The sequence below is a fragment of the Lacerta agilis genome, chromosome 16 (assembly GCF_009819535.1).
Source record: "Lacerta agilis isolate rLacAgi1 chromosome 16, rLacAgi1.pri, whole genome shotgun sequence".
NCBI classification, from domain to species: Eukaryota; Metazoa; Chordata; class Lepidosauria; order Squamata; family Lacertidae; genus Lacerta; species Lacerta agilis.
Window position 1 is genome coordinate 32,092,629 of NC_046327.1, and position 243,691 is coordinate 32,336,319.

The 243,691-nt window shown below is 44.3% G+C and overlaps 8 protein-coding genes and 1 pseudogene across 28 annotated transcripts; 5 read left to right on the top strand and 4 right to left on the bottom strand.

Moving 5' to 3' along the window:
- The first annotated feature begins 2,391 nt into the window (after positions 1 to 2,391).
- Positions 2,392 to 11,862, top strand: FARSA (phenylalanyl-tRNA synthetase subunit alpha). Its single transcript, XM_033173255.1, has 13 exons — positions 2,392 to 2,612; positions 5,317 to 5,454; positions 5,550 to 5,648; positions 5,812 to 5,930; positions 6,467 to 6,559; positions 6,955 to 7,083; positions 7,586 to 7,701; positions 8,040 to 8,124; positions 8,684 to 8,783; positions 9,062 to 9,230; positions 9,380 to 9,457; positions 10,776 to 10,890; positions 11,515 to 11,862. Exons 1-13 carry the CDS (start codon positions 2,430 to 2,432, stop codon positions 11,618 to 11,620), a joined length of 1,530 nt encoding a protein of 509 aa, XP_033029146.1. The 5' UTR covers positions 2,392 to 2,429; the 3' UTR covers positions 11,621 to 11,862.
- Positions 11,863 to 18,179: 6,317 nt separating this feature from the next.
- On the bottom strand, positions 18,180 to 18,642 carry LOC117061227 (annotated as a pseudogene).
- A 9,187-nt stretch (positions 18,643 to 27,829) lies between these two features.
- Positions 27,830 to 30,409, top strand: SYCE2 (synaptonemal complex central element protein 2). The gene is made up of 3 exons (XM_033172939.1): positions 27,830 to 27,980; positions 29,001 to 29,205; positions 30,104 to 30,409. The coding sequence occupies exons 1-3, from the start codon at positions 27,865 to 27,867 to the stop codon at positions 30,296 to 30,298; spliced, it is 516 nt and encodes a 171-aa protein (XP_033028830.1). The 5' UTR covers positions 27,830 to 27,864; the 3' UTR covers positions 30,299 to 30,409.
- A 3,128-nt stretch (positions 30,410 to 33,537) lies between these two features.
- GCDH (glutaryl-CoA dehydrogenase) lies at positions 33,538 to 41,318 on the bottom strand. The gene is made up of 12 exons (XM_033172938.1): positions 41,209 to 41,318; positions 40,708 to 40,822; positions 40,404 to 40,439; positions 39,460 to 39,603; positions 38,898 to 38,960; positions 38,232 to 38,402; positions 37,695 to 37,824; positions 37,143 to 37,359; positions 36,242 to 36,345; positions 35,917 to 36,042; positions 35,327 to 35,487; positions 33,538 to 34,381 (listed from the first exon to the last, which is right to left on the bottom strand). Exons 2-12 carry the CDS (start codon positions 40,808 to 40,810, stop codon positions 34,308 to 34,310), a joined length of 1,329 nt encoding a protein of 442 aa, XP_033028829.1. The 5' UTR covers positions 40,811 to 40,822; positions 41,209 to 41,318; the 3' UTR covers positions 33,538 to 34,307.
- A 9,927-nt stretch (positions 41,319 to 51,245) lies between these two features.
- KLF1 (Kruppel like factor 1) lies at positions 51,246 to 56,239 on the top strand. 2 transcript variants are annotated; one of them, XM_033173690.1, is made up of 4 exons: positions 51,438 to 51,521; positions 52,794 to 52,909; positions 54,114 to 54,987; positions 55,854 to 56,239. In XM_033173690.1, the coding sequence occupies exons 3-4, from the start codon at positions 54,150 to 54,152 to the stop codon at positions 56,027 to 56,029; spliced, it is 1,014 nt and encodes a 337-aa protein (XP_033029581.1). In that variant the 5' UTR covers positions 51,438 to 51,521; positions 52,794 to 52,909; positions 54,114 to 54,149; the 3' UTR covers positions 56,030 to 56,239. The 2 variants fall into 2 exon arrangements, with proteins under 2 accessions (XP_033029580.1, XP_033029581.1); XM_033173689.1 differs by lacking the exon at positions 52,794 to 52,909 and having other exon boundaries at positions 51,246 to 51,521.
- A 4,701-nt stretch (positions 56,240 to 60,940) lies between these two features.
- On the top strand, positions 60,941 to 77,990 carry LOC117061278 (intersectin-1-like). The gene is made up of 12 exons (XM_033174004.1): positions 60,941 to 61,069; positions 61,314 to 61,390; positions 62,997 to 63,131; positions 64,389 to 64,506; positions 69,781 to 69,831; positions 70,421 to 70,498; positions 72,034 to 72,090; positions 74,122 to 74,181; positions 74,899 to 74,963; positions 76,582 to 76,663; positions 77,149 to 77,207; positions 77,699 to 77,990. Exons 2-12 carry the CDS (start codon positions 61,347 to 61,349, stop codon positions 77,910 to 77,912), a joined length of 963 nt encoding a protein of 320 aa, XP_033029895.1. The 5' UTR covers positions 60,941 to 61,069; positions 61,314 to 61,346; the 3' UTR covers positions 77,913 to 77,990.
- Positions 77,991 to 82,927: 4,937 nt separating this feature from the next.
- On the top strand, positions 82,928 to 88,896 carry DNASE2 (deoxyribonuclease 2, lysosomal). Its single transcript, XM_033172931.1, has 7 exons — positions 82,928 to 83,063; positions 85,042 to 85,159; positions 85,462 to 85,639; positions 86,485 to 86,596; positions 86,824 to 86,985; positions 87,799 to 87,996; positions 88,100 to 88,896. The coding sequence occupies exons 2-7, from the start codon at positions 85,062 to 85,064 to the stop codon at positions 88,477 to 88,479; spliced, it is 1,128 nt and encodes a 375-aa protein (XP_033028822.1). The 5' UTR covers positions 82,928 to 83,063; positions 85,042 to 85,061; the 3' UTR covers positions 88,480 to 88,896.
- Positions 88,897 to 89,159: 263 nt separating this feature from the next.
- On the bottom strand, positions 89,160 to 153,923 carry SMARCA4 (SWI/SNF related, matrix associated, actin dependent regulator of chromatin, subfamily a, member 4). 16 transcript variants are annotated; one of them, XM_033172919.1, is made up of 36 exons: positions 153,786 to 153,923; positions 146,838 to 146,926; positions 144,820 to 145,069; positions 142,562 to 142,694; positions 141,655 to 142,047; positions 141,391 to 141,489; positions 138,865 to 139,123; positions 138,367 to 138,493; positions 135,808 to 135,981; positions 134,294 to 134,467; positions 134,009 to 134,176; positions 131,080 to 131,130; positions 127,121 to 127,251; positions 125,764 to 125,821; positions 125,348 to 125,466; positions 122,275 to 122,425; positions 121,947 to 122,110; positions 120,979 to 121,045; positions 119,902 to 120,012; positions 118,334 to 118,576; positions 116,723 to 116,836; positions 113,354 to 113,461; positions 112,186 to 112,272; positions 110,913 to 110,959; positions 110,082 to 110,248; positions 108,185 to 108,348; positions 106,506 to 106,733; positions 106,188 to 106,286; positions 105,861 to 105,938; positions 104,138 to 104,356; positions 97,270 to 97,523; positions 96,501 to 96,609; positions 91,307 to 91,408; positions 90,694 to 90,826; positions 90,034 to 90,173; positions 89,160 to 89,655 (listed from the first exon to the last, which is right to left on the bottom strand). In XM_033172919.1, the coding sequence occupies exons 3-36, from the start codon at positions 145,039 to 145,041 to the stop codon at positions 89,623 to 89,625; spliced, it is 4,926 nt and encodes a 1,641-aa protein (XP_033028810.1). In that variant the 5' UTR covers positions 145,042 to 145,069; positions 146,838 to 146,926; positions 153,786 to 153,923; the 3' UTR covers positions 89,160 to 89,622. The 16 variants fall into 16 exon arrangements, with proteins under 16 accessions (XP_033028810.1, XP_033028809.1, XP_033028808.1 ...); XM_033172918.1 differs by having other exon boundaries at positions 104,129 to 104,356; XM_033172917.1 differs by having other exon boundaries at positions 141,391 to 141,558.
- A 6,120-nt stretch (positions 153,924 to 160,043) lies between these two features.
- VAV1 (vav guanine nucleotide exchange factor 1) lies at positions 160,044 to 233,817 on the bottom strand. Of its 5 annotated transcripts, none has more exons than XM_033173446.1 (27): positions 233,540 to 233,817; positions 214,456 to 214,572; positions 207,503 to 207,561; positions 206,630 to 206,695; positions 206,102 to 206,210; positions 204,312 to 204,407; positions 203,386 to 203,454; positions 196,904 to 197,007; positions 196,118 to 196,217; positions 193,747 to 193,842; positions 193,158 to 193,226; positions 191,450 to 191,536; positions 184,055 to 184,140; positions 182,566 to 182,698; positions 182,151 to 182,260; positions 181,639 to 181,740; positions 180,931 to 181,034; positions 180,252 to 180,274; positions 178,679 to 178,724; positions 177,941 to 178,077; positions 174,804 to 174,869; positions 172,224 to 172,255; positions 167,532 to 167,648; positions 165,492 to 165,579; positions 163,978 to 164,092; positions 161,838 to 161,989; positions 160,044 to 160,310 (listed from the first exon to the last, which is right to left on the bottom strand). In XM_033173446.1, exons 1-27 carry the CDS (start codon positions 233,741 to 233,743, stop codon positions 160,257 to 160,259), a joined length of 2,541 nt encoding a protein of 846 aa, XP_033029337.1. In that variant the 5' UTR covers positions 233,744 to 233,817; the 3' UTR covers positions 160,044 to 160,256. The 5 variants fall into 5 exon arrangements, with proteins under 5 accessions (XP_033029337.1, XP_033029338.1, XP_033029339.1 ...); XM_033173447.1 differs by having other exon boundaries at positions 204,312 to 204,404; positions 233,540 to 233,743; XM_033173448.1 differs by having other exon boundaries at positions 180,937 to 181,034; positions 233,540 to 233,743.
- Positions 233,818 to 243,691: the final 9,874 nt, after the last annotated feature.

A 243,691-nucleotide genomic window follows, 5' to 3' on the forward strand; every position in this document is an offset into this window, starting at 1 on the left:
ACTACAAAGTATTTATTTCTTCACAGTATAGGTTTGTAATATGGCTGGTCTTGTATGGCCACACCATCCTATATACCCACTGCAAATCAATAAAATCTGACCTTATTTTAAGCTAGGTGAAGAAACTAGCATTTGAAATTTTAAGTACAGTGGTACCTTGGGTTAAGAACTTAATTCGTTCTGGAGGTCCGTTCTTAACCTGAAACTGTTCTTAACCTGAGGTACCACTTTAGCTAATGGGGCCTCCCATTGCCACTGCCGCACAATATCTGTTCTCATGCTGAAGCAAAGTTCTTAACCCGATGTACTATTTCTGGGTTAGCAGAGTCTGTAACCTGAAGCGCCTGTAACCTGAGGTACCACTGTACTGTATATGCACATACTGTACAGCAGTGTTTTTCAACCACTGTTCCGTGGCACACTAGTGTGCCGCGAGATGTTGCCTGGTGTGCTGTGGGGAAAATTGAAAAATTCAAGAGAATTACTTTATATATAGTCAATATAGGCACAGAGTTAATTTTTTTAACATTTTGTAATGGTGGTGTGCCTCGTGATTTTTTTCATGAAACAAGTGTGCCTTTGCCCAAAAAAGGTTGAAAAACACTGCTGTACAGAAATAATGAGCTGCTCACACCCCTTTCTCAGAGTATCAGTAGGTGGCGCTATAACCAAACATGTTGAAACCTACTACTGTACTCCCCACCTACTTTGCCATACAGGAAAATGGTAGCCACTGAGCTATTTCAAGGGGGATAAAAACAAAAGATCTCGACAAATCACTCACTCCTGGTTGTGGCTGGATTCCTGAACATAAAACTTTAAATACAGAGGAGGGTTAGAGCTTCTCTTTTTTGCTTGCACTGATATACTGGCTAACCATAAGAGTTATTTTGCCCACTGTTGACCGTTAGGTAGTGGTTGTTGTATTGTTGTCATCTGTCTCGGGAGGCACCTTTGGCCTGTTGGATGCCTGCAGTGCCTGCTGTTGTTGTAGACATGTTTTGTTGCAATTGTAGAGATGTTAAACAGCTGGGGAGAGAGGAAGAAAAAACTTTTTGTGGAAGAAAAAGCTTTTTTTGTTGTTGGCATTCATATGTCCTGAGAGATGAAAAGCTGTTTTCTAACAGGCTGCAAATGCCAATAAGAGTGTTTCATTGCTTTGGTATTACAGATAGTGTTCCATTTCACCCAAAATGGTGCCTTTTCCTTTCAGAAGTTTGGCAGATGCAGCTATCTTTGCCCCATCTGGGAGGAAAGTGTCTATTGAATTTCTGCACAGCCTTCAAAACAGGAAAGGATAAACCCTTAGCCAGTCACTGCCACAACATACATTTAAAGCATAAATTTAGGGTTCCCCCCAAAGAACTTGGGAACTGTAGATAGAAACTGGTTTGTCATCTTCTCCGTTTGACCAAGCTACACCAGCTTGTGTCGCTCCTCTAAACCTGCGAACAGAACAGCCGCGTGCCATGGTTGGACTCCAACTCAAATCAGCCCTGGCCACCATAGACAATGGTTAAATACTATGGGTTGCAGCACAGCAACTTCTGGAGGGACAGAGCTTCATGCTTTGTGGGGTGTGAGGGAATAAAATATGTCTGTAATGCAGCAAAAAGGGAAACTTTAACCAACACTTCCTTGCCTTTGAAACATGGCTCACAAAAGAAATCCAACTGGTGTGGCCCTCCTTACCACTGTGACTTTCCGGCTGTTCCAGCTTTCCCTGTTTTGAGTTATTTAGGAACTCTGCTTTTAAAAGATGCAAACATTTCGGGGTGGGGCGAGAGACTGCACTTTGGAACTCCCTGCCTGTTGAGATCTAGCAGGCGCTTTTACTGTACTACTCTTTTCAGCGCCTGCCAAAAATCATTCCTGTTTAGGCAAGCCTATTCGGATGCTAGGAAAGCTGAGGTAATCTTAATCTGCTTTAGTGCTGTATCTTAACTTTTTATGTTTTAAAGCAAGGTTGTGGACCCCCCCCCCCATTTTATTGTTTTATCCTTTCGTAAACCGCTTTTGATTTTGTTTGTTTTTTGCAATCAGGCGGTGGATAAAATTTTATGAAACAAACAAACCAACTGCTGTTGTGAGAAGGCGGGAGGGCAGTTGAATTTCAAAGCACTGAAAACTGTTACCACTGTGTGTGTGTGTATATATATGTATGTATGTATGTATGTGTGTGTGTGTGTATATATATATATATATACTGCATATATAAACTGCTGTGAGATTACACTTGTTCTTCTACCTGCGGATGAGGAGCTGGAATCTGCTGCCTTCGCACCTCGGACAATTTGATTTTATCGACCGGCTTATTCTCTCCCCACCCCCCAGTACAGTATGGTACTGTACATCAAAAACTCTATGCTCAGATCGTCACTTCCGCTTCCGGCCAACGCAGGAACTCCTGGTCGGTCGTTGCCGGGAAGATGGCTCCCACCGTGGAGTCGGCGGCGGGTCCTGGGTCAGCGGCCGAGCTTCTGCTGCAGAGACTAGAGCTAGTAGGAGGCCAAGGCGAAGCGAGGCTCTGCAGCTTGGAGGCGGCTGCGGCGCTGGGCTTGGACCACCAGGTGCTGGTCGGGGCCGTGAAGAGCCTGCAGTCGTTGGGGGAGGTAAGTAGGCGCGGCGGTCTCTGGCCACGCCCCTGTCAGCCGTCGCGGGAGTGGCGTCATCCTTACTTGCGCCGATAAGGGCTGCCCTCGGAAGCTCGGAACAAGCGCGCGCATGTTGCCCTGTGTTCTTTTGGTAGTAGAGCGGCGCTCTGTGGCTCCTTTAAGAAAATGACAGGGGGAGGAGCGTAGGATCCCCACAGAGTTATAAAAAGTGTAGATGGGCACACTCCTTTAATATCTTCTTTGAATGGAGAGTGTGTGGACTTTGCTTTGTTTTAACATTTCCCTGAGGTGTGAAAGCTAGAGTTGCAGTGTTGTATCCCCAAATTTCAGGTTAGGCTTGACTCAGTTGCCTTTCTCCACCTTGGGTCTCCCCCCCCCATTTGTCGTTGAACTACAACTCCCAGCATCCCCAGCTAGCAGGACAAATATCTAGGGTTGATGGGAGATGTAATCCAACGTCAGGACGGGCACCCAAGGTTGGGAAAGGCTGGTCTTGAAAGCAAGCCACTTGTGTTCTGCAGTTGCTCTTGCTTCACAGGCTGGGCCAAAACAGAAACGAGAGCATAAATAAATAAATAAATAAATAAATAAAACCCAACAGCCTGATGTTGCTCTAGGGGGCTTAGTTTGGTCAGAATCGAATATACACTTCCAGAGTTAATGCTAAATACATTACTTCTGGTAAGTGAGCCACTATAGCTGATGGAGGGCCGTGAAAATTTGTGTCCTGGGCTTTTTAGACTCGTCTACTTATGTATTGTCTGAAACCAAAGGGGTGCATTGGTTTGCAGATGTGAACCCCCCCCCCCCCAAGCTCTCCTACCCCACTATGAAACAGTCTGGAGTAGTTGATAAAATTTAAGATTTGGACTTGGGAAAACCAAATTAAAATCCATCCATAGCTATAAAGATTAGAGCAGGGGTGGTTAATCTGTGGCACTTATATGTTGCCAGACTTGCAACTCTCATGAGCTCTAGCCAACATATCCAGTGGTCAGGAATGGTGAGATTTGCTGTCCAGTAACATTTGGACGGCCACCAATTGGCCATTCCAAGGCTAGAGAGCAATTCTGGACAAATAGATGCTAGCCTAACCAACTTGACAGGATTGTGAGGGTTAAAACGCTCCCTTTTTGTTAAATGTCTTTCTGAAGTGCTCCTTCACAAAGTTCCCACTTGTTCTCTAAGATAGTCATGTCTTACAGCAGTAGAAACAACAACAGACAGTCACGGTATCTGTACCTCAGAAAAAATACAAAACCGTGTATATCACTGGAAGAATTGCATAAATATGAAACTAAACTGACAATATCATAATGCAAAGGGCATTTATAAATACTTCATCAAAGGCAAACCTATATAAATCATCAAAGTGCTAGTACAAAGTGCAATTACAAAGTGCAAAAATACAAAGTGCCATATAATGTTCAATATAATGATGAAGATGGTATAGCAAATGTCTATCAGACGCGTAGGTCCATCCTCACAATGTTGGGGAAGGTTATTCAGAATCCCTCCAACATGTGGGTGTGTTCTCCCGATGGGTGGCTAGCTTCAAACTTCCCGTTTCACCAACGGTTTCTTCAAGGTCTAGACTTTTCATCAAATCAGAACAAATAAAGAAAACATAACTCAGCTATTCACAGTGCCACAGATTAACCACAGTAGGTGTGTTGTGCAAACTCTCCCCATGCTCCTCCCAGGGCTGGAAAGGGGCTAGTTTGACCTCCAGTTTGCTAGTACAGTAAAACCGAATTACTATGTCTTGAAATAATGGTTATTATTATTTATATTTATTGTACTTTATATTGTCGCTTTATAAATTAAAAGTAACTCCAGGTGACTTACAAACAATAACACATAAATTTAAATCAACATAAGACTAAAACTGAGTGAAAGCTAAAAATACATTCATATTTATAACGAGGCAGTACTTACACATCCCACTTAATGAAGGAGGCCACAGAAAATTAAAGACCAAAGTAAAAGTTTTTGCCTGATGCCTAAAGATACTGTAGATAGTGATGGTGCCAGGTGTGTCTTCTGGGGAGAGCATTCCAAAAGCAAGTTTAGTCTTGTTCTGACTGGAGAGCAGTTTCCTAAGAAAAGGAAATCCTAGTAAGGACTTTTTTTTGAAGGCTTGGCAGAGAGAAATCTCAGTGGTTTATCTCAGCATTGATATGGTGGGGGGCACTGAAAGCACCCTAAAATCTCAATCTCTCAGCTGTGGCCTATTTTCACTGAGGTAATAAGACTGTGTCTGTGCTGTTCCATTTCAGGCTGCAAGTGTATTACATGATGGAGTATGATAACATATGATGAAGTAGACATTGCTAGAATCTTTCTGGCTGATATGCTTGTTTTTCATGTGCAAGGATTATTGATTGATTGCATGGAAAATCAGTTGCCATGTGAACCCCTATCTGCAGTCTGAAGTGATTTAGCACAGGCATATGTTAGCCCTTTCAGCAGAAACTAGGACTGGATCAGGGTGGGGTTCTACACAAACTAATATTCCAGATGGACAGTAAAAACCAATGAGCTGTAAGATAATAGGGGTCTTTTCAGATAGGACCACAGGTATTCAGTTGCCTTTCAAATACCACCTTATAACTTTCCCTTTTTTCTGCTTCACCCTCCAGCAACCACCTCCTTTCAGATACTTTCTACCTTTGCTGATGTTCTCAATTGTCCTCTCTAGGTGATTGAGGCTGAGCAGTGCACATCCAGGAAGTGGGAACTGACACCTGAGGGCAAAGAAATTGTCCAGGAAGGGAGCCATGAAGTTCGAGTGTTTAACAGCATCCCCTCTGAAGGTCTGGTCCAGAGTGAGCTGATGGTAAAAGTCTACTGACGTTGTCTTCCCTGTGGGCTGATTTGATTATGTGGCTTTTGGATACCTGACAGGGCCACTTTTGGTTCTTTTCACTGTAGAAGCTGCCAAGTGGAAAGGTGGGATTCAGCAAAGCAATGTCCAATAAGTGGATCCGGCTAGACAAGACCTCAGAAGGTGGACCCCGGGTCTTCCGGGCGGTGGGTAATCCTTACTCCTCATCAGTCTGGGTTTGGGTTTCTGCAGGGTTTGTGTCAGAAAAGGGGTTGGGCAGTGCAAATGAGTGCTGGTTTCAATCCAAGGATGTTGGGGTGGGGAAGACGGCATCAGGGCTCTGAAGTTTCCTCTTTTTTTCCCTTCTAGGTGGAGACTGTGCAGGACTCTGTCAGAGAGAAGCTGCTGCAGGTGGAGCAGGGTGAGGGTGACAAACTAGAAGAGAAGGACAAGAATGAACTGAAGAAGCGGAAACTCCTGGCAGAAGTGTGAGTTGAGCCTCTGTCATCCCACTCTTCATGGGATGATCTATGTTTTCAGGACTAATTTCACCCTTTTGCAGTAGAAATGTTCTACAGTCTCAATGAGCAGATTGGTTCATTGTGCATTTTCGGGGTATCCGAGTGTGTGCCTGAACATTGGAAAAAATAAACAATGAAACAGATTGGGACCTCTTGAGCTATCACACAGAGATGGACCTCTTGGTATGTAAGGTCTTGACAACATCATCTGTATGCATTTTCCAAAGCAAGTTTTTTTTCCAGTTTCTGGATTATGATGCCAAGTGCTGAAGAGATCCTGTTTGGAAAGTGCTTTGCCGTTACCTCATTTATTGTTGCTTGCATTGCCAGGAGGGAACTGATGCTGTGTGTGTGTGTGTATGTCTGCTTGTGTCTGTGTCTGATTGGATCTATATCTGTGTTGGGATTTGAACCCACCTCTCTAGCATTCTATCCACTAGACTGCAGGACCTCTTGTTTACTGTGCTTGTTGTATTTCAAACCATGTTTATATTTGCTTTCAGGACCATTAAGACATACTGGATTAGTAAAGGAAATGCTTTCAGTACCACAGTTACCAAGCAGGAAACAGACCTCACTCCAGAGATGATTGCCAGGTAAGGAACTGTTCTAGTCCTTGTTTAAAGTCGGACTAACACGGGATCTGAGCTCTTTGTCTGATTTGGGTCTGTCTGTGCCTCTTAAGTTGCCATTTCAGTTTGCTCTTGGGTTCTGGGTGTGAACCTTGGCTCTGAAATTGCTGGATTCAAACCATAGAATCAAGATTCACCAAATACCCACTCGGTTGTTGTGGGATTGCTGTCGTAGACATTAACAGTTTTGTAACAAATCTCAGCAGAACTCGTGACCGCTCTGCTTCCCATTACTTGTAGGTAACTGCCTTCTCTGCATTCCTAGTTATGCATGGGAGGTGATCTGAAAAGACCCGCAGCCCGTTGCAAAGTTAACTCCCCCCCCCCCGTTTTCCCTACTTTTATTCCTAAACTTGCAGTGGCTCCTGGAAAGATTTGAAGTTCAAGGCATATAACTTTGAGGCACTGGGCATTATGCCTGAAAGCGGACATCTCCACCCACTTCTCAAGGTCCGCAGCCAGTTCCGGCAGATCTTCCTTGAAATGGGGTGTGTACTTCAATGTCTGCAAAATATTGGGGTATGTGGGTGTGACAAAATGGTGATTGCGGGTGGTGAGATGTGTTCTACCATGCCATGTGCATGGTACATGCCCATGAGGCCTGCACAGCTGGCTGTAGATTCAATACACGCCTGTCTTGGGGATTCTGCCCATCCTTGAAGTCATGGCGCAGTCCGCTGAGGAGACTAGGCTAACATTTGTCATTTACCTGCCCATGCAGACATCTCCATGTGACGAAGTCTGTGCTGGGAAAGCACTGAGATGGGAGCAAACCTTCCCCCACTGCTCTTCTAGGCATGAGTACATGTTGATGTCCCTGTCCCGTGCCCATTGTCATTAGCCAGTCTTCCGTGATGTGCCATGTTAATGGAGGGTGGGGGATAGACCTATTGCCATTAATGGGTCTAAATTAGTCATTTTAATTAATTAATTTCAGTGGATCAACCCTTGAAAAAACTTTGCTTAATGGCTGTGTGTTTCCCTTCTCAGTTTTACAGAAATGCCCACCAATAACTTCATTGAGAGCTCCTTCTGGAACTTTGATGCCCTCTTCCAGCCACAGCAGCATCCAGCTCGGGACCAGCATGACACCTTCTTCCTAAAGGGTCAGTCACACTGCTTGGGCCACACACGACCTTTGTATCCACTTTCATAGCTGGCAAAGAGGCTGTGGATCAGGATCTTGGGACAACGTCCTTTTGGGAGCCAGTTGAGCCCCAAGTACCCAGCATATGTTCTTCTCTTTGTGTTGTGTGTTTCATATCTTATGGGCTTTAGTGGAATGGCTACCTATCTTGCTATGGATAGTGGGCAGGCCTCTCCTCTCTTTATCTGGAGAGTAGTAAGGGGATGACTCCAGCCTCTTTCTTTCTCTACTGGACCATCTGTGCTTTGCATGGAGCCCCACATGCCCAGTCACTTGCATGTGCCTTCTTCCTTCTAGATCCTGCTGAAGCCATTGACTTCCCCATGGATTACCTTAAGAGAGTAAAGAGGGTTCATTCACAAGGAGGTTACGGCTCTCAGGGGTGAGACTCAGCAGCATATTTTTTTTTTTTTTTGCAGTTGTTCTAGTGCTGGGCCTGGAAGCGCAAATAGCAGAGAGTGTTATGAAAAGCATCTCCGCATCAGTCAGCTCACATTGGTGTGCAATGTGTTGTACAGGAGAACAAATGGTTCGTTGCAGCAGCATATAACATAGTTTTCTCCCATTCCCAAGTCTGGAGGGTGATGGGGGCACTTCTCTCCGTGACACTTGTGCTACAAGGTTAGGTGGAGAGAGGAATTGATTGGCAGGTGCTGTCATCTGGGCCACGGTGCTCTTGGAAATAGCCATGGGGTCCATGTTCATTTGTAAACAGCAGAGGAGTTGGGATTTTGATCAGTAAGGAAGGGAAATCCCAAATCTGTATCATGTTGTTGGGAAATGGGAGACCCTTCAAAAAAGAAACCTGAGTCTAGTAGACAAACTGTTTATTTCTCTTCATTTTCCAAGCAATAGCACCCATCACTGGGCTGGTTTCAGCTCCTGTACCTCAGATATTAACTGCTGGAGTCACACCCCACATCTCCATCTTCCCCTCCCAGGTACAGATATGAGTGGAAGCTGGAGGAGGCTCGGAAGAACCTCCTTCGGACGCACACCACAGCCGTCAGTGCTCGCATGCTCTATCAGCTGGCGCAGCAGGTAACTGTCCAGTAAAAGCTCTTTCCTGCTTGGATGTATCCCAGCTATGAAGGCTGACAAAACAACAGGTCATTGAAGAGTTTCCGTATAAAGTAATGCCAGGCTTCATTTACCTAGGAACTGTCAGGTTGGAGCGGGGAGTACAAATTCAATTAAGAATAGTAATCTAAAGCTGGTAGGATAAAATGCTCTGAGGCTGGGATGGTCTGCCTGCTGAGACTGAAGTACTTGAACCAATCCAAAGTGTGGGACTGTGACAACGGCTTCTTCTCCTGCAGGAGAAATTCACCCCCGCCAAATACTTTTCCATCGACCGTGTATTCAGGAACGAGACGCTCGACGCCACCCACCTGGCTGAGTTTCACCAGATCGAAGGAGTGGTAGCTGATTATGGCTTGACACTGGGCGACCTGATGGGTGTCCTGAAAGAGTTTTTCACCAAACTGGGTAAGAACTGTTGAATAAAAGGGAGGACACAGAGTGAGCTCCAGTTGGGAAGCACTCCAGCAGGAGACAGGCTCCTTGGTGGTTGCCTTCTCAGTTTTCAGGGACCAGCCTCCCAGCTCCATTCATCTCTCTCTCTTTCTCTGTGGCAGGAATCACCCAGCTGCGCTTCAAACCCGCTTACAATCCTTACACGGAGCCCAGCATGGAGGTGTTCAGCTACCACCAGGGTGAGTGCAAGAAGATAGCCGTGTACCATTCTGTGGAACTGTGATGCTGTGCCACAGGAGTCCTCCATGTCCCTGGCAGTATCTCTTTGCTCCTGCCCTTGGGCATCAAAGCAAGTTCCCTAGTAGCTGAGCTGAGTAGCAGCCGGCGTTATTGGCAGCAGTGGTCAGGTACACCAAGGAAAGGCTGTAAATCATGGGTGGCTTTTGAGGGAACAGGGCAAGCAGCCCTAGCACTCTGAACTCTACTTGCATTCTTACCTGTGAGAAATTTCAGTTTTCCACCTTTGCCAAGAAGGCAGCTGCACACTCAGTGCCTTAAGAAGGAATTCCAACTGCCCCTGAATTAGCCTTTCATAATCCCCTTATGACTCATGCAGTTGCAAAAATTCTTCACCCTGATAATGCGCTATAAATTAGGACACTTTTCCACTGTGTCAACAGTAGTCTGAGAGTATGCCACCTATTCATAGGCGTTTCTATTTCTGGAGGTTCCATGTGTCCTGATATTTAAAGGACATGCCTCGAACACCATGGCAACCTCCCCAGCCCTTCATTTGAAATGCAAGGCTGATGAATTTGATTTTACTTGAAATCAGTACCTTCTTGCCTTTCAGATTTAATCCTCATAATGCCCCTTTTCTCTATAAAACATGAGAAAAATGAAGTCAACAAAATGATAAAGGCAACAGAGAAGCAAATGCTCCTTAACCCTATTCTGGGAGTGGGGGAGGGCAGGTGAGGCAGGGGAAGAGAACCATTGCAAGGGAGATTGGGTGTGCAAAGCATCCACTAAAAATGTTCCAGTGTTTTTAAAGGTTCTTAAGCTTCCAAGCAGCAGGAGCCACAGATCTGAGGCACAGCCATAAAGAATGCCTCTGTGTCCTCATTTTTGCTAGTATGGTGGCCCAAACCATTTAGGATTTCAGACATCAACATCATCCTGGATTAGCTCACAAGGCCACAACAGCACAGAGTCAGTGTTCGCCCCTTAGAGCTGCTGTCACAGCCTCACAAGTTGCAGTGGGCTCTAATAAGTCAGCTGAAATGATAAGATGTAACACACTTTCCCTTGATTTGACCTGGGAAAGTGTTGTGCATGAGCTGCCTTTCTGGCAGCCTGACACAAAAAATAACCTGCTTTGTGTTAGCACTTTTCTCTATGGGTAGGAGTTGTCCATATCTCTGACTTGCCCTCTGTCCCAGGGTGGTGTTCAGATTGGACTCCAGCAACCCCAGAGCTTGGGCTCTGCTTAGGCATGTGACTTTTCTGCCTACCCTGACCCACTTCACTAGCCTAACAATGCAACTTTTCTTCCAGGATTAAAGAAGTGGGTGGAGGTGGGCAATTCAGGGGTCTTCCGCCCAGAGATGCTGTTGCCTATGGGTCTGCCTGATGGGGTGACCGTCATCGCCTGGGGCCTTTCTTTGGAACGGTAAGTGTTTTGGCTGGAATGTGTGCCCAGGTTAGGCAACCTTTTGCTATTGTGTCCTGCCCAGAAGGGCCCCAAGCCCTGGGGGCTGCCTGTCTCTCTGTCAGGGACCAAGGACTAATGCATGTTGCACCCTTTTAAGAGTCTTAAGTCAGCAGAGGCTGGAACTAATCTCAATAAAGCTTCAGTCTACAAATTGGCACCTTCTGTCTCCCAAGACTATAAATCTCTGTCGTGCGGTTGCATGACCCAAAGCCATGTGCCTTCCTCGCCTCTGCAGGATTAAACCTCACTCACCTCCTTCCCTCAGACAGGCTGTTTTCCCAGATCAAGCTTGTGAGCATCAGCAGTGCTGTAGCCTGCGTGTTGGGCCACAGAAGTTGAGTCAAAGGTGTATCCCATATTTAGAATGCCAAAGGGTATGGGGGAAAGGTCCATTTGTTGGGATAGTTTGGACAAACCTATCCTGCTCTAGTTGTACTTTGCTGTGACTTTTTGCTATGGTCTAGTATATTGATACTATTTTTCAAATTTTATTTTAATGTCTGTTTCGTGTTGTTGCCTTTTGAAAAAATGCTAGGGACATGAAAGTGGTATGAATGGAGATTCCTCCCTCTTCTCTTTCAGGCCCACCATGATCAAGTATGGCATCAATAATATCCGGGAACTGGTTGGTCACAAAGTCAATCTGCAGATGGTTTATGACAGCCCGCTCTGCCGCTTGGATGCTTAATCCACAGAAACTTTGCTCTCTTTAGAGACATCCCTATTTATTAGCACTGCTCCTTTGTTGGAAAACTGGGCCTTTCAGGCTTCTATCCTCCACGCTTTGGGTTCCTTTGAGGGAAAGTGCCTGTCAAGCCATTCCGCTGTTTCGTACGGACGCTTTAGCCCCTACACCTTTTGGAGGGATCATGGGTGAATGGGTTCTCCCAATTTGGGGAATAAACTTGTAGCCCATGTTACATTCAGTAAGTGTCTCAACCACGAGTCTGTGATTAGTGTAAATAGGAATTGCTGCAGTTCTACTGGTCTGTAGAGCATAGCTTGTCAGCTTTACCATCATGGCCTGTGGGAAAGTAACATAGTTGGAAGGAGAACTTCTGTACCTTTCACCACCCTGCTTATACCAAAAAAATGGGGGGGGGGGTCTTTCTCCTGTATGGTGGGAACTGGCTTGTAGGTGGGATATGATTGCCACTTCTCCCCACTGCACAAAAATTCAGCATTTAAAAAAATTGCTGTGCCTTGAATTCTTTCCTCTATTTGCCTCCATGTCATCCTTTCCTCTTCCCTTCCATTATAATCATGTTATTGTCTCTTCTTCATATCCAATCCTTCTGTGTCTCATGCCCTCTTCAAAAGAACCCACAAGCAGAACTGCTGTTGATCTTAAAATGTTAAGCATTAGAACATGAGTTTTACATTGACCCTTTTCCTACCAAAAGCTGCATTTTGGGAAGCCTGGTAGGAGGCAAATGTTTGGAAAGGACTCAGTATATACACGTTTTGATATCCTGATTTCCAGCTATCTCTACAAGCAGGTGTCAGATAAAGCACACACAGTTTGGGGGGACGGGACTGTAAGGCAGAATCTGGGCTACAACTACTAAGGGGAAGATCTGCAAAGAAGGAAAGTCCATGTTCTACAGCGTGGGGAGTTCTGCTAAAACTTTTTTCATATTCAAGCTCTCAGAAAGGAGCTGAGACCATGACCAGGCCAAGTGCCAAATGAGGAAGGATAGTCACTACCTCTGTCATATTAACTTCTTGTAATTAATGGCAGCATTCAGCAATTGGAGACAAGAGCCCACAAGGTGTACAGGTTTAATTACTTTATTGTACAAAAAAGCCCCTTTTTGAAATGCCGGAGCTGTGTGAGTAGCCCTTGCCCTCCCCAGACTCTGGATGATGCACCTCATGGAGTAAAATATCACAAAGCTGAAGCAGTGTTCAACAACAAAGTGGTTCCAGATCCTTGTTTCCTAGGTTGTGCCTGCAGGTACCATTTTAGAGCCCAGCCCTTCCTCTTGCAGTCTAGACAAAAGCCTCTTAGGCCCAGAGCAGTAGTCTGGTTCATGAAGCTGGTTAGGTGAGTTTCCAATGATTCTCCAGTTCAGTCTTCTTAGGAAGAAAAAGGAGGAGAGGCCACTGGCTATAAAACTAAAACATAATAATCATCATGGAAGTTGAATTCATGGCTCCAGAGAAGCAGAGTCCCAGAAGTTGAGGAGCAAGACAGCTGTTGCCATGAGAAGGCGGGACGACATCTTCAGAACAGGCCAGTGCTTCTTTACATGGTTGTCTGCCTCCTTCCTTGGGCTCTTTTTGCTGGTCTGCCATGCCCATTTTCTCCCATTCAATTCAGGAAGCCAAGAACTCCGCTCTCCTTTTCCGCAAGGCTGTGCTGCTACTATGTCGCCTCTAATGTTATATGAACCTCCTCCTGATGGTGTGTTGAGCAGCTGCAAGTGCGGGCCTTGGCCAAGAGGGAGGGCTGGAAACCTGTAAGAGGTGGGGACTCTGGCTCCTCCTCCTCAGGCTCCTCAGGCTGTGGCCCCAGCAAGCAATCTAGAGGGAGAAATTAAAGAGGGCACATGAAACTGCCATCTACAGTCGCTTTATCAGGGAGGGAGATGTGTTTCAGCCCTGTATTGTCAGCCAAGTTACATTTCCCTGTTTTGCTATCCAAGATCCATTTTTAAAAGGAGGTGCCAGGGAGTGAGCCTAACTCTTTGTGCCTGTATAATCATCCTCTCCCACTAAGCTATATATCCTATCCGCTAAAGGCAAATATCTCCAAAGCTGCTATCCTGTGTTTTCCCTTCCTGTAGGAAAAGCACCTTAGCATTGCAGGGGAGGAATCTTGAGCACCAATAAGAAAATGGCCCGACTAGTGTTCTGCATTGCAACCTTACCTGCTGATTTATTGTAAATGAAATGCAGCTGCTAACAAAATAGATGCCTACTATGGATAGCTACAGCCCTGTTTTCATCTGACTCCGTATCAGATGGGGTTCTGCATTCTCCATGGAGTAGCAGGGTGTGGGGAGAGCATCTCCCCCCGCCCCACTCTGTTAATCAACTTGAGCACATGGCCTCTAGCAGTAAGTGTGATGGACTGCCACACAATATAATGGATGTGCTTTGATACAATACAAATATAAGGGCAAGCAGTTTGGAGTTGGTTATGGCAAGTGAATGGAGACAGGCCAACTCAGCTCACATAGATGGTACCCTGTAGTGTTGGCTTTAAATAAGTGTTCAGTTATAAAACAAGATAATGCAAAATAATACTTAAAGTCTGTGCCATGTCTGGAGATAGTGGTGTTACTATGGACAAGTGGGTTTTTTTCTTTCTTTTAAGGTATAGGTCAGATTTATGCTGTGGTGGTATATAGCCATATTACGCTATGCTTTGTAGCACATATCTAGTGATGGAAGCACTTTCCAATCCCAAATATTTTCTGCAAGTAAAGGACCCCTGGACAGTTAAGTCCAAAGGCAACTATGGGGTTGCGGTGCTCATCTCGCCAGCGTTTGTCCACAGACAGCTTTCCGGGTCATGTGGCCAGCATGACTAAACCGCTTCTGGCACAACGGAACACCATGACTGAAGCCAGAGTGCACAGAAACGTCGTTTATCTTCCCACCACAGCAGTACTTACTTATCTACTTGCACTGGCGTGCTTTCAAACTGCTAGGTTGGCAGGAGCTGGGACAGAGCAACAGGAGCTCACACCATTGCGGAGATTTGAAATGCCAACCTTCCAATCAGCAATCCCAAGAGGTACAGTGGTTTAGACCACAGCGCCACCCGTGTCCCTACTTTCTGCAAGTAGAAGTGAAGGGCTGTAAAGGAGATGGTCACAGTATCCATATATTCCTAGTGTTAAACTTCTGTCATTGCAGCTCCCCCCTCTCTTTCCCCTATCCCCACTAAAGAGCCCTATAGAGATGGGAATTGTGTTATGAAGCTGGTCCCACCAAAAAACATTTTAATGGAATGACTGTAACTACTCCCTGACCTTCAGACCTCAGGACTACAACCAGGTTGTGTAGCATTTCACAGGACTGTTGGAAATTTCTATGTGCAAAATATTCTCACATCTTGGAACCAAGCACATGAATCACATTGAAATAGGTAATGAGTTTTTTTAACAGTCATAAAAGGCTGGGTTTATTGTACATCACTGCTGCTGTCACCTGCCACACTCACCTGCCAGATCATGTGCCAGGTCTTTGATCAGGTGACCGACAATGGCATAGGCCACACTCACCACCACCATCACAGCCATGATCATGTAGAGCACAGCTTTGGGCAATGGAACAAGGTCATAGACAGCTGGCTGGTATTCACTGTAAAGAGGGCTCTCATTGGAGGAAGAGGGTTGAGAAAGTAGTGCCAAGGTCTCAGTGCGATTTGAGGTGCTCATGTTCATTGGCCACGTTTGAGAGGGGAGAGCCATGTTCTGATATTGTGGAGGCTTGTTGCCTGGTGGATAAGTGTCTGCAGGGACAGGGAGAGTCTGAAACACAAGGGGAAGATACTTTGGTTAGTTAGGGGCCCACCATGAGCCCTGTCCTGATGCCATTTGCAAATGACTTACACTTGCTCTTACAGCCAAATTTTCAGTAGTGTTGGAGAAGAGAGGGTTGCCTTACCATGCAGGGTTTTTTGTTGGGGGGATGGAGGATGGGTTGGCAGCAGCAGCAAGGAAACCATTGATCTGCACCCCCTGTGGTATTCCCAAAGGGTAACCCCTCCTAAATCAGTTTGTTTGGCTCACTGTTTGTTTGACACCAGCCAACAGGTTTCTTAGCATCCTACTGCAGGAACACTGGACTTTAAGTTACAGGTGGGTAGCCGTGTTGGTCTGCCATAGTCGAAACGAAATAGGAAATTCTTTCCAGTAGCACCTTAGAGACCAACTGAGTTTGTTCTTGGTATGAGCTTTCGTGTGCATGCACACTTCTTCAGATATTTCGTGCATGCACATGAAAGCTCATACCAAGAACAAACTCAGTTGGTCTCTAAGGTGCTACTGGAAAGAATTTCCTATTTTGTTTCGACTGGACTTTAAAAGAGAGTAATGTTTCCTAGCAGCTGCTGCTTTAAGAGTTTTTGCTATTTTGGGCTCATTAACAGCTTTGGAAGTGACAATTTAGACTGGGAAAATGGCACTGGGGTTGGGGAGAGATAAAAACCAATGAGGGTTCTCCAATGTTTGTGCACATGGAATCTTTTCAAAAACAGTGTGAAGTAGTACTGTCTGGACACAGGTTTACCACCTCAGTGCGGACTAAGCTCTAGGTTTGGTAAGAGGTTTGCATAGAAGTTCAGTATGCCAGATCTTGTCAAATCTTGACAGAACTTGTAATTTCAATCCTATCTTCAACCATTTATTTAGAATGCTGCTTTCCCCCTTCCTTTTCCACCTTTTATTTTAAATATTCTATACCACTTCTCATTTGAAAATCACAAAGCTGTGCATAGCAGCAAGTAAATAATACAGTAAAACCAACACCTATACATAAAGAAACAAGTTATCCAGGCAGTTTCTTGAGTCTTCTGCTCCGAATAACTAATCCTATTTCCCTCCCTAGCCACTAGAACAGAAACAGGTCATTTCCCCCCTCAAAATTCCAAAGCAGCTCCCAGTCTTTTTTATGCTGAGCACTCAAATATTATCATATGAATAAATATTCAACAGAAATTGAAAATTTACTAGGAGTCCTACAAATGGGTTACATCAGCATTTACCAGCTTTCAGCATTAGAATTCCCTATTTTAACTTTACAAATACTGGGAATTTTTAAAAGCAATTTCAGGTTGTGATGCTACAAGTGCTGCACCACCAAGAAAAACTACCTGACAAACTTCCCCATAACCTGCAGAGAGCAATTAAGATTTGATCCTCTAGTGGTAACAGGTTGGCCATTGCCAGGTTACATCACCCTGCTGTCATCAGTATGTTGCTGGCCTACAACTGCCATGCTTCAGCACTGGCCATGGTTTCTGGGACTGATGGGAGATAGAGCCCAACAACATCCGAAAGGCCACTAGTTCACAACTCCTAGCACAGATGGAGTCTTAGTACTGTTAAGAAGGATGCTGCAGGCAGATCCCAGTTCTACTCTAAGAAAGGGGTTCAGAGGTCATTCTATCTCCCAGAAATTTCTCCCTCTCTTTTATGGCTATCCCACAAGCTTCTCCCAGCGTTTGAATCACAGGATAGGAGTGCTCCTCAAGCAGGGTGGCAGAAAAACTAAACAAATGGGCAATTGCTTCTTACCACACATGCTCAAAATACAAAAGGGAAGGCAAACCTGTTGCAAATAATTCCTTCTTTATTCCAAATACAGTCAGGAGAGTTCCTCTTGTGCCTTTCTAAATGACACTCCCGCCAGAGTCACACCCATTTAAGTAAGGTGAAAAAAATGCTACTAAGCATGTATAGTGCATTGCAGGACTTCAAAGCATAATCTTTACAAACAGATCCATGTAAATTAGCATAATATTTGCTAACAGATCCATTAGGTAGGCTACTATTTTCATATCGCTGCAAAGAAGAGATTTTAATGAGGTTTTGCATACTGTACTTTTCGCTGCTGTTAACACCCTTAGTACGAATGCAAAAGCTCTGACCTTAAATAGGTTGTCTGCATTTTGTATAGTATGAATGGGCTGGAGTTTCAGCCCATGTGTTTTCAACCTCCCGTTTCATAATAAATCTATCCCGGTGTGCTCCTTTACTGACCTCCTACTATGTATATTCACCAACTAGCAAAATGCCCTATGTGGGAGGATGATTAGGTGATGGGCAATAGCAGCTTTGTCAATGATTGGTACTGGCATCCACTTCTACAATTATAAAGTTGGTAGCTGGAGGGAGCAAAATTAATTGTAAAGATGTGGCAATATGAAGTTAGAATGGGTTACTAGTTCTTTCCACAAAACCTTCCTGAATAATAAGCAAAGGATCTTGTGGCACCTTGAAGAGTTACATTTCATTATGGCATAAATCATTCCTAGACTAGGCAGTTGTCAGTTGCACACACACACACACACACACACACACACACACACGGTGATAGTAAAGAGGTGCAGAGTTGTTAACTAGTAAGGTCAGAAGGAAAATAAAAGCAAAAAGTACAGATAGTGACAATTCAGTTTGGTTTATAATGTCTCAGTATTAGGAGTCCTAAGACAAAGCCGTGAGTGCAACAGCAAACTGGAAGTCTGCTCTATCTCTGTGCCATAACTTGTTCTGGCTTTGTTTGTTTGTTTAACAGCCAAAACACCTTTAATAGGAAAATGCTGGCCAGAGGATCAGAATTCTGCACAGTTAGGGCTCATGCCTTCACAGCATATTTCCAAGGCGGGTACAGGCGTTTATTTTCCGCTGCTGCTTTGGTCTTCAGACCTTCTTCATGCTTGTTTAGCCTGTGCTGCATAGCATGTGTCTTCTTAGGCCGCAAGTCTAGAGGCTTGTATTTCTTGCCTTTGTAGAACTTCCTGAGGTTTTCCTTAAAATGACTGTCAGCACTGGCAATGGATTTGCAAACCACCCGGATCTTTTGAATGTTTGGAGGCTGCTCCACCGGTCACCTTGGTGACCCACAGCTGAGAGAGTTCCACCTTGAGGTCATCTAGCTGCTTCAGCAGCTCTTCCTTCTTCCTTCATAGATCACGGGCTTTGATTTTGGCCATGGCGTCCACTACGATCCCAGGCTACCAACACGAAAAGAAAGACTTGTTCTGGGTTGTTGATGTTTGCTGATGCTGCATGTTGGTCAGCATAGCAGGATTGCTGTAAAAATACACCTTCAGACTTCATTGTAGCCATGCAATACAGTTCAATAATCTTAGTAGTTAAGACTCCTGTAGAAGCACTTCTTGCCAATTCAAATAAAGCAGCAATATTTGACTGGGAAGAACAAAAGTCAACCAGTAGCGAATTGATGTCCGAGCTATGATGGCCTTTTAAATCTTTTCTTTTAACATTAGGAATGCTTCAGAATGCAGTTCTAAAATGGATATAGTTTTAGCCTTCTCTCTGTGATATATTACCTTTTTAATGCTTCTTTTTAGAATTGTATATTGAGTTTTATTGTTTTATTATATGACAGAATCTTGGCTGTTGGGCAACTAATGAACATGGTAATTTTAAAAAAAGCTTTTATAAATTTTATAACTGTGTAGCCAAGCCATAGGCCAGGAACTATCCCAGAAATTTGGCAGAAGTGTGGAAGCTCACCACAAGGAAGCAGGTCCCATGTCTATGTTATTAGAAGTATGCATCACTAGGAATACGGATGTGCAAGACAGCATAGCAAATTAACACATCAGTATCAATAAGTGACCTTCCTATTGCCTTCCAAAGGTTAAAAAAACAAACAAACCAACAACATCATTTAGGACTATTCACCCAACTAGGGCCACTGCTAGCAGCTAGGATCCAGGAAAGTGCAGCTTTTCAAAGCCTCGTAATATCTCCATAAATCCATTTTGGCTACGCAGCTATTAAGGATACCAGAGCCGTAGTTCATCGCACTAGCATAGCAAATGGGAACTAGACAGCTGTACTGTATTATAAAAGTCAGAAAGGTTCTCACTTGACGGAAACATTGTCCAACAACTCGCTGAAATGAAGGATTGTGTGAAAGAGCACCCTGTCCCTTAGAAAGGAAGATTGTCTCTATTTTGAATACTGGAAAAGCAAGGCAGGAAAAAAGAGTGGTTTGCCCCTAATCCAGAAGCAGTAGTAAGAATTTCATTCGGGTTTTTTCAGCCTGAAGTAGTAGTGGCATATTAAAACTAATAAATACAATGCATCATAAGCCTTATTTGTTAAATGCATTTTGCCACAGGAGTCTTATTTTTTCCTACAAAAGACTAACATGGCTACCCAACCAGATTAATCAATAGGAAGTGATGCTGCCTCCTCCAATTGGGTATAACAGTTTCTAAGTGGGAAAAGAAAGGTAGAAAGACACCATTGAGAAAAGAATTCAAAATTTAAAGGCAATAAAGTCATTTGTGGGAAAAGTTGCCTCTTCGCCTTCCTAGCTAATTCCAATGAGGGTTACAGAGCAAAGGCTTTGTGGAATCCTGTTACTTGTTCCTAAGCCTTCCAAGAAGTTATTAAGATTTACAAGGCTTAAAATAACTGCTGTTTTGTTTGGTTGTTTCCCCCCTAGTCTGCCTCTGCAGTTATGTCTTGAAAGAAAAAAGAAAATGCACACACAAAAAACCACTATCATTAAATTGTTAGTGCCAGTTATGAGTGACTCTGGGGGAGCAATAGTTTATAGCTAGTCACAGAGAGACAGAAGGCAAAGTACATCAGAAGGGACGATTTGGCATCAGGTCCTGTTATATGACTCTCTGCCCTCCCTACAAAGCCAGCATAAAACCCAGGGGTCTTGTATCAATGCACTGCTGTTCAAGCAAGTGAGAAAGCAAACAGACACATTTTAACATATTCCATAGAAAGGGCAAAAACAACCTGTACCTTTAACACTTTCCACTGGTGCAGCAAAGAGAATTCTGGTGGGTGCTGCTTATCATGTGAGGAATGACAGAAACTAACATCATTTCCCTGCACAGTTATTAAAAGTTTCCTTCTAGTTTCCACATACCCCTCCCCATCTTTTACCTGGGTGGCGATGCTGGATTTTATGTTCTCGTCCCCTGCTTTGATGGCGCATCTGCTTCTTTGCAAGTTTGGCAGGCAGCAGCTGAGAAGAAGGCAATTTCTCAGCTCCTCTGGTTTCAGGACTCCGCTCAAGAAGCACAACAAATAGATTAGCAGCTGCGGTCACTGCCCAGTCCGCTGCTTTGAAAAGTGCAGAGAGCACTTGCCAGGGAAGCCCAGGGGGAAGAGTCCACCCACTCAAGTGATGTCACAGAATGGTTTCCTGTCTGATTGGATCTCATTTTGGGCTTTTGAATGCACAGCTGATGATAACAGCACAGTAGTATAAACAAAATAAAAAATAAATTTTTATTTTGTTTTGTTTTGTTTTGACTATGGCACACCAACACGGCTACCTACCTGTAACTAGCACATTAGTATATTTATTTCATTCAATGACCAGTAGAGAAGAGCCTAGGATACAAGATAAGAATAGTCAGCTGTGAACACACATCTCCTAAATGTAGTGACTTAAAGGAGTTACAACTATCAGCATGAAGTGAATTTGTTTTGAAGAGAGCACATTATTGCAGGGACATCATTTATGTACATTACAACAATTATTCAACCATAATTTTAACATTTCCGAGGTCATATCCCTTCCCCTTCTTTCTGCAGTTCTTTGAATTTATTTTCGTCCTTTCCTGCATACTCTAAATCATCTTAACTTATTCTTTTATTCATCTACAGTATTCTCATATATATCTCATATATATTTTTGAAACTGCAGGTTTTTACAATAATCCTGCCAATGTCTTGATCTGATTACAGTTTATTTGTAAATATGCAATAAACCATTTCCCTTCCTTTCTAAAAAGTTTGTTATCTTGATTTCTTATTCTTCTGGTAAGTTTTGCCATTTCTTCATACTCCATCAGTTTCTGTTACCATTCTTCTCTCTTCGGGACCTCTTCTTCCTTCCATTTTTGTGCAAATAACATTCTTGCAGCTTTAGTCGCATACATAAATAAATTTCTATACTGTTTAGGTAGTTCTGATCCCATAATTCCCAAGAGAAAAGCTTCTGGGTTGTTGTTTTTTTACGAATGTTATCTTAAACATCTTTTTCAATTCATTATATATCATTTCCCAGTAAGCTTTAACCTTATTGCAAGACCACCATATATGGAAAAAGCAGCAGGTTTTTTTTTTAATATTGTTATGTAATTGTGGAGGCCAGACCATTAATTTCTGGGGTCAGGATTTAATTAAGCCCTGAGTGTTAAGTTGGATGCCAGATCCTGTGTGTTAATCTAGGTGCAATACTCATGTGTGTATTTGAGCTGTGTGCTAGATGCTGTTAATTGTGTGAAAGAACTCATTTAACTAGGCAAACTTTTCTAAATTGTGTATTAGGCACTTTTCAATCCTAGGAAATCAGCATGTGTTAAAATATAAATAAATAAGACTAATCCCTTTTGGAATGTTGATGCTCTGAACTCCTCCATGGCAGGCTCAGGTTGTATATATGTGTAAATAAAACATATAACATAAAGGCACCATGGTCTCCAAAAGGAAAGACTCTGGTAAAGGCATCTGGAGCTCCTTGAAATCTCAAACCGCTCAGAGATTTGGGGTGGTGTATAACAATATTGTATTATGGTTATTCTATTTTATATTCAATTTATTAACTGCCTTTCGCCATCAGGTCCCATGGCTCAATATTAAAAACCAATTAAAACACCTGAGAGGGTCTGTAGGGAAGAAGGTGTGTTCACACAGATGCAGTTTCCTTCAAATGCTACGTTGCTCACTAGGTAAGATGTAAAAGTGATACTAAAAGAAAAGAAATTCCATATTAGGACAATAGTGTCATTAGGCCAACCAAAATATTACAATATAGTGTGCAAGCTTTTGAGTTCTCTAGAACTGGTCTTCAGGATAGATGGAAATCAGATTTAATGCAGGAGGTGGGGAGATAAGAGGGTTGTTGGCTGATGATGAAGCCATGGAGTTTGTATCTGGCAACAGTTTCAAGATGGAATGTGGGAGGATGCAGTAGACATTCACATTAGGCTATTTGACTGCTATGCAGGTATCAAGTTGCACGAAGGGCCTGCTGGGAACAAATGACAGATATCCCATCTCTGGAAAAAACAAAAACTGGTCATCTGGAGTGGAGAAAGAAAAGCTTTATCTGCTGGAATAAGCATGATCGCCTGCTAATTGCTGTACTGTATATGTCAATGTCTTACTAAATATTGTTGTTGTTGTTATTATTATTATTATTATTATTATTATTATTATTAATGGTTAAAATATAATACAAATGTTCAATAAACATTTTAAAGTCACAGAACAGAAGCCGATAAAAAGTTGGTTACCCCACTCCTGTTGTTGTGATCCACCTTAGATCATGGCCCAGGAGTGGGTCCTGACCCACCAGTTGAAAACCACTCTCCTGGAACCCTAAAACTGCCTTTCTGAGCTTTTAACTCTGTAAAGGTTTAATTTTAAAATTATATTTTTAAAAATTCATTTTTATTTTTAAAATAAAAGCTGAAAGTAGCTTTTTTGTTGCTGTTAATTAAGTAGTCCATAACATATTGGAATGAATATAACATATTGCCTGGGATATTAGCACATTTCTGGACTCGTGGAAATGTACTTGGATGAAACACTCAGCAATATTTATCTCGACAGGGTTCTTAAACTCAAAATACTTCATCCTCCCCACCTGGTAGCACTGCCTCCTCTATCTGGCATTTCTTTTCTGATCGTTTTCAAAATATCACTCCAAGTATCACTAACAAGAAAGGGGTGGCTTTTGCTTTAGTGATCTGTAGTGTAATAATTTTAGTTTAGTAATCCTATTAGCCAAGGCAAGGGGGAGGTGTGCCCCCTTTTCTTAAGGTGCAAGGTTCTATTTTGGTGCTGTCTGCACATGGATTATGATAGTAAAAATACACCAGCTGGCAAATCTCATATGTGGTGTCACCCAAATCCAGGACAATTCACAATTCCTCCCCGATTGTGGAATCTCAGTCTAGTTTTGTTAACTTTTAAAAGACAAAAGTCTTCTTTCCATCCTCTGGATTCTCAGAGTCGTGGCTCTCAACTTTCTTATCCTGTTCTTACTCTACAAATCGATCTTTGCAGAATAGCAAATTAATGAAAGAACTGTCAGATTATATATACATATATATAATGTATATTATATGTATATATTGCCCTGGCTGGCAACTAATGTTTAACTAATTTTATTTTGAACTGGGCAAGAAGTGGACATTGCCAGGAGAAACTGCAATATCCACAAACCAGTGGATATCCACAAACCAGCCTTCCAGGACACTCTTTAATAAATTTATCTTAAGGTGTCCATTCTGAACTCAAGGAAGAATACAACATGAAACAGCTGAATTACAATACATGAAAAAAGTTCAATGCCGCTGCTTTTGGGTTTATAGAAACAACAATTTTTTATAATAATGTATGTGTTAATTAGCTGACCAATGCCAGTTTATCTATGCTATGCATTATTCTTACAAATGTAATGGTTCCTGGCCCCACTGTAGGTATCATTAAATCATCTCAGTTGTTCTCAAATTATCACCAATCTGCTTCTATAAAAGATTAGAAGTGTGTCTTTTTAATATACATTTAAGTTCTAATTTTCACTGACTGTAATTTTTGCCTCTCAGTGCCATTCAACTCAGTTACACTTTTCTTCTTTAGAGGTCTGTCAACTTGGCTGGATACACAGCATACAGGACATTTAAAGCTCTTCGTCCAAAACAATTATTGGAAACCGTAGTTTACCCCTACAGACCTACAATTCCCACTAGCACCCTTCACAAACTTCAGTTATCAGAACTTGGGGAGTGTGCTTTAAATGTACTAAAACTTAACTTAATGCACCTGACAGAAGTAGGATTGACTCTATGAAAGGTTAAGCCATAATACTTTTATGAATTGTAGCCAGTGATTTTTAAGGTAATGAATGAATGAATGAGGTACCAGTATTCATATCTTGTTCATGATATTGGGTGCTGATGCAAAAGGGCTGTCATGGGTAGCAAAAAAGAAGAAAAAGCTGACAGTATACCATACCAGAAAGTACTGTCACCAAAAAAGCACTGATTGCAGCTTTCAGTTTGAAGTCTTCAGAATTTCTCAGGTAAGATTTGCTTCATATTTGTAATCACAAAGTGGGGTGGGGTGGGTAGGGGATACTTGGGATTTATTTATATGGGCAGCTGAGGTGGGCCGGCGTTTCTCAGAGATATGCAGCTTCCCTGAATACCAAGTTTTAATTTAAAAATAAAAGAATAGAAGAGAGAAAACCCCTCTCCTCTTTACTTAAAGAGAAATAAAAAAAAAATGCACCAGCAGCATCCTACCTAATTGATCAGTCAGTAGAAAACCAATTTCCATCTTCCAGTATTATGGCCAATGAGAGCAAAGTGATTGACAAGCACTTTACATTTTTTTTCTCTTTTAGGACTAAAGTCTCTACAGGACTAAAGCTTTCTCCAGAGACAGCTCCACCATTAGATAGTGAGGTAGTCACCTTGCGTAGCTGATTTTGAGTGTCATGGGGGGGGGCAGTGAACTGTTAAGTTAGTTAAAATGTAAATTAATTTTTGTATGTTTTTACTGCCTGGGAAGGTTTTTGTGTGATTTCTTGCCTCAGGTGTCAAAAGTAACCTGGCCTGCTCGAGTGCTATGCACTTGGAGTTGGGTTGTGTGCATGCACGAACACCATGTATTGCTTTCATCCCAAACAAGAATAAAATATAGACACAAGATAAAACAGTATAAACCATAAAAACAGACCAGTAAAATACGGAGGTCAGAAGGAGGGTGTTGATGATCTGCCATCTTGCCTCCCCAAGCAACAAAATGGCTTGTACCTGCCTTGGTACAACTACTTCACCTGCACATTTATTTGAACGGGGCATTCCTTTGTCGGCTGATGGTCTCTCCCAGCTATTGTGTTATGGCAATGCAAAAATGGGACCTTTTCCACGGCAGCTACCCATTTGTGGAAGGCCCTCCTGCATTGCATATCTTTAGGCGCTGGGCAGAAACGTTCCCCTTCAACCAGGCCTTGGGCTAATTGAGCCATCTGTGGCCGTTTAAATATCTCTCTGTGTGTGGTGTTACTGTTTTGTTTTGCTATTATGTGATGTGTTTTTATACTGCAAACTGCCCTGTGAAGGGGGACGGGGTATATAAATTTAATAAATAAATAATAAAATTTTGACATTATAGCATGTAGATTGTTATAAGAATTCTAAGTTCTCAAATACAGAACGAATGTTCATAAATGCACAAGGCAAACACACATACATGCGTATATAAACCACGTGTCTGAAATAGTACAGGAGAGCAATCCTGAAGCCATTTTGACTCTCCTAAATTGACCTCAAATATTTCTCTGCAAGGAGGAAGGAAATGGAAAAAGCTTTCAGTTGTCTTTGGACTGTAGGGGCTTATACCTCCCTTTTCAAATACAGTCTGGCAAGTATCTGTTAAGCTAAGCAAACTATCAATATGTGTCAGAGATTCAGGAACTACAGTATTTACTATGTCAAAGGAATGGCCGGGCCACCCAGAAAATGCAACCAAGTAAAGCATATGAATGAACAAATAGCACCAATGCGCATATAGATATTCCCTGTCAGGAAAAGGGGGGGTATAAATAAATATGTAGTAGCATAAATAAATAGAAAAACAGATAGTCTTTCATTAGAACAGAACATGTTCTGATGGCTGGTGATTTGGAAATGCAGATATTTGTTCCCAGGCCCCTCCTACCCGTCAGATGCTAGGGAAAGGCTTGCTGCTGCCCTGAGGGAATTTTGGGCGGGAAGCAGCTTTCCCTCAGGGCAGAGTTTGGTTCACTTGTCTTAGAACAAAAGCAGTGAAGGAAAAAGGTACTGGTAAACTGTGGCACCTCTTTCTCACAAAAGCACACTTTCAAGCCCCCTACCCCCAATCTTCTTTTGGGCTCTTCTTCCATGCACGATCCTTCTTGAGAGTATGGTGTGTGTGATCCTTTTTCATTTCTGTGAGATTATTTACATAGCAATGTCTCTTAAACATGTCCTTAGTGTCCCATGGACCTCGTAGTTAGTCACACATCAAGACGTTTGGTTACAATATCGGGCGGAGAGAAATGTACCCCATCAACTCCCCTCCCTACCGTACACAGATTACACCATTTTGTAATCCCCACCCCACCCCGTGCTTTCTTTTCTGTGGTAAAAAAACCCCTGAGGTGCCAGTACACAAACATTGTTAAAAGTGTTGTGGGTGCCAGCACAAAATGGCTGCCACTGGGCAGCAAGAAGGTGCCAGGGTACTGTACAAAAACTTGTTACTTTTGTGACTTTCAGTCATGAAAAAGCCCTGCCCCTCCTTATCTCTAATTGTAACATTAGCAAAACTTTAAAAAGTGGGGAGGTGTTTAAGAAAGACAACTATTTCCCCTCTTTTAAATGGAGAACTGAATGATATAACGTATAAAAGCCTCTCTTATGATAACCTCAATTTTTCATACAACATGACAAAAATGAAGGGCTTGGCCAAAGTCACACAACTTCATGACTGAAGAGGTATCTGAGCTGAGGTTTTTCTTTGGTCCCAAGTCTCATCAGCCTATCAGCTAAAAACCACTGTTTTCCATCTTGCATTAATATTACTCACTTGAAAAGAGGCAAACCATTATACATAGTGATTCAGATTCATTCTCAGATATACATATAGAGCACTAGATTGCACTTAATTCCTTTCCTACTGGAATTTCCTGAATACAATGACTATAAATGAAGCAGGATAAATCAAATTGTAGATAGAATCCTCTCCAGCCAACTCCAAACTAACAGATTAGAAATTGTTCAAGAAGTCATCATTTCTTTGGTTCTCAGCAAACTAGGGGTGTTCAGATTAAGTTCAGATTAATTTTTTCTATTGCAGGTTTATTATTTAACCTTCTGAAGTTGCTGTCATTATGTAGGTGGGCATGTGAGAGAAATTGGCATCTATGTCCTCACCTTATTAATTAACTGTTCTTCCATATTAGCCACAATCCAGAGTTCTGAATGAACACTTACATGTACTGTGCTGACTACAAAATATGCCTAAATCTGCTCAGCATGCTTGTCCTGAATTGCTGAGAGTATTCACATTTAGTTATAGTATTTATTATCATTTTCCTTATAGAGAAATGGTACATATGTTTTGTAATACAAGTATTTTGTAATTATCCTTTGGTATTTTTTAAATCTCTGTGTTATGGATAAACTTAATCTCCTCATCATTACAGGCTGCTATGTCTAATAAAAAAATTCAGCTCCAAGAGTCAGAGCAGGAGCGAGATAAACTTGATAGTTCATTTGACATCTTCACTAATCTAGAAAGAAATGACTTAAGTGATAATCCATCCAGGTAAGAATCACATTTAAAAACACACACCAAATACACCAAAATACCAAAAGACTGTTAAATCTTTAAATAACTGTGCATATTGACAAAAGCATGTCCTAATCTAATGATTTAACAAATGTGAAAGAGTTGATATGGGTAACAAAGGTGGAGCCATTCATAAAGCAAACTTTAGGGAGATTGGTTTTCAGTGTAAATTCTTACTGAAAGTGGTTCACTCCTAGTATGGAAACAGTTAGCAGTATCAGCTACAGCTGCACCTGGTCCAGAGTACCACATAACCAAAATGTGGATGCTTGACTAAGGTTGTACACAAATATTCTGCACATTACAGCCACAACCACTGGCATTCTTTGGGGATATAATTTTCATCAATATAAACTGTATTATGGGCCAGGATCTTCTGCCTATTCCATTACTGTGAAAACTAAAATGAAGACTGAAAGCTCAAGGAACTTGTAGGCTTCCTATTAATGGCAGCCAGATTGGTTATCACTAGACATTGGGAATACCTTGACCTCTTGCTGGGTACCTGGTACAACAAAGCCTGATTCCTGGTTAGTCTCAGAAGAATTAAGCAAGATATGCCTCTTTAGGGAACAAATTAAGAAAGAGGCATTTTGTAACATCTGGCAAATTTGTATTGAATTTACAGTGAATATTTGCCCCCAATAATGCACCTTGGTTTGGAATCAGAAACCAGTTTGGTGATATTTCCTCTTGTGTCTGGACTGAGTGGTCTTGACCTTTTTCTTCCTATTACTTTTTTGAGCAAACTTTCTTGATAATCCTGTGAAGTAGGAGAATATGTTGTAAAATATGACTAAATTATGACTCATTTCTTTTGGCTTATTTTGTGTGTATGCATAACCAATTTCTTTATAATTTGAACTTTTTTTAAAAAAATCAAATAATTTGAGTAGCCCCCCCCCCTTGAGTAAAAGATTGGTGCCTTTACTGTTTTTAATTCGAAGGCAAAAATGAAGACAATTCAAACATTTGACATTTTTTCATGATATATAGGAAAGAAACTTCCAACACACCTCTTCCTAATTCAAATAAAACTGGAGGAGAGTCAGACAGCAAATCCTCAAGTTATTTTATAGCCCTTGATACGTCAATTGAAAATCTGCAAGAAAGAGCCCAGCAAATAATTGATAAGATGAATGAGAAGCGTAAGGAAGACCAAGTGCTCATGAACAATTTCCGAGAAAGTCTTTTGATGAAGGTAAACATATGTAGGGGTAATGGAGTGCAGGGAATCTGAGTATCAGGAAAGAATTATTGAGCCCCATCTTGCCAGTTAGCAAATGTTTTGTACTGTTTCCCCCCAAACATTACAAATCTACCTGGTGCATTTAACTAAGATTTACAAATTATTAACACAAGTGTCCTGGAAAAATGTTAAGTACCAGCCTTGAGTTTATTCCCCCATACCACATCCCCTCCACTCCACCGACTGGACAAGCTCCCTCAGTTCTTTCCTCTTCCCACTTCCTATATTGAAACGTGCTTTCTCCACATCCATATTGCCTAATCTGCTCATCATCATCCATGAACTCTGCGCTGTTCTCTGCTTGGCAGAAGTGGCTCCCTGGGTGGGGTGGAGCTGCTACACTAGTTTTCCAGTAGGTGGGTCGCTGTTGTTTAGTGGGTGAGGCAGTGGGGAGACCAAAATGGTGCAATCAGTGTTTAGCATGCCACCCTCTGCTTGCCAGGCTCTCCTTCCTATGTTTACTGACATGTCCATGTTGCATCAGTAGCACCTGAAAAAGCCCCACAGTGACACCATAAATAGCGTTTTGTGACCACTTCAAAGGGACTCTTAAAATTACTGCATGGTTGTCTATTTGATTGTGTTCTAACTTGTCACTGCCCAATCCTGCCAGTTCATTTTGCTATACTTCCTAGCCTCTACATGTAAATGCAATTGCTGTACAGCTGATGTGTGAACATAGCCACTTTTAAGGAATTATCACTTAATCCTTAGTTACTCATAGTTGGACACATTTGTGTTAGAAATGAAAAGCAGGTAGTCTTTTGATTCAGGGAAACTCTATTACTAAGGAGTCCTTAGAAATCTAAAGTCTGCTTTAACTCCTGCTTCTTCTTTCTTTACCAAAAAGGTTTCAAGCTTGGCAGAGAAGTTGGAGGAAAGCATGTTCCCTGTCTATGATCATCATAACAAGCTCATTCAAGATAAAATCCAAGAGCTTTACCAGATCATGGAGAGGATCAAACAGATTGAAACAGAGCTCAGGAAGGTCTGTCACACTGTGGAGATGTTATATAAAGACCTGTGTGAGCAGTCTGAATTGTGATTGCATGGAGAGAGAACAAGTTGGAGAATATTGTTACATGTCCTTTTGCACCATTGGTGAATGTAATGAATATATACTTATTTGGTACCCCAAGCCCCTGTAACATGAGTTCTGACAGTTTGTTCTGAATTTGTTAATTGTTTTAAAAATACAGTACTAAAAAAATATTAATGAAGGTGAGGAAAGGAAGAATGTATTTAAACAGAAAGGAAAAATTGAATCCCAGTTATCAGGACCAAACTAGACATGTTCGTATTATGTAGTAGATTCTTGTTAAATAGCTAAAGTGGAAGGGTGGGTTAGCAGGATTGGGACCACTGAATGGCAGGAGGGTGCCTTTACTCCTTTGCCCCTGCCACAGACCTGACTGGAATGGGCCTACCTGTTACATCACAATTGGTATCATGGGAGGTGGGATTCCTATCACAACACAGTAGGAACAGAGTTAACGGCTCCTCTCCTCCATTTAATAAAAAATCAACTACAAAACCAAACTATGTAACAGATATCACATTTGGCCCTCAGCAAGCAAATTTCAGGCACTTTGTTCATCATATTTTGCTTGTGTGTATGAGTCAAATTATTCCAGGATGAAAACTCAATAAAATTGAAAATATATTAGCATGAAAAACTGTACTTTATTTTTGTTTTACCGAAGAGTTTGAACTACTGCCATAATGTCTTAAGGAACTATATAACAAAATGATTCAAGATACTGACTAAAGCAGAAAGAAGGGAAACATGGTCCCCGATTTCTGTCTCCTGCTTCCATTTTGTCATCATTGAGCTATTCCAACAGGGCAATTTTTTAAGGGTGCTGAACTATTCGGTTGCCTGGCTATGATGGCTTATTAATTATGCTACTACTGCTAGTCATTTCTGCAAGTTTTGTACCAGAGCATGCATTGCGATTAAGCCAGGGATTTTTGTTACCACCAAGATAATGATATACTCCCTGCAAAGACAATTTAGGGTACTGAAGATATCCAACACTATCTCATTTGATATGCAGGGCCGGCCCAAAACATTTTGCTGAAAACAGGATGACTGGACTGGAAGTTGGTATTAAATTCAACGCCAATGATGGGACAGTATCCTCCACTACATGCAAAGATAGCAAGCTAGCTTAAGGAGTGAATGGCAGCCTGCATGGCATGCACACTTCTGTCCCATGATCTTGCCACTGCTCCCTGCATGTTCCTGAATTCAAGTTACACTAGAGGCTATGGTGGCCTCAGTGGTTAGAAGTTACTTTTTTTTCAATTCCAGCTACCGCAACAGCTCCAACCCCTTTTTGACAGAAATGACTTGGCTACCGTACTGCATGCTCTGGTAACTTACAGATCGGGTTACTGCAATGTGTTTTTCATGGGGCTGAAAGATGACTCAGAAACTTCATTTGCTTCAAAGTGCATTGGCCAGATTACTGGCTGGGATTCTATTTAGATTTCATGTAACCCATTTTAAAACAGGTGCATTACTTGCTGTCATATACTATACTATATATATAATTGAATATAAATTAGTCAATGCCTGGCAAATATTCAGAGATGATCTGTAAGATATTTGACATCATAATTAACCAAGGAAAGCTTTGTTTCAGCTCTAGAACGCCTGGGATAGAATTGGTATTAAGAATCATTATTGAAATTGAACTTGCTGATTTAAGTATGCATGCTAATTGATTTAATTTATCATGGACCTATCCAAAATGTTATTGCTTCTATGAGTGGCAGTGACAGCTTAAAATCTTATGTTCATGTTTTACACTGCCCTGGAAGCATGATGAGTTGAGAGTAAATAGTGCTCAATTCACTCTGGTTAACCAGTTGGTATACAGATGATTTTTAGACAACTTTGAGTGCATGAAGTTCCATTCAGCAGAGTTGTTCTTAAGGTAAACTCAGCCAACTTCCATTCAGCGACTCTTTCACAATCAGCTGCTGCCACCGCTTGCAACCCAGTTTTAAAATTATTTATTATGTTTGTAATATGCTGTTTTTCTATTAAAAATATCCAAAAAGAATCAACTGAAGGCAATAAAAGCACACTGAGAAGTTTAAAAAGCAGCAGCAGCATTCAGTTTACTTTTACCTGGAATTGCTATGCTTGTGTTCACACTCTTCAGAGAATCCAGAAGACATTGCCAGCCTGTTGCATCGTTTTCTTTGTATTACTCCTGTTGTCATCTTGTTTTAGGTACAAAGCAATTGCCAGCCTGTCCACAGGATTGACAATACATTATTGAGGCTTTCTAGGCCTCTCTACCTTTAATTAGAAGCTTCCTACTTGTTCGTTTTGCTTCTTTTTAGGTGCTGCAGCAGCAATACCAATGAATCAGCCCCATAACTGCTCCCTAGTCTGTCAGTTCTTCTTTCCTTCAAGGGGGCCATTAAATATTCTACCCCATAGGAAACTAATGAGCAATTCTGGGGTCAGTTCATCAGTATGCTATTGTGTAAAGCAGGAAACAATCAGAAAAGATCCCATGATGAGAAGGATCTAAACTTTATAAAAGGATCTTGGCCCTGGAGACATGCCAAGATTATACATTGTGTTGTCATCAAGTGTAGTGAGGAATCATCATTTTAATTTTATTTCTAGAGTTTCTGAAAACATGATGTAGTGTGGAAGAACCTAAGGTCAGCCTGTAAGCCCTACCCACTGTAATGTGGCTAAAGACCACAGATGCTAAAAACAGCTTAAAACTTCCAGCACATCCCCTTAAAACTTCCTAAATTCCACCCCACAACAACAGGGATTATGTAACACATAAAGAATGCAAAGTGGCAGGCGGACAGGGGCCTCTGGCAAGCCTCCACCCCACTTTGGAGTGATGTTGTGGCTGGGACCACAAACTTGACCCAAGTTGAGTCACTTAAATGTTTCCTGTACTGTGCAGGAGCTACTCACAGAAAGACATCCCCACACAGCTGATGGAACATTTAAGGGACACCTTCAGGGGAGGAGAGGGGAGTGGTGACAAGGGAAAGAAGATGAATGAGGTCAGCGCAGCGGAAACATGCCAGTGCGATTCCCCCACGCCAACCTCACTGCCACCTCAACCCTTCCCCTCTCCATCCTGTTAGGCAGTACCCACTTAGCTGGAGGGAGGCCAGGTGATTGGGGCAGCCCCACCACTGTCTGCTACTGTCCAAACTGGTTTGAAATTAGCTTTAGATTGGTCACCTGGCTGATAAAAAGTGTGCATCAGGTCTTCAATTTCACATACATATATCTACTGAGGGAAATCCATCAAATTCAATTTATTCTTTAAGAAAAAGCTCTCATGAGAATCACAAGTTCAAAAAAGCCCTAGCTGAGCTCAACATAAAAAAAAAATCTACTCAAATGTCAGTCCTTATTTAACAAACGGGTACTGAGGCACTGAAAGGCAGCAGCTTGCTCAAGGTCACATGACACGACGACTGCAAAATGGACAGTAAGTTGTAATTCCCACTCTTAGTGCTTAGTAACCTCAAGGGCTGCTTTAAAAAGAATGGTAAATTCTTTAAATGGTAGATAATCTGCAGTTATGGTCACCTAAAAAGCAGCCAAGGCTACTGTCCTGGTTGGGTCCTGTGGCAGCAGAGAACTTTTCATAGAATGACTGTTAAGGGCAAAATGCCACCAGTTACGTGCCAAAACACTTGCCACCTAGACAATTTGGCAATGTTTGAACTGTGCTATTCCTCTATATTGCAGCTTTCTCTGCTTGCCATCACCCTCCCTACTACCCACTGAAAGCATAATCAAGTCTTAATGATGTGCTCCTTAGCCACCTTAATGCTCTTTATCTCTATGCCTCCTGTTGGAGAAGTAAGTAAGTATTCTTAAGTGCCTGGTTTTGGTACGGCTTCAAATTCATGACAAATAATTGAGCCGAGCTGCAGAAACATATTTGTTGAGAGTCCAGTCAGCAGCAATAGCTTTTTAAACCGTTGTGGCATCACCAAACCCCACTCCATTGGCGCCATGAGCAGCAAAGAGGAACCCTGCAGAAATGCATTCAGTTGCTGACGGTAAAGGCCTGAAGTCCAGTGATAGCTCTCCCGAGGATGAGCGCATGGATGTCATGGGTCCCTGGGGGGAAAACAAAAGTAAGCGGTCTGAAAAAATGGGCTTCCAAGTTTGATTCCTGGCATCCCCAGGTAGGGCAGAAAAGACCTGTTTCAAATCCCAGAGAGACACCATTAGTCAGTGTAGACCCGTAGTTCCCACAGGGGGTCAATTTGATTTTTAAGGGGGGCAATTCGAGAATGAGTTAGGCCATGTTAATGGCCTTTTAGGCTTCCTCCAAGAGAATAGGAGTTCACTTTTTGAATAATAAGAATTATATGTCACCGGGGGGTGCATCAGGATTTTAGAGATGCTTAGGTGGGGCATGGCCAAAAAAAGGTTGGGAACAACTGGTGTAGACAATACAGATCTAAACAGAACAATGGACTGCACTCTTTTGCAGAATGATGCCTAGATTTAAGGCCCATTCTCATAGGTGGATGCTGTTACAGTGTGGGGGTTTTTTGGTATGGTGTTAGGATAAGGTCAGACTGTGAGCAAAGTGTCCACAATGTGGCTCCTTCCCATGCTGGCAATGCCTCTCTCCACAATGAGGTAATATTAGCATAGGAAAGATCTCCATCACAGACTCTTTGCATGTGGTCTGGGCCCCTGATGTTTCTCTAGTGGCATAGACAGGGGCCTCTCTGCAGTGGCTCTCATGCCGCTTGAGCAATGTTAGAATAGTTCCAACACTCCATGGATTTCCTTGATCCACTTTGTAGGGGAAAGGATTTGCATGATGGTGTATGGCTTGGCAAGCTTCATATGTGCTGAACAAACGGTGCATTATAGTGCCTTAAGGGATACATCCAAGAAAGGAAAAGGAAAAAGGAAAAGAAGATGGCTGTCTTTATGCTACAACCTTGCTAACAGTTCTTTTCCAATCCTCCGTATTTATTTTCTGATCCCAACAGAAGTTCCTAAAAACTGTGGTCTTGCAGGAAGAAAGCCAGGAAACCAATTTACCTTCGTACGTGTTGACAGCCTCCAGGTTCATGACGTGCCTGATAACATGGTACTCGTCAGCAATTCCATTGCCCCCCAGCATGTCACGGGCTTGCCGGGCAATCTCCAGAGCTTTCCCGCAGGAATTCCGCTTCAGCATGGAGATCATCTCAGGGGTTGCTCTGGGAACACAGAAGAGGTAACAGAACAGAGCAGGCAATTGGAAGACAGTTGGGAGCTTCTGTTTTAAAACATAGGCAGAGTACCCAAACAAGGACAATGCTTAACATGTTGTTAGGGACAATGTTTGTGATTTCATTTTTATTTAAAAGGGAGAAACAGGAGATATGGGAGGGGTTCAGGGGAGCAATTAATTCTACCACCTCAGGACTTCACCACTTAATCCCTAACTTGCTCACCCTAGAAATATATGCATGTATTTTGAAATGCAATGAGTGCTCCTTATCCACAAACCAATCCCATACTTCTTCCAGCCAGTAAAACCCCTTAGGAGGAGAAAAGACAACCAAGTTCCCCATCCACTGCCCCTCCCCCCGAACTCTCACTGCAGCAGGAACCAATTTTCTGCTTCCATTCATGAACACACTTACTTGTTTTCGTCTTTCAGGCGTCCCAGTTGTAGGCAAGCTTGTAAGCCAATAGTGATCTCTGTGAGCATGTCGGCCAGCTTCTTCTGGACAAGCTGGTTTCTTGCAAGGGGGACTTTAAACTGGGACCTACAAGACACCATTGGTTGGTGAGTTGAAGTTGCTTTCCATTATTATACAGCTAGAGTCGTTACAGAGTTGTAAAGAATGGCTTTGGGAATGCATGCCAAACACGAGGAACTCAAGAAACAAGTCATATGGAAGTATTATACACCCATATGCTATCTTCAGAAATCTGGCACCCCCTCCCCACCTCTTGAAACAGTACCTGTCCAAGGTGTACTGCCTGGCAGTTTGCATACAGAACTCAGCAGCTCCCAGCGCTCCCCAAGCGATGCCATAGCGAGCATTGTTCAAGCAGCCAAAGGGACCCTGTGGGAAGAGATTCAGGTAAGATACTGACCAATATTCCCTTAGTTCTCCTGCTCAGACTCCCTATGGATTAGCTTCTGGAACTCTAAATCTGAATGGAGCAACACTGAGGGCAGTCCATAATGTTTGCCACCTTTTTAGATTTTTCATTTCCCCGGCTTTAGTCCAGTAAAATGAGTGTTAGTTTGTGGGGTGGGGGTGGGGGTTGAAATGTGAAGGATATTCTCCACCGATAGCCATGGAAATGTATGCAAGAGATCTCCCAAATCAGTCCTCTTCCTATATGGAACTTCCCTCTTTCGAGCTGATTTTTTTGGGAAATGCTTCCCCATATTTATTGCAAAACATTAGATCAACTTGTCCTTTAATTTACAGTTTTTCATTTGAAGTGCCTTGATTGAGCCTAACATTTTGCTAAATTTGGAATGGGTTTTAATCCTGCCTGTTAAGAATAGGTTTGTGTTTTAGTTTTTTCTTTGCTTTTTCTTATATGCTGGTTTCAATGTATGTGTTTGTAAACTGCTTTGAGTTGGAAGAGCAACCACCCATGAATTTGTCTAATTACAGTCATCTAAGTTAGAGGCCATCACCACATCTTATGATAGCAAATTCCACAGATGACACTGTGTGAAGATGGGATGGCCCTTTTGCCGTGCGTTCAAAAATGCAGCGGGTGATACTGATCCTGGTTTGCCACTGGGGTGGGGTTTGTGAAGGCAGATTCAATGCTAGGGCCCTGCCCAGTATATCTTCCGCAAGGCAGGATCAAAGTAACCATGAACGGGAAAGGATCTTACACCAAGTCCAGAAACATGGGGCAGCAGGTTTTCTTCGGGCACCTCCACATCCTCCATAACAATCATCCCCGTGATAGAGGCTCGCAGCGAAAACTTGCCCTCGATCTTTGGAGTGGAGAGACCCTTCATTCCACGTTCCAAGAGGAAACCCCGCACTTTGCTGTCCTCACACACAGCCCACACCACACAAAGATCGGCCATTGGAGAATTGGTGATCCTGAGAGGACAGCAAGCAGGTGTCAGATGTTTGGGTACACCACCAGAGCAGGTCTTACAGAATGCCAAAGATCCTGGTCAACTAAATCTCAACCTAGGAGGCCAAAGGGGCCACTCAACAGGGAAAGCTAAGGCATGGAGACTATTCTCCAGGATGGGTAGCGGAGATGAGTTGGTTATCCAGCCTTCCCCAGAAAGCAATGTCTGTCTGAAGCCAGCTGTATAAGGCAATATCTCCTCATACTGATCTTTAAATCTAGCCTGTTGCTGTTGCCTGCAGTCTGCTCTGGGTAACTCCCCTGCCCGCTTGAGCACCATGAGAGCTGCAGAGCTCACCATGTCTTGGTGCCGTTGAGTGTGTAGGTCTTTCTGGAGGGGTTGTATTTGGCCCGGGTCTCCATGCCACCAGGATCACTTCCATGGTTGGGCTCCGTAAGCCCAAAACAGCCCAGCAACTCTCCCTTGGCTGTGGGGAGAAAGACATGATGAGCTACAGCTGCTCCCCAGAGGACCCCCTTTCTTTCCCTCTCTGCAGTCGAGTCTCATGCTTCCTCCCCCCCCCCCCACATCACTTTTATGAAGACTGCAAGTGGACTGAAATCCCCAGACCTTTCTGAAAGAATGAATGCAATAGTAGGGAAATCTGTCAGTTCCTGGATCTCAGCATTTACAGCATAAACCATACAATTTCTAATCAGAAGGAAGGCCTATTGAACTGAATGGGGCTTACATCCAGGTAAGTGGGGTTAGGACTGAAGCCTGAGTTACCAGTTCAGTAAAAGACAAGGAAGGCAAAAGAGAAACAGGCCACAGTCTAGCAATGCAACTAAATTCTGATCTCTCACATCCAGCATCTGAACCCTACTCACTCACCCAGCCGTGGCAAGTATTTTTGCCTCTGATCTTCTGTCCCATATGCATATATAGGGTGCATCACCAAAGATGATTGTACACTCATGACCGAACGGTAGCTGCTGTCCACTCTCTCAATCTCCCTTGCCAGGAGTCCATATGCCACATAGGTGGTTCCTGCGCAGCCATAGCCTAAGAGAAGCAAATGCACAGATTTAGCAAGTGAGCCATGAGTTCAAAGCGCATCTTGCAACACCATCCTGACAAAACTCCTGACAAAGATTGTGGGGGCAGTGGTAGGGGGAGACAAAAGGAGAACAATGTTATTGCAGTTTAGGGACTGCAATGACTCAGAGTTGCTTATTTTTGCCCTTTAAAATATTCCAATATTAGCCGTGCAGCCATATATTTATAAAGCAGCATGCAAACAACATAAAGCAAATACATTTTCAACCAGCCTTAGAACAGCAAAAATGTTTCACTAGCTCACTAAAAATAATGAGCCCCAACACTTCAAAAGTAATTAAATGATCAGCAGCTCCAGTGTTCCATAAATCCCAATTTGTGGGGTTTTTTTGTTTTGTTTTTTAGAAAGGAGGATAACATCATCATCACATCAACAGGAGCACAACCAGATCACACCAGCCATTTCTTCAGACACTCTATAAAAGAGCCAAATGGCATTACCTCTGATAGTAGGGCCCAGGACACCCAGTTCCCCCATTTCTGACACAATTTCCCGGTGAAAGACTGCAAATAGAGAAGGAAAGGCATTAAGGGAGAATGGAAATATAGATAGCAAAACTGTAGGCAGAGTCTGCTATGAGTACTACATCTTCATGCCTCTTTTCTGGCCCACAGAACCCTGGCAAGGTGCTCTACAAAAACAAACAACAACAACACAAATTCAACAAAATGATTAGAAACAAACAAACAAACAAAAAACAACCTGAGAAACATTTTACTCCTGGGGCCTTCAAGGGTGATAAGCCAGTCTCATTTTTGGTGTTGATCCAAAACACACAGCAAGGATCATAGATCCTTTCAGAGCCCTATCAAATCAGCCCATTAAATTAGTAACTCTGTGGTTAGCTATTAAATGCACTGGCACATTCATGTGGGAGATGAAACAAGCCATTTCCCACCTTTAGGGAAGGGGCAGTACCCTGCACCAACTCATGTAGCACAAAGTACCAGGCTACAAGTGCTCAATAAACACTTTAAAAAACAAACAAACAAAAAACCATACCTTCGTTTCGGTTGGCCATGAGGATCCTGGGCATCAACTTTTCCTGGCAATAGGTGCGAAATGAGTCCCGAATCATTATTTCTTCCGGAGTCAAGAGCCTCTCCAACTGCAAGGCATCTCGCCAATCAAACTGGGCTCTTGGGCCTGGAGAAGAAAGACAGAAAGCACTGCTGGAGGGGGGCATCAGTAGGGAAAGTCCTTCCTCTAACACTTATAACTGCTGAGCACACAGCTGCCTATTCGGGCAGAGATCACAACAAATAAACACTTCATTGCAGCACAGCCTACATCTGGAACAGCAATGTGGTGCCATCCCAGATGTTGTTGGACAACATCTCCCACCTCCCTTGAACACTGGCTATGCTGGCCGGGGAATGGTGGAGTTGGAGTCAAACAGGGACATCTGGCTATCCCTGGTATACACACTGACCTGGGAGTAAGTCCCATTGAATTCAGTGCAGCTTACTTCTAAGTAGACAGGCATAGTATTGTTCTGTTAAAGTTGCTGACAGCTGTAATCATGGTCTTATTCAGGTAATGGCTTGCATCTTCCATAAATGCTGAGCATTACAAGGACAGGATATCTGGGCTCTACCACTGACCAAAATACAGTGACAAAGCAGGCTTTTAACAGTTGCTTATGAGAACCACGAGTTCATCTTTCTAAAGAGACCCAACCAGTCCAACATGGAATGATACACAGTTGTGTGAAGGGGAGAGCAGGGTAACCAAAACTCAGGAAGTTCAGTTAGCGAGATGCTGTTATTTTATACAGTAGCACTGGAAGACGGGTGCACACGGCCTACCAAACATTAATTCTTAAGTGGAGTAGGACAGAGGGAAGGAAGGAACATTGCAGGAGATGAGGCGGTGCCTGGAAGTCCAAATATGGAGCTTTAAATCAAAGGTCACCCCATTCCACAAGCCAACTGAAACATGCATACCTTTCTCTTCTCTGCCAGAGGGCTTTGCTTCTTTTTCTGCAATATAAGCGACAATATAATGCAATTTCCCAGCACAGTGAACCCCTCCATCCCCAGCCCCCAGATGCAATAATGTAGGTTTGTAAGACAACTTGTCACTCTCAGCCCTGAAAGCAGCTGAGAGAGCCCACCATCTTCGGGACTTGGCCCTCCCCAACCTCCTCCTTGCACAACCTGCCCTGTATACCTTTGGGCCAAAATTAAGATATAAAAAGGGGTCTGGGTGGCAGCTGCATTTTTTTTTTAGCACAAGTTGCCCACTTACCCTTTTGCACAGCTGGGCTGGTGCCCTGTGCACGGACATCGCACGGGCCTGTCACACAACGGCTGCATTGCAAAAGCCTCCTGGCAGGTAACCTCAGTGCCATCAGGACGAGTGCCTGAAGGGGGTCGGTGAAATAAGATTGTAAGGCCACAAGTTCTGGAGGACTCCCTGCCAACTGCAGCATTAACTCTCGCCATGCTGAAAGATTAAAAGCAGGCAATGGTGCTAAGCTGGCCATTCCATTCCCAACAACATGCCCAAAAGTAAGAGGCTGATGAAACCCCTGATGCAATGAGCAAACGGCAGAGATCTTCTGTTCTCAGTTTGGGGAGAGGAAGGAGGCCTTGATCTCTCTCGCGCAACCAACCCAAACAAACGCACGGAGCTCAGCAAAGAAGGGCCCAGCCAGGCCACAGTTAGCATGGAGGCCCCCAGCAGAGGAATCCCGCCCTCCCGCTCTGCCATTGTAAATGCACAGTCAACAAGGTCGCCGCTTTTCACCTCGGCTTAGCGCTGCGCTCTTGTTCTGCGAACTCGCAAAGCGGCGGCGGCTGCAGGCAAGCAAGCAGCAAGGTCTCCTCGCGTCCCCTCCAGGTTCAATGCAAACACCTTCTTAGGCCAAAATGCTGCTGCTGCCCTGTCTTCCGGGCGGCGGGAGAGGGAGGGCTTCTCCGCCATTGGCCCGGCAGAGGAGGCGTTTGCTCGCGACACCGCCTTGCTTTGCCGCCTGGGAACGAGGAGGAGGAGGCGGGCGCGCTGCCAGCTTCGCTTTCATCCTCTGCCAAAATCGTCTCTGTCTCTCTCTCTCTTTCTCTTCACCTGCTGCCACGCAGGAGACTCCGTTCACCTGATGAAGCAGACTCTCAGTAACAAATTTGCTCGTCTTTAAGATGGCTCCCCATTTGTGGGATGCTCTCCCCACTGAGGCTCTCCTGGAGACGTCATGCCATAGGGCCCCACTCTCTTGGGGCCCCCAAAAAATTAAAAGGAAAAAAACCTTGAAAGTACATTTCCAAAATAAGTATAAGATAAACTTCATAATTGTATTTCAATTCAACAATTACTTTGATAAAATACATATTTTGTTATGTGCAAATGGGTTTAGATACCTTAGATCCATAAATTTTTTGTTGTTGTTCATTCGTTAAGTTGTGTCCGACTCTTTGTGACCACATGAACCAGAGCACGCCAGGCACGCCTATCTCACTGCCTCCCGCAGTTTGGCCAATAAATTACCATATAGCATATATTCAACACAAAAAACAGCGACAATTTGTTGTTGACAAAGGACAGCTGGACATATAAAGGGCCCCATTACCTTCAGTACCTTAGGGCCTCATCAAACCTCAATCCGGCCCTGATCTTTAGGCACCAGGCAAAAATGCTACTCTTCAACCAGGCAAATTTTGGCTGATTAACAACAGAAACAAGAATTTATTATTTATTCCCCAGCCACTCTGAGCGGCTTCCAACAAAATATTAAAAATACAATTCTTAGATTCTTAGATTAACATTCTAAGGCAGAGGTTTTCAACCTTTTTGAGTCCATGGCTGCCTTGACCAATTCCATTCTTTCTGCGGCACCCCTGTGGGGCTCAGGAGCCCAGTTATGCCACCCTTTGCCTGCAGAGCTGGCAGCCTGTCACCCTTTTTCAAACACCCTTCCTTGTGGAGGGTTCCCTCAGCCTTCTCTCCCCCATCCTTGGGCAGCCGTAGCTGCCGCCCCTGATATCTGAGCTGACTCCCCACCCCAAAGAGAGGTCCCTCCACACACTGCCCCACCAGGGGCCTAGGAAGCACCCCCTGGCCAGCCCCAGAGGCACCATTTGCCTGGGGAGCTTGTAGCCAGGGCTCCTGCAACAAACAGCTGTGTCGGAATACGCTGCGTGGATCCGTCAAAAGATCCGCGGTTGTTCATTTGTTTTAATGGGTTTTTGAGAACTACTTTTAGTATCTTTACGCGTGAAAGCAAAAGTGAAAGTAAGAATGAATAGTTGGCTTACCAATAAGATTAATCCGCCTTTTATTTGTAGTTCCGGCAATATTTGAAGTTATCAATGAACGTTAAATCTGCTTCCCGCCTTTTTGGAGGGCAGCAACAGTGGTTTTATTGGTTGGAGTGTCAATCGTGATGTCACATCTGTTCCCAAATAAAAGGCTGAGGCTCCCCGCTTAGGCACGTTCATTTACGTTCTTCTTTAGTTCTTTCAGTTCAGGTCAAGTTTAATTTAAGGGATTTTGGGAGCGGGCTGGTTGGGTTGGATGGGTTTTGCTTTTAGTTAGGTTTAGTTCGCGGAAGATATTCGGTTTAGTTTTAGTTAGACTTTTAGGTTTAGCCTAGGGCTAGAATTGCGGAAGATATTCGGTTTAGATTTAGATTAATTTAGTATCGCGGAAGAATTGGCGCGCAGGGACTTAGAGCTCAGGGAAACTTAGCTTAGGGCCAGAAGACGAGCCTATGCGGGTTTTGCCAAAGCCACAAAAGAAAGAGTCGGTGTCTGTCGTCATTTGGGGAAAAGGGGGTAAAGGTTTTAAGAATTTTAATTTCAACGCAATGTCCTTGGTTTGGTTTTCATGGTTCAGATTCAGGGCGTCCATTGGTTTTCGAGGCATCCATTAGTTTTTGAGGCATTATTCTAGTTAGAAGGCATTCAAGAACTCACACACCTTCGGAGTCATTTTCCGTCTTACTCAGCTTCCTTCAGATTGTGAGACTTGGCCGGCGCCCGTGCTCATAAGCACGTGGAACGCTGGCCGCTTTTCCCCGCTACTGGTACCTCGTGCATGGGCAGCCTAAGTTTGTGCACGAGGAGCTCCAGCACCCGAACCCCGACACAGCTGTGCAAGCCTTTGGGAGGCAGAGATGGCAGAGGACATCAGAGGAGAGAAGGAAAGAGGGACATAGGTCAGTGTTGCCCGTGGCATCCCTGAGCACCTTCCAAGGCACCCCAAGGTGCCACGGCACACTGGTTGAAACCCCCTGTTCTAAGGCCTTTCAAATGCATTTGTAGGGGGTTACTGGTTTGTTTTTGTTTTATTATGTATTTTGTGCTTTTATTTTGTATTTTTATGCTGTGAGCTGTCCTCAGATCTTCAGAGGGAGGACGGTATTTCAATTTAAAACAAGCAAGTAAATAAATAAATTATCCATAAATAAATTACCATTGAATCTGTGATGGGCATAGCTGTCAAGTCTCCCTTTTTTGGCGGGAAACTCCCTTATTCCAAGCCGTTTCCCGCTGCTATCCCTTATTGTTGATATCCCTTAAATTTCCCTTATTTCCAGGAAGGAGAGTTGGAGTCCGGAGACTCCTTGGGGCCCTGCATTTCTCAGCCCTGCCTGCCTACCTCACAAGACTGTTGTGGGGATTAAATGAGGACTAGGACCAGGGAGCTCCTTGGAGAAAAAGGTGGAATATAAATACCTAACAACAAACAGACAGATATATAAAGAAGAATCTAAAATAGACGAATGTTTCTCGGCAACATGTGCTCAGATTAAGCATTGCTGCCCCTCACTGGAGGCAGGGCAGAGCCAACCTGGCCAGAAGCCATCAGTGGTCCTCTTCTCCTGCATGAATTTGCCTAATCCTTTTCTAAAGCCATCCAAGTTGGTGGCCATCGCTGCTCCCTGTGGCAGGGATTTCCAGAGGTTAACTGTGTGTTGCGTGAATAAGTGCTTTCTTTTCTCTGCCCTGATTTCTCTTTCCTGGTGTAAATTAATTTGTAGCCTGGGGGGATTACTGTGGCGTGGACTGTCCCTGAGAACCGTAGACTGTCCCTGGGATGGGTGAGGGTGCTAATCCCTTATTTTCAGTTCTGAAACTTGACAGCTATGGTGATGGGATTGGTCTGAATTTTTTTTACATTCACCTTTCTTTCGTTTGAAGTTTGGATATTGCTTTTCTAGGACAGTCAGCGTTCAGGAGGAGCGGTATTGCTATATTATTTCATTCGGTTTCACATCCTCACTTAAGGCAACAATTGCCACATTTTGCACTGTGGATAACTTTTTAAAAGCATGGGCCGGGGAGCGCATGTGCACTGGGCACACTCTTTGTGATGGAAAACGTCATCCCAGCAGAAGCTGACAATGTGAACCCTGGTCCTATTCTGTAGTGTTTGCCAGCGTGGCTAATGGTGTGCCCTGATTTCACAATTGCCAGCAATGTTAAGGACCTAGCGCTGACCTCTTCTGCGGTTAGGGCAGGAAGGGATGGGGACAGGGAGGAGGAGATGGTACTATTCAGCCACCAAGTTATATACTGAAGGTCACTGGTGGTCCTTGCAAAAGTTGAGGTAAAGCCATTTGCTTCAGGTGGCAGGCTCTAGCCCTCACCGTTGCATGGCTGCCAGCCCTGCTGTGGCTTCTCCCATGCCACCTATTGCCTTCCCCGCTGCCACTGCCTACAATGGCAAAATGCTTCATGCTGAAGGATGGGCATTTATACCTGGGTCTCCGTGGTCCTAGTCCATGGGTAGGGAAACTAAGGCCCGGGGGCCAGATCCGGCCTAATCGTCTTCTAAATCCGGCCCGCGGACAGTCCGGGAATCAGCGTGTTTTTACATGAGTAGAATGTGTCCTTTTATTTAAAACTAGCTGTACCCGGCCATGCATTGCAGTGGCTCATTTGGTTCAATGGAAAAGGAAGATAGAAAAAAGAAAGCGCACGTTTGTAATTCTGTGGAGATATCGCCTCCCTCCCCACAGCTTTTCCCATTGAACTTCTGCCTGCCTCATCTCTGTCTTTCCCATTTTTGTCTGCCTCCCCACAGCTTCTCCCGTTGAACTCCCGCCTGCTTTTCGCCTGTCTCCCTACAGCTTCTCCTGTTGGACTCACGCCTGGCTCCTCTCCATCCCCCCCCCCCCCATAGTGGAAGGAGACCCCGTTTTTGCCTGCCTCCCCACAGCTTCTACCGTTGAATTTGTGGGACATAGGAATTCGTTCACCCCCCCAAAAAATATAGTCCGGCCCCCCACAGGGTCTGAGGGACAGTGGACCGGCCCCCTGCTGAAAAAGTTTGCTGATCCCTGACTAGTCCAATACTCTAACCACTGCATCACACTGGCTCTCAAAAGCTGGCCTATTGTTCTCTTGCCCTTAGGATGAAGTTGCATCTAGCTGGGCGAGTCTTTGGCCCATTGACTTCTTCTAGGAGTTTTACTAGCTGGTTGTTTCTATGGTAGCACAGAAGGTGTGGGAGATAACATGTAGGTTGGTTTGTTTTTAAGCACCAGTTATTACATGAAACAGACAGGCCAATAGCAAAAATGCAGACATACTCTTTCTCACAAAGTCTATTTCCAAGCATTTATTGGAAGTTCTTTGCTGCATCCGTCTAACTATACCACTTGTAAGTTCTTTGTAAACACTTATTTGATTTCAATCATGCTTGCAAAGCAGCCCTTCGGACCCACCTGAGATATGTATTTCTAAGGCCTGTCCTATTCTGCTCACTAATTTGTTTTAAACTGGTTTTAATTAAGTTGTTGTAACCCACCCTGGGACCTCATGGTGAAGCACAGGTAAGAAATATTAAACAGTAATAGTAATAATAGTAGTACCTAATGTACAGGTAGAGAATGGACAGTGTCCATGACTAAACTTACATTATGAGAGAGCCCCAGAATAATATCTGCTGAGCACAATGACTCTAGAAAGCAAACTGAGTCCAGAAGATGCACTCCTGGGTAATATATTGCAGCAGACTAGCATTCCCCTGGAAAGACTTCTGCAGGTTGCTTTAAGAGAAAACCAAGATCTTGGGTTACCAGCTTGCTCTAGGCTTATATCTGGATGCCTCAGAAGGGCCTGGTAGCAAGCTGTTGTGATATTAAAGCTAGTGTGGAGAGAGAGGAGGGATAAATTGCTCCTGTGTGGAGATAAGCCTTGCAGGCAGAGTTATGCTGCCAAACTTCAACATGGTGAGGTCTGAAGATTAAAAAAGATCTGAAGCCCGGGCTGAACAGGCTTGGAAGCAAAATGGGGTTGCTCTGCTCCAATTTCTTCTGACACTTCAAAGCAGGGATCAGAGATATTCCACAAAGGCGCTTGTTTGGAAAATATCTGAGCCCACGAGCTCCTGAAGAAGAGAAACTCTAGAGCAGGATAGGGCAATCTCTACCAGTAGCTCACAGATATTAATATAATGAGATGGGGTTGTATATTGCCAGAAACTGAGTATATAAGCAGTGAAGCTCTCTGCTGTTAATTATTGCACAACACAAAGAATTTTTTTTAGCACACAGTTGCTGCATTTGCATGATGGTCAAATCTGGAGGTGTTGATTTTCTGCCTATCAACATATTAAAAGCACACACCAGTTTAAAGGAGGAGACATTCTTTCATAGCATTGGCATTCTCCATTACTGTATACCTCAGGCTAGCCCTTATCACTCCTCAGTTGCCAGGCTGAGTGGATTACCGTATCTACATGTGTACAGAGTTGCTGATAAACATCTGTACCCAGCAAGCACATCTATTTTGGCCAGGCTTTTGCTCAAGTTTAGAGGGCACCACGAAACAAGTTATACACGGGTGAAGTATCAATTGGCCAACACAGCAAATCGAAGAGTGTTTGACTTGTTATATAGTAAAGGCTGAGTGGGGTGATGAAAACGAAAGATTGACTGTATAGGCAGCCTGCAAATGGGACTGGCAACCTTGGGGTTAGGAATGGAGGGCTCTAAATGCAAATACTGTATGAAGAGGGGCAGGTGATGGGCATGAGGTAGACCCAGAGAGAGCTGAAAAGGGGTTAGAGAGGGAGGGATAGAAACAGTAGGACTGCAAGTAGAATAGTTAAATAGCTAGAGAAGGAGACTTAGAGAATGAGAAAAGCAGGGCAGAGAAAAGCCAGAGCTTACCTCTTATTCCAGCGCAAGGCAGGAAAAACAAAAAGAGACTTATTTGGGGGAAGAGGCTGGTAAATCATCCCAGGTTCCAAGCTACTCAGGTTTACTGGATGGCTTTCAACTGAGCACTTGGGCAGGTTTGGAGAGGGGGACCCAAAGTTGCCTTTCCCACAAGTCCCTAACTAAAATGTAAAAAAAGAAAGAAAGAAAGAAAGAAAGAAAGAAAGAAAGAAAGAAAGAAAGAAAGAAAGAAAGAAAGAAAGAAAGAGAAAGAAGGAAAAGCCTGTATCATTGATGGGGCAATGCTATTGGGCGACAGAGAGAAGGTGGAATTGCTCAGCACCTGCTTTCTCCCAAAAGGAAGACAGTGCCCAACCTGATGGTGATAGAATAAACCAGGCACGTCCAATAGGTAGATCATGATCTACTGGTAGATCACTGGACGTCTGCAGTAGATCACTGGTACATCATTGGCTCCCCCCAAAGAAGCTGAACAACTGTGGCTCTCCTAAAAAAAAGCTCAACATTTTACCTCCTCCCTGAAAAAACTCAACAACTTTGACCCGAACCCCCTAAAAATGGGTCTTCCTCCTTCCTAAAAAAAAGCTCAACTTCGACCTGAACCCCGCAAAAGGGAGTAGATCACTGCCAGTCTCTTGGGAGTTGGCCACCCCTGGAATAAACGATGCAAGGAAAGGAAGGAGCTGTGGCCCAAGGCAGTGAACACTTGTGACTACCAGTCAGGGTTGGTGCAAGTGATTTTTACGCCAGAAACAGAACAATCAAATAAATTAAGATGGGGCACGACCCTCAGCAAATCTTGCACAGTTGCTCATTTCAAGGATGTCTGCACAGAGTGGTCAGTCACTGCTGTTGCTTCTACCTGAGGCAGCTGCTTCCGGTTTCTTTGTTCTTAAAGGTAAAGGGACCGCTGACCGTTAGGTCCAGTCACGATCGACTCTGGGGTTGCGGCGCTCATCTCGCTTTACTGGCCGAGGGAGCCGACGTACAGCTTCCAGGTCATGTGGCCAGCATGACTAAGCTGCTTCTGGCGAATCAGAGCAGCGCACGGAAACACTGTTTACCTTCCCGCTGGAGCGGTACCTATTTATCTACTTGCATTTTTTTAAAATTAAAGATTTTATTGGTTTACAAAATGTCTCTCACATTTTTCCATGTAACATTTCTACAGATCAATTTTGGTTGTTGAGACATTAGGCAGAGAGGGGGAAGGAGGTGGGTGGGATGGGGAGGCGATGTTTCTATTTTCCTTAGTGTATGTAGGATTTGGTTACTTGCATTTTGACGTGCTTTTGAACTGCTAGGTGGGCAAGAACTGGGACCAAGCAATGGGAGCTCACCCCATTGTGGGGATTCGAACCACTGACCTTCCGATCGGCAAGCCCTAGGCTCAGTGGTTTAGACCACAGTGCCACCCATGTCTTTGTTCTTGTTGTTCAGTCGTTCAGTCGTGTCCGACTCTTCATGACCCCATGGACCAGAGCATGCCAGGCACGCCTATCTTTCACTGCCTCCCGCAGTTTGGCCAAACTCATGCTAGTCGCTCTTTATTCTTAGTCCTGCCCTATTCCTCTAAAACAAAGGACTCAATTCCTACTGTTACCTGCTAATGAAAATCCTTTATTCTAGAAGCTACACTACAAGCAGGAAAAAAACCCCTCTTCTTATGCTTAATATTAATATATTTTTCATCTTGAAACATTGCACAGGTACAGTTGGGTTTTCTGCTCAAAATGGTGCCATGCCACTCCTAGCCCTTCAGTTGTTGCTAGGCTACAATTTTATTCATCCTTTACCAATAGCTGGAGTTGATGTGAGTCCGACAATATATGGAGGACCACAAGTTTCCCACCTCTGACTTATGCAAACAATGCAGAAATATGTGACAGTCCACACACAAAACATCTGTGCAGTTTCATTTGTGGAATAAGCTTTTAATAAACCAGAGTCTAGGAAGTATAAACCTCAGTTACAGGCCTATATGCATGATGGTAAGGGGCTCTGCGGAGTGTTTAAAGTAATAAATAAAGATGGGGAATCTTTGGCCCTCCAGGCATTGCTGAATAACGACTTCCATTAGCCTCTGGACCAATAGCCTGGGAGTTTGGGATCTGCAGTTCAGCTGGAGGGTCAAAGGTTCCTCACACCTGTAGTAAAATGAAATACAAAAAGTATAGAAATTAACAATTCAATTAGATCTAAGGCCTATTCAAAATAAGCAAGGAGATCCAGGAAACAATACAACAGTGGCAAAGGAAACCATTGTTTCTATTCAGAACCAAATGAATGGAGTTGAACATTTTGATAACTAGCAGGTCAGCAGTTTAACCCTGCAGCCACACCTTTAAATTCCTTTGGCCAAGTATGCTCACCTTATTTGGGAGCACAAACTGAGAATTCCATATTATTTCCCTCTTGATGAGCCTTAGCAAGTTCCTAGTCTAAGAATAAATTTATTTTTTTCTCTCAAAAAGAATGCTTTAGTACCGTGTTTCTCCTAAAATAAGACATAGCCATAAAATAAGCCATAGCAGGATTTCTATGCATTTGCAAAATATAAGCCGCTCCCTGAAAATAAGCCATAGTGACGCGGCACCTCCCATTAAAACAGCCTGGAGAGGCGTGGCTATGCAGCGTACCGATGTGACGTGGTTAAAATAAGACATCCCCTGAAAATAAGCCATACTGTGTTTTATTGAGGGGGGGAAATATATAAGATGGTGTCTTATTTTAGGAGAAACACGGTATTTAGAACAGGGAATCCTGGATTATTACTTTTTAAAACAAAATAGAAAATACTTTCCAGTAGCACCTTAGAGACCAACTGAGTTTGTTCTTGGTATGAGCTTTCGTGTGCATGCACACTTGTAAGAAGTGTGCATGCACACGAAAGCTCATACCAAGAACAAACTCAGTTGGTCTCTAAGGTGCTACTGGAAAGAATTTTCTACTTTTTAAAAGTTACATGCCTTTATTAAATCTGGTTACATGCCTCAGGATGTTTCCCTCATTCTTTTCACCTGTGCATTATAAGGTTGCTCACTTTTCTGAGTAAACCCCATGAAAGTTAATGGGACTTACTTCTGAGTAAACAGGCATAAGGTTGTAAAGCAAGTTTACTCGGAAGTCTCTGTGTTTGGAACTGCAGCTTTCAGTGGGGTGGGGTGGGGAGAATAAAAACTGCTAGACTTTAAAGTGCCACAACTTTCTTAATTGTTTCAGATGCCTCGGGGTTAATATTTACACATCCCAATGTGTAAAACATAAATTTGTGATTAGTTTGCAGTGGGATCTACCATCTAACTGAGCTGGATCATTTGGATTTAAAACCACCTGGCCACACTGAGTTACATGGGACAGACACAAACTTAAATCCCAGTTTTTCTAGTAGGCTGCAACCCTATACACACTTACTTCGAAGTAAGCCCAATTAAAATGATTACATGTATTTCTGTGTAAACATGAGCATGACTTTCACCAAACAGATATTTAAAGAAAATCACCAATAACCGCGTAGCAAAATAGCCATTAACCCAATACCATTAACCCAACTCTGCCTTGTTCCTTAGGCAGCCCCACCCACCTTGCTTCTGATTGGTGCAGATAGACCCATTTAATCTTCTCCACTCCCTCCAAACTGGCAAATGAGAGAAAGAATTAAGAAGAGGAAAGGGTTATTAGTAAGACCTAGAATACAAAGTTTTTATTTTGGGGAAAAAAAGAGGAGAAGCTGTAGGGTTTAGGTGAATGAGAAGAAAGGTGCGCTCCTGGACCAAGGGCGAGTCAGGAGTTGCCAGAAGATTTAGTCCTCACCTCCGAAATTTTGCGTTCTTGTCTTCTAGTTGGTTATTATTTGCAGGTCATGGCATTTGTGGAGACTGTAATATCCTCAGCTGGGTTCAACCACTTGCAGGACGTGCAATCTGAAATTATCCAGGTGAGGAGCAGGGGTTTAAGGTGTCCTGTCGGCTGTGTCCTTTGCCGAGGGTTGGGAATTAAAACCGGGGGTGGAGGGGGTGAGGGGTGTTAACCGGTCTCTGGCTTGGCCCTAGGATGCTTCTTAGCATTGTAAAATATCTGCCCTGAATTGATGTGTTGCATTTTGCTTCCCCCCCCCCCCAAAAAACCACTTCTGAATTCTGCCTAACTTCACGGTCCTCTTTAGACTAATAACCTCAGGCTGTTTTTAGCGAGATCCACTTCAAATGTCAAGGTTCTAGATGGAGAAACTTGTCTTCTGCTTTTTCTACTCTATTGTTGACTTGTGTCCTGCAGCATAATATGAATTGTTAACACGATGGTGTTTCTGTACACAAGCGGGTGGGTTGTGAGTGGGAATGATGATGACCTTTCATTTGTTGGTTTGTCCCGTCCCCCGTCTGGTCCTGTATGTGGGGAGTGGGGAGACCTTCGTTTCTTGCAACTCAGCCACTTAAATTTTGTGAAATAAAAATGCAGATGTGTTGTTTTTTAAACCACTTCTGAATTCTGCCTAACGTGTTAAAAGATGGCAAAAGGAAGAGGTTGTTGTTTTTTTTTTAAAGTGTGTGTAAAACTTGGTTTTCATGCTTTTAGCAAGGCACTCTTTCTGAAACAGCCATGTATGTTTCCTTGTAATATGCATATGCCTGTACATATGCTAGGCTTCTAGGACAGCTTTAAAAGTTGCACATGCATACCTGCTAAATAAAAGCCATTATGTTGTTTATAAACACAGTCATAGAATCCTAGATCTAGAAGGCACTTTGGAAACAATAAGCTCCAATTGGTTGCTCAGTCAAAGGAAAATTACAGCATCTCTGTCTGGTTTCTATCCTGCTTCTCCTCCAGTGAAGGAGAACCCAGCCATCTCTTGAGGCAGCCTGTTCCGCTTTTCTTACTGTTGGGAAGTTTCTGCCTACCTCCAATTTTCACCTATTGGTTCTAGACACAGGTCTGCTCTGTCTTCTTTCTTACAGCCCTTCAGATATTTTAAGAAATAGGTGATAGCAGTCTTCATCTTCTCCGGACAAAACATGCCTGCTACCCTTACATGTCTCCCCAACTTTCCTTCCTGCCCCAGTTCCTATTCTGAGTTTAGAATGTGAGCTCCTCCAGGCAGGGATCTTCATTTTATAATATTTTTTGTGCAATTAGGGTAGAATTGAATTTCCATGTGTTTCTAAGAACATGCTCACTCTGCCAATGTATTTCCCCTTTCACTGTGTAGAATCAGCAGTATAAATGCCTTCTCGTGTGAAGAAAGCAGTGTCCCTCAGGAGACTGGTGATATATGTGGGGCTTCCCTTATTTTAAGATTTTAATTTTGTCATTCATGTGAAATGGGTAAGATAGCATACCTTCTTTTCTGCAAAGTCTTCTTTTCTGCATACCTTCTTTTCTGCAAACGTTTTCTCTTTTGCCCCTCCCTTATAAACACCCTAAATTTTCTTCAGAAATGTGTACCTAATCAATGCTCTGAAATTATGACTTGGGAAAAACTTGTAATCTATAGTGGTTGCTTGTTTTTATAAATCACTGTACACCTGTTTCTTGACTTTAACTATGGTGGGGCCTGGATTTTGAGAGAAACTTGTGAAGGCTGCCACTGTGCCAGGTAAACTGACAAACTACTAGGGATGGGGTACCCTTGGTTCAGATCTCTGACTGAGCCAGGTGTGGCGAAGCAAGCTACAGTTTTGTTTTGCTCTCCACCCCTTCTGCAGTCCAAAAATAAGACTACTAACCTACCTTACACAAGTATGGATGGTGATTCATTTTGGATCCTCCACAGAGGATCACATGATTGCAAGAGGTCTTCCGTCCCAGAGGTGTTCATGGGCAGATGGAGGAGGGAGGCTTGTGTTTAGAGGAGAGAGCTCTTATAACAGGCATAGCCAAACTCCAGCCCTCCAGATGTTTTGGAACTACAGTTCCCATGATCCCTAGCTAACAGGACCAGTGGTCAGGGATGATGGTAATTGTAGTCTCAAAACATCTGGAGGGTCGGAGTTTGCCTATGCCTGTCTTATAACCAAGATTCCTGTGTGCTAGGTCTTTGGCACTTGGCATTGCAAGGACACCTCTCAGTTCTGCTTCCTGATCCTGATCTAAATTTATTGTACATCCAGCCATACAACAGCGGTACAGTGCTGTGGGATGTGATCCTGGTAGGTGGGTTTGAGAGCACTAGAAGACAGGAGCTGCAAGAAACATTTGCTCCACGGTTTTTACCCGGGGCTCAAAATATTCTGGTGAACATTTTTGTTGCCTATCTTTGAGCTCCCTGTAGAGATAGCTAGGGTCCTGCGTATCCCTGATGCAGAATTGTAGCTTGTGCGGGAGGCCTGATAAGAAGCCCATTATCTTTTGCCCTAATGGCAGGCACCAGGCCATGCCGTCCTGGAATCTGGAGCGCATTATAAGCTCTTGTAAGTTGCTTCCGAGTTTAAAGCAAAGAAACTGAAGGGAACGGTTGCAAGCTTTATTCAGCAGGAGCCAGTTGTGGCACCAGGGCCTAACCTTTTTGTACTGTTTGCTTACATTTCAGTGGTGGAAACAGGAGGATTCTATAAGCCATTCATCTATGGGGCTCTCGGATGTGCCCCAGCCTGAGGGAGTTCAGCAGATCAAGCAAGAATATGAAGCCTACTGGGATGTTGACTTCCTCATGAGAAACTTCTCTGCCTCGGAGCCAGCCACTGCTAGTGCTACTTGGGTTGGCCAAGAGGAACAACCTGCAGCATCCACTGCCTGCCTGCCAGTAACCACTGAGGAGGGAACGAGAGGCAGGCTACCCAGAACCAACAGAGGGGTGCCGGATGCTCCTTGGGCACCAGGTTTTGACACCAAACTCCAACCAGGAGATAGCTCTGTGAACTATGTTCCTCCTGCCCTGCACGGATATGCCCAGAATGTGACGGATCCAAATAAGAGCCTAGCATTGTCCAGTGATCATCTGCAGCAGTTCCTTGCCCAGGCAGATTTTGGGGCTTTTGCTCCCACAGTACAGCACCACGAAGAGCCAAAACAGAGAGTTCATGGCCAGTACTACCAACTCACCTATGTACACCCAGGTCCCTCTTTGCAGAGCAAACATGGATCTCACAGTCAGCTCCCACCGGCGCAATCCCAGCTGCCACACTGCAGTCTGCTGAGCAGCTGTCTCCCTACCTACCCTGGCCACTACCAAACCCAAACCACATTGCAGCTTTACCAGACGGATCCAGCTGTGTCTACTACAGCATCCCTTTACAGCATCCCGGCGCCTCCCTTGCCTGCCAAGGAAGCCGCAGACAAACCTAAGAAAGGACACAAGTCTTCATCCCGTAAGCAGCCTGCCAGCCACATCTGCAGTTATCCCAACTGTGGGAAAACTTACACCAAGAGCTCCCACCTCAAGGCCCATCTTCGCACTCACACAGGTAAAAGAAAAGAGCCGCTCGAAGGGAAACTACGTTCTCCCCTGGGTTGGGAGTGGATTCCTTAGTGATGCTGTCCTCAGTAGTATCACCCTGCAAGTTGAACACTCCTTAATCATACTCCAGCTTTCCACTAGAAATTCCCATCATGGGTACTCTGCTTTCCATTCTAGTTTCCCCCCTCCCAGCATCTAACTATGGGGTGTTTCACTATAGTGACCCAGACCCATGCCAAGTCTGGAGGGGGAAACTGCTGTTGATTGAGTTGTTCTTCAGTAGTGGGTGTGAGTTGCCTTTTTTGGATGAAATCATACCCCACCTCTCCCAAAATGAGCAGGTTTGTAGTCTGGGAGTGATCCTGGATCCATCTTTGTCACGAAAGGCCCTGATGACCTCAGTGGCTAGGAGAACCTTTTTATTAGCGTTGGCTAGTAAGATAGCTATGGCTGTTTCTGGACTGGGATGGCTTGAACACTGCCACCTATGTGCTGATAAAACCTCCAGGCTGGATTACTGCAATGTATTCAATAAGTGGGGCCTTCCTTGAGAAGCCACAGATTCCCTCCCATTAAATATTAGATGGGCTCTGGCTCTGTTCTCTTTTGGGCACCTGGTGAAGCCCAGCCTCTCCCAGCAAGCATTTTACGTAGATATTTCCCCTTGTCTGCATCTGTATTGGAACACATGGGGGGGTATATAGATTTTTTTACTTGTTTTATCATTTGTATGTTTGTTGCTCTTGGGAGGAAGGGTGGGGTAGAAATGTAGTAAGAAGTAAATATAGAAATAAGTAAGTAAATGTGAGTATAATCCTCTTTTGGCTCAGAAGCAGCACAAGGTTGCAGTGATTTTTTGCTGGTCTTTTGCAGGTGAGAAGCCATACCCATGCCTGTATGAAGGGTGTCCTTGGAAATTTGCCCGCTCCGATGAGCTGACTCGCCATTTTCGCAAGCACACTGGGCAGCGCCCATTCAAGTGTCAGGTCTGCCAGCGCACTTTCTCCCGTTCGGATCACCTCTCCCTCCATGTGAAGAAACACGTGTAACTGATGCCACAAACCCTGGGCTGCAGTGGACATTCTGGGCCAACGGGAGGTCTTGAAGAAGAGGGTGGTAGGGGTGGGTCGTTGGGTAACTGCAGGTGTAAGCCTTTCTCTCCTTGTAGCCCCTTGCCCTTCGCAAGTGCTGTGTTCTGCATTTGTGGTAGGGAACTAATTAGGCATGGCAGGAGTCCTAATCTGGCCAGCCAGCCACTTCCCCCCAAACTATGTCCATCTCAATGGAGTGGCAATTAAAGACATGGCTGGGATTGGCTGCACTAGGGAGTTCTGGTGCAGCTTCTCTCTCTATGCTGATCAGACTGTGACGGAGTAACATTCTGGCTCCAACTGGATCAAGTTTCTCACTGTTCTATATATACTAATTTCTATGAAATCTACATATCTCAGAGGTGAGGGATCTGTGGGCCTTCAGACGTTGTTTGGCTAAAGTTCCCATCATACCATTGCTTGTTCCGGTTTATCCTTTGGTCCCAAGGGTAATGGCTCATGGGGAATAGAATCTTCTCCCTGTATTTTGCTTTTCTGACCCAGTCGTCATCCATGCAGACCACTGTCTTCAGTCCCCCCCCAAAAAAATGTTCCTGTAGCTACGGCTTGCTTACATATGTTGAGTTGGCACCCAAGGGATGTGGGCACCCCGAGGCAACTGCGTCCTGCAGGTTCTCTAACTGTATAAAGGGAAAGTGGAGTAATGGTACCCTCCAGGGGGTAAAAGCCCACAGCCTTCTTTATTAAAATTAATTGACTGGAAAAAGTGCTGTCTCATATATTTCATTTGTGCTGAAAACTGAAAGTGTTCATTCTACAGTTTGCTGGATCAGATACTGGGCAATAGAGCTCAGGGTTTTACCCTCTAGAAGACAAACAATTTCTGGTGTCCTCTCACCTTTTTAGCAGCCAAAATGGTAAGGCCAGGAATAACTTGGCCAGAAGGATCCCACATTGGTAACTTTCACCACTGCATAGATTAAAATAGGCAGTGCTTCTTTGGGGTGAGGGGGAAACGCAGAATCTTATGTTTGGCCTCATTGAGGGGCAGTCTTTCAATATGAGTAGGAAAATGAGAATACCCCTAAACATTTTTTTTAATAAAAAAGCACTGAAAATAGGATGGGCTTGTAGGCATATAACAATTTGTTCTTATGCTATACCTTCTCCCTGTTCACTACCAATTTGTTTGGTAAACACCTATCATGGACTGATTAAAAAAGTAACAAGGTACTTTGTTTTAAACTTATGGTCACATTAGAGGGCAATTTAACTGATTATATGGACCTTCCTGGTTGTGCACAGCCCCAGATTTCACATGTCAGTAGATTAAGGTTTGTGTAAAAATTGGATCTATCCCACCTCACCCCAGCCTGAACTCTAGACCAGGAGTCAGCAACCTTTTTCAGCCGTGGGCCAGTCCACTGTCCCTCAGACCATATGGTGGGCTGGACTATATATATATTTTTTGGGGGGGATGAATGAATTCCTATGCCCCGCAAATAACCCAGAGATGCATTTTAAATAAAAGCACATATTCTACTCATGTAAAAACACCAGGCAGGCCCCACAAATAACCCAAAGATGCATTTTAAACAAAAGGACACATTCTAATTCATGTAAAAACACGCTGATTCCTGGACCGTTCACGGGCCAGATTTAGAAGGCAATTGGGCCATATCTGGCCCCCGGGCCTTAGGTTGCCTACCCCTGCTCTAGACACTTAACTGTGCAATCGTAATCATGTCTACTCAGAAGTGAGTCCCGCTGAATTCGGTGGGGCCAACTTCTAAACAAATGGTGTTAGGATTGCAGCTTTAGGTAGAAGGTAAAGAAAGCTCTAGAAGGGCAACATGATGCTGGCAATATATTTTAAAAGTCCTCAAACTACAAAATGGGAGCAGGAATCCAAAAACAAAATCAGTTGAAATTGTGGTTGTGATAGCTGCTGCTGCTGAGTAATAAATCTATTGTCACGAGACACAGCCAGAAGGCTGCATTGTGGCCTTTGCTAAGAGGTATATTGTATATGGCAATATACAGGTGAAACTTGTAAAATTAGAATATCGTGGAAAAGTCCATTTATGTAAGCAATTGTTTTCATTAGCTACTGGAGTTTAATATATGAGATAGACTCATGACATGCAAAGTGAGATATGTCAAGCCTTTGCTTGTTATAATTGTGATGATTATGGCGTCCAGCTGATGAAAACCCCAAAGTTGAAATTGTGAATTTGGGGTTCTCATCAGCTGTACGCCATAATCATCACAATTATAACAAATAAAGGCTTGACATATCTCACTTTGCATGTCATGAGTCTATCTCATATATTAGTTTCACCTTTTAAGTTGAATTACTGAAAGAAATGAACCTTTCCACGATACTCTAATTTTTCTAGTTTCACTCTGGAACAGAATAATTTTTGAGTGGCAAAAGTCCCTCTTTAAGAAACCACAGACCTTTATTTACATTGCTAAAATGTGATTTCAGATATAGTGTGTGTATTTTAAGTGTGCTGCATTTTATTCAGTGGAAAAAAACAATTGGCCGGATCTAGTGCTATAGTGGCCAGGAGAAAAAGAGCACTGGGCTTCTCCTGAATCTTTAACCCTTACTTAGAAAAGAAAATTTCAGGATGTGTATTGCAAGCTATACCTGTTGAAATTCTCTCTTCTACACATTAAAGGTGCAGGAGCCCAGGGCTGTAGCCAGGGGGTAGTGAGGTGGGCCCCCGCCAGGGGTGCAGGTGAAGGGGGGGCTGCAAAATTGGCAAAAAATATGTAAATATCTCTATAAATAAAAATATTGGTTATTGCCTTATAAGAAACAGTTTTAAATAGAGGGTGAATTGAATGGGTGGAGGGGGGTTGGATAAGAGGTGGAAAGAAGAGCTAATTTGTCCATGGCTAAGGGGGCACAATCTGGATGGTTCTGCCGGGGCGCAAGTTCACCTAGCTATGGCTCTGCAGGAGCCCTGTGTCCCGTCCCGTCCCGTCCCCCTTGAGCATCCAATCTAGTGCTAGCCTGCACATGGTTTCTCTGTAGGGGAGCTGGTGCCTTGCAATTAGCAGACCCCTGTTTTAAGTGTGTTAGATATGGGTTGAGTGCCCACATTGGTGTTTAGGACAGTGAATGTGTGTTTTCAAACTAAATCCATGTTCCTGAAAATGCTGCAACAGTGGATACTTCCACATGGAAGTTTATCATGGCCTCTGTTGCTTATGCATACAAGTTTTGCACTGGGCCCACATTACAACCAAAATGCCACCCTCTTTAGTTCAGTTTTACTGGTTTTTTGTTTAAAAAATCTGATAAATAAATGCTAAAAACCATGTATGTAGACCTCCTCTGGTGATATTTGTAGGAAATCAGCAATGGGGCAGCAGCCCAGAAGGGGAGTGTGACATTGAGTTGGGGCACACTTGCAGCTTTTTCTTCAAAAGAAAAGTACCAGCGTTAAGCATGCTTTAAAAACAATGTGGTTAATGTAACCCGTACTTAGCCCTAAGTAGTCACATCTACATACAGGTGTATCTCATTATCTCTGAAGCAAGGCTGCAAACTTTGCATAATCCAAATCGCCAGTGCTATAAATTCTTCCTCAGATAACACCAGTATCATAGCCACCTGGTTGCCAGGGTTACAGATTGTTTGCCTAATAATGCCCCCTGCAATACATTCCAGTGCTAGATAGTTTAGAAACAGTTCTCCTCCCTTCTCAGGTTTAGCCCAAATTGCCTCATTACCATTAAGGTGGGGTTTCCTTAGCATTGCCATCAAATCTAAACCCCTCATCAAAAGCCATCACTGGCTTTTGTTCACATTTGATAATGAGCTGTGGCCTACCTTCTTCACAAAGCCCAACTATTCTCCGCGGTTGCTTAAAGGCCGAGTAGGAAGCAGGTGTTTTGGACTATAAATCCCTGACCACTGGCCATGCTCCTTGGGGCTGAAGGCACACCCTCCAACATTTTGCATGAAAATAAGGACATTCTATGCTTTAGAACTGTTGTTGTTTAGTCGTGTCCAATTCTCTGTGACCCCATGGACCAGAGCACGCCAGGCACTCCTGTCCTCCACTGCCTCCCACAGTTTCGTCAGACTCATGTTGGTAGCTTCTAGAACACTGTCCAACCATCTCGTCCTCTGTCGTCCCGTTCTCCTTGTGCCCTCCATCTTTCCCAACATCAGGGTCGTTTCCAGGGAGTCTTCTCATGTGGCCAAAGTACTGGAGCCTCAACTTCAGGATCTGTCCTTCCAGTGAGCACTCGGGGCTGATTCCCTTCAGAATGGATAGGTTTGATCTTCTTGCAGTCCATGGGACTCTCAAGAGTCTCCTTTGGCAATCAGCCTTCTTTATGGTCCAGCTCTAGAATGTCCCAGTTTTCATGAGTCGTAGCCCAAAACATCAGGTGGACAGCAGGTTAGAGAAGGTTTGTTTCTCCCTAACAAATCAGGATTTGGGTTCAAGGCTGGCTAGCAATCCTGGCTTGTTAAGAAGAAACAAACCACAAGCCCGAGTTTTAATGCAACACTAATTGTCTCACACAATTTATGAAAGCAAACCGTTTATATCATAATTAATCCCCCAAACCATAATTTCCATGTAATTTTAACACACTTTAATTGTACAAAACCCAAAAAGATCTCAGTTAGGAAAACGATGGTAGCAGATCAAATGGGGAAGTTGGCTCAGATGCAAAAGGTTGAATCTCTCAAAAGAGGAAGAAATTCCACAACTCTGTAAACCACCAATAATGCCTTTTAAGAATGCCTGTGTACAGGTCTTACGAATTTGGGGCCCACAGATGGGATGGCCAAGAAACTTTTAGCTAAACTTAATCATAGTAGGACACCAAGTAGCAGATGTATTCAAGGCCAGAGTGTCCGAGTTCAGGTGGTTGCTAAGCAACCTGTGGCTATGTGATGGCAACCGGAGCTCGGTGATGAATCTCAGAAGATCTGTTCAGCTGGACTGCATGTTGGTAATAAATTGATGTCCCAATTTAGCTCAGACTGGCTCCTATTTGCCAGAAGTAAGTGCCTTGTCATTTCATCTATAACTAACTTGCAGGAACGGATATGGTATTTTTGTGGTCCTCCACTTTTTTGTTTTTGTTTTTTTGTATTTCCATCCTTGGGTGTGCTGTGGTAGAAATTTTCCCTCTTCCTTTTCAACTTCTTCCCCCCTCCCCATCCAAAACAGCACAATCAGCTAACTCCCCCCCCCCCGGTCTTTCCAAAGTCCATGCTGGCACATGTGTTCATTTTTTCCTCTAGAAAAGGAAGTGACCAACTGAGGAATTGAGCATAATGGATGTGGCACCAAGACGAGACAACAAACTGAAGCAAAGAGGGTACGTTTCCTATAGCTTTCAGTTTTCAGTGGCTTGAGAAGCTGACAGTGAGCAATGTGTGGCCCAATATTACAAATGTGTGCTAGAAAGCAGCTACTCTCAGCTAAGCAAATGTAGAGCATTGAGGGTAAATGAGATGTGATCCACACCTTTAGCCCTTGTGCGGACTGAACCAGACTGGGGACTGCAGTGTACGGAAGGGTCTTTTTTACACTTTGTCCCACCACAGCCCACCATCGTCCTGATGTGAATTAGGCTGCAGTAATTTCCCTTCCATTATATACAGCAAACATGGCGGCGGAAGCGAAGGGGAGGGATAAGTACAAACAAGGGCAAATAGTCTAAACCAGGGGTTGGCAAGGTTTACTGGCCATGGGCCGAATCACTTCCACGGAACTCGTCTGTAGGCTGGACAAGCGCAGCGTGATGCCCAAAATCGCGTCTGCGCATGTCTGCGGCGCTGAAAATCGCTTCTGTGCATGCTCAGATGCCAAAATCGTGCCTGCGCAGAAACAATTTCCGGCATCTGGACATGTGCAGACGCGGTTTCTGGTCTCTGCGCATGTGCAGATGCCATTTCTGGCACCACTCGGCGAGTCCCCGTGCCGCGCTGACGAGTGGGCGGTTCGTGGGCCGGTAAAACGGTCTTCATGGACCGTATCTGGCCCATGGGCCGCAGGTTGCCGACCCCTGGTCTAAACCTTACCCCTGCTATTTATTTGTTTTTAAACCACCCAACCACAAAAGGGATAAAGACATGAATGACATCTCATATACTTTGATCCTGAAAGTACAGAAGTAGTGGTTCAAAATGATTGTTCAGAGAACAGGTGCAGAGAGAGTTCTTATTAATGAAGGGTCAACTTCTCCATTAATAGTTTGGGAGGGTAGGACCGACTGAATGCATTTAACAGAGCTAAATCACAATGTAAAACACTCAGTTGGGTAGAGCAGGGGGAAGGACAGCTAGAAACAGAGTCATAGAATTGTAGAGTTGGAAGGGACCCCATGGGTCATCTAGTCCAACCCCCTGCTATGGAGGAATCACAGCTAAAGAATCGCTGGCAACCTCTGTTAAAACAACCATCAGTGAAGCAGAGTCCACAACTTTCTGAGTTGGGGAAGAACATTTTTTCACCTTATCTTAGGGTAGGAAAAGGAAGCAACAAATTAAGCTTTTAACAGGGTAGATTTACAGCCTGATCCTATGCAAGCAGTTTCGGATGTGGGGAACAATTTTTGCTTGGGGGGCAAAAATGGCCTGAGGGGAAAGGGATAAAATTTCTGGCCTTCCCCCACAACATCATGCCAGCCATCCCTTTGCTTCTGTAGCCTCAGCAACAGCACAGTATGAAAGAGAACAGAGTAACAAGAATAATGGAGGTACAGAGTGTAATATACCCTACTCTGCTTTCATATTTTCTGTTGGCTAATTGCACCAGGTTCTTCTATACAAAAATTGATGGACAGCCATTAGATGTCTGTCTTTAGGCACGAGTTGAAGCTGAGGAGACATCACTTTTGCCATCTTTGGGGATTCTACAATGGTTCTTCCACCCCCACCCCCCACTCAGTCCTCACTTAGACTCTCCCCATCTAAACCCAGAAACTTTGAGGAAGAGAACGCTTGGCTGCAGGAGTGGATCCACGAAGAACTTGCTCATGGTGAAGTCTGGCAGAACCAATATGAGGCACTCTTGGGACATCAGGCCCAGCTCTGCTCTTTGCTGCAGGCCAAGAGGTGAGAGGATCTCAGAGTGGGCACCCAAAACTAGCGATGGGGCACAGGGCAAAAAACTGTCCGTGGCTGCTCTAGATTTGCCTACGAAGGGTGTGTTTTATTTCCAGTTAAGTTTTTTAGGCTGTTTGGTGCCTGAACATTAGCCAACCTTTGCAGGAAGAGATCCAAACTGTTGTCTTATGGAATCTCTCCTTCCGATTTATTAAATTTAGATCTAATTGCAGCTAAAAAGGTCATCAAACAAAGATTGGAGGCGGTTGATTTGCAACAAAATCTTACTACAGGTGGAGGTACATGTTCTCGGATAAATCTGGGCATTACATCTATGCCCCAGATACCTCGATATCTGTCTACCTTATCGGTTGCGTCGCACAGATTTGCATTTGTTAGAGCCAGATTTAATGTGTTCCCCTCAAATGTTCTGAGCAATAGATTTTCTAACGGTAAAACCTCTGTTTTATGCGCATGTGATAACAAATCAATAGAATCCCTTTACCATATCTTGTTAAATTGCCCTTTATACATTGTTCCCCGATCAAGGATTCTGAGTTCAATCATTCTGGAAATTGTTGCTAAACCACCTGAATTGCATCTAGCTTATCTACTCCAGGACATAGACTCTTATAGAACATTACAGGTTGCCAGATTCCTGATTTCAGTTCTTTCATATAAAAGACTTCATGACTATTAAAAATCTAGTAAACTCTATGCTCCATCTTTATCTTTAAGGCCATAATACGGTAGAGATTGTAAGTAATGCGAAGGAGATTATGCGTTGAAATATTTTAGTTGATATTTTAGAATGTAAAATGCTGTTTTTATTTATTGATTTGTTTTACCTTGTGGGCTTATAGCCGAATAAAGTATTATCTATCTTCGCAGGAAGAAGCAGCAACTATTCCTCTAGTTGGTATCAATACAGTGGTGTAGCAACTATTCGCACCCCTTCAAAAATTTAGTACCAGGGGTCACGGCTCCCAGGCACCCTGCACGCTACACCTCTGTATCAATGGGTTTTTCAGCCATTTCCCCATTGTTGCACTGAGTTGAAAAAGAGATGCATTGTTACAAAGGATGCTGGAATATATCTCTTGGATTATGCTTGGGGTAATAGAACGTGTAATAGGCAGTCAACAAGTGAAAGAGACAGGAGTCCCTGGCAAGGAGTCCAGGGCCTTCCTGAGTAAGGGAAGAACTTCTTGCCATGTCCTGGTGCACTCGATTCTGAGAGATACAGCTGACTCTCCCCCTCTGCAGTTTTGAACCCCTGGAGAAGAAGACGCGGGCACTGCAAGAGGAGCTGGAGGAAGTCCAGGATGCCCTGAGGGAGTTCCAGAATCGAAGCCGTCAACGCCAACTGCGCATCCACAAGCAAGTAAGACCCTTGCAGGGAATCCTTTTGGGACTCCTTTATTCTCTCCAGGGGCGGAGCAAGGGGGGCGTTGGGGGCGGTTCGCCCCGGGTGCTACCCCAGAGGGGGGTGACACTCGGCGCCACCCCTGCGATTCCCAAGCTGCCGCCAGTGACTTTTGTCACTGTCACTCTCTCAGACCTGAGCAGCACCCCCGGACGTTTAACGGTCTATTGGTAACTGCCCCAACGACATATGGAATATCCGCTGCCACCAGCCAGTATTCACTCTGGCAATGAATAACTCACTTCAGATTCGGATTGTGGTAAAAATAAAACATAAGTTTCTTTATTGTTTGTACAAAGCGTAATGGTTTCAAATGACTTGGTAAAACATTTAATATAACTGTATGGTTATTCAGATAAGTATGTTCGTGTGGTGGCTGCAGTAGCTCATGAGGTTGTCGTTTGCGCGGCAGCCCGCCCCCAGGGGGTGCCCCCGCATTTGCCACTCTGGGCGTCCAAGTGGCTCTGTTCGCCAGTGATTCTCTCCCCTTCCCCAACTCTTTGGTAGGCCTTCGTACGGTCATTGCTTCATGGCAAGAAAGAGGTGTGGGGACTGGCTTTGTGGCATGAAGCTCTAGGCACTCCCTGCAAATTTTTGCTGAGGGGGGAGGGAAGGTGCCACTGGAATGGTCCCACGGATGAATTGGACAGATGTTGCATCCCCTTAGCTCAGTGGTTTACAACCAGTGTGCCATGGCACCCAGGGGTGCATTGAATGATGGTCAGGGGTGCCTTGGGTAACACCCTCTTTCCTTCCCTCTGGTGCCCTCTCACACCTCTGCCTCCCAAAGGCTTCTACAGCTGTTTGGTGCAGCAGGCCTGGCTACAAGCTCCTCAGGCAAATGGTGCCTCTGGGGCTGGCTAGGGGGTCCCTGGGTGCCAGGAGCTGAGGTGGCCTCGGAGTAAGCAAGCAAGTGGGCGAGGGAGCCCAGCCAGCCACTCCACCAGCCCTTGCTGTTGGGAATGGGCAGACAAGTCCCAGGCCCCTGTGGGGCAGTGTGAGGAGGCACCTCTCTTTGGGGTGTGTGTAGGGGGGCAGCAGCAGCAGCAGCAACCCGGAGGACTCTCGAGTAGAGAGGAGAGGAGGCTGAGGGGTGTTTGATAAAGGGTGAGAGGCTGCCAGCTCTGCAGGCAAGGGGTGGCATAACTGGGCTCCTGAGCCCCACAAGGGTACCACAGAAAAAAATGTACTGTAGTTGGTCAAGGGAGCTGTGGACTCAAAAAGGTTGAAAACCTGTTCCATAGCTCTTTAGAATGTCCGTCTTTTAGGACAGAAATCCCATTTTCTGCCCTAAGGCAAACATTGACAGTCCATCAGTTCTGTAGTGTCTACCACTGGAATTCAGCACCACCCACCCTGCTTTGAACAGAGTGACTACTTGAACCTCACTTATCTTTGATAAGGACACAGATTTCCATTCAGTTTCCATATGCTGGTTTAGTATAAATGCCTAATTCAGGAGTGATTGGGTGTGTCTTATTCAGGAGCTAACTGCTGGCGGGCAACTCCAAGTCCCCTCTCTCCTTCTCATTTAAAAGATTTTGGATTGCATAGCACTGTGGGAAAGGGGCAGCGCTGACTTCTATGAACAAGGGAGGGCCATCAACCTTATAGATAAGCAAGCCAGGATTTGACAATATTATCTCAACCGTGTCTGTGGCATTCTTATTTTATTCATCTTAAATCAGCCCAGTTTGATGCTCATCCTTCTGGAATGGCCCTTTGTTCCATGTAATGAGTTTAACGATCACCCCCCCCCCAATTTAATCAGGACAGCTTCTTGATGAAGGGGGGAAGATAAAACAATCTTGTTCTGCTCTGTTGTGCTGTGTCACTGTTATTTATAAGCCTCCTTTCAGGGGAAAAAAAAAAAGGCCCCAGTGGGGGGGGGGGGTCCTCAGACTTTTCCCTTCACGAACCACTTGAAAATTGCTGAAGGTCCTGGCAGATCACTTCATTAGTTTTCTGCCTGCCGTAACAGTGATAATGCACTGTGCTAGATGCTGTGCGATTTTAATTATATTTTTACAGCATGCCACCTGAACGAAACTGGTTTGCAGACCGCAGTAGGAGAATCCATGTTTTAGAATCAACTGTTAAAGGTTTTGAAGCCCAGTGTTTTAAACAGTACTTAAAAATGATGGCACTTTATTTTGAATTATTAATGCAGCAAACATTATTATACGCTGTTGTTTTCTATGTTTCGCTTCTTAGCTCATAGCTTCTGCTTCTTCCTGGGTCCAGAGATGTTGTTTTCTATTTTGCACATTTCCCCCCTTCTTATCTGAATTCTTACATACATTTTAAGAAAAAAACAAAACTAGCATTTGGAATTCTGCTTATGGCTAAGAGGAACCTTCCATCTGTTTGTGGGGGGGGGGGGGTGTCCCCAACTCCTCCTCCCTCCTAAGCCAATTTGGAGGGGGCATGCGTGGGGGGGAGGGGGAGGGGGGTGTTGTTGGGCAAGTGGGACTCACTGCACTGATGGGGTTTGTACAAATGAATCTCACCCAATAGATTTCTGTGATGATACTAACAGAGTTCAGTGTTAATAAGCACCTAATTTATTTATTAAAAATTGCTTTCTTTCTGCTGAGCTGGTACAACATGATGGAGATACTGGAAGTTCTTATGCCCAGTCCACCTAGCTCAGGATTGTTTGCACTGACTGACAATGGCTCTTCAGGCCTGAGGGGGGAGTAGAGATGTGAAGGCCTGGGGGAAAAAAACCTGGAAAAAATTGGAGGCGGGGGATATGTGTATCCCCCCCCCCCCGTTTTTTTCCTGAAGCCGTTTTTGTTTTTTTCCGAAAAATTGAAAAAATAAAAAATAGATTATGGAATGTTTTCTTTTAACATGATTAATAAAATATTTTAAGATAAGGGGTTCAAATATTTTATAAATAATTTATTAAAAAAAATGTATGGTATATCAGATTATTCTAATTTCTGTGAGGACAAGCAAGTCCTAGGTTACAAACTGAACTCTCCAATGCAAGAACAAGATACATTTCTTCCTTTAGGAGGTGCTGTTGTCTCCAGAAAAGAAAACGGTTTCAGTTTTGTTTTTGCATGTGTATGGTGTGCATTGGTTCTGTTCCTCTTCACTAGGCCTCAAAGCACTGGAAGAAAATATAGAGCAACAAAAAGGGCCTGAAAGTGTATACTTAATTACAGTTCAGAAAATGATTCTGATTAAATTTCATGCCCATTCATTGAAACTTAGTCCCACTTCCTTCTTCAGTTCTTTTTATGAATTATTTTTTAAAATACTATGGAGAGGAAATATGGGTAATTGTTACTTCTGGATTTTTAAAAATTGTTTTGTGGAGTTTTTTTTTTGTTCCACATAAACTAGTAAACGGTTCAGGAGATTGTTGCTCCATTTGTTACAAATACAAATAAATATTATTTTAAAAGTAAATTCTGTTTGTAATAATTGTTTGGATACACTATATTTTTAATATGCTAGTTGTGATAATTTTATGCCCATTAAAATTGTCCATAGTTATATTTGATGTTTCTAAAGTAACAGAATGACTTTGAATCTGGTAAAGAAAAAAGAAGTGCTAATGTAGCATTTCCCCCCCATTTTTTTCCTGAAAATTTCCAGGTTTTTTCTCTGAACTTCACAATTTCCAGAAATTTTACATCTCATGGTGGGAGTCTTTCCTATCTCTGCCTGAAGAGGACTGAATTTGGGACTCTGCATGCTAAGCTAGTCCTCTGCTAAAATGAGGAAATTCAACTACCATATATACTTGAGTACAAGCTGAGTTTTTCAGCATATTTTTTGTGCTGAAAAAGCCGCCCTGGGGGGGGGGGGAGGGAGGAGCAGCCTGCGGGGCTGGCAGATTGTGCTTTTTTTTTTTTTACAAAGAAGGAAGGGGGTGTTGAAAGGAAGCAGCTCAGCAGCTGATTGCAAGAGATTGGAAGGAGATAAGAGACGCTAGCAATAAAGGAGGCTGCCTGGGAGGGGGGAGGTAAAAGCACGTGGGTGGATACTCAGGATTTTTGCATTGGGTCACCCGAAATTCACCATCAGATCACATAGCATGTCCATGGCTACAGCCTGCACCAAAAAAATCACGCACCCACTGTTTTGTGGGGCTGCAATGGTGCAAAAACGTTGTAAATTAATTTGTATAATCTAATTTCAAGCTGCTCCTTCCTTCTCCTCCGCCTTTGCCACTGTTGGCATTTCCCACCCTCAGCTTATACAGGAGTCAATAAGTTTTCCCAGTTTTTTGTGGTAAAATTAGGTGCCTCGGCTTATATTCGGGTCGGCTTATACTCAAGTATATATGGTATTAACAAAATATTGTACATGAAACAGAAGTACTATATAAATTCTGATCCCGCTCGGGTGTAAAATAGAAGACATTCGCTCCAACTAATGAGTATGTACAGCAAAAACAAAACAACAAGGCACATACAGCTTCAAATAGATAACATCATGTGATAATACACATTTACTTTGATATCACATCTGTACCATAAATTTAAAGTACCACTTTAACAGCCATGACCCCCCCCCCAACAAAAGAATCCTGGGAACCATAGGAATAGCTAGGATTTTTGTGAGGGGAGCAGGACTTTTGTTGGGGGGCAGGACTTTGGGGGGGCAGAACCAACGTGATTGGTCAGTTAAGTATTTCTATTGTTTTGCTTGATGGTGGCAGCTGCCCCCCCCTTGGCTAAGCCTAGGCTGGAAACTATAGTTTGTGAAGGATGCTGAGAGTTGTTAGAAGACCCCTATTTCCCTCACAAAACTATAATTCCCAGCATTCCCTGGGAAGAGGGATTGGCACTCTGGGAAGGGAAATAGGGATCTCCTAACAACTCTCACTACCCTTAACAAACTACAGTTCCCAGGATTCTTGGGGCAAGCCACAACTGTTTAAAGTAGTATCACAGTACTTTAAAATGCATGGTGCTGATGTGTGTGTGTTTGTGTGTGTGTGGCAGGAGGGGAGAAGAATTGACATAGAATTATAGAACTCTAGTGTTGGAAGTTCATTTAGTCTAACCCCCTTCAGTGCAGGAATCTTTTGTCCAAAGTGGGGCTCGATTCGAACCCATGACCCTGAGATTAAGAGTCCTTCCCATCCCCTAATCTGAAAGGGGAAGAGGAAAATCTGTGCAGGTTTGTGTGTTTGAATAGAACTCAGCCTGATCTGTCTCTGGGAAGTAAGACTTAGTTAGATCTTTCCATCTCTTCTCTAAATTACAGGAGAAGGAAAATCAGAGAATGGCTGAGACTGTTAAAGAACTGGAAAAAAAGGTGAGTGCTGCTTGATGTGGCAAACTTAGCTGGGACCAACCAGCATAGGTTCCATCCATCTTCCTGAAGGCCTTGGTTGCTCATGCAGCAGGATCAAGTCATTAAACTTTTCCTAGATGTTGCCACTTCACACTGCAAGTGGTGACCTAGCCAGCGAAGAACTAAAAGCTAATTGCAAGTAGAAAACTAGCACGTCAAAGACATGGGTTTAACCTTAATCCAGGCCTGCTCTTTTTCTGTGTGCAGTCAGTCTTTTTCACAAGCCAACATTTGAAAGTGCTCACAAGATGCAGTGCAAGCACACCATTTGAATGGCAATGCCCATCAGCTTTCAGGGCCCCCAGCCCCCTCAAATATTTTATTGGTGGGGTGGGGGCAAAGGGACCAACTCTACTTAACACTGTGCAAGTTTTAAAGTTTTAACTGCAAATTGTCTCAAAATGATTGCTGTCCTAGGATTCAGTTCCTTAAACGCGCTTCTCAGAACTGCTTCCCTCCATGTGCCCAATTATGAAATCTTTTGTTCTTACTATAATTGACTTGCATATTGTAAATAAATCAACTTTGACTTGAATATCGTTACACAAAGGTCTTCAAGCAACAGTTGGAGGAGAAGTCCAACAAGGATATCCTAAAGGAGCTGAGAACAGAAGGCAATGAGCTGAAGGTGAAGGCCACATTCTTTGTATGTCTTTGTATAAGGACCAGCTGATGACACTATATCAATACTTAAGGCAGGTGGGGAACCTGCAGACATCCAGATGTTGTTGGACTAAAATCCTCATTGGCCACATCCAGCGGCCAGTAGTAAAGCTGATGGGAGGCATAGACCAGTAACATCTGGAGGGATACAGGTTCCTCACCCCTGGCCCTGAACTACAACAAAAACAAACAAGGCAAACCCAGGAACAACGGTAGAACCTAGAAGCTAAGTAATCCTTCTGATAGGATAGATTTCTTGGAATAAGCAAAACAAAAAGGTAAAAGGTAAAGGCAGTGCTGTCAAGTACCCCGTTTTCCCCGGGAATCTCCCTTATTTCAAGCAGTTTCCCGCTGCTATCCCTTATTTTTTATATCCCTTTAATTTCCCGTTTTTTCAAAGGAAGCAGCTCCTCTCCCTCCCCCTGCTGGCCAGGGACTGGAAAGACCTCGCCTCCTTGCAGCCTCAAAGCAAGCGGGAGCCATTTCCCGCGCTTACAGGCGTCGTAGCCCACGGGCAGCGTTTCCAAAATACAGTAAGCCTACTGCGTGCGTTCACACCAGTGCCGCCCACTTTTGCTTCTGGCTCTGCCCACCACTGCCATGTGACTGTCCCCGGGATAGGTGAGGCTGCTGATCCCTTATTTTCAAATCCGAAACTTGACAACTATGGGTAAAGGACCCCTGGACGGTTAAGTCCAGTCAAAGGCGACTATGGGGTGCGGTGCTCATCTTGCTTTCAGGCCGAGGGAGCTGGAATTTGTCCACAGACAGCTTTTTTGGGTCATGTGGTCAACATGAACAAACCGCTTCTGGCACAACGGAACACCGTGATGGAAGCCAGAGCGCACCAAAACACTGTTTACCTTCCCGCTGCAGCTGTACTTATTTATCTGCTTGCACTGGCGTGTTTTGAACTGCTATAGCTAGGAGGAGCATTCTGGAATGTGTTGATAGTAACATACTTTGGGATATTAGTTTTGAGAATAGAGGCATTAGAAGTTAGCAAAGGTATTCCTGCTTTTGTTGGTGACATGCTTGAGGGTGTGCTTTCTGCTTTTGGAGTACTGTACAGGACTTTGCTCCCAACTTGCTCCGAGGGTGAGAAATTGAAAGGAGGTTTCCAGGGTTGCATCCCAACTCGACTGGGACAGTCAGGATCCAAAGGCAGATGGGTAGCCAGTCCTGTGCCCTCCGGATGTTCAGAGAATAGAGTTGGAAAGTTGGAAAGGATTCCAAGGGTCATCTAGTCCAACCCTCTGCAATGCAGGAATCCTGCCCACAGTCATCCATGTTTGGGCTTTAACCACCAACCTTCTGGTTAAAAGTTAGATGCACTGACTCATTGTACCACACTCCTTCCATAAACCCTGACCTTTGCACCTGGCTACCTCTGATCTAAAGGAATAGAGAACAGCTCAGATGGCAAGTGGCTGGGCATTTGTGTCTGAATGACAGGGTTGCTAATGCAAGAATGTTCTTTTTTTTAACCTTACTCCACAGAGGCACTTGTCTGAATGGGAGGCCAAGTGGCAGGCAAAGAACGACAGGATCAGGCAGGTAAACTCAGATGTATTTGTGCTTTCAATATACACATGGCTCAAGGAAGGTCTTAATGTTGAAGCAAGCCTCAACTCCACAACCTACTACTCATGCAGAGCTCAGACTCAGGATCTCTTAGCTGCTACCATGGCTTGGACAACGGCTCTTACGATTTATTTGTAGGAATGTGTTGCAAAGGAAGAGCAACTTGAAGGCAGCATCTAAGACTGGAAACACACTGTTTTTTCACAGTACTGAAGGTGACATTGATGCCTAGCATGTGCACACACTCTTGTTCATCTAGCTCACAGGTTTTGCAAACTTTTGCAGTGCTTTAAAGAATATTTGACTAGTAGAGGACAAATTAAACAAGTGTTCTAACCACAGGAAACTGCCAAAACATACCAGTTTCAACACTCCAAACACACAGAGTATGCTCTTTTCCTTTCTTTTTAAGGTTGTGGTTGCCCACTTCACCGGAAAAATGTGGTGCAACATTTCTGATAGGCTGTGGCACCAATTTTGAGGCTTTCCTCCATGCCTCACTTCTTCTGGCTATTAGGCTGTGAACCCAGACTCCTCCAACCACAGCCTTGGTTCAAAGGCAAGAGACTTGAAGGAAGCAGAACAGGCAGGCAATTGGAAGAATAGCCGAACACAGTATCCAGTATTTTATTTCCGGTTTAGCTGCTGCTTTGACTGGGGACTGGGGATACTTCTCTCTCTCTCTCCAGCTTCCCCTTTCCTCCAGGCTGAGCAAATAATGAATTAGTAAGATGAAGAAAGCAAGGGTGGGCTATTCATTCTGAACTCACTACCGGCCAGAATTTTGTGTGAAGTCCAGAGGGCTACAGGGTGCTTGAGCGGGAAGAGAGAAGGTCTTTTCACATAACCAGGCAGAGGGCCTTCTTGGTAGTGGCGCCCACCCTGTGGAACGCCCTCCCATCAGGTGTCAAGGAAATAAACCACTATCTGACTTTTAGAAGACATCTGCAGGCAGCCCTGTTTAGGGAAGTTTTTAATGTTTTGATGTTTTATTGTGCTTTTATTTTTCTGTTGGGAGCTGCCCAGAGTGGCTGGGGAAACCCAGCCAGATGGGCAGAGTATAAAGTATTATTATTATTATTATTATTATTATTAGCCAGGATTTTTAGCTTAGCTCTGAATCCACTCCTTTGTAATTAGTTAGTTAGTTAGTTAGGAAAGAAATAAAGAAAGTCAGTCAGTCAGTCAGTCAGTCAGTCAGTCAGTCAGTCAGTCCTTGGCCAATTGTCAGAAAGCAGGCAGTGTTTCAACTCCACAACATACAGTACATGTTGTAAGTTTTAGTCCTTTTATGGAGTACACCATTATGGGCGAATTCAGACCCCATTTGTCTTTGGGTGCCTCTCTAATATACTGGACTGACTATTCCACATCACCTCCGGGGCTTCTAACACCATCAAGGAGCGACCAGACAAATTTCTGCAAGTGTGTACATTTCTAAGATAAGCAGAAGTTTTCATAAGGCAAACAGTTGAAAAGTGCTGTGCTCGGATGCTCACATGTTTTGCCTTACCCCACAACAGATGTGCTGATCCACTTAATCGTGAGAGCAGCCTAACTATTTCCCACCTCTGAAATCTGAAATCAACATGGGCATGGGCTTACCAAATCCTACCGTAGCTAATTTTGAATAGTAATAATAATTAATAATAATAATTAGCCCGCCCATCTGGCTGGTTTCCCCAGCCACTCTGGGCAGCTGCCAATAGAATATTAAACAGAATAAAACTTCAAACATTAAAAGCTTCCCTAAACAGGGCTGCCTTCAGATGTCTTCTAAAAGTCAGGTAGTTGTTTACTTCCTTCACATCTGGTGGGAGGGCGTAATTTTGAACATACATACACCAATGAATAATGTCACATTTTTCCAGACCCCATGTCATCACTGGTAATATTGGTTTAGTCTTTAAGGCTAGGAGGAATGTTAGGGGTTGAGGAAACTTTGTTGTTGTGGGTGGGTGGAACCTGAACAAAACAGTTATGGTTTTTTTATGGGGGTTTCAGAGACAGCACCAGATTGAGAAACTCAGCACCACCATTCAAGGATTGTCTCTGAAGAGCCAGGTATGTCCCAACCATCCCATAGAATCATAGATTCATAGAATCGTAGAGTTCTAGGCTCATCTAGTCCATTCCCCTGCAATGCAGGAATCTCAACTAAAACATCTCTGACAGATGGCCACCCAACCTCTGCTTAAAAACCTCCAAGGAAGGAGAGTCCACCACCTCCTGAGGGAGTCTGTTCCAATGCCAAGCAGCTCTTGCTGTTGGAAAGTTCTTCCTGAAGTTTAATTGGAATCTTCTCCCTTGTCACTTGAATCCCTTGGTTTGGTTCCTACCCTCCTGAGCATGAGAAAATAAGCTTGCTTCATCTTCCATGGGGCAGCACTTTAGATATTTGAAGATGGCTATCACATCTCCTCTCAGTCTCCTCTTTACCAGGCTAAACATACCCAGTTCCCTCAGCTGTTTCTCATAAAGCTTGGACATGCCCTGGCAAGTTCAAAGTACAGTAGTTCCAAATTAGTTCCCATATTCTTGGGAAATGCTGAACTTTTTTTTACAGGCCAAATCATTGGACTAGAAAATATCATTAATCCTTGTCTCCAAATCCATAACATATACCGGTAGTACTTGAGTTCTCCTGTCCCCTCCAGTTCATGGCTGATAATTGAGCCTGCAGCGTGATTGAACTGGTATTCAGAGAACGGAGATTTCTTATGTATAAAAAACAGGTGTTGCTTTTTTTTGTTTCTGTCTCTCTTAATTCCAACAACAAAGGAGCTACACAGAAACATCACCCTCTTGGAGGACAGTGTGATGGAAGCTCAGCAGGAAGTGGTACTGTAAGTTTAAAGCAATACAATGGTTTCTTATGGTGAACTAGAGAGGCAGACTGACTAGATGAGTGAACTGTTTAGCCAGCATGTTCTATGTTTATGGTAACATTTTATTCTCTTGCTAATTATGCTGTTTGAAATGTTTATTTTAAATTTGACTTCCTTTAGTAATGTTTTCATTTTTTTTACATATTTTTATTGGATTTGACATTTTTAAACCATATTACAACATATAAAAATCACAAAAATCAGAAAGTAACCCCTTCCCCCCCACCCCCACCCCAGGTCCCTCAACTTCCTCTTCTGGTTTTTGACATAATAACTTCCTCTGTTTGCTATATTAATCACATGTAGGCTCTTTGTATTAGTTGTTGTTGTTATCCCTTGTCAATTTTAACACCATCTTTATCTGTACTTGTTTTTTTGTTAATTGTAAGTGTTTATGCAAACCCTGCTAGTGTAGTAATGTTTTCTTTTGAAATGATATATATATATATATATATATATATATATATATATATATACACACATACTCAGTATTGTTAACTTTGCCACAGTAAATGTGCATTCCGTAGTTGACCTCCTTTAGAATGTTTCATTTTGAAAACTTTAGGATGATAATTTAGTTTCCTGTTAACTGTGTAGCTTTGAATGTATACTTTATATCTGTCTTTCTTCTGTAATGTTTTAATCTGGATTGTTTTATTTGATGTTTAACGGGGGTTGTAAACAGCTTTGATTTCCATCGCTTAAAAATAAAAAGCAGTAAAGAAATGAAATGAAAATAATGTTGTTGTTGCTGTTGTTGTTGATGATGATGATGTTATGATGACAGAGGCCTGTTCAAATCCTACCTGAGTGGCCTTGGACAGGGCCCTTCAAAGATTCCTGAACTCAGCTCACCATCTGGGAATAATAGTTGCAGGCACCAGAGGTTACTGAATGTGATGCAGTGTTCTCTCCCACTTTAAGAATACAGTGGTACTTCGGTTTACGGACTTAATCTGTTCTGGAAGTCTGTTCTTAAACCAAAGCGTTCTTAAACCAAGGCGTGCTTTGCCATAGCAGCGGGGGACTCAATTTACAAATGGAACACACTCAACAGGAAGCGAAACATGTTCTTATTCCAAGGCAAAGTTCACAAACCAAAACACCTACTTCAGAGTTTGCAGCATTCTTAATCCAAGTTGTTCATAAACTTAAGCTGTTCTTAAACCAAGGTACCACTATATAAGCTGCCTGGGTTAGTATTAAAGTTTGCTACAGCTAGCAGTGGTTTACGTTTTATCTTTCCACACCACACATTGTGTGTGTGTGTGTGTGTGTGTGTGTGTGAGAGAGAGAGAGAGAGAGAGAGAGATTTCTATGTTTTTCACAAGTGATAAAAGCTTGGGTAAATGCTGAATTAGGGACCTACAAATCAACATAACATTCTCCCTAGGGTTCAAGCAGAATCAAAGGGGAGAAAGAAGGGAGTACAATCAAAGTAACTATGTTTTGGGCCCACAATATATCATGCGCTCGCCTCAGTGTCCTTTCTTGTCCTGCCTTCTGTTTTGCTTCTTTCACAAACTTCTTTCACGAGCTTTTCCTTTTGGAGATGTAATACTATGTTCTGTTTCAGATTCCAGAAAGAGCTACTTTCAGAACAAGTGGGGACCTCGCCTGGGGGCGTTCTTTTAGAGGAACGAGCATGTGACCAGATGGTATGAGGGGCACAAATTATATGCGCAAAAGTGCAGGGGGCATGTGAGTCAGGGGACGGGACGTTTGTGGTTTACAGTACGTGAAATGTTTACGGGCTCAAGTCAGTGCCATTCCTGGGGTTCAGACAGAATGTAAGGGGGGAATAATAGCATATAAAACCTGCCTCAGTACCCCAGAAACTCTCCTCAAAATTCAAGCAGCACAACTGATGTAGCAGAGGATCAAATCCTTCAGTGTTCATCCTTGCCACATTTCTTCCTATCTGACTCCTTGTTGCCAAAAGGAAGGTGTAAAAATATACATCAGTGGTGGGAAGCCTGTGGTCATCCAGATGTTGATGTATTTGGAAATAAAACTCATTCGTGGTTCACTGCAGGGGTGCCAGATTCCATGCTCTGGGGGCATTCTTGGTCTACAGCAGAATATAGGGCTTTTCACAGTACACATGCTCAGCCGATCACTTGAATCTTTTCTTTTCTCCCAGAAAAGGCTTCCATGTTTGGAACTAAACAGAATCAGTTTCAAAGAGCAGCTTCCTTCCTGGTAAGTGATCCAACGGATTATCACAGAATATCATACAAACAAGGAAGGACACAGCGGGGTGAGAATTTTGGGGTGAGGAGAAGAAGGGAAGGCACAGACATTGCGCGCTGATGTGGTCGGTTGGTGGTTTTCAGGCTGCGTCCAAGGGAATATTAGCATTCTTGCAAGGATCAGGGGTTCCTCAGAGAGAAGATACTGAAAAGCAAGATCCCCTGGAAGACACATTGTCCATACAACACTGTCTCCCGCAAATGAGTGTTGGGTGGGCTCAATGGTATATTCTCGGTTCATGTGGTGGTAGACCTGACCTGCATGCGCTGTGAACAGCTTGTGTACCTTACTTAGAACACTGCTCAGAATCCCTTGCAACATGTAGGAGTTTCTTAGCGGACAAGAGCTCCCCGAAGACAGAACCACCAAGAACCAAGCCATCTTGTGCAGCTGACTTTCGAGTTTGGTGTCTTCTTTTGTTTTTGTGTTTCCTCTTGCAGGTCATTCTCTTTCAGCTGTCCCCTGCGCCCAACTCTCCGGGACGCATGTGGCTTGCTGTGGGCATTAGCCAAGGCCTTGTTCCTGATCTTGCTATTGGCTGTGGGCTTCCACTTCCTCCAAGGCTGGTTCTCCAGGCAGCCATGTCTGCAGATCTATTCAGCTCCTTTGCTTTATATCCAACCCAAGAGGTTACTGCCCCCTTTAACTTCGTGAAGGCACCTAGGCTTCTGTGGTTGAATGTCCTTTAATAAAGTTTAATAAGAAGAAATCTGAAATCCACCGTCAAACATCTGTCTCTGTGTGGTTGAGTTTTGTTTTAACAAATAGGTGGTGTGGGGGGGAGGATTGAATTTATGAGTTAAAATTACAACAAAGGTGATTCCGACTAAACGTTAGGAAAAGACTTCCAACAGTTGAGATCTGTTTGATAGTGGGATGGACTTCCTCAGAAGCTGCTTGACTCTCCTTCATTGGAGGTTTTTAAGTTGGATGGCCATCTGTCACAGATGCTTTTGTTGAGTTTCCTGCATTACAACGGGTTGGACTAGATGACCCTGGGGGTCCCTCCCAACTCTACAATTTCATGATTCTAAATCAGGAATGTGCTGTGGGGAGAAGAAGGCATTGACTCACCCCCCCCCCCAGCCCCAGCCCTCACCAGAATCCCCACCAACATCCTCCATCTGCTATTTATAACAGAAAGAAATTAATCTGGAATGCGGCAGCTAGACTGGTGACCATTTAACACCGATCCTGAAAGACCTGCATTGGCTCCCAGTATGTTTCCGAGCACAATTCAAAGTGTTGGTGCTGACCTTTAAAGCCCTAAATGGCCTCGGCCCAGTATACCTGAGCAGGGGCGTCGCTAGGGGGGGGCGCTGGGGGCGGTACGCCCCCGGGCGACAGGGGCCACAAGCGGCGGGTGGGGGCGACAAGCGGCGGGTGGGGGCGACAAGCGGCGCCCCTCCCGCCACTCCCCAGGCAACGCCGGTCACCCCGGGAGCAGCAGCGCTGCACGGATGGGGTGCTCCCTCGGCCGTGCGCTGTTGCTCCTGGGGCGACCGGAGCGAGCGGCGGCGCATGGGGGTGACAAGCGGCAGCCCCTCCCGCCATTCCCAAGCGCTGCCGCTCCCTCCGTCACCCCAGGAGCAACAGCGCACGGCCGAGGGAGCACCCCGTCCGTGCAGCGCTGCTGCTCCCGGGGTGACCGGCAGCGTGGGGAGTGGCAGGAGGGGCCGGCGCTTGTCAGCCCCACGCGCTGCCGCTGGCTCCGCCCCCCCGGGAGCAGCAGCGCACGGTGTGTGCGGTGCTGCTGCTCCTGGGGCAACGGAGCGAACGGCGGCACGTGGGGGTGGCAGGAGGCAGCCCCTCCCACCATTCCCACGCGCTGCCGCTCCCTCCGTCACCCTGGGAGCGGCAGCGCACGGCCCGACGACGGAGTGCGCCTGCGCGCGCAGGCGCACTCTGTCATCGGATCGCCGCTTCCACAGCCTCCTTTTGAGCCGGAGAGGCCTTTTAGAAGTCAAAACGCCCAAATGGATCTCTCCAGAAGAGGCTAAAGCATTAAAGAAGAAAAATATGAAGGGGAACTGGTTAAAGTATAACGATTTATTAAAGGAAGAAAATGGCCAAATAAAATTAAGAGAATATGAGGAGGTAAAAGAACATCTGACAAGTTGGCTTGACTATCATCAAATATATGGAACATTCAGAGAAGATAGAAAAGTCGGCTTTGCCGAAAAGCCATCTAAATTTGAGACAGAAATAATAAATAATAATTCAAAAACATTATCAAAAATATATCAAATTCTCCTCGAATGGAAGGTAAAAGAGGAGGAAGTCAAAGAGGTTATGGTGAGATGGGCCCAAGACATTGGCCATCCCATAATGTTAGAACAGTGGGAAAAACTCTGGAAAACAACAATGAAGTTCACGGCATGTTATAGCATTAAAGAAAATATTCTCAAAATGCAATACAGATGGTACCTGACTCCCTCACGGCTCTCAAAGATGTACAAAAATCTTGCAAATATTTGCTGGCGATGTGGGGAGGCCAATGGTAACATGTACCACATGTGGTGGACTTGTAAAAAGATTAAAGAATTTTGGAATACAATATATGAAGAACTTAAGAAACTATTAGGAATATCTTTTTCTAAAAAACCAGAGGCATTTCTCCTAAGTATTATTGGGAATGACATACCAGAGAGATTAAAAGATATTTTTTTATACGGAACAGCTGCTGCACGGATGCTGATCGCAGCAAATTGGAAAGGGGAAAACGCCCCAAAAATTAAGGATTGGCAAAATAAATTTCAAGAATATGTAGAGATGGCTCAGCTAACCAGCAGCCTGAGAGGAAATAATAGACAGGAGTTTGTTAAAAAAATGGGAGAGATATAAAAAATACCTGCAAGGAATTGAAAATGGTATAAAGTCTGTGGCGGCCTTTGAATAACCCTGGAGGAAAAAAATGAAAATGAAAATGAGTTTGAGAAAAAGAAGCTGTATTCGGTAATGTAGAAGGTTTTGGATATAAATAAAGAAAAAAAAATTGTTAAGTATCTTCACAAGTAGAAAAGGAGTACACAACAGGAAAGACAGGAAGTCTATTTATGTATTTATTTATGTATTTATGTACTTGAATTTGTTAGCGATGCAAGTATTAATTTGGACTTGGGTTATGCGTAGATTTATGTAAATAATTAAGGTTTATATTGTTGTTTGTTTATCTTTTGATTTTGTATTATTATCTCTATGTTGAGTTTGACGAGTGTATGTTTATGTGTTGTAAATAAACTTAATAAATGCAAAAAAAAAAAAAAAAGCGAGCTCTTCGGCTTAAAAGAGGGCTGCAGAAGCGGCGCCGGCACCCCCGGAAACGCCCTGGGGGCGGAGCGTCATGACGTCACAATGTGATGTCACGACGCCCCGCCCCCGGGGCGTTTCCTTTGCCGCCCCGGGTACCGCGGAGCCTTACTCCGCCACTGCCTGAAGGAATGTCTCCACCCCCGTCGTTCAGCCCGTACACTGAGGTCCAGCTCCAACCAAGGGCCTTCTGGCGGTTCTCTCCTTGCAAGAAGTGATGTTACAGTGAACCAGGCAGAGGGCCTTCTGGGTAGTGGCACCCGTCTTCGTCAGATGTCAAGGAAATAAACAACTATCTGACTTTTAGAAGACATCTGAAGGCAGCCCTGTTCAGGGAAGATTTTAATGTTTAATGCTTTATTGTGTTTTTAATATTCTGTTGGGAGCCACCCAGAGTGGCTGGGGAAACCTGGCAAGATGGGTGGGGAAAAATAAATTATTATTATTATTATTATTATTATTATTATTATTATTATTATTATTATCATTGTTGTGAATAGCAGGCCTCCAGGGCTTCCTGTTCTGTTCAGGACTGGCAGGAGCAAAAGTCTGAAGGCCCTTCCCCATGCCAGAGTTCTGATCTGGCTAGGATAAATCACATCACATACTAGCTATTTGTTAAACGATGCTGTCAGAGTTGACAGTAGCAATTACCTGGCAGGGAGGTGAGCAGGAGGAGGTCCTGCCATGCTGCTCTGAACTTGGACCACAGCATACAAATTATCCCTCCTTCTCCAGCCACAAGGGATTTGCAGTGTCTAAATTTGAGGTCCCCTTTGAGCTTGTGGCCCTGGAACAAATGGCCCTCCTGCCCACCCCACTATTAGCCCCCCCTTTTATGTTATGCCTTCCTAGATTTGACCCCAAATTATACCCTTGAATCTAAAGGATTAATTTCCTTCCTGTTCACAGCAGCTAGACTAGTTATTGGCCAACGATGGAAGGAGAACTCTAATATATCACCAGAGGTTTGGGTTAATAACATCTGGAGCATTGCTCTATCAGAACGCCTCACATACCATCAGCGACTAATCAAAAGCATCTCCAAAAGATACAATTGACACATTTTGGTCTCCTTTTTCTCTTTTTGTTGAAGAAGAACAGGGTATTTTAATGCCAGCATCAACGCAGAGGTGTCTGTGGATGGGGTATATTAATGGAAAATGTAAACCAGATTGCTAGTGGGTTCCTACTGAGGGTATTTGGCAAGCCAACATCACAGGGATGAGAGATTGAAGATTGGAGTGATCACTCTCTGATATTACGGCAGTGGATAAAGCTGTATTCCAACTTTTGAATAAATGTGTTCTAATAATGATAATAGCGTGTAAGAGATGAAGAACATCACCGTGGAACAACTTCTCACACTGGTTATCATTAGTGAGGAGGACTGGCCGCCTTTTTTTTTTTTTTTTGGCCAAGTGTCGGATTTGATGAGTTTCCTTGACAGGCAGTTGAGCTCTTTCCTAGACAAGTTGCTTCTCCAAGGCCTGAATGTTCCAAAAAGAACATTATAATCCTTTGTGGAATTATAGGGACAGAACTAACTCAACAGTATAGAAGCTTATTCATGTATGCGACTACAGCAGCAAGAATGTTACTTGCCCCAAAATGGAAAGAAGCAGAAGTCTCAGCAAAGGAAGAATGGATACAAAAACCTATGGAATATGCAGAAATGGCGAAATTTAGGGGAAGAAAAAGAAATCAAGACAACTTTTTTTTATAAAATAATGGAAATGGTTTATTGAATACTTACAGATAAATTGTAAACACATAAGAACATTGGCAGGATTATTGTAATAACCTGCAGTTTCATATGAGTATATATTTAAAGTAGATGAATGAATGAGAAAATTAAGTTAATTTGCATATGCAGAAGATATTGAAAATAAATGTAAGGAACCGCAGAAAGAGGGGGAACGAAGTCAAGTTTCGAAATGTTAAAATGGCTGTAATAAATGTATAAACCTGAAAATCATAATTTTTTATATATATGCACACATATGACTAAAGATATGAAAGTGAAATGTATAAATCTGGAAAGAATAATAATAATAATAATAATAATAATAATAATAATAATAATAATAATAATAATGTTCCCCGCACAGAACTTTTGCGCCCGGAAAAAGGACTCCCTGCGCGCGCCTACCAGGCTCCACCTGCTCCCTGCCTTTCCTCTAGGGGCGCCCGAGAGCCCGCCTTCCTTCTGCCGGGAATCACCCGGCTGCCGATAAAAGCGCTGATTGCGCGCAAGACGCTAGCGGAGCCGGCGCGCCAGAACCTGCGCCTGCCCCGCCCAGGGAAAGGCGCCGCGGGGGCGCCGCGGGAGGCGGGGTGGGAGGGGCCAAGCGTGGACACGTGACCCAGCCCCTCCCTCCCCACACCCCGGGTCGCCGGCTGTGTTTTGGGGAAGCGAGCGAAAGTTGCCGAGTTCTGTGTCTCTTCGGTTCCCGCACTTGGCTGAGGGCGGCGGCGGCGCCTCCGGAGAGCTTGGTAAGCCGCTCTTGGGTCACCGCGGCCCTGTTTGCAGTTTGAGGGACCCCCCCCACCCCCCACTTTCCCTCCAGAGGGCCGCCGAGCCCCTCTTGGTCCCGCTGCGGGCGGGGCGGGGGGCGGCGAGAGAAGGACGCGCCGCCGGGAATGGCTTCTTTCCCTTTCAGCGCCAGGTGTGAGCCTTGCCAGAAAAGGGACAGAAGGGGGCCAAGCGTCTCTCTCGGTGGGCAATGTGTGTGTGGAGGCAAGTGAGAGGGGGAAGAGCTCCTTCTGGGGGGCGCTTGCCTCCCTCCCCCCCGCCTCTCTGGCGCCGCCCACGAGACTGGCAACAGGTAATCACAGAGGGAGCTCCTGGGCATGTGCAGAGTACCCCGTGGAGTCAGGCAGGGAGAGCATGCCTCCAGTGAGGGAAGAAGTTGGGAGGGACCCCCAGAGTCATCTAGTCCAACCCTGTCCCTTTTTCCTCTTTCCTCTTATTATTGAAGAACACACAGGCACGCACGCACACACACATAATTTTTATTTATTTTCCATTTAATATATACATTCACACCATCATTATCCACTATACCGCCCTGGCTCTTAGAGCCTATTGATTTCCTTCCCTCCCATGGCTTTCAAAATCAACCTTTATGTCGTTGCAATTTATACATTTTCCAATTCTTTTCGTCTCGCTTTTCCTCCCCACCCGATGGAGCCATGGCCGCCAACCGCACAAACAGTTGTTCCTGCCTGCGTGGCTCTACAGCTGCCGCCGGAGACAGCAGCAGCGTTTGTGAGCGGCATGCCCCTCTATTGGCTGGAGGTGGTGACGTAGTAACAGGAGGAGGAGGGGCTTGAGACGTTTTTAGTGTGTTATGCTGTGTTCCGTCCACTGGAGGGCGCTGTGCTTTTTGGCACAAAATCAAATTTTTACCTGGGTTAGGTGTATTATTTTTGCAATCTAACTATGTAAGATCCTTCCCATATGCCCATGGAACGTTGTGTCCAAATTTGAACGGAATTGGTCAAGCGGTTGCGGAGAAAGGTGGTACAGCACAAACACCCACCTTTTACGATTTTATATATATAGATAAGCAGGTATTTATGTTATGCAAAATGAACCATGGAAAGAGAAGAAGGGAAGTCATTGATATTTTAAGGTTGTTTAAATGAATATTCTAAATTGTAAAACATAAAATTTAACAAAAATGAGAGAGAGAGAGGTTGCCTGTCCCTGGTCTGATAGATTTCCCAACCATCAGCAGCTCTTTCCATCCCAGGTCTTTCCTTCTCTGAGCTTAAAACCGCTGGATGCTCTGCACGTGCCCAGGGGCTGTTTCGTCGTGGTCAGTTGGCAGGCTGTCTTGACTCTTAGGGAGCATCTCTACTTAGGATTGGTTTGCTTTCTCCACCAAAGAGTAAAGTCCGCCTTTGTGTGTAGTGGGAGATGCTGAATCCTGAAATCTTCTTGGGTGTAAATGTCAAGAGGCTCATCATGGGTTTCAGATCTGTTGTTGCGCTTTCTAGCTCCTTGTCTTAAGAGGGGCGTTGCTCTTGTAGCTCTCAGTTCCACATGTAGCTGGTGGCATTCCTCACGTGAGCAAACCCTTCAGGATCTTGCAATTTGATGCTGGAACCCCTGTTAGCAGCTACTGATCAACAGACGGTACTTGAGCTCATTCTTACCTACTGTTGATGGGAGTCCTCATGGAAATAAACAGGAAAGAAAAAGGGCAAGAGACGGCCCTATTGGAAAGGCAGCTTGGTCAGTAAGGGGCTAACTAAGGAGTCTTGTTTTCTTTGTTCTGTCCCTTGGAGAGCAATTGAATTAAAAAAATATCTGCCTGCATGTCAGTAAAAGTGCTGAAGACGCTTTGTTGTAATGGAAGCTGAAAATTCAGAAGGGGGTCTGCAATCACCAAGGATACAAGGTACTGTATCCTTTTCAAGGCTACTTCTTGACCATCACTCATTGGTGTTGCTGTATTCCTTGCAGGGACTTCAGACAAAGGCCTCATGCTACTCATCCTGCTGCTGCTGTCTGTGCCCGTCCTCCACAATGCCGTCTCAGGGAGCATTTCCTGCTATGACGACTCTGGGCAGCCTGTGGATTGGTGTGTGTCCGTTGGACCTAATTGCTTTTATTACTCTTGTTTTCTTTTATGAGGTTTACATACTATGCTTCTGCAAAGTTACTACCCTTCCGCAAAGTTTTCAGAGTGCTTTAACCAATAAAATAAATAAATAAAGGATTTTACACTCCTTACAAATGTGGGTGGGATATTTGAAAAGGGGATTATAAACTAGGAATGTCTAGTTAGTAACCATGTTGCCCACCTGTTCCCTAAGTGGAAAGGGCAGACTTCTGTCCCCTGTGTGGCAAGGTGTGTGATTTCTAATGGGCTTTGGGTTTCAGGTTTATTGCCTACAAGCTGCCCAAACCCCATCATAGCCCCCCAGCAGAGGGCATGCGGTACATGTATCTAGACGGCCAGACCCAGGGCTGGGTACAAGGCAAAAGCCTGATGAACAGTACCGGAGGAGCCGTGGGACGGACTGTACAGCAGCTGTACAAAGAGGCAGCCCGGAGACAGGTGAGTCTGAGAAAAGGAGGCGTGAGGCTGCTTTTGCAGTATCCCAAATGGGTAGGAGTGAGAGGAAGGGTGACCTTGGTTGCGAAGGCTCAATTCCAGCCCAAAGCAAAAGCCTTCACTCCAGGCAGACTGGTAGACTGTCTCAGTTGGCTAGATTAGAGCCTGGGCTTTAAAAATGGCTTTCTTAATTTAAAAAGGAAGCTGACTTATACCTAGTGAGGCTGTTAGTCCATCTACCGGTAGCTCAGTGCTGTCTGCAAAGACTAGCTGTTGGTCTCTGTAGTTTCAGGCAGGAGCCTTTCCTTATACTACCAGGGATTGAAACTGGAACCTTTTGCATGCCAAACAAGATGCTCTGCTGCTGAGCGATGGCCCTCCTCAAGCTGGGATTTATTTTGTGGCCCCTGCAAGAAGTGCTGCATGATCTCCAAGGTCCACCCAAGGATCCTTTACAGCAGGGTGGCCCAAGGGCCACATGCAGCCCTCAAGGCCTTTTTTTTTTGCAGCCCTTGCCAACTTTGGAAGCCCCCTCTCATGTTGTCACGTAATGGAAGTGCTCGGCTTTGGGAAGAAGGCGTGAGGGCTCAACACAGAACCCTATATTCCTCCTGCCTCCTTCCCAAAGTCTCATTAGTGCTTTTCCAGATTTGGGAAAGCTTTTAAACACCCCTTTTATATTTGCCAGTAGTGCAACTACCTGGACTCTGTGTGCAGTTCAGCTGGCTCTTGAGTGCCTGGCCCAGAGGAGGGGCTAAAATATTGGCTGCTTCAGTAAACTCAGTGAAGGGGAAAGCTTGGAAAATAGACCAGTTCTCTAACCACCCTATCTTTCATCTCTCACCCAGGAGAAAACAGCCTATGTCCTATACAACGATGAGCCTCCAAAGCAGCTTGTCTCCAGCCTCAATTATGAGCCTCCAGATGAGCTTTTCTCCAGCCTCAATGGCCATACAAAAGGTAGACCTCCCCCTTTCTCCAAATGCATGCAAAGGAGCGCAGCAAATCTGTCTTAAGTTGAAGATAGTTCAGAATTTCAGCTATTGGTTGTGCCTTATCGTCGACTTGTGTGGTGGCTGACTTGGCCAGACCAGCCACCTGGGCACTTGGCACAACACTCTTGGAACTTCAGCACACCTGGGTTAAGTTTCAACCCCCACTTTTTTGTTGTTTTGTTTCCCCTCTAGGAGTCATCCTACTGGACAAAACACAGGGATTCTGGCTGCTTCACAGCACTCCTCATTTCCCGCCCAGTGCAGATGAGCAGTATGACTGGCCTCGCAGTGCCCTATCCTATGGGCAGACCTTCCTGTGCATCACACTTCCCTATGGCCAATTCAAAGAGATTGGTAGGTGTAGGATCTTGATACAGACAGAACATCAATACTGGAAGTCAGAACTCGGGGATTCTTTCCAGGCTCCTGGTAGGGAAGGGCTAGGGCTTCCCTATGGTAGGATTCCCCTACAAATTGTTTCATTGGCATGTGTTTTGTATGAACCAGACCTGTATACAGCACCATAGGGGTACATGGTACTTTACAGAGTAGCCTAAGGCAGAAATTGGCCCATGTGTACTATTTGAGACTATCCCCAGCTTCATGAAAATATGCCACAGGACAGGGGAAGTTAGGAGAAAAAGGATCCAGTTCAGCTCTGGCTACTTTGCACATGTACATGAACACTCCTTCCTTAGGGGCCAGGGACCCTCTTCTGTCATCTATGATCTAGTGGAACCAGAGCAAGGAACAGAATTGCTACAGTTGGGCTTGGAAGGCTATCTGTTCTCAGCTAACTTTGCTGGATAGATACCCAGCTGCATCAGTAGGGAACTGGGTCAACAAGACGTTTCTCCTGCCCCTGACAAGGCTGTGATGCAAGATGCAAGTGTATATGCCATGCCAGTCATTTTAAAGGAAAGATGGGGCAAGCTATCCCTCATCCCTCTCCCTGTCCTATGTACCTTTGGTATGTAAGGTTTACATACACAGGGGTTTGCCCTTAAGCATGAAACATAGCCCAGGTAGATCTATTGGTCAACGGAGCCTGTAGCTGGCATATCTGATGCCACCCATGTAAATCTTGTGTATTAGGTTTGTCAGCTGGAGGACAGCTCCTTTACAAGCCAGTGGCTCTGATGTGCCAGATGTCTCTCTCTGCTGCAGGGAATCAGCTGCTCTACACTGAGCCTCTTGTCTATGATCATCACGTGGAAGGAACCTTTGCCCAGGACCTTCCTGCCTTGTTGAATGCTTCAGAGGGGCAACACATTGAGGAGGAGCCTTGGAACTCCAGTGTGACCCTCAGATCGGTGGGGGGCAAAGAATTTATCAGCTTTGCAAAGTTTCGCTCCTTTGACGATGGTAGGTGATGGGAGATGTTGAGCAACACGTTTAAAAGACGGGGTTGGTAATATGTCCTCAGTCATGTCAAGGCTCTTCTCATAAGAACTTTTCCTCTACCCAGATCTCTACTCAGGCTGGTTGGCCCAAGCTCTCGCCAGTAACCTCTATGTCCAGTTCTGGCTCAGGTCCAGAGGGATCCTGCCTTCCAATTGTTCTGGGCACTTCCGAGTCTACAATATGGAGGAAATAGCCTTCCAGCATGCAGCCATTTCGTTTGCTTCATTGGCGGACCATTCCAAGTGGTGTGTGAGCAAAGAGAGTGATCCTGGCTGGGCCTGTGTTGGGGACATGAACCGCAATCGCGCGGAGGAATACCGTGGGGGTGGCATCATCTGCTGTCGCGATGCAGCCGTCTGGAAGGCCTTTCGCTCTTTGGTACAAAAGTACACCGATTGTGATGGGGCCAGGCACCAGCCAGTTACACGGACTGTAATCACCTGAGAGCCATACTAGGCGAACATGGCTCACCAAACTGGGTAAGAGTGCCATGGGTGACTCCCAAGGGCTAAGCACCACCCCCTCAAATTGTTCCCATGATCCTGTTTGCTCCTCCCAGTTTTGGGTCCTGGTATATTCTGGTGCTGTGAACCATCCTTGCTCCTGTGAAATGGTCTCTGCCACTTCTTGGCTCCCCCAGTTTCCTGCCTTCCACCCGTTTCTGAAAATGACTCCTTGCCAAACTTGGGAACATGATAGGCTTTGCTTTGGACTTCCCTCTCCTTCAGTGACCTCAATATAACAGCACCTGCCACAGTTCCGGGGGCTGCACGGAGAAAATAACTGGCCCATAGAAGTTAAATTGCTGCAGCAATGTACTTTTTGTATGTCTGTGCTTTGTATAAATATTTGATTCCAACAGCTGGGTGTGTGTTCAAGAAATATGGCTTTTTAAGGGGATAGGAAAAATGACATAAAACTGGTATCACAAGAGAGGCAAGGAAATTGGTGTGCTTTTAAGAAAAGGCTTGTAAAGTGAAACAATGCTGGTTAATGGTCTCAAGCAGACACCCCTGATGCTGTGAGATCAGTCAAGATAAGGAGCTATTTTAAAACGGCAGCAGTTGGAAAAATTTATTTAGCTGACAGAGCAAGATGAAAGCATCACACACACAAAGGGGGTGTACTTTTTGCTTAATTTATTACTGTTTTGAAATCCAGTGACACACAGTTGCCACTGCCACCCTCTCCTCACCTGGTGGGCAGCTGGCCGCTCAACCTGTTTTCATAAAATACAGTACTAGGAAGTGGACTGCTACACACATGCACCCACAGGTTAAAACTACAGTGATTCAATACTGCAACTGAAAATAGTACTGCCATAAAAAGAAAAAAAATATATATCAAGTGTTCCCCAATTCATAATTCTTTTTAAAACAGTTAATGCTGTTACAAATGCTACTGATGTGAGGACAAGGCAAGACACAAACAAGTCCTACATCTTCACTGCAGTATAAATATGGAAGAGTTTTATACAGTTTGCCCACATCCGACACTACGTTTCTTGCTACCCATTGCAGCTAAAGGAATACAGCATCTCTGCTTTGGAAAGACGGATGCTTTGAGGTCTGCACCATGGAATGTCTCTTAATCCTCTTCGGTGCCACTTCCTGAGCGATCCTGAAGGTGAAAGCAAAATAATACATGTCACTATTTTTTTGGACAATTATATTTTTTTATGCAGGGTGCCCTCCCCCTTTATCCTCACAGCAGCCAGAGATAGATTAGACTGCGATACTGGCCTGAAGTCACCCAGGAAATTTCATGGAGGAGTAGTGGCTCCTGGTTCTGACTCAGCATTTTGTCCACTACTCCAAACCCAAGAGGATGGATCATGAGCAGTGGGACCCACTTCGGTGCTTGCCTAAACTGTAAAAGGACTTGTCTGCCTTCCTTTCTTTGCCCCTTTCCCTTCACTGGAATTGCACAAATTTGTCCTTGAAGACTCCTTTGAGAACCACTGGCAGCAGTGTGAGGGGAATGACATCCTGCAGTTACCTCTTCTTGCTCTTCCTCGCTATCATCATCACTAACTACAGGTTTGGCCCGTGACCCACGGCTGGTGCGCCTGCGTCCTTTCATCCGGTCTTGTGCTTTCTCCTTTCTGCCCAGTTTAATCTTCACTTTGACAGAACGAGCTGAGGGGAAAGAGAAAAAATGTAAGATTGGCAAGGCCACAACAGGATAGGATCAGCCTTCATGCTCTCTTCATGCTCCCCATCTCTGTGTGTTTCCATTTCTTCATGAGCAAAGAACACAGGAATGGAAATGCAATACCATTCATGACAAGGCTTCATCATTATATAGCCTAATTCCCTTTATGCCACCTGTACTTCGCCTTTTTAATCAAGAAGCAATACTTTCACCTGGTTCTGAGCAATGACCATAAGGCTCTGAGCATCTGCACACATACAGCTCCCCCCCCGGAAAATCAAGAAGTCTCCAAGGATAGAGAAAACAGTGGCAGCACAAGGGTTTCCCCTATATGATGCTCTGAGTGTACATAGAACATGAGACCATGGCTCAATCCAATACCAGTTTTGCTGACTTTCTGGTTCCTCCTTTCAGGTATTTTCTTTTAGTCAGCATAACAAACCTCCAACAGTCCTCTTACTAAAATGCATACACATAAAGAAACCTTAGCAAGCAAGTACGCACATTCAGATTCAGATCCTTCCTCTTCTCCTTCTTCCTCTTCTTCGCTCTCTTCGCCTTCACTGTCTTCCTCTTTTTCAATTTTCTGCCTCACACTGGTGAAGACAGACTGCAACACAATCGAGTCTTCATAAATCTGCAAGGAACATGCAAATCACATTTTAGGGTAAAATCCTAGCTCCACAAAACTAGTTCACATGTTTACTGCCATGCTACACTGTCACAATGCTTTTGCTCAAAGAGAAATCTTTTCAGGGCTCATGCTGAAAGTGCTTCTGAGTGTTCAAGGCACTTCTTATTATACACACCACTGAAGTCTCAGAAAACCTCACGACGCAGCAAATAACAATTCTGTGCAGCCTCAGAACTTACACTGCCAACATACCATGGTTCCATAAAAAAATCACAACCCCTGTGATAACTGGGATGACACAACAACAGCTACTTGTTCTAAGGATAAGCAGCTGGCAATCGGGTTTTGACAATTCCAGTTCCAGAACAAGAAGTCTGGTTCAATGTGCACCTTGAGGGACTCAAGGGAGAGAGATGCAGTGAACCTTCCTTTGCATGGACAGGGACATACATGCCATTCATATGACAGCGGCAACTGCCTTACCAGAGAGCCTTCAAGGTTGAAAGTCTGTGCATTCTGACACAGGAGCATGACATCCTTCTCCAGATCATTCAGGCTGCGGTACTTGTGGTTCCGGATGCGCTCCTGAAAAGGAAAGGGAACAAAAGGGACAGGTCATGTCTGCGCAGTAGTCATCAGTATTTAAATAGGTTCTACTTTTGTCTCCTTGGATCCTGTGCTTTCTATCTGTCCACTTGAACATACAGCTCCACCTCTTAGCAGTTAAACAAGGGAAAAGATTTAACGCAATGGGAGTAAAAACAACAACTGCCCACTGCATTAAACCATGTACAAGCATCTATATAATACACTGTATTAAGATAAAAAGGGGGTGGTAACGCAGAAAGAAACTAAACACATCCTACTCAGCCTTGCCCAAGCTAGGGCTCAATTGTTCTTCCTAGGATTCGGCTGCAAATAAAACATTTTAAATACTATGTTGTAAAGTGCAATATACAAATGTGACACTAGATGACGACAGTGAGCTATGCAAAATTCAATGTATTTTTCAAAACGTTCTTTTAAAAAAGCATTTTCACAGTGTTTTTTATATTCCACTTTAGAAAGAGCCAGTCTATAAAAGTTACTAGCCCACAAACATTCCTACTAGTTCTGGAAGTTTGGCCTTGGAGATCAAAATGAAGCAGGGCAAAGGCTAATAGAGTTCTGTCAAGAGAACAAGCTGGTCATCACAAACACTCTTTTCCAACAACACAAGAGACGACTCTACACATGGACATCACCAGATGGGCAACATCGAAATCAGATTGATTATATTCTCTGCAGCCAAAGATGGAGAAGCTCTATACACTCAGCAAAAACAAGACCTGGAGCTGACTGTGGCTCAGATCATCAGCTTCTTATAGCAAAATTCCAGCTTAAACTGAAGAAAGTAGGAAAAACCACTGGGCCAGTAAGATTCAATCTAAATCAAATTCCTTATGAATACACAGTTGAAGTGAAGAACAGGTTCAAGGATTTAGATTTGGTGGATAGAGTACCTGAAGAACTGTGGATGGAGGCTCGTAACATTATACAGGAGACAGCAACGAAAACTATCCCAATGAAAAAGAAATGCAAGAAAGCAAAGTGGCTGACCAATGAGGCCTTACAAATAGCGGGGGAGAGAAGACAAGCAAAATGCGAAGGAGATCGTGAAAGATACAGGAAATTGAATGCAGATTTCCAAAGAATAGCAAGGAGAGACAAGAGGGCCTTTCTAAACGAGCAATGCAAAGAAATAGAGGAAAATAACAGAATGGGAAAAACCAGAGATTTATTCAAGAAAATTGGAGATATGAAAGGAACATTTCGTACAAAGATTACCACAATTAAGGACAAAAGTGGAAAGGACCTAACAGAAGCAGAAGACATCAAGAAGAGGTGGCAAGAATACACAGAGGAATTATACCAGAAAGATATGGAGGTCTCATACACCCCAGGAAATGTGGTTGCTGACCTTGAGCCAGACATCCTGGAGAGTGAAGTCAAATGGGCCTTAGAAAGCCTTGCTAACAACAAGGCCAGTGGAAGTGATGATATTCCAGCTGAACTATTTAAAATTTTAAAAGAGGATGCTGTTAAGGTGCTGCACTCAATATGCCAGCAAGTTTGGAAAACTCAGCAGTGGCCAGAGGATTGGAGAAGATCAGTCTACATCCCAATCCCAAAGAAGGGCAGTGCCAAAGAATGCTCCAACTACCGCACAATTGCACTCATTTCACACGCTAGCAAGGTTATGCTTAAAATTCTACAAGGCAGGCTTAAGCAGTATGTGGACCGAGAACTCCCAGAAGTGCAAGCTGGATTTCGAAGGGGCAGAGGAACCAGAGACCAAATTGCAAACATGCGCTGGATTATGGAGAAAGCCAGAGAGTTCCAGAAAAACATCTACTTCTGCTTCATTGATTATGCAAAAGCATTTGACTGTGTCGACCACAGCAAACTATGGCAAGTTCTTAAAGAAATGGGAGTGCCGGATCACCTCATTTGCCTCCTGAGAAATCTCTATGTGGGACAAGAAGCTACAGTTAGAACTGGATATGGAACAACTGATTGGTTCAAAATTGGGAAAGGAGTACGACAAGGCTGTATATTGTCTCCCTGCTTATTTAACTTATATGCAGAATACATCATGCGAAAGGCTGGACTGGATGAATCCCCAACTGGAATTAAGATTGCCGGAAAAAATATCAACAACCTCAGATATGCTGATGATACTACCTTGATGGCAGAAAGTGAGGAAGAATTGAAGAACCTTTTAATGAGGGTGAAAGAAGAGAGCGCAAAATATGGTCTGAAGCTCAACATCAAAAAAACTAAGATCATGGCCACTGGTCCCATCACCTCCTGGCAAATAGAAGGGGAAGAAATGGAGGCAGTGAGAGATTTCACTTTCTTGGGTTCCATGATCACTGCAGATGGTGACAGCAGTCACGAAATCAGAAGACGCCTGCTTCTTGGGAGAAAAGCAATGACAAACCTAGACAGCATCTTAAAAAGCAAAGACATCACCTTGCCGACAAAAGTCCGTATAGTTAAAGCTATGGTTTTCCCAGTAGTAATGTACGGAAGTGAGAGCTGGACCATAAAGAAGGCTGATCGCCGTAGAATTGATGCTTTTGAATTATGGTGCTGGAGGAGACTCTTGAGAGTCCCGTGGACTGCAAGAAGATCAAACCTATCCATTCTCAAAGAAATCAGCCCTGAGTACTCACTAGAAGGACAGATCCTGAAGTTGAGGCTCCAGTACTTTGGCCACCTCATGAGAAGAGAAGAATCCCTAGAAAAGACCCTGATGTTGGGAAAGATGGAGGGCACAAGGAGAAGGGGATGACAGAGGATGAGATGGTTGGACAGTGTTCTTGAAGCTACTAACATGAGTTTGGCCAAACTGCGAGAGGCAGTGAAGGATAGGTGTGCCTGGCGTGCTCTGGTCCATGGGGTCACGAAGAGTCGGACACGACTGAACGACTGAACAACAACAGTTCTGGATGTGTTAGAATGTGAACTGAGCAATACCCAAGTACTGATTTTGTTGGAAGTCTACGAAATTAAGTCACAGGAGTCAGCACTCCTACTTGGAGAAAATGAAAGCTTAACCATGCAATTACAGTTAATAGCTTTTAATGGATTTAGTGACTAAAGTAGAACATTTAGAAAGACTGGAATACCTGAATTCACAAAGTTTTAAGAGGGTAGGGTGGCACTGCTGGATAACAAATGTCACATCCTGACATTCAACAGAACAAGGAATGTGTGGAGGTATTCAGGGAAATCACTAAGCACTCCACTCATCATTGAGTGAGAGACTATACAAAGCATGCCTTCCATCCTTTATGCCAGGGGTCGGCAACCTAAGGTCCATGGGCCACAAGTGGCTCATGGGGGGTCGTTTAACTGGCCCACGAGCCACCTGCTGTGTGAGTCCCTGCGCGCTACGCTAAACTGGTGTGGCGCAGGGACTCACTTCCGCAGCTCCAGAAATCGCGTCTGTGCAGACGCACACAATCTGGCCTATGGGGGGGATCTCCGCTGGAGTGAACCAGCCCAGGCAAGGTAAACCTTGCCACCCCCTGCTTTACACTGAAGCCAATTTGAAACACATAAATATCATCTATTCCAGAAAGCTAAGTGGGAAGCCCCTTGAGATGGTCCTGTACAGAAAACAAGTCCCAGCAAAACCAGCCACTTACGTGTTAGCAACTACCAAATAATATGCTTCTGAGCCAAAATAGGTGCATTTACTGGCAAACCAGCATTGGCCTCATCTATAAATACCACAGGATACATAAAACTAGAACTGGATTTAGTGATATATTTATATCCCCCTCTTCAAAATCATGCTTATTATTTATTTTCAAAACTTTCCATACTGGCAGCATTAAGAAAATATTGTGGTGGTGTACAGCATAAAATCAATAATAAAATTAATTCATAAAAAATATATGTTGCTAAATAGGAGATCAATTTAATACACCAGCATAGCTGGATCACACTTCAGGTAACAGCACATTATTGAGGTTGCTTTCAAGGATATTAAAATGCAATGAAAAACTAATGTGTTAAAATAAGGTCTACAGCAGGGGTAGGCAACCTAAGGCCCGTGGGCCGGATGTGGCCCAATCGCCTTCTCAATCCGGCCAACGGACAGTCTGGGAATCGGCGTGTTTTTACATGAGTAGAACGTGTGCTTTTATTTAAAATGCATCTCTGGGTTATTTGTGGGGCATAGGAATTCGTTCATGTCCCCCCCCCAAAAAAAAATATAGTCCAGCCCACCACATGGTTTGAGGGATGGTGGACCGGCCCATGGCTGGAAAAGGTTGCGGATCCAACCTACAGCATCCAACCTAACAGATCAACACAAGATGTAGAGCAAAAATGTATCAATGCACTGCTGCTAAAATTGCAAGAGCCATGTGCACTGTTCTTACAAGCCTACCAAAAAGTGTTCCTACAAATAATGCAGAAAAATACTGGGTCTCCCCACTGTGGATGTTGCTACACATCTGTCACAACTGTGTTGCATTGGCCAATTCTTGTTCATTTGCCTTTGTTGTGGTGAATGGCATTAAGTACAGCACTTCAACACTTTGTAAACTGGACTTTCAAAACCAAGGGAGAAAAAGTGAGCTATTCCTATGATCAATTAGAGATGGCATTCCTTTTCCATAGTTGGCAACTACAGCATGGAAACGCAGCTTTAACAGGCCATGACAAATCCCTAGAATAGCCCTGAAGTGATAGGATCAGGTGCTGTTTGCCATCATTATCATCATCATCATTTATTTATACCCCGCCCATCTCGGTGGGTCTCCCCAGCCATCCTGGGCTGCTCCCAACAGAATATTCAAAACACGTTAAAACATCAAACATTCAAAACTTCCCTAAACACGGCTGCCTTCAGATGTCTTCTATGAGTCAGATAGTTTATTTCCTTGACATCTGATGGGAGGGCATTCCACAAGGTGGGCTTGTTTCCTGGAGTCCACTATCATCTTGTGTGAGCAACAAATTGTACTACTGACATAAAATGATGGGTCTCATGCCCTCATCAGGATGGCCAGCAGGAACATTTTCCAACTACCTTACATTGTTGGTAGTATTAGAATTTTGGAAATACGAGAACATAAAGGTGAATGTTGTGCTGCTACAATAAGGCAAGAATAATTACCTTTATTTTCTTGAAGTCCACTGGTTTGCGGATGAGTTCATAGTACTCTGGAAGCTCCTTGCGAGAAGGAAGTTGGATGAAGACTTCACTAAGCTGGCGTCCACTGCTGCTACAAGACAAGAAAAAGGAAGATGATTAAAAAGAGGTCTGCTTCCCTCGGAATAGGCCTGCTCACAGTCTTCACGGGTCTTCAACAGCCATGAAGTACCAACAGCAAAATACAAAGATGACTTTTCTTACAAATAGTGAAGTGTTCTGTAAAGCAACCCATCAGTGGCTTGCACAATGTGTCACATCCTCACAAGTTAATCACTTAGGAATGTGAACACCAGTAATCCGTGGATAAGTACCAACTCTGTCTAGCCTTTCCAAATATGGAAAAATCAGTGTCTGTGGTTCAGGCTTGAGGTCCTGAATGAAAGTTGTCAGGATGGATCACAAGAGACCAGAAGGAAATGAGCATCCTGTTGCATGATCAATATGAGCCAAGGTTGGAGGCTTAATATTTCCCTCTCCACTTAAGCAAAAATAATCTGAAGTAAGGATAGCTCATTGCCTGGCCCCCTGGATCACCAGCAGCCTTCAAATCGCTCAGTAATTGATCTAAAATGCAGATTATGTAAATCACATGTGCCTAATTCACAGTGTCATTTTAACTCATGATATCTTTCCTTTAGGAAAGTGAACTTTTACCCAGAGTGCAGAAATACTGAAGAATGTCCTATGCCTTCTTAGAAACAAACAAACAAACATCCCACTCTTCTGTTACCTGTCCTTATATTTAATCACAGCGTCAACTATCTTCTTCATTTTCTTGGTGAGGTTGGGTGGATTTGGCGAAAGCTTCTCGGCCGGGGGCCTCCCACGCTTCTTCTGCTTCTTGCTGTCATCGTCTTTATCCCGGCTGCGAGTGCTGGTGGTTGGCGTGGATGAGCTGACGTCCACGTCCCTCTTGCGCTTGCGGGAAGATTTCTTCTGGCGCACCTCCTCTTCTATCTCCTCCAGCGTTCCCTCCTCTATGGCCTGCGGACAGGAGCAGCTCAGTCAGCCAGGTAAAATGAACAGCACGCATGAAGACACCACACCGTGAAATGACCAAACACAGACATTCACACAAACATCCAAGCAATCTAGCACAGTGAGGAATGGGATGTCTGCATGGGCCGCTTCCCAAAAGACACTTATTTCCCGGGTTAACCAGTAAAGGATAATGGAAGGCTGCAACTCTGTAGCGGTGGGAAAGGAAAGATGGTTCTCTTACCTATGAGCTTTTCTTCTCATGTTAAACAGGGCCGGCAGGCTGGGACTCTGCAGAGGAATCTGTCGTGACAATGCAGAGGAGAGTGTGGGGATGCCCCTTCCTGCCAGCTCAGTTGCAAATTCTTCCGAAGCTGCAAAGAGACCCGCGGCTACTAACCACCAGTTAACAATACACATTAATGCTTCAGATTGCACAGGAGAGGAATAGAGGCCGGCAAACTGCAGGCCATGTATAACAGAAGTAGGAAAACTCAGAAGTAAAAATGGCCCATCTTTCCTTTTTCTTTAGTCATACATGGCTAGAGGCTCTCATCCAAAGCAAATTAACCCCAAGGTTGCAATTCAGGCACTGTCCATAACACCTGCAAACTGGAATAGGACTTTTAAGAGGAGAATGGCCTGCCAACAAGGTTCTGGTTGCCATTCGTATAAATGGCATCGACACCCTGGCTTCAACCCATTTTGGTTCCAAGCCTCTCCACACACTCAATACCCACCTTTTCAATTATGGTGAATAGTAAGTTGTGGAATACGTGCTGTAGGTGCTATTGTCAGTTGCCGAGGAACTGAGACCTGGAGTCTGCATGTGTCATATTGACTCTGGTCAATTTGGTGAACAGAGAGAGAACAAGTGTGATAGAGGCAGGCGGCTTTTGAATGACTGTAAAGAAAAATACTGGAGCCTAAGAAATTGCCCTGACTCTTCTTCTATAGAAACTCGGGCCTTTGGGGGGCACCACCCACTGCATCTGCCACTTTCAAATTTCCCGCCTCAACTTCACTTCCCCCCCAAAATATGGAGATTACTCGCCTTGTTGGAATGGTCTTCTTTAGTCACACACTAGGTACTATACCTCAGCACTGGCCAACACATGAAACACCACGGCAAGCTCAGGTGCACGGGAGAAGAGTGTCCACACCTCTCTCAGAACTGGTGTCAAAACAAAAGGGCCCCCCATAAATGCTGCTTTCTATTCACCCCCTTCCAAAGTCTGAAGGTCTTACTGTATCACTCAGAGCAAGACACCTCTCCAGAGGAAGGAGGGTGGGGTGAAATCACTCAAGGAATGAATACACGTAGTTTCTGTTATGTTTTTGTTGGGGCCTCTGCTTTGTGATCAATTAGTACCTACCAGGAAGGGATGTCCAGAACATTAGCTGTGAGACACTGCTGTGCCTCTTCAAGAGAGAACACCAAAACACATAGTATGGGCTGAAGACCTTGCTAGATTCCTGCAAAGATTCTGATCGGGCTCTAGCGGAAGGTACCATTCACTTTTAAAAGGCACAAGTATGAAACATTAAACGTGGAGTCCAATGGAAACGTATCCGGGAGCTAAAGGCATTCCTTTTTCTTGATCCAGAACTGAAATGGGAGTCCCTTGTCCCATGTAAAACAAAAACCCCAGCTTGCCTCACGCTTGAAGGCGTGTATAAGCAATTTCCCTCTCACTGGTATGGCTAATGTGTTTGCCACTCACTGCCCTAAGCTATAGCAGGTTTTAAAATCTATCCTAGGAAATAAAGCATTGTTAATCCCTTTCCACATCCTCTGGTCAATGATCCACTGTCCAGCTGTGGGGTGCGTTCATTCTGCAAGAAGGTATTCTTGCTTCTGCTTGCTCTTTTGGATAGGGTGGGATGTTCAAAAAAGGTGATTACAAGAAATGTTCCACCTAATACACTAAGCACGTTGTCTCCAGATACTGGCACAATTCTTTTAAGTGCCAGGGAACTGCCAAGATGAGATCAGTCTCCTGTTTCCCTCATTATGAGCGGTAAAAAGACGCGATCTTCAACTTCAATATGAAAGCAACCCATGTTGCTGCAAAGCATTACAGCTGAAGGCTGGGCTGCCTATTAGGACCAGTGTCGTTCCTGGTGGTTAAGCCTCAGCTACTTGCTAGTGGGCATAGCTCAAGCCAGGCTTGAAAAGAGGGGCTACCGAGAGATCCCAAACATGCTGCCTTTCCTATCGGAAGGCAGGAAGATGCGCTAGTGGATAAGGAAGCAGGAGAAAAGCATGCCCACGAGACAGCCAAGCTATGAATAATATCTGCTTTGTAAAAAAAGGCAGCTGAGTAAGTGCCACATGGTTCTGTCTGACAGAGACTTATCTGGCGAATGGATTTGCCCTCACATTTCTTCTCAGGACCAGAAAACAAATGTGTGGACCATTCATATGAAGCACCATCACATACAATGGATTAATAAACCTGGCAAGGATTGCCTGCCAGTTTGTTTGCACTGCTTCAGCCAGCCAATGCTTGCTATGTGACATCTTCTAGAGACTAACTGGTTTACTCGGTGAAAGCTCAGACATCCCTGGCATTCATAATGCAAAACATGGTAGTTTGTTTGCTGTTTAGAACTAATATGGCTACGCTTCTGCGATGTTTAAAATATAAAAATGAATTAAATGAACCTGTCAGGAAAAATACTAAGGTGATCTGCAATAAAGGAGCAGAATATATAACCTTGCTTGGCAGGTCACTCAGATATTTATTTAGTGACTGACTTATTGGCAACATATGATCTTCATTATGTTTTGATAAAGCATCTAAGTACTTAGGCCAGAAGCAAAAATAAAATAAAATGATATTTTCCTCCCTGCTACCTTCAAACATGGTGTAACACAGAAAAAGTGGTCTTACCTTTTTTTGTTTCTACTTGGTTTGATAGGTAGCAGTCCAGAGACGGCACGCTCTCTGACCAGCCAATAAGGAGCAGGTGCTGAAGTAAAAAGTCTCTGGGAAGGACTTAGAGAGCACCCACCTCTTCCTCTGTACAACCATCCACTCCTAGCCTAAGACCTCACACACTACAACTCAAACAACAAGTACACTATACAACCAACAGACTACCACTGAAACATGCAGGTTATGGATTACTGCTCAATAAACAATCCGACAGAAAATTTTCAGCTAAGACAACATTTTCTGTTTTATTTGTTGCTGGGCAGCGGTCTGCTCACTGGAGGTAGGCGAGAGCATCAGAACCCTGAGGTTCATGCACTGTTTTTCTAATTATTACATTTATAAACTAGGTTTGGATACCCTTTGGTAGAAAGATAGGCTAGAAATGTCTCTCTTCATACTGATAGATCTTATCAAAATGCGCACAGCACTCAGAAATAAATGATCTTGTTCCACCAGGTTGCTCTGGGTCTGCACAAGCAGAACACAAACCAGTTCTAGGCAAGATTTTTCCTTCAATGCCCACTAAATATTGATCTGATCATATAGACAAGTTTAAAGTGATTTCTTTTTCTTGAAAAGCAGAAATATCCACAGCAAAGTGATCCACATTTGGTCGTAAAAAGCGGCTTGACCCTGTAAGAATTGCTGAAGCAAAGGTTTTGCAGACTGAAGAACTCAAGTTTGACTATTAGACGTATACTTGATTCACAGAAAAATGCAGGACGCATTTCAACTTTTAGTTTTGACAGCAGATATTTTACAACAAGTGTGGCCAACTCCCAAGTGACTGCGATCTACTCACAGTTAAAAACTGGCCATGATCTACCCCCTTTTTTGGGGTTCAGGTCAAAGTTGTTGAGGTTTTTTTTAGGAATGAAAGACCTGTTTTTGGGTTTCAAGTAAAAGAGTTGTTGAGCTCTTTTTCAGGGAGGAGGAAAGCCCCATTTTGGGGGGGGGGTGCAGGGAGAAAATGTTGAGCTTTTTTTAGGCGAGCCAAAGTTGTTGAGCTTCTATGGGGGGAGCCAGTGATCCACCACAGACATCCAGTGATCTACCGGTAGATCACGATCTACCTGTTGTACGTGCCTGTTTTACAGCACACAGCCCTTCAAACTCTATGTTTGCTGTGTATATTGTAAAAGGGCCACACACAGCTTTTTCACCTGCGAAGGTTTAAATGCTGGAGCTCCCAATATGAAATACAGGCAACTCCCATTTTGCACGCATTCAAGACATGCGCGACCACTGACACACGTGCCATTTTCGTCCTCGGAAGGGGGTGGGGATGAAACAGGGTGAGCTTATGTTTGCCCACCAAGGCATATGATGACTCAGAACAGAGTAAGGTCTAACAAAATAAAGCCCAAACCCAAAGCATCAAGGTGCTGATCATGTTCTCAGCAAGGTTTCAAAAGCACTTCAAACCCAGTAAGGGCCCATGCTGGTCTCAAGCTAGAAAGCACCTGAACAATCTCTGGATTGAAGTAGAAGTGTTGCCTGCATGAATCCTCATGCATGATGCCCGCGTTTCCTCTGAAACTGTTGGAACACCAACAGCCACCATGCCAGTGACTCTTCCGCAAAATAAACGTCTCTGAAATCTGGGTTGCTGTGATGTGGTCTGTGAAAAAAGCCTGCAGTGAGGCACAGTCTTTTAAGCAGTTCTCCTCTAATGGCACTGCCATTACCATCAGAGAAGCTGGAGAGCTGGAATGGCATTTTCTCGATTTGAGTTTCGGCCTCCTGCCCTTGGAAATTAATATGTCGCATCTAGAGACACTGATGAACATCAGCTACTCCCCAGTGTCTCCGAGAGATGCCTTTCTCAGCTTGTGGTCCACTGGTGATCTTGAAATGGACTGAATCTGACGCATGCAAGGCATGCATGCCACCTCAACATTTCAGTCCCTCTCCCAAAGAATTTGTTCCAGGGAAGACAGGCGGGTGCCCATGAGAACGTGCAACTAACTTGCATAATGGGCAGCCTCACTTTCACACTACTGGCAGTTACCAGAAGGAGTTATTTAGTGCTGTGTTACGTGCACTGGTCTATGTAGCTCAAAAGCATCTGCTGACCAACACCAAACTTCCCAATGGCAAGGCACTGGTACAGGTTTTTATAGCATTGACCCTCTCCAAAGGAATAGATGAAACAGCACAAAGATGTAGACACATGTCAAGGTCTGCAGAGACCAGCTAGTGGACGCAACAGCATCTTGAACCACCTTCTTAGACAAAACTGTTTCCCCTTAACAGTTCCAGGATGGTCTTTGCACTTTTGCAGAAACAGGAAAAGAAGGAATAAGTTCTCTCAAAAAAAATGTCAGCACGTGCAACAATAGCTTGTATGAGGTACAAGAATATTTGCAAGAGAAGTTGCAGCTTTTTAATTTTCTGACAACTCCTCCGTCAGGGCCATAAGGCAGGCTTGAATGCCACTAACAGGATAAGTGGTGGCACAGACCACCTTAATGACTCCAGTCATGTGCTCTATAGATCTTCTTAAGGCCAGGCTCACTTTATGTGCACTTGGTCCATAGGCCTGGGTGTTCCCCTCAGGTAGCAAGCAGAGGTCTATGGTAAGAAATGTCAAAGTTTCAAGTATTTTAAGCAACAAGAACAACTGAGACAGATCCTTGTCTAGTGTTTAGTCTGGACAGGACACCTTGTTTTGGTTCACTCTACAAAGCTGTAAGAAATGCCTTGAAACTGGGGTTCACCATGTTAGTCACATGTCCCTGCCTTGGACAAACAAGACAGCATAACCTGTGGGCGGAGGACTCACTATTCAGCTGGAGAACCTGGCTTCGCCATCTGCCCTTAAGGGAGCAGGTTGGAAGGAGGAACTCACAACTGAATTTCATAGGAAGATTCTCTGGCTCCGGACTTCCACACTGAATTTCTCGCCCTTTGGGAAAGCTGAGCAAAGCAGAACTCTTCCTCCTTTGCTGATTAATTCTTGGGCTTGAATCCTTCAACTCCTAAGAGCCTAACTCAGCACCTGGGGTGTTCCACAAAGAAAAACCAGCTTAGCTTGATTGGCAGCACAGCAAAGTTAACCAAACCTGCACTTTCTTTCTCTTGCACAAACTCCGAGGAGGAACGGTGCTTTGGGATGGCTACTGCAGCTCAGGACCAGCTTCCTATTCCCTCACCGTGCTGCCCCAAAGTCTGTCTCTTGCAGGCCAAAGAAGAGCCCCCAGTCTCTGGATCACTGCCTAGCAACAAGTAGGATGAAATATTTGCTGGGCCAGGCAGGCAAGAAGAGCACTCAGCTGCATAGCAAGCAGGCTTTCTGCATCTGAAATGTTTGACATCTGTCAAGGAGATCAGTTGAATTTAAATTTGGCAACATGGTTTCCACACAGCTGAGTTCCTAATACCCAACAGAAGTTTTGCATGGTGAAGTTGATGTGTATTTCAAGAAAGCTCCTAGATTTTATAAATCCCAACTTTTAGGTTATCCATTTAATAACATCATAATATTTCTCATAATTGTGTAGAAAAAGTATTGTTGCCAAACTCGGTGCTTGCTAGCACAATCTTAGCTGACCATCAAAACTTCTGAGACTGGGTATTTTCCTCGACTTTCCGACACACACACAGACAGACAACACAGACACAAGTAGAAATAAAAATTTAGAAAATCATTGGAGAACGATGCTGTACCATGTATACCTTGAGCCACTGCTTCTCAGTCAGCGAGTCACTATAGTCCACTTCCTTACGGTGACGAGAACCTCGCCCAAACATCTTCTCTTCCTCTTCCTCGCAGGTTAGCCTCTCTACTTCAGCATCATCTTTAATGATCCAAGAGGGCAATTCATCCTCTTCCATTAGACGTGGCTTTCTCTTTGGATTGCGGGCTTCTTCTCGCCTGCGATCCAAGTCCATGCGCTGTAAGGAAAATAGCCTGAGGTGAAGGCTCCAAAGAGTATGTTGGCTATGCTAGTTATATATTCTAAGGCCATACTGGTTATATATTCTACTTGGACCCAGGGTAGCTGCTCTCAGAGGGTCATCAAGCAGAAGGTCATCAACGGGAAACTAAGCCTGTGTTAGCAACATACTGGGTTGACTAGGGGTTATACAGAAAACAAAAGGATAAAAATTACACTAATTCATGCCACAATCATAGTTGTCTCTGCTGAGAGATAGTGGGGAAGCACCAGCAGGCACCATGTCCCTAGAGTAGGGTGAGATTTGCCATCAAAAGGAGACAGAGCCTAACAACATTAGTTTATTAAATATTTATATATTGCCTCTCATTAAAATAAAACCCAGGAATACCCTGTCCATGAGACAATGTCCAAATGTTGTAGGACTCCCAAGCTTTTTGGGCTGATGGGAGCTGGAGTACGACCAGACCTGGAGGGCCACAGGTTAGCCACCCTTTGCCTAGTGGATGAAGGTTGGGCTGCAATATGCTTGACATAAATCTCATAAATTTTATAATTGGGCTTATTTTCAATTTAACAGGCTTTGGAGGTCAGCATGGATGTGTGATAGCCTGCTGAAAGGTGAGGAAGCTATTTCAAGTATGCTCCAAAAGGGGTTTATACCTGAAATGTGTATGTTTCTATGGAAAAGCATGAATCGAGTTCCACCTGTTAGAACTCTTGTCCCTAGACACCATTATCAGAGCAAAAGCAAACACAATCATTTTCTTTGAAAGAAGCCAGCTTCAGTTGCCACTTTCTGTTGAAAATCCAGAACCTCACCTGTCACCTTCTCCCCTCTTCTAGCAACCTGTAGCTAGTGTAAACATAGGTGTTCACAGGCTGAAGGGTAGGAGAATTCTCCTCCCCACCCCCTTCTGCCTGTATCTCAGGGCCCTAAAGTGAGGGGCTCGTGATTATTGGAGGAAACAGAAGGACAGCAGCATCCCAAGGGCATAGGATCCAACTCAACAGCTGAAGAATGTCACCTGCCCTGAGCCTTAGAACTGGGTAACAGCTTATTCACAAAGAATAAGATGGCACTCCCTGCTATCTATTCATTCTCTCCACTACTGCTGCCATAATGTGAGACTCAGACTAATAGCCACCCCAGTCAACCAGAACACAAGTTCTTCCTCAAGTTTATGTTTTTTTCCGTAAAACAACCCACGGTGCTTGTACTGCTTTCACTGCCACTGGGATTTTTTAAAGCCAGTATAATCAGTTAATTGAATGAACTCAAAGGATTTGCAAGGGCAGAATTTGCAGAAACCTTGTGTTTTCTCCCCCCCCCCCAAAAAAAACCCCTTCTCTTTATTGGAAGGACTCTGAATTCTAGACCCAGACTCATGCTTTTACTTAACACTACTTAACACCCCTCCAGTATACCTTAATACTAGACTAAATTCAGGAAGATAAGGCTGACCTGTTTGAAATGCAAGAAGCAAGGCAGTCACTCTCACCATAAAAAGGTCAAACTCCTCCTCATGCCGGGCAATCATCTGGTTAACTGTCTCATCATCAGGAACTTCATCTTCCTCCTGAAAGATTTCAAGAGAGCCCCGTTTAACTCGTATGGAGATGCACCACCTGGCAACTCACTGCTCAGAGCTGTACATTGAATGTGTTTTTACTATTTCACATTTGATTTGGCTACTCATGTAAAAACGAGCTGGGTAGTCTCAGTGGACAGGGAAGTTCGCCACCCGAGTTGGCAACTTTGCTGACAGTCTTAAAACACAGTGAGGCGAAGGACTGGACAGGCGCGGCGACTGAATGACCCCTCTCACCTTTAAAGGTGGTTCCTCCAAGTCGGAGTTGAGGCACAGGGATGAGGCAGTGTGGGGAAAGCTTGCGCTGCCACTGCCGCTGCCCGTGCTGTATCTGGTCTGTGGATAGATAGAGGACTTCAGTCTCCAGGGCTGTCAAGCCAGCCCCTTTCATTGACACTCAAATTCACTTTCTAGCATGACAAGTGTTCATGCCATTTCCTTCCAGCCCACAGTCCCTTGCGTCAGCGTCATACAAAGCACAAAGCTAGGCAATGCATTCACCACTCATACGCTGGAGGAGGAGAAAGCAAAAAAACCACCCCACTGCGCCCTTACCTCATCCTGCTCCTCATGCTCCAAGATAGCCTGGAGAAAAGCTCTCCTTTCATGGCTGGAAGATTTCTGGTCAAACATGCCAGCCTGAATAACCTTTTGATCTACATTCAGCTTGTACTTGGCTGCAGCAAGGATCTTCTCTTCCACGCTGTTGACGGTGCAAAGGCGCAGCACACGGACTTCATTCTGCTGCCCGATGCGATGCGCTCGGTCCTGGGCCTGCAGGTCCTAAGAAAGGGAGAGAAGAAAGCTCTCACTGTTCAGAGAGTAGTTAAAATTCAGCTATCACTTTCATGCGTTTTTATGCACAGCACTTTAGAGAGATTCAACCCACAATACTCCAATGGATTAAGTTGCACCTATGTGAGATCAGTGTTGTTCAGAAACTACTTCTTAATTTACCACCATACATTTGCATAGTAGTAGTGAAGCTGCTGTGACTTACCTTAGGTCAGCCTGTGAACCAGTAGTGTGTCCTGACCCTTCCACTGAAGACCAGTGTTCTACTCTGTGGCCCATTCACGAGGTTATCAGAATAGCTGAGTGAGTGTGTGTGTCTTGGAAACTCTGGCGAAGGGTAATACAGAAACCTTTTACATAAATCTTGGTTTACAAAGCCGTAACTTAGGACCCGAGTATTTGAAGGAGTAGAAGAGTTTGGAAGAAGAGTTTGGATTTGATATCCCGCTTTATCACTACCCGAAGGAGTCTCAAAGCGGCTAACATTCTCCTTTCCCTTCCTCCCCCACAACAAACACTCTGTGAGGTGAATGGGGCTGAGAGACTTCAAAGAAGTGTGACTAGCCCAAGGTCACCCAGCAGCTGCATGTGGAGGAGCGGAGACGCGAACCCGGTTCCCCAGATTACGAGACTACCGCTCTTAACCACTACACCACACTGGCTCTCCTTCCCCATAGCTTCTGACCCAAAACTAATGATCGGTGGGAGAGGTCCTGTTTGTGGTCCCATCAGCAGGGGTGGCAAGGTGATTTAGGACAGTGTGTTTTCAGCATCGGTGCCCTGTTTAAGTCTGTTTCTGCTGAAATCAGGTAGTCTGCTAGATTCGCTAGATTCTGGCAGAATGTTAAAACTTTTGTCTAGCACTTTGGGGCATAATTGTGAGGTCTCTGTGCTGAAGGTATTAGCATGCCATTTTAAATATATTTTAATTGATATTTTAAATGCTGTATGGTTTTATGTAGTGTTTTGTATTACATTAAGTTAGCTGCCCTGGGCTTCCTTTAGGAAGAAGCATGGGATACAAGAAACATTGTTAATCAAGGAGCTTCCCAAAGACATCCATGGCATAGTTTGTTCAGTGTAGGCCAGATTGCTTTAGGAGGTGATAGGAAGATTTTAACCCCAAGATTCCCATCATGTTTGGCACAAAGCACCCCCACCCCATATTCAAGGGAGCCTCAGTTTTTACTATAGAGAAGCACTAACATTCTGGATTCTGTTGAACTTCAGTAATCAAATAGATATGCATTTACTGTAGACCAAAGTACAGCAAGACACAGAAAAGCTCTTCTTCTTTTGTATCAGTTCAACAGATAAGACAGGCATACCACAAATTTATCATTACCAACCTCACCCCACCCCACCCCACTCCACTCCCATACTAGTATTCATTTTCAAAAAACTTCATTCTGAAGCTCACAAATGCATTTTATTATTACCTGGTGGGGATTCCAATCACTGTCAAAAATGATCACAGTGTCAGCAGACTGTAGGTTTAGCCCCAGGCCCCCAGCTCGGGTACTCAGCAAAAAAATAAAATATTCAGAGCCCGGCTCATTGAACGTTTTCAGCAGCATGCCACGGTCTTCCGCTTTAGTTGTTCCTTTAAAAGTAGAGAGACAAGAGTGGTTTTCCCCCCACTGCTACAAATTTTTGGTTTGAGTAGAAAGCCTGTCATCTTTAAGAACCCCAGAAATCTGGGTAAGCCTAGCACTGGTCCACAGAGGGAAAGTATTTTTTTATACTGGGAACCAACCAAGTTGAGATATACACCCACATTCCAAAATGTCTGGAGAGCTTGCATATCAATTTAACTATTTAAGTTCCTAATGGTATTACAAAAGACAACTTACAATCAGAGAACAATCAGGTGGTTTGGATTAGCAGATACTGTCTTGGGGTGGGGTGGAGAGGGGGAAAGGGAAAAGAGAGGACAGGGAAGTTGGTACTGGTGCTTTCTCCCAATCCTGCCTCTTCCTACTTCTGTACTCCAAACTGGGGATAAGAGGGGAATAAGATAGAAATGAACACTCAGCTGCACACCAGTACCTGCAGTAAAAAGGCACCATCCTGCTTTTGTCCACTATCATTCACCAAGGAAACCATTGGGGCAGGCTATGTTAAGGCCAATTTACAAAAGAGTTGTGGCTGCTGTTTCTACATGGTTGGGACCCCCAGACTCAACTAGCAATATTTACTGACCTACAATCACACACTGCAAGTGGATCATGTAGCAAGTTCCTAGGTCAGCATTGCTGGTGACATGGGGGGTAGGGTACGTGATCTGCCAGGCCTCTGTAGTCGTTGAAGTAGCAACCATGTAGGGCCTACGCTGATGACATAAACAGGCTTCTGTTTTGCCCAGTGTAGGCCATCAACTCTGGCCTTCTCTGTTACTAGCACAATACAAGCAGACCCCAATTTTTGACCAGTGTTGGGGGTCACATGTGCAGCACATGATGCTACTGGACTGTCCCCTGTCAGATTGTAAATATATCAAACTTTATGGCATTCACTTGGGAACACACCATAAAGGCCTCATTCCCATGCAATGTGAAGCATCATGTGTAGAGGGGGAATGAGTTCAAGACCTGCCCTTGATCTTACCTCACAAACCATCCTTAAAATGGAAAAAAATGTGTGAACAGGGTCACTGCCACTAATTAAGGAACCAGTTGACAGGGGGAGGAAAGGAAACATGAAAACTGAAGTAATAAAAGGCTGGCATAACCAAAGAGGAATAAATAGAGGAAATGTGCTCAAATCCTCTTGTGATAGAGGAACATATCTGCCCAAATGTTTAAACGAATGGCATTTCGGGATCATTACTAAAAAAAAAAAAAGGAGCCATCATTTCAAGAGAACCACCTGCAAGGGGGTGTCATTGGGAAAGAGTATGACATGAAGGATGGAGGGGAGGGAGAACCATGGCAGGTCACTGTAACTTAACATGACAGTGTCTGGTTGCCATTCTGAAATTTGAAAGAGAAATCAACTTGTGAATGTTTGTAGCAGAGAGGAAGAATTGGAAATGGTGCAGCCAGAACACTGTAAGCTTAGCATGAAGTGGGCCCAGTGGGGGAGGGAAGTGCTCAAATTCCTACATGATGGCTCCACACGCTACACCATGGGCCATACAGGATCACACCCCAAAACTGCACGTGCCAAGAAAACTTTCCTATGCACTGAAGTTAGTGCGTTTCACTTTCTTACAATGCTCCACACACACAGCCTGACTAAAGACATACAGAGAGACTACATGAAGAAGGGGACTTCATTAATTGTGTGCCAAATCAGGTCTTCATATAACATTACAGGCCCTAATGCAAAACTCACCATCTAGCCTGAGGTATTTGAAGCCACGGTAAGCAAAATAATCTTCCATTATGGTCATGAGGGAGGTCATCTGACAAAAAAGCAGCACCTTGTGGTTGGTAGCTCGTAACTTGGGAAGAATCCGATCTAGGAGCTCAAACTTCCCTGAAGCACGGTACAGGTCAAGCCTGGTTTAGAACATGAGGAAAAACAAATAAACTGTTTTCTTCTGGTATAGCGGCTTTTAACATTCTGCCTTCAGGGACCTGCTTTCACATCAATTTATCTGCCAAGCAATGCTTGTGTGTTTGCGGTGGAAGTCTTGTATGTTCAGTGGATACTGGGAATTCTTCAGGAAGCACAGCAATTTTACACAAAGCCTGGCCCTGACTGGATCTTCTTTTTAACTGTGTGAACTGACAGTGTGGGTCAATCAATCATAACATAACATAACATAACATAACATAACATAACATAACATAACATAACATAACAAACATAACACAACACAACACTTGGCAAGTGTTAGCGCCCAATGATGAGAAGAGGCCTGGTCTTTCTCCTGGAGAAATAAAGAACTCACCAAAACCCCTCAATGAACAATAGAGGGTTTTGGGGTTCTGAGGGCACTTTCAGCCTAACCAAAATCCTTTTACTGAGGAGAAAGCAGGGAGCGATCCCACAATTACTCAGAAGCAGCCTGTCGAATGTCTCTGGAAGCTCACAAGCAGGGCACAAAAGTCTCCTCCTCCTCTTCAGCATTTGGTTTCAGAGATTACTCAAGAAAATGTGTCAGGTTCATACTTGATAAAAACATGCACTTCCTAAAGTTCTTTGTGGTGGCCAACTTACCCTTGCACAATGCCTCCAGTGAAGCCTAAGTGCTCAGAAAAGGATTCCTACAACAAAACATAAGAAAGGCAGTCTAAGCATGAACAGAACAGGCCAAACTATTTTTCAGAAATGGTTTTCTCTAAGAGATAAAGGTCCACATGCTTTAGTAACATGCAAAGAGATAATGGTAAACAATAATTAACTTTTCAGCTATCATAATCAATATTATGACAATTGTAAAATCTAAGCACCCTACAAATAAATTGATACTTCAATTGGGTTTGAAATCTTTTTCAAACATCACTGGATTTCACAACTGTAAGCTTTCCATATAGATTCCAAGATTCCATCATTAAGCCATCATTAAGCCCAGGCTTTGCCAACCGGGTGCCCTCCATATCCTTTGAACTAGAACTATGATGGCTTTGCTGACTGCTGTCAATGGGAGTTAACAGTCACAAGCACATGAAGGGCACCAGGTTGGTAAAGGCTGATGCACTATATACAACCACATTAAGAGACTACTGGACCAGGCCAATGGTCCATCCATTCCAGCATCCTGTTCTCACAGTGGCCAACCAAATGCCTGTGGGAAACCCGCAAACAGGATCCAAGCACAAAAACACTCTGTCCCCCCTGTGGTTTCCAGCAGCTGGTATTCAGAAGCATTATTGCCACCAACTGTGGAGGCAATATAGCCATCATGGCCAGCTTTTGATAGCTCTCTCCTCCATGAAAAGGGACTTAAGAAGAGCCTAAACAGTTAACTTTTGGATCCTCAAATTGTGGGGTAAATCAGGGTGGTGGGTGCATGAGTGTGGACAAGGAGAAGGAGCTGCATCCTTACTGAAACTGTATTTAATATTCTCACAGGAAGTCACAGCAGCAAGAAGCATGCAACTGCATGTCAGATTCCCCATGTAGCTGCACAGCAAAGGCCCAGCATTGAGGAGGTTCCAGAAGGTAGAATAAGTTGGGGAGCGGGACAGAACTGAATAGAAATGGTGAGTGAATCTAACATTTACGAGACATCCCATGCCCAAACTACTTTGTAGGACAGGAAGGAGAACCTGTGGTCTTCTAGATGTTGTTTGACTACAACTAACATCCCAAACCATTGGCCATTTTGGCTGGGGCTGATGGGAGTTGTATTTCAGCACCATGGGAGGCTGCAGTTCCTCATTCCTGCTAAAGAACAAGTACTCCAGCAAAACGTTTGGCCCATCATCTTCATTGCTAGTTGCCCTCATTGAGCAGGCTGAAAATGTCAACACCAAAAACACTTCTTTACCTCTATGTGCTGAAACATGTAGGGATGGTTGCAAATCTTCCTCAGCTGCATAATAGTGTTCATGAGCGTTTTTGTACCACCTTTGCCCTGGAAAAATAAGACAGCACTACTCAAACATTTCTCCCTAAGTGGACTACAATTATTGATACCAATGTGTGCAAAATCCTATTTTTTTGGGGGTGGGTGTTAAACTATTTATGGCATATTTCATCACTGTGCTTCCTAATAAATCTATCATTTTCTATCTAGGGATTAAACCATGGAACAGATGTTGGACAGTACAGGAACCATGGCAGAGACCTTCTTTTGCCTTATTTCACAAAGTGTGTGTTTTGTTTTGGCGTTTTTGCTTGAGCAGTGTGCAACCAGAAAGGCTGACTGCATAATTTCATGAAGGTGCCCCTCTTCACAAAAGTTATTCAAGCAACTATGTTGCAACATCACATTTTAAAAAATGAGCACCACTGCAGGAAAGCTTCTGACCCTGATACTGCTACAAATTTTAGAACTAGTAAGAAATTTTAAAATTACGTTTCAAAACAGTGTTATGGTCAGATACAATTATTGTTCGTCCAATGGCTTGTGTAAAGAGAGCCAATGTTTCTTCATCATGAATCTGAAGGCCCTCAAGAGCCCAAACCCAAATTCTTTAGTAAAATGGCTGCTTTCCCCTCTGAAAAAACACTGTCTATCATAACAGCATGGGACACAGGTGGTGCTGAGGTCTAAACCACAGAGCCTAGGGCTTGCCGATCAGAAGGTCGGTGGTTCGAATCCCCGCGACGGGGTGAGCTCCCGTTGCTTGGTCCCAGCTCCTGCCCACCTAGCAGTTCAAAAGCAGGTCAAAGTGCAAATAGATAAACAGGTAACGCTCTGGCGGGAAGGTAAACGGCGTTTCCGTGCGCTGCTCTGGTTCACCAGAAGCGGCTTAGTCATGCTGGCCACATGACCCGGAAGCTGTCTGCGGACAAACGCCGGCTCCCTCGGCCTAGAGAGATGAGCGCCGCAACCCCAGAGTCGTCCACGACTGGACCTAACGTTCAGGGGTCCTTTACCTTTATCATAACAACAATCCTTGCATGAAAAGAATAAAAACACTCATTGACTAGACTTGGCAATAAGATGCCCGTCCTTACTGTACATTAGAGAAAAAGGCTGAAGTCCAAACCTTTTTGTCCTTCTCTGATCCATCTGTAAGCAGCACTCCCTTGGCTTGCATGTGTCTATAAAGTACCCTTTGTAATGCAGACATATCACACTTAATCACATATTCCACCTGTTGTGAACAGAGAGAGGAGATATTAATTCATGAAACTGCATTCACAAAGCATGGATCCAAATAACCTGCACTTCCTGAGTTTGGGAGATTTTATTGCTTTCAGAGTCTTCAGACTTGTAGAAATCTTTGAGTAGCAGTATTTGGGAGGCGGTTGGGGAGAAGGTTCTAAGTTCAATCAATCCCTGGTACCTTTAGGTAGGGCTGGAAAAGTTACTCTGTCTGAAACCTTGGAGAGCCTGCCTGCGCCAGTCAGTGTATACAGTACTGAGATAGATGGACCAATGGTCTCTGACTTGGTATAAGGCTTTCCAAAGAGTCCCCACAAATGGTTCCTCATCATCCTGGAAAAAAGTAACAGGAGGGGTGCCAAAGGGTTCTGTCCTTGGATGAGGAATAGAGGGGATGCTAATCAAATCTGCAGATGACAACTAACTGGAAGGGTTATCTCATATTTTAGAAAACAGAATCAGGATGCAAGATGACCTTCACAGATGGGAAAACTGGGCCCAACCCAACAAAATGCTTTTTAACAGGGACAAATGAAAGGTTCTGCACTTAAGACAGGAATAACCAGATGCACAAATTTAGGATGGGGGACACTTGAGGCAGGGGGTGGGGTGGAAAGGTTTGGAGCAGGTCCAGCTTGTTTCCTGAGCTCCTCATTGCTACTAGTGGGGGTGGGAGGGGAACAAAGCAGAGAAAGGTTTTTCCCTTCATTCCTGCCCCATTTTAAAATGCACTTTCTTCTCTCTAATTGGTCAGCAGCATTAGACTGGGAAACGAAGGAAAACAAGAAGCTTTCTTCTCTCCTGCCATGTAAAAAGAGAAGGAAGCTTGCATTTCAAAAGGCATTTTCCCTTCTCTCCTTCCCTCCACGGCTTCACACAGCAGCAGCAGTGAGGGACAGGGATGAAAGGGGTTGGGGTTTGGCGACATGTAAAGGAGGAAGGGGAGTGGTGGTTTCGGCAAGCTGTGAGGGGAAGTTGTTTTGGGGGCTGAGCTGCAAGAGGAAGGATTTGGGGAGGCACGCTGTAAAGCGAAGTGGGACTTCATCAGGCAGGAGAGTTTGGGGGTATAAAGAGAGGAGGGGGATTTTTGAGGGGTTAAAGAGTAAAGGAAGGATTTAGGGGAGTGAGGTAAAAAGGGAGGTTGAACAGGCAAAAAGGGAGAGTGGGGTTTGGTTGGGTGCAAAGGGAGAGAGTTGGCGAGCAATGTAAGTAGGGGTACAACCCCTAGTATATAAAAAAGAGATTTTTAAAAATATATTAATATTAATGCATTTCTTGAGCACCCTTTCACAGAAAAAAGCTAGTAAGAGAGCTGCTGAGCAAATCCTAGGACATAGCAGACAACCAAACAGAGGTGAGGCAGATTTGAGTACCACCATTTCCCCTTCAGAATAGTGTTTATCCACCAGTTTGCAGACTCAGTTTTCAGGTAGTGGAACTGTGGTGGCTGAACAGTTGGTTTTGTAATCTCTGTGGTTATACCGAGTATGTCCAAAGATTCCAAACAAACGAAATTTAAGTTCTCCATGGCCATGTCTGTTTTATAAGGAGGGCTTGTGTTGCAGAAAGGTGAGAAAGATCCGAGCCCTATACAATAGCAACATGGAAATATGAAGACCTTTGAGCTGGAAACACCATGGTGGTGGTGAATCTCTTTTAGTTGTTTAGCAAGAATTACAGAAGTTATGAAAGGGCCCCAAACTTCATGACTGATGATTCCTCTGATTGCACTGGAAGCTGATATTCATGTAGCCAGCAGATCTGTCAGAAGAGAGCTCTCCTGGAGAGCAAAATTTGGCATTGAATGCAGATGTGAGGGATCTCATCTGCATGAAAGGATCTCATTTACCCTACGCACAATATAGGGATCTGTGATGACACTGACAATGGTGATAAGTTACAGTAATGCTGAGATGAAGGCAGTTAGGTCAGCTTCTGCCAAACAACATTTGTTTGGGATTCCTCTATGGATAAATTTGCCTTAAGTCATCAACTTTAGGATGGTGGTTGTTTTTTTTGTGAAACTCATTACAACAGATCTTTCTGATATCTAATAGTCAAGTAGACCTCATGGGATCTCTCCTGGGTCAGATGCCCAGGAAACAGCTGTTAGCAAAAGTATAAGGAAAGAATGAATCAAAAAGACTCAGGACATGCCCTGGTTGTGATCTCATTCTGAAAGGGAAGAGGTAGTAGTCAGTGCAGCTCACTGGAGTAGGATCCAACCATGCCCTGGGAGAGATCAAATAGCATAATTGAATCAGAAAGCTCTTATTCTATCAGCCTCTGAGTTCTACACCCCTGATCTAGGATGCAGATCACAGAATAGGCCAACCAAGTAAATTCTATGGCCTTTAAAATGTGTTTGTGGGAAGGGGGTTATTGGTTTTGATTTATTATGCAGTTTGTTTTCATTTTGTATTTTTATGTTGTGAACTGTCTTATGATCTTTGGATGGTGGTATACAAATTTAATAAACAGGAATAATAATGAACTGGGGTCGGTGTGTGCACTGAGAGTGAAGGACGAAATACTGCCAGAACTATTAGTTCCACACTCATTTTTTGCTGCCTTTCTTTTCATGCCCTACAGAATGAAGACAGCTGCACCAAAAGCAGGGCTTCCTTTCCTCCCACAAACTATGCAGTGCTCAGATTTTTCTCTGCAACCACAAGAGCTAGAAATGGAATACAAGACAGAAATATTCCCACGAAGTTAAATATTACAATTGATTCCAGGCTCTGTGTTGGGGATGGAGCATCACAACCCTAAATTCTAGACAATAGTCAGCAAAAAAAGCCACAAGTCGTCAAAAGCACACAGAGGAGCATCTTACGCCTGAAGTAATGAAAGATGTCTTTAGTAGCAGTACCTCAACCTTCTTTGAGATTACATGAGTGGCCCATTGATACATATCAAGCTTTATTCTGAGGCAAGCCATTTGTTTGTCTAGTCTTGTACTGTACATTCTGCTGGTGGCTCTCCAAGTTTCCAGCTCTAGGTCTTTCCCATCTCAGCTACATCAGAACCATTTTAGTATGGTACTGAACTGCCACTCTACAACTGAACCATCACACCTCCCATGTCCCAAGCCTCTCTACAGACTTTCCTTGATTAAACAGAGTCTCCAGCAGCCCCTTCAAAACAAGTGAACTAGGAATGATGTTACGCAGAAAAATTTGCATATGGACAACATGATATGAAAGATTCCTGCTAAAAGCTGGAATATTGCCTGCTTTTTAAGTGTTACCTTTTCAGGCAGCTGTGCTTCTACCTCCTTCTTTAACCTTCTTAGCAGGAAGGGACGCAACACTTTGTGCAAACGACGGATAATTAGAATAGTTTCTTCTTCATTTAAATCCACCTGTTTTTAGTTGCACACAGATTCAAGGAAACAAGTGTTATTTAAATATTTTTTCCCCAACATCACTAGAAAAGAAGTATGATCACTTTCAGACAAAAAGCCCATACTATCATTATTAACTATGTTAACAATAAACAATAAAACCATGAACCAAAAAAATTCACTTCACTGATTCATCTCTAATCCCCCAAAATGATCACAATCGCCGTAGTAATTACACAATCTCACATATCAATAGATAGATAAATGCAGCAGGGTTGAAGAAGATATTTGACAGCAAATCCAGACTACCAAAGAGCTGTAAAATGGCCAAGGAGGGCACAATGCTTAACCCCTCCTGCACCTGATGCTTCCCCTACAACCCCCTTTCCCAGCAGGGGTTCCAGACAGCCTTTTTGCTGCAACAGATATGAGTGCTGTCTCTTAAGGGAAAAGCAGCAGGGAACGGAAGGGTGAAGCTTTAGTACATTCCTCCTGCCATCCATTTCTCCGTTTCAAATCCTACAGCCCTTTTGCTGATTGACAGCAACCTGGCGTCCAAGAGGCAAGTCTACTTAATTTGGCCCCAGTCACCATGGTTACGGATGCTCTAATTTACCAATCTGTAACCTTGACTTAAAATGCTGTGAGCGTCAAGATTACAACGTGGCAAATTAGAGGAAACAAGAAGAGGAGGGCGGGAGCGAGGGAGAAATGCAACAATTTCTCTTAAAGAGCTTGGAATGAGGAAACTCTTCACCCAGAAGTCAAACCAAATGTAATCACAGGGAAAATGTGGATCTTCTGTCCCTATTCATCTTCTGCCCCAAACTATTTGAAGTGCCCCAAACTATTTGAAGTGGCATAGTATTTTAAAACTCTACCTCAGAGTGAGCACTGTCTTTTAAATGCAAAATATTAAAAGCAAACACCAGAAAGGTGTTTTTCTTTAGCAATGCCTTCTACTATGGGTTAATTGCAGTCCCATCAGTACTTACTATATTGAACAATACAAAGTGGAAGAGAGACCTTGAAAGGAAATTCACCACTGCATCTGATCAGAACAGCATGCTGCGTGCATGTATACTAAGACGGTCAACAGCAAAGTCAATTCTAAAAGTAAATGTGACCTAACTCTTGAGCTCACTAAAAGAATGTACAAAACATTAGAAATGCTGTGCCAACTGACCTAATCATTGCAATAAAACTATTTGGAGTCACACAGAATCACAAGACTCTAATAAAGCAAACTGGTTAAAAACAGTATTTTTCAGCCCTTTAAAAAAATTGTAAGACATCTGTATCACATTCTGACACCCTAAAGAAATCCAACCCCCCTCCCCCTAAGAAAAATTAAATAAAAACTGGTAATATTTATGGGTGACTGGACAGTGCAAGGAGGGGAAAGTGAAGGTGGAAGACTGCAAAATTTCATGGGACTAACAGGGAATGACTCCAGAGCATGGAGTGAAAAACCCTGGGTGAAAAATGCTGGCAGATGCTTCTTCCTGCGATTACCTTTTCTCCAGTCATGGCAAAAGGAGCATTAAACCACTGTTCAAATGTGCTACAGCTCTTGAAGATAGTTGGAAGGAGAAAGTTGAGCAGAGCCCATAGTTCAGGCAGCTTATTCTGTAGTGGAGTCCCTGTGAGAAGCAGACGACGTGGAGCTACATAGTGTGTATTCAGGACTTGGGTTAGCTTGCAATGGTGGTTCTTCATTCGGTGACCTTCATCAACAATCATGTACTTCCAACGAATCTGGTGATGCAGGACAGTAACCAAATCTACTTTACTTAAGTGTTTACTTCTCAGGTATGATTATTAGGCTTTCAATACAGCACAGTTCACCCCACAGCAAGGTGATAGTTTGGATGTAGCTAGGTATCTGTTGAACTAGTTCAGTTTTAATTTGCACCTAAGAAAAATGCAGGGGAATATTCACTATGCCACTAATCTGTAGAAGCAATATAACAGGTAGAATCAATATAATAGAAATATTGAAGACGGGGAAATTCTCACCATCCTCAAATGCTCCAGAGAAATGTGACTTCTGAAGCATCCCACATAGGCTAAACTAGTGCTATGGCTCTTGTGAGCAATTACTCAAATGTAATCATGATGAGAAAGTTGTGTATTGGCACTTATTAATACCCCATCTTGGCAATATCTCCTAGGACGCTGCTGTTGCTATACGGCAAAGGGTCCGATGATGGCAGTTGAAGTTAATGAGCCATACGAGGCAGCTGTCATGTGGGCTGATAAAAGCCGTTATTTGTTTTCGTCCTTTCAATATTGCTTTTTATTGAAAATTTAACAAGGACATAACACAACAGAGCACATGCAGTGTTATTCATGCAACCAAGACAAACCACAACCAATGAGCAAATAATACTGTACAGGTGTTACTGCAGCAAAAGTATCTCACCCAATTGAGAACAGAGAAGCAAGAGATTGCATATCATATTCAACCACAGTACTATATGCAACAAGTGCCATTTGCATTAGCTGAATTACTCTTCTTTTTAAAAAAACCAACATACTGACATGTACACTACACTCTTTCTTTCTCTCTTTCATTATGGGTGAGACGGGTGTCTGCTCTGAATCAGAGGAGAGGGGCCTGCCACTTTGAATTGCTTCAGAAGACATAACTGACACGATCCATCTTGAAGATCTAGTGACTGGGAGAGGACACCACAGTTTAATTTAGCGATGGGGAAACCTGTGGCTTGGCAGATGTTAACTCCAGTTCCCATGAGCCCCAGCCAGCATTGACGGTGATCAAGGAAGGAACATCTGGAGAGCCATAGGTTCCCTGTCCCTGGTTTAAAAGGACAAAATAGGCAAGGTTTCTCCATTTTTCAGTAATCAAGAAAATGTTATGCATGGTGGTGGTGGGGGTGTTGTAAATGCTTCATTTATCTATTATTCTAATACTAATAATGTCTATTACTTAACGTTAGTTTTGCAAGAAAAGCTGTCTAATATTGTCTATACTTTTAGGATACCACAATGATTTATTTCTAGAACTAATGGAAAATCAACACACCAGCAAATCCTGCTTTCAAATAGGAAAGCCTCACCTTTGCAAGAATGTGCTTATCTTTGATGATATATTCATATGTAGTGAGCAAAACATTAAACTTCCCACTTCGAAGCTGAGGTACAAATGCCCGTCTTGCAGCTGGAGAGCCCTAACAAAAAAGAATTAAGAAAAACTAAGCAAGAATTTGGAGAAATAATTGACATTTGTGTTGCACTTGTGGCTGCGAAACCCCTGACTCTGTCTGTCTGAGCTAGAACATGAGCATTCCTTCTTTTGTATTTATTAAGTTTTCCATTTTAACAATCCAATAAAAACCACATTAAAACATTCCAAATTATAATACAATAAAAAAGCCAAATATTCATGCCAAATTATATATCTTTGGGTGACTTCCCATGCTCTGAAGTTCGGGGAGTGATGATCTAATATGAACATGAGCATTCCAACTAAGTTGTCTGCAGTCAAGATTTAGCAAAGGGAGGCAAACAAAAGACAGGGGCTTTGTGGGGCTGGCTAAGGGAAACTTAGATACAAGGAATATAGAGCCGATAGGCTGGGAGGGATTATAAGAAAAACACAAATAAGCAGGAACAGGAAAGGTAAATTAAAAAGGAGCACTGAAGAAAAAGGCAGAAGGTACAGGGAGATGACAGAGAAAGAAGGGTTAATGGGAAGGCCTGATGAAGATATAAAACTTAAGGAAACAGAAATTTCCTTTTCACACACAGGTCTGAGGGATTGTGGGGGGAAGCTGTGTATTATTTGCAGGAAAGAAGTTGAAAAGCAAGAGGCTTTGGGGGAGGGCTGGCAACTTTGGTTTACAAAGAAATATGCTGCACTTTGGAAAATAAGAAGAAAAAATAAGCTTTTTCTCTCTTTAACTTTAGAAAAAGCTTTTCTGTAGCAGTCCTGCTACACTGATGGGCAAGAGTAGTTTAAGAAACAGGAAGGTGACCCCGCCCCCAATATTATGCCACACTTGTTGCTGAATGAACAGGAAAATGCAACAATTTGCTTTCAGTCAGAGGATGCTTGGTTCTTTCCTTGGAATCTTAACTGACTCATCATTCCATCTTGACAAATTTGAAATGAAAATCTGAACCACAATACTTGCCTTGTATGAGACTTTAACCACAGAAGGAGCCCACTTATCAAATTCATATGCCCAGTTTGAGAGAGTTCTAGAACAGAAAAACAGCAAAGACTCCATTTTATAAAGTCACGAACCACACATAATACAAAAATTGGCAGTTTAAAGAATAAGAACTGTGTACAACCCCTTCAAAACAGCACATCACAAAAGCGCATTACAAATGTGCATTCACAACTGCCAGTTTATCAGGTGATTTAGTCAGCTGGAGATAAGAGTCAGTGTCACTGATCCTGAAACAGATTTTGACATGCAAAATTGTTTTTCAAGCAGCCATTTGTTTCATTAGCAAAGCTCATGTAATGCTTTTGCCATCTCTCTTGCAAATACTGCATCAAATAACGATATGAACTATGGACATAGTACTTCTTAAGAATAGAACACTAAAAGCCTCGGAGGAATAATACAAAGGAGACTAGTTCCATGTGGCACTTCAAATACAGTATTTACACATTTCATAGCACTTTTTGACTTCTGACCACCTGATTCAAATCAATCAACTATAGTTACATGGGATCAAATAACTGAATGGGATTAATCTGGCCTAGTAACATGCCTCAAAAAGTGGCCATGCTGTGGTTAGTGCAAACCAGTTTTTTGCCAAGTCGGAGTTAAATCATACTTCCAGCATTATACCAGCCACACTCCCAGATTTCTTGCTATGCTTAACAGGTCTAATATTTAACACTCCCCATTCTGAAAGTTACTTATACTATCGCCACACACACTCTGCTAGTCTTGCCCTGTTTCTATCATGTTTGCTGAATTTGGAGACCATATTTTGTTCATATTTCTGCACGAAGCAGACCAGCCCAGATGGCTGCATTAGAACTATAAAGGTGATATACTACAATAAGATATTTTGCATGAACACAGAAGCATTTGAATGTGACAATCCTTAAGTGGCAGATGGATCCAGTAGGAATACTTACGACAGAGGTACTATAATGAGGAACGGTCCATTGATACGTTTGTGCTCCATGAGGTATGTAATTAAAGCAATGGTCTGGATTGTCTTACCCAGACCCATTTCATCTGCCAGGATTCCATTTAGATTATTATTGTACAAGGATACTAGCCACTCTAAACCTTTAATCTATGGGAAAAGAAAAAGAAATGCTCACACGTTTCTGGACACATGGAGAGAAAATACTGTCAATACTTGCTTCCTCTTTTGCAATTTTAAGCACATCTACAGCCAGCACAACTACCTAAGCTAACACTGCTCTGAAGTAAAGGGCCTTGCTTTCAGTTTCTCACCTGATACTGTTTGAGGACACCATTCACCATGAGAGTGGACTGTTTGTCTACCCTTTCAGTGACTGCATGAGCCACAGCGTAGTAGGACTGTAACCCCCTTGCCAGGGCTTGAGACACTCCATACTCGTCATCAACATCTTGCTTTGCATTCCTAAGGGAAAAGATTAAACAGGTTGGGAAAATGGGTTAAGAGTGAGAGAAAAAAATGAGAGAGAGAGAGAGAGAGAGAGAGAGAAACTTGGATCATATACCTAACTGGCAAAATCCTTACTAACTTAGAACATTTAAAAGAAAACTTAACCTTTTATAGCACAGGAAACAAAGACTATGGTTTGTTTGAGCGGAGTTATTGGTTGGTTGGTTGGTTTGTGGTGCATTTTTTGTGTAGGTTCAACCTAAATGTGGGAGATAAGTGTTTTAGGTTGGAAACTGGCATGAGGTTAAGGTGAAAAAACACCTCCTCTGAACTGCAGCATCATCCCAGTGAGCCTCCCCACCCTCTGGGCTGTGAGAGGAGTTGGGGCTGGGGTTTTTTTCTCTTTGGGGGAAGGCCCTGCCTTAAGTTCCTAGTATTGTGGGAGGGTTGTGGCCTCTGGAAAGATGGAGGGGTTGCAATACAGTCAAACCTCGGTTTTTGGACGTCTGGGCTGCCGAATGTTTCGGCTGCCGAACGCCAAAGACCCGGAAGTGAATGTTTCCGTTTTCAAACATGCCTCAGAAGTCAAACAGCGTCTGAGGCGTGTTTCTCAATTTCCCCCACTGAACTTGCTGACAGCCCTTTGGTCCTCGGTTTTTGACCGTTTTGGAAGTCTAACCGACTTCCGGAACAGATTACATTCGGAAACCAATGTTCCACTGTACAAGGAACAGTGAGGGCAGATCTAACTCTACACAGCACCATGGATCCCCTCTTCTAGGATCATTAAAGTGATCTATAACCTGTTTCTCTCTCAGGTGAATGACTGGGGGATCTGATAATATAATAATAATAATATTTATTATTTGTACCCCGCCCATCTGGCTGGATTTCCCCAGCCACTCTGGGCGGCTTCCAACAAAAATCAGATACAAAAATATTACACATTAAAAACTTCCCTGAAAAGGGCTGCCTTCAGGTTTTTTCTGAATGTCAGGTAGTTGTTTATCTCCTTGACCTGTAATGGGAAGGCATTCCACAGGGCAGGCGCCACTACCGAGAAGGCCCTCTGCCTGGTTCCCTGTAGCTTTGCTTCTCGCAGTGAGGGAACCGCCAGAAGGCCCTCGGCACTGGATCTCAGTGTCCGGGCTGAATGATGGGGGTGGAGACGCTCCTTCAGGTATACAGGACCGAGGCCGTTTAGGGCTTTAAAGGTCAGCACCAACACTTTGAATTGTGCTCGGAAACGTACTGGGGGCCAATGTAGATCTTTCAGGACCGGTGTTATGTGGTCCCGGCGGCCACTCCCAGTCACCAGTCTAGCTGCCACATTCTGGATTAATTGCAGTTTCCGGGTCACCTTCAAAGGTAGCCCCACATAGAGCGCATTGCAGTAGTCCAAGCGGGAGATAACCAGAGCATGCACCACTCTGGTGAGACAGTCCGCGGGCAGGTAGGGTCTCAGCCTGCGTACCAGGTGGAGCTGGTAGACAGCTGCCCTGGATACAGAATTAACCTGTGCTTCCATGGACAGCCGTGAGTCCAAAATGACTCCCAGGCTGCGCACCTGGTCCTTCAGGGGCACAGTTACCCCATTCAGGACCAGGGAATCCTCCACACCTTCCCTCCTCCTGTCCCCCAAAAACAGTACTTCTGTCTTGTCAGGATTCAACCTCAATCTGTTAGCCGCCATCCATCCTCCAACCGCCTCCAGGCACTCACACAGGACCTTCACGGCCTTCACTGGTTCTGATTTGAAAGAGAGGTAGAGCTGGGTATCATCCGCATACTGATGAACACCCAGCCCAAACCCCCTGATGATCTCTCCCAGCGGCTTCATATAGATATTAAAAAGCATGGGGGAGAGGACGGAACCCTGAGGCACCCCACAAGTGAGAGCCCAGGGGTCTGAACACTCATCCCCCACCACCACTTTCTGAACACGGCCCAGGAGGAAGGAGCGGAACCACTGATGCTGCTGCTGTGCTATATTTTTTAGCCAATTAGTTATATAAGTTTTTATCCATAGTTTATTGTTACTGAAATGTATTGCCTGCTTTTACTATAAATCAGCTTGAGATGAAAAATTTGTATGGTGAATAAATTAAATAAACATTCCCTTAATTTTTCACAAGTCATGACTATATTTAAAAATAATTGTATTATATGTCAAAAGGTAAAGGTAAAGGACCTCTGATAGTTAAGTCCAGTTGCGAACGACTCTGGGGTTGCGTGCTCATCTCGCTTTATTGGCCGAGGGAGCCGGCATTTGTCCGCAGTCAGCTTCTGGGTCATGTGGCCAGCATGACTAAGCCGCTTCTGCAAACCAGAGCAGCGCACGGAAACACTGTTTACCATCCCGCCGGAGCGGTACCTATTTATCTACTTGCGCTTTGACGTGCTTTCAAACTGCTAGGTTGGCAGGAGCAGGGACCAAGCAATGGGAGCTCACCCTGTCGCAGGGATTCGAATCGCCAACCTTCTGATCGGCAAGCCCTAGGCTCAGTGGTTTGGACCACAGCACCACCCATTACAGTGCACTAATTTTCACTTTCTGTTGGTCACCTTGGAGGCCTCCTGTCAGCCAGAAAGGCAGGCTGAAAATAATGTACACAACCAGAACCAGCTACTAACCCTGGATCTACGGTGTCCCTGATAACTATGTGTATATGGGGGTGGAGAGTAATAGCTCCTTCCCCAACTCCTATCCTCTTGGGAAGGGGGGAGCGAGAGAGAGAGAGAGATAGGGAGCAAGAGTCTTCTACTCATTGACTGTAGATGGAGAACTCTTCCTCTTGCCCCTTTGAAAGTGGGCTGCAGGAAAGGTAGGGCAAGAACAAGAGATATCAGAAGAAGGGCAACCTCTGCTCAAGCCTGTTTAACTACAGCCTTGTATCTTTCTGCTCCTGGGCATTAAAGGGATGCTGTGAGCCTTACTCAATAATGTGCCTTGCATCCACTTCAGATACATCATCGCTATCCGGATCTGGAATTTTCTTCTTCTCCTCCACAGGTAAAGCAGACTGAGAAGGTGGTGGTTGTTCCTCTTCCTCCTCCTGTCAGAAACAGAAACTGCATCAATTTTGATACGTATACCGACATAAAATCAAAATGCTTTCAATGCTGTCTTAATTAGGAGGACAGTCTGCTGAAAGACTTGTACACACTGACCAACCACAGGCAAAATCTCAAGAACTACAGCCTGTGTATATTTTAATATTTAACATGAAATTTATGTAGATACAACTTGTGGGCATTGACCATGCCTCCACAGCAGTCTTCTGGCTTATCTGCTACACCTGCACAGAACGCAATCAAGAAAATTGTGTGAAAGCTGAGCCATTCCTTCATACCTCTTCTTCCTCTTCTGATCCGCTTTCTTCACTGTCAGATCTTGGTGCTACTTCATATCTATTTAAACAGATATTAAAATGGCTAATATGGATAACATGGAAAAAATAGATAGGAAAATGTGATACTCTTAATTTTCTACTTAATCAGTCATGGAGAGCAATCTGACTAGGGTTGCTCCTTTTTTCTGAAGTCATGGGGGGAGTTTGCAGGAAGCAAGAAACTCAAGTATAGAAAATAGGGGTGTGTATTCTGTCAGTAGCACTGGGGGTGGGGGAATCTTGAACAGAGAAAATGAGACATTTCTAAAAAGCTATTCCCACTCCAGTCCCTTGTACACACAGCAAGAAGTAATCCCTAATATGCCCAAGGCTGGAAGGGAAAAATGTTTCTCTGATAAACAAGCAAAATCTAAGTTCACCACAAATCAAATTTTCTGTTTCCCCACACAGTGAGGGAAGCTATTGACTTGGGATTTCCACATTAGGGCAATATTGCTGAGTGGGAAAATCGAACAAAGAGAACACTTGCTCTGTAACATGCCATCCAACCAAAGGAAGGTTTCATGAATGTGAGCACCAAGTACATAGGAAGAGCCCTGTGGAATCAGACCAAGGAGCTACCTAAGCCCAGCATCCTTCCCCCCCACCCAACTGTGAACAGCTGGAGGCATCTGAGATGCCTTGCTAGAAACTGGTAGTCAGATTTACTGTCTCTTTATAGGGAAGCTTGATTTAAGCTAGTGGTTTTCAACCTTTTTGAGTCCACAGTGCCCTTGACCAACCACATTCTTTCTACGGCTCCCTCGTGGTAGCCATGTACGCTGGGGTTCCATCATAGGATGTGTGCATGTAGGGATTCCCCTGTTCCGCCCCCCACCCCACCCCATTCCCCCACATTCTGCCCTGCCCTGCCCCACCCCACCCTTTTCAGGTGCAGTTTTTTGTGTGCATGTAAGTGGGAGCAGCAGGAGCAGCAGCAGCACGATTCAGGCTGGACTGAGGTGGGGGAAGAGACAAAGATTGATCGATCTGCAGCTATGCAAGAATGATGTCAAGAGGGAGGGAGAGAGAAGGAGGGCCCTCCCATGCCATCCCTGAAAAATCGTTGTCACCCAAGGGTGCTGAGGCACACAAGTTTAAATCCTCTGATTTAAGCAACTGAGGCTTAAATATACCAATTATCCCCTTTTGAAAAAAAAACTTAGAGGCAAATTAAAAGCTAGCTTTTCTTAACAATCAAAGTTCAGAAGTAGTGGATGACCCCATGGATACGACTTTTGAACAAACAAACAGGATGCAGTTACACGGTGCTAATTTCATGGCAAAATACAAAGGATTAAATCTGTTGGCAACTTACCCAGGATTCATTTCTAACCAAGTATCCAGTTGTCCTGCTTTCGGTGCATCTGTGCCAGTAAGAATTTTCCCACTTTCTACATGGATCACTTTCACAGGTAGGTCACTCATTTGGCTGGTTTCATCCAAAGGCTGAAAAAACACAAATGTGTGTTAAACTTAATTGTTTTATATTTCCACAGTACAAAAAATGAGGGTCCCCAATGATGGTACTGTTTATGCCAGGGGTCAGCAACCTAAGGCTCATGGGTCAGAAGCGGCCCATGAGCCGCCTTCGAACTGAGCTGCCCACTCGCGCTAAACCGGCGCAGTGCGGCACCGGGACTTGCTTCTGTAGTGCCAGAAATTGTGTCTGTACACACGCAGATGCTGGAAATCGCACACATGCAATCCGGCACACGGAGGGATCTCCACGGGACCGATCTGGCCCAGGCAAGATAAACCTTGCTGACCCCTGGTTTATGCATCCTTTTTAAGAAGAAGTTGGGTGGTTACCTGTCATGTAGGATCTGGTTGAGATTCCTGCATTGCAGGCGATGGACCTTCAAGGTACATTCCACACTATAATTCTATGAAAAAAATGGCTTACTGAGAGCTTTTGTGACGTAGTGGACACTTTGTTGGACAAGGACAGGGCAACTTGCACATTCCTGCAGCTTTTGTAGTGCTTCACATATGTTTGTTTGATCAGAATAGACAAAAGGGTCAGAAGAAATTAGTGAGTACATGCAATGCTGTCTCTATGCCCTGCTAGCTTTTCCCACTTGGCCTGGGAGAGCAGGGCACTGACCAATTCCAGCTACGAAAGCTGAGGCTGCTGAACAAACTCTTGGGTTGGGTTACTGTTTAGGGGCTGTTTTGCTGTTGCTGTTATAGATATTAATTTTTTGTATCTCTATTTTTAGATCGTATTATTATTTACTAGTACATTAACCCTGTTAAATTAACGGGCGCTAGAACATATGTGGTCAAACTGTTGCCCTAGCAACGTCGGGGACATGCGCAGAGCTGACTGAGCGGCTCTCGCTTATCTCGTTGTTTTTTTCTAACAACGCGAGAGCCGCATGACGTAGCCAGCTCTGCGTATGGCGCCCCTGTTGCTCTAGCAACATCGGGAACACGCGCAGAGCGTCTCTGCGCTCCAAGTCCCAACGGCTGTCCGTGGGGCACATGCGCAGTAGCGCAATCCCACGGACGCAGGGACTGGACGCAGAGACACTTGCACTTTATTATTGATTTATGTGGAAATTGTTCAATTTGGTTGTGTATGTTTTAACGTGTTTTATTTATTGTTTATGACAACTTTTGTTATGTTTGTTATTATGCAAACCTCACATTATAAGGCTCTTTAAGCACTGCTTTAACTATGGAAAGGTGGCATACAAATAAAATTATGATTATGATACTATCTAAATGGCTGAAAATCTATGGTCTGTTTGCAGTGAAGCTGCGATAGGGAAGCTGCTGGCACATAAGGACCAGGAGACTTGGACTGAAATGACTACAGCCAGCTTATTTACAGTCTGGGCTTTGATGGTCCTCTCATGAGCTGGATGTTTATCATACTGAGCCTTAAGCAGTTTTATAACATTGTTACTTGTTTATACATGCAATTTATTCTTTGGCTTCTTTTAAGTTGATTCTTCAGCTCTTCTTTTTCCACAGCTTCTCGTTGAAGCCTAGCTACCATTGCTTTCATCTCCAGCCCTTTCATGATCTTTTCCAAAACCTTCATGTTCACTGCAGAGCTCATTTTTCAAACTTAGCTTTATTTCAACATGGTGGTGAGTTTCCTGTTTTAACTGTTTCTCCATCACTTTCAACACATTGACAATACTCTTGAGGTCATTTTGCATGAGGCAGCACTTGTGTGTTTCCTGTTTAATTTTCAACAACAAGTTTTCAAGCTTCTTCATTAGTTCATCTTTCTGCTTAAGCAGCTCATTTATTTTCTGCTGCGATTTTTCTAGGCTGGGCTCCACCACAGAATACTGCTTTTCAAAAAGCAGTTTTGTAGTTTCTTCTTTGAACCTCTCAGAGAGCTGGTGCTCAAATTGCCTTTAACCGCAGTGAAACAGCAATATTAAGCTTCACTGGCAGATTTCTGACGAACAATCTTTGTTGAAAGGCACAAAAATATGCGAGTTTTTTTTTAATCTGGGCAGCAGGAACCCTAACTTCTTCAGGCTAATGATTCTGCTGAACCTAAGAAGCAGATATTGAAATATGATCATATAAAGCTTGTGGAAAGCCCCTATAAGCAGGAACATCTACTCAGCCAATCATATTTCTTCTCTCTTTCCTCTATGAGGTCATGCTTACAGAACAATGCTGGTTGGTAAATGAGGTCATCACAATAGCTGTTTGAATATACTCATTTCTAGCTGACATTTGGAGCTGGAAGAAGGTATTACATGGTTTCCTTGAGCTTTTCATTTCCTTGTTCCTAAATACTATATATATAAATACTGTGTGTGTGTGTATATATATATAATGGCTTATCAGTTTAATTTAGATAGGATGCTGAGGCTGAATAGTCTTGATTTGTTCATTTTCCTTGTTCTTTTATTCCTAAATATTTTACAGATATATTAGATTTAGATTTAGTTACTTTCAGAGTTAGAACTAATTGCATTTTGCTATTTGTTGTGTGAAGATATATATAATTTAAGGATGCTAAAGTTGAATATTCTTCCAAAATCTTTCCAAATGCTCAAAAAACCTTAATCCCTAAAAGCTGAGCTTAGATAGGATGTTACAGGAAGGGCTATTCCTTTAGTATACGGCCAAAGTCTTTTATCAGGTAAGAGACCTGATGCTCTAATGATATACAGGTGAAACTCGAAAAATTAGAATATCGTGGAAAAGTCCATTTATGTAATCAATTTGAAAAGCAGTTTGAAAAGTTTGTAAAGAACCATCAGCTGGGTTGACTGTGGCAACTTAGTACAGCCTCTAGCCTACCAGGTAATGAAAATAGGTTTAGTTTTCAAGAAGCAATGAGAAACTTGTTTTTAACATTTCTTTCAATTTTCTCCTGAGAATGTTGATGCTGACTATCTTCTATAATTCATTTCCAAATAGTCAAAACCCTTAATCTAAGCCCTGTGGCTCAAGTGGTGGGTTTCCATGCCTTCCGCTTTGTCCAGACAATCCAAAACAGACCAAGGTTCAGGGCACTGATCCTGAGCCTCAGGTGGAACCTGCTACTACCACAAAGGAATCTGCTACACAGAATCAGGTGAGCTTTTCAGTGGGAAGTAATCAAAACATATAAAAGAACGTAAAGAAAGGACCAAATATTGAAAAGGCATGCAACAGAATTTACAGGATGAGAAGAGGTTATTGCCAGCACAAAAGCAACATAGGCAGTTGCTCTCCATTTTTGAAACTGTCATTTTAATGCCTTGCTGGCTGGACAGGGCTCTGGTAAAGTATTCTATACGATTCTTCTGTTTAGGCCTAAGAACATGGTGGCTCTAACTTGGGTTAAGTGGAAGGGAACAATGCCTTTTTAATGGAGCGTCCTTAACATTTGCTTGGGATTATAAAGTACAAAACTCCCCCAAATCCTTGAAGGATATAAATACAGTGTTGCTCTTGATGGTCAAACTAGCTGCACAAGTAGTGAGAGCACACTGGGAACACAAAGACTGCCTATGCCAGGTCACCTTTTCTAGTCCAGCAGCATGTTAAGCAGGGCATGAAGGCCAACGCACTCAGCCCCTGGCCTGTTGTGTCCTTCTCAGCAACTGTCTCTGAACATGGAATATCCATTTAGCCAATATAAGGAATTGGGACATAGGGAAGGAATGAAGCATAACAGTGTTTGATGACTGCTCCATAGCACTTTATAGTGTTATGACCAATGGCTACAGATCAGCACACTAAACTATGGCTAGAAAAATCATGAATGGGGAGAATATTATTATGATTATTGTTGTTGTTATTGGATCTTACTTCACCATCTGGTCCAATTGCTGGTGTCTGTCCTTCTGCAGTTTCAGCCTTCTGGGAATAAAGGAAGAACATTAATCCTTTGTTAACAGGAATAATAGCAAATTGCATTTTTAAACACTGTATCTACTTAAGACACTTTTATCCCACTCTTCAGCCAAAAAAGGCTCCTAGCCGTGAGCGATAAAACATTTCTTGCCTTCAGCCTTACAATTTAAGACATGACATGAAAAGAAAAGAAAACGGATTGTGACGGAGGAGGTAAAAACAACAATGTACTTCAAGCAGAAGAAGAAGAGTTTGGATTTGATATCCCACTTTATCAGTACCCGAAGGAGTCTCAAAGTGGCTAACATTCTCCTTTCCCTTCCTCCCCCACAACAAACACTCTGTGAGGTGAGTGGGGCTGAGAGACTTCAAAGAAGTGTGACTAGCCCAAGGTCACCCAGCAGCTGCATGTGGAGGAGCGGAGACACGAACCCGGTTCCCCAGATTACGAGACTACCGCTCTTAACCACTACACCACACTGGCTCTCAAGCAGCATTTCTTTTAGTTACAGAGTGCAGTGACCAGCTAGAATGGAAAGATGACAAGGAGAGGAGCAACCAAAGTTGCTGGTCCTTCAGCTGAAGCTGTGGGATACTTCTGATATATCCCATGTGCCCCTGCAATGGGTTCCCTATCCTAAGAAACTGGCATTTATTCCGATCATGTAGAGCAAGTCCTTGATCAGGACTCCCCTGGAGAAGTTGCTGAATCTTGTCCACCAGCACAAAGACAGCCACATGGGAGAAATAAATTTCCAGAGGCAATGTGTGTACAGTGGCATCTTGATATGAGAGAAGTGTCCACTGATGTGGCCTAGAATAGAAACTTTCCCATGGCAATATGTGTTCCAAAGCTTGGGCAAGAACCATTATTTCTGCTGTCCTGCTGGAGGCGACAGATGCCATGGTGAAGCAGAACTTCTCAGTAGGAAGAGTGGGGATGTGTCTTGAGCATTATCTATCATTGCTCCCTTATGCTGAATCCTGCAAGTGGAATGTAGATGGCTTTTGTCTTCCTTGACCCATGATCCTTCAGGTGGGTCAAAACGATCTGTAGGTCATGGTGGACTTCATGAAAACAAGATGACTGGCTTAATAATTGTCAAGTTAACTGTACACATTGACTTAACTATTCAGTTTGATCCCCTCTGAGAACTGCAGTTTCAATCACTGCTAGTGCATTTAAAATGCCTTCTCCTTCTTAATCAATCTCCTCAGTATAATCCAGGCATCCCCAAACTCGGTCCTCCAGATGTTTTGGGACAACAATTCCCATCATCCCTGACCACTGGTCCTGTTAGCTAGGGATGATGGGAGTTGTAGTCCCAAAACATCTGGAGGGCTGAGTTTAGGGATGCCTGGTATAATCAAAGCCATCATGTGCCCTCTGGAGGCCCACATTTGACACCGCAGGGCTAACATTTGTAGGTGATAATGGTGCTGGCTGGAGAGCATGTCTGCAGTGAGTACAGGAAGAATCCTGGATGGTTTTGTACTGAAGACAAGAGCCACTGCGATCCTTTGTAAAGTAGGTGCAGCACTATGAGGATCTCATTCCTGGTTGTGGCTACAACATCAACCATTGCGGTCAACCAAGAAACACTATCAGCTCCCTGACAACATGCACATTGACAGTAGAGAAGGAGGAGGATAGAATTTGCCTCCTGACCACCCTGACATAATGCTGTCATGATGTAATGCTGAGCATAGTTTTGGAGACTATCACCCCTTTTCCTGTAGGAGCATGGGAGGAGGGGAAGTGGAGTAAAAAAAACAGGTAATAGCAGAAGATAGGCAACAAACAAATGTAGAATGATAAGAAAGTATTTCCTCCTCCTTTGCTGAAGAAGAGGCAACTGGGACCAGGAGAAAACAAACAAGGGAGTAACAGAATGGAGGAGAAACAACAGGCCTGAGTCCCAGGAATAACACACAGGAGTAGCAAGTAGGATCTGCTCCAAGCAAAGGCAGAAAATGAACTGAAGGACCAGGAAATGTCTCCAGGAAAAAACTGTTCCATGTGATTCTTGCCTTCCAAATCAATAGTGGGAACCGTAATCCACTTGGATACACCTCCCATGCTCAACTGAGAATGGGTATAAAACTTGCTTATTGCATTACCAAGACCCACATTACAAAATTTTAAAGATACAGTACAAATAGAGCAGAAACATGTTCCAAGGCAACATATAGAAAATTGGAAGCTTTAAAGGAAACCATTGCACACAAGAAACATCTATGTTCCTTAAAGCAGGAGGTTTTTGAGACGGGAACACAAAGTGGCTGCTTGCTATGGGAAAGGGATTTGGTGCAAGGTATTTCCTTAGATTTCCAGAACTGGCTATGGCATCATGTTCAACATAATGTAAGTACAAATCTTCAGAAAAGCTTCTATAAATTTATGTTCTGTTGGTATCTGACATCTAAGGCTTAATCACATTTATAGATGGTTAAGGAACATGTTGAAGAGCTGGTATGTTTTACATATTCTGGACCTTCTAGGCAACTTCAAAAGATGACATGAGAAATCTATCAGGTTATGACCGAACAGTTAGATCCTTTAGTCATATTATTTGTCCATGAAAAAGGACTGGTTTTAACATAAAATGTTGAAATGGTATTCTATTTAACAACAGTTGCTTTGTGGGTGTTTTATTTATGGATATTGTGTGATTGTTCTGATCTGCTATGATATCAATACTATGTTGTTTATGCCAAAAAATAAAATAACTATTCAGAGAATTGGAGCCTGCTCAGAGGCACACAACCAAAGGCCTGTTGAATCAGAAATGAAATGTGAAGCATCTTCCAACCCAAATGCTTATACGAAGTTTGCATTTCATCAGCATGATTGATCATACCAAGTTAATGAACTCCAGGTTACCTTCTTTTTCTTCTTCTTCTTTTTCTCCTTCGCAACTTGGGCAGCCTTGTGCTGTCTCACCAGCTCTGTGAGGTTGGCCACATATTCATCTGTTTGCTGAAGCAGGTAGGCTAAGCGCTTATCTTTCTTTTGATCAATTAGCTTTCGGTACCCTTCTTCATCTTCAGCCTTTTAAAAAAAGATGCTTTAAATTAGGAACAACAGTTATTTAAAACAAAGTGTACCAAACTGCAATCTACAGAGCTCAGCTGGGTAAAGTTTATGCCTGAAACATCTCTAGCTTACCATCAACCTGCGCATTCTCTCCTTCTCAATCCTCTCATTCTCCTTCTTTTGCTCACGCTCAGTATTGGCATGGTAAGTGGCCACAGCCTTTGTAAGCTTTTGAATCTTCCCTGTGACAGATCGGTGGTATTCTTTAAAATCCTTGGCATGCTGAAGAATGCTATTGAGGTACTCCTAAAAGGAAATGTAATACAAAAGGGATTAATGAATTTATACACCTGTGACAGAGCCTCTTAAGACTGTTGGCAATCTACAACTGTGATATCAGCCATCACAAAATTCCCATTATAAGTGTATTCAATTGCATCTTGAGCCCAGTGACATTCTTAGCTGTTGCAAATGTTCTGCAGGATGTTACTGCTTTCAATAATTTAGGTTTCCTTCCTCTAGCCAAAATCTCAATTTCTGCTTGTAATTTCCTTTAGTCTTATCTCCACAAAGCCAGAAGCAGCCAAACAGAGCACTCAGGTTGAGACAACCTCCAGAGAAACCCAATGTACACCGAGATGCCCATAAACGCCTTATGAGGACACCGAAATTGTTTGTGAGGTAGGTTCAGTCATGTGAGAATGGTAAGCCAAAGGATACTCAGTGAATCAAAAATATCTCCTCCTCAGCTGCAGAGAGTGGCCAAAGGTGAACAACAAGTGAGCATGACCCTATCCAATAGCTAGTGAGATGCAGTGGAAAGAGGTTTGGGATTGGATTATGAAGACCTGGGTTCAAATCTCTACTTCATTGTCAAACTCACTGGGTATCCCCTCAGGGCATTCACTTTTTCTCACCCTGTAACCGAGGCATAGGAAAACTCCGGCCCTCCAGATATTTGGGAATACAATTCCCATCATCCCTGACCACTGGTCCTGTTAGCTAGGGATGATGGGAATTGTAGTCCCAAACATCTGGAGGGCCGGAGTTTGCCTATGCCGGCTGTAACCCACCTCACAGGGTTGTAGTGGGAATGCTACTCAACAGTCCTAAGCAAAACGGTGCAGTGTATTCTTATTTAAGATTTTAATCATAGTCTATGTTTAGGCAGTTCCAATACATGATAATCTGAAAATACAGGAACTGTTTTAGTAGCTAAGAAGTTTATTGTAGAGAACGTTAGAAATCTCATCTACCTTCCTCTCTGGATAAACAGGCCGGCAATATGCTAACTTTTTATGCTAAAGAAATTAGACCTACAGCAATGGATACCAAAGATGGATAACGCCATATTTTCAATAGCTGTTTGAGCAGTGATGCACCTAGTTCTTCACCTCCATTGTTGCCATGCATTTTACTTCCCTTTATCTCTTCTCTTAACCCTCTAGCCTTCTCAACATTTAGGAGTGATTTCAACCCCAACCCCATCACCTAATTTTCCTTCTCCTCATTCAAGAAATTGGTGGGGTTACTTTGCTTGCTACATGTTAGTTACCTACAAAAATGCAGTAACTTCATGTAGAAAAATAAAATGGAAACACCCTCCTCTACACACCATCTCACATAAAAACAGAAGAATTGCATGCCTGATGTTTTTGCCGGCGTTTCCGTTCTTGTTCAATCTTCTGCTGTTTCTCCAGCTTCTCAGTGATGCGAGCTTCCCGCAGGGACTGCCGTTTGCTACGTTTGTATGCCTTGGCGTTCAGTGCTGTTTCCAGAGCAGTATCTCTTCTCATGCATACCACAACTTCTTGACGCAGCTTTGGAACAACAATTTTAAAAGAAAGAGTCAATTCTTATCTGAAAGTTGAGAAAGGAGTGGACTAAGACATCCACCTGCACGCTGTCACAAAGCATGTACCTGCCAAGTATATCCAAAACAGCACATTACAAGAAGGTATTTTTGCAATTGTCTTTTGTAGTGGCTTTTCAAAAGAGAAAACAAAGCATTAATTGCGTTAGCATTAAACTGAGTGAATGGAAGTGCTAAACTTAAGGAGAAACTATACAACAAGGTATTTATAGAAATGGTCTCAAAGCCCCAGAATGGTTTAGATCTCAAATATATGTACACATTTCCTTAAAGGGATGGACAAAGTAAGGGAAATGAATCAGGAAGGTTACCTCTGGGGCCTATTCTCCAATATGTTTTAGGGCAGTGATGGCCAAACTTGGCCCTCCGGCTGTTTTGGGACTACAATTCCCATCATCCCAGACTACCAGTCTTGTTGTCCCAAAACAGCTAGAGGGCTAGGTTTGGCCATCACTGTTTTAGGGAATCCTTCATTTATCAGTCTCTTTAAGCAGGGAAAATGCACACATGACCCTGCTGAAAGGCTTGAGACTTATCTATAGACCTGAGGTTCCTTTGAACCTTAGAGCCCCTAGAATTCCATGCAAGGCAGAAGAACAAAGCATATATACATGGATAGCCACTTCAAATGATTTGATAGGACTGTTTGCTGAGGGTGGAAGGGCCCCACCCTTGCCTCTTTCCACCTGGCTTGGGGCGGGGCTTAACAGGCTTCACAAGGACTGCAGCTGCTGCTTAGCACCGACGGCTCCTCTTTTAAATTGTTTTTAATTTTTATCTGTGTTGTTTTAAATGAGACCATCTCGGAAGACCTGCCCCCTGCCTTACTGGCCCTTTCCCATCTGGCCTGGGAGAGTGGAGTGCTGACTGACTCCAACTACAAAAGCTGAGGCTGTTGAACAGAGTCTTGGGCTGGAGTACTGTTTATGGGGGGCGGGTTGAGAGAGCTGTTGCTGTTATTGACATTATTGTTGTATCTTTAGTTTTAGATCTTATGATTCATGTGGAAATTGTTTCCATTAGGTTGTGTACTTTTGATGTGTTTTATTTATTGTTTATGACTTTTGTTATGTTTGTAATTATGTAAATTTTGTCATGTTGTAAGCTGCCTTGAGCATAGTTTCAACTATGGAAAGGCGGCATACAAATAAAATGATGGTGGTGATGCTGATATTGCTCATTATTTCTATTTTGTTATTCAAGTAACTCCACCTGCTCCCCCCCCTTTTAACAGTACTTGGATGAGATCAACTACCCCCAAGGTGCCCTTCAAGAAGAGGAGTTGCCAAACACAACAGAGGAAGGATAGGTGAAAAGGAAAATCCAGGGTCTCTGAAACACCTTGATTCAAAGTGAGGCCTAGTCCAGGAAAGGCTTTTGGGGAATAATAATAATAATAATAATAATAATAAATAATGTTAATAAAATAATAATAATAAGAAGAAGAAGAAGAAGAAGAAAGCTAAGGATAAATTTTAAAAATGGCTGGGCTAGGCGGAAGATTATTGAGTGGGAACACTGGAGAAAAGAAGAATGGCATGGGGGAGATGCACATGGATTCAAGAAAGATATGCAGAAAACCAAACAAAATAATTTCTGGGGAAAGCAGAGTGGAGAAAGAAGACATAACAAGGTGGAGAAATGTGTAGAAAGAGAAGAAAATGCTGAAAGGCGAACAGAAAGGGAAAGAGGAGGAGCATGGATAAAAATGGGAGACAAAGAAACAGCAAAGAAATGGAAGAAAGGAAAAGAGGAGGAAAAGAACAGTAAGTGCATTTTGAAGGACTTCTCTACATAGGTATGGGTATTTATCTGGTCATTTTCTCTTCAAAAGGAAAGCCACTGAATTGCCACCTGTTTTAACTATCTTATGATATATAAATATGAGGCAGACATAAAGAGAAAACTATTCCAATTCATAACACAGAGACATATTTGCCTAAGGCACAAACAAATTCCGGCACTTCAAGCCAAACAGGTAGGCCAGATTCTAAAAGACTACCCCACCAAGGTAGTATTGGCACAAGTTAGCACCTCTTGCTTTCAAGATATGTTTCTATGAATACAAAACAGCACTGGCACTCCTGACAATTGATTTGGTCCTCCATATCTAAACAAAAAATTACCAGATAAGCAAGTAACTGACCCTGGAAGGCCAGGAGATGGTTGTCACATTTTAAGCTTCTGATTTTATTGAAATGAAGCTACTCAATCAGAAATGCTGCCTCTTGTACGTTTCCATTAAGTTAGGAAACCCTGGAGTAAAAGATGTGATTCTGATTTCCAAAATAGTCTTGAGCAACAGGAGTTCCAGTTATGGAACTCAGCCTACCTGTCTCTGGAAGTTAAGCAACCGTAGTGCTTTAAGTTCAATGGTAGCTTTGGTTCGCAGGTCACCAGCCAGTGACCCAGGAAGGTTTTCAAGTTCTTGTATCCTGTGAGCAATGCGAGCCTGCAGTCTGACACAGTAGATTAAGACAAACAGTGCATTTGTTTAGGTCTTTTATCATGTCTAAACAAGAGATATCAGATACAGTGGTTATCTACCAAGGGGTCAGGAAGTTAAAAGAAAGGCAACACAGGTTCAAGATAAACCTAAATCCACCCCACTGCAAAGAGACAAAGCTGTAACACTTGGCTTAGGTCAAACACAAGTTTGCTAACAACATTCTCCAGCTGTTCCAGCATGAGAGCACAATAAAGACCAAGGCTAGAATAGTGCTAACAGGCCCCCAAAAGTCACTTCACTGAATGCAGCCTTTATTCAAGTCAACCTGTTGCCCAGAAGCACCAGTGAAAACAGTTAAGATTGTAGTAGCTACATTTTTACCTGTACTCCCTCTCTTGAAGGATTTCAACTGGGTCAAGTCCTCTTGGTTTCTGGATTGGAGTGATACGATTTTGCTTCTGGTGGAGTTGCACCATTGGGGCAGGTTGGGCTGGTTGTCCCGGTGACTGAGTTTGGGGAGGCATTACAGGGGATGCTGCTGGAGGTACCGCCGGAGGTGCTGGTGAAGGACGGCCTGTTGGCTGAGGAGGAATCAGTTTCTGAGGTGTGCTAGTAGGGGCTGCAGCATTTGCCATTGGTCCTATAGAAGAACGTTGGTAGGAAGAAGGCTGTTAAAGACTCCCTCGTATAAGAGCCTGATATAAGCACATATGAACGGAAAGACTGCAGTGTTCAAGGACCGATTTCTACATTTAAACAGCTGAATAATAGTTTTGTTTTGTTATAATTTAACCCAACCTTCCTGCAAGCAGCTCAAGACAGGAGATAGTGGTGTTCTGCTCCCCTGCTCATCCTCAGACATCTTATGAAGTAAGCTGAGAGAAAGTCAACCACTTGCCACTGTGGCTTGCTATGGCCTCTGCTGTATACTTACAGACCTTGTGGGCTCTGCAAGATCTCCGTCCTTCATGGCGTAGTGTGTTACCAGCTGTTTTCATGGTAACTATGGTCCCAGCTGCCCTGAGATCATTGACAATTTCCCCCAGTGTAGTTCTGGGCTGCTTCATCACCGTTCTCATGATCACTGCAACTCCACGAGATCAGATCTTGCATGGAGCCCCAGACCGAGGGAGGTTGACAGTTATTTTGTGTTTCTTCTGTTTGAGAATTATTGCACCAACTGTTGTCACCTTCTCACCAAGCTGCTTGGCAACAGTCTTGTAGCCCAGTCTAGCCTTGTGCAGGTCTACAATCTTGTCCCTGACATCCTTGGACAGCTCTTTGGTCTTGGTCATGGTGGCTACTTTGGAATCTGCTGGATTGATTGCTTCTGTCGACAGGTGTCTTTTGTACAGGTACTGTAATGAGCTGGGATTACAGGTAAAACCTCTCCCTTACAGCAGGAGCTTCTAATCTCAGCTCATTACCTACAGTGAAGATACTAGGTAGCCTGACATCTGGCTAGTTGATAGGGGATTAAATACTTATTTCACTCATTATAATGCACATCAATCTCTGACTTTTGTCTTCTGGGTTTTTGGGGTTTTCCTGTTGTTCTGTCTCTCACAGCTACAATAAACTTACCATTAAAATTATGGACTGGTCATTTCTTCGTCAGAGGGCCAACAGGCAAATTTAGCAGGGGATCAAATACTTTCCCCCCCTCACAGTATCTGCTCATCTGGTTTGGGAGAAAAACCTAAATATTGCTCTATGGCTGGGAGGAATGGATCCAAAAATACTGAACATAAAGGAATCTAATGAGAAGCTGGCAAAACCAGCTACATGAAATCTCTGATACACTAATAACACCTTCAGCAGTTTGCACAGCAGCTCCTCTTACTAGCACCAAACTGCCACCTTGTTCTGATGGCCTCAGACGGCTACTACCCATTTTCCTCCTCAAACTGTATGTTACAAAAGGGAGTTTGGATCCTGCTGAGGCAAGTCCCAGAGCCTTTTTAAGTGAGTCAAGCAACTATTTTGCTAAACACAAGTACAGAACAAAAAGAAAGTGGTCTGAATATGTTGAGGTTTTCAGGAGTTGATCTTATCCTACTTGAAGATAACTCCATTTGTCAAACAGAAGTTTCTCCTTTTTTGCCAATGAATATTGTTCTTTAACATATCAGTGACAAATTACCTCAACTTTAATACAATAATCCCCAGAAGTTGACTTTCCAATGTGTTCCAATGTGACCTGGAGTTTCTAATGGTACTCATACCTTCCAATGGTGGAAGTTATAGAATTTCTGGATTTGAAACATCAAGATGGCTGAGGAGTTCTGTATTCTTTTTCAACCACATGGTGCTGCAGACTAGCTTGGAGCTGTTCAGTTTATGCATGGATGGCAGAATCAAGCAAGTCAAAAGATATCCTAGTTAAAGTTTTTTAATCCCATGATTTGAAACCCACTTTGCAGTTATTTAAAGCATTTGTCTTCAACTACTACCCAAAGGCGGATCACAACAGCTTGTCCTAAAGTGGGTCACCACTGGCACCACAACAGTCGGGGGGAGGGGGAGAAGGGGAGCTGGGATGAGGTATCAGACAGAGATGTCATAAAAATAAACTTAATAATAATTCATGCACAAAAATTAGAACTGAAATTCAGTGGGTTTTCAAACATCTGAAATGATATTTTAATATTTCTGAACACATATCTTAAGAATTATCACTTTCAGCTCAGAAAAAATGTCCAAATTGGTATCACTGAAACAATGTGATATGGCATGGATTATATAGGGGTAGCCATACTAGTTTAATGTAACAAAACTCGACAAAAAGCGCAGTTGCATCCTTCAAATTTTTTATAGGATTTTGCTGTTCATGCAAAATGTATTTCCAATATACAAATTAAACAAAAAGCTAAACTTCAATTAATCCTGCCCTCACAAAGGTCTTACCTTCAGGCCAGGGCTTTGGGGGTCCACCAGGGGGCTGCCCGGGCATTCCTGGAGGAACTCCTGAGGGTCCAGGAGGGGGCATGTTAGGCCCTCCCATACCTGTGCATACATTGGACAGACACATACACACAGAGTAAGGTTTTTCTTCATCCACCGTTTGTATCACTCCTTAAATGGGAGAGGGAGAAGGAGGTCTGGCTCTAGCAGAAGTGGGTTACTCTGTGGCCAATCACCCCAGAATAATGCACTTAAGCTTATACGTACCATGAGGTCTGTTGTAGTTCGGAGGTGTTGGTCCAGGTGCAGGCCCTGGTCCTTGCACTGGTCCTGTTCCAGATACAGAAGGTGGAGGTAGAGTTGGCATTTGCTGCTGCATTCCAGGCATTGGCCTTTTCCCCTGCACGGCCATGTGAAGATGGTCAGGTAAAGGCTGGCCTCTGGCAAGCATCTTGTAGGCCATTATCTGAGCCCTCAGTTGATGCAGCTGATTCTGGTTAAAAGGAGTTGGGCCACGATTCTGCTGCCCTAGCGCTTGGGGGTCAGTACCATCTAATGGGACTCCTCCAGGACCAGAGGGTATCTGGGGGCCAGAAGAAGGACCATTAGCTGGAACTGGACTCGATGCATGTTCAGAACCACCAAGGGGAGAAGGGTAACCTAGAGAGAAGAGTGTGCAGAAAGAGGGAGAGAGATCAATCTGCTGTAATCAAGCTTTAAATACAATTATATTTTAAACATGCTGTTGCATTTTACAGATACTACATTTATCTATTTTTAAATAGCCATTTAAAACGAGAGATTTATTCAAAATATTTCTTACCCACACTTCACTGTAAGGTTCCAAGGTGGGATACAAAATATAATATACACCTGTTTTCATTTAAAAACACACACCATAATAATGCCAATATTTGCTAGGAATAATGAGCATAAATGTTTCAAATGTATGCTGAAAGTCTACAGAGGAGGTTCTCAGTCACATCAGTAACAGAAAGCAGTTGCAGTGCTGTTGCTGCCTGCTAAATCTGCCCAGTTGTAAAAGCAGCAACTTCTCCAGTACCACCAAAATTGAAACTCTTTTTCTTGCTTAAAAACAATCTCAAATTCTTTATATCAAGAATACAGAGTTAATCTGCAATCTGATCCACATTAATCTTAAAGAAAGCAATACCTTGAGAATGCTGATCCATTGGACTAGGAGGAGGTCCCATTCCTGTGTGCCCACCAGCCCTCATTCCCATGCCCTTCATTTGGCTGTAACGAGGATCCTCAGATATTCCCTTCTCATGCATGGAATCCATTGGCTGCAACAACAATATAAAACCAAATATCGAAAATCCATTTAAATAGCTATTTCATTGGAACAGTTTCTAAGTGTGCACTATATGAAACCAATGGGATGTACAAACCAGCTTACTGAGAACTGCTACTACACACATTTCAGTGAACATTAAAGTTCCGTTTCTAAACACCTGTCGGTTAAGGTGCTTTTGCAGTGTGTGTGACTTAGGTAATAAGCATGCCCACCAATAAGCATGCCCATCAACACTGCTAAGTTTCTACCTTCTTTCAAAAATGTACAAGATGGCCTAATTTTAAAAGATGTATGGACGTTTCACATAGCAAGATAGCAATGAAACACTTTTCAGAATGGAAGAATTGCCTGAAACATTGGGGGTTAACACAATCTGGAAAAAGGAAAGTCTCAGTACCACGTAGAAACAGTCACCTTATGTGGTTAAAACCAGAGAACTAAAATATTAAATTTCTAAAGAATGGACCTGCAAGGGGAAGGCTTCTACTTCTTATGCTGAAACATAAGACTGAGAAGAGATGTGCTACATTTTATTGGGGAGGGGTCGTTGAAAGAAGGAAGATTGCAACAAATATCACTTGTTTTTCCACACCAGGAGAGCACAGCAGTGTCATTACCGTATATACTTGCGCATAAGCCGACTTTTTCAGCCCATTTTTTGGGCTGAAAAAGTCGCCCTCGGCTTATGCGCAAGTGAGGCGGGCGGTGGGGAAGGAAAAGCAGAGAGAAAGAGCTTCTCTCCGCTTTCCTATCCCTCCCCCCACCCCACCGGGAAATGTGCAGGACGGGGGCATCTTCTCCGATCCCGTCCTGTGCGTTTGCAGCTGTCTGCGAGGTGGTTGGGAAGGAAAAGCGGAGAGAAAGAGTTTCTCTCCGCTTCCCCACCCCACCCCACCAGGAAATGCGCAGGATGGAGATCTGAGACGCGTCTGCGAGGTGGTTGGGTAGGAAAAGCGGAGAGAAAGAGTTTCTCTCCGCTTCCCTCCCCCCCCCACCCCACCAGGAAATGCGCAGGATGGAGATCTGAGACGCTCTTCTCCGTCTTCTCCGATCCCCGCATGATCCCATCCCGTGCGTTTGCAGCTGTCTGCGAGGTCCTAGCGCCTCCAGACACAAGCTGGAAGGGTAAAGACGCCTCTGCCTCCACTCACCAGCAGAAAGGCACAGAATGGAGGATCGGAGAAGCACTGCACAATGCTTCCCCCTCTGTCAGTTGGGGGGGGGGAGAGAAGTGGAGAGAAGCTCTTTCCTGCAAAAGGCACAGGACAGGATCAGAGAAGCTGGGGGCACTGGCTTGCCAAGGGTTAAAAAAGATTGAGTGGGATTCCTAGAGAGGTCAGGAAATACCAAGCCCACCTACAAAAGGAGGAGGGGGCCTTTGTCTCTCTCTTCTGCATGTGCTGCATCCCTGGCGCCTCCTGAATCCAGTGAGTCTCTGCTCATCTTGCAAAGGGTCCATTGGGGAGAAGAGGGGGTCCCTGGGATGAAGGGGAGGGTGCAGGGAGGACCCCCAAGTCAAGGAACAGAGCCTCTTGCCCCCCTCCTCTCTGCAAAGCCCAGGAGGAGGCAAGGTCACAGGAGCTCTGCAACTCTTATCTTCCTTTGGATCCATTCACAGCTTGGCTGTTTGGGAAGGGAGGGGGTCTTTGGGGAGGGAAGAAAAGGGCCTGAAAATAAAACCCCCCAGACACAGGAATCAGTCCCATTTATTGATAGAGGTTGTAGGGGGATGGAAATATTGGACATAAAATACACCAAAGAAATAAAAAGGAAAGCCTAACTGTTGGAAGAGGGGAGGGGGCAAATAAAAGAAAGCGCTTATTCCTGTGGTGCAGAGTCAAGCCTATGGAACTCCTTGCCCCTGTTTTTCTTTGAAATAAATATTCAAAAACATTTAATCTACTGATGTCTCAATTAATGTAATTTTATTTATTTTTATTTTTGAAATTTACCAGTAGTTGCTGCATTTCCCACCCTCGGCTTATGCTCAAGTCAATAAGTTTTCCCAGTTTTTTGTGGTCAAATTAGGTGCCTCGGCTTATATTTGCGTCGGCTTATACTCGCGTATATACGGTATATATACACAAAGACAAAGCAATGTTGTGGTTTATTACCTTATGCATCTGATGCATGTTGTCCTGAGAATAACCTCCGGGCCCCTGTGGTGGTATAGGGTGTCCTGCTGATGGTGGCCCGGGGCTGGGGCCCATCATGCTATGTGCAGAACCTGGAGACGGTCCAGGGCTGGGGCCCAGCATAGCACCAGGAGAAGGTCCAGGCCCAGGAGAAGGCCCAGGACGAGGCGTTCCTCCCATTGGAGGATCAGGAGTAGACATTTTCAACGATGTTGTTCAAGATAGTATCCTAGGGCAAGATAATTCATTATTAGTGAGAAACAAAGCCCCCAAACCATTTGTGTTTCATTGTCAGAGGAAAAATACATAATCAGTGGTTCAAAGCACAACATAGTTATGTGCTGCTCTGGAAACATCACCATTTGTGCTTAGGAAAAAGGAAAAAAGAGAGAGAATAAGTGGAGTACCTTTGGATAATGTAATATGACTGGGACTTGCTTCCACCCCATCCATGGATCGGGGCCTTTATGCTCACAGGAAATCTTGCAACCAGGTTAATGTGATGCAGATAAACAGGCTTTATTTCCTGGTGTACGTGTATTTGCTTCAAAAGCCCCCCTTCCATTTCTCCCAGCATAGCCTGTTCAGATGTCTCCGACCTGTCACTATTTCATGGACAGCCCTTCCATGTTCTTCACAGAAGGAAGCTGCATTATCTGCATCTCCCCACGCCCCCGGCTGAGTAAAGATGTGTGGCCTTCTTTCCTCGCCTTCCCCATAGTCCTTGTCAGTAGCGTTTTCAGCCAGCTGTACCTCTTACCCCATTCGCCTCCCTGCCACTCCCCAGTTGAATCGCAGCTCACCAGCTGACATCATTCCTAGGAGCTACTGGCTAAAGGCAAGCCCTGCCCACACAGTGCCACAAGTCCTTTCTTCCAATTTCCCAAAGCCTACACAGCAGCATCCTACTATTAAGGTTATTAATGTACAAAACACCAGCTGGCTTTTGCTTCTTCTGTTTCCTAAAAAAGATACAATCTGATACCATTCAATTGATATTGTTACATCAGAACAAAGGATAACACCAGCTCCTGGCTAGAATCCACTTCCTTCTCTCATCACCCAGTACTAGAAAGCAGGGTCAGTCACCTCAGGATAAGCCAACATATTTCTCAGTCCCTCCTTTTTGTCATTAAATCTTCTGGATAGACACCAACAGAGGGTTACTGTGGCTGTTGTGTCCCAAGCCCTCCAGGACTTTAGATGAGAGTTAGGAAGTGTCTGTACAGACACAGACAGCTGGAGTCTGCCTTAGGGATCCCACATTCTCCAGCAAGGTCTAGATAGAGCCCAGTCCAAAGAAGAGAAATTTTCAATACACCATGAAAAAGTGCCAGATCCTGCTCTTGAGACAAGGACTTGGGTTTTGCATGCAGAGAACTTGAATCCGTTCCTTCACCATATCAATTGGCCAGGGTCCATCCATGTCCTCTAAACTTCCAGGTACTGCTATTGTGTCAGCACACTCTGGTATTTGCAGTCTCTCTGCCCAAAGGGTATACAACTCAGGTACATTTATTTTATTTTGTATACATGGCAAGTGGCTACTGAGTCCTGTCACATTCACACCATATACTAAAAGTGCTAAGATACCACTTTAAACAATCAAGCTGAAGTGCCCACCTGAGGAACAAGAACTCCACAGGAGTAAATGGATACACAAGTGAAAGCTACTCATCACGAGTCGACAAAATCCTCAGGCAACCTGGAGGACCTTTAGCTCCAAGCACAAGGTGATACCTCGTTTTAACACACGTGCATAAAAAACCCAATGAACCAACCATGAGGACCCTAGCTTTTTCCACTATCTAAAAAGTGTTAGCAACATGAAGTTTTAGTTAATTTAACAACCTCTTTTCCATTCCAAACTATAGAAATGCTGATAAGTAACACACAATCTACCCAAAATAAAACCCTGAAATGTATTTTGTTGAAGTCTCTCATTTTAAAAAACAGCTGAAATATACATGATTTTTTTATCCTTTAAGTTCACCTACCTGTGAATTTCAGGTTGTTTGTTAACTCATAGCAGTTGTCCACCGTGGCAATGAGCAATTTCTTTGAAACGTCAGTATCTATTCCAATGCTGTTGAAAAAACCACAACTGCACTTACTTTTCTGTTTAAAATCTATACACCCTAGCATTTCAAGGATGCCAGCTGCCTACCAAAAAATCAACACAGCAACCTAATATATAAATGTTATATATAGTCAAAAAAAAAAATAATAAAAAAAAATCCTTCCAGTAGCACCTTAGAGACCAACTAAGTTTGTTCTTGGTATGAGCTTTCGTGTGCATGCACACTTCTTCAGATACACTGAAACAGAAGTCACCAGACCCTTATATATAGTGAGAGGGTGGGAATGGGTGATTGGCTGATGGGTGTGGTAAACCTGTTAACAAATGCAATTGGTCTTACAGGAAAAAGCGAGAGGCTCAGTGGATTACACCACAGGGCCACCCGCGTCCCTCTCCACCCGCAATATATAAGCTAATTGCCAAATGGCTCCTTAAACCTAGGTTACAGTCACCACAACGGAATGTCTAGGTGTCCCTTTTTGCGGTGGCATTTCTTCTTATTCGTTTCATTTCTAGACCACTTTATATTTTAAAGAGAGAAAAGAAATCTCAAAACATTTTAAAGGTAAAGGTAAAGGGACCCCTGACCATTAGGTGCAGTCGCGGATGACTCTGGGGTTGCAGCACTCATCTGGCTTTATTGGCCGAGGGAGCCGGCATATAGCTTCCGGGTCATGTGGCCAGCATGACTAAGCCGCTTCTGGCGAACCAGAGCAGTGCACAGAAACGCTGTTTACCTTCTCGCTGGAGTGGTACCTATTTATCTACTTGCACTCTGACATGCTTTCGAACTGCTAGGTTGGCAGGAGTAGGGACTGAGCAACGGGAGCTCACCCTGTTGTGGGGATTCAAACCGCCAACCTTCCGATCGGCAAGCCCTAGGCTCTGTGGTTTAACCCACAGCGCCACCCACTTCCGCAGTTTATAACACATTAAAACAAGCCCATTGCCATAAAATGTGCTCCCCACTCCTACACTGCACTATGCATAAATGTAATAAGAGTAATGCTTCTGTTACAGTTTTGAAAAGGAAGACATAAACATATTCACTTGTACCAAAGGAGGCCTAAATTCAAATATTTATTTATCAAATAATTTATATTCTGCCTCTCAGCCTCATATGAGCCCCCAAGGCAGCTCAAAACTGCAGGTTAAAATAATAATACAGCATTAAAATATAAATAAAATAAACGAGAGAACTAAATGCCAGAATCAAATCAAATTAAGTTCTCAAAATTTGCCAGCCGCATTTTGCAACTGGTGTGTGAATCCAATTACGACCACATGGGAGATGCCTGGATGCCAGGGTGGTGACTGACATCTCCATCTGACTGGCTCCTCTAGCTTTCTTAAGCAGGTAAGTAGAAGAGCTTATTCATTGCATTTATATCCCACCTTTTCTCCAGGTAGTATAGTACATGGTTCATCCCCTCCTAAATTAATCCCTACAATGATCCTATGAGGTAGGTTTAGAGGCTGTAACTGGCCTAAGATCACTCAGTGAAGTTTCATGAGTGAGTGGGGATTTGATCCTAGTCTGACACTCTAGCCACTAAACCCCACTGGCTTCCTTGAGTACTTCTCTTATGGGTCAGCTATCTAAATTCAGTAGGTAAATAAATATGGGGAAAGCAAAATGTCACTTAGAGCAAGATCTGAAATATTTTCCTTGAAGCTTGAATTTGTTTTATTCTGGATTGTTTTATTTGATGTTTCAATATGTTGTAAGCTGCTTTGATATTTTTTTCCTTAAAAACAAACAATAAGAAACTCCACAGCAAAAAGGGTGCCTAGACATTTCATTGTGGCAACTGTAAACTAGGTTTAAGGTGCCATTTGAAGATTAGCTTATATATATGAGTTTCTAACACTGCTGACTATCATTCTTCCAAATGTGCCAAGCAGTGTTCAAAATTAGCCAGGCGCCAGGTGCATTTTGCACCTGGCTTTCAACCAATTGTGACCAAGTGAAGAAGCCTGGGCATCAGGATTGTGCCTGGCAGCTCCACCATCGGAAGCTGCATTCCTGGGGATCATTGGATCTGGACTGTTTTCACACACAAATACCCTATCCTGTAAAATTCTATCCATTATATTTTATCTGCACAATTGGATTGGATTTCTGGAATCAAAATGCTTTTTGTGCAGCCTAAGCAGGAGCAGTCACCACTAAGAAAAAGAGGTAGGAATAGGCCAATATATATGTGGACTGTCCCTGGATCAAGTGACTTTTCTTCTTTACATTTTCAAAGTTCTTAACCTAGCTCAAAGTTGTCATCTGAACTAGCCAGATGTTTAACTGAGAACCAAGCACAAACAGTCCATCATTTGAATAATAATAATAATAATAATAATAATAATAATTTTATTATTTATGCCCTGCTCATCTGGCTGGGTTTCCCCAGCTACTCTGGGTGGCTCCCAACAGAACACTAAAAAGAGAATAAAACTTCAAAGATTAAAAACTTCCCTAAACAGATGTCTTCTAAAAGTCAGATAGTTGTTTATTTCCTTGACATCTGATGGGAAGGCGTTCCACAAGGTGGGTGCCACTATCGAGAAGGCCCGCTGCCTGGTTCCCTGTAACCTCACTTCTCACAGGGAGGGAACCGCAAGAAGGCCCTCGGAGCTGGACCTCGGTGACCGGGTTGAATGATGGGGGTGGAGACACTCCTTCAGGTATACTGGGTGGGCCAAGGCCATTTAGGGCTTTAAAGGTCAGCACCAACACTTTGAATTGTGCTCGGAAACATACTGGGAGCCAATGCATGTCTTTCAGGACCGGTCTTATATGGTCTCGGCGGCCACTCCCAGTCACCAGTCTAGCTGCCGCATTCTGGATTAATTGTAGTTTCTGGGTCATCTTCAAAGGTAGTCCCACATGGAGCGCATTGCAGTAGTCCAAGCGGCAGATAATCAGAGCATGCATCACTCTGGCGAGACAGTCTGCGGGCAGGTAGGGTCTCAGCCAGCATACCAGATGGAGCTGGTAGACAGCTGCCCTGGACACAGAATTGACCTGCACCTCCATGGAGAGCTTTGAGTCCAAAATGACTCCCAGGCTGCATACTTTTAAAACTGTATTGCCCAAAAATGGCAACTATACATCCTGTTTTGGTGACTGTAAACTTGGTTTAAGAAGCCATTAGGCACCTAGCTTATATACCTGAATTTCTAACACTGGAACCAAGTACATGTGACATCTGTTTTGCAGCTTATACAATGGCCTGCTTCACACCTAATGCTAAACACAGTTTTAGGTTACAAGGATGGGGTGAACCAAGCCTAGGACTTGCTTATTAACCCCTCCTCCACCACGCCTGCAAGATTGGAAGCTTCCATGGTATAGCATTACATGTGAATTACAAATTGTAGTTAATGTCAACTACGACTAGCAAAAACAAGCAGCTTGACGTTGGCTTGTTTCATCTAAGCACAGTTAAGACTAACTGCAATATTTCTGGGTTTGGATGTCACAAACTACAGTTAGTCCAAAATGGGAGCAAATGCTTTTAGTGCCTCTTCACAGCTGCACTGGAGAAGAGAAGCAAACACAAGGCTTGCTCCTCATAAAGCTAAACCAATGAATCAGTGCTATGGATGAATGCATTCAGTACTATTATGTATTATTTCTGAGCCCCAATTATCTCAGCAAGGCAAATATTTCAATTTTCTGCAGAATTCTGCCAAAAAAGAGAGGAGTTAAAGAGTGGTTGGGCTGTTGACAAAGAAAACATTTCAAAAAGATAATGGGTAACTGTGACCCTTGGGTAAAGTGGCAAGGAGATACACTGAAGGAGCAAAGGAAATGGTGTGGGTGGGTCGGTGAATGGCACAAGAAATAAGAGAAATGCAATTTCCCCAGAAAAAGCAGGGTGGGAAAGAGCAGTGAGCATGTGGGAGAGGCTGAAAGGAAAAGGGCACTGTCTGTGAGGAGAGTCCGGAGTAATGGGAAGAATGGTTCAGAAGGGGAGTGCAAGAATGGTTCAGAAGGGGAGTGCTCATGGTTCAGAAGGGGAGTGCATCTGTGAAGAAAGAAGGATGCAGAACTCAATTTCCTAGGTTCCTTGAGAAAATGCTGGATGTGTCAATGGCTGGCTCCAGAAGGTGGCCAGACTAAGCAAATGCTGTAGCTCAGTAAGGGGCCTGTCATACCTATCATGCTGTCATCAAAAGAACAGCACAAACTTCCCTTTTGCTCCAATGTGCAGTGGAAAATAGCCTAGCTTACTGGTCCCCTGCACATAACAACTTTGGCAGGGTAAAGAAGGGCATTCTCATGACATGCTGGATGTCCAGAGAGAGTGAAAGCAGCATCAGTCCGTCATAATCGAAGCACAAGACAGAGAAAGTGACAAATAGTCACACAAATTCACACACTGTATAAACATAATGAGTACTTTGCAATTTGCAATGGACTCTGGAATGGAGAACTTACTCTGAGCAGCACTTCTAGGAATATTAAACCAGCATGAGGGAGGCTCATGCCATTTCTTTCTTTCTTTCTTTCTTTCTTTTTTAAATGAAGTTTTTCACAATAAAATAAGGCAATAGCTTAAAAATAAACAAGAAGAAAAAAGAGAACAGGAAAAGATACCTCTAAGAACCCGCACAGAGAGATCCCACTGCCTTGATGACATTCCTATTTTATTCAAGGCTTCCAGAAAAACCAAAGGGCAGAGGGGACTGGAGGAGAGTAAACAAGGGGCAAGCAAGCTGTGAAGGGAGAACAAAAGAAGATGAATATGCAAAGGAGTGAAGAGAACTAGGAGGGCAGGACAGAAAGAGCCTCCATCCCTAGCTGGCTATATGAGCCTGGAGATGGGTCACCCATTTATTTAATAAATTTATTTACCAAGATTCATTACATTAAAAAAAATCAATAAAAATACTAAATATCTTGTCCAATACCTTCAAAAATTGTAGGAAAAGCAACTGGGAAAATACTGCTATTGTACAAGAAACTACAAGGAATAACGATGGAGTACAGTAGTAGCATTAATCTGTCAGTCCTTGGGAATAAGGAAGTGTGTGAAGGAGATAGCTAGAGCCATGCTATAGTGCACAACAGGGTCAGGGAAGAGTCCTGTAAGGTCTCTAAGCAGCAAAACTAAAATTCTCATGTTCCTCTTATGCTTGTTATGTGTAAGGGTATACCGGTACACATGCAGCTCTTTTTAACAGTTACAGCATAAATGAAAGGTGTGTCAAGCAATCCTGAATATGCATGTTTGTTTAAGAGATAGATCAGACCAAGACACACTAGTCACAGCAATCCCAGCCACCAGTTGATACTAGGTGATCCATTAGAAATTGGCTATCTTCTACTCTGAATCAACAGTGATGCTACAGAGACCTGCTGATGCTAAGTGGAGGAGCAAGTGATCGACCTTCTCAGTGGCTGCTCAGACTTTGGAACTCCCTCTCTAGAGAAGTTAGACTGGCTCCCTTCTTGCTGTGCTTTTGTAAGCAGGTGAAGACTTTCTTGTTCCAACAAGCTTTCTGGAACTGACTGCTATTAATGAAAGGGCTGGTGCTGTGATGCTTTTATTGTAATTATCTGTATGTTTTTAATAGATCATATATCGAGAGAGAGCTTTATAGATATAGTTTTAATTCTATTACTGTTTAATTGTTTTTTAATAATTAGGACAGCTGCAAATTCCTGCATTGCAAGTGGGTGGACTAGACGACCCTGAGGGTCCCTTCCAACTCTAAAATTCTATGGTTCTATCGTCCCCCCCTATGTTTTTAGTTGTTCCTATTTTATCTGTAAGCTGCCTTGAGCCCTGTCAAGGGAAAATGCAGGGTACAAATAAACAACAACAACAAGAAGAAGTACTGTCCCTGGAGATGTTGGCTTGAAGCAGGAGACACTGGATTATAGAAGTGGAAGCAAGAATGGCAAGTGAAGGTGCTGGGCTGGTGGGTGCAGGAGGGTGAGTGGCGAGTAATACTGGGCTGGTGGTGGCCAATATTAGGCCCATTAGAACTGGTTTCCGGTTGCGCATGGGTGGTTTTAATATCACATCGACATAATAGAATTTTTATTCCCATTTAGGCTGCTACATAGTACAATATAAATCATACCTATCAACTATTATTCTGAAATGTTAACGTAACACTTAAATGTTGCTAATACTGTACCGGTGGGGGAAAACTGACCGTCAATACCACAATACATTATTTATTCTGAACCAGTTGCAAATCCATCCACATGCATTTCTCTTGCTGGGGGGTAGGGGTGCAGATTTTTAACAGTTACCTATTACAGCTCTGGGGAAGTCGAAGGGTTTAGGCGGGTCAAGAGAGGACAAAATGCAGGTATGATAGAACACGGATAAGAAGTGAATGAATGAATGAATGAATTAAAAAACCTGGATGGCTGGAAACTGCCCCACACTCTCATCCTGAATGATTTTATTTTTAAGGACATTAACAATATCTATGAAACGACACGCCAAAATCGGTGCTGAGACTGGGGTACGAAATGCTGGGAGGGGGTACTTTCGGGTGGGGGGAACATGAAGAAAGGAAAGATGCTGTGGGGGGGGGGTGAGCGAGGAGGCGGGGACGCGGGCACACGCCTTTATCCGCTTACCCTCAATTCCGCCGACCCCCCACCCCCACCCCCGCGCGGCAGGTGAGGCGAAATAACGGCGCACCCCCCACTTCCACCACACACGACGCTCCGAAGGTCATCCTCCCCCCCCCCGCCTCGCGGCCCCCTCCTCACGATCCCCCTCCCTCCTCGTTCACACGGCTGTACATTTCTTTCATCCATCCATCCATCCATCCACGCGCGTGCGCGGTCAACCCTCCCTCACCCCCCACATCCCCCCCCCGACCCGACCCCACCCCTTACCGTGCCGGCCCCCGCCAGCCGGGCGGCCCGGTATCTCTAAGAGCGGGCGAGATGGGGTGTGTGGAGGCGAACAAAGGAGGAGCTGGAGCCGCCGCTACCGCCGCCGTCGCGCGTGTGAGAGAGATGCTCTCGCTCCCCTCCCCCGCCGCGCGTCCCCGACTGAGGGAGCGCTATAACCAAGAAGGCGCTCGGTCACCGCGCTCGCTCACCCAACAGGCAGAACAGGTTTCTCGCCCGCGTGCGTGCGTGCGTGCGTACGCGCACACACGCGCGCGCGCCCATGGGGACGCGCCGTTACGGGCGTGCTCCCTCTCGGCTGAACCGGCCTTCTCTTTTTCTTCCAACCCAATGGGAAGAGAGTTCTCTCCGCCTGGCAGAGCCAATCAGGGGAAGAGGGGGGGGAAATTCCCCTTCAGTCGCCGGCTGGCCAATAGGGAGACGTCGCATTTGTGTTCCCGCCCCGGGGCCCCTCCTCCCCGCTCCATCCACCCTCCGCCAGTTGAATAAGGACTAGAGAGCGTCGGCGTAGCATAGGATACAGATTCAGGGGACAGCTTTGGCATCGTATCACAGCCGAGCACCTTTCGGAAGGCGGGCTTTCCAACTCTCGGGGAAGGCCCCGCCCCTTCACGCCAGCTTCAGCCAATGTAAGCAGCGGAAGGAGAAGGTTTCGCGCTCCTTTGTCAGAGGGAGGGGAGAGGCAAGGCAAGGCGCGGGGGACGCGCTTCTCCAGAGCGAGTCGCGCGCGGGGCTCTCTCTTCCCTTCCCCCAACACGCGCACAGAAGCCGGCGTCGGCTGGTGGTGCGCGTGCGCAATAGTGCCGCCACTGCGGCTGAGATTATTGGGGGCGGGGGGGGGAGGCTGTTTTCCCACGTTCTCCTTTAGCTCCTTTAAACATGTCACATTATTTTCAAGCACACGTAAACCCCGTGTGAAGCAACAGGGCAGGTATACACACACACACACAGAAGGGGGTGGGTGGGGGAGGCGCTTTTAAATAATTAGTTTTTTTTTTGTTTAGCAGTATTTGTACCCCGCCTTTTAGCCTACAAAAAAGAGCAGCCCACAAAAAGCAGTTTCATCTCATCATTCCGTTAAAATTGATGTGCCACTTGTTTGCAAAAAAAAATTAAAATTACAAATTAAAATCTACACTTCAAAACTTAACAAAATACTTAAAATATTAAAAAAAACACCACAACATTTATTAAGCACAAACAAGAACGGTTTTATTATTATTTCTTGCATGTCTATACTGCTTTATATTTTTAAGAAAAATAGCAGGCGCCAGAAAAGCATTCTGTTGTGAGCTGCCCTCTGTGAAGGGTAGTATACAAATTTAATAAACAGTGGTAATACTGTTAAGGTGTTACCTGCTTGATATCAATAGGTAGGGAGTTCCCACTTTTTTTCCTCAGAGGAGCTCAAGATGGTGTACACTGTTCCCATCCCTATTTTATCCTCACAGTAACAACCCAGCAAGGTGAGCTAAGCTGAGATGACAACCAGCCCCCAAGGTTGCCCAGTGGACTTCATGGTTGAGCGGGGACTTGAACCCTGTCCTCCTGGGTACTAGTCCAATAGTACCCAGCTACTACATATGATGCCCGTTGCTGTTCTGGCCATCCTGCCCTTCACAGAAGCAATTCTCCCCCCAGATCAGCTCTAGAACACCATTTCTGGTGCTGACCTTTAAAGCCCTAAATGGCCTTGGTCCAGTATACCTGAAGGAGCGTCTCCACCCCCATTGTTCAGCCCAGACACTGAGGTCCAGTGCCGAGGGCCTTATGGTGGTTCCCTCTCTGTGAGACGTGAGGCTACAGGGAACCAGGCAGAGGGCCTTCTCGGTGGTGGCACCCGCCGTGTGGAACGCCCTCCCATCAAACAACTATCTGGTTTTTAGAAGACATCTGAAGGCAACCCTGTATCAGGAAATTTTTAATGTCTAATGTTTTACAATTTTTTAAATGTGCTGTAAGCCGCCAGAGTGGCTAGGGAAACCCAGCCAGATGGGCAGGGTATGATTAATAACATTGTTGTTGTTGTTGTTGTTGTTAATTATAATTATTAGAAGCAGGGCTGGTGACAGTGCCCAGGCCAGGAGGACAGGGCAGCTACGTATAATATAATCGTGCTAATAAGGCAAGTGTTCAGATAATGTCAAACAATACACTGGAGATGTACTCCAAATCCCACCAACCCCTTCTGCCCTTAGTATTATCACAGAAAAATTCCAGGTTTGATCAGGGCAGCTCTGGGTGGGGAAAGGGTTGAGCACCCAAATCGAAGGATCTTTCCTTGCACTAGGGAAAAAAGAAACAAGAATTATGGTAGACAAACCATTGCCTTAAAAAATTTGGATAATAAATATTGGCATCAAAGGTGATATACCCGGAGCAACTTGATTACTTCTGTTATGCCTTATTTTCAAATTATTTGGAATAAATTCATAATCTATTACAGCAAATGGTTGGAAGAATGCAGAAAAGTAGTGTATTGGCAGACCTTAGGGAGGTTGTTTGGCAATGCCACATTTGTTTCCAAAAACTAGCAACAATTTCTGATCGTACTGTATAAGGAGCATATTGGTTACATTAAAAACTAACATGAAAAGTGACCAGTTCTCACTTTCACAGAACTTTGCACTCCATGAATTTTGTAGCTTTGTACTGAACAGAAGATTAAAAGCAGATCTATGCCAGGAAGAAGCTTCACCTGAATATTTCTGCAGATCCATTTCTTTTAAGGGGACAAAAGCAGGCCGGGCAAGTTTTTATCTGGTCAGTTGACAATCCCCCCCTCCCAGATTAAAATTTCTGCTGAGCTTCTTTAAGAGGCTGATATTAAGATATGATCATATAGCTTGTGCAAAGCCTTGCTAAACAGCTGCATCTGCTCAACCAATCACCTTTTCCCTCTGTCTGTCCTCCATGAGGTCATGCTTGCTAAACAATGCTAGTAGGTAGATGAAGCAGGTACTGTAGATGAATGTGCTCATTTCTGTCACAGCTGGAAGGAGATGTTAGTAGTTTTCTTGATTTGTTCATTTTTGATTGTCCTAAAATTACTATTTTAAAAATATTTTTGTATTGCATTTAGGTTTAGAGGTTTTCCAATTATTTAGGATTTTTAAAGTTCAGATTACGGTAGATAGGATGTTACAGGTAGCTGTATTCTGTTATTATGTGGGCAAAGTTCCTTATCATGTAAGAGAACTGCTCTGATGACATATGTATCATTTTTTTCTTTGTTATGTTGGTATGTAAATGCTGGTTAGAGGGGGAAACAACCCAAAAATGTTGGGCATTTTGACAAGTTTGTAAAGAACAATCAGCTGGATTGACTATGGCTAGTACTGCCACTAGCCTACCAAGCAAGAAAATTTTGAAGCTTAGTATTCTCACCTTTAAGAAGCAGCAGCATCTACTCAGCCAATCATATTTCTTCTCTCTTTCCTCTATGAGGTCATGCTTACACAACAATGCTGGTTGGTAAATGAGGTCATCACAGTAACTGTTTGAATCTACTCATTTCTAGCTGACAGTTGGAGCTAGAAGAAGGTATTACATGGTTTCCTTGAGTTTTTCATTTCCTTGTTCCTAAATACTTTATATATATTTAGATTTAGTTTTTAGAGTTAGAACTAAGTTGCCTTTAGTTACTTGTTGTGTGGATATAAATTAAATGGCCTATCAGTTTAATTTAGATAGGATGCTGAGGCTGAATAGTCTTCCAAAATCTGATTCCAAATATTCAAAAATCTTAATACTTGATACTTTAGAGAGGGCATTTTAGGTAGTACCATTCCTTTACCATAGGAGCAAAACCCTTTACAGGTATTAGGTAAGGGCTCATCCACACTTCGCTTGCCCTGTGTGTACAAAGCACAGGTCTGAGAGGTTTTCTGCTTGTCGCGTGCTTTCTAGGCATAAGTCTGAGCAGTTTTTCCCAGCTGATGTTTGCTCCAATTCAGCGGTAAAGAGCAGGTTTTCTCAGGGGAAAGCAGCAGGGCAAACAGAAGTGTGAACAAACCCTAAGAGATCAGATCTAATGATAACTAATGTATTTTTTTTAATGGTATATAAATGCTAGTCTGGGGAAAAACAAGGACAGGCCAGTATATTGATATATCACCGAAAACCAGTATTATGATATCAGTTTCATAATTTTTGACCTGGCAATATATCACAAATCATGATGTGTATTAGGGCTGAGCAATGTCTGGCTTTCAACATTGTGATATATCACCAGCTAAACATCACCAATATACAGTGGAACCTTGGTTCTCGAACTTAATCTGTTTTGGTTGTCCGTTTGTCTCCCGAAACCATTTGAAAACCATGGAGTGGCTTCCGATTGGCTGCAGGAGCTTCCTTCACTCAAGCAGAAGCCATGTTGGACGTTCGGCTTCTGAAAAACGTTCGCAAACCAGAATACTTACTTCTGGGTTTGCTGCATTCGGGAGCTGATTTCTTTAACAACTAAGCCGTTCGAGAACCAAGGTACCACTGTATCAAGATGTCTGAAATAAAGATGTAACTATGTAAACAGGGTAATGTCCTGGAAACTGCTACTGCTTAGGGGTCTAAAACTGATACATTTTTACTTACCTTTAACATATTGTTACAACTGTCATTTTATAGTACAGAGCAACAGGGACAGAAGGAATCATGAGATGCAATGACTGGCTTCATGGTTTTTCCCACATTGCGATTTTTTTACATAGTACACACACTGTGATTCACGATATATTGCCATGTTGAATATTATGAAACAATGACACAATGTGGACTACAAACCGGTTTTTAACAATGTATTGATACGTTGCTATCCCTAGTGTGTGTGTGTGTACTTGCTATGCAAAAATCATGATGTGGGAAAAACTGTAAAGCTAGCCAGTGCCTCTACATAGCTCCATTCTTCAGATATCATGATATTTAGCTGGTGATATATCATGATGTATAAATAATAATAATAATAATAATAATAATAATTTATTGGTGCTCTGCCCATCTGACTGGGTTGCCCCAGCCACTCTGGGAAGCTTCCAGCCAGAATTCACCCAGCCCTAGGGAAAACACCCAATTTTTTTGGGGGGGGGCGGTCCTGTTACGTTTGTAAAGAAGCACCAGCTGGTTGACTATGGCTAGTTAGTACAGGCAGGAAAACATAGAAGAAAATTTTGTCTTTCAGAAACAAATTGTTTTTAACAGTTACAGTGGTACCTCATTACAGGTAGGTAGCCGTGTTGGTCTGCCATAGTCAAAACAAAATAAAAAATAAAAAAAATTCCTTCCAGTAGCACCTTAGAGACCAACTAAGTTTGTTCTTGGTATTAGCTTTCGTGTGCATGCACACTTCTTCAGATACCTTGGTTTTTGAACGTAATCTGTTCCAGAAGACTGTTTGAGTTCTGAAACGTTCGAAAACTGAAAACTCAACAGCTGACAGCTAGGCCTCAGGATCTTGCACGCAGTGGAAACCACGTGGCATGTTCGACTTCCAAGGCATGTTCAAAAACCAAAGCATTTACTTCCGGGTTTACGGCATTTCTAAACCGAAATGTTCATCAATGGAGATGTTAAAAAACCAAGGTACCACTGTATTTCCAGTTTTATCCTGTCGTTGTTGAAGTTGAATATTATAGTCAAAAATCACAACCCAAGTTCTGTGGCTCAGGTGGTGTGTGTTGACATGCTTTTGACAACTTTGAATGCACACGCAGACCCTTTTTATCTTAGCCCAGGCTCAACAAATTGCCTTCCCCCAGACAACTGGTTTCCCACTAGAAGGAGAAACCTGGGAGTCCCAAGACTTTAGAATCTCTGGTCTTTCTCTGTGGCCTCATTGATACCTTCCTTCTGGATGACAGGCTTGGAACGCAAAACAGACCAAGCAGCAGGGCAGTGATCCAGAGCCTCAGGTGGAAGCTGCTACTACTACCAAGGCATCTGCCTGAAAAACGACATGGGCTTTTTGTGGGCAGTATTAAGGTAATGAAGAATAACAATACAGTAGTGAATAAGGGTCTAGGGAGACTACATTTGAATGTTGGCAGTTTCCAAACGCATTTGTTCCACATCAAGGATACCATGCAGAAAACGTGGAGATTGCATGCTGGGATATGAAGCTATTATGGACACTCAAAGGAAACTTGGATCGCAATATCTTTGTGGCTATGAGCAATTGTGGTGTTAAAAAAAAGCAGCCTTTCATGTTGTAGTTTTATTTTTTCACACACATGATTCTGATGATGATGCGGTTTGCTTTTTGGCAGTTACAACCAGGTTCTCACCCAGTTTATTTGACATTAAGAACACACAGTGGAGGTCAGAAACCACTGTGAGGGGAATTAAAGAGAGTTCATAAATAATAGTTTTTGCACAGCAATGGCTACAGGAAAATGATTCTGTGGTTGTCCCAGGATGAGCTGCAAAAGAATCCTTCAATGCACCCAACTGGGTGTGCCATCAGCAATACTCTGAATAATCTTCCTCCACATAGTTTGCTGGGAACCAGCCAACCTGTAGAGAAAGCACATCAATATAAGGAATGATTGGAGAGTCCTATCAGGCCAGGGCGAGAGCTACAGACTTCAAGATGCCAACAATATTTTTTTCCTGATGTTGGTGCAAGTCCAGTCTAGCAAACTCTCAGCTACTGGTAGATGCTGGAGATTAACCATTCAAATGAGGTTCTAGCCTCAGCAGCTTTGTGTTGACATACACAGTGTAACCTCACTGGAGGCATTTCATTTTTTAGCAGCTACCCCAATAGCAACTGTGACATCATTTCATGGACTGACAGCAATGTAGGCTAGTGTTCTACCATCTTTCTCAGTTCAACATGTTCTGGGGACTATATAATTATTGTTTCCTGGTGATGTGGCAGGGATGCGTTTATGTGGGAGATGGAGGGAGAAAACTGCAGATAGATAAGAGGTCTCTTACTCCTATCATACCTCAGGCTCTCAAAGCTCTCCCAGTACACATCAGCAGCCCAGTTAATATACCGGTACATTCAAGCAGTGCTGGAATCAACTTGGTATTTTAACTGGCAGCTTCCTAGTTTCTGTATTGGTGCCATGGTGAACCATGCAGCGATACAGAAAAGAGGAATAAGGAGCAGAATTGTTCTGTTGGGTCCACCACAGCTTCACTTCCCTAAATAATTTGTTGGATTCTCCTGACCCAGCTTGGCCATGATCGTATCTACATCAGACCAGCTTGTATTTTAATGAATTTGTTTTATGTTTTTGTTGTGATTTTATTGGTGTTAGCCGCCCTGAGCCCGGTTTGGCTCAGGGGTATAAATAAAAAAGTATTATTATTATTATTATTATTATTATTATTATTATGGCTTTGAGTAGGTCTGTGGTTCCTAGCCTGTGCTCCCCACTTCCCAGTTTCTACTGCTGACTTCTTGGATGAACCCAGTGCCTGGGTTCTGCATGCATGGGGGGGGGCGGGGGCAGGGTGAGCTGCCCATGGGGCAAAAAGGGCTCAACCCCCAGGAGCTTTTGCCCCTGCTCTGGCTCTAGGTATCCCTTGTAGTGGTTGCTGTGTTTGGACCATCTCCCTGCCTGCAACTTCAGCTGCTCCTGGCCTTGGCTTTTGTTCTGTCTAGTGCTTGTTGGATGGATTGCCCTGTTCCATACTCAGACTCTGCCTCTATTTTGGCCCCTCTGTAATCCTTGCCTCAGAGATGAACCCAGTTCTGGTCCCAATTCAACTGGGGCACACACACCAGCTCCCAGCTGACAAACAGCCCATGTAGCTAGCCACTTGAAATGCAACTGCACATTGCCTTGCTTAAAAATGGCCAAAGTGTGTTAGTGTTATTGTGTGTAGCTGAAGGCATCTACCTCTACACAGTTGCATTAGTGCTATTGGAATAGGGCAAAAAGTCCTGACAGGTCCCCAATATTTCTTTTGGCTCCAAAATTAATTCACTTCAGAGGTGAGGGGTGTATATTGGTCTCAGTTTGTTCTAAATGTACCACATTCTCCAAGGCAAGCAGCTCAGAGTGGTATGGCTGCAAAGGTGCTCACCCGGCCATAGACCTCTCCCTTCCACCATCCTGGCTGCCCTTTCTTGTTGAGAATCTTTATGATGTCTCCCTCTGTGAGGGACAGTTCTGTCCGGTCTCTTGCACAGAAATTGTAGCGAGCCTTAGCTGAACCAAAGTACTTGCAGCTTTTGCCTGTCAAGGAATAATAAAGAGTTAGGCATGGAAACAATAAAGGGGATGCTTATCACAATCCTGAAACTGCACACCACTTGGAAGGCAGAGAGCATGATGTAGAAGTTAAAAGTGATTGTGGTCAACAAATGCATACAGCATTGCTTTCCAAACTTTCCATGTTGGTGACATACTTTTTAGACAAGCGTCATTTCTCAACACAGCAATTCAGTTTTACTAGCAAACTGGAGGTTAAACTAACCCCTTTCCAGCTTTGGGAGCATTTGCGCGACACACCTGCACGCTGCAGCCGACACACGGACATGTCACAACACACAGTTTGGAAAGCTCTGGCCTACAGGATATGAACAGGCATGACACTATCAATTCCAGGCCTTGACAGTCTGCATGCTCCAACCCTTTCTCTCTGCAGAATTTGGAGAGATCTGGAAGATTTCCCTTTTGTGCTCTGTCCAGATAAGAGTGACAGATGTAGAGCTTCCTTATGTGCATGTTAGCCAAAGAGGATTGAGAAGGTATGGAAGGCCTGATCTTCACAGCACTACTATGCAAAATAATGCAAGTTATATGATCCAGTCCTGGTATTTTGCATACGCAGCTGACCTCAATATTATGTCTGCTCTTCAGCCTCCATCTCCCTAAGATGCAGTAGACTGACAGGTGGAATTAAACACAGAGAAAGCCAGGCACCACTGAAGGAAGGTAGGAAATTGCCTAGTCTATCATCTATCTATCATCACATGCTAGTCAACACAGGCTAGACCATGGAGTTTGGACCTTGTGTTGAAAATGTGTTAAGAGAATAGCTCCCCTGAACCAGATTGTTGAAATTCTGATGTGCCTTCTGCATCTGGCAACTGGAGACAAGACACATTTGTATACAGTGGTACCTTGGCTCTCAAACGCCTTGGTACTCATACCCCTTGGTTCCCAAACGCCGAAAACCCGGAAGTAAGTGTTCTGGTTTTTGAATGTTTTTCAGAAGCCGAATGTCCAATGCGGCTGTTGGCTATTGTTTCTGGAGCGCCTGCACCCATCAGAAGCTGCGCCTTGGTTTTCGAACATTTCAGAAGTCAAACGGACTTCCGGAACTGATTAAGTTTGGTCTTTTGTTTTTGCTATTTATTTTGCATTTCTGTTTTTTAGGCTTTTTCAGTTAATTTGTTTTTGTGAATGTGTGGAACCCAGTTCAGCTACTGATTGATAGATTGTGTGACTGTGGAAATGCATCCAAACGATGACTATCAACGTGCAGGTAAGAAATTTTTTTTTTTTTTTTTTTATCATCTACAACATTGTCTTATTTATTTTATAGTACAGTAAATTGATTATTGCTTTTATTTTATGGATCAATGGTCTCGTTAGATAGTAAAATTCATGTGAAATTGCTGTTTTAGGGGTTGTTTTTAAAAGTCTGGAACAGATCAATCCGTTTTGCATTACTTTCTATGGGAAAGCACGCCTTGGTTTTGGAACGGAATGGATTAAGTTTGAGAACCAAGGTACCACTGTAGTTTGGGCTGCCAAAAACAGTGGCTGGGTCATGCTCTGTTGAGGAGGAAATGGAGGCATGGATGTGGCAAGACCATCCATTGAAAGCCATATTAAATGTGACAACCCCCCCCCCCCCCGCAATTGTGTGAACAAGCTGTGTTTTAATCTTGTAACACACTCTGGGATCTTTGGGTGGAAGGGCAGGTTAATAATAATAATAGATTGCCACTGCAACCAGAAATCCAGATTAAATGTAAAAGGGGGGGGGGTTGGCACATGATGGTGTTGTCTACATGGTGCAAAAAACTTGCACTCATGGACAGCTCTGATTGCATTCTCTGCCTGGAAGACCTTGTACCTATGTGTCTCTTGCCACAGAATAACCCCAGAGAAGCACAGCAAGCCTCCATTGCTTTCCTATATCTTGCTTTTTATTGCCCCCTGACTTCCCCTGTGTCTTGAAACTGTAGAGATGAGACTCAGATCGCACACACCAGAGGCCCTGGGCACTGTTCTGTTCCCAGGCTCTTTGAAGGAGAACTGTAGCACGGTGTCGAGGGTCTTGAAGCAATCCTTCAGGGAGTTCTCTTGGTAAAACTGTACCAGCTCCTAGAGAGAGAAAGAAGAGTTTATTCATACAGGCAAACATCCTAAAGCTTGCACAATATGCCCCCTGGAGAGGAGGAAAGGCAGCATGTGTAGCTGGTAAGGCATATCTAACTCATTCACTTGCGAAAGCTCAACTATAGATTACATAGAAGATGTATAAACAGCCTCTCAGCAGTCTGGTGGCTGCCATTATTGAGTGCAGGGACAGCAGAGGTGGGGATATTTAACATGTTCCTTTCATTTGTCCACTCACTAGATGATTCATTCTAGTCACCCCATATTTTCTCACCCTGTCTTGCCCTATCTAGAAAACTTATCTTGTAGAAGCTGATATTAAGCAGACTAATGGCTTATTCACACTTACCTTTTGCCCCACTCTTTCCAGGCACAGGAAAGCTCCATGCATGAGTGTATTCCCCCCCCCCCAGCTGTCCCATGAAAACCTGCCCTTTCGCACTCTGTTGGAGCAAATGTCAATTTGGGTTTCCCATGGATTGCCATTTGCTCCAATTGAGCTTTAACGAGTGGGTTTTCATGGGGAAAGCTCCAGAGCAAAAAAAAAAAAAAAAAAAAAGGGGGGGGTGCTTGGACACTTACAACAACATCTTGTTGTTTTTATCCTGCCCATCTGACTGGATTGCCCCAGCCACTTTGGGCAGCTTCCAACAGAATATACGAATACAGCAGGTGCCACTACCGAGAAGGCCCTTTGCCTGGTTCCTTGTAACCTCACTTCTTGTAATGAGGGAACCACCAGAAGGCCCTCGGAGTTAAACCTGTTAGAGCTTTAAAGAGCTAACCGTGCCTGGAAAGGGTGGAGGAAATTTCAGTAAGTGTGGATGAGCCTTAAGGGTACAAGATGTTTCTCGCTTGTCTTGTGCTTTCTAGGCATGGGTCTGAGGGATTTTGCCTTTGTCCTACCGCTTTCCCCAGGAAACCCACTCTTTGGCGCTGAATTGGAACAAAAAGCAATCTGCAGGAAACCCAATTGCCACTTGTTCCGATTCAGCGCTAAACCATGAGTTTTCCTTGGGAAAGGGGCAGGGTGATGTGCCCTAAAGGGAAGGGTTAAGCAGCTCCTCTGCATTGTGCTCTTTTGCTTCTGATCACAGCTTGGGTGATTGCTTTTCACTTAAACGAAACAGCCCCAACTGTAGAGAGACTATTCATGCACCTTCTTAATTACCATCCTATGCATTGCCTGGTTTGGCCCTTTGCCATCATCACTATTGTGATGGTGCTTGCCAAAGATATCACTTCTGCCTGTCCTGGAACTGAAATAGAGATATGTTTGCCTTCACTCTCCCTCCAACTTCCTTTCATTTTGTTCCCCTGACCCCCATTCTTCTCCTCAGGTGTAACAGTTACCGTGAAGACAGAAGGGAAAACAGATTCTTACTATAAGTCCTTTGAAGGCTTTCTTCTCTGTGATGCGATACAAACCCTCCTTGGTCTGTATTTTGATGTGCTTGACTTCAGCGTTGAACCTGAGGGACACAAATCCACATGACAGTTGGCTTAATGGTTTCCCATTTCTGCACAGCATTGTTAACAATTGGCAACAACGGGTCACATAACCTCGTTTAGAAGAGCTCTAAGCTAAGAGATAGAACTGAGGTGCCTGCCTCATTCAAAGTCAAAATTACCGGTAATGCTGGCATTTGAAATAAGGCAATGCTTCAACTGCGAAGAAGAAACCAAGGATAGTACGTATATATTTACAACTGTTGGCGTGCTGTAGATTCCTTCTTAATGAGAGGCTGGGACAAAAATTGACACGATAATTTAGGATAAATCAGCCTTGTATAACCAACATGCTTAAATCTAATTAATGCTTGAAGGGGTTAGGATCCTAGAGTAAGCTGTCCTGCCAGGCTTAGCTAGGTCACAGGCCTTACCTGAGAGGAAGGGCTACCAAACTCTTTGTTCTTTTTCCTTCCACTGTGTAAGGATGTCTAAGCTGGAGCATCCAACTTAGACTGTATGGCTTTAGCAAGCCATCTTTGTGTTTCTATACAAATAATTTAGAAACTCTTACCAATTCTGAAACTAAGTTGTACTGCCTGTATTTTCTCGCTGCTGTATGGAAAAGCGCATGAATCTGACCTCTGAAGAGTTTGTAAGTAAGCTCTCTTTACCTTACTGAACTGGTGATCTCTTTCTGTGCTAAGGGAAGTGGGAAACTTTGGAAGCAACTTAGAAGGGGGTATTTTAAAGGTCTTAACATCCTGTATTTCCATGCTCTATTTAAATCTCTGCTGGGGCTCTCTCACCAAAGAGTACTTGCCTCAGCCCTGCATACCTGAAGGAGCATCTCCGCCACTGTCATTTAGTTCAGGCACTGAGGTCCAGCTCTGAGGGCCTTCTGGCAGTTCCCTCACTGTGAGAAGTGAAGTTACAGGGAACCAGGCAGAGGGCCTTCTTGGTAGTGGCACCTACCCTGTGGAACACCCTCCCATCAGGTGTCAAGCAGATAAGGTACTATAGGAGCGGGGGGTGCATCCTGGGGGCATGGTGCCCAGCGCAGGCAGGGGGGCAGCCACGATGGCACCCCACCGGGATTGCGCTGCTGGGGGCGGTGTGCTCCCCCCACAATCCTCTTCCTCCGCCAGTGGTGGGAGGGGGAGAAATAATAAAATTGTGATGATGATGATGAAAACGGCACAACCTCGACTGGCTGGAGAGCCAGGCTGGCCGCAAACGCCGATGTCGCCTTTTCTGCGTTTGCCACGCCGCCTCCACCGGCTAAAGAGCCAGGCCAGCCCCAAACGCCACTTTTGCTGACTCCTGGGCTCCACCTCCAAACCCAGGCCAAGACAAAAACATCCCTACCACAACTTCTGTTGGACAAAAAACTTCCAAGGTAAGATGGAAGATGTCACACGCATCTTCCACAACTTTCCACCATACATACGTCCCCACTTACCCGCCCCCCCCCCACGAAGAAAAAAATGAGCAGGAAAACAGAAAAGACCGAACCTGAACTTAAACGCAAAAACCTGTGGAAAGACACACGACTTCTCTTTTATACTGTACCTTCCTTTCCCATTTCACTAAATCAGCCACAGCAACGTGTGGCCGGGTCAGCTAATTATTTATTAAAAAGTTATGATTTTCTAAACTTTGCCAGCTTCAAGGTTTCTTCCCTTCTTTCCTTTTATTATAGAGTGGTGTCTCGGTTTTCAAACGTAATCCATTCTGGAAGACCGCTCAAGTTCTGAAACTTTTGAAAACTGAAAACTCAATATGGAAGCCATGTTTCCGGTTTGATTTCCGAGGTGCGTTCGAAAACCGAAGCATTTACTTCCGGGTTTACAGTATTCAAGTTCCGAAATGTTTGTCAACGGAGACATTTGAAAACCGAGGTACCACTATACTGCACATACAAATCTCCTTCTCTACCCTGATTTTCTAGTGTGGGGAGCAATTCTAACATTACTTGATGCTGATGGCAAATTCAGTTGCATCCTTGATTCTCTGCCGCACCAGGAAAGTCCCATCTGAACGACTTGCCAGGGTCTGTTCTGCTTCTGCCCGTTCCATGGGTCCTGCATACCTGTACAATGAGGGGTGTTTGTTAATTGCAGTACAGCATTTGGTCACTGGGTGTCTCTGTACCCCATAGTTTACCACCACCACAAAAGAGAGAAGGTGGAAGTTCTAAGCAGCATGAGAAATCCTATGTGCCTTATTTTTATTCAATGTAACTATCAGTGTTCTCATAAAATCTTCAAATGAATGCCTGTTCTAGTGTAACAATGAAATGGAGAGCATGGGAGAAAACTGTCCTCTTCCTGTTAATCAACGGTGTCTCCGAAAAATTTAACATATAACTTGGGAAGGCAGGCAAACTAATGCCAGTGGTCTGCTTTTTATTTGGAGGGATATCCTTGTCACATATGGGTAATATGCCTAGTTCTTTATAGCACTGCCTTGTCAGAACCATGACTAATTTCAAGGTGGTCAGAGCAACTTTAACGAGTTCACGGTTAATCTGATGGGCTGCAAGATGGCGGAGAGATTTAAAGTTCCTTCCAACAGAGTCCTTCTAGCAACTCCCAGAATCTTTTGCTGATATGATTGCTGGTTTGTAATTATTATTTCTGAATTGAGACTCTTTTCAGTCTCTTTATCAGCGTATTGTTGTTATAAATGCTCTTACTCACATAGACAAAGCAAAGAGGTAGCCAGTGTACTGGAAGAAGCAAAGATCACCAGTGTCAAAGCAATGATTCTTCAACACCAGCTTCGTTAGACTGGTCATGTTGTTCGGGTGTCTAATTATCATCTTCTAAAGCAACTAATCTATTCCAAACTTAAAAATGGAAAGCATAATGCATGTGGTCAACAAAAGAGGTTTAAAGACTCTCTCAGGGCAAATCTTTAAAAATGTAGTACTGTATAAACACCGATAAATGGGAAACACTGGCCTGCAAGCACTCCAACTGGAGAACAGCCTTTACCAAAGGTGTCATGGACTTTGAAGACGGTTGAACTCAGGATGAAAGGGAGAAATGTGCTAAGAGGAAGGAGATGTGGCGTTTCACTCCTAAAGGTTCTCTATGGGTTAACTTGGCAGGGAGGAGATTGACCAATGGGAGCTCTCCAGGCAATTAGAGTGTGGAAGGATGGCAGTTAGAGAGGATAGAAAAGACAGTTAGAGGTTGGAAGTTAGGCAGTTGAGTTGAGTTGAGTTAGAGGGGGATAGAGAGAGGGAGATGAGCTAATGAGCAGAGCTAGAGCAGATTGAATAATTAACAGGAGGCATTAGGGATAGTTATTGGAATACTAGGTAGAGAATTGAAATATACTTATCTGAATAACCATACAGTTATATTAAACGTTTTACCAAGTCATTTGACACCATTACGCTTTGTACAAACAATAAAGAAACATGTTTATTTTTACCACAATCTGAATCTGAAGTGAGTTATTCATTGCCAGAGTGAATACTGGCTGGTGGCAGCGGATATACCATATGTCGTTGGGGCAGTTACCAATAGACCGTTAAACGTCCGGGGGTGCTGCTCAGGTCTGAGAGAGTGACCGCGACAGAAGGCACGCTTGGCAAACCCTCACCATGATCAACTTCCTGCCCAGAAACCTATGTCCCCACTGTGGAAGGACGTGTGGATCCAGAATTGGCCTCCGCAGTCACTTACGAACTCACTGTTAAAACCGTGTTTATGGAAGACAATCTTACTCGGCTATGAGTGATTGCCAAAAAAGAAGAAGACCCTGCTCTCAGCTTGGTGTAACAGCTCTGAACTTCTGATATGGGATAAACACATTTAAATATCAATAGCATGGGAAAACCTCACAGCAAATTCAAATTTCAAATTTCAAATTTCAAATTTTATTGCGGCTATAAGCCCATAAAAACATAAAATATGTAATATATGACATAAAGTTACAGCAAACCATAGACCCTGGAGTCATAGGGAAACAAACCACAGCACAAATACAAGTTTTAAAATTGCAACCAGGGAGCAGAAAACAAAAAAATTAGAAGTCGTGTAGTTGGCCACAGCGCCTTTTTTGAGATATGACAGAGTTTAGAAACCTTGCCACCTGCAAGGTTGTATAGGAGTCATTGTCTTGCAGGAGTAAGGCAAGGTGTGACTCAGCTGGTGCACCTGTAAGTTTCTGAGTTATTGGTCTTAGTAATTTTGCCCGAGCCTCACTATGCAGGGAACAGATAAAGATTATATGATGGAGAGATTCCGTTGACTTTTTATCACAATCACAGAAGGCGGAAACTAGGCCCTTGGAAAATCTATGTCTCAGGACATTAGAAGGAAAAACATTAAACCTCGCTTTGGTGAAAGCGAATCGGTGCCCAGCAGTGGAGAGGGAGGATAGGTATAGAGGGACATGATGTATTGGAGTAACTCCAAAATTCCGAGGCGAGCAGACACCCCCACCCAGCATATGATTACGCTGCAGCTCCAAATCGTCCAGTCTTTGTTTGATTAATCTTTTTGCCAAAGCAGGGTCTAATTTAAGTGAATCTAAAGGAGAGATTCCAAAAGACAGAAGTTTGGCGTGGATTTTCCCAGTCCAAGGGTTTGCAAATTCGTCACGCCAAAGACATTGGACGAGATAATGGCTGGGTAATCTATGCCAAAGAGTTAACCAGTAGGTGAATATTCGTTTCCATAAGAGAGTCTCTAGTGAAGGAATCTTCAATTCTAGTCGTATAGCTGCATTACTAACACACGTAGGGAGTTTTAAGAGCCGGCGAAGAAACTGATTTTGCAGCACCTCCAGCGGGGCCGGATTTACCAGAGCTGCCCAAAGCGGAGCAGCATAAGTAAGAGTGGTAATAACTTTTGCGTTGTACACCTTTAAAGCCGAGGGCACGTGTAGGGCTCCGTCTGAGAAAAAGAACTGGAGAAGTGCATGCGATAGAGTTTTGCCCTTGTTAAGTAGGTGTAGAACTTGGGATTTCCAGCTCAGGTTGTATTGGAAAACAATCCCTAGATATTGGAACTTAAAAACTTGATCTATTTTTACTCCACCAAGCTTCCACTGAAAAAGTTTCCGACTTCTAGAGAAGACTACAACTTTTGATTTTGAGTGGTTGATGGACAATTGGTTAGATTGACAGTAAGCAGTAAAGATCTTTAACGCCCTACATAGCCCAACCCTTGAGTAAGAAAGGATCACCGCATCATCTGCGTATAAAAGCAGCGGACAACGGTAGTTTGCGATGCGGGGGGCGTGAATGTAAGCGTGCGACTCATTTAGAGGCTCTCTCATATCACTGACAAACAGGTTGAAAAGGTAAGGTGCTAATATACAACCTTGTCGGACTCCTTTATTTATCGGGACCGCGTTTGTAAGGTCACCAGCGGGGGTAAGTCTGATTCTGGCAGAGGATCCACCATGCAGTTGGATCATGAGCCAAAGGAGCCTTTTATCAATGCCCCACCTCGCCAATTTCTCCCATAGAATGGTTCTGGGGATGCTGTCGAAGGCTGCCTTCAGGTCTATGAAGGCAGCGCATAAATGTCCTCGACTGGGGAAGGAGTATTTCCTTGCAAGATGATAAAGGATTATGGCATGATCTATGGTGGAACGATTGGGTCTAAAGCCCGCTTGTTCATGGCCAATCAGGTTGGATTCTTCTGCCCATTGAGACAGTTTAGACAGCAACAAGCGGGCATATATTTTCCCTATAGTCGAAAGGAGGCTGATACTACGATAGTTCCCTGGATCAGCAGGAGGACCTTTTTTATAGATTGGTATAATAATGGCTTCCTTCCATGTCTTGGGAATACAGCCAGTAACATTAATGGCGTCAAAGGTTTTGGCCAGGATTCCTGACCACCACTCAGGATGTGATTTAATAGCCTCTGCAGGAACCAGGTCAGGGCCGGGGGCCTTGCCGACTTTCAACTGGGATATTAGGACTGATATTTCGCCTGGATCTGTGGGCGGCCATCTGGGTAGGTGTTCGAACAAGTGCTCCAGATGGGGAACCGGAGCCTCTGCCTGTGAGAAACATTTCCTCAGGAACTGTTCCCAAGTAGGGGCCGGGATAACAGTCAAGGGATATTTCCTAGTTCTACTGTTAATTAGTGACCAGAATTCATTAGCTCTGCGGGATTTGGAAGCTAAGATCAAGGCTTGCCAACGGGTAGACTGCCACTCCCGTTTTGCCATTTTCAGAGCCTGTTTATAGACTAATTTGGCTTGAAAGTATATAGATGGTAAGCTGGAAGCGCCTGAGTTTTTATACTCGTTGTATATTGAGCGCAGTTGGAGTTTGGCTTGTTTACATACAGAATTATACCAGGGAGCTCCTGAGTTATATTGGGCTCGTGTAACTGTTTGAGAAGGCGATGTAAAAAAAGCAGTAAAGTTTGCTGTAAGGTGGCTAAAGAGATTCAGAACTGCACTGGGTTCACATGAGTCGGAAATTGAAACAATTGGATGATCTTGGATTTCCTCACAGCAAACCTTGTATGTGCATGTGATGTCTCATTGTACTTGCATACTGTGTAGATTTTCAAGTGGGCTACTACCAGCAGAAACCCTAGTCCTACGTAGGATGCAAGGACATCACAAAATAAGGAGTTTTGGATAACAAGCTACTGAAATTGTTTAATTCTATAGTGTTACTTACCAATGGAAGACTGACAGATCTGGAGGAGGAATCTGGGAAAGAAAAGGTGATAAAGTATTTATTTTCTGTGAATTGGGTTGGGATTTGTATTGTGGAAAGTTAAAAAAAAAAAACAGCAGAGGGGGAAAAGGCATCTTTTATCAAGTATGTCCCGTGGCATAATTTTTTCCAGCTGGTTTTCTTCTAATTCAGCAAATGCAGTGTTATAGCACTGGGCTGCAATGTTCTTTTTGGGGACCTAAGTGAAAACACTTTCTCTCTTCTTTGGGTGCTTCCAGATGGGGGCTTAATATTGTTAACTAGCTTATTGAAATATCAGTAACAGATAACTGGCAGCAGGTTGTTTTTTTTAAAACACACTGGAAAGGGTAAATCTGGATTAAATCGCAAAAAATATGAGCTAGCATTTTGGTGATAATGGCATTGTGTGGATGCTGCAAAAAAGTTGAATGCATGAGACATACTAATCCCACAATAAACACCTATCCAGAAGCATCCAAGATGGGTACTAAACAGCACAGGGTTAAGGCAATATCCAGTGCTTGTTTTTCATTCATACACACCCACCCACCCACACACATATATAAATAATGTTTAGGAGTACTCTCATTTTCCTACTCATATTGAAATACTGCCTCTCAATGAGGCCAAACTTAGATTCACAAAATGTTTAGGGGTCTGTGTCCCTCTGCATCTCCCCCCCCCAAAAGCACTGGATCTGTCATCCCAGCAGGAGGAATGGATGGTGCGCAGCAGCAGCCATGTCAATTTTCCTGTCATGGGTGTTGGGAGGTGGGGTGGCCTGGGAGAGGGGGCCTTGCTGCCTTTGCTTGTGGTAGCAGGCAAAGGCTCTGTCTTGTCTGCGAGGATGAGGCACCCGTAAGCGGCACCTCCGAGGTCTGGCACCAGCCCTGCTCTGAAAAGTAATGGAAGAAGCCCAGGGAAACCCAGGGAAACAATTTGATGATTACATTCCCCAGAAGAAAAATGAAAACAAAGAGTAGCAATTTCATAATAACCACCCAAAACCACAATAATTATGTTTTCATATGTGCTGGAAGCTGGGCGGGGTATAAATAATAAAATTATTGTTATTATTAAGAAGAGCCCTACTGGGGCAAATCAAAGGCCCCTCCAGACCAGAATCCTGTTCTCACAGGAGCCAACTAGATGCCTGGAAGAAGCACGTGAGCACCATAGCATTCTCTCCAATTGTGATCCCCAGCAACTGGTATTTAAAGGGACACTCACATCCCACTTAAAAATCTGCCCAGGAAATAGAAATTTTGGGGGGGGGGGCATATTACGGGTCTGAAATGACTGGAGCTGTGAGAGAGAATAGAGCCAGGGCCCAGAGGAACATAGCTGCCCCCATAGTTGGAGCTGTGATATTTAGGGGTATGTGTACCCCTGCGTCCCCCCAGGAAAAAAAGCACTGCCAATATCTATAACCTCCACGAACACTCATTCAACATCTCAATAGAGCACATACTTGAATCTCCCAAGTGGCATTCCTATTGTCAATATGAGATTTGAGGGTGGGAATTTTTCTATATTGTCCACAGTTCATACTGCCCTGCTTCTGTATTATCTGAAATCACAGCATATGCCAGACGCAAAGTTGCCTAAAAATGTTAATTGGAGGAAATCTCTAATAAGATTTTCTTGGAATTGGGCTAACAAATGTGAAACCCTTTTGAGCAAGTATGGACTAATCCTTGATGTTCTGAAGCTACACCTGTAGCCACGAAGCAGTGTATTAAAAATAAAGTTAAAGAGTGGAACCTTTGTTTGCATAGTTTGGAGAATCACCATTTTAGTATTCTCTGAAATTTGATTATGGATTTCCAGATTACTTCCTTGAATTATTTGCTGATGTGATATGGAAGTTATTCACAGCTTTGATATATAAAAAGCATGTCCATAGTAGGCTATATTTAGATGAGGGAGAACACAGGGATAGCTTAGTTGGTAGAGCATGGGATTTTTAATCTCAGGGGCATGGGTCTGAGTCCAACGTTGGGCAAAAGATTCCTGCATTGCAGGGGGTTGGGCTAGATGACCCTTGGGGTGCCTTCCAACTCTACAAATCTATGACGCTGGAGTATCTGTTAATCATTGTTTACGTATTTGCAGCCAGGGAGAAGTGAAATACCGGTATATTGTTTGTTATATACTGTATTACTCCCTGTATACCTCTTCTAGGGAAAACTTTCTCAAAGGAATTATTCAGAAAGTTTAATTTTTGAATAATAGGGAGAAAACGTGTTACTTGCTGGTAAGATTTCTGTGTTTGCTCTAGGAGCCCAACAGATTAGACCAAAAACAAACAAACACTATTGCAAAACATGCATTGCAGGGGGTTGGTCTAGATGACCCTTGGGGTCCCTTCCAACTCTACAATTCTATGATTCCGTGGTGTCCAGTGTGTTGGGAACCACTTATGCTAAACTGTACCTCAAGCTAATTCTAATTTTTTGTGATGACCAATGGTTTACAACATATCAAGCCAGTTTCAATAATCCTCTAATCAACTAATACACAGAAAGAAATCACCTTCCCCAGATATGTGCTACTTACACAGATATAAGGCTTCACTTTCTTGCAAGGAAACCAGCCAATGTCATTGCTGGATGTGTTCCTCCCCTGAAAACAATGAATGAAAGCAAAGAACCCATGAAAAATATGGTCGATTTGCAGTTGAACATTTTTGAAAAGAGCTTTAGATGATGGGGGGAAATTCCAGTGGTTGACTTTAAGTTGATTACAAGCATTGACCTGAAATGACCTGGAAGGGTTTTGTTTTTTTTGCCATAGTTTCCCCCACTTCATAGAATGCCTCTCAAACTGCTGCCAAAAAATAGCCCTTGCATCAAATTGTGCTGTGAACTGGAAGCAAGAAGCCACCCTTTCCAGTCCCAAATTTAGCACATTTAAGCTACTTGGAACTAGCCTAATTCTAGACTGTGAAAAAGAGCAGAGGATCTTCTGGGGCAGGGGTCTGCAACCTTTAAGACACAAAGAGCCACCTGGATCCATTTCCAAAGGAAAAAACAACAACTGGGAGCCGCAAAACCATTGCGACATTTAAAACAAATATAATGCTGCATATATTGTTTCTTACCTTAATGCAATAATAATAAATAACGTATAGGAGCCAATGCAAAGTATAATTAGTAAAAACAACAAGAATAAGTTCTTACTTTTTTGCATTGACTCAGGGGCGTACCCAGGATCAAAACGGGGGGGGGGGGCAAGCCATGGTCGTTCAGGTTGTGACATTTCAGCACAGAAAGGCGAATGAAACCAAAATTTTAGGGAAATTCTATATAATTATAGCAGTGCTTTATTACAGTAGTTATTACAATTATTTGCTTGGTTTTTTAAATTTTTTATTCTAGTTACATGTCTTATACCAGGGGTGGCCAACTCCCAAGAAACTGTGATCTACTTTCAGCAGTGATCTACCCCTGTTTTTGGGGGTTCAGCTCAAAGTTGTTTGGGGGGTGTGGTGGGTGGGAGAGAGGGCTTCCCCCTCTAAGATAGGTTGGCAAGCGAACTAATAAAGAAAGAAAAAGGGGGGGTGGGAATGGAAAAGTGGGGTGGAAAAATATAAATTGGGGTGGGGTGGGGTGGGGTGGGGAGGATATCTATTAAAAATATGTAGTAGTTTAAAAAATAAAAATAAAGGGGGGAAATCTTTTTCTTCTTTTTCCTTTTTTTGAACACAAAAACAAAAGGGGAAGAGAAAAGAAAAAGGGGGGATAGGGGGAGAAAAGGGTAATAATAAAAATTCAAATAGAGTGGCTGCAGCAGCTGTGGGGGGGTTTGTTTGTTTTTCATTTGTTTGTTTGTTTTAAAAATGGGATTTCTCCCCTTGGATTAAAAAAGGAGGGGAGGAAGAAAAAGAGAGGGGAGTGGGAGAGCAAGGCAAAAAGCAAAAAAGCAAAAAACAGGTTTGAGGGGGGGGGAAATCGCGCCAGGCACTGCAGCGCGCCGGCCTCGGGGCTCCGGGCCCCCGAGCCGCCCTTGGGGCCGTCGTTGAGCATGTACACCGCCCGCAGCGAGCGCTGGCGAAGCACCGGTTGGCGGAGGTTTCAGAAGCAGCCCAGACGTTTTCGCCACCGCCCCCCCAAAGCAGATCTACTTCATCCTGTCGGCGACCATCACCACCCTCCCGTCACGGCGACGCCTGGCCCGCCTGCTCCGCCCTCCGCGCGGCCACTTTGAAAAGGATTCCGCCCGACAGGGGCCGCTCAGAACAGGGGCCGCTCCAATCGCCGCCGCCACCTCCCACCACCTTTATTATCCCGACTCTTTTCTCTCTCTCTCTCTCTCGGTAACTCGCAAAGCCCAGCTCCTTCTTCTCCCCGCCCTAACGCCACCCTCATTGGCACGTTCCCCTCAAACAGGAACAGGCATCCCGGCGGCTCATTGGCCGGACGAAGCGTCGCTCTCCCGTGCCCGCCTCCCGCCTTCATCCTCAGTGGCTACCTCGGCGGTAAGGCCCCGGCTCCGAGCCTATGCGCCAAGGCGGGCGATCTGTCCTGCCAATCGGCACGCCGAGGTGGTAAAAGTTCAGCCCTCCCCACACGCTTATTGGTGTGAAGAAGTCGCTTCCTCTCTCTGGGAGTGGTCAAGGTGGACATCAATCTTGGGTCTGTCCTCGGGAACCCCGAGAGGGCTGAGAAAGACCGCCCAGCTGTTCAACGTTGATGCGGATTATTCATGGTTTTTTTTGGCCCCTTTTTTTTTGCCGATAACCATTTAATTATTATTGAAAGGGCATTGAAAGGGGGCATGCCGGAGCCGCGGGAGACCTGTCAGAGAGCCGCATGCGGCTCCGGAGCCGCAGGTTGCTGACCCCCGTTCTGGGGGAATAAGTAGCCTGATGATTGCTAAATCAATCTCTGGAAATGGTCCATGGACATGCTGCTTTGGCCGCAAAGGCTCCTCCTGCAAGAGTAATGCTGACCTCTGGGCAGCAATTTGATTGGCAGCTGGAACTCCCCCTCTGCTGCTGCCTGTTAGGACAGGGGTCATTTAAAAGGCCACAGCAGTGTGCAAACAAAGCGGATTGCAGGAGTAAGAGCAGGAGGGAAGGAGAAGAGTTCAGCATCCTATACCTATGTTCCCCTTTAGTTCTTCAAATCACACTGACAGACTTGCACTTAAAGATTCAGTAGTTCCTTTTTTTGTATTCTGAGAAGGTATGCAATGGGACGTGGGTGGCGCTGTGGTCTAAACCACTGAGCCTCTTGGGCTTGCCAATCAGAAGGTTGGCGGTTCGAATCCCTGCGACGGGGTGAGCTCCCGTTGCTTGGTCCCAGCTCCTGCCAACCTAGCAGTTCGAAAGCACGCCCCCCCAAAAAGTGTGAGTAGATAAATAGGTACCGCTCCGGCGGGAAGGTAAATGGCGTTTCCGTGCGCTGCTCTGATTTTGGTGTTCTGTTGCACCAGAAACAGCTTAGTCATGCTGGCCACATGACCCGGAAAAACTGTCTGCGGAGCGCACAAACGCCGGCTTCCTCGGCCTGTAAAGTGAGATGTGCACCGCAACCCCACAGTTGTTCGTGACTGGACTTAACTTTCTGGGGTCCTTTACCTTTACCTATGCAATAGCTCATTCATCATCCCAGTTATTCATCACCATGTTATCCTGATGTCACCTCAAGACTGAAGAGCTACTGTTTGACAGGAATGTTGACTATGCCTACCTGCCACCACAGCTGCTCGGCCTCAGCTCTGTTTAGCTCCACAATATCCCCCACGTTGAGCTTCAGTGGTGGACCGAATGCCACAGGAGGTGGAGGAACACCACAATACTCCTGGCAGACCTCCAATTTGGGCAGCCCTTAAGAGCAAAGAAGAGAATTGCAGTGATTAGACGAATCAGTTTCCTTGCATCTTCACACCCCGCCCCCATCATTCAGACCGGACACTGAGGTCCACCTCCGAGGGTCTTCTGGTGGTTTCCTCACTGCAAGAAGTGAAGTTACACGGAACCAGGCAGAGGGCCTTCTTGGTAGTGGCACCCACCCTGTCAAAGAGATGAAGAACTACCCAACTTTGGGAAGACATCTGAAGGCAGCCCTGTATCGGGAAGCTTTTAACGTTTGGTGTTTTGTTATGTTTTTATAGTCTGCTGGAAGCTGCCCAGAGTGGCTGGGGAAACCCAGCCAGATGGGCTGAGTATGACTAAGAAAATTATTATTATTGCTTTTATTTCAACCACATGCTATGGGAGTGAGCTTTTTAAATAACCAGGAACAACAACACTATGCTGTGACCAAGTGATGGGTGGGGCCATGTAGGTGAATGGAAGCAGTGAGTTCTCCAGATGCTCTGCTGCTAGTCTTGGAGGGGTGCCAGCCTCAATCCTTCATCGGTCACCTGCCATCATTGGTGTCCTTGCGGAAACATACATAGCGAGCTACCAGGTAACCACAACTCACCCAGAGCAGCTTTATCACTCTCCAGTGTATGTCGATTGGATTTATTCTGCACAGAAAAAATGGATTTTGGTTCAGGTAACAGGAATGAGGTGAGAGGATATAGAAAATTATAATCACCAAGGTACACACCCAAGTTTCTGGAATGATATATCATATTAAACCTGTATGGAGTATTTTATTCATTATGCACAATGTACGCATCTTAAGCTAAAAAATTGGTTGACTGTGGATTATGAACCATTTCCACACCATTGGCTGAGTTGCTGTGATGTCACAGAACATTCACAATTATCCACATTCACGAGGAGAAAAGTTCAGCCCATTGCATGTTGACAAACTTCCCTCACAGGGCTCATCCACACTTCCCCTTTGTCCTGCCGCTTCTCCCCAGGAAAACCTGCTGGTTACTGCTGAATTGGAACAAATGTCAACCGGTTTTTCTGTGGTTCTCCAGGGGAAAGTGGCAGAGCGAAGGAAAAACAGCTCAGACTCATGCATTGAAAGTATGGGGAAATCTATTGGACCCCCAATGCTTTCTAGGCATGGAACTAGTGGAAGTGTGGACAAGCCCTCACACAAAGTATACAGACAGAAGGATCTACATCCTGGTGGAAGCAAGCAAGCAAAAAGGTTTGATGCTAAGCAGATTGAGGTTTGGGAAGATGAGTGAGAAGAGGACTTAGGAAGCAGTGGGTTTGAAGAGGTGGGGATGGAGTGCAGGGATGGAAATAGCAGGGGAGGGGAGCAGCAAAAAGACCTGATGTTGAGAAGTAAAGGAGGCAAGGACTGAAGAAATAAAAGGGGGCGAAGGAGAAAAGGGAGGAGATATTTTGGGGGTCAGGGCTCTGTGGCTATGGGGACAAAGGCGGCAGCATGCAAACAATTTACAAATGAATTGAACAATCCAGTCAAATTGTTAACTGCTTGTCTCTAACTGAGCAATGAATGGGAAAGAACACAACACCATCTATATTTTATAATTCATATCCACATTAACCAAAACTGGAGATACCCAGAATTTTGTTCTAAAATTCCAGTTCTTTGAATTTCTAGGTATTATTTGCTGTGCATGCCTGCACTTAATTTGGCTCTTTCGGGAGGAAACAATTGTGGTGTCTTTCGGCCACCAAGTAAAAATTTCTTATCAAGGTATGAATTACTGGTACTCATTTTCAATCTCAAGAACTGCCATTGGCTCCTGCTAAAAAAAGCAACCTTTGGGCAGAACCACACAATGCTAGGCAAAAATAGGTTCCCAGGGCCCCATGTTTGTCTTATGAGCACAAGGGCAAAGGAGGACTGGCAGGAAGAAGGGGGTGTTTAACCTTCCCCCCCAACCTGTCAATTCTTCTCTGCAAAAGCCCTTCCTGCTCCCCCAAATCTTGGTACCAAGGCTAAAAATAGGCTTCTTTTGGGGAGAGGAGGTCTGAGCAGAAAGGTGGAGGGGGAGAACTGTTAGGGTAAGGGTTAAACACCCCTTCCTGCTAGCTAGGCTCTCTTGCAGATGTCCTTCCACCCCACCCCACCCCATCTATTATTGCTATTAACTCCTTCAACTTTTTCTTTTTTTTACCTTTTTCATGGTAGATCCAGACTCTGCATTAAACAGAAAATAAGGAAAGATTACAATAGGCATAAAGAGAAGTGCTTAAAATGAAGCACGTAATTGTATATCACCGCCTACTGTAGGAATGGAGCTCTGATTCACACACACCCTTTTAAAAATGAGGTGAAACTGTGTATCACCATCTTATTGTTTCCCATTTCATTATCGATAATCATTCTCTGTGAAATATACTCAGAGTCGAGTGTGAATTTCATGCTCTTTATTCAGCTCATAGTAGCAGTGAATGAATCTTTCCCCAAAACGTCTGCTATATATACATTATTTACACAATGGGCCCCACATGGTTGGCTAATCCCGGGCTACTCCTGTAAGCCAATCAGGTTGCAGATTCACTTCCATCTAGGAGCCTGATTGGCTGCTCTTGCAGGCCAATCAGGTCGCTGATTCACTTCCACCTGGAGCTGGATTGGGTGGCTCCTGCGGACCCATCAGACTGCTGCATTCTGGATCCTATTGTTCTAGGAATCAGCTCAGTACATAACACTCTGTATACCCCCTAGCTAGCAGGACCAGTGGTCAGGGATGGTTGGAGTTGCAGTCCAGCAACACCTGGGGACCTGGCCCAAAGTTGAGAAAGGCTGCTCTAGTGACTCGTCCACCAATTTAGAGGAGTCTGAAACCTTACCTTTACCTGAGCTGGACTTTCCACACGGTGACACCCGCCCCAGACATTCCTTGTGAGCAGGTGCCCGGCATCTGCTGCAGCGATAGCCCTGATAGAAGGTTCCTCTGTGTGCAGATGGGAAAGAGGAGGGAGGGGGCTTATGTATGATAAAGTGGAGTCTTGCTTAGTTCCCTTACATAAGTGCTGGGTAGAAGATAGGTCTGCATCTACTGGTAGATCAGATCTCTGGGTAATTTGCAGTAGATCAGGTTTTCTGACTCTCAATTGTTCAACAAGACAAGGGTCAGCACCACCATGGCCTCCTGACGGGATGGGCGGAGAGAGGTGGCGGCTGGCAGGACTCACGCGCCCCTCGGTGGGCTAAAGCCAGGCAGCACCTCAGACTAGCGCCAGTCCCAGCACACCAACTACACCTCCTGTTCCTCCTCCTAGCAGACCTTCTCACTCTCTCGTCCGCGCTCCTCCCTCCCTTCCTTATCGCCGCCTTCTGGCTCCCTCTAGGGAACCCCCTCACCACGCCGCCATCTTGGAAGCCGGCCCAGCCCAAACCAGCCAACATCCGGGGACAAGCCATTTTTTGTAAGGTCGCGGATATAAGCCACACTTTTCACTGTCAGAATTTGGTTTTAAAAAGTGTGGCTTATATTTGGGCCAATACGGTAGTTGTCCTTCCTGTATGGCTTGGGTAGAGTGGGGTGGCATATGTACCTCAGCAGCATCTGGCAGGCTTTGCAGGAGGTGGTATCCTCAAAGGAGTACATCTGGAACTCGTGTCTATTTGCTGTAGCATTTTCAGGGTAGATATTAGAGCTGCACCAGAAATTGAGAAGCAGTGAGCCAGCAGCTTACAACAATGGTGGCTACATCAAATTCACGGGCTTATGGACTGTTTGTTTGGAGCCAACACAGAATAAAGACATCCTTGTGTCAAGAAGAGGTTGCAGAAAACACCCACAACAAAACACCAGCCTGGGTGGGCCCTGGATGTCCACCCCAGCCCGTTAGAATGATTCAGATTCTTACATCAAATCTGTCAATTTTGCACATTTCCCCCCCCCCTGGTAATATTATGGTCAAGCTCCAGTGCTGCAGAATCATTGTACTGTCATGGAAATGTTCCAGTAACTAGAATGGATCTGCAGCTGGACTGCAACATATAGGAGTCTTGGGATTGTAAAGGATAGCATACAACAGGGGCAGGAGTAGAAGAGTAGACCTACAGGGCCATTTCAAATTGTTCCATCCATTTCTTCTTCAGCTCCCGCGTCTTAAAGTACAGTTCGTAGCCCGAGGAACCATTAAGCTCGATTAGGACAAACATGTGAGTCCACTGGCAAGAAGAAAGAAAAGGGGAATAACAGATTAGCATAAAATCTTGGCTGGGCCATATTTATTGACATGGACTCCTTTGTTCCCTGATAGTCCCATTTGGGTAGATTGGGTAGAACAGAGTTCTCTTCTGGGGTGGAGGTGCCTGCTGAATTAAGGCCGCAACTCCCATTTCCTTCTCAGCCCCCCCCCCAGCCCCCAAATGCATACCCAAACATTACCTTCTTGTTCCAGTTACAGGTGGGTAGCCGTGTTGGTCTGCCATAGTCGAAACAAAATAGAAAATTCTTTTCCATAGAAAATTACCTTCTTGTTGTCTTTCTCTACAGAAGAGTCATCTCGGATCTGGTAGCTGGACAGGTCGACAAATTTCTTCATATCATATGAATCTCCTTTCCGCTTGCAGATTAGCAGGGCTTTGTCCAGGAGAAAAGCATACCTGCAAGACAGTTTTAACTTGAGAAATTCCAACAAGGGTGAGATAAAGGTATCATCCCCACTTCTGTTTGTCCCATGTCTAGAAAGCACAGGTCGGTAAGCTTTTACCTCTTTACAGGTCCACCACGTGATAAAAATTCACTTCCTTTTCTTTACATATCCAACACTCTTGATTACTTGTTCAATACATTTTAGCAAGTTTGTTTGGTGTTCAATACCACCTATATGTCATTTACTGGGAAATGATACATAATGAGTTGAAGAAAATATATAAAAATATTTTTGTTTAAAAACCGGAAGCCTTTTTACTAGGAATAGTGGGGGATGAAATACCAAAGGGAGATAAAAAAATTATTTATGTATGCAACAACTGCAGCAAGAATTATTTAAGCCCAAAAATGGAAACAAAAAGAAATACCAATCCATGTACAATTAGGGAGTTTGTGGGCCAAGAAAACATTGGGCTGCTTCAACAAAGGGCTTATCCACACTTATTTTTCCTCCATGCTTACCAGGCAGTCTGTACTTTAAAGTCCTGTGTCCGAGCGCTATTTCATTTGTTCCAGAGCTTTCCTCGCGAAAACCTGCCATTTAACACTGAATTGGAGCAAACAGCAATCCACAGAAAACCCCGAATTGCTGTTTGTTGCGCTTCAGAGCAGTTTTGTTGTGTTTAAAGAGCAGTTTTTTCATGGGGAAAGGTATGGGGTGAAAAAAAGATCTTGAAGTTTGCTAGGGGTCTTATCCAGCCACTTAATATTGTCTTTTCTTCAGTGCTGACATCCTATTTCAGTGTTTTTCAACCTTTTTTGGGCAAAGGCACACTTGTTTCATGAAAAAAATCACGAGGCACACCACCATTAGAAAATGTTAAAAAATTAACTCTGTGCCTATATTGACTATATATAAAGTAATTCTCTTGAATAGGAATCAAATAAACAAATTTTTCCCACGGCACACCAGGCAACATCTCGCGGCACACTAGTGTGCCACGGAACAGTGGTTGAAAAACACTGTCCTATTTAAAACATGTGCTGTGTTATGAAAATCCTGGGCCCCACACTAGGCAAACCAAGATAAATTCCTAGGGAAATATTAGCAGACTACACCAGAGCCATATCATAAAAAGCACCAACCCTAGAGGGCAGGACCTTGTTAGCCTGTTTGATAATCTGGCCCTGTTCAGAACAGCCTCTGTTTCCACTGCTGGAAAATAAACAACCAAACCAAGTACAGGGCCAAGTGCAGATACTCATTAAACTTTTCCATGGACCAGCTGAATGAGGCTCATAGGCAACCAGTGTTCAACAGACCACAGTTTGAGAACCTCCTCTCTATAGGATGTGCATGCCATCACCTGTCTATTTTTGAGCGCTTCTCCCCGCTGATGATCTTGAGCTCCCCGTCAATCTTCGGCCTCCCAAAGTGAGCCAGGGATTGTGTCTAGGGAGAAGGAGAATGTGTTCCTTACAAGAGATCAACTGGCTGCATTCAGAAGATGTTTATTTAGAATTGGACCAGACTGTTATCTCCCCCACCCTTGCCAGGCAACTTTGACAGGTGGGTGGAGCCATCAAGTGACCTATTTTCGCCTGCATGGTTTGAAACTAAACCATATGGGCAAAGTCACAACCTGCATAGCATGTGTCTTGCCAAGCCCAGAGCATAGCACTCCACAAGAACCAACCATCAGCTCATCAGCTGATCCTTGAAGCTTGGAAAATCCCATGCAAGTGCTTTGCAAGACCTGATGATCCTCCAAAGGCAGGTGCTGGATATGGCAGGCAGTTCCTTAAGAATTATATGCCTTTAATATTAAGGAAAGCTTTTACAACCTTTTGTTCAGACTAGTTCATTCCAAAACTATATATGTCCCTGATAAGATTACAGATACTGGAGATGGTAGGAGCATAGGAGAAGACATATTACATTTTTATTTTTTTTTTAATAATAAATTTTTATTATTTTCCAAAAAAAAACAAAAAAATAACAAATTACAACAAATAATCATATCTAATAAACAATGCAATACTATAGCTCCGCCGAGCTCTGACTCCCCTCCTCCACGTCAACAGGTTTTCTAGTCCAGTTTTGTCGCGCAGTTCATATTACAACCTTATTAGTCTTTGTCAAAGGTTTATTCCAGTCCTACAAGTGTTTTTAAACTTCCTCTGTTCAATCTTAGATACTCCACAAATTTACTCCAGTCTCTTTGAAACCTCGAGTCATCCTGGTTTCTGACCCTGCCGGTCAGTTTTGCCAATTCAGCATATTCCACCATCTTCGCCTGCCACTCATCAATTGTAGGCAACTCCTGTAATTTCCACTTTTGGGCTAATAGTATTCTTGCAGCAGTTGTCGCATACATGAACAATCTTTTGTCCTTCTTAGCTATTTCATCTCCCATCAATCCCAACAGAAAGGCTTCAGGTTTTTTTGGGAAAGTATATTTAAACATCTTCTTAAGCTCATTATAGACTGCTTCCCAAAAACCTTTGACCTTATTGCAAGTCCACCACATGTGATAAAAACTACCTTCTTCTTGTCTACACTTCCAACATAACTTATCATGCATTCTATACATTTTTGACAATTTTACTGGAGTCAAATACCATCTATACATCATCTTATAAACATTCTCTTTCAATGTTTCACATGCAGTGAATTTCAAAGTCTCATTCCATAGTTTAGTCCATGCATCATAATCTATATTGTGCCCAAAGTCCATTGCCCATTTTATCATCACCTCTTTCGTCAACTCATCTTTAGTATACCATTCCAACAACAAATCATACATTTTTGTTAAAAATTTACCTCTACCTTCTAATAGCTCAGTCTGAAATCTAGATTTTTTATCTTCAAAACCAATCTTTCTGTCTTCTAAGAGCAAATTATGCACTTGGTGATATTGAATCCATCCTGTAAAAAGATCTTCCATCTGGTGGTATGGTTTTAACTTCCAACCTTTTTCTGTTCTCATAAGCAAGTCCTCATATGTGGACCTTTTACCTTCCATGTTAACTTTTTTTAAGGTAAGAACCTCAATCGGTGAGATCCACCATGGGGTCTTGCTCTCTAAAAGTCTCTTATTCCTTTCCCATACTTCGAAGATGGCCCTCCTTATCACATGATTTAAAAAACCTCTATGAGCCTTTATCTTATCATACCAAAGATAGGAGTGCCATCCGAATCTATTATCATATCCTTCTAGATCTAACAGATCAGTATTTTGCAATGTTATCCATTCTTTTAGCCAACACAAACAGGAAGCTTCATAATACAACTTCAAGTCTGGTAGGGCGAAACCGCCCCTTTCCTTTTTGTCAATCAATAACTTCAATTTAATCCTTGGTTTCTGTCCCTGCCAGATGAATCTACTCAATGTTTTTTGCCATTCTTTAAACTGTCCTGTTCCCTTAATTATTGGTATTGTCTGAAATAGGAATAACATCCTCGGTAAAACATTCATCTTAATTGCTGCTATTCTTCCACTAAGGGAAAGCTTGAGTCTAGTCCATACTTCCAAATCTTTCTTAATCTCCTTCCAAACAGGTTGATAATTATCTTCAAAAAGGTTGATATTTTTTGGAGTTAACCATATTCCCAGATACTTTATTTTCTTTGATACTGCTATACCCGTTTTTTGTTCTATCTCTGAAATTCGCTCTTTTTCCATATTCTTTACCATCATCTTTGTCTTGGTTTTATTCAGTTTAAATCCTGCTAATTGTCCAAAATTCTCCATCTCCTCTAATACTTTCGGGACGCTGTTCTGGGGTTCTTCTAACGTTACTACCAAATCGTCTGCAAAGGCCTTTAATTTAAATTCTTTTGCACCAACTTTAATTCCTTTTATTTCCGGACTTTCTCTCAATTTCTTCGTTAAAACCTCCAGGACCGTTATGAACAGTAGCGGTGATAGCGGGCAGCCTTGTCTAGTGCCTTTTGTTATTTCAAAACTTTCTGTTATTTCATTGTTCACTATTAATTTTGCTTTCTGATCCGAGTATATCGCATCAATTCCTTTCAGGAAAGATCCCTCTATTCCCATTCCTTCCAAACTCTTTTTCATAAAATGCCAAGAAATATTATCAAAAGCTTTTTCCGCATCCACAAACATTAATACAGCCGTTTTTTCATTCCTGGTTTCCAGATACTCTATCACATCAACAATATGTCTTACATTATCTTTTAACTGTCTACCAGGAAGAAATCCGGCTTGATCCTTATGTATTATTTCATTCAATATTCTCTTCAATCTTGTTGCTAAAATATCTGCAAAAAGCTTATAGTCATTATTCAATAAAGAAATTGGTCGATAATTCTTGACGTTTAAGCGATCTGTATCTTGTTTGTGAATTAAAGTTATATAGGCTTCTTTCCACGTGCTTGGGATCTTGCCTCCTTCTAAAATATTATCCATTACTTCTTTCAAAACTGGAATCAGCTGTTCGCTGAGTATTTTGTAATATTTTGCCGAAAGCCCATCCGGTCCTGGAGATTTCCCCAATTTCATTCTTTTTATTGCTTCTTGTATTTCCAACGCCGTAATTTGAGTATTCAGGATATCGGATTTCTCTTTTGATATTTTCTCCAATTTATGTTCTTCCAAATACTTTTCTATTTTTTTCTTATTCTCCTTCTCCTGCTGGTACAACTCTTTATAGTATCTTTGGAAAGCTCTCTTTATTTCTTTTGGATCCTCTATTACACCATCTCCAATTTCTAATTTGTTAATTATATTTTGATTTTGTCTCTTTCTCAATTGCCAAGCTAGTAGCTTTCCTGTCTTGTTAGCTGATTCAAAACTCTTTTGTCTCATCTGTTTAATTTTCCATTCAATCTCTTGATTCACCAGCGTGGAGAACTGAGTTTGCAATATTTTTATATTCTGTTTCAATTGGATATCCATTGGTTTCAATATCAATTTCTTTTCACATATCATCAGTTGAGTTAAAATTTCTTCTTTCTTTTTTTCCTTGTTTTTCCTTTGATGACTATTCTTTTGTATCAAGAATCCTCGCATTACAGCTTTGCTTGCATCCCAAACCACATCCAGTCCGGTTCCCTTCTGTAAATTCAAATTAAAATACTCTGTTATTTCTTCTTTAGCTTTGGTTATCACTTCTGGATCATCAAATAGACTATCATTCATTCTCCATCTTGTGGGGGTTTTCTCTTTGTTCTTTAAATCCAAATCAATCGAATTGTGATCCGACAGCGTTCTCGGTGTTATTTCACATCTAGACACCCTCCCTATTAATTCCTTTGTAATCCATATGTGATCAATTCTTCCAAAACTCTGATTCGGCTCTGAGTAAAAAGTAAAGTCTTTTGTAGTAGGGTGTTTCAACCTCCAAATATCCACCAATCCTAAGTTTTCCGTCATATCAAAAAATGATTTTGGTAATTTACCTTCTCTTGCCGTCTTTCTTATAAAAGATTTATCAAGTTCCGGCATCACTACACCGTTAAAGTCCCCCATCACTATCAATTTCTGATCCATAAATTCCATCAATTTATCTTCCAAATTCTTAAAAAATTCTGCTTTATTTTCATTTGGTGCATAAATTCCGATTACCAGCAGCTTCTCGCCTTGCAGCGTGATTTGTACTATCAAAATTCTGCCTTCCTCATCTTTCGAGATCAGTTTTGGTTCAAATTTTTCCTTTATATATAGTGCAACTCCTCTCTTTTTCGAAGAATCCGAGGAAACAAATTCTCTTCCCAGTTTTTTATTAATTAACACATGTCTATGTTTTTTTGCAATATGAGTCTCTTGAAGACAAATTATGTCCAATTTTTTCCTATACAACACGTGTCCTATCCTGTTCCTCTTGTTTTTATCGTTAAGACCATTTACATTCCACGAAGTAATTTTCAAAGCCATGTTTTCCTTTTCTCTTGTTTTTAAACCTTTTAGGGTTTATTATCCTTATTATCAATATCTTCCTCTTCTTCTTCTTCTTCATCTTCCCCCTCCAATTCTTCTCCTTCTTCTTCTTCTTCTTCTTCTTGTCCTCCGTGTGCTCCTAACTTCTCCAAATTCTCTTCCTCCTCTTTCTTCTTGTCCTTTTTCTTCTTATCCTGTTCCCTCTTGCCCTCGTCCGGTGCTGGTCCTGGTGCTCCTATCTTCCCTAAATCATCTTCATATCTTCTTGTAAATTTCTTCACCTCCAGTGCGTCTGTCAGTTTAAATCTTTTATCTTTGTAGTAGAAGGAGATCCCCTCCGGATATTCCCATCTATGTTGAATCCCTTTTTTCCTAAGCGATGCCACCAATGGTTTGTACGGGTCTCTCTTTCGCAGGAATCTTGTCGGGATCTCCTTAAACACGATGATTTGCTTCCCATCGATTACCAACTTCTTTGTATAGCTCAATCTTAAAATAGCATTCCTCATATCCATTGAATTAAACATGACCAGACAATCACCTGGAAATTTCTTTGCCTTTGCTTTTACCGATCTTACTTTAATTCTGAAAGCATTAGTGATTGAATAGGCCACTTCCTCTTCCTTCAAATCCATCCACTTAGCCAATTCTTCAATTATTTTCTTCCTTATATCCTCATTTGCCTCTTCCTTCAATCCTCTGAATTTTAAATTCATCTGTTTCTGTCTCATCTCCGTTAGGGCCAAATTATCCCACATCTCTTCCTGTGCTTTATTTATTTGTGTCATCTCCTCTTTCACTTGTTCTGTTTCTTTTTTCGTCGCTCTCACCTCTTTTTGTGTCCTCTTCAATGCTTCTTCCATTGTTTTGGATTTTACTGACAACTCTTGAATTTCTGTTTTTAATTCTCCAACGGCTCCCTCTATTTTTTTATCCAGTGTTTCTTGTACATCTTCTAATTTTTTCTCCATTCGCTGTTCATTTTGCCTAAATTCTTCCTTTATTTTTTGCCACAATACTTCTAAATCCTTTACTTCATCTTGTTTAGAAGGCCTTCTTTCTAACGGAGTCGCTGGGACTTTTTTTGATTCTCTTCCTGTCATTTTTCCAAAAAATTTAATACCTGTAATTACAGAGATTCACCACTAGGGGGAGCGCCTGTTATTTGTTACTTTGGCCACTGGAGGGAGCTTCTATTTACTTTAAGTCTTAACCAGTCTGCAATACCACCAGTTGCCACTAGATGTCCTCTATAACTCTAATCACTCTCCAAAAGCACAGGATAAAATGTTGCTATTGTTTTTCCCACACACAGGCAAGGCAAGAGAAAAACAGGAAGAGAATGTATCACAGGGAACTATCACAAAGAAACATTGTCTCTTGCACACGGAGTTACAAAAGTTACCAAAAGTCAAAAGTTGCACCACACACAAAGCAAAAAGTTCAGTTTCAGTATTAAAACTAAATTATATTCCCACCCCGATGGGTTTTGTAATCCTCGCCCCCCGACTGGAGGCAGCGAATTAAAATCAATAATCCCGCCCCGATGGGCTTTGTAATCCACCCCCCCGATTGAGGGATCGTTATGTCTCTCTATCACTACCAATAATCCGCCCCGATGGGCTTTATAATCCACCCCCCGACTGGGGAAAGCGATCTCCCTTCCCCCCCGATTGGGGGATCTTTTCGCCACCGATCTCTGTCTGATGGAATAGCGCGCCTTCAGTGAACCCCCCCCTCAGTCGTCCCTTTAAAGCAACACTCGAAACCAAGCCTCCAAACCAGGACGGAGTTTAACTAGTCTTTCCGTGCCCACTGGATGGGTTTTACCCCCTCCACAGCACTATTGTCTCTGGCTATTGTCCGGTATGGTTTTAAGTTCTGGGCTGAGGTGCAGACGTATTTCACCCCCCAACCTCTCGGTAGGGACTTCACCAGGGGTTTCCCGAGGTCTCTCCACTACTATTAAGTTCAATGTAATTCCAATTCAAAGTCTAAATGCCTTTCCCTTAATGGTAAAGGTCTTTACTTAGTACTCACTCAGTAGGTTTTTAATACGAAGATCACTCCTGCGACTTTCTGTTCTGCGCCATTTTCCTCCCCGCTGTCGGGCGGACTCCCTTGTTGCGCCCTTCAGCTATCCGAATTCTTTCCAACGTCCGAATTAAATCAATTTACAGGGATCCTTTCCCCTCTTTAAAAGCAGAATCCGATTGTAATTTTAAAGGAAATCCGACGCTTTCATCAGAAGCCAGAGGCTGCGCAGAGTCGGGATAGCGGTGTCTCCCCTTGCGCCAGCAGCTCGATCCCGTCTTGCGGATTTACTGCAAAATCCGCCGATCGGGAGAGCACGCTTGCAGCGCTGCTGGGTGCCACAGCCCACAAGGTACCCCCTCGTGGGTTTAGGGGTCGCAGAGCCTTTGCGAAACCCCTTAAAACTCCCGACTTTGCTCGGAATTCCCCGGAGGGCTATTCCGCGCTTCTTTCCGATGGCCGCGCCGAACCGGAAGTTTTTCCGACATATTACATTTTTAGACGGGAGAGTTCTGGCAGCAAACAGGGAGGATGGGGCATTAGCAAGAATAATTTTTTTTTGTTTACTTAAAGCTGTTAGAACAGCAGCTTTGCAAAAGTGGGAACAAAAGGAATTCCAATAACCAATATACGAATGGGATATGATTGTTGACAGTATTACTTCTCTTTCTTTTCTCCTTTTTTATTATATCTAATTTATTTGTAACTGAAAATCAACCAAGTGCAAATTTATATTTTTCAATGGATATGAAGATACATGCTGGAGTCGAAAGACCTTATCAAAAACAAGAGAAGGTAGGCAAAATCTCTTGCCGCAACACTCACCAAGTTCTCAATGGAGAGCTGGAAATTAGTGATTTGTTTCAGTGTTTCATTGTCCCTCTTGACTTCATTCACACATTGAGCCAGATCCTAATGCAGGAAATAATGAATGAGATCTGATATTCAAAAAGAAATGATCGGTTGGAGTACTTGCCAAAGATCAAAGAGGTAAGTGAGAGTTGAACAACAACAACAACAACAACGCAACAAACCCCTTTTGGCAATGTTCTGAGGAGTTATACCTTTCATCATAGTTTTATTCTTGTAAGCACTGACAACCCTGTAAGGCAGGCCTGTGTTCATACAAATGGTTTGGTGTAGGGCAGGAGGTAAACTGGAATCTATCGGTAGGTCTCTGGAAGATTTTAGTCAATTGCCAAGAATTTCCGACTTCCGCTTGTTTCACAATACCAAATGGCACACACCCTTTGGAAATGTGACAACTGAATTTAAGAAAGCTTGCGGAAACTATAAATGAAACCCTGTGTGGAAAGATTGTAAGCTCTTCTCAGTTTCCCGTGTTCTTTCATGTTGTTGTTCAGTCGTTTCATACTAAGGGCTTATCCGGAATTCCTCTTGTCCCACTGCTTTCCCTCGGGGAAAATCGCTCATTAGCACTCATTCAGAGCAAACAGCAATTTGAATTTTCCCTGCATTGCCATTTGTTCCAATTGGTCACTAAAGAGCGGGTTTTCCTTTGGAAAGGAGTGGGGTAGGGGAAAACAGAGAAAGTGTGGGTCAAGTGGAAAACTGATGAGACCTGTTCTTTCTAGGCATGGCAGAAGCAGAAGTGTGGATGAACCCTAAATGTATGTCTGTAGTTGGTGGCTCTTGGGATTCTGGTAAAACACAAGGTAGATCCCAGACTCACAATCATGAAGTCCATCCTCCACTAATTTTAGTATTTTAAAGACACCAGATTTTCCAGTTGGTTGGAACCTGGAATATTGGGGCTGAAAACCTATGCACATTTACCTGGGAGTAAGTCCCATTGTATTCCATGGGTCTAACATGCAAGCAAGCAAGCTTTTGGAGATTAAAGTATACAGTAAAAGATAACATATGCAGAAAGAAGCAAGATCTCTACTGTGGTGATGCCATCTAGCAGCAGCTAGGCCACACCTGCAGGTTGCTGCCATCACCACCCCAAAGTTCCCTCACCGTTTCTGCTCCCTTCTCCCAGCGCCACTGCCATTCTTCCCCCTCATGTGCATCAATGACTGGAAGAGCTCCAAGAAATAAAAATATACTGGGGTAATTTATATTGCACTATAATTTATAGAGGTACTCAGTGTACAGGTTCAATGGTAAGGCTATTGGGCTAGGGCATGGGTAGGCAAACTAAGGCCCAGGGGCCAGATCCGGCCCAATTGCCTTCTAAATCCGGCTCGCAGACAGTCCGGGAATCAGTGTTTTTTCCATGAGTAGAATGTGTCCTTTTATTTAAAATGCATCTCTGGGTTATCTGTGGGGCATAGGAATTCATTCATCCCCCCCAAATATAGTCCGGCCCCCCACCAGGTCTGAGAGACCCTGAAGTCCCACCCATCCGTCAGAACCATTGCCCCACCCAACTGACAGATACACAAGCAAATATCCTCAGGTGGCCTAGATGGGTGTACAGCCTCCCTTGGTCACGGGACCCCAGAAATTCTAAGGCTGCAAACACGATGCGTTAAATCACTCTGCCTAGCCCTAGAATATGTCTCACCCGCATAGCATCTAGCGCAAGCCGCAGATTCTCCTTTTCTGTAGGGTCCACTGTGTATTTGGTCAGCTCCTGGAGGGAGGGAGGAGGCAGACAAAAATCAGCAAACTTCTGCATTTGGGGGATAAAATAGCTGAAGTAATCTTCACTACGTGCTAACATTCATATGACAGCATCGCTACTGACAGCTGAAACCAATACTTTTTGCCAGTAAAGAGTTGCTGAGTCCAGTGCAGAATTTTGAATTACATCAGCACAAAGAGGAAGCTCGCATTCCAGGAAGCTCACTTTTCCTACAGCAGGAGCCTATAAATAGAAGTCCCAGAGACAGGGATGTCTTGCCCAAACAAACAAACAAACAAACAAAAAATAGGGTTCTTGGCTCCCAGCTTGCCTTCTTTCATTCACTATGCATTAAACACCTTCCTGATCTCGAGGCAGAAATAACCCTATAATTGGCTCACTCTAACTGGAATTTATCCAGCATGAACTTGGTCAAAATGAATGGAGGCTGCACAGAAGACAATTGTGCCATATATTTTCAGAACAATATCCCCCTTCCTTTTACTTCTCCCTGACCAATGTTTGTTACCTGCAGAAGCAGATGATATTTCAGTACCCGTTGCATGGGTACCATGAGGAGGTCTCGCAGACTGAACCGGCCATTATTGGCTCGTTGCGAACATTCCTAAAAGGCAGAAAATTGGAGCAAAGTTCTAGAAAAACAGCACTGTTTGTAATGCTTGCTTGGTTTACATATATACAACAAGCAGACTGTTGGAAATAAGGAGATTCCTAAAAACTGGGATCGATTCATCCTGCACCGGATCCCCAGCGGGTGAGTTATGCGCCTCCGAAAGTGGGATCCCAGGTTCAGCTAACTCCAGCTCTCTCTTTTTCTCATATATACATATCATTGAAGTCATTGATATTTTAAGGTTGTCTAAATGAATATTCTAAATTGTAAAACAGAAAATTTAATATTTTTTATTATCTAAATTGTAAAACAGAAAATTTAATATTTTTTTATTATCTAAATTGTAAAACAGAAAATTTAATAATTATATATACGGTGTGTGTGTGTGTGTGTGTGTGTGGGTGTGGGTGTGTATATATATACACACACACACAGTATATATATATATATATAATTATTAAATTTTCTGTTTTACAATTTAGAATATTCATTTAGAAAACCTTAAAATATCAATGACTTCCCTTCTTCTCTTTCGGTGCTTCATTTTGCATAGCATAAATCCCTGCATATTTTATATAAACTAAACCATTCAGTATTCCATTGTTACTTCTATCAAAACATATTTACACTGTTGAATTTATCTTAATGCTGCCAATGTTTTCAAGTGTACACAATTACCCCCATATACTCAATAAACATTTTCCAATCTTCTTTAAATGAATTTTCTTCTTGTTCTCTTAAGCTAGATCCATAAGCTGCACATATTCCATCAGTTTAAGTTGCCATTCTTCTTTGGTTGGGGCCTCACTCGTTTTCCATTTTTGGGCAAACTGAAAATGGGCTGCCGTAGTGGCATATATAAATAACCTTTTTTGACACCTGGGAATTTCCACCTCTCTCTTTCACATTCAAACTGCTGAATGTGACTTAGGGCTCATCCACACTTATGTTTGTCCCTAGAAAGCAGGCGTCCGAGAGGTTTTCGGCTTGTCCCATTGCTTTCCCCAGGAAAACCCACTCTTTAGCACTGAATTGGAACACATGTCCATCTGCAGAAAACCCCGGGGGAAAGAGACAGGAAAAACTGAAGTATAGACAAGCCCTAAGCAATTTCTTTGCCCCTTTCCACTCAAAAGTGTTACCTGAAGGGATTACTTCACTGTCAATGTCCATTTAAATTTTTGTTGTTATTGAATCCTGGCCTACCTGGTAACTAGAGTGGACGGGTGATTCTGAGAAAGATGGGAATGGAGCGGAAATGGCTTTTCTGTCCCAGAGTGGAAAACCATGCAATTGGTATTCACTGTTGTTGCTTCAGTCCACAAACAGTCATAACAGATCACTGCATCCCCCCCGGCCCTTATTAGCATTGTGTTTCCTTTACATTGAAATGAGTGGGGTGGAATAATTTTGTCAATTTTGTCACAGTGGACAGTGGGATGTACAATGTAGTTTTGGCAGAAGATGAGGGGACGCAGGACAGAAACTGCACTGAGTGTAACAAACATGGGGTGGAATAGAGAAGGATGCCTGCTTAACATCTCTACTCACTTGCAGGCCTTTTGTTTAGCAAGGGGTCAACGGCCAACATCCATAACAAGCCACAAGCATAATACTTTTGTTTTCATCCATTGCAAAGCTAGGAGCACCTAGAACTACTGAAACCAATGTGGCCCCAGGTTATGGATGCCCAGAGTGTGCGCCGTGATGACATGATGTCATGTTGCGACATCATCACGATGTCACGCTGCGACATTGTCATGATGTCATGTTGCAACATCATGATGGCAACAGAAGTTGGGTTCTGAGGTCTTGCAAGGCTTCGGACAGCATCTCTGAGGACTTGGACATGACTTCTGGTGCTTTGCAAGGCACTGGAAGTTGTGGCGGGGGCACTGCAATGTGGGTGCTGAGCACCCACAACAATTTTTTAAAGGGTGCTCGGGGGCCCCTATAGTTGGCGCCCCTGTACCTAACTCTGCCCTGGATTGGATTGACTGTTTTATTATTAGGGCTTCAGTTTTAAGCCGGGTGATTTACAGCACTACATTTTAATACCATTGCACTGCCCAGTTGTGGCATGTGTCCTATAGCGTGAGGTCCCAAACACAGAATAAGGCCTTCACACATCATGTCATAATACAATTGGAACAAGCTGAGGAAAACAGCAATCTCCACCACTGGGAACCACGGATAAGAAAGTTTAGCAGTGAGCTGCTATATGGTGGGAGTCCAGCACATGAATGTCAAAGAGCAGTTTCCTCACCTCCAGTTTCATGCGGACATCCACACTGGTATTGGCCACCTGGTCTAAGTGCTTTGTTGCGGATTCCACCTGGCTGCAGTACCGACCATAGAGCAAGAACCTGCAGGCAAGCATAAGAATTTTGGTGTGAATTGAGGTCCAGTGAGCTTTGGACAGACACCTGGTGTCAGGCTTCGGGGAATTCTATCCCTCCCCTGGTGGCAGCAAGAAGCAGAGAAAAACAAGAGCTCTTACTAATGTGTTTATTCAATCAACACGGCGAGAGACCAGGAATGCAGTTTGTCTCCCCTTAATGGCATTGCTCCAACTGAGCTCCTCCCCCTTCCCTTCCTAGCAACTGCACTTCCCCTTACGATGGCCGCCTGGGGCTAATTGTCTCTTGAGTCCTTTGCTCTTACACCCTCAATGAGCGCTGTGTTCTGGGAGAAGGGGGGTCAGAAATACTCTCCAGTGTCAGCTGGCTGCTCTGTCTCCCCCTCCCCCTTCTCTTCTCCCAACTCTTCTGTTCACCTGTCTCCGAGCTGTGACCTTCCTCAAACCACTGCTGTAATTCAACACTGCCTTCCTCTTCTCTGGAAGCTTCAGAAGAAGGGGCGGGGCGATCTCCACCATTCCTCCTTCTCAACCTCTTCCCCTTCACCTGGGCATGAACTGCATCCAAACATTGTTCAGGGGAGCTGCAGCATGGGTTTAGGTTGAAGAATCCAGGACTTACCTTTAACCAGGGTTCCGCCTGAGGCTACAATATTATCGGACACACGCAATCATGCTGGGAGGAGGACTCACCTCTCCTTGTACTTGATGAACACCTGGTAGAGGTTCTGAGAGTTGCTAAAAGACAGGGCGCTCTTCAGATCCACCAGAAAGCACCGATGAACTTCCAAAAGTTCCTGATGCAGGAGGAAAACAGAGTACAGAGAAGAATGAGTTAACCAAAGAACAATGACTCTGTAGGAGAATCTACACTCAAAACAGTGGTCATGGTTTTCAGAGCTCCGGGGAACCACTGCAAACACCCAGGGAGCCATGCAGTCTCCAACACCACAGTTGTAGGAGGACTGAAAAAGGGAATACAGTCGTACCTTGGATCCCAAATGCCTTGTGAGTCGAATGTTTTGGCTCCTGAACGGCACAAACCCAGAAGTGAGAGTTCTGGTTTGCGAACGTTCTTTGGAAGCCAAATGTCCGACATGGCTTCCATGGCTTCTGATTGGCTGCAGGAAGCTCCTGCAGCCAATCAGAAGCCACGCCTTTGTTGTTGAATGTTTTGGGAAGTTGAACAGAATTCTGGAACATATTCTGTTCGACAACCAAGGTACGACTCTAAGGGGACACTGATTAGGGCCTTTCTGGGTTGTTTGAAACTTTGTGCAAACATTACATCTATTCAGGTTCATGGGGAAACTGCAAAATAATTTAGGGAAAGGTTGCTTCTTCCATTCTTACTGATAAATATTTCTTATAGGAGCTGATCCCACTATGATCCATGTGAAAGTTATATAGTCTGCTGCTAATGCCAGCAATTGCTATGGAAATGTTTTGTGTGAAATTTTGTAAAGACAAGATTCCAGTTGTTATTATATACTTTACCTTTTTGGTGTTGGCCCCAGATTTAAAGAACTCCATTCTGTGTGAAATTAGGTAGGCTCCATCCCTCAACACCTTTAAATGTGTCACACACACACACACACACACACACACACTGCTGGTTTTTAATGGGCAGTCTGCAGTTATGGGTTTTTGGGAGGAAAAAGGCACCCGAGACAAAATCAGAGGAACTCCAAAAACAATGAAAACAGTATGAAAGTGAGTGATACGTTGACAAACTTTCACAATGTAAAATGAACACATATATGCAATTATAAGTGATGGTCACTGTTATGTAACAATTGCAACAACTACAACAATTTCTGCAAGCACTTTCAGTGAGGTTTCCTGGATTGCATCCTGTTTTGTGCTTCATCAGATCAAACTGAGTTTCTCACAGATGGCAACTGTAAAATCCTATTTTAGCTTCTTGTTTACCTTTTCAAAACTATGTTCATCTTAAAATATAATACCATAAATAACTCTCAAAACTCTTGAAAGATTAAACTCTTGAAGATTCAAAATGTTAGAAAGATTAAAACAAATTCTGAACTGTTCCCATGCTGCCCTCACTCACGTCTTTACATGCAGGGCCTGCTCACCCATCTGAATATTTTCTACATTTAGTGTCGGAGAAATAGACTGGGTGCGGGGATGGAGGTGTTTTTAAAAGCCAAAACAAAACAAAACTCTGCTTGTCCCCTAGGCTATGCAGTTCCCCCAAACCCTGTGTCATCAACAAACTGGAACCAAGCTATCAGATATTTGCTACCTCATGCATGCCTGGCTGTGCCTCTGTAGAAAAGGTTGGGGAGCTGTTGGCTGTGGAAGGACAAGGAAACCAGAGGCCGCTGTGACTTCGGTGGGATCCCAACAGCACAGCTTCAGCCTCTACTGCGTTCAAAAATGATGATCAAGCAGAAAAACTCTTGCTGGAATGAGTGACTTAACTTTACAAGTGAGTCATTCTGGCTGGAGAAGAAATGGCACATATATGCACATACCCTTTTGCATGAAATATTACAGAGGACCTAACAGAGGAAGGAAGTCTAGGCCACAAGTGAACTCAAATATGTAGCCTTGCAAGATGGAGATGACTGCAGTGAAATAAACAATCTGTCCTGAGGCTACCTGGCTTACAGTAAAGTAGGACTCTTCACAAATATTAATGCTTTTAGTTGCACGCTGCCATCACAGCTAGGTGGGTGTTTTTCAGTTCCAGGGTGTTTCAGGAAAACCAATGCATTTGCACAAGTCTGCCTTTGTTCAAAGTGAAATGGGCTGCTATCCAGCCACAAAACAATTTTACCTTGTTTCTTTAATTAGTGGGATGTGTGTGTTTATAAGAACACCTTACTAAAATTGATTTTAAAAACTTTACTGTTCTCTTTTTTGTGGCTGGTTAAAGCACCTTCTTTAGTGTCATCCTGTCCTCTTTATTTGAATGATCTCTTGTCCCAGAATATTCGTGATGACAAATCTTTGTGCAAGCAGATGTGCTATTATTTTGGACTCACAGCTGTCCATGGTGGTGCAGGTTAATTCTGTGTCCAGGGCGGCTGTCTACCAGCTCCATCTGGTACGCAGGCTGAGACCCTACCTGCCCGCAGACTGTCTTGCCAGAGTGGTGCATGCTCTAGTTATCTCCCGCTTGGACTACTGCAATGCGCTCTACGTGGGGCTACCTTTGAAGGTGACCCGGAAACTGCAATTAATCCAGAATGCGGCAGCTAGACTGGTGACTGGGAGTGGCCGCTGGGACCACATAACACCGGTCCTGAGAGATCTACATTGGCTCCCAGTACGTTTCCGAGCACAGTTCAAAGTGTTGGTGTTAACCTTTAAAGCCCTAAATGGCCACAGCCCAGTATACCTGAAGGAGCGTCTCCACCCCCATCATTCAGCCCGGACACTGAGATCCAGCACCAAGGGCCTTCTGGCGGTTCCCTCACCGCGAGAAGCAAAGCTACAGGGAACCAGACAGAGGGCCTTTTCGGTAGTGGCGCCCGCCCTGTGGAACGCCCTCCCATCAGGAGTTAGAGAGATAAACAACTACCTGTCATTTAGAAAATTCCTGAAGGCAGCCCTGTTTAGGGAAGTTTTTAATTTGTGACTCTGTATTGTATTTTGGTATTTGTTGGAGGCCGCCCAGAGTGGCTGGGGAGACCCGGCCAGATGGGCGGGGTATAAATAATAAATTATTATTATTATTATTACTATTAGAATGCATGTGCGGTGGAACTAAAATCTTCACTATATATCCAGAAACCGTAAGGGGTGCTGTCTCAGATTACATGCTCCTACCTTAGCACTTCTAAGATTACTGGAGTCTGTCTCCCATCACCATAGCAGCTGCAACGAACCTCCCTTTCACACTCCCCTCCCCTGTTACTAAGTTTATTTATTTTTATTTTTTTATTGCTCAGGTGTTCTGGGTCAGACTAATTAGCCACCCCACCTGTCCCTCGGAGGTCCGTCAATGAAGTTAACTCCCTGGTAGTTACAAAACGGGAGTATCTTAGTAACCGGAGTGTCTTTGTCCAGCTGCCGTGGCCGTTTATAATCCTTGCTCTGGGCTTCAGGGGTTAAACACCTTATTGCCTACAGCCCCAGGGTCTCTCTCTCTCTCTAGATCCCTCACTGTAGCAGTCTGCTAAACCCTTTTAGCAACTCAGTGGCATACACAATGTTTCAGCCCACTAGCCCCTCCTGAATGAAAACCCTAAGACACAAACTAACACCCTGCAGGACAGTTTGGACTCTTCCCTGGGTTCACCTCTTCATGAGCAGTTATAACCCGCTGGACCCAAGAATCGACGACGTCTGACTTATAGCAACAAAACTACTCTTTATTTTTTTAAGAGCATAACGGTTTCAGAGAATCAAAAGTTTAAACGTAGTTTCATAACAGCATAAAAGGTTTTCTATTCAGTATAACATACTAAACCTTCGACCTAGCCTAACCTACCCACCACTATCCTGGTCTCTAACCCTCTCTCCCTCAGTCACCACTCACTCCCTCTTTCTCCCACCTGACCAACTGCCGCTCCCTCCTTTTAAAGGGCAAAAAGTCCCGCCTCCTGCGAGCGAACTGCCACTCAAACAGACGGAATCTTAACTCTTCACACGCTGGGGTTTCTGACCATACCCTGCCTAAGGGCAGATCCGTTACAGCAGCCACCACTGCCGGGCTGAATTAGATCTTTGCAAAATCTTCTACGAAATGTCCTGACCTGGACCTTTCAGAAACTTTGAATCAGAACTTAGCTACCCCACAGACTTTATGCTCCTCTAAATGTTATTACACAGTGCTCAGCAAATGTATAACACCCACCTTCATTAAAATAGATATTTCAAGAGAAAATATGCATATTAAAATACAAAATTACCTAAGAATTTTGATTAAAAAGTACAAAGTTATGTGGGAATGGTAAGGTAAAAGGTATGGTAAAGTCCAGTCAAAGGTGACTATATGTCGGACTGGACTGAGGAGGAATGGTGGGGACCGCGCGCCCCTTCTCCTGAACCTTCCCGAGGACAGTATAGATTTAGAACAGTGGTTTGCAGAAGGTCATAGTTCAGAGACTGCAGAGGGGGACAGCTGGGAAATACTGGGAGAGGAACAGCAGGAAGAAGAAACACTAGGGGAGAGACACCTGACAGATTCGGTGTCTTTGGACAGCATTCCTGAGCCCCCCCTCCCAGGACCAGGGCCGGCGCGTCCATTTAGGCGAACTCGGCAGTTGCCTAGGGCACCAAAATGGAGGGAGCGCTGGCCAGCCTGCCCCCTCCCCTCCCCGGTGCTGCTCCGCCAGCGGCAGAGTGGCGGGGGAGGGGGAGCAGCCCGAAATCGGGCTTCTCCAGAGGGCCGGTGCTAAGGATTGGCCGGGGGGGGGCGCCAGAAGGTGATCTCGCCTAGGGCGCAAAAAACCCTAGCACCGGCCCTGCCCAGGACTAGGAGTGTAGTAGAACAGAAAGCTCAGAGGCAGAAAGCCCAGATCAGCCGGTGCAGGGATGACGGAGGATAAAAGAGACAGAGGGGGCTGGGCTTTACTCGGAGCAATGTCATTATTGAATAGGGACTACATTCCTTTGTCTCTTTCTGTGAATACTGAATAAATTATGTGGTAAGGACTCTTCTTGTTTATCTGCTTTTTTGGCGGCCACCGGGGGAGGGATAGGATTCCCTGAAACTTGACATTATGGGGTGTGGCACTTATTTCGCTTCAGGCCGAAGGAGTTGATGTTTGTCCACAGACAGCTTTCCGGGTCATGTGGCCAGCAGAACTAAACCGCTTCTGGCGCAACGGAACACCATGATGGAAACCAGAGCGCATGGAAATGTCTTTTACCTTCTTGCCACAGTGGTACCTATTTATCTATTTGCACTGGTGTGCTTTCGAACTCTTAGGTTGGCAGGAGCTGGGACAGAGCAATGGGAGCTCACGGATTCAAAGTGCCGACCTTCCGACTGGCAAGCCCAAGAGGCTTAGTGGTTTAGACCACAGCGCCACCTGCATCCTAGGGCCAGATCACAGACAACCAGCTCTCCGTGTGCTTAGAGCTACTATGTGATTTAATCCTCAGCCGTCCTTGTTCATCAGGATAAACCAGGCTCATATGGTCCCTGTCCCCCAGTTACATTTCGCATTCACATACCCTCCAACATCCTGGTGATCAAAATTGGTCCCGCTCCCCTTATGTGTGAATGAATGGAACTATGAGTAAAAACATGCAAAAATTACATAGGGTGAAAAGAGAAAGATATACCCACTTCTAGGTAACCATGGACTTGCCGTGTTTCTAGTCACAGGCCTGTGCTTTAAAGCACTGTGTCTGAGGACTTTTTCTCCCCCCCCCCCCGGCACTTTCCTCATGAAAACCTGCTCTTTACTGTGAGCAAACGTCAATCCTCTGAAAACCCAAATTGCCTTTTGTTCCAATTCAGAATTAGGAACATTTTTTTTTTTGTGGGGAAAGAACTAGGGCAAAAAAGAGGAAGAGGAGGTGGAGCACCCAGACACAGTGCTTTAAGGCATGGACCTGTGCCTAGGAAGCATGAGGCGAAAGGAAAATGTGGTTAAGACCAGTGATGGGAAGGGCAAGTGTCTGGGGAGTTAGGAGGGAATTAAGAAACTTTGGTTTTTTCCTGGCACAGATTACAATCTGAGCCAGAGAAGAACTACGGTGTCCCAGAAGTCATACAGGTTCACATTCTGAGTCAGGGAATTATGACTTTGGCAGCATCGTTACTAAAAGCCACCAAGGCTTCGGGTCACAAACTGGTTGCTACGTTAAACCAACCTACCGTATTGGCCCGAATATAAGCTGCCCCCAAATATAAGCCACACCTTTAAAATTCAAGGGGGGGGGAGAAAAAAAGACAATACCCGAATATAAGCCGCTCCCTTAAAATTCTGCAGGCACTCACACCCATTCTGTTGTATGTCTGTTTCAGCAGCGATATCGTAAAAGCCAATTTTTGTAAGGTCGCAAATTTAAGCTGCACTTTAACTTTTCACGGCCAGAATTTGGAAAAAAGTGAGGCTTATATTCAGGTCAATACGGTAATTTATTGCTTTGACAATGGACAACAGTAATGTGGGGCACTTAGTATATCTAGAGCAGCTGGCAGAGCAGTATTTAAAAAAAGCAATGTGCCTGAAAGATTGGATTCTTACCTCAATGTTAATAAAAATATTCTCCAGGTGCTGTGGTTGCAGAAACAGCTGCAGAGGTTTCATGAAATGCTGGAAAGAGCACAACCTGGTTGAAACGATCTAGTAACAAGCACAATTCAAGACAGCAAGATGCACAGTGGCTGATGGGGGGTGAATATACCATACTGGGGAGAAATTTCTGAATGCCCAGTTTAGCACTATACATGCTGTGAGCAGAGGAAGAAGCCACTGTGGGGAGGGATCCTTCTCTCATTCTATCAGGCTGAGGGCCACGCTCCCCCTTCTTTGTCGCTACAAACAAAGGGTAGAACTAAGTAACGAAGACACAGTGAGCAGCTGCCGCCAAAAACCTCAGGCCCATTTTAACGTCTCCCTCCAACTCCCATAATCACGGGTGCAACTCAATTTGTGACCTGACCAGGGCCGGATTTAGATTTGTTGAGGCCCTAAGCTACTGAAGGGAATGGGCCCTTTATATGTCCAGCTGTCATTTGTCAACAACAAATTGTCACTTTTTTGTGTTGAATGTATGCTATATGGTAATTTATGGACCTAATAGGTATTTAAAGCCATTTGCACATTGCCATGCAGAATGTAGGCACCCTATATGTAGAAATAAGGGATATTTTAGGGATATTTTGGGGCCCTAAGCTATAGCTTGTTTAGCTTGTACATAAATTCGGCACTGGACCTGACGGCGTCTGGCTGTGTGAGTTTCTCGGGCCCTGCTCCACGTCACCCACAACCGCTGGCAGGGGTGGGGAAACTCACAGCATGCCGACATCGCCTGGTGAGTTGCACAAAGCAAGAGAGAAGAAGACAACCAGACAGGGAGCTGCTGCTTCTGTGGCCTGAATGTGGGGCAAAGAGAAATTCGGTGACCTGAACAGCTGTGAGAAGGGAGGAGACGGAAGTCGCATAAGTACCTGGTGGATAGATTCTAGTGTGCTTGTGTATTTCTCCTCCGTCTGTTGGATCTCCTGAAGGCAACATTTCCTCTTGTCCAGTTCAGTCATCCGCTGCTGCAAAACATACCACACAGTGGGGAACCATGTTATCAGATGAGTTGCTGTGGGTCAGTGGATGAAGCCTGGACCCTGGACTCAGGTTCAAATGCATCACTCACTAGGCTGCCCTAATGATGTTAACTATGTTAATGGGCCAGGTGTTTCAGCATTAAAAAGGGAGATTCACCTGGTGCCTTCATTATATACAGGGCCGGCGTGCAGGGGCATAGCAAGAGGGGGCGAGCCGCACTGGGTTCCATAATGGAGGGGGTGACAAATTATCAAGGAACAAATTTTTTGAATTTTTTTTTTAATGCCTGCTCCGAAGGTCTTATCTTACTATACTAGGGATTATATAGCTATATATGACATTTCATGCATATCGGTTAATATCTCCTCCACCAAAATAGCTGTTCACTTGGCTGTTTTCCTATGTCATGAAGGCTGAAATTTCAGTTCATAGAACAGTAACCATGTGGAAAGCCATCTAATTAGATTTTAATTAGATTTTGAGACGTTTTTAGGAGGTAATTTAATTATTGTTTGATTTTATACCAATGTATCTGATGTTAGCCACCCTGAGCCGGGGAGGATGGGATATAAATAAAAGTTTTTTTTTTTTATTACTTATTATTCCTTTGTAAGAAAATATGAAATAACGTAAAACAAATTTTGCGGGGGGGGGGGGAAGGAAATTAATGGGGGGGGATTGACAAGAAATTTTCCACACCGGGTACCACCTGACCTTCACATACCTGGGGGGGGGGGGGGTTTGACAAAAAAATTTTTTGCCCCCGGGTACCAATTTACCTCCTCCCCCCCTCCTCGCTGGCCTGCCCCTTGCCTCTATGCCAAGCTCCGCCGCTGGCTGGCTTGCGGAGCCGGGGCATGGAGAGGGGCGGGCCAGTGAGGAGGGGTGTCACCCCCTCCTCGCTGGCCCATCCCTCTCCCTGCCCCAACTTGCGCTCCACCAAGGGAGCCCGGGCAGCTACAGGGTAGGCAATTTCAAAAGTCTATATAAGAGCTTGCACACCAATGTTCTGGGTTCCTCTCCTCCCTCCCTGCGTGGGGTGAGCAGGGGAACCTGTTGCAACAGTTTAATAAAGATCAGGCTTACTAGCCGCTTTGCTTCTCAATATAATCTGGTTGGCCTCTGTTATTTTCTCTTACTGATAGAGAACCTACAAAAGGTCTCTATATAGGCTCTTGGGTACCCCATAAGGGAAAAGGAGCAGTTTTTTTTTCTTATAAGGGGGGTTGTTTTGTTGTTTTGGTTTAATTATTTACTTGTGTTTTATCCTGTATTTTATTCTGTGAACTGCCCAGATATCTTTTGATGATAAATTTAATAAACCAATAAGAAATAAATAAGACAGGATTAACACTGACTCGTTCGCTTTTATTTAATCTTTCTAAACTACTCTGCAGGGCTGCTGTGAAGATGAACAAGTTGCAGATGGTAAAATGCTTGCTGTGTCTGATAGATAAACCTGATAGATAAATCAGCTTGAAAGCAGAGATGAGCGCTGCACCCCATAGTCGAATTCAACTGGAATTCAACAGTTGTCCAGGGGTCCTTTACCTTTTCTACCTACATAAATCACGCAAAGTCTTTCTGCACAATGACTTTCTTCTGATGGTGGGTGGAGCCGGCATCAGTAATTGCGCCTTGCAAGGAATGGATAGATCACCCCCTCCTGGCTACTTACCGGCATGGCACTTGGCTCTGACCTCATCAGATCCTCGTAGATGTCATCTCCTTCTGCCTCCTCGTTTTCCACACAATCGTAGAGGTCATCATCTTCATCCATGGTGTCACTGGGTGGAAAGGGAGAGAGAAAGAACTTTAGCCCTCCCACCCCTGGCACGAGAGAAGGTAGATTTTGTTGCAATGGGACCCATGTGTCTTCAGTTGCCGTGGGTCATGGGAGTCCGCCTCAAGTCGCTATCTAGACCACCCTCGTTTACTTTCAAAGACCTGTATTCCTGAGAGAAGCTTATTGGCACAATGATGATCATTTCCCCGTTAATACTTCTGCGCCTTTAGCAATCGTAGAAGCAGCAGGAATTCGGGAGGGGAAGGTTCTGCAAGTGTACAGTGATAGGAAAAAAGATCCACTTGATCATTTTCTGATGTCACACATTCTTTCAAGGCCCAGGTCTCCTTCCAGGGAAAAGCAGCAATGCTTGGCATGAATGATTTACCCCTCCCCTCCCAGAATGGTCTTGCTCCTTACTCAATTTGATCCGATAAGCCACTGTATATATCATCATCAGCGATGCTGTCCTCTGTAGGGAACGGCCTGTAAAATAACAAAGATTGTTTAAAATCAGAATGTAATATCCACAAGCTACTCAAGTAACTGCAACTATATATATGCCTATATATAGATAATGTATTTATAGTGGTATTGTCCCTCCACCCCTGATTTACTGAAACCTCTGCCATTGTTAAAAACCACAATTTTCACCTCAATGTTCCTCCACACCTACTCAAACTTCTGCTGTTGTTCGAGTACAGAGAGAAGGGAGAGAAGGGACCACTCAAAACAGTGGTCTGTGTGCAAGGGAGAGGTTTTTAAAAAACAGACAGGAAAAAGGGGTTGGAGGTGACAATAGGGCCGGTGGGTGGGTGGGTGCGCACATACACAAAGGGGGTTGCGCCACAGGAGAGAGGAGAGGAGATGGCATGGAAATGGGGGGGGGGGTGGTCTGTGTGAAAGGGATTGTTGAGAAAAGCAGGAAGTAATTGTATGGGGTTGAAGAGGAAAACCGGGGCATGAAAGGGCCTGAAGGGGATGGCAGCTTAATAATTGGACTTACTAGATGTACTTTGTGGGAAAAGGAAGATGCAGGAGGTTACCATGAGGGTGACTTCTGTGTGAAGGGGGGTTGCACAAAAGAAGGCAGGTGAAAACAAGGGTGCAAAGCAAGGTGACATGAGCTTCGCAGTTGCATGGGGTGGGAAGGAGAAACTCAGGGGGGGGGGTGTTAATGTGAGCAGAGATGGCAGGGGAGTAGAGTGAGCAAAGGCGCAGCCCCTAGCTTTACAACAGTTTCACAAAATGCCACATCCGTGTGAGCCACGCATGAAAGCCGTCTGCACTTACACAAACCCTTTGTTCTGAGCAACCTGTGTCCACGAAAGTATTGATAAGGTGTCAATCACCTACGTGGAAGAAGAGAGAGAGGGAGAGAGAAAGAAAAAAAGAGAGGTGTGTGGTCAGCAACATTGGACTTAATCCACAGGTACTTGATTATTGACTTTAAAACGTTTATATACCACCATGTTTTGTAGATCCAAGGCAGCTTTTGTTGAAATGTAAAAAAGCAGAGCCAATAATACAACATACAGCAAAACAATAAAACCCGATGAATTACTGTATTTTTCACACCATAAGACGCACCTAGTTTTTAGAGGAGGAAAACAAGAAAAAATTATTCTGAATCAAACCTGTGGGTCCCCAGATGTTGTTGGACTACAACTCCCATCATCCCTCAACTCCCATCATCCCTGAGCTCTGGCCTTGCTAGCTAGGGGTAATGGGAGTTGTAGTTCAACAACATCTGGGGACCCACAGGTTGAGAAAGGCTGATACGGCATGTGAGGTGGGGCTTACCTGCCCCCCCCCAATATTTTATTCAAGTTGGAAGAGGGAGGGAGGGAGGGAAGGAAGCAAGAGAGAGGGAGAGCTCACATTTGTGTGTGCCTGTGGCAGGCAGCTGCCTTGCCTCGCCGCCGAGGTGACTTTGCAACCGGAGCAAGAGGAGGAGGAGGAGGAGACGCCAACACAGGAGCCATGTAAGCGGCTCTCTCTCTGCTTGCTATACAGCGAGGCAGGAGGAGGAGCGGACGGGAGCCATGGCGCCAGTGGCAGAGGCATCCCTCCACTCACGACTGCAGCGGCAGCCAAGGGATGCCTCTGCCGCCCAGTGCCTTCACTCCATAAGACACACAGATATTTCCCCTTACTTTTCAGGAGGGAAAAAATGCATCTTATGGAATGGAAAATACGATAAACAGAAATTCAAGTCCATCCCAGAGACATCCCCAATCCCAGTCCCCAGTGCCCAGCCAGGACATGCAGAGTAAGCCAGAGGAGATGGGGAAAATGGCACAAGATGAAGAGAGCTTTACTCAGTAGCCTGGACTCAGGGAATGCTACTTTGCAGCTGGTTGTCCAGTTCTGGATTTCTTTTTAGAAATACTTCTGAAGAAGAAGAAGAAGAAGAAGAAGAAGAAGAAGAAGAGTTTGGATTTGATATCCCGCTTTTCACTACCCGAAGGAGTCTCAAAGCGCCTAACATTCTCCTTTCCCTTCCTCCCCCACAACAAACGCTCTGTGAGGTGAGTGGGGCTGAGAGACTTCAGAGAAGTGTGACTAGCCCAAGGTCACTCAGCAGCTGCATGTGGAGGAGCAGAGACGCGAACCCGGTTCCCCAGATAACGAGTCTACCGCTCTTAACCACTACACCACACTGGCTCTCTGAAGCCTTTACAACGTGGAAAATAACTAAAAGGAAGAACACAATCTAATTGTTCATTGCTGCAATGTATCACATTGTACTGTTAACGTTATTTAGGTGACATCTTGCATAAACGCCAATGAAATTAGTCTATGTTTCCAGAATGTTTGCATATAAATTAAGCCTTTCCTGTTACCTTGACTATAATTACTTGAGGTACAATTGTTCCATTTTAATTTAACAGAAAACATCCCGATAAGGCTACTTAGGAGATGTCATGCTTGCTGTATTTGGGGTGGGGTGGAAGTAAGAGCTGCTTTAATTCCGGGGTTGCCATAGGTCCTCTTTTCCCAAGACATGCCCTCTTTTTCATGATGAGAATCATCATAGAGATCCATAGTTAAAAGCAGAAGTTGGCAAATGTGTCCTCTTTGTTGCTCTTCAAAATATGGCAACCCTAATCCACATGCATATAAATACACTGATGAAGGACAATGCCGATTTCCTCAGTTTCCAGACGCCCCTTAAATAATATTTTTTCAGAATCATAGCAAACTGTTCCCTGGGGAGAGGGATTGACTGTTAAACCACTTTGAGAATTGTAGCTCTCTGTGTGTTGGGCCAATGGCCGTAAATAAAACTTACTTACTAGCTCTGTGAGGGGAATAAGGGGGTCTCCTGACAACTCTCAGCTCCCTTAACAAACTACAGTTTCCAGGAGTCTTTGGGGGAAGCAATGACTTATTAAAGTGGTTTGATACTTTAAAAAGCACGTGGGGCCTCTGTTGTTTCCATGATTGCTATTGAGAACTGATGCACCACAGTGACTCAGTGTGTGAGAAGGGAATTCCCCGCTTAAAATTTTACCTCTGACTCAGCCATGAATTCTCTGGGCAAGCTATCAGCCTCAGCTCCCAACAGTCTTACAGGGCTGTTGAAAGAATTGCTAAGATAATGTGTGTGGAATGCTTAAAATGTTTAAGAAAATCACTATATAAAGGGGCAGAATCCAACCAAAATTAACCACTTTTAAGTCCTGTTTGAGAAAGTTAAACACATAATAACTTAAATCTCTCACTTGGGTATTAAGAACGCTTGATTCTGGATGGATTGTGTTGTTATTCCTATATTAGTTCATTATTTTGGTACTTCGTGTACTGTATCTGTAATGGATGCCCCCTCTTTTCAGAATCTATGGCTCTACAGTGCCCCTTGCTCTTAAAAAGTTGATGCAACTGTGGGGCTGAAATCCAGCTGTGACCAGGATTCTGGAAGAACTGCAAGAATAGGGCCAGACTTGCAGCATCAGCGATGCAAGGAGTCGGCTAAGACAGCAGGCATCGAAAGAGATGACGTAAGCAGGGCATCTGAGTCTCAATTGCCTGCCATCAAACCCAGCACTCTGTACCTTGCTGGCTTCTGTTACAAAAACTTCTTTCTCAAAAGCAATCAGGAAAAGGTTGAGCAGGAATCTGTTTTAGGTCAAATTAGGCATGATGGGACTGCCAAATTTGTCTACTAACAGAACTGCCCCAGTCAGAACGTAGGCAGGCTCCAACAACCAGTGTGGTGCAGTGGTTAAAGTGCAAATAATAATAATAATAATAATAATAATAATAATAATAATAATAATAATAATAATAATAATAATAATATATTTATATGCCTCCAATCTGGCTGGGTTTCCCCAGCCACTCTGGGTGGCTCCCAACAGAATAATAATAATAATAATAATAATAATAATAATAATAGTGATAAAGCATCAAACATTAAAAACTTTCATAAACATTAGTTAAGACTAGAAACATCAGTTAAGTTTAGAAATGGGGGCATCCAGGTTCAAACTCCTACTTGGCCATGAAGCTCCTTAGATGACTTTGGGCCTACCTCACAGGGCTATTGATAAATATGTGGCCGGGGCGTTCTATGTATGCCAGCCCAAGCTCAATGAAGGAGGAGACAACTTGGTTTTTCTCCACTCAGAAAAATTCAGCTGGCCAGCAATCTGCAGGTGCCATGCCAGTAGAGAAGTAAGACCCCTTCACACCCTATAGTAATTTCTTACGTGTTTGACAGTTGTTCTGCTATTTTACTAAAAAAAGGTTTGTGTGGCTGAGGGATGCTGAACTCTCACTCCCCTGTGTTGCTTCAGGCATTTTTCTCCATACTCATCTCCATTGCTGCCAGTGGCGTAGGAAGGGGGGGGCGCGAAGGGGGCAGGGCGCCCTGGGTTCCAGGCTGGAGGGGGTGACACTCTGGGCGCACCCCCCGTGCGACACCCAAGCTTAGCCCCGCGGACGCTGGGAAAAAGCCACGCTCGGCAGCGGGGCTCGCAAACCTGCTTGACACGCGCTTTGCTATTTCTGGCTCGGGTGGAGTTGAGGGGTAGGTGTGGGCCTGTGCCTGCCCCCGCCCCTCACCTCTGGCCAAGCCGGAAATAGCAAAGCGTGCGCCGAGCAGGTTAGCCGTCGGCATGCACTTGGCTGCTTGGGCTGCGGGCTGCGGTGAGCAGACTTGGGCCGCTGATGCCCCTCCCTGGCTCGCCTCCGCCCGCAGCCTGAGCGGGGAGGAACGAAGCAAAGCGCCGAGCGGCTCCCGCTCGGCGCTTTGCTTCGTTCCTTCCCGCTCAGGCTGCGGGCGGAGGAGAGGGGCAGGGCTCGGCCCGCAGTTCACCTCCGCCCACAGCCCAAGCAGCAAAGCATGTGCTGATGTCGGTGCGCGCTTTGCTGCTTGGTCTGCGGGTGGAGGTGAGCCAGGGAGGGGCGTCAGCAGCCCAAGAGAAGCCCTCCCCTCCCCTCTGCCTGCAGCCTGAACGAGAAGGAGCGAAGCAAAGCGCTTCGCACACCTCCATTCGGATGTGCATGCGTGCTATGGAGTGACTCTGCCCCCGTGTTTGCCGCCCCGGGTGGCGAAGCGGCTTCCTCCGCCCCTGATTGCTTCAAGGAGAGGGGATTCAACTCCCCTTTTCGATGGGTCGCTTTTAATGTTAAAATTAGACCTTTGCCTGCTTCCTTCATTTTGTACGCAAGCAGACCACGTTTGGATTGAGTTCCAGGTGGAAGACAGGGCGAGGTCAAGACGTTTTGCTGCCTGAGGTGAAGGACAAAATGGCGTCCTCCCCCAGGGCACCATCTTGTCCACAGAAGCCAGCTGGACTGGTAGTTGCCTCTTATTCCAATACTGGTGAAAGGACAATGTCTCCCAGTGCACTTGAGGGCCTCAAGCTAGTGTAGCTGTACAGGGCAGGCCAAGAGGCACTCAAGTTCTGGCTGCTCCCCCTACCTCAGCACATAGCTGTCAACCCTCCCTGCTGTTTCCCAATGCTATAAGGGAATTTCCTGCAAAAAAGGGGAAAGGTTGACAGCTATGCCTCAGCATCTGCCACCTTGAGGCAGCTGCTTCCCTCTGTCTCATCGTAAGGGTGGCCCTGGCATAAGATAAGCTACATTAGGACATCTAAATTGGATGACCATCATCAGGGCCGTCTTAAAGGGATCGGCCGCCCTGGAGCGACGATGCCTCAGCGCCCCCGGCGTGCCGCCTCTCCGCCTGCCTCCCTCCCGCGCTGGCCGCCCCTCGGGAGGGGGGTGGGCGAGCGGGGGATGAGGGGTGTGGCGCTGAAGCGGCGCGGGGCTTTGCGCGCCCTTCCCAGCGCTCCAGCTGGAGCTCTGGAGGGCGGGCAGCTTGCAGCTGGCCCGCCAGCGCGCGAGCACCCGTCTGCCCGTGTGGGCAGGGGCGGGTTGGGGAGGGGGCGCCCGGTATGCTGGCGGGCTCGCGGGGGCGCCCCTGGGGGGCCCAGCGCCCTGGTGCGTCGCGCCACCCAGCATCTATGACGAGACGGCCCTGACCATCATAATACCCCACTACACTTCTCATTCTATGACCCTTCCACTAATTTCACCCATTCTTTCCACGCTTTTCTCTGCAGCCAGGCAAACATTTAGCTAAGAATGAAAACCTTGCGCTAGCATTTTAAAATAAACCTTTGGCTTAAAGGAAACCCTTTGCAGCAAGATTGCACGTGTTACAGGCTTCCTCCTCTAGAACATGCCCACTGCAACTTGCCTGCGTGGTTCGGCTGCTGCATTTCATATCCTGTTGTGGGCAGGCGCCTGCTTGCTTTCTGGCCCACTGAGCAGAGAGCTGGAGGTCAGGGAATGTTGTTTACACGCTGTCAGGCAGCTCCCAGAGCTTTGGTGTTAATACAGCAGCTCCCTACTTCAGAGGCAATGCTGCGCTCAGGGCAATTTTGCACTGGGGCTGGCTCAAGACATTTTGCTGCCTCAGAGATTGTGAATGATCACGCAGCTGCTTGGAATGATAAAATGTGGGCAGCAGATACAGTAAATGAGAATATATCTGCCTGCCTGGAAGGTCTGGTAGACACACCTGTAGGGAAGAATCAAGCAGTGGTTTAAACCACAAGTTCCTTCTTTCTTACGTATGTATGTTCCCTTTTTTTAAAAGGTGCTTAAAACTCATTCCTGCAACACCTGGGTGATGCTACCTCCCACATTCTCTTCTGGCCCCACCCTTGAGGCATCAGACACAGCACCTGTCCCCTGGCTGGCCAAGCTGTCATCTTCTGCCGCTATAGGACATCCCTGTCTCAAGGTCAAAGCTTCAAGTTACGTCAAAACTCTAGTTCACCCAATCCAGATGTGACTGCAGTTGCAAACAAGGAAGCGGTCACGACCTCTGAACTTGGGAATATTCTCAAAGAAAAAATGTCCCCTAATATAAATCACTTAGGTGTTATCCAAAACACAAAGTATGGCAAACGATCATTATTGGATTTGATATCCCGCTTTATCACTACCCAAAGGAGTCTCAAAGCGGCTAACATTCTCCTTTCCCTTCCTCCCCCACAACAAACACTCTGTGAGCTGAGTGGGGCTGAGAGACTTCAGAGAAGTGTGACTAGCCCAAGGTCACCCAGCAGCTGCATGTGGAGGAGAGGAGACGCGAACCCGGTTCACCAGATTACGAGCCTACCGCTCTTAACCACTACACCACACTGGCTCTCATGCAAACGATCATTATTGATAATTACGGATAAATAGCACGTTTCCATTATTTTGGCTGTTTCCTGCCAGTTGCACTCACTGAGCACTGCAGCACCAGCTGCTACCATAAGTGATTTTTGACAGAGTCGGAAGTGGGGCTTAGCTTGGGAATGGGGGCATCTGCATTTTCTCAGGACTCCTGTACATTCAAGTGTTTTAAGAGGCATGGAATATTTTGGTGTTTGCTTGAAGAACCACAAAAAAGAACATTAGTTTTGGGCAGCTTGCATATCCATAGTTTTTCTGTGCAAGCATGTGATCTGTTTAGAGCATGCACATTTTATGTGTCATGTTACAGCTGATTAATATATTTACATGTATCAGTTTGCTAACATGTATTGCACATGGAGACTATTGGCTATTGTGGCTATGATACTTATTTTTATAGAGCTATTATTTTTGAGTTGCATATTTTATGTATGAAACAGATTTGTATCACGTTCACAGGCTACCTTGACTCCTTTGATGACAATAACAAAGTGCCTATGAAAACTGTATTTTTGTGAAGAAGGCAGGTGAAGCAATCAGACCTTTGCAAAATCCCTGACGTCAAACAAGTCGAAGACCTCAAACAAGTCGCTCTTGCGCAGACCAAACTTCTCACAGCATGCAGCGAGGAAGGTTCGGATGTTCTTGAGGCACAGGAACTGGAAGGAGAGCATAGAGGAACATAAGTCGAGAATGAGACTCAGCAACACGACCACCGTGGCTCAACATAGTGCAAAACATGCAGCGCATTCAGTTCTATCACTGCCCTCTAGTTCCCACTGGATTCTTCCAGGTTATTCCTAACTCTAAGCAAAGCTGCCAAGGGTTGGTGTGACCAACAGCAGATCTACCTACTCTAAGGGATTCCCCCAGCCCCATTTTTATCCTTATTCGTACTATGATGATGTAACCAGTACCAACAGGTTTCCTTCTAGCACTTTGCATGTACATTAATCTGCTACATATTTAAAAAAACATATATTTTATTTTGTTTTGTTTCGTTTTGTTTTAAATATCTTTATTGAAAGTTCAAAAAGTATATAATTATATGCGCACTAAACATGGTGATATGCAAATAAAAGAGAGAAAAAGAGAAAGAGAAACAGAACCCATGTAGAAGAGAAAATAAAGGGGGGAGGGGGAAAACACAAAACTGTATATTTTACAAGGTTCTTATTGTACTTCACCAGATCTTAACCTATCCAGTAATAATGGGTTCCAAATAACACCGAATTTGCCCATGGCAAGTCTGCGTTTATATGCAAGTCGTTCATATGTTGCAAGTTTGTATAAGTCTTCAATCCAATCGTAGAAGGGAGCCGCATATTTCAAATTATAACCCTGAGACACAGAATTTAAAGCAGGTGGGAATTAACACTTGTGAATTCCTAGGTGGAGCCACGGAGCAAAATTTAGCAGACGAGATGGGTTGCACTTATACAGTCTGTCCAGTGTAAAGCAGGAAGCAAAGTGTTTTTTGTTTTGTTTTAATAATGATCTCGTGCATACAAGGAAGCTGGCCCTAGGCCCCAGGTCCATTGGCAGACAAATTCTGCATTACAAAGGTGTCTGCAAACAAGACATGAAAGCTGGGAACATCAACCCTGTCATGTGGGAATCCCTTGCAGATGACCGACCACTGCATACATCCACAGCAGTGACCAGAGGAGGAATGACAGCTAGGAGGAGCACAGAGAGAAGAAATGCCATGTTGCAACTGCAGCAGCACAACCAGACGCCCCAGCTGCAACAAAACATGTCTCTCCTATATCAGTCTCCACACTCACAACAGGTGCTGTAACTCTCCAATGGCTTGACTTCACTCCAAAAGGCACACTCCTCCGTTGTCTCCCAAGACGCCAGATGCCAGCAAGACGCACAGATGCCAGCAAGCATATACATGAACTCAGATTCAGAAAGTTGACTTGAAAGGAGCAAGCCCCGTTTGACTTGCACAATTGACTTCCCCATCCAATGTGGATGGGGACATACGACCGTGTTTCCCCAACACGTTTACTTCCTGCCAAAAAGTGCTGAGTGGCACAGCTGGCTGGCATTGTTATGTGTTCATCACATTTTTCAACCGCAGTGAGATGTCTCATCATCCCTTAAATATGGTCAGCTAGCAAAAGACCCATAAAGGTCAGAGTGGAAAATTCCAGTTCTTTCACCAGCCCCACTCATCACACTCCATGCAACCACTTGCTGCCCTTACTATAACAGCACAGACGCCTTGAGGTATCTCTGTTCCATGTACCTTCTGTGAAAGGGGAAGTGGCATCAGGGGTGGCAAGGAGCTGTAGAGTTCTTCCACACTTCCATCAGAGACACGATTGCATCTATGGTAGAGTAAACAAGGCCCTACCTTGTGTTTCCCCACACAGATTATGAGGTAAAGTATATGTCTCTCCACACCTCAAGTAATCCTTGCCCTCCTCTCCCCTCTTGAACCCAGATCCTGGGGGAAATTGTGGGCAGGGCAAAGCGGCTTTGGACACTTACTCCCCAATTTATTTATTATTTTTTTAAAAAATAGAAATAAAAACACAAGCAAATTATTATGAGTGATGAGTCTGCTGGATCAAAATCTGAACTGGTACCAAGAAACAGATTACATTCATTGTATGGGTTTAGTCCTTTCACAGCCTTTTCTTGGAGGGGGCATTTCAGAATTCTAATCTTGTGGGAATACAGAAGAGATAAGAAGAGAAACTATGTGCCTCCCTGAACTGTGGTGAACCTAGCTATAGATATAGATATAATATACATGAAAATGAAAAATACTCTGGAACGGTGCTCATGCAATTATATAGTCACTCCAGTGTACACTGTTCCAGAGTATTTTTCATATTCATGTATATTATATCTATTCAAAAAAAGATTGGTTAATGAAGAAATTACTTATCTTTCTACTAACAAGCGTTGAACTAGTTCGCTGATGAAGAATTCAACGAAACAGTAGATGTTATCTGGAAACACTGTTCAGAGTTGGACATCAGAATTGGACATTTGCTGATTATACAAAGCTTCACAGATTGTAAAGACTTTCAAAGACTTCAGTTTGTTAGTTTTGATGTTTTGAATCATTTCATAAAATGTTTCATATTGTATTGGTTTCTGGACGTGTTGCTTTTGATACTGCTGTTAAAGGCACTAGAGCAGGCCAAGATGGAGTCTTCTGGTTATCGTAGAACTATCATAGAATCAGAGTTGGAAGAGACCGCAAGGGTCATCTAGTCCAACTCCCTGCAACGCATGGAATCTTTTGCACAACGTGGGGCTCAAACCCATGACCCTGAAATTAAGAGTCTTATGCTCTATCAAGTGAGCTATCCAAGCAATGGTTGGTTGGCAACTCTAGCTGGAACTTATGTTGAAGCAAAGAGGCCTGGGGATCTCGACCAATGGAAAACTACAAAACCACTAAATTGTTATCTAGGTACAAAGCAAAGGCCATTTGGAGGACAAAATATGAAGAGTGGAATATTCAGCAGAGAACAAGAAGTACTCATAAAATTAGGAAAGCCCTCATCAAAGACATCTGCAATATGGTCTCATTTTGATCATCTGTGGCCACCCTGAGGTATTCGAACTGGAACAGGTGCAAACGAGAGGAACTAAAATAACTACCCAAATAGAGAACTTACAACAAGAAGCAGAACACACAGGGTCTGTTTAGAAGATGAGTCCCTTACCAGGAAGTAAGGTGCATTGAACTTAGTGTGCATGTAAAAAGCACAACAGACCACAGAACTGCACACTCTACAAATAAATTTGAGGCAGAGCATGGCTGAGGTTTATGTTGAAGACAAGGAGGGCCCAAGAGCCTGTATTTCAAGAGCTGTGATGTTATGCCCCAGGATCCTTTGCAAAGCTACAGGAGATGCTTGGACGCAGCTCTTGGCTCACATTCCGGCTGTGTGTTTTTCTGATTCAGTCTCTTTAACCACATCCCCTTGGCAACAGCTGTGAATACCTCTGCTTTCAGATTGATTAAAAAAAAAAAGAACTAGAATCAAACTCCCAGCTCAAGTCTAGAGGGTTTCTTCTAACAGTTTACAATAACAACCAAGCAGTGATGAAAGCCTTGAGGCACACCATAGGCTGGACAGCGCTGTTGTCCACATTTTCATGATCTGAGATCTAGTAGTAGTAGTAGTAGTAATAATAATAATAATAATAATAATAATAATAATAATTTATTTGTACCCCACTCATCTGGCTGAGCTTCCCCAGCCACTCTGGGCGGCTCCCAAACGAATGTTAGAACAATACTGCATTAAATATTAAAAACGTCCCTAAACAGGGCTGCCTTCAGATGTCTCTTAAAAATAGTGCATATTCTGGTGTATAAGACTACTTTTTAATCCAGGAAAATCTTCTCAAAAGTCAGGTGTCGTCTTATACGCCGGGTGGAGAATCTGCGGTCAAGTATATCTCAAACTCTATATTTTAACTGGAAAAATTGGGGGTCGTCTTATATGCCCAGTTGTCTTACACGCTGGGAAATACAGTAGGATAGCTGCTTATTTCCTTGACATCTGATGGAAGGGTGTTCCACAGGGTGGGCACCACTACCAAAAGGCCCTCTGTCTGGTTCCCTGTAACCTCACCTCTCACAATGAGGGAACCGGCAGAAGGCCCTCGGTGCTGGATCTCAGTGTCCGGGCTGAACGATGGGGGTGGAGACGCTCCATCTAAACCTGCATCTGAAAAGTCTGACTTGCTCTTGGCCTACCCCCTCAGATTCCTGCCAAATTTTGTATGCAGTCCAATTAAAAAAAATCATATGTGTGTGTGTGTGCTGAAAACTTCCAGGAGGATCCAACAAGATCAAGAGAGTTGTGTATCTCTTTTTTGTCTCTTGGTAAAGATCACTTGTCAGCACTTCTAAAGGAGTCTCTGTTCCAAACAAGGAAATTGAAAGGGATCTGGAAAAGATGCCTGTTATGTATTGGGTTTAACACATGTTATGATTCTAACCAATTGTAGAAGCGTAGGTGGACGAAAGTTCTAATGGCAAGCTCTGTCAACTGTCAACTGCCAACTGGCAGTTCTTGTTGGGGCTTTCAGAGTGTGTTCTTGTTTAATATGGGAGTGAGCTGTTGAATAAACGAAGTTACATTGGGCTTCTGACTTTTCCTGAATATTTAATATTGGCGACGAGGATGGGATTCATGAGCTCCCGCTAGATACCAGAGGCCTGAGACTGCAACGCAGCACAGCCGCCTGCGAAGCCCCGGAAATGAGACCGTGCCTGCCGCGTCTTCGCAACCACCCATAATTGCACAAGCGACTACTTCAGGTCTGAGGATGGCCACCAGTCATAGTCGGCCGCCACTGGACTTCGATATGAGCCATCCTGCAGAATGGCCACAGTGGCTCCGCCGAATAAGGAGCTACGTCCGACTACAAGGCTTCACTAGGGAGGCAGACAAGGTGGATGTGCTATTGACAGTGCTGGGAAGTTCCGCCATCACTCTACTGGAAGGTCTGATGACACCCAGGGACATAGAGGCCTGCACTTTCGATGAGCTGACACAGGCTATGACAAGACACCTCGCGCCTATTGCAAACCCTCCTTGTCGATCTGGGAGTGGTTGCGCTCTGCCGACGTGAGAGTTTGGGAGAAGTAAGCCACTGGAACTTCCCTCCCGTCCGGGAGCTGGTGGCCCAGTACTGCGCCTACTCCATAAGGGGAAGCATCGCAAGCCAACACCACCGGAAGCTTTTCATTGAAGTGTGCCAACACTGAGTTGGACACAAGCAAGTCTTTGACCCCTCGGAAAGCCTTGGCCTGTTGAGGGCCCCCGACCCATGGTGCTTTTTTGTCCAGGAGCCTGTGCAAAGGCTCAGTTACAGCTGCCTTGTGTGGCAGGAATGCATGGTAAAAATTAAGAAGTCCCAAGAAGGCTTGTAACTCTGACTTGCTCTTTGGGTCTGGGGCATCGCAAATGGCGCGCACTTTGTCCTCTGCTGGATGCAGGCCGTCCGCGTCAACCAGGAACCCCAGGAAATCCACACTGCTAACTCCCAACAGGCACTTTTTCTGCTTTACTTTAAGTCCTGGTGACTGGACTCTCCGGTTAGCGGAGTTCTTATTGGCCCAACACACCACCCCAAGCGCAGTGGCCGGCCGGAGCCCAGCGGAGTTGCTTATGGGAAGGAGGCTCACTACCCTCCTTGATCGTATGCACCCCAACCGGGCTCTTGAGCAACGGCCATCGACTGTGGGGCGGGGGACTCCTAGAGGGTTCTTCCCGGGGGACACTGTGTACGTCCGGAACTATGGGCCTGGACAGGGTTGGGTCCCAGGTACCATTGCCCGCTGTACAGGTCTGGTCTCCTACGAGGTAGGGCTGGAGGGGGGTCTGGTTTGGAAGAGACACCTTGACCAGATCCGAACCAGGACACCTCTGAACAGGGAACTTCAAGCGGAACCAGAGGACAGAGAAATGGTTACTTTGGGAGAATCTGTGCCCAGGCCAGGGTGGGAACCAGATGGGTTGCAGGTGACCGAGTTACCCCAGCAAGGTGACTTCAGGCCGGAGTCCTCAATGGTGCCATTGGCCATTACCCCTTCAGAGCTGGCCTCCCCACTTAGACCGCAGGTACCAGAGAAACCTCCTGGGTCACCCATTCGGGCACAGGAACCACGATGGTCCCAGTGGGAGCGGAAAAGGCCAGCACACTTTGATGACTATGTTTGTTCCTTTTGTTAGGAAGTTGGGGGGAGGAGTGTTATGTATTGGGTTTAACACATGTTATGATTCTAACCAATCGTAGAAGCGTAGGTGGACGAAAGTTCTAATGGCAAGCTCTGTCAACTGTCAACTGCCAACTGGCAGTTCTTGTTGGGGCTTTCAGAGTGTGTTCTTGTTTAATATGGGAGTGAGCTGTTGAATAAACGAAGTTACATTGGGCTTCTGACTTTTCCTGAATATTTAATAATGCCATTCTGAAATGTCTGCACTATCACAACACTAGAGGTGTGGTCCAGTACTTAAGGGACTTAAGGAGGGCACAGACCCACATCACAGATTTGCACAGGCATGCAATACACCTGACCATAGTATCCTTATGGAGTGGCTCTGAGAGTTGGGAGTGAGAGGCAGTGTACTGCAGTGGCTCCACTCCTACTTATAGCGTCACTACCAGAGAGTAGCACTAGGGCAGCAGCTCCCAATTGGTGTTCCCAGTGGGTCTTTGGCACCATAGAGATATCAACATTTTCAAAAGTAGGGGGTCTATGGCTTAGCTTTTGAAAAACTGGAGTCCCACAGTACTTAGCTAATTGGAAACCACTGCACTAGGGGATTTTTGCTTGACTCCATGGCAACTCTGTGTCTTGAGACCTTCTGCAAGCAAAGCATGAGCTCTATCGCCGCATCATGCGCTGCTAGTTATGACGTTTCCAAGAAAGGCCTAATCTGAACTCATTTACACAGCGATGGCAATCTGCTCTTCCTCAATGCTCAAAATTATCTTCCCTCTCAAGGCTTCCTCTCCATCTACACTATCACAATCTGCCCTGTTGCTAAGACACACATAGCTTTGGTTGTTGTTTTTTAAATCTCTGATTGCTCCTTCTCTCCTAGAGCAGCCACACCAACTACCTTATAAACCCAGTCCTTGATTGGTTTCCCTCTAACACCCGCCCCCATTCAACAATAGTAGCAACAGCTGGGTGTGTATGCTTGTTCACAGGTTTGTGACCTGCCAAAGCATTTGGAATACCCTGCACACTAAAGGCCCTCTAAGCTGTTCTAATAGTCAGAGCCTCCCCTCAAGATTCATGGCTCCCTTGACACCCTCTCAAAGTGGGGGTGGGATGGAACCAGTTCTCTGGACATCCCATCACCCGTGACCCCACTGGCCATGCTTCCTACAGCTAATGGGACTTGGGGTTCAACAACATCTTCGGGGTCACAGGTTACCTATTTCCAAAGGTTATTCCAAAAGAAGGATACGGTGATTCAGATATGTTTTAGAGACCACTATCCTCTTCCCATACTATTTTTCATCAAAACTTTGCCACAGGTACTTCACCATCCAAAACAAAAAATAAACAAATAAAAGCCTTCTCTCTGTTATAAAAATTCTGTAACTGGGTCCGTCTCCAGAAGGGAGTCTATAACCCCGGGAAGAGCGCTATATTTTAAGAGCCCTTTCCGACAATGCAGCACAAAAGACAAAGACAATACTGAGTCTCCCAAAGCAAGGCCTTGTTTATTAGAAACTGCTGCAGCAGGGTGTTTTGCAAGCAAAATACCTTCAACAAAGGTGCGCAAGCTCCTATATAGACTTTTGAAATTGCCCCCCTCCAGCTCAAGACCACCCCTCCATACATCAGAACTACATGACAAATTGGGAGGGTCTGGTAGCAGTGATCTGGGCATCCTGGACCCTGCCCCCATGTCTCCTCTTGCTTTCCACCAAACCCATCAAGTGAAAACAAAGGAGATATTGACATTTCCCTGCTTCCCAGCAAAGTTAATCACACCCTTTTGTCTCCATCTGACCCTGCCATCTTTGGAATGGCCACCCAGTCTGGCACTCAGGCAACAGGATGCCAGGGATTATCACTTTTAATTCCTGAGATAATGGGAAGGATTCCCCCACCTCCTCCCTCCCTGCAGAGAAACAGTTTGTCAGTTTGGGAGTGAAAAATGGTGTGAGGCCTGTTTTTCCTGTGTTTGCTTGGTGAATTAATAATATATATATATAAGATCATAAATTCTTACAACATCTCCCACCCCACACAATTCAGCACAATTCATGCCCCACTCTTAACATTCCGGGTTTTTATTTTCTTCCTTGCATCCTCAGAGAACTGGCCTCCGAGGCATGGACTTTCCATGTATAACATTTCCTTGGAAAAGATGCACTATACAGATTTAGTTCTTACAGGGACTGAAAGGGGTTCTGCCATATCGTTCTGTCTAGTAATGACTGTGGCTCTCCCAAGGAAATCTTGTCACCTGAAATGGGTGTGCCACAACTTGTCCACCCCACAGGATGACCACTTACACTTCAGCCCAAAAAGGGACACAGATTAGCATGTGCTAATTTCAGCATAGATGCCAATACAGAAATAACCATCGTAATTTAAATCACAATACATCTGTCCACAGTAGGGAAGCCTTATATTTCAGTCACACTTGGACCAGGCAGCGGTTCTACTAACAGAGCACACCTTCAAACAAAGGACTTCCCTCTGCAAAACAGGCTACCCTGCCATTCCAGGAATCCTTTGCAGTGCCGCCACAGATGGCCACACACATCCCTGTGTCCTTGGCCAACATTGCAAGGGATCAGGGGCACACACCTGATCAGTACCCCCAAAATATAGCCACCACTTAGAAAACACTGGGTTGCTTGTTCCTTCAGGCTGGCCCTTCCATCATAGAAATGTATTGGCTGGCTTTCTTGGAATTCTCTGATTTGTTATGCAGCTGCTTATGGCATTCTGACTGTTTCCTGGGGCAGGGACTGACTATCGAAGTCCCAAACTCATAGGTGAGCATTTGTTGACCTGACGTCCCTTTAGGTCCATTCCAGCCTAGGATCCAAAGGGTCAAATGCACAAGCCAAGCACTTCAAGCGAACCAATGACCAAGGGAAGAGAACTGAGTTTCCAGTGGGTGACTCAGAGTCTGGGAAATGCTCAGAGACTTGAGCAGCTGTAAGTATTTGCAAGCCTAACTTCTCTCTCTCACCTCCCAGTGGTGGCTCAAGACAGGGGAAAGATCCTCTGAGCAATTGTGCTTGAGTGGAAACCCGTGTTATCATCTTTTGCAGGCGGGAAAACCCCAAGCATATATAAGTGCTGTGTATGCAGAGCTTGGATTTTATACATGGGAATGCAGGGTTCCCTTGCCACAATTCCCTAGTCCTCTCCCAGCTCCCTGGACCCCGCAGCTGGGCAAAGAAATAACTCACAGCCCCAAGAGCAAAGGGAGGAAAGGAAAGCAACAAGGTCCCCACTTCTCACTTGACTCTTGATCCCACTGATGCCCCTCCCCTCCCCTCCCCATACTCTCCAACCTTCCTCAGATGAAATGAGGGACATTTCTTGCTCTCCTTTAACTAACCCTCCTCGGCCCCCCTTGTTTGTCCCCCCGCAGAACATAGCCTATCAGAAGAAGGGCGAGTGCCACCAACACTACACCAATGGGACACAGTCCACATGCCCTCCACTGTCCTGAGAAAACCCATTAGTCTTGATTTTATTCTTTGGTAGATTTACAGAAAGAAAAACACACACCAATAAATAAATTTTAAGAAAGGAGAAAGATTAGATGCAGATGCACACAGTGGCGGAGCTTCATGCTGCAGCACTGGGGGGCAGAGAGCAGGAGGGGGCGTGGCCGTAATGACACCCCACTGGGACCGTGGTGCTGGGGGCGGTGCACTCCCCCTGCCCCCTCTTCTTCCGCTAGTGGACGCACAAAGCTTTTTTTTTTACATCAAAGCTCCTTGCACTCCACTCTGTTGCCCTGTCTTCCCACCCAGGGCAGCCCTGTCTTCTACCTGCCTCTCAGAGACAGCGAATCACACAGAGCTGGTCCTTGGCTAGAGTTGTCCTGTGTCCAGATTTTCCTGGACACCTCCGGAACACTGCAGTCGGCAGCAGTATCCAGGCAGTAATCAGGCAAATGTCCGGGAAAATCCAGACATATGGCAGCCTGTTTGGGCATAACTAAAAAAGGTCAACAACTGCAGCCATGGAGAGGCAGTGAGATGCTCCCTTGCAGCTGCAGCCACCATCATTGCTCGGAACAAGTGCTGGCTCATCCTCTTCTCTGAAGTTGGCAGCAGCGGCACTGATGGGGGAAACAGAGAGGTTCAGGGGTCAAATCAAAAGCTGGGGTCGCTTTCGTAATTCCAGGACTGTCCTGGAAAATCGGGACACTTGGAATGTATGCCTTCCCGGTCACAAAGGCAGCAGCAAAGCAGAGCAGGCCAGCAGCTCTCCGAGAGGAGGAGGAGGAGGAGGCAGAAGAAGAAGAAGAAGAAGTAGAGTTTGGATTTGATATCCTGCTTTATCACTACCCTGAGTCTCAAAGCGGCTAACATTCTCCTTTCCCTTCCTCCCCCACAACAAACACTCTGTGAGGTGAGTGAGGCTGAGAGACTTCAGAGAAGTGTGACTAGCCCAAGGTCACCCAGCAGCTGCATGTGGAGGAGTGGGGAAGCGAACCCAGTTCACCAGATTATGAATCCACTGCTCTTAACCACTACACCACACAGAAGCAGGTTATCCCACCCCAGCATAACTCTCTCCCCCGTGTCCGGGGGAACAATGGCTAAGGATGTGCTGGTTGTACTAAACCTTCACTCATTTCCACTGATGCATCATGAATAGGAAGTATGTGGGAGTGGCCACATCAAGAAGAAGTGAATTCAAGTCAGTACAGTATACTGCAAGAGCACCCTAGGGCCATAGTGCACCAGAAGGTGTATTTTTAAAATGGAAATTTTTAGTATGAAAAGTAACTTTTTCTTGGGGGGGGGGAGCAATGGATAACACACAGTTTGCAGCAAATGCCATGTCACCGTTCAGAAATTATTGAGGGTGCAAGCAGCCCTGAATGCAGGAGCGTGTACGTCCATCCCAGACGCGGCCAGGTGCACAGATCGCCTTGAACGCAGACTAAAAGTGCTGTCTGGAGGGGCTCCTGAGAAATGGGACTTCAAGGACAGGAAAACTAGCCCAGATAAAGCAGCATTGGAGGGGACCGTTCAGAATGAAAGAAGCAATGTTGCTTAAATCTTCCTCGTTCTACCGTTTGGTTTGTGTAACTGGGAAATAATTTGCATCCTATGCAGATTAGGGTGTTAGGATTTGGGGAACTAGAATGTTGGGATTTGGAGAATTTGAATACCCTACTTTTGGAGCTCTAAATAGTTTGGTTATTTATTTATTTTTTTAAAAAACTTCCTGAATAGTTTGCCTGCAAACTTGGCTGCCTTGTGACTCGCCCTTGACTCCAAATCACTTATGAATAAAAAAATACAAAGCCCTGTATAATTTTGCTTCCTGGTTCCTTCATTGTGAGCACTGTCCACTTATTCCTTGCTAGACTCGATTTACTGTCTTTTGGACTATTACTAGTTCAGATAATTTTGTTGTTGTTCAGTCGTGTCCGACTCTTCGTGACCCCCATGGACCAGAGCACACCAGGCACGCCTATCTTTCACTGCCTCTCGCAGTTTGGCCAAACTCATGCTAGTCGCTTCGAGAACACTGTCCAACCATCTCATCCTCTGTCGTACCCTTCTCCTTGTGCCCTCCATCTTTCCCAACATCAGGGTCTTTTCCAGGGAGTCTTCTCTTCTCATGAGGTGGCCAAAGTACTGGAGCCTCAACTTCAGGATCTGTCTTTCCAGTGAGCACTCAGGGCTGATTTCTTTAAGAATGGATAGGTATGATCTTTTTGCAGTCCATGGGACTCTCAAGAGTCTCCTCCAGCACCATAATTCAAAAGCATCAATTCTTCGGCGATCAGTCTTCTTTATGGTCCAGCTCTCACTTCCATACATTACTACTGGGAAAACCATAGTTTTAACTATACGGACCTTTGTTCCCCTTCTATTTGCCAGGAGGTGATGGGACCAGTGGCCATGATCTTAGTTTTTTTTATGTTGAGCTTCAGACCATATTTTGCATTCTCCTCATTCATCCTCATTAAAAGGTTTCTTTAATTACCTGCCACCTTATCCCATGACAGCTACAATTCCTACCAAGTCTTAGAGAGAGGCTTTGTCAAGACGTTATTTCTCACTCTCCACAAATTATAAAAAAGGTTGTGAATCTGGGGTACTTCCTTTTGCAGAAGCTGTGCTGAATCTCCCTCGGCCGGACTTATAGGTACAGTACAAGCAAAAGAATATTGCAATGTTTCCCAACTTTTTATCATGGAGCAGATCATTCTTGTTCAGGGATCCCATCAGTCTGGAAGAAGAGCTGTCAAGGCTTTGAGAGGGAATAGCTTCAGAAGTAAATGCCACACACATGCATTTGTAGAATCAATTAATAGACTCATGTAGAGCCTAACTACATGATATTTTAAATTTTATGCTTGCAGCAACCACAGGTTTTAATATTATTAAAAAACCAAGCATGGGATCCAGATCTCAGGACCACAGTATACAATCAATCTGTATTATGTTCACAGATAGCTCACACCACACTGATCCTGATCTAGTTGAGGAAGGAAGCACATTTGAGGGTTGTTTTTTTTAAAAAGAAAACAGCTCCTGATATTATTGCAACAAATGCACTTATAGTAAAGTGTAGGCTCACAGTCTGTCTGCTTTCTTCAGACCGTTCTCTGTCTGCCTGCCTCTCTCTTTCCCTCTTGGCTCAACTGTCATCAGCATTTTGTAAGCTCACAGCTTCTTGTTGGACAGTTTTTAATTGTTTTAACGTCTATTGTAGGTCACCTTTGTGCTCTCTGGGGTATTTTTTATTTTTATTTTTCCGCACTTCTGCAAGCCCTGGGTTTCCCCAAGTCTGCTGATACTTCCCTCTTGTTTCTCAGTGGCCTCAGTTTAGCAACCATCCTTGCACCACTCAGTGCATGAATCTGCTATTAGAAGGAGTGACAATCATAATTCCAGGCTTTGTAACATTTCCCACAAATTTAGAATTGGTGGCTTTTCAGCCAAAAAGGTTCCCGGAGGAGCTACAGATAAAAATGGGAGCCGAAATCACCAATGTTCACTTATTTGTCCCATGTCCAGAATGGAAATCGTTCCAGTGCATTTGATCGGTATTCCCTGTTGTGATTTTCAGCCTGCAAACAATGTGTAACAATATGAAATTGATGACAACCCTCCCCCAACTTGCACTGGGTTTCCTTTGCACTGAAATGAATGGTGTGGAGTAACATAATGATAATTTAAGGACATAATTTATTGCGTAACATTTCACCATTGCAGACTGTAAGACAAATATTGTAGTTTTTGTCGAAAGCTGAACTGCAGCAGAATAGAAACGGTGATGCTTGCAAAAAAAATACAAGGCAGAACACAATGAATGTCTTCTTACATCCCTCTGGAGAGGTCTGTAATTATTCTATCTTGCCCCTCATAAGACTGGGCTGCCTGGGAAGGAATTTCTGCTTCCACCAACAGCATGACTAGATGCCTAGGATGGCTACTGCAGAACTGCAAGCTTTTATCAGATCAGTCCAGAGATGAGTTTTGTAGGTACAACAAACTCTGGCAAATATCTGTATTCTGATCTAAAAGCATTGCAAGGGAAACAACAAGCAAGGAAAATACTGCAAGGAAATGTGCTGCTTTCATCAACATACTTCCTAGTGCACATCAAGCATTTATTTTTCTTTCGGGCTAAGGTTGGATTCAAATGCCCTCACAGTAACAGAAAGTCAGGTAATGTTTACTTTCATCATGAGTATACAGGTGAAACTCAAAAAATTAGAATATCGTGGAAAAGTCCATTTATGTAAGCAATTGTTTTCATTAGCTACTGGAGTTTAATATATGAGATAGACTCATGACATGCAAAGCGAGATATGTCAAGCCTTTATTTGTTATAACTGTGATGATTATGGCATGCAGCTGATGAATACCCCAAAGTTGAAATTGTAAATTTGGGGTTCTCATCAGCTGTACGCCATAATCATCACAATTATAACAAATAAAGGCTTGACATATCTCGCTTTGCATGTCATGAGTCTATCTCATATATTAGTTTCACCCTTTAAGTTGAATTACTGAAAGAAATGAACCTTTCCACGATATTCTAATTTTTCAAGTTTCACCTGTAAGTACTTCAGGCTACATCAAACCATGGTTTGTCCTATAATTTGTTCAAAGCATTTTCACTCTTCAGTCAAAAAGGTTCCCAGAGCAGCTATAGATCAATAACAAGGCAGTAACAATGCCCTTTGGTGCTCAATTTAAAAGACATGACAGAAAAGGTAGAAGGGAAAAGAAAAAAAGCAAATTCAGGCAGCAGTTCTTCCAGTTTTTATAAAGCCCAGTTAAGACAGCAGAAATTCAGGTTGCCGGATGCAATGATTACTGTTAGGTGACAGATGATGCAAAATAAGAGCCAAAGGCAGTTGGTATTTCAGCAAAGCCCATGGAATATCCCTGTGTCCTTTCTCTCCCTCTGCCGCAGCCTACAGGAATAACCACTGCTAGATGATGCAAAGTCAACAGCAACTGGACTCAAGCTGTTTTTGAGCTGTTTTGGTGCAAGTCCCTACCTCATCAGCATGCCATTTCAAGCAGGGCACTGGCACCCCAACAAGCATTAACCTCATTCTAGTCCTAAGAATCAGATCCATTTTGCAATAGATTATAAGAGGGTGGCATGGAGAAGAACGTCAAAGATCTGCTACAGCAGCCCTGAGTGCCAACGTATGATTTGAAATAATAATAATAATAATAATAATAATAATAATAATAATAATAATAATTTATACCCCGCCAATCTGGCCAGGTTTCCCCCAGCCACTCTGGGCAGCTTCCAACAAAATATTAAAATACAATAGTGCATCAAACATTAAAAGCTTCCCTAAAAAGGGCTGCCATCAAATGTCTTCTAAAAGTCTGGTAGTTGTTTTTCTCCTTGACATCTGATGGGAGGACGTTCCACAGGGTGGGTGCCATTACCGAGAAGGCCCTCTGCCTGGTTCCCTGTAACTTGGCTTCTCGCAGCGAGGGAACCGCCAGAAGGCCCTTGGCACTGGACCTCAGTGTCTGGGTTGAATGATGGGGGTGGAGACGCTCCAGGTATACTGGACCGAGGCCGTTTGGGGCTTTAAAGGTCAGCACCAACACTATAAATTGTGCCCGGAAACGTACTGGGAGCCAATGTAGGTCTTTCAAGACCGGTGATATGTGGTCTCGGTGGCCGCTCCCACTCACCAGTCTAGCGGCCGCATTCTGGATTAGTTGTAGTTTCCGGGTCACCTTCAAATGTAGCCCTGCATAGAGCGCATTGCAGTAGTCCACACGGGAGATAACCAGAGCATGCACCACTCTGGCAAGACAGTCTGCGGGCATATAGGGTCTCAGCCTGCATACCAGATAGAGCTGGTAAACAGCTGCCCTGGACACAGAAAAAACCTGGTATCTGGGGAAAAGCCTGATATAATCTGTTGGAAGCACAGCCTTATTTTTAATATAGTGGGCTGAGCATGTGCCTGGATCCTAGAGCGGGAAACAAGATGTGAAGGCAGCCCACACATTCCACTCTTCTGCAGGTGACTCTTCTGATGTGCCACATTGCTTGGACAGCATCCATCTTGCCTCCACAGAAGCTGTGGCTAAGAAGAAAGTGTACAGCCATGCATGCTGCAGCTTCGCATGGCAGCGTGTTAAGTGGTGTGGTGGGCTGAGCCCAGAAGACTGGCTCCCTTAGTACCTTGGTTGTGCATTACAGAAATCAAGCAGTTGTCCAAGTGATAACAATACTGAGGATGGTGCCAGCAGAAAAAATACCTTACAGCTGGCTCAGACACCAAACAAACAAAACAGCCAGGACTTCCCACCGAACATCTCAGTTGCATGGGCAACGCTAATCTGCCATGTTGTCTCATTGCCAGGCTCATCACCTTGCTTCCTCCTAATACTGGAGCCAATCCAGAGAGCGGGGAGCTATAAAAGAGAGGATGCACATATGTCCTAATAAAACCCTAATATTCAGGGGTTTTTTCAGCTGGAACTCACAGGAACTCAGTTCCGGCACCTCTCAGGTGGGCGCCATTGCCATTATAAGAGAACAAGGCAGGTGAGTTCTGGCACCCCTTTTTCTAGAAAAATAGCACTGCTAATATTCCTTTCCCCAAGGCCAGCCCAAGACATTTTGCTGCCCGTGGAAGGACAAGGTGGCACTCTCTCGCTCCTTGCACAGAAGCTGCCTGAGATGGCAACTGAATCTTTCCTCCACGCTGGCAATGAAATGACGTCCACCACTCCAGAGGACAGCAGAGTAGCTCAAGTTGTGTAGGGTTAGGCCATGTGGCACACACAGCGTATACTTCCTAACTGTGCTAATGGTAGGACCGGCCCAGCCCTAATCAACAAGCTAGACTCTTCCTGGGGTGGACATCTGTCCTACTCCACAGAGGACATAAAGAGGGAGAGCAGGTGCCTTGATATAGCCCATCAGCTGTTAGCACCTGGGCTAACCAGGTCACCGTCTTCTCTACTTGGGTTATGTAAGGGCGTTCAGTGGTTGCTCATGAGAAATCAGCCGAACGCAGAACTTCTAAAAACTAAGTTCTTTATTGTGCAGATATTTACAGTGGAGCAAAAGTTCAAACGTCCATCTCATCCCTCTGCAGAGTCCAGGAATGAACCCTTCCGGTTCTTTGTCCAGCAAAAGAGGCGCGGGATCCTGAACCCCCACCTCCCCCTTCCACGTCTTTCCTGTCTGCGAACTCGGGGCGCGGGAAACCATCCCTGTTCCCCGCTTCCCCCTTGGTGCTCAGGCTCTGCGATCTCTTCACAGCCCCTGCGCCGACTTCCTGCCTCCAACTCCCCCTCCCCACTGGAGGAATGGTTGCTTCCTCCTGAGGAGGGGGATGACGAACTGGTGAACAACGAAGGTGGTTCCCTGTACTGCAAACGATCCCGGGATGCTACCTGCCATGGGGAGGGGGGTTTCCTGACAGGTTAGATGCATTGTATTTAAATTTACAGCAATTAGTTCTACTTCTGCCTATGCACATGCAAGTTAACATATGCAAAGAATTGTGTAAATCTGCTCTCTTTTTGGCCCACGTATCTTCCCCTGGGTTTCTTTGTTTTTGTTTTTTGGGTGATGTGCAAGTGGCCGCGCTCGACTCGCCAGATCTCACTGAACAGTTGGGTTCATATACTTGTTGGGGAGCGAGCAGAATATGGGCAGTTCCACAATGTACATTTAAAACACATCCAAAGCACATTTAAGGTACATGGTCTTCACCCAAAGAATGCTGAGAACTGTTGATTGTGAGGGGTGCTGGGATTTGTACCTCTGTGAGAGGGAAACTGCCGTTCCCACAATTCTTTGCAGGAAGTCACGCGCTTTAAATGTATGGCGTGCAGTTCGAATTCAAACAGTTTGAGAAACAACGTCAGAAAATTACAGCTCGCTAAATGCCAGGCAAGTCAGGCCATGTACAATGAGAGCCAAGAGGAAGCGGCTGCAGGAAAATTCTCTTCCCTGTAGGCTACACTGCCATGATATGAGATATGAGACTGTGCTCCCATACACAAATGAGAAATTTGCCTAAGCAAAACCAAGCTTTCTTCCTTGGCACAAAATGCCTCCCTCACGCCACCCACTACAATTGCCACTTGTCCACAAAGTTTACAGAGTTCTCAGAAATATGAGCTCTCTTCATTTCTAAACAAACAGCAAGTTTCAACCTGTTGTGCTTGGGAAATGCTTCAGAAGGCGAAGGCAGCATCTGCTAAATCAAATAAGGTCTGGGTGGTGCTTCTACAGGTGGGAGCTCATACTTTGAAGACAAAGGATTCTCCCTTAATTTCCTTCCTGCCACATATCACCTGCTGTCATTTTGGTATGTCTTATCAATTGCAGAAGTTTTCCTTTTTTGAAACAACAACAACAACAAAAACAACAACAACAACACCTAACTGTACAAGAAGTTAATTTTCATGGTCAAAATCAGCATCCCTTATTCTCATCAAGGTTTCTGAGTTTGCATTTTATGATGAAAAATTCACCAGGAAGGGCCCAGCATTCAAAGGGACCACTCTCAATTTAGTCCCGTATACGATTTACACACAGGTCTGTATACATTCCCTTCTTACATCTTGATTTGAGTGGCCACAGAGCCTCTCTCAGACCATATCAGCTGCCAGCAGCCATGGCTGTTCACATGCCGGTCATGCAACCTCGCCTTAGGTTAGGGCCTATGCCTTTCCATACATATATGTCCCACATCACTCTTGCACAACCCCTTTCCGTGCTTCCTCCTTATTTCCAGCAGCCGATTTCACCTCATCTCTAGGCATGCACATAGAGGCATCAGCCCTCTTCTCTCACAGTCAAAGCGAAATCTACACATCTGTCCCACACCACTGTGCACCTTGAAACCCCTCCCCATCTCTGCTTTGCACTGCAGCTACAGGCAGACCAATACTTCCCCACCCACACATGCAAGATCACACAGCAATTACTTCCTCAGAGGTAGGTTAACCCCTTTCCCATCAGATTCAGCCTACAAATACGATTTCACGCTCCTGCTGATGGGTGGTGGGCTTCATCACATGCTCTCCCCTCCCGCTATCACAGCTTACATACGTTGGTGGCATAAATCATAAATACCACACTCGATTCCCTTGCTCTTTATTCTTGTTCTTGCTGCCTAGATCCTCTGACACCTGCCTCTCTCTGCCCCAAATTATTCAGAGGCTAAAACCCCAAATCCCAACACACAAATGTCCATGGGGACGTCGCAAAAGCTGTAGATCCCCTCAGCGACCAGCGCTAGCATCACGAGCTCCGGTGAAGAATTTATGGTTGCGAGAGACTGTGCTTCCACCCTGCTCTTCCTTCACAGCGACGAAGACACAGAGACCTTGATGCTCAAGCTACACGGCCCTCTTTTCCCATGCCTCATTGCTTACCTGGGACATTTGGGGGCGCAAGTTGATCTCCCGCAAGTTGACAGCGTGAGCCGTGAGGTTGTTGAGGAGCTGACAGAGTAGGACGCCATCGCGCAAGGCTTGGGCCAAGTCGCAGACCTGGGCACCCTCCCAGGTCACTCTGTGGTTGGGGGGCAGCACCCGGCACTGGATAAGCCAGTGGGCGCATTGCTTCCACAGCTCCATTCTCACCACCACCAACACCCAAGGGGGCTGCTCCTGGGTGCTGTGCCGGGGCCGCTCTCCACTGCCACCAGCAGCACCCTTCTTGGTGGCTGCGAAACTGCAACAGGCGACAGCTTCCTCTTTTGCAACTGACATCAGACCACAAAGAAAAAAAGGTGTGGGGGCTGGGGAACTTCCTCACCCCACCCCGGAGGAGGAGGTGCCAAAGAAGAAGCAAAAAAGCCCAGCTTTCACTCAGTTTTGCTCAATTCTTTACCAAGAGTTCAGGGTGCTTAATAAAGGTCTCTCTTTTCTAGAAGCAGCCATTGCCAGAGCTGTTTTCTGACAGGGCCCAGCTAAGGTGGTGTGCCTTAGTAGACCAATTTTGGGGTACAAAGCCAGGAACCAAAATATTTCAGGTTGCCTCTCTTGGCAGCATACACATTTTTTTTTTAAAAAAATGTGCTGGATCTTGAAGCCCCGAGGTGCTTGGGGGCAAGTAACTTTCATTTTATTTAAATACCTTTTTAACCTGCTTTTCTCACAGAGAGCAAACAACAAAATAATGAAACAAAGTTGAAACCAAGAGGGCGAGCACAAAAAAGGTATGAAATCATAAAGCACCAGCAGAATCCTGGTGAAAGGTCAAGAGAGGGGGGGGGGGGGCTAAATGGATCTCCTGAGGCAGGGAGTTCCACTGTCTTGGGTGTGGTGGTGGCCGTAGCAAAGGCCCAGCCTCACCAGCTGCACTTTCAACTACTGCAGGAACACGGTGAAGAACAAGGACATGGCTTCCCATTTTGCCGCAGATGCTGTCCCACTCTGCTGCCACGCCACGCCACTCCCGTGCAACGGCTAGGGTTGCCAGGTCTGCTTCCAAAAAATAGTGGACAAGCGGGTGTGTGTGTGTGTGTTAAATTAAATTATATATTTTCTTACAAACATTTTAACACGTATTAAAATACCATTTCATCATAAAGCTTTTGAATAAAAAATGTCCACTCAAATAGTGGGCACCTGGCAACCCTAGCTGACGGCACTTTTTCCTCTCACGCCATTGGGCCCGCTCTCACTTAAGATAAATTGCCCACACCTCACTGAACAACCCTTTACCCAAAGGTTTCTTTTCCTTTCCTCTTAAAAGTTCTAGCCCAGAGTATCCTGCAGGGGGACCTTTGTGAGGGGATAACTAGTAATTTGGAGTCTCAGGCAGGTTTTCTTTAAAGAAACAATAAAGATTTATTTAAGGAAAGATAGTATATAACACAAATGGGTTATACTTAGGTTACTTCAGGAATACAGTGCGATTTCGCTTTAATTTGTCCTCAGTTGTTTTTTGTGTTGTAGGTTTGGTTCCTTTATACGGCGATACTTTCTTTCAGTTATCCACCCCCTTTAACAATCCTGCTCCTGAGGTACTTTAATAGACTAAAGGGCTTCCCACGCCCCCTTTCTTCACTGGGTCTGGGAGTTTATTCTTTTGCTTAGAAGAATATTTCCCTTCCAGACTAGATTTGAGTCCCAAGTAGGCTGTTCCTTTCCAGCTCCTACTTCTCCTGGCTCAACCTCTGCCTCCCTGTAAAATTCTTGTTTATTCCTCCTTCTTGTTGATCCAACCTGTCCAGCAAAACCAACTTTTTCGTCACAGCATCCCTTACCTGGTTGTGTGACGGCAAAGCAGACGCGGCCACGGAAGGTTCTGGTGAGCTCTTGTGAGGTTCCGGCCAGCTTCTTGGGCTTCTGTGCCCGGGGCATTGCTTCAGGCCGCCTCATGGGTGAGTCGGTCCCGGTGAAGATCCTCTCCTGACCTGAAGATCTTAAGGAGCAGGCTCATCCCTTCCCCTTACCAAGCGGCCTCAACGTTTTTTGTGCCCCTCTCACAAAAAACTAGCATCTTCATACCATTACTATGGAGGAAATATACTACAAATATCATTACACCTGGTCTCTGAGCTCAAAAAGAGCTTTGTCCAGACATAGTAAATGAATAATCCTGCCCTTTTCATCATTATCCATCCTAAAATCTGCATGTGTGTGTATGAAAATCTCAACAAACAACAGAATTGGCTAGCTAGCTAACTCGAATTCTAAATATTTTTAGATAGAACAAAACAAGAAAAGCAACACGGACAAGTCTAGAAAAGCCACAAATCTTTCCTGTGATCTCTCTAAAACAGTCAGTTGGAAATGAACACAAATGAGCACATTCAAGCAGCTATATGTCATGGCCTTCATTGTTGAGCGCGCATGACCTCACAGAGGACAGACAGAAGGGAAAGGCGGCTGGCTGAGCTGCTGCTTAAAGGGTCCTTGCACAACCTTGATATGATCACAACCTTGATATGATGCCAACTTGAATTAAATTTTTAGGGGGCCCAGGTAAGCCCCACCCTGCATAACTGATCACATGACACGGCACACTCACAGAATTTGAATGGCAATGCCCATCAACTTTGGGAGGGCCTGGCCCCTTCAAATATTTTATTGGGGTGGCGAAAGGAACTTGGCCCTTAGGAGTTGTCTCCTGTTATCTTAATAGCTGCTTCTTGTGAGGTTAAGCAGAAATTTTAGCCTGAAAAGGTTTTAGATTTTAAAAATGACCCTGCCTCTGCTTTCTAACCCTTATAAGATCTTGGATTTTCCAACTTATAAGATCATGGATTTTCCAACACATATAAACCAACCTGACTATGCTTTTGTGCATATCGAAAAAGAGGGAATCTGCCAAAATCTGCTTAGGACGCTTAATCTTGGCATGATGGGCCTAAATATCACCGATTCATTTCAAGAGATCAGACAGTTGTTAGTGGCAAAGTTGCAAGACCCCTGGTCCAAAAGATGGCAATGCTTGAAAGGGTTATTCGCAAAGGGAAACAAATCCCTTTTGGAAAAAGTTTGCAATCTAACGATATCATCATAATACGATAGAAAACTCTTGCTAGTTGTTGTAAACCAATGTGGCATCTGAACAGACTTTGCAGACTGTGGGGGTTCGGTGCTGGAGCTTCCCATGTGTGAGTCTAGGCCACCCACACACGGGATACCAGTTGCAGGGGAAATGCGGCCAGCGTTCCACGTGCGTATCGGCATGGGCGCCGGCCAAGCCTCATAACCTGAAGTTGCGTGAGTAAGTCGGAAATGATGACGCCTCGGAAATTAATGGATGCCTCGAAAATAACTGGATGCCTCGAACTAACTTGAAGTTACTTGTGACCTCCTGTACTGTTACTGGCATGAAAACAAATGAACTAAGGGCAAAGTTAAAGCACTAAGGTGAAACCCCTGACGTTTTTCAAAATTAAATAAGACCCTTTTACCTTTTCCCCAATAAAGACAGACACCGAGATACCCTTTATGGCTTTGGCTGACCCGCATAGGCTCTTTACTTTTGCTGTACCTAGCCCTATGCTAAGGTTCCCTAAACTCTCAGTCCCTGCGCCACCAAATCTTCCGCGATACTAAACTAAATAAAACTAAACCGATAAATCTTCCGCGATCTAACCCTATGCTAGATCTAGAAGCCTAACTAAAACCTTACCGAGAGATCTTCCGCAAACTATACCCTAACTAAAGTAAAACCATCAAACCCGTCCAACCCGTCAAGCCCGCTCCCAAAAGCCCTTAAACTAAACTTGACTGAACTGAAGATAAAAGAACTAAGATTGACTGACTTCAACTGAACTAAGCAAAAACTGACCTAAGCAAAAACTGACTTAAGCAAAACTGACTTCCTAAGCGGGGAGCCTCAGCCTTTTATTGATCCACAAGAATGACATCATAACCAATATTTTAACCAATAAAACCACTGTTGCTGCCCTCCAAAAAGGCGGGAAGCAGAATAAACGTCCATTCATAACTTCAAAAACCTCTGGAACTATACTTTTTGGGCGGAATGATCTTCAGTGGCAAAGTGCTCACTGAGTTTACTTTTACTTTCACTTTAGAACGGAAGGACACTAAAAATAGTACCTAAATAAAACATTAATATAAACAAATAACCGCGGATCTTAATGGATCCACGAAGTGTATTCCGACAGCAGACATAAACCTTTAATTTGTTCTAGTGTAGCAGCCTACAGAATTCAACTTACAGAAAGAAGTCTCACTGTCCAGACTCCAGCAAAATGAATGACCGGATGGTTTTTTTTGCATGTCATGCTGAGCCCTGCAGCTGTAGGGAACAAAAATTGTTTCTGGGAAATGTTGGTGCCTGACATATCTCACTTACAGCTTCTTGTTCATACGGGCAATTTGTTTTTCAGGCTCTTATTTTTCATTCGCTTTTCCCACAAGTTCTTGCGTATGTCTAGCCATCATTTCATCTCCAACACTTCCAGGGCCTTTTCTTTTCCCAAAACCCCATATTCTTTGCAGATCTCATTATTATGCTTTTCTAAACTTAAGACTTATTTCAACATGATGCTTATTCTCCTATTTTAGCTGCCTTTCTGTCACTTACAACACACCGGCACACAGTTCTTGAGGTCATTCTGTGTGTGGTAGCACTTTTGTGTTTCCTGTTTAATTTTCAATGACAAATTTTCAACATCCGCATTCAGTTTCTCTGCTTCAGCAGCTAATTTATATTTCTGCTGCCTTAGATCGCATCTAGCGCAGGGAATGTACAAAGTTATTGAAAATCACATTCTGCAAAAAACCAGAAGCGTTCCTTTTGGTAATCATGACAATTAATATCCCTAAAGATAAAATAAGATTATCCCTTTATGCCACATCGGGGGCAAGAATCTTGGTGGCTAAATATTGGAAAGAAAACCATATACCCACCAAAGAAGAATGGTTATGCAAGCTGACCGAGTACTTGGAACTCGCAAAGCTAACAGATGTATTAAGACACAAATCTAATACAATAGTTAAGAAAGAATGGGATCATTTAAACAACTACCTGATGAATCAAGGTTCAGCACCTAAGATCTGGTTGTGCCTAGAATAAGACTGCAAAAGCAATAATGTCCTGATACCAAGATGAGGAACCAATTGAAATACAGGAAAGTATCTTAACCAGTGGCGGAACTTTATGCTCCGGCACCGGGGGGGCGGGAAGCAGGCGGGGGGCGGGGCTGGCGCGTGTTCTGGGGGCGTGGCACGCAGCGCAGCTGGGGGGGGGCAGCCGAGATGGAACCCTACCGGGATTGCGCTGCCCGGGGCGGCCCCGCCCCCTACACCCCGCCCTTCCTATGCCAATGATCTTTACTAAGAACAATGAATTGTTGTGGTATTGGCAGAAATCTTTACTTGTTGTTTTGTAGGTAGCTTTTAAATTTTTTTTAAAAATAGCTTTATTTAATTTCAGACTTCTAAAATACAGCCATATCAAATCAACCAATAGAAACAAATAAACAAACAAACAACCCCCCTAAGAAACATATAATCTAAACATTATAATCCACAAAAAATAATATTTGAAAAAACAAAACACACAGAAAAAAGCAAAGAATTATAAATAACAATTAAAAATTGTAGGTAGCTTTGTATGTAGTTCTCTGTGTTTTAATTTAAGAATGTTTGTAAAATATTAATCTAACAATGAGTGATTTACTGTTATCCTAGTTATATATCTATATATTTTCTTTTTTCTCCTTTTCTTCTCTTTTATACTTCTTTCTTTTTTCTTCTATATTATAATTTTACTTTTCCTTATTAATTTTTGATTTTATTTATTTACTTACTTAAATCTGTTTGGCGACTGTAAATTTTGTTCTAATTGTGTATGCAACGTAATTCAATGAAAAGAAAAAGGGAAGGAAACAGCAAGACCTCCGAGCCTGCCAGTGTCAGAACTGGAGCGTTGCTCTCGAACAAAACTTCCCCCTCTTACCAAATGCACCCACAAGAGGTCGTTCTGCTCCATAAAATGCAATATTGGCAGCTAGCAATAAACCAGCTTCCTCCACTTAATCTGGGATGTGCAAATGGCCTGTAGCTTCAGCTGACATTCAAATTTTTCTGCTTGCAGGACCTAGCTGGGCAGGCTGTGCAAAAGCAACCAATGTCACTACTTGGAACAGCAATATTTTCAGGGGCACCAGGGGAGCGGCTGAATGTGGGGGCTCCGGCTAGCATTCTGGATGGTGCAGTGCAACTGCTTTGGGTAGCAACCCCCCCCCCCAAAAAAAACCCTGAGGCTGTTCTGTGTTCTTGCTACATTTCACAGAACAAATGCATAATTTGTTGTTCATAAATCAAACTCAGAAGAGTGGTCCAGGAGTTTGAAAATAGCTTTTGTGCCATCTAAACCAATCCTAACCTTTTCCAGAAAAAACAACAACTTTCTGCTGTGTTCCCACCCAGCCACCTGTGGAATAAGCCTGGCAAATACGCAAATGCAATTTATAATATTTTATTGCCTACCCTTACTTCCACTATAACAACAACAACAACAATTTACCATTTATACCCCGCCCATCTGGCCACCCCCTCCCCCAAGCCACTCTGGGCGGCCTCCAACAGAACATTAAAATGCAATAATCTATTAAACATTAAAAGCCTCCCTAAACACTGCATTTATAGGATGGAAACTGAAGCAAGGTGAATTGTGTAAGGTCCTACAACAAGTCCATGGGAACGGAAAGCCCCTAAGCTTCCAAATTATTGATTATTTTTTCATTTTAGACAATTAATATACTGCTTAACATGGTAGTTAAGTCTCCCTAGCCACTCAGACTCTCCTGTCAAAATTATCAAGTTAGCAATTTCTCCACTCCTTTGTGAGCTTTCCACCTTCCTAAACTACTTTTCCCTTTTATTGCCAAAATCTTCATACTTAAAGTGTTCTTTGATATTTGGTTTTATTGGATATTGTCTTAAGCATCTGGTTTCTGAGTTGAGAAGGGGCCTCTTGGTGGAAATTAACAATGGACAATGGTCAAGTACAGCTATGAGGCTCTGGGCTGGGGTGGTTTATAAGTGGCTCTTTATATTGCCGAATAGTCTTTTACTCGCTATTCTGATTTATTGATCTCTATTTACTGTCAGTGGCAGCTTTTTTTTTTAAAAAAAATGAGTTGCTTTGGCTGTGAACTGCTTTTGGATATTGCTTTAAATAGAAAAGCACTCTATGGTTATTTGAAATAGATAAAACAATAAAAGACGCAGCTCCACTGTTGATAAAAAAATGTATTGAAAATAAATAAAAAAGATAAAACATTGCAATCAGCTGCTCAGCTTACCAAGAGACTGGGTTCAGTTCTACCTCCCCACTCCATACCAAACAGCTGATTTAGCAGGATTTCTCCTTTTGAAAAAGAGCCTCAGCGGAAACGTGAGCTGTGCTTAACGTGAATATGTACTTCATGTTCAAGAATTATTCAAATCTGACTTTCAATGGGTGAGATCAAAAGAGTACCGGTACCTTCCTTTTGGTAGTTCCTTATAAAGAAGCGAGATGTTACGGAGGCCTTCAATACAGCAATGCATACCAGAGTTTAAGAAAAATATTCTTAGTATCCCGGCGAAGACATTCTCTAGGGACTGAGTCATCAGAGCGAAGTATTCAAAACACAAGAGGATGCAATAGCTTGAAAGGGCAAGGTGGGAGTGAATCAGTATTTGTGATAGCAGTGGCATATGTGAAAGTGGGCTGGGTTCAAGCAGAACCCGCACCAATAAGAACTACTGCTGTGTTTCTAGATTCAAACACCCCTTTGAGCAGACGCTCAGCTTTGAAGAGCTGGGGAATACTTCATATCCTTGTAAAGGTGGGAAGCCGAGCTCTTGCTCTGGTCAACCTTCAATATTTAGTTTTTCATCAGTTTGAGGAATATATGATTATATACAGCAGAGGTTTTCAACCTTTTTGAGTCCACGGCTCCCTTGACCAAGTCCATCCTTTCTGCGGCACCCCTGTGGGGCTCAGGAGCCCAGTTAGGTCACCCCTTGCCTGCAGAGCTGGCAGCCTCTCACCCCTTTTCAAACACCCTCCCTTGCCAGCCTCTCTGCCCCCCCTCTCCTTGGGAGTCCTTCGGGCAGCCGCTTCTGGTCTCTGAGCTGCCCCCTGCCCAGGGGCGTCGCAGGGTGGGGGCGGGCCGCCCCTAGGTCAAAGGGAGGTGGGGTGACACTTTGGCCGGCCCCTCTCACCCCGCCCCGCCGAAAGGAAGCAGAACAGGTGCATTGAAGCGCTTGCTCTGCTTCTTTTTGCCCTTTCCTCCGCTTTTTTTCGGCGGAGGGGGGGGCCGACCAGCGGGGGGGTGTCAAACCTGTCACCCCTTCCTCGCTAGCCACCACCCCCCGCCGAAAAAACACGGGGGGGGGGGGGCGGGAAAAGGAAGCAGAACAGGCGCATTCAAGCGCTTGCTCTGCTTCTTTTTGCCCTTTCCGCCGCTTTTTTTCCGGCGGGGGGGGGGCCGACCAGCGAGGAGGGGGTGTCACGCTCGCCACCCCCTCCTAGCTGGCCACCACCCCCCGCCCAAAAAAAGCCTCGGAAAGGGGGAAATTCCCCCTTTCTGCGTACACGTGCATTGTGACGTCATGATGACGTCACGACGCACACGTCGTGCCCCTCCCCCAGGGGGGTGCCTCTGCGCTGCCGCCGCCCCCAGCAGCACAGAGGCTAGCTACGCCACTGCCCCTGCCCCAAAGAGAGGCCAAAGGTGAACATGAGGTCAGCACCTTACCTTGGGAGGCAGCAGCAGCAGCAGCAGCAGCAGCAGCAGCGGGAGAGGCTCCCTTTCAGCACTGGGCACTCAGCTCCCGGGCAGGGTTCACAAAGCGGCACCTTTCTGCCTGGCCTCCCACTTGTCTGTCCATTCCCAACAGCAAGGGCTGGTGGACTGGCTGGGCTCCCTCGCCCGCTTGCTTACTCAGCACCCCCTGGCCAGCCCCAGAGGCACCATTCGCCTGGGGAGCTTGTAGCCAGGGCAACAAACAGCTGTGCAAGCCTTTGGGAGGCCGAGATAGGAGAGGGCATCAGAGGAGGGAGGGAAGGAAAGAGGGACAGAGGCCAGTGTTGTTTGTGGCCAGTGGCGGAGCTTCATGCTCCGGCACCGGGAAGCAGGCGGGGGCGGGGCTGGTGCGCGTTCTGGGGGCGTGGTGTGTGTTCTGGGGGCGCACCGTGCTGAGATGGAACCCTATTGGGATCCCGCTGCCCGGGGCGCCCTGCCCCCTACGCCCTGCCCTTCCTACGGCAGTGTTTGTGGCACCCTGACCATCATTCAAGGCACCCCAGGCCTTAGAACAGGGGTTTTCAACCAGTGTGCCGTGACTCCCTGGGGTGCCTCAGTGGCAAGTGGTTCTTATAGGTATTCATGGTGGGGGAAATCACAGCAGTTTCACCCTGGAAACTAGCTATTAGCATTGGATATAAACTCTAAGGAATTGTGTGTGGGTTTTTAAATTTAAAAAACCCCCACACCTTTTAATTCTGTGATCTGAAACATACTCGCTAGGGTGTAAGGCCCAAGGAAATTCTTAGGCTGCAATTGTCTGCACAGTGACCTGGGAGTATGTCCCATTGAATCCCGTAGTCTGAGAAGTCTGCATAGACATGTATAGGATTGCAGTTAGGCTGCAATCCTATGCAGCAGCGCCCCCAGCTGGTACCCTCCAGAGTTATATTCTAAAACATCTGGAAGGCATCAGATTGGGAATGGCTGCTCTGCAGTATGTACACTTACCTGGGAATAAGACCCATTGCATTTGTATTTATTTTATTCTCCTTGGTTTCCAGTCCCTTGGTCATCTTGGTAGCCCTCCTCTACACACGTTCCAGCTTGTCAGCATCCTTCCTAAATTGTGGTGCCTAGAACTGGACGCAGTATTTCAGGTGTGGTCTGACCGAAGCAGAAGAGAGTAGTACTGCTACCTCCCTCGATCTGGACACTAGACTTCAGCAAGGACACTAACGCAAAGCTTGCTGGAGAAAGAAAATGGTAACAAGATCTTAAGAGAAGAATAATGCAGCACAAGAAGGAGCCATAAAGGAACTTCGATGTCCAGCTGTCCTTTGTCAACAAC

Excerpts from the sequence above, each read along its gene's own strand:
- GCDH (XM_033172938.1), bottom strand. The coding sequence starts at position 40,810 with ATGGCACTGAGGTTACCTGCCAGGAGGCTTTTGCAATGCAGCCGTTGT. Across the intron at positions 38,403-38,897 it reads CCTGGGCCCTACTATCAGAG|GCTATGGCTGCGCAGGAACC; the intron begins GTAATGCCATTT and ends TGCTTCTCTTAG. Across the intron at positions 36,043-36,241 it reads AGGCAGTACACCTTGGACAG|GTCCCAGTTTAAAGTCCCCC; the intron begins GTACTGTTTCAA and ends GGTGTCTTGTAG.
- VAV1 (XM_033173446.1), bottom strand. The coding sequence starts at position 233,743 with ATGGAGCTGTGGAAGCAATGCGCCCACTGGCTTATCCAGTGCCGGGTG. Across the intron at positions 207,562-214,455 it reads ACGTCAGGGATTTTGCAAAG|GTGATTGACACCTTATCAAT; the intron begins GTCTGATTGCTT and ends TCTTCCACGTAG. Across the intron at positions 165,580-167,531 it reads GAATTTGCCATCAGCATCAA|GTTCAACGCTGAAGTCAAGC; the intron begins GTAATGTTAGAA and ends TGTGTCCCTCAG.
- SYCE2 (XM_033172939.1), top strand. The coding sequence starts at position 27,865 with ATGTCTAATAAAAAAATTCAGCTCCAAGAGTCAGAGCAGGAGCGAGAT. Across the intron at positions 27,981-29,000 it reads TTAAGTGATAATCCATCCAG|GAAAGAAACTTCCAACACAC; the intron begins GTAAGAATCACA and ends CATGATATATAG. Across the intron at positions 29,206-30,103 it reads GAGAAAGTCTTTTGATGAAG|GTTTCAAGCTTGGCAGAGAA; the intron begins GTAAACATATGT and ends TTTACCAAAAAG.
- DNASE2 (XM_033172931.1), top strand. The coding sequence starts at position 85,062 with ATGCTACTCATCCTGCTGCTGCTGTCTGTGCCCGTCCTCCACAATGCC. Across the intron at positions 86,597-86,823 it reads CCTCAATGGCCATACAAAAG|GAGTCATCCTACTGGACAAA; the intron begins GTAGACCTCCCC and ends TTTCCCCTCTAG. Across the intron at positions 87,997-88,099 it reads GTTTCGCTCCTTTGACGATG|ATCTCTACTCAGGCTGGTTG; the intron begins GTAGGTGATGGG and ends TCCTCTACCCAG.
- LOC117061278 (XM_033174004.1), top strand. The coding sequence starts at position 61,347 with ATGGATGTGGCACCAAGACGAGACAACAAACTGAAGCAAAGAGG. Across the intron at positions 69,832-70,420 it reads TTAAAGAACTGGAAAAAAAG|GTCTTCAAGCAACAGTTGGA; the intron begins GTGAGTGCTGCT and ends CGTTACACAAAG. Across the intron at positions 77,208-77,698 it reads AAAGAGCAGCTTCCTTCCTG|GTCATTCTCTTTCAGCTGTC; the intron begins GTAAGTGATCCA and ends TTCCTCTTGCAG.
- KLF1 (XM_033173689.1), top strand. The coding sequence starts at position 51,447 with ATGGCATTTGTGGAGACTGTAATATCCTCAGCTGGGTTCAACCACTTG. Across the intron at positions 51,522-54,113 it reads TGCAATCTGAAATTATCCAG|TGGTGGAAACAGGAGGATTC; the intron begins GTGAGGAGCAGG and ends CTTACATTTCAG. Across the intron at positions 54,988-55,853 it reads CCATCTTCGCACTCACACAG|GTGAGAAGCCATACCCATGC; the intron begins GTAAAAGAAAAG and ends GGTCTTTTGCAG.
- SMARCA4 (XM_033172914.1), bottom strand. The coding sequence starts at position 145,041 with ATGTCTACTCCTGATCCTCCAATGGGAGGAACGCCTCGTCCTGGGCCT. Across the intron at positions 131,131-134,008 it reads AGAAGAAGAAGAAAAAGAAG|AAGGCTGAAACTGCAGAAGG; the intron begins GTAACCTGGAGT and ends CTTTATTCCCAG. Across the intron at positions 110,960-112,185 it reads ACATGTTTCAGCACATAGAG|GAATCCTTTTCTGAGCACTT; the intron begins GTAAAGAAGTGT and ends GTTTTGTTGTAG.
- FARSA (XM_033173255.1), top strand. The coding sequence starts at position 2,430 with ATGGCTCCCACCGTGGAGTCGGCGGCGGGTCCTGGGTCAGCGGCCGAG. Across the intron at positions 2,613-5,316 it reads GCCTGCAGTCGTTGGGGGAG|GTGATTGAGGCTGAGCAGTG; the intron begins GTAAGTAGGCGC and ends TGTCCTCTCTAG. Across the intron at positions 6,560-6,954 it reads ACTCCAGAGATGATTGCCAG|TGGCTCCTGGAAAGATTTGA; the intron begins GTAAGGAACTGT and ends CTAAACTTGCAG.